The sequence below is a fragment of the Melanotaenia boesemani genome, chromosome 21, assembly GCF_017639745.1.
Source record: "Melanotaenia boesemani isolate fMelBoe1 chromosome 21, fMelBoe1.pri, whole genome shotgun sequence".
Lineage (NCBI taxonomy): Eukaryota > Metazoa > Chordata > Actinopteri > Atheriniformes > Melanotaeniidae > Melanotaenia > Melanotaenia boesemani.
The window spans coordinates 10,582,440-10,870,797 of record NC_055702.1 but is presented as its reverse complement, the minus strand read 5'-3'; the positions used below and the strand labels follow the sequence as shown (position 1 = coordinate 10,870,797).

The 288,358-nt window shown below is 38.8% G+C and overlaps 8 protein-coding genes and 1 long non-coding RNA gene across 21 annotated transcripts in view; 3 read left to right on the top strand and 6 right to left on the bottom strand.

The window, feature by feature from the left end:
- Positions 1-2,548, top strand: part of LOC121632012 (ubiquitin thioesterase ZRANB1) — a 13,744-nt gene extending 11,196 nt beyond the window's left edge. For all 8 annotated transcript variants that reach the window (XM_041973132.1, XM_041973138.1, XM_041973137.1 and 5 more), the window contains 2 exons: positions 443-672; positions 1,558-2,548. In XM_041973132.1, the coding sequence (XP_041829066.1) occupies positions 443-672; positions 1,558-1,773 (446 nt within the window). In that variant the 3' untranslated portion in view covers positions 1,774-2,548. The remainder of the gene's footprint in view (positions 1-442; positions 673-1,557) is intronic.
- A 1,393-nt stretch (positions 2,549-3,941) lies between these two features.
- On the bottom strand, positions 3,942-108,062 carry ctbp2l (C-terminal binding protein 2, like). Of its 3 annotated transcripts, XM_041973143.1 has the most exons (11): positions 107,734-108,062; positions 60,487-60,684; positions 21,228-21,382; positions 16,360-16,504; positions 14,864-15,070; positions 11,615-11,829; positions 10,274-10,404; positions 8,150-8,277; positions 7,604-7,721; positions 6,497-6,571; positions 5,523-5,657 (listed from the first exon to the last, which is right to left on the bottom strand). In XM_041973143.1, exons 2-10 carry the CDS (start codon positions 60,542-60,544, stop codon positions 6,508-6,510), a joined length of 1,221 nt encoding a protein of 406 aa, XP_041829077.1. In that variant the 5' UTR covers positions 60,545-60,684; positions 107,734-108,062; the 3' UTR covers positions 5,523-5,657; positions 6,497-6,507. The 3 variants fall into 3 exon arrangements, with proteins under 3 accessions (XP_041829075.1, XP_041829076.1, XP_041829077.1); XM_041973141.1 differs by lacking the exon at positions 6,497-6,571 and having other exon boundaries at positions 3,942-5,657; XM_041973142.1 differs by lacking the exons at positions 6,497-6,571; positions 60,487-60,684; positions 107,734-108,062 and adding an exon at positions 31,348-31,550 and having other exon boundaries at positions 3,942-5,657.
- Positions 108,063-151,440: 43,378 nt separating this feature from the next.
- On the bottom strand, positions 151,441-155,545 carry mmp21 (matrix metallopeptidase 21). Its single transcript, XM_041974678.1, has 7 exons — positions 155,406-155,545; positions 154,425-155,299; positions 153,594-153,733; positions 153,362-153,503; positions 152,978-153,235; positions 152,702-152,874; positions 151,441-151,923 (listed from the first exon to the last, which is right to left on the bottom strand). Exons 1-7 carry the CDS (start codon positions 155,543-155,545, stop codon positions 151,618-151,620), a joined length of 2,034 nt encoding a protein of 677 aa, XP_041830612.1. The 3' UTR covers positions 151,441-151,617.
- A 356-nt stretch (positions 155,546-155,901) lies between these two features.
- On the bottom strand, positions 155,902-161,228 carry uros (uroporphyrinogen III synthase). Of its 4 annotated transcripts, none has more exons than XM_041974192.1 (10): positions 161,168-161,228; positions 159,643-159,726; positions 159,456-159,539; positions 159,252-159,348; positions 159,010-159,084; positions 156,976-157,050; positions 156,795-156,878; positions 156,578-156,663; positions 156,397-156,495; positions 155,902-156,297 (listed from the first exon to the last, which is right to left on the bottom strand). In XM_041974192.1, the coding sequence occupies exons 2-10, from the start codon at positions 159,703-159,705 to the stop codon at positions 156,175-156,177; spliced, it is 786 nt and encodes a 261-aa protein (XP_041830126.1). In that variant the 5' UTR covers positions 159,706-159,726; positions 161,168-161,228; the 3' UTR covers positions 155,902-156,174. The 4 variants fall into 4 exon arrangements, with proteins under 4 accessions (XP_041830126.1, XP_041830128.1, XP_041830127.1 ...); XM_041974194.1 differs by lacking the exon at positions 161,168-161,228 and adding an exon at positions 160,312-160,403 and having other exon boundaries at positions 159,643-159,729; XM_041974193.1 differs by lacking the exon at positions 161,168-161,228 and adding an exon at positions 160,194-160,212.
- Positions 160,496-162,858, top strand: LOC121632579 (BRCA2 and CDKN1A interacting protein). Its single transcript, XM_041974190.1, has 7 exons — positions 160,496-160,741; positions 160,863-160,937; positions 161,021-161,101; positions 161,191-161,277; positions 161,387-161,574; positions 161,735-161,903; positions 162,124-162,858. The coding sequence occupies exons 1-7, from the start codon at positions 160,610-160,612 to the stop codon at positions 162,292-162,294; spliced, it is 903 nt and encodes a 300-aa protein (XP_041830124.1). The 5' UTR covers positions 160,496-160,609; the 3' UTR covers positions 162,295-162,858.
- A 237-nt stretch (positions 162,859-163,095) lies between these two features.
- On the bottom strand, positions 163,096-170,590 carry dhx32a (DEAH (Asp-Glu-Ala-His) box polypeptide 32a). Its single transcript, XM_041974187.1, has 11 exons — positions 170,012-170,590; positions 169,177-169,370; positions 167,150-167,522; positions 166,829-167,059; positions 166,649-166,742; positions 166,341-166,487; positions 165,460-165,651; positions 165,217-165,357; positions 163,846-164,036; positions 163,566-163,756; positions 163,096-163,326 (listed from the first exon to the last, which is right to left on the bottom strand). Exons 1-11 carry the CDS (start codon positions 170,270-170,272, stop codon positions 163,131-163,133), a joined length of 2,211 nt encoding a protein of 736 aa, XP_041830121.1. The 5' UTR covers positions 170,273-170,590; the 3' UTR covers positions 163,096-163,130.
- Positions 170,533-171,028, top strand: LOC121632581. Its single transcript, XR_006008927.1, has 2 exons — positions 170,533-170,622; positions 170,974-171,028. It is a non-coding gene; the product is annotated as an uncharacterized LOC121632581 (long non-coding RNA).
- Positions 171,029-171,859: 831 nt separating this feature from the next.
- LOC121632515 (disintegrin and metalloproteinase domain-containing protein 12-like) lies at positions 171,860-265,660 on the bottom strand. The gene is made up of 23 exons (XM_041974090.1): positions 265,163-265,660; positions 247,096-247,217; positions 240,060-240,133; positions 212,303-212,381; positions 207,471-207,547; positions 205,909-206,095; positions 200,808-200,873; positions 200,154-200,225; positions 199,653-199,822; positions 198,389-198,473; positions 196,460-196,608; positions 187,717-187,894; positions 184,693-184,782; positions 184,321-184,516; positions 184,121-184,229; positions 183,555-183,753; positions 182,488-182,565; positions 180,980-181,088; positions 179,355-179,493; positions 179,061-179,172; positions 177,665-177,925; positions 173,596-173,777; positions 171,860-173,502 (listed from the first exon to the last, which is right to left on the bottom strand). The coding sequence occupies exons 1-23, from the start codon at positions 265,260-265,262 to the stop codon at positions 173,433-173,435; spliced, it is 2,904 nt and encodes a 967-aa protein (XP_041830024.1). The 5' UTR covers positions 265,263-265,660; the 3' UTR covers positions 171,860-173,432.
- A 1,949-nt stretch (positions 265,661-267,609) lies between these two features.
- Positions 267,610-287,494, bottom strand: c21h10orf90 (chromosome 21 C10orf90 homolog). Its single transcript, XM_041973100.1, has 11 exons — positions 287,393-287,494; positions 286,529-287,277; positions 284,386-284,449; positions 282,390-282,481; positions 278,520-279,861; positions 274,095-274,247; positions 273,741-273,826; positions 273,162-273,324; positions 272,397-272,460; positions 270,542-270,632; positions 267,610-268,938 (listed from the first exon to the last, which is right to left on the bottom strand). The coding sequence occupies exons 2-11, from the start codon at positions 287,111-287,113 to the stop codon at positions 268,900-268,902; spliced, it is 2,679 nt and encodes an 892-aa protein (XP_041829034.1). The 5' UTR covers positions 287,114-287,277; positions 287,393-287,494; the 3' UTR covers positions 267,610-268,899.
- Between the last annotated feature and the right edge of the window lie 864 nt (positions 287,495-288,358).

Sequence of the window (288,358 nt, the reverse complement as noted above, 5' to 3'; positions counted from 1 at the left end):
TTAGCTTAACGTTGCTTATAACGTATTTATCATCAGGGGGAACCCAATATTTTGCCTGAAAACTAGTGAATGCAAAACTGAAATGCTTTACAATAGTCTTTACTGAACTTCAGTTTTACTAATGATTACAATAAAATTTGTTTAAAGCTGCAGCCATAGTACTGGGTTGTCATGGTAGAAGTCATAGTACACAGTGTGAGTGTTGTTTCGTTAGAAGCAGGTTGCACCACAGACCTGCCCTCTGCTCACAATAGTAGACCAATTGTTTCTAATCAGCTGATAAGCTTCTGATGTCAGATCTGATATGGTGCTCGGCCCCAGCGGACATTCACACATGTTGAAATCTGAGTGTGTGGTTGCAGGGCCTGTTCTTTCCAGGTTCCTCCAGTGTCAGGGTATGCAGCAGCTCCCAGCTTGCCTGACTTGCTTTGTGTGTTTTTAGGTGTGTACCTACCTCTGTTATGGGAGCAAAGTTTCTGTTGGAAGAGCCCCATTGCTCTGGGTTACACACGGGGCCACTTCTCAGCCCTGGTGGCCATGGAGAACGATGGATACGACAATCGTGGAGCAGGGGCCAACCTCAATACTGACGACGACGTAACGGTCACTTTCTTACCACTGGTGGACAGTGAGAGGAAACTGCTGCACATTCACTTTCTGTCTGCTCAAGAGGTATGAACTGAGACAATGGTTGAAGTTTTGCTTTATATTCTTCCTTCCTGAATTTTTTTTAAAACTCGCATTATGCTCAAATGTATAAACATGGTTAGAATAGAACCTGTAAAAAGCTATTTTAAACCAGTGGACTGTTTCTACATCATAGCTCCACATGATGGATGAGAGGAGACTGATTGTAATACGATTCAGGAAGATCAATAACAGACCAAACAGACAAAACAGCATTGCAACAGAAGTCAGGAGATACAGAATGAGTCATAGCGCCAATAATCAGATCCGCTGTTGGCATCCCCTTAAAATATCATGCACAGTGTTCTCTCTCACTCTGGAAAAACAGGCGAGTGCTTAAAACTGGCCACAGGGATTATTTATTAGTGGAAATCATTTTTCTGTCTTAGCTGAGACAATGTCAAGGACACGGCTTAAGATCACCCTCTATAAAAAGTGCCAAAGGGGAAGGGAAGAAAAAAAAAAATGTGGTTCTGAACTAAATTAAACTTTGCAAAAGAACACAAAACACAGCCTGATGAATAGTGGGAGCAAATCGTTTGGTCAGATGAGGCCCAGTGTGTTCTCGATGAACCACTGTGAGTGCATGAGAGCAAAATAGGATTTATTTATAGCACAATTTAATTTATGTGAATAAATAAAAACACTGGCTGACAGGAGGACTCCTTGTTTTCTTCTAAAGGGAAAGTAGGAACACTTGTCTTTAAGATGTCACAATTAAATGGCAGAACATCACAGCAAAAATATATACAGTATCAGTATTCCCCAAGCTGAGGAACATTTGGAAAATAACAGGTTGAATCTCTGGCATGGAAAGCAGAACAGTGTCTTGTATCTTTGTTGTTCATTTTAACTTGGTTTGTCTGTCAGATGGGCAACGAGGAGCAGCAGGAGAAGCTGCTGAGGGAGTGGCTGGACTGCTGTGTGACAGAAGGAGGCATGCTGGCCGCCATGCAAAAGAGCTCGCGTCGCCGTAACCACCCCTTGGTCACCCAGATGGTGGAGAAGTGGTTGGACAGATACCGCCAGATCCGCCCCTGTGCCTCTCTCTCTGACGGTGAGGAGGAGGAGGATGAAGATGAGTGAGTGTGGGGAAGTAGAGAGGACATAAGCAGAGCTTGAAAATGGACATTGAAGGCTCTGTGAGAGATTACCTTACTATTTTTTTTTTCTTTTTCTTTATCCAAAATGTAAATCCTTCACTTGTAATAATGCATGTGTTCTGTGTGCTCTGTGGTAGAAAAGATACCAGCACTATCCAACAGAATCCTTATTACTGCTCCCATAAAAGCACATCAAGTCCTCTTGGTTTCCCCTCATATACTCCGATTTCTCCCTAGTTGTTATTGACTAATCATTTCAGCTAGAACGTATAGGAACATGTACTCTATTTAAGGAAATCCCAAAGCTGCACTAGAGGAGGAATTTCATTTTTAGACTTGCCTGACAGAAATTGTGCTTAAGACAAAAAAGATGCTAATCCATGTCTGTATGTAGAGGGTTAAATGCACCCATTTTCCTGATTGCTGATCCCTCTGCACACCACACTTGATGTTTGATTTATTTATTTCTTTAGGAGTGTTAGCACATGGAGGCGCTACCCTTTGTTCTGCCCTGTTTTATCTGTGTTTTGTTTGATCCACTCAGTCTTGAAGTATTTTATTTTGCACAGATAATACCCACATTCTGTGAGGGGAGGGGTGGGGTGACATTCAAGTTTACTGACATTTTTACATGAAACTTGGTAGCTCCTGTTCATGTTAGAGTGGTGGTGACGCTGGTGGGGAATAAAAGACAAACACTCTGCCTCTTTCAGCGGAGAGCATTAATATTAAATTTGACTCACTTGCATCAACTTAAATTCTGTTTTGTTTTCTTATTTGCATCTAGATTTGAATGTTGTTTTGCTTGAAGATTAACTAGTTTATGCTTTTGCATTCTGCCACAGCTAATATGACTCCAAACCCCCTGGATGAGTATAAATAGGAATGTTTTTCAAAGTGTGTGTGATAATTAATCATATACATAGACAAACTTATGATAGGGGGCATCGCTTCCCAAAGGAAAGGCGTAATAAAAAGAGCAATACATGGTGTTTTCGGGAGAATTTGGCAAACCAAATACTTAAGAGGAATTTTTGGTCAAAACTTTGTTACTTATGTGCTTTATTAGCTTAAAGATTTGCCATTAACATGAAAATAGTAGGTTGGAGTTTAAAAATGAACATAAGTAGAACAAAATGGAGGCAAAATCCAAATGATTTACAAAAGCAGATCTGTCTTCAGAGATGTCCTGGGAGAAAGGAACTGTTTGTTCTGGTGGAGTAGGACATAAGTGACATGTTGCATTTCATTTTCTATTATCAAGACTTTATGCTTCAGCGCCCCCTGTGACAAAGGATGAAACACATGTTGGGCCCAGAACAGTATTTATGCCCATTTGATACCTAAAAAATTATATTTGACCTACAGTGTGGGTTTTCTTAAGCTGGAAGGGACAAACAAGTGACAAAGTATGGTTTAATTATGGTTAAATATTTGTTTCTTCTCCAATCTCAATGTTTACATGTAATTATTTGCAACATTTGAAATTGCACACATTTCTGCAAGCATCTGTTATATTTCCAGTGGTCCTGATAGTTTTTGCCTTTTTAGGTTTTTATTGCTAGCTACAAAATAGGTGATGCAGTAGTTTTCAATAACTCTTCTATTACATGCCATGGCAAAATAGAAAAACTTAAGGACTTCCAGTTCCACGCTATAAGAAGCGTTAGTTTAGAATAAGGGTATAAATCCAAATCTAATTGCTGGAATGTGGTAGTAAACTAAAAGGGATTTGGACTGGCAGGACAAAGATGATGTGCAGAACCATCAAACACATCCTAGTGTTGGTGTCCTTGCACAGACTGAAAAAGCTCTACTTATTCTATAAAAAGCTCACCTGAACACATCTTCCTGTGGTTGGATGAGGCAGCTGAGAAGGCTTGTTCAAAGGTTGTGCATAATGATAGGGAGTATAAAACTTTACTTTTAAGCAAATATCAGATTACATTACCATCATAATACTAAGATTCTGATTGGTTTGCCTTCAGCAGTGTTGCACTTTCAAAACAGTGATCTGAGACATCAGGATTCTGACACACAATGCCATGCTTTTTCCAAAAACTCTACACATATACTTTTGGGTTTGAATAACAAGGTGTCCACGCATAAAAGGAAAACTTAAACATCAGCAAAGTAGCAGCAGACAACTGGTTCTCAGAATCATCTTTTTATTTGAACTGCACTGAATGCTAAATGTTCACCTTGTACAAGAAACGTATACTCACACTAAAAACAAAAACATACTGCTGGCTGCCTCTTCTGCTATTGTTGGGACACTACGTAGGAGTTTCAGCTATTGCTCTTACAGAGTACAGGATGCCCCCCAAACCTGGCCTTCAATAGAACAAATTATAAAGGAGTGAAGAGAGAGAGGGTGGATCACATAGGACTATGGTTATAGGAACATTTAACTAGGCAATACAAATCTAACAGGACTCCTCAAAACTCTTAACACCAAAAAACGTGGGATGCACCTTTTTATAGAAAAATACCACAATAGAGAGGATGATGGAGAGAAAATATTAGACTAACCAGATCAGTCTTCATTTTTTTTCTTTCTCAGACAAAATTCATGGGAAAAACAATATTTGCAAAAGTGTTTTCCTGAGTCATTAAGAACTGAAGTTTGTTTTAACCCTTTCCTGCCTTCATTGTGAAATGTGCTCATAGATGGGAGGAAATTTCAGTCTCTGCGCCGCTGTTTGGACGTGGCCTCATATTTCTCTCCTTTGTATTTCGCCGTCATGACTCTCGATCAAAAAGGGATCTAACAGTAAACTGGCAGCACCCTCTAATTTCACATCGCCTAAAACTTCAGCTAGAGTCAAATGTACAAAGTGAAAGTTTAGTGTAAACCAGTGACGGCTTCAAAAACTGGTCACAGTTGCAGAAAAAATTCCTCATTGTGTAGCAGTGACCTCTAGTGGTAAAGACATGCTACTGCAGCTGTAATGGCTGTCGATACATCGCTGCCAGGAAAGGGTTAAAACCCACTCTAGATTACTATAACAGATGAGCTTTTCTTTTTATTCAACAAATGATAAATATATATAAGTTGATAATCCATTTTAATCATTCACACTAATGATGGAAAGAAAAAAATAATTCTCTTCTGAAGCAATAAGGGGCAGTGCCTAAACAACACACACTTGTTACATAAGGAGGGTTTGAGAAGTGGAGAAGATCAGGAGGGGATGGGAGGGGTAATAAGGTCCAGTAGCACATGATGCCTTAGGTTTTTTTTTATTTTATTTTTTTCTTGTTCTTCCCTTGCTGTGTTGAGAAGTGGGCCTACATCTCCAATGAGCTCTGATGTGTACAAGGTGGGCGGACAGAGTCTCATTGGGTAATCCCGGAGCACTAAAAACACTGGACTCTGTGTCCACAATCATAGGCATGTCCCAAAGAAAAAAAAAAAAAAAAACAAACCAAAAAGGAAAAAAAAAAAAAAAACCATCAAAGAGTAAAGTCGGTACTGAACCCAAAGAGACAGAGTAAAAACAAAAACAATAAAAGTACAAATTTCCTGGAACACTTCTTCTGTTCCTGTTTTGCTGGCTGATTGAACAGGCAGCCGCATTGTGTTGTTTCACTGTCTCTTGGTCCCAGTTGGTCGGTTGCTTTGTGATCAGTTGGTTCTGAGCGTCATCGGGTCGGATGTTTAGCCATTTTTATCCTTTCTGGTGCTATTGCTCAGTAAGGTGCTCTCTGGTCTCGCCGTGTTTGGAGGGCTGGTTGGGTGACGGGGCCTGGGAAGGATGTGTACCAGAGGGCAGGGTGTGGGCAATGGGCACCCCACCAGGCACCATGCCCTCTAACGCCCCCGGGATGCCCCCCGGAGCCACTCCAACCACACCCGGTGGGTATCTAGGGATGGTGAGGGTCAGAGGTTAATATGCATGTAGATAACACACATTCCCATCACCTGAAAGAAGATTCTCTGCACATGTCCAGAGATAATACTGCTTCTTTTCTACCCCAGGAGCTTTGGCAGGAAACTGCTCATGAGTTTTATTTTTATTTTTTTTTGCAGCAATAAGTAATTCTTGTTTTTTTTTTTTTTTTTTTTTATCAATAAAAGACATCTTTTGGTCAGAAAAATAGTTAATTCATAAATATTTAGCTCATTTTTGCATCCATTTCATGTTACTGTCTCATTTGTTGCAAGCTGTTGTCAATGAATGTTAATTTATTAGTCATGCAAACTTTTTCCCCATCAAGTGATTTATTAAGCATAAAAATGTTGGAATAATTTGATTATGGTTCTTGAAACACGAATGAAGGAAACACAAATGAAGGCAAAAGATTATCAGTTCCTGATTTAGCTCCTGAAAGTAATTAAGAGGAAAAAAGCAACAACATTTCAGCAGTGTGGCAGGAAAAACTGGGTAGCAAAATCACCATAAAACCCATCAACCAGAGAGGAGGGAGGAGGGGAGGAAAATGCAGTTTGGAGACATTCAGTCCGAAAAAAGATGCCCAAACAAAGCCATGAGAAGGAAACCATGAAGCATGACGCCATCCGAGAAACTGTGTCCAAATGGCTTTAACGTCATGCTTACTGGGACACTCGAAACCACATTCACTGCCATCCAGCTCTACTCTGAGTTCAGTCAAACAGGTGGGGGAGGGGGGACTATAGAGGAGGGGACACACACATCAGGTGAGCTCAGGTGAGAGGGTCTGATCCAGGCTGTCGTATTTACCTGCTCCTGAGCTAGGCATTAATTTTGTCTTGGGGGATGCCGGTTGTTACGGCCGGGAGAGTTTGGTTCACTTGGCTGTGTGAAAGAAGCACATGGAGGTGGACATGCTGAGAATAAGACGGCCCCATTGGTCAGCGGACAGTTTTTTTTTTTTTTTCTACTGCTACAGTATACAGCAAATGACAGGATGGGCACTATGTTCTACAGTCAAGTTCATTTAATAATTGCTGTATTTGAATAATATTTTTAAACTATAAAGTAGAGCTGCAGAATATATTAAAAAATGTATCACGATATGTACAATGTTGATGTTGCAAAGACAGCATCACAGTGACAGTTTGGTATGAAATTGGTCAAGCACAGGCTAATAAATGAGGGCTGCAGGATGCACATCGCACCTAAAATTCCATATATCCATATATTTAAACATTTGTTTATAAAATCAGAAGTAGGGATGCTTTGATTCCACATTACTTACAATAGAGTACTTGCAGACACAGAGTACCAATGTGCGTTCTAATAAATCCCATTACAGTTCACTGGTAAGGAGTGTGGACCAGAATGTCAGATGTGACTGAGCGGTTAATTATGTGGCGATGCAAACGGGTCATCCTGTGGCTATCCTTTAAATATAAGGCTAGAAAACTGTCAGAATCTTCATCATTAAGGAGTTTTTGGTGGATTCAGTTCACCGCTGTGACAAGGCAGCTATATGCCCTAAATCGGCTTCTCTCATTGAGATGATGCCAAATTCAGATTTTTAATATGACAATAACTTTCTTGTTTATGCATTAATCACTTTGAGGGCCCCATGTTTTTCATATTGGCATCAGGTTCTGTTGTATCGGAACACTTATGAATACCAAGAGTACATGAATATAGTGTAGGGCCGATACCCAATACAGGTATTGGTACATTCCTAATTACAAGTTATGTCATTATCACAGTATGCAATTATAGTACATTTCACATTCTTCCTAATATTGTGCAATCTTACTATAAAGTGGAGAAATTCAAGGGAAACAGCATATTCATTGTTAATCTGATATATGAATATTTTTTACAACATGAAGACATTTGCAGCCTGCCTGCATTTTCAGCCCTCACCTATAAGCAGCGCCATTGAGCTCAGGGTGAACGCCTGGTTGATCCATAACCGCCCATGGTGCCGTGGTGACAAAGAACTCCTTGTTGACGCAGTTCCGTAGGCTGTCGGGAATGCGACCTAGCGTAGAAGACAAACACTTCAGAATTAAAAACAATGAAGCACACACACATAAATCACACACACTACGGTCACAACTTGTTACAGGGGATAAGAGACCAGATAGTGCCAAAGTATTAATGAGTTCAAACCGACAAACGTATCAGGCTTGGATACACAAATGCAAATTGAGATCATTTAATAGTCTGGATGTTTTGTGAGAGGGCGGCCCCCGGGAAGCGCTCTGTTCTGTGCTGCGCTGCGCTGAGGAGCTAATGATGACATCTATTAAGAGGTCCAGATTTAATAAAGGCTGCTGAGGGCCCATTCAAGTGGAAATGTGACATCTGGGAGAGAAAGCCGTGGAACAGGTCACAGTGGACGGTAGGAGAGGGAGGATTTATGATGTTGGATGACAAAATTTAAATGTGTCAAGGCGACTGAAGTACCAGTGATGGCTCTTCGGATCTCTGTGGCGGCCGCCTCCCTCATCTCAAGAGAAGCCTGCTCGCTGTACCAGGCTGTGTGTGGCGTGCAGATCAGGTTGGGTGCATCTTTCAGTGGACCCTGAGCAAAACTGCAACACACAAGCAGAGATAATAACATTATATAAAGAAAAAATTAATACAGAGCGGGAATATGTTGTCAAAGATTTTGCACGGCAAAAACCTGGTGCAATAAAATACTGTGGGCTTTGTTATTTCTCTCACCTTGTGATTGTAAAGCAGAAAACCTGTGCATCAACCTATTTCACAGTGCAACTAATTCCCTAGATTTTATATGTAGACTTCAAGTTTGTGTAGAATTTGCATGACAGTCGTCTGGAAATATGTCCAGAGGGATGAAAAGTTACATTGTGCACTTCACAAACACCATCTTCTTCCTGCTGCTTCCTTTCTCTCACCTTCCTTCCTCTAATGTGGCTCCACAAAAGCTCCTTCTCTATTCTTGTAAGACCTCTCCTGGCTCTGCAAGTGCAAAGCCTCAGCAGCGCAACAAATCCGGGCCGTGTCTTGTGGGATGGGAGGGTAAAAGTTATAAAACACTCCCCTGTTGGCATGCTGGGCTAGCGGAGGATGAGCAGATCCAGATTCATCGGGTTCAGTTTCAGTCTTCAGCAGCAGCCAGTCAGCTGAGCAGCCAGCCAGAAATAAGCAGCCTCCAAAGCACCTTGCTGCCCTTGATGCATGAACGACACATCAGCACCAGTTATCCTCTGAGATTGGAAACACGTTTTTTTTTTTTTTGTTAAGGTGGAAAAGTGGGAGGTGTAGCAAGATGTTTTCCCTCCGGTGCGAACAGAAGGGTAGACAGAAACTGACATCATGAGTCAAAGCTGGGAAGGAAGAAGGCTAAATCTTAAATTGCCTCGAATTCAGGACTAAAACACCAAAGCTGCTGTTTTAAAGTTCACAGTGTCAACAGGAACTGATTCATGGTGTAGTGCTCATCATCCCTCCACCAACAGGACACAAGGTCAGTGCTGTTTGTCTGCTGAATTTCATTCACGCTCGAATGGCCAAGGTGGTCATGAAATCTGCATATTCAATAGCTTTGTCAAATAAGATCATAAAGCCCTGCCCTGACTTTTCCTAAAACTGTGAATTTTCATCATGATTTTGGTCTATGATTTTCCAAAGATCAGCTTTTGGTTTCCTGATGTTCTGGATCAGATGACACGGAGGTATTCTGTAAAGGGCGGTATGCAGAAATGGTCTTTTGCTGTATTTTAAAACATACTGAACCTTGAAGGGGAAAAACATACCCACATCATCTTCAAGAATTGCACTGGCATCCAAAATAGCCTGTTGGAATTTTATGCAGCAGCTGGCAGAGGAACTTCATCATCATCATCATCATCAATGCATTTATTTATAAAGTGCTTTAACACCATCCACGGTTGAAACTAAGTGCTGTACATCTGTCTCTTGTTACCTACTTTTATCATGTTTTGTGTGCTCTCCATCACTTTAGGCTGTTCTAGTGTTAAACTTGCTGGACAGGTGGAACATAAGCAAAGGAAGAAGCCATTCAATTTTAGTTTGGATCTGTATCACTTTCTGTAAAACTGACAGATATGGCCATGACCTTGGTGGAAGATGTACTTTTAGAGAGTCCGACTAATTTTAGATTCAAAGTTCAAAGTGTTTTCATTTGATGTGAAGCTGTGAATCTTTCATGCCATTACTAAAAGAAAAGTAAGCAATAATTTCTTTCTCAAGGGTTGGAACGTCATTTCCTGTTCCTTTTTGTTTTCTGATGTCGCTCAGTATTTTTGCTTGGATGCTGCAAGAATGAGATGGCACTCTGTTGCTTGTCTTTCTAAACTTAACCACCCACCCACATCATTATCTAATTTCCTGTAAAGCCAGTTCTCCGTCTCCTCAACTTCCATTACCTGCACAATCCTAATGGAGCCTTTAACTCATCTGCCGTTCACTGCATCCTCCTCCACTGGTTCAAGCTCTCTTTTTATAATTTATCACCCTCCACACACATCTTTCTCCTCATCGTTATTAGTTTCTAATTCCTTTTCCCATGCAGCTTTAAGAGCGACAACCTTCTGCACGTACGTGAAGGGCTCAGTTTCGTGGACGTCCAAGGCAGCTCCACGTATCCTACCCTCCTTCAGTGCCTGGGCCAGAGCTTTCTCATCCACCAGACCTCCCCGTGCGGTATTGACCAGGAATGCACCCTGACGCATCTGCAAAACACATAAACAAGTCACACAGATGAACAGAGGTATATCCTGCCACAGCCTGACTGCCAGATGAACCGTTTGATCCAAAGCTGAAGGATCAATCTGGATTGGATGTTTACATTTGAGGGTCTTAAACACATTACATGAGAGAAAAATAATTCGTGTCACTTCTGACACCTTAAAGATCTGGGTGGAAAATATCATATGTGGGATTGAGACTCTTATAACCAAAACGAAGAGATGAAATGATGGGTGAGCTGAAAGATGAGGCTGCATAACCACCATTTTCTGCAAAAAAAAAAAAAAAAAAAACATAACAAAAATGTGTATGAGGGAGGAAAGGGGAAAAAACAGAATCAAATGAAAATAATCCCTTAATCTTGACAAAAGCTCAAATCCAAGGGCATGAAAAGCCTTTATGCTGGCAGGGAGCCTTTTATTAGGCACTGGTGGTTTTAACACACGCATAAAAAAAAAAAAAAAAGCATGCATACACACATATCCACTTTGTGAAGAACCACTGCCAAAATTGTGAAGGGGTAAAGAAAGAGAGCGTTCCTTTCATTGCACACTTAAGCTTTGGAGAAGACACGGTTAACTAGGTTAACTAGGTTACGCTGTTGCCCGACACCCACTCGTTTTGATCTCCTCATGCGGTATCTGAAGGAGAAAAGCGAACGAGGGGCGAGAAAAACAAGGAAAACAACACGGCAGGTGACGGCGGGTGATGGTGAAGGAAGGGAGTGACCCTTCTTCAGCCTGTGCAGTTCCTCAGCTGCTCTGCAGGTGTCACCCCAGGCAGTGGTTATTGACTGAGAGAGCAGCACTTTCCCCTCATAGCCCCCCCCCCACCCCCAGTCGATATATTTGGTGTAGCCGTGGGCTGGTGCTAATTGCATTTGACAGAGCAAAGGAATGAATTTGTGTCCAGCTTTGGTGGAGCTTAAGATAAAAAGCTGGGAATGTGCAGGCAGGAATGCTGCTGTTTCTTTGTGTGTGTGTGTGTGTGTGTGTGTGTGTGTCTTGTTCTTGCTTTCTGCTGCTTTCTAATGCACTTTATGCCACTCTTCAGGCTGACACAGTAATAATACAGCAGCAGCTGTCCTCATCTATCTACTACACACAGCAGACGCTAAGCTCAGGTAACAGCTGTGCGACAGGATGCTCAGCTCTGTCTGGATGAACCCTTTAAAAAAGAAAAAAAAAAACTCACCTGTTTGATGGTGAAGTCGTTGATGAGGTGGTGGTTGTGTTCGTTCAGGTTGCAGTGCAGGGAGACGCAGTCGCTCTGGTAGAGCAGGTCCTGCAGGGTGTAGACGCGCTGGACGCCCAGCGAGCGCTCCAGGCCGTCCTGTAGGTAGGGGTCGTAGAAGATGACGTTGAAGCCGAAAACCTTGGCGCGCACCGCGACCGCCTGGCCCGAACGACCTGAGGACACACAGTGGTAGATGATGCTTGTTTACATAAACAGTCTGACAGAGGATTCTGGAGTCTACATTTATAGTTAATGAAGCCAAGTTATCGCTGATGAACCGCATGACAACAAAACAATGAATTTGAGTTAAATAAAAATAAATATTGATGCATATTTCTGTCATCTATTTTAAATTGAGGAGGAAGAGGATGCATTGAGAAATGTGTAAAAAAAAAAGCTAAATGAATATACAGTATGATAAAGAGTCAAGTGACAGGAAACAGACTTTTAGGGAACAAATATTCAAAGAAGAGCTCTTATCTTCATCATTTAATCACTGAATTATTTGCCATTGCACTCGGCTGATCTATCAAGTTTTCCACTTCATACAAGCAAAACTGATTTTTACAATATCTTAAATCTTTTTTTTTGGGGGGGGGGTTTTATGTACTAATTGTTCAACATCCAAAACACACAAAAAAAACTCATCTACTAGAAAAGTGCATTTATAAACTCAACCATAAAAAAAACATCTAATGATAAATTGTGGATGATTGATCTGCTCCAGTTTTAGGTTTTAACATGAATTACAGGATATTAAACATGTAAAGTTTTAGAAAACCATGTGAAGGATGAATGAAAGTAATAATCTCAGAGGAGAAGCGTGATGTGAGGTAACAGACAGTGAATCACAAACTGAGTCTGTAGCACATAATAAGCCTCTCCCTCTGTCTCTCGCTGCCATTTGTTGAGTAGGATGCAAGTCTCCTCTCTGGATGTCTGGAGGAAGCGTTCCTGCTTTGCAGCTGATACTGAGAGAGAGAGAGTGATGGAGACTTGGATATTGTTGTTTGTGTAAAGGATCGATAAGGTCCTTTACAATCTCAAGGTCCTGTCTTTGTGATGGAGTTTTATGTCCACTGCTTCGGCTCCACAGCCCAGAGCGCTCCCTCTTTCTCTTCCTGGTTTTGCAAGTGTCAGCCTCTAAGATAAAGACTGAGGCCTGACAGGACCAGTTTATTATTCTGATGAAGGATTACATTTGCAGTTAAACAATAATTTAATAATCTTTCCTTTAATGTTCAGTTACAGTAAATAAAGAACTTTTCTAAAGTGCATTTTTCTTTATTTACTGTAGCTTGTTACTCTATTCTCTATTATCCCCGGATGCCACGCAGAGAACAGGAATGAACTTGTTGCCTGACACAGGGATACCCGCAGCAGGGGAATGAGTTTTTCCAGTCAGTTTAAAACAAATCAGGTCGCTATGCAGCTGCAGTGCAATCTTATTTACAGAGGTTTCAGGGGGATGATGTTGAAAATGAGATCAACGCTCTTCTACAATGATCTTCTGCCTACGTGATTGTTGGTAAATTAGTGCAGAGCGACTTTGGAGAAACACATCATCCCAGTAATCTTAAAGTATTTAGCACATTATGCCCTTTATTATTAGATGATGTTTTGGTAGCTAAAGATAGCTTTAATATTGTGTTTGTACTTAAAATCTCCAGGTGTTTTCTTAGACCTTGTCTTTAATATAAAGATAAATTGCGCCCTCCCCCCCAACCCCCTCACCCACTTCCCACGCTGATCAATGCCACCAACAGAGAAAAACCAGCATGTCTGCCACCCACAGGAACATTTCGATCTGAGGCACATCACTCTTGAATCTCTCTGGCAGGCTTCTGCTTTGCATCACAGAAGAAGAGTGAGGATTACATGCTGCAGTTCAATTCGGAGTTCAAACACAGATTTGTGAACTTAACTCGATGGACATCATTGTGAGACGAAGGGCAGATGTGGAGGTACCAAGGAGGGAAAAGTAAACCACAGGTAGACTTGTTTGTCTGTGTGTTTGCATTTAATATCACAATATTATTCAAGATATTTCCCAGTATTTTTTACACATCACACAAAATAACTGTGTCATTCCTGAGAAATTATTGACTAAAAGTATGCTACACAGAGCTGAAGGTCCTGCTGAGTCTAGGGGGAATTTATCTGTGGATTTGGTTCCCTCTGAATGACTCCTGTCACATATGCAAGTGATCTCTTGTTGATGTAGAAACATTGATTATAGTGGTGTCTTCCTATATGAAGATATTCCCATTATACCAACCCGATCTGAACACATCCAGACAAAAATACTACCACTTGTTCATAGTGTTTTTCCTCCAGACTGTCAGGTTTTCAGCCAGTAAATTTGTGCATCTGTCCTTCAGACAAACACCAGGAGGCCTTTGCGCCCCCCAACCTGCGACTTACAATGGACATTGTTTGGAAACGGCTTCAGCCAGAGGGACCAGAAGAGGCAGCTTGAGGTGGGAGGATTGGTTTATTAAGAAAAAAAGAGAAAAAAAAAATCATAAAAAAAGAGGAGTACAGGAGAGACATTTTCATTGCCAGGACTTGCTGCCCAGGCACAAAAAGTCTAGGCAGCTGTCTGGAGGGAAGGAGGTAGTGTGTATGTGGACACAGATAAGATGGCACTCTGGAAAGGATTGTGAGAGGACTGAGCATGTGTCAGCCCAGCAATGTTGAGACAGGGCAAAATGATGCACAAACACACGCAATCAGCAGCGAAACAGGTGCACGTACAAACAGACGGGCAGGAGACGAGTCCGCTGTGAGGCCTGATTATGGCAGGGCAAGATGTCGGACTCGGGGGAACACAATAAACAGAGACGAAGAGTCGAAAAAAAGAAGAAGAGAGAATAATGGAGATAAAATGATGAGCATTAGAATGGTGGGACGTGAGGATACTGTGGCAGAGAAAGGAAGTCAGCCCAGAGGGGGGCCAAACAGACAACCTTGAGATAATCTGTGGGACGGGCAGAGAGAGAAAAATAACCTTATCAGAGCAGGAAAACAGAAGGCATGCTGAGCGGTGAGAGGATATGAAAACACAGAAGGGAAGACAATGAAAGGGTGTGAATTAGAAGGAAAAAAAAAATACAGTGAAAGTAAAGAAGGAAGGAAAGAAACCCAGTGACACAACACTGAAACAAAAAGCTACAAACAAACAGCTTAATGAATGTTTCTTTTTACCAAAACCGATGAGGCCCAAGGTTTCGCCACGGATGCGGGCGGCACCGGATGCCACCTCACGGATCTGCTCCACGCTCTGGACCCGCGTGCCCTCTCGGAGAGCCTGGTAGAGCCAGGTGTTCCGCCTGTAAAGGTTGAGGATGTGGCAAAGGGTGGAGTCTGCCGTCTCCTCCACAGCTGCAGAGGGAATGTTACACACAGCAATGCCTAAAGGAAGAGCACACAGAGGCCAGAGGAGTTGAAAATGAATCCGGCTAATGGCAAAATCAATACTGTCATTTTTAATATGGTTGTCTTCCACTGTATGCTGGAGTATAGTATAAGAAGTTGCTCAAAGGAATCCATTAAAATAATCTATTTTAAATCATTCAGTGTGCATTGAGATACACTAATACCATGTGCATGTGTGTGTACCCCATGGTAAATTCATTGCATTGCTTGAATCTTCAACCCCAAAGTTTGCACCTTCTTCCTCCACCAACTATCAAAGCAGTGTGTTTACGTGCAAGTTCTTACTTTTGGTCAAAATACTGTCCTGAAGAATGTTCTCAATTTTGTTTCCGCAGGCAATTTAAACTCCTGACCTTCTGGTATTACCTTGCCTTTTCTTCAGCAGCACTGATATATATATATATATTTAAAGCCCTTCTTCTTGCCCTCGCTCTCCACTAATGTTGTCCTCCCACTCTGTATCTCAGAGTAACAGCACGGTCATCTCTGGACAGCAAAAAATAGCCAGAATCCGCTCAATCAGAGAACCTGCCATCATATCTGAGGCGCCTTCTTCAGGCACGATAGCTTTTTGACTCCTGCGCTGCGAAGGCAGAGCGCTTTCGGTGAGTGGGTGGCAGTTAGACACAGTATCTCACATTGGCAGGGAAATGGCAGCTTTGTCAGCCGTAAGAGCCGTTTGAGCCACCAGCCTGCTGATATGAGCCTGGATGGTGGTTCAGAGAGAAAACTGAACTCTTCCCGTGTGTCTTTCACTCTCTGTCTCTTTAAACATCCTGCCTCACAGTGGGGATCGCCACAGTTCATCTGACTATAAAATTCAGCTTCATACACTAGTTTGGAAATCTGTACAAGCTGCCTGAAGCAGACCCGGCTAATGAAAAAAAAATACAAAAACAAACAAAAAAAAATCAAGGAATTTGTTTTTAAATCTAACTGCAGCATCTTCTTCGGAAAATCAATGCAATTCTTCACATGCTATAATGCAATGATGTGATGAATCGCTCCCTCAAGATTCACCTAAATCCTCTCACTGGCACCTGAGATGGCATTTGTAATTGATGGAGAAACAAGGGATTAAACAACAAAGGAAGCAGACTGCATCTGAGGGAATCAATACGATAAAGGATGAGGTAAACTTGAAAGCAATACAGTAAACATCACATCTATGACTCCTCCAAGTCAGATGTAGGAATGGGCTTTTTTTCTGCAGCATCTATCTCTATTGGAGGGGTGCTGGTGTTTTTTAAAGGGGGATTTTGTACCCAGCTCTCCAGCCGCCTTGATGTCGATGTTGTCGTATCCACTCCCAATGCGGATGATGATGCGTAGGGCTTTGAACTTCTCCAGGTCCTCTCTGGTCAGTGTGATGGTGTGGTACATCATGGCTCCCACTGCCTCATTAAGCACCTGCAGACACACACAAACAACAGCTAATCCATCTTTTCCATTGTGTATTCACTCATTCTTTATGGGCAATTCAACATATGACCGGGAATCTAATTGAGTTCATATGAACCCATGACAATCATAAGATCCCATCTCCTCACTGGAGCCATTAAATCACATGTCTGGCATGAACGTGGACACTTCAGAATTTTACAGCAAGAGCTACTACAGACATCACATGCCACGCTGTCCATTTACTGACCTGCTCTGGAAACAAGACACTATATTGTCTCACAGGGGCTGTGGATCTTAATGGTCATTACAACAGCGCTCAGACCCCGAGGGTGTTTATGGGCAAAGTGTTGCATTAGTGTAAATAAGCCAAAAATGGATTCTGTAAAGCATCAAAATAACGGCATATATGGTACATTTAAACACTTTGAGTCTTTGTGTTTTCAGCCAGCAGAGTTGTGCAGATAAATGCCCAACAACCAAACATCAGATGGCTTTTGGTCTGTCCACCCTCCCAGTAACAAGAGACATCATTTTGCAGCCACCTTGAGCCAAAATGACCAGTAGAATAAACAGTTAAGCTAAGGCAAGTCTGGGTTCTTGTTTGAGATGTGTAAGTAAGGATGAGTTAATATATTTATGTATATGTGTGTGTGTGTGTGTTTCTGCATGTGGACACAGAGATAAGGTGGCAGTCTGGAAGGGCTTGTGAGAGGAGAGAGCATCTGTCGGCCCTGTGATGTTGAGAAAGGGCAGAGGGATGCACAAACACACACCAACAGCAGTAAAACAGATGCAGAGAGAGAAAAACAGACACACAGAATCAAGCCTGCAAGGTGGGGTGCATCTGTATCATCAACACAACCCTGAGGGTGTTTATTGGCAAAGACTTTTTACAATTGACTGGACAGGGGGGTCAAGGCAAGCACTAATAAAAATATAAACCTTCAGATTTGATAGCATGAAGCAGGTTAAAGATCTACAAAGCTGTATCCTCTCGAAGTATCAAGTAGTAATTTGTTTCTCTATGTGACATCTGTTCCATTCCTGATGACTATTAAAAAAATTCAAAACATTTTATTAAAATATCTGCTCAATTAATTTAATGTCAGCAACTAATCTACATTAAAAAAAAGAACACATATGAGAAAACAGTGTTTCATAACTAACCACGTGGAGGTGCTGTTTAATCTGACTCAACCTTTCTGCTTAGTTGTTTTTTTTTTTCCCCCTCAAAATCCCTTGAAAACTTATTCAGAATCAGAAAAGTCACCTACAGGGATCTGTCGCTTTGAGACACCCGTGACTCTTCTGCCACTTAACATGTACAAGGTGACCTGGCCGGTGATTCACTGTGATGAGGATCTAAACTATCCCCCCTCCATCACCCCCCTCAGTATCAGCCACAGTCCTCCATCAGCGCCTAAATAACAGCCTCACATTCACCTCCAGCCAAACTGAATTAGCTTTCCTGTGATTAGCAGATTAGCTCTGAATTTCCATACTGCTTTTATTAGCACTGTGTCCTGGATGGGCCTTCCGGGTACTGGTTCAAGGTTAAAACACTCCTTACATGTGCACATGCACACAACTTTCTCCCTCTACACTGAAGCCTGCAGGCCTTGTGTTGGTTTCGAGCTGAAGAATCAGATGTTTTTTTTGTTTTTTTTTGGGGGGGGGTTGCAGTTTGATTTAATGGAAACTCTGACCATAAATACATCCCACCTCGCCACTGTAACCAAAGCCTTAATGCTTTCAGCATCTATCATTCCTCAAGATGCTTGGACTTTTTCTAAAAGGCAGCAAGGCCTCTCCGGTAAGCCGGCATGAGTGTGAGAAAGTGTGCCAAAGAGGTTTGATCTGGCGAACATACCATATCATAAGTGTGTGTTTGACTCTGTGGCTTACTGGGGAGGAATTCAATGTTTATGAAGTCATTCCACTAGTAATGACAGTGGATAAACTGGTTTAAATGCTGAGAACAAACTTTTTCCAACTGGTCAGCCATTGTTGCTTCTTAGAGGTACTGAGCATTTGTCACTTCTTATGAAGTAATAACAGCATTAAACAACACAGAAAAAGACACTAGCGCCACACAATAAAAGTTAAGACTCCTTTTGTGCAACTTTTAAAACCACTTCAGTGGAGATCTGAGTAAAAAGGTAACAGAGAAGAAAAATCTTTTCATTTTGCCTTACTGACATGGTAAAGGAAAGCTTAAATAATAAATTCTTCACTTGACATTTTAGTTTCAGCGTTTTGAAATTTTTTCTGTTTCATAATTTAGTTTGATCTGCATTCAGTACTTTACATGTGGTAGCTTCTCTCCTACTCTCAATGCCCATGAATATTTTATATCAACCATGTGTTTAAGATGAAATAAAGTAGAAATAAAATTATGTTTTTATGTGTAGAATATTACGCTGTAAGTCCAGCTTTACTGAACTGCTTTTAAGTTGGTATTCATCTCAGGATTTTAAAGAAATAAAGTGTGTAAACCACTCCTCTTCCATTAAAACAACAGAAATAAAGCCACTATAATCTATCGGCCTGAATAGCAGCTAGTAGCTAAATATCCTTCCCTCAACACAAAAAATGCTTCTTCGAATTAGCAGAACTTGGTTAGTCTGCAGAGGAACAATGAGAACAATAGAAAGGGAGTTTTTTTTTGTGTAAAGACTGAAGCCACATCCACACTGAAACAAAGTTGATTTTGTTTTATTTAATTTCTTTCATGAAAATTGAATCATTTCAAGAATTTTGTGTACATCCACACAAAACCACAAAAAATGCTGTAGTGTATATGCTAGGCCTGTAAGTGGCTATGCAGTGGCCTCACAGAAATACACCAAAAACAGAGAATAAGGCACCAAGCATGCATCATGTTGGTGGGGTCTGCACATGAAGGTAAAATAACAGGAGCTATGGCGTCATTGGTTCAGGAAAGGTGTGTATGGATTGTAAACAGAAACGACATGCCAGCGTTTTCAGATTTGTTCACTTTGGGACCAAATTTGAGTGTTTTCAAGCTCCCAAAATGGTATTTGCATGCAAACAAAACATAAAAAAAAAAAAAATAAATGAATAAATTTAAAAAAAAATAAACTTTTTAGCAGATACACCTAAACCATGTGGGCCTGGTCTAAAATGTGATACCACCTCAGAAATGGCGAAAAAAAAACAACAAAAAAACAAAAGAGTCACAGACAAAGGGCTGTTCTACTGCTGAATGAAATTGATTTTACATAAGTTTACAAACCTTTCCCAGGCACATTTGGGATTAACAGATGATGCATTGCTGCGACTGTTTGGACAGGGCTGCTTCTCCTGTTTCTCTTTAATCTAAGTAACCCTAATTCATCATCCTTTATATAAAAGGACCTGCATCTCACTAATAGGACCGTAAACTCATTAGAAAAATGTTTACTAAAAGTCAATAACTGTACATTCCCCACAACTTTTCATTTAACAAAATCTCTTTAAGGTATAACTGAATTCGCCCCCTGGTGGCCACTATAAATAATGCATGTTAAAGTAAAATCGCTGCTTTGTATTGTTTTCTTTTAAAGTTCATGGATTGGCTGTTTTGTTATACAAAATGAGTGGTCAGATTTAATAGATCATTTGCTTAAATTAAACAGGATTAGTTGCATCCCTAAGCTCTTGTATTGGATAAACAAGGTCGAGCAGTGTAATAAGCTAATATTGACTCTATGCCATGTGGGCTGTCATCCAACTTTTACAAGCCGCATATGAAGTGCAACAGCCGTTACAAAGACAAGGGATCACTGACCTTGGATGACGACGAAGTTGACGCACGTGCTGAAAGCAGGATTTGGTCTCACTGGAGTGATAACTTGATTTTGCTAAGTATTTGCCTGCATGTTTCATCATTTCCTTATCACCTGAGAAATAAGGGATTGTCTGGTAGCAGACCTGCTATAACCTTAGGCCACTTTCTTATTCAACCTTTGTACAATCTTTCCCATATATTTCTGCAACGTGTGTGTGTGTGTGTGTGTGTGGATGTGTCTGTCTCACCAGCATTACACCACAGTTATTAACACTACATTTCTGCATGCACGCAGTACAAAAAAGAGATTGGACATTTTCAATCTATGCTGCCCCTCTGGGTAGCCAGACTGCAAGTTATTACTGTGAACTGCTGAATATGCTGGTGAGGTGAACATTACAATCATGTTTTTCCTGATAAGGTAGTGTTAAAACAAACAAAAAGGTCCTCGCTCCCCCCCTTTCTCTTTGCCGCCCAAGGTCTTTGATTGAATTGATCTCTATGCAAATGCTTCTTTTTCAATATGTCCCCATTTTCATAAAGACAGCAGAAGGAAAGATGCAGCAGCTCTCAACCCGTCTTCAGATGGTGAGATAGCATTTGGGTGATACCCATCTATGCAGACAGATTGTTTTGCATTGAAGCGCTGCAAGAAAAGCAATAAAGAGCCTCTACAAGCCAATGTAATTACACTGCATCCTCGCTAAACAAGACTCTCTATTAAAACAATGGCACTGATATAGGCATCATGCTTTGTGCCACAAGGTGACATTAAATCATAATGAAACCACTATATTTTAACTGGCAAGTGTGCACGAGGCCAATATAACGCCTTACATGTCAGTGCTGTGATGGAGGCGGATGTGAGCCATTCTTCAGGCAGCTTCACGGTGCTTTTGTGGAGTGATGTGTGCATGTGTGTGCACTCGTGTTTTTTACCTTCTCGTGGATCTCCTGTGTGGACTGGGCGTCACAGAAGGCGACAGTGGCCAAGTCTTTCAAGATGGGCATTTCCACGGTGCAATCGCGCCCATCCAGCAGCGCCACCAGCGGGCGCGGGTGCATTGGCCCATTCATGATTTGGGGCCGAATACCTGAAGAAGACAGAGGGGTTTACTTGTTATGGAGTTTGCCAAACTACATTGTCTTGTCGCATAAGCAATAATAATGATGACCTTCATGCTGCTGTTGCATTCATGGCATGGTCAAATTATCTTAAAAAAAAAAAAAAAAAAAAAAAAAAAAAAAATAAAAGAGCAGCATTAAAAGGAAGTATTCAATCTCATCTCCACATTTTCTGATTCCAATCAGAATCTTGCTTTTTTGTATAAAACACAACTACAAACACATTTAAAACGAAAAAAGCCCTGCTCTTCTAACACAGCCAGATAGTAAGAAATTACATCATGATAAAATTCCTATAAATACAAAATGGTATCACAGAAATCACCTGAAATGAATTTTCAATTACTTTTAAACATATGAACAAAAGTACAGTTTTACTAAATCTTCATTACACTCTGTAACACTGCAGAAGCCAAAAACAGAAAATCTAAAACAAAGCTTTAAATAGGCATTATAATAAGAATTATATATTTATTAATATTGCTCTATGACAGTGAACACAGCATTTGCTTCCCCAATGACACTGAATGCAGCCCCCACTTCACTGGAAAAGGCTACTGTGTTTATCTCACACTGCTTCAGTGATATTGATAAGTTGCAGCTATTTTATTCATAGAGGAAAATATGAGATGTGCGTATACTGAATGACATATAAATACAGCTACAGGGCTGTAATGCCCCTCTGAGCTGATATGCTAATTAGCCATTTGCGAATAATCCTGCACTGAATGCCGCTTCAATGCTGTCACAAAACAACAAAGACCAGAACTGAAGTGCCTTAAGAAATCTCTGCAAAGATCAACAAAAAGACATCTCAATTTGATCATTCTGATACGTTAGATCATATTTCAGACATCCCAAATACTAACACTAATAAAAAAAAAAAACTTTGATTGGTGGTTAAGTTTCTTTAGATGGCATATTGTGTTCTCATTCGCTCCGAGGCTGTCTTTTGCATGCATGGACCCAGAAAACTAACTTCAGCAGTGTTTCTGCAGTCAAACTGTAAGATCAGCTTTTACAAGTCATCTTAGTCCAATTCATGTTTTCATAACCAAATATTAAACATATATGCTAACTGCATGTGAGAAAATGCACATTTTCCATATTAAAATAATTAGATTTTATTGGTACTATATAATGATGGACAAAAACCACTCTGTGATAAAAAAAGGACATGCTGGATGACTATGTTAATATTCATGTACTTTAATAAAATAAAAAAAAAACATGGAAACTTTATCCAATTACTAAGTGTAACAATTACACAGTTAAGACTCTCCTGCAAGCTGGATTTAAATGATCCCCCATTTCTTGATAAGTAAAATACTCGGATAGCAATTACCTACTGTGTGTACCCGTACATGTGCTGGAACCGACTGCAATGAAGCAGGAAGCAGGGCTTTTTCTGAACTAACAAGCCTTGCTCGATAAATCAATGCAGCTACTCAAGACTGGATTAGACTTACAGGAACACCATCAGCCTTGTGGCTCCCAAACACCTGCATCACACACAGACTCTCACATGCAAAGACACATTAGACAGATAAGATACATTATTTACTGTATGCACTTAATCACATAAGGAGGAAGATATATTCCCCTGGGTGCCGGTATGACAACAACACACTGACAAAGACATTAATTTCTTAGTTCAAAAGCGAGGATTTTATGTTTACTTGAGTATTGAGTGGAAACAGCAGCTGTAGCGCAGAGGGGAGAAAAAGAAAAAGAAAAAAACTGCAACCTACACGCTCAAAAATGAGTTCACTGCTCCGCTGCCTCAAAAGAGCAATGTATCATTGCAATGGCGTGTTAGAGAAAATGCTACAAGCCTAAAACAAAACCCACAGCCCTATCTACATCTGCACTACGCCACGTTTGACAAAGCGTCTGTGCTGCACTTCTGGTTCCATCTCTGCTCGACACGTTTCTCACTTAAGAGTCAAGAGAGCTGAGTGGAGCCGAACTCCCCGGTGTGTCGACCTTCTCACACATCTCACTGAAGAGGACGTGTCGCGCTGAGAAGACAGACAATTACCAGCCCTGATTCGTATAATGTTAACGAGTGATGAGCATAAATATTCATGCAGTTTCTGAGAAGCTTAGAAGTTGGCCTGTGAATGGATGGACCTCAGTGGAAAAGCAACATAATCCCCAAGGAGTACCAGCTCCCTACCACTGCACAGGTCATGATTATTACTCATAATTAGCAACTATTGATCTGTCTAAGTTCACAAAACAAGGCAAAAGTCGGTACACAGGAGACCTACAAGACTAAGGTCTCCTTCATGACATCATCTGTCTTATCTCATGCTTTGCTGCCAAGATCTGCATCTGGATGCTCATGTGTGACCTCACTCGGAGCATGTGCAAGCCTACGTGCATCTGTGTTCTCTTAAAGTTATCCCGAAGATTACAGTGACGTCAGACTCAAATGGTCCCGATAAGGAGGAGGGCAGAAAAAAAGGAAAGCAGAGGAAGGCTCATTAGGTCCATGCTTGTTGGGATTACATCAGAGGAGGCTGATTAAGACAGACGAAGGTGAGATTAGGAGATTTGAGAGCGAGAGTTGTATGTGGTTGTTGCAAAGCAGGAAAATAAACAGAACATAAAAGTGAGAGAGGCAAGAGTGGAATTAAAATGTAAAATGACTCAATAATGACTGTTAGCCTAAAAAGCTCCCAGGAGAGATTTCAGAGAAGCAGAAGAAGAGGATGAAGTTAGAAAATGAGGACATAAACGACAGGAGAGAAACCCAGCTAACAGAAAGCGAGCAGTCCAGAAGTGCAGCCTTCTCATTCGGGCTGGTGGAGGGTGGGGGCATAGCAGAAGTGTCATCTCCGTGCGCCTTTCTGTTGTTGTCATGGTGATCACTTAACAGGCTTTGGCCGTCAGTTTTAATGCACTATATTTTTGGCACTGCGGACATCTGTGACGAGAGTTGAGGTCAGCGGCGTAAACATTCATACCCTCATCACACTTGAAGAAGAGCAGAGGGTGGAGACGTTGTCTCCTGATGCGCAGACAGCCGACCCCGGTCTCCTGCTCACCTACAGTCCACCGTCACCCGCCGCTCATGGCTTCCTGCCTGTTTATCACAGTCCTTCTTCAAAACAGGTGCCGTAAGAGCGGAAAAGGTGAAACATAGCAACCTGGCTGCCTGCGCCACATCTGCAAGTGACAGCTTGTTAAATATTAATGGAGGCAGCTGGTGAAGACCAGGCAACAACAGTTGAGTCATTTACTTAAAAGCTGAAAACCTTTCTTACTTCTTAAATAATTAATGTACTGATCAATGATGTTATGGCGCATATCATCCAAAACATGATATGTGGATTTGTATAAGCTGCTACTTGATATGATGCGGCTCAGGTTATTAGGTTACACTTCAAAAGGGGAAAAAAGGGAAAAAAATAATCCTTAAGACTGGTCGCCTTAAACAGTTTGAACTTAGTAACACCTCCTCTGGCAAGCATCAGACCATGCAACACTTTTTAATAGTCAGCTAAGAGTCTCAGTTCTTTTTTGGAAGGTTTCCACCCATTCTTCCAGCAAAACCATTTTAAATGAGGAATGTGAGAAAACCTTCAGTGTGTACCTCTAAAGTGTGTTTAGGATGGCTGTTCTAATGCAGCTCAGAGTCAAATTTGATTTAGAAAACCTCACAGCATTTTTCTCCTCTGTGCATATCTGTACTCACTGACAAGACTTGAATCCAAAGTGCACCAAGCTTGTTTAGATTTCATTTGTAGTGGTAAGGGTGCAGGAAAGGTTTTGTTCTGATGAGGTGTGGCTGCAATGTAGGAAAGTGCGGCACCTCTGAAACTGAAGCAATAAGCCAAGCAGAAAGGCAGCAGAGCCAATTCATTCCAACATTTCAAACAAACCTCATTCACATCATAACGTTTTAATTTAAAGGTAATTTCAGAAATATTGATTAAAGAGCTCTCTGACGATCAGGAAAAAAAAAGCCACAACTGCTATGATCTAAGCAGTACATGCTTGTATCTAACAGTTATAGACAGCAGTGGGTGTGCAGGTGAGAGGGACCTGTAGTTAAAGCAGTAAGGGAGAAGAGATGTTGGCAGGCTGCATCAAACCCTCAGGCACGGGTTAGATTGGCTGAACTCCATGAATCATCCACTGGATTTCTCTGTGTCTCTCTGACCTTTCAGTCTCTTACTCTTTACATCTCCCTCTTGCAGACTCTTCCTCCGTTACATTTTACAGTATCATCTGCTATGTTGTATTTTCATGGCCCTCTCCCTGTGTGATAGCATCTTGTGACAGCTCCTCTCTTCTGTTGATGTCGGGCTCTGTTTGCTCACAGAGTCCTTTATCCCCCTTTATAACCCCCCCCCCCCGACCTCAGCTATCATTCCTCAGCTGTCTTTTTGTAATCTCCACTCCTCCTTTCTCTGTCATTTCTTCTCCTCGACTGTCATTCCTTCTCTTCCTCTCCTATTATTTTCCTCTCTTTTTTTCCACCGCTCCATCGTTCCACAAGCTCGGGCGTATATTCGTGTATGTGCGTCTCCTCCTGTGTGACAGACTGATTTTCACTCTGCTGATTTTGATGGAGAGAAGATGATGCATTCAGGCAGGGGAAGCAGGGAGGTGACAGCCAACACTCCCCTTGTGGTAAACTGACAGCATGTATATCAAACCAGTCTCAGCCTGAATCACTGGGTCTGTCAGCTTCACAACAACATCACACGCGTGTCTGATAAGTGATGCATTCATGACACCCTTATCAGCACCTGTCCTTCCTGCGCCGATACTTGACAGCATGCCTGTGGTTTGTGCATTGAAATTAGTCTGTAATTATGTAGAATAGAATTTCATGTTTATACGTGTTACATGCAGAGATTTCAAATACCATCTAATTAAAGTTTTGGGGGGGGGGGGGGGGGGGGGGGTCACAAACTTTTAAAAACAAGGCATGGTGAAGCTGTAATTTCTCGGTGTAGAAGTTTAGTTTTTGTAAAATTCAGATCATTTAAATTATGTGAGTAACTGAATAATTGTGAAACCTCTGCACTGGAGCTTCATGGATGCAAATTTACATGTTATAGCATTCTGCTGCCACCTGGGGGCAGTAACAAAAACATAGGGAATAATTTTAGCTGTTAGCTCCTCTTGGTTATATTAGAACTATTGTTGGTGCTTTAGATTTGCTCTGAAACATACAGAAAGTGGACAAAAATCTTCTTCATGTTCAAAATTTAAAAAGATCGTTTTTAGTGCTCTTATTATAATGTGTTATTATATTTTTCCCTTTAATCAGGCCTAGTTGGCTCATCCTAGCTCAATCTAGTTTTAGCCAATCAACGTTCAAGCAATACAGTGTCATCTCTGATGGCTTAGCATTGTTAAGTTTTAAGTTGTTTTAAGTTTTCTGTCTGTGTGCACTAAAAAAAATGGCCATCTGTGGGGGCGGAGGGCGATACAGATATATACCACCCTTTAATGAAAGTATAGAACCATTTTAACAGTACTTAGGAGCAGCTGCACTTTACACAATGACCAGCAGGTGGTGCATATGAGCAGACAGCAGAACACGTCAATTATAACAACTAAAATATCTCCTCTGTAAGCTTTGTAAATGGGTTTAAACAAGCAGGAAGGACCACTTAAGGCTAAAAGGCAATTTTGTCTGAAGTTTGGGCGACTCATTTTTGCTGATTGATAATTTTGGACACTTTTAAATAGTGTAACAACCAAGTTCGCTCAAACTGGGCCATGTGATCCAATTTCAGCTACTTAAAATATTTTTCAATTTTTTTTCTTTTTATTCTTTAATCTGTTTCAAGACACAGGTTTGCCACAGCATTTATTTATAAAACATGCCTGCATATCTCTTATTTGTCTAATTTAAAGCTTGTTAGAAAATATATATAAAAAAAATGTCGACCAGCGATTCACTAAAATTTTCATATTTTTATCTCAAAAAATAGTTGTAACCCTTTCTGTAATATCTTAATATTACTGGCATTTTACATTTTTTTTTAGATCTTACTTAATATAATTGAGATCAAAAGACTGATATGTGGGCATTTTTTATGTGATATTAATTATATCAGTAGTAACAGCTGTTTGGTCAAAGACAGAAATATAAGGACAGAGCAATCTGCTGGCATCTGGCTCTATTAACAGCTTAGAATAAGAACTATATTATCTTTTGCTATGACACTGAAATAAGATATAGTCTCTCTGCAAAAGAACATCCCTTTTAATGCTGCAGAAGTTTAAGCTGAACTTAATAAACCTCTTTGTATACTTTTATGTAAGTAGTCTAAAGAAGCACATAATATTTTTTGTCAGACCATTATGTGTATGAAGCATTGCTATCCTATGAGAACCACTTATCCCTACAGTATCCGCTTTCTCTGTGTACTACAAGATAATTTTCCACCATTAGGCAGATTTCTCACAATTAGGATTCATTGTTACCTTCAGATTTGTTTATCTTCCATCTCTGTTGGGATATTAACTCTCTGGATGGTTACAAAATCACTAAGATCTGTGAGCTTTTACTGCCGCTGCGACAAATGCTCGGTCAGCTCTCATTTTAAACAGCGCTGTAGCACATTGTCAGAGGCAACAAGCAGGAATAAAACAGCAGTTTTCAGCAGGTCTGCCATGTTCTCTGCAGGCGACTGTGCTGTTGCTGGCCACCTCGCGACAAACACCCAGAAATTCAAACTGAACCATAAATCAAGCAGAAGCAAAAGGAGGACACGGTGCATCAAATGTTAACAGTGGGCTCTCTCTGTGGAGTTTTGGGAGTCATGTCAGAAACACAGGAGACAGAGTGCTCTTAATTTATCTCCTCTCTTAATTAATCCCCCTCATTTCCCCCCATTCCTCTATCTTCTCGCTTCCTCGGCTTGTTGCTAAACTGTTGCCAGGCTGCTAATGTGTGTGTGTTTCTTTATGAGATGATTGTGTATGAGTTAATTTTCACTAAGGGAGGCAGATGAAGTTGTGGGTTTACCTGCCAAAGGAACACCTAACAGACATCCACGCATACACACAACCCCTGCTGCATCTGTGTAATGATATACTCTGCAACTAATGATTTCCTCACTGGTGATTAGTCTTCAAATGATTTTTTTTTCTTCCTCCCCAAAATTAATTAATTGCACGGGCTACAAGTTGTCAAAAATAGACACAAATCGACCCGCCGACAAAGTAATCAAAGCTAAAAGTGATGTTTACTCATTTAATATGATAAATATTGAGATAAACACTATTCTGCTAAATTATTGAGTCATTAAATGAATGTCTGAAGCAGCCATGTCACACTGATAATCTTTTACAGTCAAATAAATATGACTATGACTTTGAATATTACAAATGAATAAAAGAAAAGCAGATTAGGATTTCTAAGCCGCATAAAGATTTAAAATGTGGGCTTCAAGATGGTAAAAATGGGCCTTGAAAACATATCTATATGAATATATAGATGCTGTGTATTTTAAATGGCATTTGCTGCTTCTGGATATATGATACTAAAATCTTTTCAAATCCCTTTAATAAATTGTGGTGACCTCAGCTGGCAGCCTGAAAGTAGAACGTTTTACTCAATTAGAGAGCACACCACTTGTCAAAAATGAGAACTGGGTCACAATGAAAATAATTTTGGAAAACTAGGCCTGCTGTGAAAAGGCTTAAAACCACTTTGTGCAGACAAGAATGTGTAAGATGAGCCTTTTCCGTCTTTATTTTGCTCAATCTCGCTGCTGAGTGCTTTAATTCTAATCATTCCTGTAGAAGATTAATTCTGCCCAGGCTGGAGGCTGTGGTTCCTCCGCCAGCAACACTTAGTCAGAGTCTGGCAGCAGGACATAGCAGAGCAGCGATGGGAGATGAAGCCAGAGTTTCCATTATGTGGTGGAGAGAGCTGGGAGTCTCTTCCTACCACTGGCCTCTGCTGCTGGTGTTAAGTTGCCTCCGATGAGAGAGGAGAGGGGGGTGAAGAGGGTATGGAGGAAGGGGTGGGGGGAAATGAGGAATGTAATGTGGTCAAAAGTGTAGGAAAGAAAATGAAAAGAGGACAGAAGAGAAGATAAGAGCAACAGAAATGTGGTAATAGGAGACCAGACAGGCCACTCTAAAACACTATCATCATCTGCTGCCAACGGTTACCTAGCAACCACCAAGCTGCTGTATGCAGGTGGCTGCGTCTTGACAACATGGTGTGCTGCCGCTGCTGACCGCCAACAGTTACGGCCATTTACTGCGCCACCAGAGTACCACTATGCTGAAACCTAAACCTAACTCCCCGGTTAACACAGACGGCCAGTCAAACAAGAGGAGGCTGTGTTTGGGGGGGGAAGGACGACACGCCTAACATGTCTCCATCTTGTATGCAAAAGTTTGGACAGATTTCCAGTTCTACTGAATAGTAAAAACCTTACGGTTATAAAGCAGCAGTAGATAACATTTAGAAAAACAGAATTTAAAGAGCAATCACTTTGAGCTCTGGTTTCGCTTTGATACAGCTGAGAATTAAAAACTAACTTCAAACTATCACCTTGTTTTCTTTGCAAAAACTAATCTAGATAACACTCAGGTCAGAGGTTCCTCTTAATAATTTATCACCATGTGCCCTTTTTGGCCTTGAGAAGTGGCAAAAGTAACAAGCAATCTGCATCGGCTGCAGCTTATTAAAGAAGAAACTCGCAGTGGTATATTTTTCTAAACAAGTACTTGGCTGTTATCTGGCTAATGTTCTTACTTCAATTTGTCCTTCACCAATATGGGGGAAAAAAATGTCTGAAATCGGCCTTCATCTACACCTAAACTGTTATTTTGCTGTTCAGTAATCGCACAACTTGAAGTCTCAATCTCAATGTTATTGACAAAAAAGTTGAATTTCTATGCTCAGAGCAAAATGCTTCTAAATGAGTTTAGATGACTATGAATGGATTATTACATAAATGTTAATGGAAGCACGAGCTGCGAAAGCAAACTGAGATGTGCATGAAAACATGCGTACAACAGGAACCTGACACCAAATGAATAAGACCCAACAGAAAATGTTGGCGAAGTTCCAGCAGCTTGACTGTGGGGGTAACGCAGAAGCTTGGTATAATGCACAGATGTGCCATTAAGTCAAACAACACTTTGTTTTCCTCGCTGCACTTCCCTTACATTTCAAATGGCACTCTGCCAGAGTGAGTAGTCTACTTCTGGTGCACTGGGGTTGAATTACTCACTTAATACGTTCTCGTTTCCAACACCCACACACAAACCCTTCATCAGCCTGTGACAGTGCGAGGTCACTGTGTGAGTTGTCAGGGCTGAAGAGAAGGGGGTGATGCGGGCGAGGAGGGCGGGTGTAAGCACCCTTTGTTGGCAGCCTCCTCCCTGCCCTTCCCTCCCTTCACTTCCCTAAAAGAAGCACACAAAGGCCACTTGTCCTGGCGCTGCCAGTGCCCCACCCCTGTCACCACCCGGCAGGCTGCCACACCAATCCAACCCCTGCCAAGAAAATGAGCGCACGCATGTTTTAAATGGTACCCTCTGTGAGCACTGGCAAGCCGGGGCCCACATTCTAGCACGGGACAAAAGCGGGTGTCTACAGCTTCCATGGCACAACCGTACTGGACCTCCCGTTTCCCCCTCCTCTCTTTTCGTCCTCTCTTCTCTTATTCTTTGGTGTTGCCCTGAACTACGGAGCACACAAAACCACAGAGGAAGTGAAACCAACTGAGCCAGGTGTAGCAACATGAGACAGGCAGACCTCGAAATGACAACATTGGACTACTAACCTTACTGGCCACAACACACATGCACAATTCTCCCCTCCTCTTATCCATAACACTCCCTCCACCTCTCCCCGTCCACCTACTTCCCTCCCACCTCCCCACATGCCAGACTTTATTAGACATCCAGAAAAGAAAACAGGAAACATGCTGCTTGCCTGGAAAATGTTGCCTCCACATTCTTACAGGCTTAAAGACTGCACATCGCAGCAAAAACAGAGGATGACCAAAGCGAGTAGGGGTCCAAAATAAAAAAAAAAAAAAGAATTAAAAAAAAAAAAAAAAAAAAACAGGAAAGAAAGAGGAAGACCCTCTGCAATAATCCAAGGAGGGTATTCTCCCCTCTTCCTCCTCCTCTTGTGCTTTAACCCCCCCTCCCCCCTCCCCCGGAGTCGCTCTTCTTGGTCTGTTGGTGAAGGCAAGGGGCTTTCACGATGCTAGCTCACACTAAGCCCCCCGGCTGCATCATCTTTTTAGTCCATGCCTTTCAGGGCTCAGCACCATACAACCACGCTGTCCTTATGCACACACACACACAAACACGAGGAGGATGGTGTGCCGGTGATCGGATAGTGGTTGGCTAAAGAAGGAGGAAGAGGGGGGTGAGCTTTTGTCCTTTAAAAAAAAAATCTTCCAAGAAGGCTGCGGTCGAGATGGCTGGAAACTCTCTACAGTGCTTCCTCTGCTGTCAGCTGCGCAACATCTATTCACTCTGCGTCCTCTCGCTTTTTTTCTTTTTCTCTTTTCTCCTGCCTTTGTCTTAGCTGCTATAAACCAAAGCAATAGCGATAAAGATCCTGCCGAAGAGCAAAAAAAGGAAAAGAAAAAGAAAGAAAGAAGGAAAAAGGAATCCTGTCTAAATCAAAAGCTTGAACATGCAGCGCCGTGCTCTCTGGGCTCGCGCAATTTACTCCCCGGCTGCGATCACTTCATAGGATCCGCACACATAACACACTCCGGCACAATCCCTCCTCCCTTTTTACCTCCTCCTCCTCCTGCTTCTTCTCCCCCTTTTTTTATGTTTTATTTCTGATCTGGACTCCACAGTGTTTTGAGAACGCCTGCCCCCCCTTTTTTTCCCCCACTCATGCAGACATACTCTCTTCCTCACCTCCCCACACCTAATTATTTAGTTTCCTCCACTCCTATTCCCACTTTAATGTACATCTAAACACTTCTTCTTTTCCCCCGAAAACACACAGCAACCCACACCTTCTTTGGCATGTTTCGGGTAACCAGGAAGAAACTGGAGTAGTGACATCCACCCTTTTACTCTCCTCCCTCCCACTGAAAACACACTCACACACACCCACACACACACACACAGTAAACCACAAGAACAATGCAACATTCAACCCGCTCCAGTAATAACATTACAGCTGTGGAGTTGGCTGTTTGTCGCACCATCAGGGAAGTCATCAGAGCCGAGTGTGTTAAGTTCACAGTTTGGTCCCTGGAGGGAAGAGGATGGAGGGGGGGAGGGGGACCACTGACACATCGCTCTGTTGAATGACTGCGAGGACGAGTGGCTGAAAACACCAGTTTTAAAATAACAAAGCAGCCTCCCTGCAACGCTGCAGCAAGTCCAAGGCACGGCGACACACACACACACACACACCTCATCGGCAGCGTGACAAGCGCAACCGATATACAAAGAGCTTGCGCGGTCACACGCCACAAGCCATTATCAGTGACAGTAAAGTGGAAAGGTGGAACAGCCCGTGCAGTTTTTCGCTTGTAGGATGGGTGGAAGTGTCCATCCTGGTGTGAAGACACTTGTGTAGAATAACAATGTGTATTCACCTCGCGTACATTTACAGTGTGTGTGTGTTTAGATCGCGGCTGTTTTTTCTCAGCATCGAGAGCCCACCAAGCCGAGACGCAACGTGTCATCCGAGCCGCCGTCTGCAGCAATGACACATCTGAGAGAGTGTGACCATCAAAGGCAGCGGCAACTAACTTCCTGCCAGCCGGCCAGACACACTTACACACACACATACACACATTTTTGATGGAGTGTGGGGATACGGTTGCCCCTCTGATCTTTCTGTCTTCAATAACATTAGAAAGTGCAGAAGAGGGGGATGTGGGGAGATGACTGACAGCAATATGTTAATTTGGACCGTGCAGATCACAGCTTTCCAAAAGACACAGACTCATTCTGTGAGGTTAGAGTTATTTTAAGAATACAAGGAGGGGTAGGTGGTATCAGAACACTGCAGATTTGTGTGAAAGGCCATGTTGAATGCTAACTTACCCAGTAAAATAGTACTAAGTCCCAAAATAAACAAAATATCTCACACAGCTTTTTTCTTTTTTCAGTCGATCAGAAATGCTGCTAGTAGTTATTAAATGAATAGAAAAGCAGAAGCTGAATGCCTGTCCATAACTGTAATTTTCTCTAACTGTGCAGCAGTACAGTACAAACCTCCCAGAAAACCTGCAGGTTCAGCCGGTAGGTGTGTTGGTCCTGCTCTAATTATAATAAACAGGTAATCGACATATAAATGTGGAGAATGTGGAGGGTCTTATAGGTGCTCTTGGTGATTGACTGCTTTGTTTTATTACACTGTGCTGCTGTTAAGTTTCTCTCTACAGGTGTAGCAGCTGGTTTTCTATTTTGGTTGTACAGTTGTTGCGGTTACCTTGGCATGTCCAACATTAAAATGCAACTTAGAAATATCCAAAAAAAAAAAAAAAAGAACAATACTGGCAAAATAATTTTGTTCAGCACACCAAAGCAGCCACCAAAAATCAAAGAAAAAAAAAAAGAAAAAAGAGAAAAAAGGAAGGGTTGAGATGTTTTTTGGTCTTAAAAGCATTCAGATTGTGATCTGTTTGTAATCTGAGTGGTGTAGACCCATTATGTTTGTGGTTGTTTTTTAGTTGCAGACAGTTAAACAGACCATGCTGACAGAGGAGGCAAAAAACATTCAAAATGCCTAATCTTGAGAAAACAGATCTTCCCATCTTAACTACAAAACTCTTATGAGGCCTGAAGGTTTCCTTTTGTTCAATTTTGTTTTCTTTCATCTATCCTTCCAGGTTTGGCTGTAAAGTTGGAACTGGTTTGGGTCTCAATGCAGAATGTGAAATTGAAGTATATCTGAAAGAATATTAGCTACCTACACAAAGGGGATGGGAAACTGGCAGGCTGTGTAAACAAACTGCTACATGTTCCTGAATCCAGCAGTTGACGAACATGCAGTTACATGTTTGGAAAAGTCGACTAAACACTAATTTGAACAGATTGGCACAGTAGGCCAACTCCCCACAAACAAATGACTCCTTTCTCAGATGAAGGGCAGCCAGGATTGGGTCAAACCAGCACTGATTCTGCATCTGCTGCTTCATCAGAACCTGCCCCACAATGAGCAACTATTACTACCTGCCAGCAGACTGAGGAAGGACACTTAAGGGAGAATTTATGTAACCAAAGACAGTAATATGGAAGCAGTTTGGATGCAGTAAAAATTATATAGAACAGATTAATACAATGTGTAAAACAGAAAACACAACTGGTTTGTCTGATCACCTGTAAAGGAATCACCCTAGCAACTACACAGAAAGCGTGAAAATGAGGGATGCACCTGTTCTTGCAGTTAAACAAAAAAGCATCATTTCATCATCTGTAGCTGCCACCCTGAATGAGCATCGCTCAAAAAGTATTTAAGCATTTAATGATCTTTTTTTAGAATTAAATTACATTTCTTTTATGATGCAATCATTATTAGTATCCTTTTAAACTTGAGAGCATTAACTAACTCTTTACTGCAATCAAGAGCGAGTGATCAATATAGAAAATAATACTTGCCCAGCCTCTACTAGAAATCTCTTTAAATCTATTTGATAAAAAGATCTGTCCTTTATTATTTATATTTGTACGTTTACCCAGCCTTAACAAACCTACAAATACAGCTAGAGTTATCGCGCCTCAGTTCTTTTAGTGTTTCCTTTATCCAAAGATGAGAATACATTTATTACTTTAAATTTGGAGCTCAGACTCTAATTTCCCTCTAGCTGCATGGCTTCTTTAAGCCCTGACCCTTGGCATAGCGAAACATCAAGAGCAGCGGTCACGCTCTAAAAGACCCAACAAATGGCCCGAGCCTCCTTGCAGTCCGTGTGGATTTACCGTTGAGAGGAAGCCCTCTTCTTTAACCAGCCTAATTACACTGTATGCGCTCTTTTCCTGTAAGTGCTGGAACTTGGCTGCAGAGAGGAAGCTGGATGCAGAGGCCAGTTAAATCCTCCTAAAGCACTTAAAGGGATTTAAAGAAAGCAAATGTAGAGTGCCAACCTGCCGCTTAGAGACGAGGCCTCGGCTTACTACATTATGACCAGAGGTTCAGGGGTTCATTGCTGATGCTGGACTTGGGTCAAAAGGGGGATCAACTCAGTAACAGTTGCACCCAGGAGAATACCCCCTGGCATGCTTTTACAGCCGTTTTTCCTTACTTTGATTTCCTAATTCCACAGTGAAGTATGTAACTATTATTTTATAGTCTCACACTCTTACATTCAGAGTTGCAGCAGAATCTGATTTTATGGTTATTTCAGACAAAATTCAGATGGACTGTTGGGAAACCATGTAGCTTCATGTGGTGCAGTTCTTAAAAAGGTGCCAGCAGACTATTCATCAGCATCTGTCCACAGACTGCTGCCTCACTGCAGTCTGTAAGTGACAGTTTAGGATTTGGTGTCACCATCTTGCTCTATTTACAGCCATAATGAAGTGATGCTTGACTGGCCAAATCGAGTATATATGATGTCAAATATTTACCACACCAAACACAACACACACCAAAGGGGCCACAACTTAAGTGTGTTGTGACCTCATTCTGACCCACGTAGAAGCCATATTCTGCAAGTCTGGGCTACATAACTCCTGAAAAATTAGGTGTGTTTTTCTATGCCCTTCTGGCAACTCAGCCTATTTTACAACTAATGCATAAAGAATGAATAATGTAGCATCATTTTAGCAAAATACTCCTCTTGCTCACTCAGCAACTAAGATAAAAAGCTGTAACTCATTTTTTTTTTTTTTTTAAAGAGGGACTGTTACTCTTTAAACATGCACATGCAATCACTGTGCAACACTGACACACTGGGAAAATCTTCCCACAAAGGGCAAAAAGATGACTAGAGAAATAGTTTTAGTGGTGCATGTGTAATTTCTTTTCAGTAAATATTTATTCAAGCTCAGGTCCATCCACTGAAAAGTACCTGCCGTGGTAGTAGCAGCCAGGGTAAATATCATCCCCACAGGCATGTATGCAGACACACACATACACACAAGACCACCCCCTCCCACAGCAGCAGTGCAGATAACAAACCTAAAGTCAACACTGCTTCTCTGCTTTTGTTTTCTCTGACTCTCCTCTTTTCTTCTCCTCCCACGTCTCGGTCCCTGCGGAACTGCAAGGACCGGGGCTGAAAAGATGCAGGGATGAGGGATAGAGATAGTGAAAGAGAAATTGAGAGAAAGAGAGGACGGATAAATTACAGCATGGGAATGCAAATGAGTGGATTTTATTTGGGGGTAGCCAAGGAGGGCAGGCAGGCTTTATCTTCCAGGCAGGAACAGCCCCCCTGTGGCCTCTGGATCAGTTGTAGAAAGAGCGAAGAAAGAAAAGCGAACATTTTCACTTTGCCTTTTTACTTGGGGAGGAAAAAAAAAGAAAAGAAATATAGCAAATACAAAACCCACAAGTCTCAAAGGCTGGGTCATAAAATAATGTGATATTTTGCTCTGCCTTCATGCCGCCACCACCACTGCCTCCCATTCCTTCTCTTCCTATCCATCCTTCCTGCACCTCCTCTTCCTCTACCCAAAGCATAGACACAGTAAAGTTGCCGAAATATGGGCACACAGCCTGGCCAAACACATCCCACAACCATCACCACTACCTCCCCCATTTGGAAAAACAGAGAAAGAAAGTGAGGGAATGGGATGAGGATGGAGGAAGCAGGTTGAGCCAGCTGCAGGTGGTCTCCAGATGTGGTGGCTCTGGGTACAGGCCACTCTAGTGCCGTTAAGGGCGACTCAAATCCCACCTCCTTTCCCTTTTCCCTTCTATCACTCCTCCTCTTCTTTCAGTGACAGGAGCCATCTGGCCTGGCAGTGAGTGTGTAGTACAAAGTCCCACCCTCCCTAGTGTGGCCTCTGCATGCCACTCAGTGCACAAGTAAAAAGAAAAAAAAAAAAAAAGAGAGAGAGGAAAAAAATGCATACACATACACACATAAATTCACACAATGCCTCCTGCCCACCCTCTGCCCCACAAAAGCTGTCACATGGCTATTAACCCATTGAAGCTGCAGCCCAGCTGTGCTCCATTACGATAAAAACTCCGGGGTCGTGGGGTCTTGTCGACCAGGAGTCAGCCATCAGATACTATGCAGTGTCCACTTACAGCCTTTTAAAGCTCACTTTGCTGAAGAGTTACAGCCATTTTCATCATCATGCCCCCACCACCATACACCCACCCTCTGAAAATAAATTCCCACCCACCTGCTCATCCACCTCCTTCCACCGTGGCAGATGATATTTCACACTTCCTCTCACAGCACAGACCTTCTCCCCAGAACCAGCAATACCAAGAAGCCTACTGCAACAGGACTTTACATTTTGGGCAAATGACACCTGAATACCTGACACCGTTTTCGGCTACACCGATGCTACTACATGTATGTGTATGACATCATTTTTTTGTGCTTTTGTTAAGCTAAAGTGTGATAACCTATAGGCAACAGGACACTCTTGAACATTCACAAAACACAAATGCAGAGCCTCAAATATCAGATAATCTGACCTGTTCTATTCACAAGCAAATGAAATTGCTTTATTCTCTCAAATTGCCAGTCAATATGCCTCTACCGCTTTCTTAAAAGAAGTTTTGGAAGGTTAGCCACTTAAAGCCCTGAGCTGCTTCCTGCAGGAACATTTGGTCTTTGTACAGCTTGGGAATACTCTTAAAAGGATTCCTGGGTAATTGTCTGTGCTGAAGTAGAAACTAGTATTGGAAGAAAATGGACTGTAATGACTGAGTGGAAACAGGGTAGTAGAAACATAATGACCATTGAGAGCAACATGGGGTCAGCGTTGCATTGTTTTCTCTCACTCTCTCTCTCTCTCTCTCTCTCTCTCTCACACACACATTAAAAAACTGGAAAAAAAGAAAAGAACAAAACAAAAAAAAACATTCAATATTTTGTGGTATTGTCATGTACAATATGCAAAAAAGGGATGCTGGGGCTTACTTCGTATTTTAACACTGCATGATGGAACTTATTTTACTATCCTTGTTCTTCCAGTAATCATCAGGCAAATATTTTTTTTTTTTTTTAAAAAAACGTGTCCTGTACAGCATCAGGACAGCAGAATAATGGACTGGCTGCCATACTGTGGCGTGGGGGGGAGGGGGGTATTGTGGTTTATACACAGACAATACATAAATAAATGGACCATGTATGTGTTTTCATAAATAGGACAAAGGTTTCATCAGACACTGTGTTTAAATTAATCAACCAGCTCCAAGAATAATTTAGTCCAGATTTAAACATCTTAAGTCAGGGGTGTGCAACCTGCAACATCCCATATAAGAAAATCTATCTATCCTTTTTTTGCAAAAATTTTGTTTTTCTTTATTTTAAAACCTAAAAATAGAAATAAAAATGTGGTTCATCAAAACGACAACAAATTTCCTATAGTAGATATTTATCAAAATTAACAAGTTGTCTTTTCAAAAGGTCTTGTACATTGAACTTTTCTTTCTTCCACGCTCATCAACAGAGTTGAAAACAGCCTTATGTTATTTACTTTATTTAAATGACGGCATGTCATTTCAGACTGAACATGGTCGCGTGCTCACAATTCTCCTCCCCAATGTGCAGACAGGTGTGCATGCTCACGCAGGTGCGCACACTCCAATCAGCGGACAGTCAAAGGGCAGATCTCCAAAAATACAGTATGTAGTAGAAATAACAGGTAATAACCAGGCTTCACGAGCCTACCCTCCACCCCATCAACAAAACTAAGGTACCAACGTTTACAGCTACAGTTTTCACCACCGTCTCTGCTCCATCATATCTAAGCGTAGATCTAAACTGCAGCGGGATCTCAACTATACTTTTTCCAAGGCCATGCTCAACTGCTGATCGTTTAGTAAAGCAGTGCTCCTCTCCTACCATTGATAGATGAACTTAACGTGAAAACATTAGTGCACACATCTAGCTATTTTATTGTCTCTCCTTTTATTGCTGCAAAAACTCCACATGCTGGAGACCCGGCAAGGTCTAAAACCCTGCTTATTGTGCTGAACAAATTCATTTTGCCAAGAGGAGCCTTTTAGATATGGGGCTCCTCTTGAATCTTAAATGTTATAATTCATTATTATTTTATTTTAGCTTTTTTACCCATCACAGACACAGATCCGAGACAGCCCATGCACCTGCCCAGAAGAAAGCAGAGGTAGGCCACAGCCAGAGCCCCCACACCACCACGGAGTGCAGGTCCTGTGGGACTAAGGGCAGCAGTCCACTGGCAGGGCTGTTGGACTGTAGTAGAAGTAATTAATGCGTCCCACCACTACCTAAAATTAAATACAAAAAAATAATAAAATGAAAACCAAACTAGACTAAGCAGAGTACTGATACTTCCATGACTTTTTCCTGCTATTTTAAAACTTCTCACATGGGATATGTTCTGAGACATTCTTCTGTTTGTTGGCAACTGAGCTGAATGAATGTGAACCAGAAACATTGATCTGCAGCACGAGCTGCTGATCAAACCACAGGACAAAAGACTAGGCAGGAAAACACTAGTGAAACCCAGTGGGCCACATGGGAAATGAATGACAACCGGTCGATGAGGACGACCGCAAGAGACCAAACGTGCATTCATTCCAGGAAGAAACAGGCCTCGCTACAAGAAAGGTTTGCATCTCAGCGGCAACCACACACAGTGGGGTAAGTGCTTACAGGATGAAAATATCTGCAAGAACAGAGATTACTGTTCCATCTTTATCCCTCTTCTATTTATCTCCTCTCTTCCTCAATCCTATTCTTTGTCCTCTCTCTTTTCCCTAGACTCTCCACCCCTACCCTGCTGGCTACAGACCATGAAAAAAGTAAATATGTGCACAAGGTAAAGCAATTGGTTAACCTTTGAAATACCCTGGCAATGAGATCTGCTGCTCTTTACTCTTTTCAGCTGCAAAAAAATTGAAGAATAGAAGAAGAAGAAGAAGAAAAAAAAAAAAAGAGACGCACACAATGTTGGCCACCACTTCAGAGAGGATATTCAATATCCATGAGCTTTTTCATTTCGCACTGATGAATAATTCAGGGTGACCTGCACACCACTGAGTGAGGGAGGGAGAGGGGGAGGGAGACAAAAAAAAATGAAGTAGAAGAAGGACTGGGGAGGTGTGCAGAGGTAGTTGTCTGTTTAAGTGGATGCAGCTGTTGCTGTTCAACAAGCACAAAACTGGTGTCCTCCCCAGCTGCTGCGGAGAGAGAATATATGACAGAACTGACAACAGATAATTGGAGGAGATTATATCAAAGCGCTGCCATTCTTGCAGTGAGCACTCATCACAGCTACCCCGTAAACAAAATAGCGACAAGCAGAATATACATGACAATGCAATCTCCCGAAATAGCCAAATGATTCATCTCACCAATCACAACAAGTCAGCAGATGAGAACAAACACAGTAAACATAAACACACAGTCGCGCTTCTCGTCTCACCCTGAGCATCTCAAGGTTACCTTTCGGGCTCTGGAGGACACAACGTAGCTGAACTCCAGACATTGTTTTTGACCACTTCAAGTCGATAGAAGTTTCTCTCTGACATGCGCTCATAAATAAGTAAAACTCACACCAGCCTAAATGAATCACCCTCACACCACTCTTATTAATTGTCACACTCCTTGAAGTAGGGGTCGAGGAGGAGTGACAGCAATCTTCTACTTGAGCTTATTAATCAACCTTGGACTTGAACTTGGTTAGAACTCATCAAAAACTATACTCTCAGCTGCTTACACCAAGCCGTAAGATGTTAAAAACATCTCTGTTTTTATCTGCCACCAGTATGGCTCATTTTCAAAGTCTTTAATGAAGTGTGTGTGTACAAATTAATTGACAATCCTGGGTGACTCACAGCTATGGCAGCCTCAACTCTGCATGTTTTTATTTTCCTTTTGACTCAAATGGTTTCTCTAAGGATGTAAATAAACCTATTCACTCATGCTCTATTGATTTTGCTGTGACATGGAGCATATAAACCAAACATTTACAGACTTTCTTTTAAAGCTATACTGCTTAGGATTTTAACCTTAAACTCTGTGCCTCTAACTCGTTTTGATGTCACACTGACACTTATTATGCACATTCCTGTAGCTGTGATTAATACCGTCAGTGTGTATGTGTAAAATGTATTTACTTTTGTTTTTTTTTCTGTATGAAGTGTAATAACAGTTGTATTTACATTACATAACTAACATATTGCTTTGATACTTTGTCTCTCACATTCACGGGTTTCTTTCCTGCAAGGTTGCTGTACTCACTCCAGAGACTGCAGTTTGGTCTAATACAGCCTAAAGTTTATATATATTTTTTCTTTCTGCTAGGTGCTTTCATGAAAAACAAAAATGTTTCTTAAAGGACAAGAAAAAGGCTTAAATGTTACAACAGCATTCAGTTAGCAGTGTCACTTAACCAGCCTGGTTGATGTTGATTTGATGTATTTGTGTACAAAAGGGATGTAATTGATGTAGCATGAGTGTGTGGCAGCAGTTTTTAATATTAAAAATACAAAATAGAAATAACCCCAACAATTGGAAGGATAACTTGAATTATCTTTCAGTTTCACCCCTGATTTTGAGCCTCCTGTCGGAGCCTGTTACTCTAAAAAAAGACATCACCAGTCATAGTAGGCTGGCTTCTTGGGCCTATTAACAAATGAACATTTTTACATTATCTGCAAGAATGCTGGACAGGAAGTGTCATTCCACTAACGTGAAAAGAAACTCTGATAAATCATCTAAACAAAAGCCCTCCATGAAACTAGAAATGCATTAGTCAGTCCTTCCAGGAATTTGCAATACAATTGCAACTATTTATGCAAATTCAGCCAGTCCTTATGAATTTTGCATGTCCTTGCAGTTTTGTCAAACACTGCAACTTTGACAAAGCACTCCTCCGTGTTACCCGATACACATACGCCATGAGCTTTATTTTGTATTTTTGGTTATGAACATGCATACATTTGCAACAGAAATGTGTCAGATCTGATTTCTAAAATCATCGGCAATGACCGTGCATGACACTTTCCCACTGTTCTGCCTGAAAGTGGACGTAAACCATTTTGTACCATGTGCAACTTTACGGTGGAATACAAACAAATGCTGTTAAGTGAACAACCACAAAACACCAGCAGAGCTGTAACACTGACCACTCCCATAGCTCTGTTTAGTCTTTTCCAAGAAGCAATAACTTTATGGGCTCTTTTACAAATAGTAACAAATAAATTAATAAATTTCCACAAATCCACTGATATATGGTTATAGTGGCTTTAGAGATGTCTGTAAGACCTACTTCTCCTCTAACTTGAACAATTACTTCATCTAAACCATCAACATGTATTTTAAACTCAGCCCACACTGCTTCAAGACCCTTAATCAACACTTCCATTAAATCTAATCAATCTATCTCTATTAAAAGCCTGAGCACCACAGGCTTCTAAGGTTGCAGTGATTAAGCCCCTTACAAGCCCACTACTTAAGTGCCATTAGATGACACAAATGATATGATGCTATGTAAATTAAATCTAATTTAATAGAAATTATATGCTGGAAAAAAATATTGTTGTGAACTTGTGACATTTCTTAGGAGCAAAAATCTAAATCCTAAACTGTATGGCCCACTTTCAGACAAGGAATAACACCTCTGATCCTGTGCAGAGGTCAGATGTTGCTATCACACACACACACACACACACACGTGCATACAAACACAGTCAAGCTGTCACAAGCAGGGGGAGACCAGCTGTTACTCATTTGCTTGAAGGCTCCATTCCCTCGACGGGTTGGCTGGCTTTGCAGAAACCATTAATCCCTCTGTGAGTGCAAGCAATAGTTTTGAAAGATCAACCATGAGAAAGCAGCAATGGAGGGGGGGGGGGGGGGGGGTGGATAGAGCTCGATGACACTTTTTTTTTGCTTGTTTTGTTTTTGAGGGGAGAGAGAAAAAAATGAACTAGTGGAAAAATAGATTTTTCTGGCTTTATTTCCCCCAGGACACAAACAATACAGAGGTTGAATGGAGATGGTACAGCAGTTAGGAGATAGTTCATGTAAGATTTAGCGGGTTCTTAAGAGACTGGAAGCAGAAAGATTAGTTTTTAAACCTTCTCTGTTTTATTTATTGTCATTAAAACTGGACATTACATGCTAAAAATGCTTCTGTTTATGTTTTACCTTTAAATCGGGGGGGGGGGGGGGGGGGGGTGCTCACATGACACCAATGTCATGTGAGCTGAAGACCCTATTCATTCATATCTGTGGAATTAGAAAGGATGGCACACACTCACACTGACACACAAACATGCTTGCACATGTCCAATGTCCAGCCATCGTGCAGTACATCCTGGGCAAACACACACAAGTGGATTGTGGGTATTCCCCCACCACAATTCTAATCCTATTCCTGGATAGATCTCTTAAGCATTTAGCCTTAAAAATGAGTATAACTAGCACATTATTGTATGTGCTAGGCTTCATATGCTTGTCTTTCTTGGTCTAAGGTACAAGGTCACCTAGACATCTGTTATCTTCTATATATGTTTATATTTATACATAAATAAATAAATGTATATTTAAATATATGCTTAGAATCAATGTCTGCTACAGAATTTGTCTGGGAGAAAGTGTTTCAAAAAAAGATGGATACATGGGTATTCAGCCAGTTGTAGTCACACTTTGGCAATGATAACACTGGCCTAATACTTTCCGACTGCCCTATATGTGCAGTGAAAGGAAGAAACAGACAGCTAAAAGGAAACATAACGCCTCATCCCCATGTCCTGCTGTCAGTTCTGTGACATCCAACCATCCTCAGATGAGAATAATCACTTCCTGCTGTTGAAAGATGGACATCTGTTGCCTGTGTAAACATTGCTAAAGGATCGCTCTTAGATTTTTTTCAGGGTGGGTGGGGGGGTGCAAAATATGTATCACAAGATTCAAATAGTTAGTAGTTATGCATGTGTAATAATGTAAGCTCTCAACCTGAGCAGTTTGCTCGTATAAGGATCTAAACCAGGATGACTTCAAACTTAACACACACACACACACACAAGAGCTTGTATGTTGAGATTTAAAGTCTAAGGCCACGCTGACACGAGGAGGGCTTTCTTTCTGATTATCTTGTGGAGAACAGGTGGAGTGCACACTAAAATCACTGTCAGACACCTGAACAAAACAGTTTAGCCAAGGACAGCTGAGAACACATTAGGCATGCATCCCTGTGAATGTCCTTCCAAACACAGGCAGGGAAATTAAAATCCCATTCAAGTCCCCATGAGACCCATATGCCGGAAGGTTACATAACTGTCAGCTGCAACAGTGATGGCTTCCTCTCAACAAAATGATCTGCCATGTTTTTACTAACCTCCCAGGAAGCAGTGGATACAACCTGGGTGCATTGTCACCAAGAGAGGAGATGCAGCCGACACACCCCATATGGATGCAAAGTATTGGTCTCAATGCTTCCTTTAAGCTATAATCTCTGCCTTCAAACACACCACAAGCAGCATCCCCACACTGCCTCCTAAATCTCCAGCCCAGAAAAGCACAGCTGAAGATGTTCTGTGGATTATCTCCACAGGGACTCCACGTGCAAGTGTCCACCTTTACTTAATCTCCCGAGCACGCACACAATGCAGGCTACGAGCCAATCACGTCTCTACCAAGCGTGGTGACTACTCTGCTTCACGTGACACTGAAGCTAGGGTTCACCCACCTGTGCTGCTCTGTGGAATGCCACTGATAGACAACTCCATGGCCAATGTGAGTGCTTGAAGGCGCTCTCCCTTCTTTAGGTGGAAGGGAACTGTTGCAACTAAGCTTGACTCAACCGTTTAAAGCCACTATTAACAGTGCTTATGGGTTTAGCCAACCAACAAAGCGCACAGTTGAGAGGAGTGCACAGGCGTGAGCCCTCCCACCTGCAGCTTTCATATAAATATTTCCAGGAGACCAATTTAATTTCTGCTCACATCTTTGATTTCAATAGTCTGAGAGTACATTAGAATTAAAGAGGATAAAAATGGAAGATGCCACAACAGCATTGTAGAAAATTTATGTGCACTTTGATGTAAAATGATAAAAAGAATCCCCAATTTATTCACTGGATGCAAAAGGAATAATGTGTCAACTTTTCATCAATATGTATGATTGAGCATAAAACACCCAGCGAGTAATAAGAGAGGCTCTTCACACATGTACTAGAGCCTTTGCACAAAAATGAGAAGCAATTTCTTCAGATGTACACAGCTCTAAAAGGAGGGGAGAGGGCGAGTAAACAAAATGTTTTCATTAAGTGCCCTGCAACATCTTATTATTTTCACTCAATTTTCTTCTGCTCTAAACTGCAGAAAAAGGGTAACAAGAGCAAAAAACAAAACAAAAAAAAGCGCAACACCGCATGCAGATCTCCACTTTTCCCCCCTTTCCTTAAGTGTGAAGATTATCCATCTCTGATTAGCACTGAAACCTGGGTTGCCTAGCAACACACAATTAAGAAATATGTTTTCCGATCAGCAGCAAGGGCTGCCCATTATCAGATGAAGTTACTGAAGCAACAAATGTCAGCTACATGCAAATGACTTTGTTGTGCCGAGAGTGTTGTGGTGGAGGAGTGGGGGCTACCACTCTGACCTCGAAGAGAAGCGGATATTTCCACAACGTCGGACAAGGGGACCTCCCACCCCTTTCCTCCCCCACAACTCTTTCTCCATCTTCTAGGTCTCGCACTTTTTTTCATTTCCTTGACAACACATGAAGGGAGGGTGCTTCATAAAAGTCATTTACTCTACAACGAGTTTACCAGCCCACAGATCCATTGAGACAGGCGAGATTCAGGGTTACATGGCTGAAAACAAGGTTAATGATTTAATTCTTCTCTGAGCTAATCAGCTCTCATCAGCAGGGAAATATATAATCTTGTTACAAGTGGAAGTCAAAGCTTTTATATATAAAAATATGCTTGGATGATGCCTCTAACTCACAGTTAACTTAAAATAAAATGCTGCAACACTACTTGCATTAACCATTTAAGATAAATAAAATAATATTTTGTCAATATATCCACATGAATACTGGGGTAAAAGAAACCATCAATTCAGAGTGTATTAAAAAAAGTCTTTTCATGACTGTTGGTATGAAAGCAAATTCTTATGACTTTTAAAAGTCACATTTAAGTGTAGAAGCTATTTTTTTCATGGCTATGAAACTATAAAACTATAATTGAATTTCTAAGCCGCCTTTGAAACTGCTGTTTATTGGCAATGATTTTAAAAACCAATGTATTACAAATTAGAAAATGATGGCAATCAGATGAAATCAACACAGCAAAGAAAATATTTAGTTTTTAAAACAGGTCATTTGAATTTATCTACCAATATGGCAAAGAAACAATCAAATAATAAATGTCTTCTAGTAGTACTTCACTGAAACCTGAATTTAAAGCTATTAAAAAAATGGTTACCTATTATAGTCTACACAAATATACATCCAATTAGTGTAATTGGATTTGAGGCAGTTAAGCCCCTGATTAGGAGAGAGTACAGTGTAAAATAGAATGACAGCAACTCCTCTTACAAACTAAAAACAAGCAGGATCTTGTTTTCCGGTCACATAACTCACTCTGCTCAGTAAAAAGAAGTGTAACATTACATTAGCAGGACTGCCGGTAAACTGTGTTAAATGTGTTTTTGTGAGTGCTCTCCAATGTGTTTGGATATTATCAAAATGTCTGAACAAACCAAGTACAAAAACCTCTGAATAAGGCAGATGGTGCTGCAAAACAACTCCAAAAGCACAGTAAGCAAAAATAACTCTGACCAACCACTAAATTAAAGGAAAAACAACCCAAAAATTGAAAGAGTGCTGCTCATATAAAATGTTTCAACTTAGTGATGAGACACAATCCCCTCTGGCAAATGACACAACTCTGTTGCAATACATGTATAAATAGTTGCGTAATTTTAAAAAAAGAGACCTCTCAGAGCAAAGCTGCTTAACTTGTCAGATTCATCTTACATGCTTCTCTCCTCCATTCAAAAACAATGCCAGAATGATTTTGTCGTCATGTGCCAAAATTCTTTCATGTGCAGAGCTAAATTTCACCACGCAGCTGATAGCAATTAAATCAGAGGAGCAAAATTATTACCAGCCTAGAAAAATACTAATCTGCAACAAATACAGAAAGGATCAAAATAAGAGGCTTTGAGGAAATTACAAAGGTAGGTTGGACATTACTTGTGTCGGGCGTTGTGGCCATGGTTGAGACTATTACAGGAGGACCAGTGCGGCGTCCAACCAGCTTGTTGTTGTTAGGGTTTTGAGCTTGGAGAGTGGTGGCAGAAGTGGCGGGGACAATGCTACTCTCGGGGACAGCATTGATCCCTTTCCGCAGAAGTTGTGGGCTATGAAGTGGGCTTGCTGCTGCTATAGGCGATGCTGGAGGAAGGTTGGGGGCTCGCTTCATCAGCTCCATAGGGGAATAGGAGCCAGAGAAGGTTTTAGGCGCCGCTCCAGGGGTGCCTGGGGCTGGTGGAGGCTGCTGTCCTAGAGCAGACATGGCAAGGCCGGTGTGGGCATTGTACATGGAGAGGGGTCTTCCCTGAGTCACTACACTGTTATATCCTCCAGGGCTGACTGGAAAAGCTCCAGGTGCCAGTGGCCGTGCTCCTGGGTAGGTGGTGGTCTCCAGGAGATGTTGGGAGGGTGCACTACTGGGTCTTCTTCCAAGAAACTCTCCCATCCTAGGGGATACAGTTTGGATGGTGGTGGTTGGTTGCTGCATCAGGCTGGGATCCATTGTCAAACCCTGGGGCTGCATGTAGAGGTCATTGCGATGACTGAAGCTGTTGGATCTGGTACGTGGTGCTGCTCCACCTGTTTTGCATCCAAGCACTACACGGGACAAAACACGTGCCTGGGCCAGGTTAGGGGCCACAGACCGGATATCATGGTCCTCCATCATACCCAGTGTTGGAGTGGAATCAAAGCCATGTTGCAGCAAGAGAGTAATTGTACTCTCAGCTAACCCTTCAGCTCGCAGGAAAGCCAGGAAGGTAGGGTCCACCATTTTCTTGGGGTCTGCTGCACTGAAATGGACAGGAGGCAGGCTGGGATTCATTCCAGCTGTGGCAGCTACAATGGCAACGGTGGGGTCATAGTTGGGGTCATAAGGCAGCCTCTGAGAGGCTACAGCTCCATAAGCTCGAGGGAGAGCTCCGTCCATTCCCTGAGAAGCTGGGTCCACCACTGAACTGGTGGCAGCTGGCTGGTGAGATTCCAACGACAAGCTGTTGATGCCGTTATAAGCCTGATGAGCCGAGAGAGGTGGTGGTTCAGTAGCGTAAAAAGGAAGAGGGGGCTGAACCCCGTAGAAAGCAGGCGAGGAAGCTCTGCCACCAATACGCTGGACGTCTGGGATCATCTTAGATCCCAGAGATTCCCTGTACAAACGGCTCAGCTCATGAAGGGGAGGGGGAGGAGGCGGTGGAGGAGGCGGGGGAGGAGGCGGAGGAGGAGCAGGTGCAGGTGTAGAAGCGGAGGCCAGAACAGAGGGTGTGGCCCTTGCATGTCCTTGATCCCACACAGGCCTCACCCCCCCAGCACTGGGCCCATAATGCGAGGCTGATCTGTTGAGCAAGTGCTGGTTATCCCTGTAAAACCCAGACTCTTCAAGTGGATGACCAGATAAGGTAGTGTCAGCCAGGTAGTAATCCTGAGTTGGTGCTGAGGCCCGGCCTGCCATCACTCGCCTGAGATAGAGGTTGCTACTCAAATCAGGTGCAGAGTTTTTCCTCAGTAGCTGTTGCCCATGCTGGTCTGGCCTGTACAAGGATGGTTGATGGATCGGGTCCGTTTTCTCAAAAAGATCTAGATGATGGCGGTGATGCCACACTCCACTGCTTCCACCACCCAGTGGCAAAGAACTTCTACGCTCTGCAATGATGCCACAGTACTGACAGCGACTTGCAGCCCTGTCGTTCTGGCCCTCGCTCCACTCTGGACCTTGCTGGCCCAGAGAGCCACCAAAATGCGACTGCTCACTTGAATCAGGCATCAGTGAAGAAAACAAAGACAATAGCTATAAAAGCGGAAAATAGAGCCGAGTATTATGTTTCAACTCTCCTGTTACACTCATCCCCCAATCAAAAGGGAGGAATAGAGAGGCGAGAAGGACAGGTGAAGCAGGAGGTACCTTTTACCTGATCTGCAGCTGCAGGTCCCCCCTCCCTTCACTATGAAGTTTGTGCTATCATGTAGCTCCCTGCTGGCAGCCTTTCTAAATAATTCAGCCCTGGAAACATTAGAAATCCACTAGGAGTGACACACAACATGATAAACACAAGGAGAGAATACACACACACACAGAGAAACGTAACACACCTTTAGAGCGAGGCTCTATTCCATTCTGCAGGGATCATGCTTGTGCTGGGCATCACGGACACATTCTAAACTAAGACTGTGGGTAAGAAATTGGGGTAAAAACACATGCTGGACAATGACAACAGACTGGAGGAGGGGACGAGACACACTAATCCAATGGGGGTTGATGCATGCCATTGGCAGGGACAGTCCTCGCGTCCACTGCGTTTGCCACAAGGGGATTAGCGTCAAACTAAATCCACTGCTCCTGTGACATCACTTGAACTAGATAGTGTACATAGCCAGCACACTGCCGAGGACCCTGGATGTGTTTATGTGGTGTAAAGCTAGAGCATTCACACTGCTCACTGCTCACCTCTCTGCTGGCTTGTAGTCGGTATCCCTGCTGCTATAAATGGCTCTTTCCCAAGAGAGGGAGGAGGTTGGGGACTAATATGTTGCATGTTCCTAGAGAGAGAGCAAGGAAATGGATACAAAGTACAGTCCCACATCTACTTGTGAGGTTCCTACTTAATCTAGTCGTGGCTATAAGAAAAGCAGGACATACTCCATTTGGGCACTTAAAAGGGCACAGCCTCCTCTACTAGGCAACTAGATTTAAAAATATGGATACACACATTAATTACCTGTTCAGGAAAATGCATGCAGACATACAGATGGAAGTACACCCAACCATGCAGTTTTTCTAGATGTGTCATATCAAGATTTAAGATTTGTTTCCTTTAGGGAGAAATTTGGCTCAGTTTAAAGGACATTCTTGCACAATAAGAACAATAAAACCAGCACAACAATAAAAAGCAATAATATTTGAGTGACTGAACATTTTTTTTACTTTTGTTTTCCAAGAAATCCACAACTTGAAAGGATGGCTTGTCAAAAGATTAATCTCATCGTTTATAAAAATTTCTACTTCTCTGTCAATAAGCACTTTATTTCATCAAAATATTGCTTCCATTTCATGTGCATACCTCAATATGATGTGCAATCTCTTGTTAAGACTTTTCCACTCACTGAGCTTTAACTTTGCTGCTACTTTCTGGACAAGAGATGTGCAATGGAGCAAAGGTGGCTTATCTGACATGTTACCACTGAGATATAGCTGCCAGTGTTTACTTGCTGTAATGGAAACAGTGGAAGGAGGAGAAGATGGAGCTTTGATAAGTGCTTGATAAGGAAAGAGGATACTGCTTTTGACATCATCTCTATAGCAGGCAAAGATGAGAAAAGAGAAGATGGGGGTGATTAGACCACTCTTTCTGAGGTGTGGACACTAGATTGGTTTGTTTCTATTTTGTGTTTGCCAAGAAGGAACGGGGGTTTTTACAACATGTCTGCAGTGACATCGTTTGGAGGCTTCTAAAGGAAGGCGCTGCGACAGCATGACTGAGATGGGCTAAATTTATTACAATTTAGGACTGACATGACACTGTTACCATGTTTTTTATGATGTCTCACGGTATCAAGTCATTGAGGGAACTGCTACAACCAGCATACCTTCATCTCAAAACATAGTGATGCAATAATGATAAAATATCATAAACGATAAGCAGAACATCAGAATTGGAGAACATTAAGTAGGTCAAACAAAAGGAAATCAGAACGGTTTCCTTTTCCCTTCGGTCTTGTGCAGTCCAGAAGGATGCACATCTGAGGGATGTTTTCTCTCATTTGCTGTAAAGCATACCTTGCAATTTCCTTGCAGTGATTTTTTTAGCACTGCTGCTCAAGGTCTCACTCCCTGAGCGCGTTTTGTCAACTGTAAAACACACCATTAATCACTGTGTTGTATCTCTCTATGGCAATCGTAGACAATAACTTCTTTTAATAAGCCCCTTCCAGGGCTGTGTGCCACTCACAACCACACTTCCTGACAAAATATTAATAACAATAATAAACATCTCCAGTACAGCCAGGCTAGTGTTGCTAAAATTGAAACAAGTATAAGACATATCATATCTCCCATCACACAAATTACTGTATTTCCCACAACTCATAAGCAGTGGGAAATTCATCTTGTCTACATCCTCTGATATGCCTCTCCTCAGGGCTGCTCCATAATTAAGTAGGCATGCCATTCAACCCTCATCAAGCAACAGGGATCTTGTATTTGCTGGTATGAATAATACAATAAAAGAGAAAATACAAACTGACACGCTGGATATTTGGTGAACTGCATCAAAATTGATGCCAACACTTGGCATGCTCGCTCACAAACAGTCGCACAGCTTTGCGAAAGACCTCTAGGTACAATGTGCTGAACAGACGTCCGGCAAACAGTCATGCCTTTGGAGCAATCTGGCCATCTTTCTAGGGCGCAGGACGCTAACGGCAGGACTTGGCAGGCAGCACAGGCAGAGATAGCTGCAGAATGATTTAGATAGGGGTGACTCTACAACTGCTGATCCATTAAACTTTCATGGGGACTTCATAAATTAAAACCATGACTGCAAGAACTTGAAAATTTTACTCAATTACTGTGATTGTACAGTGTATTAAAGTTTTAACAAGCCTCTGGGCCTTTCCTCACTAGAACACAGGCAGAGGGAAGAAGGAGGGGTAACGATGAAAGAAAAAACACATGGTAACAATTCTGGTCCGATGGCCTTCAGAGGCTTTACATCTGCTGTGTTATCAAGACTGTCCTCCACCTCCTTACCACCCCACATCTCTGCAGTGTATTACACAGCATGGCACACTTTTGCATAACTGGGAGGAGCATGGAGATGAGCGAAAGCCGCCACAGGGCAAGACCTCTTGTAGACTCGATGAAGCAAGCGAGTGGAGTTTTGTCTTCCGTTTTAGCAGTCCATCTTTGCCTTGTGCACAGCCCTGCGCTCTGTCTGCCTATCATTATCAAGCCAGTGGCCCATACTGCATCACAGATGGGACAGACAGAAGGGAGAAACGACAGCCCGCTTGCTTTTTGGAGAGATGAAGAGTGTGCAGCTGAGTGAGAGAAGAGGGAGGGAAGAAGTGCATGAGATAGAGAAAAGAGGGGGGGGGGGGGATAAAATGTAATTTGCCTGCACATCACTGATGAAAAAGGATGTGGAGTTTAGTTAAATGAAAGAACAGTACAATCAGCTAAACTGTGGTAAGAAGGAGATATGTTGTGAGGAGGGGTGTTGCACGCACTGAATGCTATGAAAAATCAAGCGTGGCATTTATGAGCATGTCCTGTTGCAATACTGCTTTATAAAGGGTCAGCATTTCCTTTGGCATCTTTTCTTTCCAGATTTATTTTATCCAGCTATATAAGAATGATCATCCATCAGTATTTAATGTTGCCTTAAGCTTAGCAACTGTGCAACATCCTAGTGAAACACCTACATACATAAAATCAAAAAAAAATCTGATTTGCAGAAATAAAAAAAAAAACATGCAAAAATGCATAGATATTATGTCAGCTTGCTTTGCAGGACAGCTTAAAATACAAGGTTTCATATCCACTTTTTGAGTTCACATGGGCTTAGAAGTGAAGAACTATCACTCACTTGTGTAGTGCACAAAAAAGTCTTATCTACAGTAAAAGCAAACAGGCTGGTGGAAGTTGCAAAAGGCGGGACACATGGCGATGTATGAAAGCCTCTTTAAAAAAATCCTGTTAAAAAAATCAAGAAATCAAACAGTCATCAAACAACATGAAGCCAAATCTGTATTGCTTGTTTTCTTCCCGTTCTAGCAAACTACGATGAAACGGAATAGATTTTAATGTTAAAACCTCTATAGTTCCATGCTAGTCTTTAAGCTAAACAGACATAAAAATCACTTTAGCTATAAGCAAAAAATGCAGAAATATAGTAGCTCATGCTACTGAAACAACTGACTCAGCCTAACATGGACCTCTGGGGATGTCCTAAAATAGGACCAGGTGATACGTTAAAATATTCCAAGCAGATGACATCTGTCTGAAACAACCTACACTTGCAGGTACATTCATGAAGGTGTGTGTGTGCGTGCACCCCTATAGTCCCACAGGAACTCCCAAGTCCCACAAGCCAATTTAAGCAAATACAACCACAAAAGATATTGATGTGAAAAAGAATAGAAAGAATACAGCATTATTTTGTTTTTAGGGTGGACCAAGCTGGCAAACCATCAGAGCTAAATAAAGTTATTTGCCACCCTAGTAAAAAAAAAAGGTCTGCTAGTGCCAGAAGAGGAATGCATCTGCTTGGAGCCTCTGTGAACCAAAATAAGAGGATAATGATTGCTAGATCACTGCAAGCTGAATACAGTACACACATGAAACAGAGCAGCCAGCTCCATGCAGTATTAGCTTATGTTGTTTCTATTAGCAGATTCTTTGAATTGCACAGCACAGGTTAATTATTTACTATGCTGCTTTTTTTTTTTTTTTTTTTGGATAATGGGGCAGGTCATTCATCATAAAGAAGACATTGCCCCAAAATGAAAAGAACAAACAAATAAACAAAGACATAAAAAACTACTTATCAACCCAATCAATTTACAACTGCATGTATAAGTATATCCATCTAGTCACCTGACCCCATCCCGTGCTGCCTCTTCACCAGGATGCTTGATCCTTGCATATTTGGGTTGCAGGATGGAGCCTCCATGAATGGGGCTTGTTCCAGGGTTTCCTGTGGATCTGTGGCCATATTAATAAACTGGAGAGTTCAGAAGCTGGGTCATAAACTATTTAATCTGACCTGTGAGCCATTTCTGAGCAGTTTTTGTGGCCAGGGGGGACTGGTGTCTCATCCACCACATTGTTCACTCTGTATGTCAAAGTAACATGTAAATGATGTCGTGTTTTCCCAGTAGAGAGTTGCATAGTAACAAGAGGATCAATATTTTTTATTTTGTCTGTTATTGCTTTTAACTTTGAGGCTGATCAGATAAACCACCAAGACAAAAAAAAAAACCCTGTTTACCAAATTACTTAAATTCCATTCCTTATAATATCAGAATAAAGTCGTTATGTTGCACAGCATGAATAACATGCAGATGTTGATTAAAACATTATCTGACTAGATTGGAACAGCCTTAATCTAACCCAGGGGGAAGAGTATTACAGTCTACAAGCAAAACAACAATCTTAGCAAAAAGGGGGGGCGCGAAATAAACATGGATCGGAACTGTCCTCCCTCCTAGCCACCCGGCCCAGTTGCTGCAGAATAATAAACATTGGTTCAGCTCAGATTAACCAGAGAAGATGAAAGGACCTGAGGCTGAGAGGAGCACAGGCCATGGCAGATCACTCCTCATCTCCTCAGATGACAGAAATGAACCTCTCCACCTTTGAGAGAGAGAGACAGAGCTTCTCTCTAGTCTTCATAATGTTGAATTAAAACCGACGCTTCCAAGCCATTGCTTTGATTGAGCTAACTAACATCTTTTGATAAAAACAGTGGCAACCAGCTCCCTGACTTCTTATTTGCAGACAGCCCACATTATGCTAAATAGATATCAAGGACTATAACAGCTTAATCTGCCTTGTCATCTAGCCACTGTGCTTTCTGAATTAGTTTATTTGTGATCCCACTGCTATAAATGCTTATATCTAACAGCCACTGCAAATGAATAAATTGAGCAATGGGATGATTCAAATTAGCACACTTTACACCTTGCATGGTGTTGAAAACGACAAGAGCTGTATTTCACTGGTGAGAAAACAATAGCAACAAAAGAGAAGTCTCTGTTGGACAGTGCAGAGACGGTGTGGTCTCAGCAGACGGCTTTGAAAGAGAACATTCCAGATTTTCATTTGCAAAAGACTGAGAAGAGACAGCACGGACCATTGCTTCATCTTGTCTGTTCTTGTTGCCAACTGTGAGCCTGGTTGAAGTATGAACCTGGATTAAGATGAGTTACTCCCAACAGTAGCCAAATGGGTCCTGTGAGGATTTTACCTGTGTGTGAAACCAAAAGCAGAGCTTTGCTTAATGTGTATTTCCCCCCTTGCTCTGAGACAATCACCACGGCAGCCTTATCACGCTGCTACATGCAATCAGAGGAAAGACTCTGCCTGGTCATTGGCTCATGAACAAATCGCAAATCACAAGCTGTTTTCTTTTTCTTTCTTTCGTTGCACCTTCACGATTGGTGGCCACAAAACTGATTCACTGATCCTATGTGATGGCCATCTGGAGAGCTTGTGTGTGTGTTTTCTATAAAATGTAATAGGATAGAAGATTTTTCCACTCAGGAATGCCAAAGTGAGTTATTCCTTCCAAACAAATGGATTAAGTCACTGTTAAGTCATCCTTTTCTGATTTCTTTAGTTAAAATGACTAAAGGTTCACTGTGAAGATCAGGGGCCTCATTTATAAACTGTGCATAGCAAAGCAGACTACAGGTACAGGTAAAGTTGGCGCACGTGAGGGAGCGCCATGGACGGCAACTTAGAATCTCTTACTTAGAATATAGTGTCAGACTGATGTCTGCTGTTGTTGGGAATAAAATCCAGAGTGTCCTCTGCCATGACAGCATATCATTTATCCTCTGCTCTCTATGTTCGATGTTCCTGCCCAATGTGAACACACCGCTATCAGTAGACAGTGTCAACCACTGTCACACAGACACAGAAAGCAGCTATTTTCATGAGGTAAATGTCTGTGATCTTTGCATTACCTTTTTACCACAATTAAAGTTTTGCACTGCTGTTTGAACTGCCAAACAAATATGCAAGTCCTTCCAGATCTCCTTGACATTGTTAAGAAAATAGTGTAATTCTCATCTACTTACACATGCACAGAAATGCTGCCTCAGCGGTGGTGGAGTGTCTACTTCTGATGTTTGCCAGATTAGTCTATACTGTTAAAGGCAGCTGTAAGTCATGCTTTCCATTTCCATGCTTTTACAAAACTTTTTTTTATAATGTACTGAGACAGAACTCTCCAAAATCCAGGAAGAAGTCTTTTCCATCTTTTTCCCTGGAGTTAAATGCAGAGCAGAGGGAATTCTGTTGGAATGGGACTTTTTGACTACATGACTTTGTAGCTAAATTATTTTATGTTGCCATCAAAACACAGAAATAAATAAAACTTAATGGCATTTAATTTAAGGCATGTTAGTGTGATTTTACACATTTATAGTTTTATGAACTTTCTAAATGCATAATAATCATGCACAATAATCGAACCAAGAAAATCTCTAATCATGACAATCATTGACATAAGGCATAAAAACTGGAAACCACCATTCGGAGATGAGCCTGAAAAATACTCGTATTATTGAGGAAGTTTCCATTTGTGCAATTTTCCATTTTGAGAAGACCCCATTTTAGGTGTAATCAAAGTTGAAACCCCTAATCATTCCAGCAGGCTACAACTTTTTCTTCTAAATGCACCACAACAACACCTGCTGTGGTCTCTCTGTGCATCTCCTGTGAGTTCACGCCTAACAAAGCACAGTTGTTCCCTTAGGAATGATTAAGTGCCTCAGGTGTCTGATTCATAAAAGTTCAGCAGGTGCATGTTGACTGCAGCTCTAATCATGAAGGATTCCCACCGATAAATGGCCCACCTGTTCTATGAAATGTAACTGCCTTTATGGTTCACTTTTAAGGCCAGATAATTATTTAATAAAGCTGCTCACTGGCTTTCAGTGGACTCCTATCGCTGTTATGTAATGTTGTTTATGCTGTTTGACAAATTTCTGCACTCCTAATTACTCAGTGATTTGTCAACAGCTGAAATGAATGATTCAGAAAAAATGTTGCTCAGTAATTGAGATGATTGAGCTGAGTATCATATCAGTACGTTTAGCGTAAAGCTGCTGCCAGCATCAGGGAAGACAACAACCATCCTGCCCTTCGTATAGAAGCTTATCTAAGACCATGAGGTATCTCGTGTAAGAATTACAATTTTACATGTAGTTGTGTACCACACTATTTCTTGGATGGGACCTGTATTTTTAGGAGTCTCGCTGGTTGCCTGGCAACTACTCTTGGCCAATAAATAGCCACACACTCTGGAGGTTGTGGAATTTGATCTGGGGAGAGCCAGAGCAGCTTCCTCTGCTTCAAGCTAAGAAAACCAGCTGTTGCGGGCTGATTTATACATACCTCATTGTGTGTAAAAGTTACAGTTACTTTTAAAAATTCCCATTGGTTTTTATTTATTTATTTTTGCATCAAGAAACACATTTTAGTAATGAAAGGATATGACATCAAATGTGATTACGTTATTTATTTAGCATGTTCATGCCAAACCAATATTTAATGCAAAAGTCATTCAATCGTCTCAAAATAAAATCTGATCTTCTCGATTAATTTGCCAAATGGCATCAGCAGGAAGTAGATTTCTTTAAGTCTCAGTTGTCCATCATAACAGCTAATTTATTAGACATTTAATGAACCATCTGATATAAAATTTTGCATTTTAATGCCATATCCTGATGTTAGGCATATTTCATTATGTATTTCTGAGAATTTAAGTGTATAAATACATTTTACAACAGGAGATTAAGACTTTTTCAAGGTTGATGCTTCTTTATTTATACTGATGTATTTTCCTAATGTCTTCACTTATATGTCACCAGTTTTTCCTTGAACTTAACTATAGGTCTGTACAGAAAAGGTGGCATATGCCCTTCATTTCAAGTGCGCAATGCTAAGGTGCTTACATCATGCAGCAAAACAAATATGCTGGCACTCGGGGGTAATGGTGCGTCTAGCTTCATTTTCCAGCACTGCAGTCATGTCTGCTTCTCCATACACTGGCTCCAGGAGGGCCCAGCAGCTTAACAAGCCTCTTGGGGACCCAGACAGCAGAGACAAGATGATTTTACCTCAGGATACAGTCTGACAGACACACAAACACACATGCACATACACACACACTGGGGAGAGTCAAACAAGTGGGTTTCAAAATGTACATTCACAAGGCTTCAAATACAGTTTAAAACACCCACACAGAGAAGCATACTCGTTGCTGCCTGGGTTGACTTTGTACATAGCAGGGGGTTGGGGGGGGGGGGGTTCTTTTCTATGTTCTGGCCCCAAGTAAAACACAGTCAGTGTCTAATCTACAACCTAAAGCCTGATAATCGCTGCCATTCATAATAAAAACACTAACCGTCTTCCTAACAGACGTAACGGGATGGAAACCACTCAGACCCCTGCAGTAATCTAACCTGAGATGTTCAGAGCTCCTCCAAAACCACAAGTCTTGTAAAGAGATACTCCTACACAAACCAACCATGTTTCAAAAAGAAGGCCCAAAAAAAAAAAAGTCCTGTAATCTCATTTACGTCCACCAGCTGACTTGTTTGGTGCTGGAGTCAACATTCATACACTGACTTCTGCAGTATCTCACAGGCACCGTGTGCCAGCAGAAAATTATAGCAATCAATAAGCATTGATCACCAATAGGTGTTGGGGCTGTACTGGTATCATCAAGGATGGTTGGAAATGGGATGTACAGGTCTGAAGCAATTTCTTTAAGAAAATGAAGATGGAAAAAATATGGAGAGGAATTCAGTAACGCATGTTCCTCTAACAAGCTATCTTGCTGACAAGGCAAGGGCAGGCTGTACAAAAACAGCAGCAAAGAGGCTTTTTCAGGTAGCGTGGTCCTCAGTTTGGATTATAATTGAGAAATTACAGCTGAGGTCTGGGAAAGCAACATATTTTCCAAGAGAGTTCCTTAACCTAACCACAACACCAAACTTGCAAGTGAAAGTCACAAGGAGCAAAAGTAAAGAAGTAAAGAAAGGGTGCAATACATATCATCTCTGACTGTAAAGTTAAGGTGTGCAACACATGCTTTGGCCTTGGGTTGCAGCCAGTGGAACAAGAAGCCATTCACAGGAGGAGGAAAAATAGTTTCAGTTAAATGCCAGTACATTTTAGAAACAGACTTCACAAGATTTATAAAAAATTAAAGGACAAAAGATGAAAAGAGGATCCTAAACTTAAATCAATATTGAGAATGAGCCTCTATTAGGAAGCACTAGCTAAAAATTTTATCTTGACTGTCACAATCTAAACATCATCAACATTCTGAGGATGCCGAAAGAGCAGTGCCTTTTGTAGAAGGAGATGAGCAAAAAAATCCTCTAAACGAGAACTGAAAGACTCTCAGCTGGATGCAAGAAAGATTTACAAGCTGCATTCCTTGTCCAAGCTTTAGCCTCTGGCTTTTTTCTTTTAATTTTTTTTCTATAATTCTAAAACATGAAAAATAAGCTACAATTCCCGCCTCAAACCAGTCAAAATTACACTGAGACCTGACCTACCATTACTTGTCGTTTTTAATCACATTTAGCTACATTTAAATGATTTACATGTTATTGACATACAATTTTATTGTTTTATGCAAAATCTTAAATCTGTTCATTTACAATAAAAAAAAAAAAAATCCACACACCAGTTCATAATCTTTGGGATGCCAGGGAAGAGAGTGCTTTAGTTGAGAAGCTCAAGCTCCAAACACCAAGAATCAATATCACACCCAGTTCACATCTAATTAACTGTGAAATAGAAATTATGATTGATAAAAATATATGATCCGTACACCCTGGAAATGGCTCTTAAGGACACACAGTTTGTTAGCAAAATGCTAAAGAAAAGTAATCCAGAAAAGTGCGAAACTTGAGAGTGGAGTGGTGTAAGAAAAAATGACAGACATTACTTTTACCTTCGCAGATCCGATCCAAACGCTGCCTCTTCACTTTGTGTTTGTCAGTCAGGGACATGGCGTCAAAACACAGCACGGCGCAGGACGGCACGACTCGGTGGGGAACCGCTCCTCCTCAGCCACAAATACTGACACGGTTCAGACTCCTAGTGCACTGTCAGCACTGTTCCCCGTGGCATAACGCCTCGGCACATACACCTACAAGAAAGCCGCAAAACACAGAGACACTTGCTTAAACACACATATACTGTACAAGCACACAGGTTTGTTGTTAAAGCACAACAAAATCTCCGACTTGGAAGGCATTAAAGAGTCCTTGACAACAAAGTCTCCCTGCTTCTTGCCTCACAAAGAGCTTCAGGCAAGAGATATAGAGGAAATCGCCGAATCACACACATTCCAACACACATGTATTAGACACACTTGGTGACAAAGTGCTCCATTTGCTCTAAAAAAGTGATGAAACTTCTGTGCTCTAAAAGCTCCACTTTTCCCCTGATTGAAGTGTGTTTTCCTCTCCTCTGACAAATCCATCTGAAGCTCCATCTAACTTGTCACTCATCACCTCCTTTGCTGATGGTAGTGACATTTGAGACATCTCTTTTTTTTTACCCTGAAAACCATTTAAACATTTAAAAAAGCAAGCACTAGAATACTTATCAGTGTAACAAAAGCTAATGTGAAGGAAGCTGCTGAGACTCTAGAAGGGAAATTCATCATCTGACAAAAAAAAAAGCTAGTCAGATGAAAACTGACTGGTGTGTAATGACACAGCCAGACCAACAGAGGGTAGTTAAAATCTACTCAAAGGGGAGCATTTAATCTTACCTTATACACACTTCTGCACACATACTACACTCAGATCATCATAGTTCTATTTCTATTGTAATGGCTGCCAAACTCCATCAGTTTTGCTCACCTTCTTTACCTCTAAACTCCAAATACTCTGAATGTCGTACTGGTCGTTTCAGATTCAGATATGTTTGAAATTTCTATTTGTCTGGAAATGTTACCCAACAAAGCCTTCAGTTCAGCATCACTGTCAGACACGCAAGCAATTATTTGTACAATTGCATCTTTGTTGGGAGAGAAAACAGACGAGTATGCATTTCTTCACTGGCAGTACATGAAGAGCGAGGATCAGCATCTAAGTAAATTACAATAAAATTACTGGAACACAACAGGGGTGAAACGCTCTCGCTCAGGAAAACTCATACCCCACATCTAGCTCGTCCAGGACCCGGAGCCTGAGGCGCCTTTCCCTTTCAGAAAAGTGCTGAGATCACAAAAGCATCTCTTTTTGTCAGAGAACACAAGTTAATTAATTTTTTGAAGGACAAGGAGAGATCAACGTTTTCTGTTTTTAAGAAATCAAGGAGGTGTGGATAAGAGGTGGCCTCTGCTTCAGTCTACAGTTAAATTAGTCAGAACTGTCCTGTTGTCTTGAGCTTAAAGTTGGTATAGGTAATGGTAAAACTGGACATAATCAGGACCCTTTGCACACACAGAACCTTTTTTGTGGATCAGAAGTGTATTGTCACCAACATTTTTGTTGCTCCAAGCAAAATTATTCAGTTATTGATTCCAGCAATCAAGAATAACATTAAAGCCACATGCTTAAAGCAGCTTAATTCCATCAGGACATGGCCACAGAAATGTTTTTTTTTAGGGTTTCTTATATTGTCAAACCCCAGAAATGACAGAAAATCATGTGGATCTTACAGGTTTCTTAATAAATCTTCCAACTTTTTAGGACATCCAACAAATTCAGGTTAATATCTGAGGAATTTTGGAGGCTGGTTTGTCCTCCAGTCCTTCCTGAGCTATTCTTGTTGTGATGTGTTTTTTTTGCAGGGGTAGGCCGCTACCATTGGTAAATATGGTTGCCATGGCGTTGTGCATTTGGTATGCAAACATTGTTTAGGGGGGTGGTGGATATCAAAGCTACATTCTTGTGAGGTTTGCCAGAAAGACAATGTACTGTTACAAAACAAAAAGTGTAATTCACATGATCTGTCAGTGGTTCTTGGCAGGTGACGGATTGCTCATCCAGGACAGAAATGCGGCATCTTTAACACTGAAAGATGAGTGATTTTGACGAGAGGAAGCAACACATTAGGTTACTTCCAGGGTGTCTTTACAACAATGCGGCACTCTGGCTCCAGCACGGTAACTGTCGCTGAACAGCCTCACCCTGTTACTCGATTCATTTCAGTCGTCTTTTAGTCTCTCCTCCCTTTTCATCTGTCCATCTCTCTGTAGTACTGCTCCCTCTGAGGTCTCTCACAGAGTCATCAATCACCGGGCCCTCCACTTATGTGTGTGTGTGTGTTAGTCTAACATAAAGAGCGAGAGTGGGTCAGAGAGGGTGGAGAAAGAAAGTGCTCACCCGCACAGATTCTTATTTTTCTGCTGTGCTCCTATCCTCAGTCGACAACAAGGAGAGTTATCCAAAAACTCAGAAAACTCCATCCATGTTTTCCCACTCGAAAACAGAGAATAATCCCAGTTCTTTTATACAACATATGATGCAGGGTAGTTTCATCAAAGTGAAAAAGAAAAGCTTGTACAGCGCTCACTGTGCAGCCGGCAAGGCTTGAAAAGGGTATTTAAGCAGGGATTTCACACACTCAATCCACACACAAAGGTCAAGCACATGAATCTTAATATTTAAGAGGCATTACAAGTCAGATGATCAATAAAAGTCCCTGCCCGCATGGCCACAGCTCACTGAAAAGAGAAACATTTGTGAGGCCAAGACAATAAACGTAAGAATCCATATCTGTGACGGTCAGCTCTGTCTCCCAAGGATGGCTCGGCTTCGAACATAATCACACTCCACAAACTCTACTCAACGCCAGCGACACACTGAGATCACTGTCCGAGCATGGAGCACATAAAGGGGGAAGGGCAGTCGGTGAGTGGGGGTCTGAACACAGCACGATAGAGAGACATACACACAAAATGTTGGAGTAACATTACTGCTGAAATAATAAGATTATTCATCCGAAAAAAAAAAAAAAAAAAAACAACAGCAGAATGTATTCAGACCAAGTTACTTTAGGTACACTTGGAAATGTCTTAAATGTGACATTATGGGTTATGAAGTATAGACTGATGGGAATGTTAATTTTTAAAATCTGGAACAGATAAAAGTGTACAAGAAAAAAAAAGTCTTAAAAGGTTTGTCAAAGCTCAGTTGCAAGCTTTGTCTTCTTACTGGGACTTATAAAGGATCAGAATATCAATTCTGAATCTGAATTTACCCTCGGCAAAATCCAGGACTGCACACTGTTCATAAAACGTGGCGATGTGAAATCAATAATGAATACTGCGATAATGATAAGACTTCCTAAATATAAACAATTAACTCAACCTAATCTTGGGTGTATTAATGAGGACTTCTGCGGGTTAGTAGTTCTTCCTGAACAAAAGCAGAATTTCTGAAGTGAAATGAAGCCCTTATTAATATACTTGTGTTTGTCCTGTTTCAAGTCAAAATGTCTCTGATGCATGTTATCGTGATAAATTAGTCCTAAAGAACAGAAGTTCTCACATGACTGGCTATAAGAAATAAAATGAACATGTTCTAAAATTAATCTTATACCTAATAGTATTTCATGAATTTTCAAGTGGTATTTTTCTGGTTCCATCATCTGATCAGAAAAACTTTTGCCTGCTCTGGAGTCCCATTCAGTTTAATCTATACCTTTCAATTTATTGTCCATGTTGACTGTATTTTTTTCTGGACTGCTTGTTATTTATGATACAAAAATATTCCATCATAAGACAAGAGGTAAATTAACTGGTCAGGAACAATTTATCAACATCATCAGGACATTTAACAAGCTACGATATTTAGTTTTTAAACTTTCTACCAGGTATAAATTCCCCAGACTTTGAAGAAAGGTAAGAAAAACCAAGCAAATAGTCAGATAATACTCCATCATTCCATCCATCCATCGCTGCTTAATCCATCACTGCAGGGTTGCAGGGGGCCTGGAGCCTATCCCACCTGCTACTAGGCAAGAGGCACGATACACCCTGCACAGGTTGCCAGTTCAGTGCAGCAATTACAATCCCAAATCAGAAAAAGCTGGTCAAGTGTGGAAAATATACACATAAAAAACAGATAGTTACTTTTATTTTATTTCATTTAATTTCTTTGCCAAGAGTGCTGTAACAACACTGCGCACAACAGTTCTTTGTATCTTTAGTCCACTGCCCACAGGGTCAAATTCTTCTACATGAAACCTTGAATACCGACCAGTCTGACCAAAATACATATTTCCACATGTTGATGGTTCATCCCAGTTGCATCCAAGTCCAGAGACGTTAATGCTGAGCAAGGTTAACACGAGGCTTCATTTTTGGACAGTATGTTTCACTTGACATTGACTGTCTCAGGTAATTAATATTTAAATAAATGTCTACTTAGATATTCACAAGTTTTCAGCATAATAAGGCTTCTGGTAATATTATTTTATTATTAACGCATTAGACTGGAGGTAAATTCTGCTCTGCCTAAAGCTGTTTTATAACTGAGTCAACATTTTGTCAGGTGTTGTATGGGAGGCAATCAAAACACTTTTTAACAGTTTGGCAGATGTAGTGAGAAAAGAAATAACTGATGCAAAAGTTATGTGGTGTAAAATTCCACAACAGCCTTTGCTTGAACCACTCAGCTGAAAAAAATATGATATTGTTTTGTCCATTGCTTACATTCACACTTCTGGCCAAGAAGTGTGAAGTTTGATTCTCTTAAATGACACAGAAGTTGGATTAAATGCGACATGACTGTTTGCCTTGAAAAATATTGGATTTCTATCCTATTCAATACCCCATATGAAAAGGGGCCTGGTTGGATTTGAAAAACATATCTAATTTGTGCTGTTTAGACTGTGAATTAAAACTAGATATGGGTCACACGTTATAACAAACATCAACTAAGACCCGACTCATTCGTTAGATTTTGCCTATTGCGAGGATCTATAGTTGTATGTTTTTCCTGTCATTAGGTTTTAAATCATTATTCAGACAAAAAAGTAAATAAAAAACACTTTATTTTTCCTAGATGGAAATTTTAAAAAATGTATTTTAAATGAAAATTTTAAATAAATTTGATATAAAAAAAACATTTAAAAAAATTAAATGTGTGAGCCTGTTTCAGCTGTTTCATTTTGACCTTTTACTGAATAAACCAATCATTAAAGAATGATAAGAAATTGAATTTAAACCTCATTTAAATTGAAAAACAATCATTGAACTCTGCCTTGTTTCTGTCTCCATGTAAGATTATGACTTTAACCATGAGAATGTGAATTAATTTGTGATACAATCTTCTTGTAATGCAATGAAATTTAATGACACCACTGCTGTCACAATCCATCTTCCAGAGAATTGTCTCTGTGGTTAATTGACTTTGTCGAAATAAGAAAATAATTTGGTTCGGCAAGTCTGACTGACTTTCAGTGGGTAACACTGATTACTTACTGTGACATATTTTGAACCGGGATGAAGGATCTTGATCCAATGTATTGCTTAAATCTTTGCAGCTAAAAAACACCCTTCTTGTAAGTAAAAAAAAAAAAAGTCTTTAAAATAAAACATAAAAGCCATCTCATTTTGTTTAGGACAGATGGAAATGTGCTTGGACAGGTGTTAAAAAGCCATACTGGAGGCTCGGACTCTTAGGGAGCGACTGTGGATGGGTTTGGAAGATTGAATAATTAAAAAGGTCATGCTACCTGCCTGCTGTGTGTCGCTTCACACAAGCCGACGACCACACACAGTTCTGAGAGAGGTGCAATGCTCACTGGGGCAAAGACTGAGAAGAGACATCATTTAGGGGAATAATCATTCTCCCTAGAACACAGTGTAGTTTGTGAACTAATTGGGTGAATCCATAATTAATTTACTGACATTAAGCCTTAGGGTCTGCTCCAGCAAAACTCAACTTTCTAAGGATGTGAAGTAGGGCTAGCGAAGCCCTGGGCTCACTGCTCAAAGGGACATTTTTGTTCTGATGCTTCACAGGGCTGTGTCTGACATTTATACATCTAACAGAAGGGAATTTCCACACATCAGTTATTTCCTAATACTGTGGGGATTCATTTATTGAGGATTTTCCCAATGAAACACTTGAGTGATGGATAAATCCGGAGAATCCATACTTAACATGTTTTCAATCCACATCAAAAACAGAACAAAGCTAGGCTGCATTTCTCACCTGGCTTTACTCACATCCTCAGGGAAGAAAAAAAAAACATAAATTCCAAGAGCTATTAGGAGAGCACTTTCCAGCTTGGATAAGACATTTAAAGCCAATCCCATCTTTTGCACACATTGGCACCAAAAACCAGCTTGAAAACTGAGAGCAAAACAACTCAGCAATTTTTGTTTTTACTTTAGTTAATAAAAAGGAACCTCATGTTTTTTTATTTGTGTTCAGCTCTGTTAAGCAAAGCAGAAATCCAGAAACCAGAAAAGTAGGACAATTTTAAATAGCAGTCGTTAACGACTGTTGCTTTGACTTTGTTGTTAGCTTCAAATACTACACACAAGGTAAACAGTCAAAGTAACAATCACACGTGCATTTTGTAATTAAGATTATTTGGATGTGTGTTTTGATATTGCCTGAATAGAAATATTTGTCAGAAAAAGGAGTGTGCATCTTGGGCAAGTAAGATTTTTGCATCAAAGGACTAAAAGCATTCATTTTTCATTTTCTCATGTTAATTTTGCAAATTCAAGTATGCAGTTAGCGTCTTTTTCCTTAGAACATGTTAATGTTTAATTTTTACTCCATCTACAGGACATGTGCCTTGTTGCCACATTAACATCCAAAGACAGAAAGAAAATCCTTCAGTTTCCTCTTTTGTCCTTAGCCAGTTTGCACTGGTCAGTGTCCATGTGTAGCTGAGTTAGCTTGCAAAGTGTCACAGAGGACAGAATGTAAGCCATGACAAGTTAAGAATTAATCAAGGTAAAATGCACCCTGGGGCAAACCTGAAAGACACTGAGGGGATTATATATCCTGGCTGGCCATGGGAACACCTCAAAATCCCCCAGGAAGACCGGAAGAGTGCTAACGGAGAGAGGGATGTTGGGGATGCCTCCAAATCTGACCTCACATAAGTGGAAGAAAGTGAAATCATGGACATATTATGCACAACTCCACAATACTGGAGATGCCAATCCTACAATCCCAAAGCAACAACAACTAGCTTTCAAACTTAACAAAAGCTGCCATTTAAAAAGCTCATTATAAAGGTTGTTATAAGTTATGAGGTGGTGATGTTCCCATCAGCTGCAGGATTATCTATGAAATCCGTATAACTGATTGGGCGAATGATAATGCAAAAGTATTTTATTGAATTATTTAATACAATTAATATAATGTAACTGGGTACTTTTAAATAGCTATTTAACAGGTTTAATCCTACCAACGGAATTCTCTTTAGAATTAAAGTTACCCTACATTTGTTAATGATAAAATTACAGCAGAATAAATGTGCATCTGGGTGTTAAATTTCCATCCCTGCTGAAGGGAATGGAGCCAGTAAATAGTATAACTACTGAGTCATTTGCCACAAAAATAAATACTGATTGTAGACTTTTCCCCTTAAGCTGGTGCTGCTGTGGAGAGCAGTTTGTGAGAGGAGAATTTTACTATAAGTTCAAGACAATCCACCAGTTGACGACTGACTCAATAGTTAAAGCCACATTACTGAACTTTGGCAGATTTTCGTACTTTGGTGCACCCCTAACGAAGGCTATCTCTTCTCTGAGTTCTCTCCAGTCAGTAAAAGTCAATCTGCTGCAGACTCTTGTCTTAAGTTTTGGTTAGTCACCTTTCCTTACTTCCTCTGATAACATCCTCTTGTGTTTCTTTGTTGAATTAGCCATGGTGTGATTTCAAAAGGACCAATGTTTGATATTGCTAGTATGTGATGTGATGCCATAAAGCAAAATACAGCTGTAATGCGCTCTTCCGGGCTGGAACACAAAGTTGTGAAGTGCAGTTTCTCAGCCTCAGGACGCTGCAAGGCAACAACAGGTCCAGGAATGTACACAGTAAATGTCAATGTGCCATCAAAACAAGTTAGAAGTACAGAGTTTTTGTTTTGGAAAGTTATGTAGTGTTGCTTTAGAAGCTGATTTTTGCCACAATCAAGCAGACGTAAAGTAGTAGATCAACCTACATGTTAGTTACTGGGGAAAAAAATTAAAAAAGAAAAAATACTAAAAAGAAAAATCTGCAGATTACTTGAAATAAATGCAGTCGCAGCCCGATATGAACCCCTTGTATCTATGATTGTTTTCAAAGGACCTTCTTGTTAAGAAACAAAACACTTTTTTTTTCTTTTTCCTCATGAGCTTCTGCACTGTGTGTTTATTCAGCTGAAGATCCAAATAAACTTTTGAAAATTTTCTACGCTGTAGAAGACTATTGAGGTTTGGCACACATTTGTACTCTGAGCACAGTCTAATTGAGTTCATCTCAATATTTGTATAGTAATTATGATGAAAAATCTTTCAACAGCTGCTGCAGTTTTTAATATAACATCGTAATTCGACTCGCAGCGTAAACCTCCACAGATTAAAATGATGTAGGATTAGATGGGAAAACTGTTGTGTATTTTCTTGACTTTGGCCATGCAACCACAAATCTGTCTACTGTACCAGAATCTTTTGCAGCCAATCTCAAGAGGCAAAAAAAGAGCACTGAAAATCACTTTATTTTCCTTTCAATAAAACACTGGTAAAATAGATTTATATCTAGAAATAACAGGGGAGTGTTGCATCTTTTTACTAAAAAAAATAGTGCTGTGGTTTTATTCCAAATGATGAATGAGATTTTGAGTTCAAACACAGGCAGTCAGAGCTTATTTTATCTCTATTGAATGGGGAGTCAAAAAGATTTAGATAATCTTCTGTAACTGCCTTTTCTTTTTAGGAAGTTGCCAAAATATATCACCATCATGCTAGCATTAGATCAGATCTTTCAATGAGTTGTCAAATACACTGTAGCCCCGGAGTCTGCATTCATCTTTCTTTCCCAGCTGGTGCTACAACCTCTTTATATTTGGATGTAATGTCTCAATTTCACTCCTGTGGAAATCCTCGCCACAGCTGTAAAAACACGAAACACTTGCTTTAAGACAGAGTTGGATAACTACTGTTGCTCCTTCTCCTGATTTAATTTCCCACTGGAGCTTGAAAGGAAAATTGTGAGAAGAGACAACTGTTAAAGTTATCTGACAGTGTGCAGCAGGGATATGCCGAGCTATCTCCATCGCTCTTACTGCTGATTTCTATCACAAGCTGGAGCTCAGCAAGCCTCTTCAGAGACTCAGACATGAGGGCCTCCTCATGAAAAGCTCAACTTTACACTTTCACCCAAAGAGGTACCTTTCATTGAGGCCAAAAAACTTGTCCTCTAAATTTCTTTAAAAAATAACAAGAATCTCATTGACAACAATGTTTATACCATTAATATTGCCAACTATTAGTACTCCCTTGTTATTTTTTTTTTCTTCCAAAAACCTCTTTGCTTTCTTTCCACTAGAGCCCCATTTGAACAATAGAGTCCATTTTCCCCTCGACGATGCTGGAGTTCCTCCAGAGGTAAATCTATCATCAGTGGGCCAAAACAAAGAAAAAGAAAACAGGAAGGTTTGGACACCCTGCAGCACCAACCTGGCTCTACTATTAATATCAGCTTACATGCCTAGATCCTCAGCACCTCAGGCAGACAAGAGTATGATTTTCCTCTACTAAACATGGCCTGTGACAGTGTAGGCAGGTGACAGCTTGACATGATTATATTTAGCCTGGAAAGCATGCTCAACATTAAGGCTTCAAACTGCAGGATTGCTGCACTGTTGCCATCAGTAATCAAGATCTTGTGTACCAACGAGGCAGCACTTGACTGTGCAGTAGCCCACCTTGTGCTATTTACATCCGATCAATAATTTTTGTTTCTAAAGTTCCAAAGGCTGAGGTTATCAGTATATGCCACTGCCAAAGCCAAAGCTGAAAACACTTCCCTGTACAGGAAACCGCCTGCAGTGTGCCAACCTGGTGAGTAGAGGGAAGGCGTGGCCTGCCTTGTGAGGGTGAGGTAAGAACTGTACTCGCCACCAGCTTGATGTCAGCGAGAGGCCATCCTGCAGCTCAACCAGCCTGCCTGAGTCCAGCCGGCTCGGCCCAGCTCCCTCTGGGTCCCTTCCAGGAAGAGCCAGCATGATTCAGAGCTTCCTGGTCCAAGCCCCCCCCCCCCCAAAAAAAAATCTAACATCCAAAATGTGCCCACAAACACACACATCACTCAACCCTCTCCCTGCGGACGGTGAGACGGCCAACTCCGTGCTGTACTTCAGCTTACATTGGGAGGAGGCCAAGTCAAACAACATGTTGATAAAGTCCAGAACAGTGTGGAGAGAGGAACATAGAGAAAGAGCACGGGTGCTGCAGTACACAAGATGTGGATCCCGCAGCCAGGAACACTTACGGATAATTCCAATTTGACTTATTTTTAACGTTCTGGCAATCACTTCTACTGGAAATAATCGCAACGAGTTAATTGTTGGCATATGGGTGCGTGACAACGTCACTAAAATGAAGCCCACAGGCACAGAATTGTGTGACCAGAAACACAGAAGAGTTTTAAACAAACGCTGGTTGGTCATACTGGACTAATTTGGAGGCAAATTGTTAAATAATCACCAAAGTGTCGACTATAAACATCCACTACAGAGAACAGACTTTTTGTGGCATTTTTAATAAATCTTGTTTCTTTACAACTTGAGAAAGAAGTGCCATCTTATATGTTTTCTGTACTTTCTTTTGTTGAGTTAATATAAATGTAAAATTACATAAAGAACCTGCACTTTATCGAATACATTTTCTTTGTAAAAAGCAGGATCAACTGTGTGGGTCGTCTGCTCACAGAGCATTTTAATGGGCTGCTTTTTTGAAGAACCAGAGCCAATAACTGACTTTACAGGACAGCTTTTCATCCGAGCCCTGCAACATGAGCCTGGACTCCCTCCCTTTCTAAACCACATCCTATCATCTCAGGCTCTACTAATATGCCATGCTTCAAGGGACCGGGGTTGAAACACGCATATGTTGCGTACACACATACACATACAGCTCAGTCAATTAGTACTGGCCCAACCTTGCAGTTGAGAGATAAATGGTGTGGGGTCTCAGCAGGCTTTTACGCAAAGCTGTGCTCCTTGTATGCTGTATGTAGAACAGCTCTCTGGAGGATGGCTAGCCCCAACAGCGAGGAGAGATGTGGCAAGTGCAAGGCTCGGGGAGGCCTCAAAGTGCCCGGGCTTGTATTAAAATATGACCACAAGGACCACCAAGTCCCTAATCAGAGCTGGTGTGAAAAGCAAGAGGGGCAGACAGAAGTGGGAAGGCTATGCGAAGGGTGTAAAGTTGTGTGCAGAATTTCAGGTCATTCCACTTAAACCCCATTAACCATGTAGGAGATTAGTTACCTGTCTGCTGCAAGAGATCTAATACAGCAATGCATGTTCTCAACAGGGGAAAAACATGTGGCCATTCCAAGTCAGCTGAAACTGAAAATGCCCTTTAACATATTAAGGAATTCCCTGCAAGATTTTTTGTTCATATAAAATATAAAAAAAAATTTCTGTTAAAACAGAAAATTATACCATGATAGGGAACATCTGGTAACAAGTGTTTTTCCTCTTCTGAGTGTTTTACAATACAGCCAAACTCAACACATTGTTCTCACACATGACTTTCCTGCTTTTGCAGTGAGGAAAATGAACACAGTTTTCCAATAATCCTGTACCCAGAACAATGTTTTGATGCAAAAAAAAACGTATTATCACGAAATATTCAGTCATGATAATTTGAGACCATTAAACTATTAGAAAAAGGTGAAAGAATGAATGACATCAATGTGGAAATAGTCATGAAAAAAGTTTCATCCAGCTTTAAAAAAGCAATAATCAAATTTAACTAAAAATGCTGCAGTCAGTGGAGGTCTGGTAGCTATGCAGTAACTGTAAAAGATCTGCATCCAAATTATAAGGCTCTCATTTTTTTGTGTTTTCTCAAAGATGCTGTGGCGTTCAGCTTCATAATTCCAGTCATGATGTCCAAAGTTGTCCACTGAATGTAAGTGGGTCATATATTAAGTTAATCATCTTGAGATAAATAGTTGGTTATTTTGCAATGTTACATAAGAACAGAAAATACACAAAGAAAATCCACTTAGAAGTTGTGATTGAAAATGTTTTGTAACTGATTTAAAACTAAAAAAAAATGCACAAACTACTGCACTCTGATAATCAGCATTAATTTCAGGGGGTCTTCACTCTTCCAGCAACATTTTAAATAGAAAATATTCAACAAACTGATCTGCAGCTTGTTAACAGGCTTGTTAACCTTCAGGCCTTTAACTTTGTTTGTCATCACTACGTTTTAAGGTCAATACTATCTTGGCAAAATGATTATTTCATAGACAACATGTCTCTTTGGAAATGCCTTTTTAAAACCTGTGTGTGAGCGACAACCACATTCTGTCAAAGTTGTTTTAACATTTTACAAAGAGAAAAAAAAATTAGAGCACCTATACTGTTTAACTGGCATTAGTAAAAAAATGGAAGCCACTGAGCTGTGCAGGCTGCAACAATAGTGTGCCTCTTCCTTCATATTCACACCACAGGGTTGCTCATGGACTCAGTGGAAGCACCCATATGTGGTGCAACTGCAGCCTGCTGTCTCCAGCAGTCAGAATACAATGCTGAGGAAATCACATCTAGGCTTTTAAATACATTAGATCAGTGGTTCACAACCTGGGGTCGACGCCCCCAAGAGGGCCCCCCAAAGAGCACAGGGAGAGGCCGAGGCTTTGAAGATTCAGAACCATTCTCATTAATGTCCACACAATGTCCTTATTTTAAAAAAAAAAAAAAAGTAAGGCTATATGTTGTTAATTTAACTTTTTCATCAAAGTACAGGACTCAGCCAGAATACATTATTTATATTATTTATTTTTAATTGCATGCCTTCTTCCTATTAAAGTATCAATATTATCGAATGCTGAGGGACAGTTAATTTGCTGAATTAATGCACCATAGTTCCCCTTTCACTTTGCTAAGGGTAAAAAAGTCTTTAATTATTTCAGTCTACCTATTGATAAGAAAATTGAAGGGAGTTTATGTTAGTGATTCATTGACCTCTGAAGGTTTAGTGTTTCATACAGTCCATTAAAACTTAACTTCAGCTAAAATTGTACAAATCTAGAAGCAAGTTTAAAGTCGACTGCCTTGTAAAGGTACCAAACAGCAAAACTTTCCTGCTGTACCGTAAGTACTGCATGAGTCATTTTAACTTATTGGAACCTGTTGGTGTTGCTTCCTCCTCACCAACCTCCTCCTGTCTCTCCTCCGTTTAGGTTTTAAATAAATCTTTATTCATTTTTGGACACCCATATCAGCTGGATAGATTTCCGCCGCATGTTGCAGATTTTTCACAGCACAAACTCAAACAAAAAAATATTCCATATGTGATCATGTAGTTCCTAATTCATATCACTGAAACCTGCAGGGCATTTTACAAAGAGATACATTTCAAGGTGGCAAAAAAAGAAGAAAAGCAGGTCATAAGATTTAACCATACTAATGTGGACGTGGTCTCAGCTGGAGGAGGGCCAAGTAAAGGGCCTCACCCCCAATGGTGTAGTAAATCAAGGGGTTAAGCTGCATTATCTGCAACAGCACAGCAATCCTTTTAACACCTGACACACTGCAGTAACAAGCCTTACCCCTCACCAGGGCCTGTTGACATGTTATATATATGGCTCCCACTCCTCACTAACTTTTCATGAGATGTCAATCCTATCAGCGCACACACTTGCGCACAAAAGCTCTAAATCAGGCTCTGAAGCCAGCAGGAAGGGGCAGATGCAGGAGTCTATATGATAGCAGCAACCACCAACAGCAAGATGTGAAAACACGTAAACGCCAGTACACAATCTCCCACTGCAAGGTGAAAAATGAGGTACACATGGCCTGGTGGATTAACTGCGGAATAAAAGTGCTGATGGGCAACAAAAGAGAAAAAACAGCTATTCATCACCCTGGCACAGGATCAAACTCGCACACTCCTCAAATGCCCGCCTTGAGTTATTGTACAGCACGGCTCCGGTGGCAGCCCTGCAGATAATGCTGCCCTAACTGAATTGATTAAAGCCAAGCATCCCATCTTTTCAAAGATGGAGCACAACTCTGTGGGCGAAATCTGGTGATATGTATTTAACGGATAGACTAAGACTTTTTTTTTTTTAACTCCGCAAGAGTTTTTAGGAAATCATCAAGCATGCAGCTGAAGTGAGGCAATTTTCTCAAACAAATGCGATCTCTGCGCTGTTGCTGTGTTTCTGCTGTTCCTGCATTTCTCCGAACCTTGAGGAAACAAATTGAGGGCACCAGTGTGAGACTTGAATGATTTTTTTTTCTTAAATATTACCACTACTACTATTCAACTAAATACTAAGGCACATAAATATTTCACACATCAACTGGAGTCTTACAGCGTACACAAACTGGTTAGCTCCAAGGAGTGAACCTTGGAATAAACAACCTTACAAAGCCAGTGAACAGGTTATAGCATACTATTCGAACTTATAAAACTTTCAGTGATAATGTGCAGGAGTCCCTATCTTAGAAAATGTCATTTGTTACCTGCATTAGATCCATTCAGACACATGGACCTCAGCCCTTTGGTTTTCTATTGAGACATAACCCAAAGGAGTTGTTTAAGCGAAGGCAAATATCAGTTTGTAGACTCCATCCTGCCAACTCCACACAATGTTTGTTGAGCCTTGTGTAAACAGATCACAATTGTCTGGACTAGTGATTGTCCAGATTGTGTGGTGTAAAAATGGAAAGACATTTATTTGATTTTCCATAAAAAAAATAGAATATTCAATATTACAATGCAGTTTTTACATAAAATTACAAAATGTAAGGAAATTTGTGTTTGGTGTATAATTTCTCCCCTTTAATAACACCAACTGATGTTGTGTTATACATTGTTGGATAGTCTGATTAGTAATCTTTACAGTGAGGAATAACTTGTGAGCAACACATACTAAACATGTGGGTAGTGCCCCCATAAGATGTGCTAAAATCCCCAGTAATATTCTCCTGTTGGTACATCTGTTCAGAGAATATAAACCTAGCAGAGCTCTTAGATCCAAAGACTCTGGTCAACTAGTCCAGACCAGAATCCAGAATAAACATGGAGAAGCAGCATTTAGCTGTTATGCTGCAAACAAGTGGAACAATCTGCCAGTGGAGAATAAATTTTTACCAAATGTAGACATGTTCACTTTTAAATCCAGGTTAAAAACATTTCTTTTCTCATGTGGCTATGCATGAAATTTGCACGTAACTTTTAACTTATCTTTGCTTTGTCGGATGCCATCCCACAGCAGAGAGGAGGAAGTACCAAGCTGTGTAAGATGAATAAAGTATAAAAATGGCCAATATCAGCAGTTTCTTCTTATTACTGTGAGAGCTTGCAATTATCCAATCTACCAAGAAACTCAGAAAAAGAGTGAATGCGAATAGGAGAAAATTACAGGGGATTTTGGCATATTTTTATATTTATGTGGGGGCACAGCCCACACATTTAACTGTGTTGCTCATTCAAAAGAAGCATGATCCTTAAAAGTTATACCTTGTTGTAAAGCTGATTAATCAGGCTTTTCAATGATGAATAATACATTATCAACTGGTATCATTAAATGTGAGAAATAATCGATTAAACGCTTCTCCCTTTCTTTCTCTGTTAACAAAACAGGGGATTGAAAGAAAAATACAGTCATGACTGGAATACACTTTTCCCTTTTGAGGAAGAAATGCAAATGGTGGCCAGTGCACTGCTACTGGATAACATGGAATAAATAAATAAAACAAAATTCAAACGCACTCCACTTTTCTTTTTTTTTTTAAAGAGTACTTTGCATTATAGTGTGAAATAAAACTACATTAGTGATACAAATATAACCTGTTTTCATGACACAGGCATGCATGGTTGGAAAAAAACAGTTTATTTTGTGTTGTATTATGTGTAATGACAGTAAAGGTTACACTTTAATTTCTTCGCTACTTTACAACAACTTCTGAGTGGCATATATTGAAAATGCAGAACCACTACGAGGCTCCGGATCTGCTGAAAAGCAAAGGTTACTGGTTGTTAACATTTATATTAAATTGCTAGTTGTTTGTGTTAATTTCTCAAATTAAGAAATATATATACAATAAGCAGCCAGCTGAACGTAGGGGAGTTCTCTCATTGGCCAGCTTTAAGAAATATTTTGCATCTAGAAGAGTAGCCTGTATAATTCAGGGACATCTTGCTGTACAGTCACAGATTTCAAACAAGTGAGGACCTCAATGTGACCCCCTCCCCTCCCCCCAGCCCTGCCTAACTTCAGCAGTGCAGCTTTAGGTCTTCACAAAATTAATCCATGATGGGTGGCTCTAGTGGGAAGTGTAAGTACCCCGTTATATTATATATTTGTAAGTACCCCATTTCATCCATCCACCTGTTTACTTCTACTTATCTGGGATCCAGTCACTGACTTCCCTCTTCCCAACGACACTCTCCAGCTCCTCCTGGGGGATCCCGAGGTTTTCCCAAGAAGGATATATAAGCCCTCCAATGAGTCCTGGGGTCTGCCCCGGGGTTTTCTCCCAGTAGGATGCATCTGGAAAACCTCCAAGGGGATGCAAACTGAGGGTATCCTAATCAGATAATTGAACCACCTGATTCCTGTCAATACAAAGAGGCAGCCACTCTACACCAAGCTACTTTAGATGTGTTTGCTCCTCACTCAGTTCTCTCAGGAAGAGCCTGGCTATTTCCCAAAGGAAGCTTGTTTCATCTGCTTTGATCCCCAATCTCACTAACCAAAACTCATGAGGATCCCTTACCATGACACCCTCTGCAACTCCAAGACACCACCCAGGGACTCCAAGAAGGTTGAGTACTCTGAGCTGTTGTTCGATGCATAAGCACAAACTAGCAACTGCAGGTAAGCAACCTTCTCGTTCGCTGGGGAGAAAGAGATGGCTACTGCCCTAGACAACACAAACTCCTCCACCAGGATATGGTTTGGATTCAGAAGTAGAGTCTCCATTAATATTTCAGTAAATTAACTCAGATCTTTTTCCATATCATTATTCCCCTACAAATCAAGTAAGCAGCCCAAGTTTAACAAATTCTGACATCCAGAGCCGATGCATTTCTCTAATGAAGGCAGAACAATCAGCTAGCTAGCTATCACATACACACCTGGATGGCAAGGTTGTCATTCAAGACTAATTCATTGTGATAACCTTATCTATGAAATTATAGATATTTCTGACCACACAAAGACATCCAGAACACCACACAAGTGTTGTTTATACATGTTTCCGTTAGGGCTGCACAATATGTAGAAAATTTACCTTCATCGTAATAATAACCTTCACAATATACTTATTGCAACAACTGCCAAAACTGCGATAAATGGTAGTCACCATTTGCATATTTCAATGTTCCAAACATTGCTGGACATTCATACTCTGTGTGCGTCAATGACGAATCAGATGGACTGTTACTGTCCTGGATACCTGCTCCATGTTGATGCTAACAGCTGTGGCACTAGAGCACATGAAGTGAGTGTTTTGATGGTGGCAGGTAACGAAGATGCAGCAGAACTTGTGGCCAAACAGAACAGTACGTCAGCTTTTTCGAACTGCGCTGGTTAGAAGAGAAATGACACACTACAAACACAGGTAGTCTGCAAAACGTGTCAAATACTTATGCTAAACACCTGGGGACACATGTTTAATCTCTGCTGCCAGCAAGAGTACAACCATAAGGAGCTATAGACGGATCCAGACAACGTTTTGTGTGTTGTGATGTCGCTTTTAAATACTTCATATCTACTGACAGGGACAGCCCTATGGATATCTGGACTGATGATGTTAGACAGTGGTCCATCGTGACTGATGAGGGCATCTCATCTGGCTTTATCAAAGTTATTCAGTTCTTCGTATTTGCCATCGGTCCATTAATGTCTAAAACTCTGCTTCGTCTGACAGATAATGCAAAGACAATTTCAATATTATAAAGACATGCTGACATGAAATAGGACAAGTTAAGAAATTCTGCTTCTGTGCATGTTCTATAAGTGACAGGTATAATGGATATACCCCTTGTTAACACACCTGAGATAGCACCGTATATTGAAGTATTTGTTTACACATTGCATTTCAAATTGTTATCGCATATATTGTGCAGACCTTCTGCCAGTAGATCCCATATATACAACATCCTGGGACTTAAACATGAAGTCATAAAAATAAAAGTCTAAAAGGAGCGATAATAACTCAGCAACTCAGCTGCTCATGACCAAATCTGAAACTGCAGCCTCTTCTCAATAATATAATGTATACTGATTTCCATTATCAACAAATTATTCTGTTTAGAAATAATCTAAAGTAGCCAACAATTTGTCAGAGCTTAAAGTACGTTCAAATGTGGTTTTTTTTGTTGTTGTTTTTTGCTTTAACAAAAGCCCAAAATCATCAGGCATTACTTTCATGTACACAATAAATCAAAGTGATAAGTTGTCACATTTTAGAGGCTGAAACCAGAAATTTTCTGACAATTTTCCTATCTACTCAGGCTGCAACATGCACAGAATATATTTGCTCTGCTAGCTGCCAACTTTTTTTTTTTATCTAGAATCAAAACATCAGAGGAAGAAACCAAAAATATCAAGATAATGTCATCAGCTTTATTTATGAACTACAGTGAAAGCTATATAATATTAGTACTCCACAAGATATTAAGTTCAAATCCCTCAAGTCAATGATATTATGTGAGAAGGCTGCGTGAGGATGTGTATTAGTCTGTGTACATACAGAAAGAGCTCAATGAGATCTTCTCCCAGGCCTCAGTAGTACAGAGCCCTACACAACGGGGGAGGAAATGCCATGAAAAAGGATGAATCATGGGATTGTATTCACATTAAAGACCCACTGACCGCCTCAGGGTTTAGGTCAGTTGTGTTGCCTGATCAGCAGCAGTGACTGACATTCACAACACAATCACAGCACGTTTTTTTAATAATCTGATACCCACCCTTGTTTTTGTTTTATAGCAGCAAAACAATAGCTATGAGGATTTTTTTTCCCTCCCTCAATTAGGCAAGAGAATCAGCGGTGGCCTCCATTTCAACTCACTAGGTCACGGGGGTCGTCACGCCTTTTTAAGAAGAGAAAAGCCCTCGTCGGAGCACTGGGTTTCTCTCCTGCCTGCCACAAAATGTCTCCTGACACAAAGCCCTCACACTCCTATCAGTGCTCTCCCACAGCTCTGCCAACAAATGTGACCTCGTTTTTTTTCCTCCAACTGCTAAAACAAAGGAAAGAAAAAAAAATCGTAACTCACCTCTACCCCGCCAGCTGAAATAAAATAAATAAATGAAAACAGAGTGCACTGCAACTCCGCCACACAACATAGAAAAGTTCTTTTTTTTTCTTTTTTTTGCCAACTCCTGCTTGAGAGAGTTTCTATGTTTGAGTTAAGGTGACTGCTTCGACTTTTTTTCACCAAGTTTTGCTCACGGCCTGGGGGGAAATGCTTTTCTGTTTATCTTTTGCTGGATGGTCTAAGCCAAGGCTTGTGAAACACTGCAGAAGCCCAACAGTGCCGCTACTCAAACCTGTAGGACAAAAAGCAGAGCCTGCAAAATGATGCCATGTCTTTGAAAAGCAAGTCATAAAAGTGCAAAGACACCAACCTGGACTTAATTAGACATGAAACATGTTTATGGAATGAATAATCAACCAAAATAATCAATAATCTAAATACTTAAAACATTTCAGTCACTTCTGGGTTAACAAAGACCTTTAAGATGAGGTGTTGTCCCATCCATCTGCTCTCATAGGCATGCACAATATGAGACGCACACACACACACACACACACACACACACACACACACACACACACACACACACACACACACACACACACACACACAAAGCAAACACAAAAGTCTGCCCAGATTAAAAAAGTACATGGAGAGTAGGGCTCCCCCCATCACCGTGCAGAAGGCACTTTACTGGTTTATTTCTAGCCAGGATTTCCATCCCAATTATAAAAGCACAAGGTCCAAAGGGACAAGTAGGCTAGGGTAGCCTCTTGTGAGAGATGACCTTTGTGAACTTGGGGATGGGTGTGTGGGGGGGGGGACCAGGATGTGACCACGGGGCCAGGGTCATGAGATGAGAGTATTTTGATGCTGGGTGGGTGACTGGTGTAGATCTGGTTGTGTTTGAGGACAGGGTCAACAAAAAAGAGCTCCCTTAAAAAAAAAAAAAAAAAAAAAAAAAAGAAGGAGCCGGAAGAAATATTTAAGCTAATTTAACTTCTAAATTAATGGGAAAAAACAAGGATGTAGAGGAAAACTGAGGAGGAGGTGCTGGGGACAGTTTGTGGAGTAGGTGATAGGCAAGACATAGGTTGTGTGTGTGAGGCAGGAGGCTGCAATTTCAACACAAGAAATTAACAATTCCACCCTGTGCTATGTCTGCACGACATTGAATGCATGAATTATTGCACAGAGCGGGCTGAATTAACTCTATATATCAAACCATGCTACACATGTTCTGGGGTGATGGGCTGTGTGCCTACACTGAAGAGGGGGGGGTGAGATGTGTGAGGAGTGTATGTCGTAGGGATAAAGAGAGAAAAAAAATTAAGTAACTCAACATTTCTATCTCCACCCATTAAAGTCAACCACTTCTCTCTCCACAGTGCCATAAAGCTGTCAAATAGACCTCTGATTTATTCTGCCCTTGCCCAGGCTCCTGTCCTAACTATCGCATGCTTTCAATTAATTTTTTTTTGTTGCGCTTCATCCCTTCCCTGTAAATGTAATGAGATTGCACCACCCAAAAACTGCTGACTCCCGTTAATGCCCAATTCCTTAATAATATCAGGAGCAGGCCGCAAAAGCAGCGAGAAGATTCATGCTCAACCAATAATAGCATTTAAAAAGTGCAGTTTTGTCAGAGATGTAATTAGCATTATTCATTGCAACATTTTTCACATTTGCAGATTGCAGACAGGCCAACGCTCAAACCTTTCTTAAGCAAACACAGATTGCAAAGCACAAAAGACTCTTTGTGTCAAGTACAATCCTTAGATAACATCCAGACTGCATCCATTTGTCCACCTACTCTTCACCCAATCAGCTGCTTCTTTTAACAGATACAGGGGGAGTTTGGATAAAAATGTGTGCTCATGTCAAGAGGAGAGGAGGTCCAGGGAAAATTGCTCTCAGTATTTACGAGTGACTGCTTCGCAGTGGCTGAGGTAAGCAGATGAGATCAGATAAGAGAAAATGGCCGTAATTGCATTTGGCCTAAGATACAGCATCCCAACCTGCAAACAAGGTCAGCAATGCATATCTAATTGAGTGAAGATTTTAATTACACCAATCATAACTTTCAGGAGGATCCAGCAGACAGAAAGAGATAGCGTCTATTGGATGTGCTGATTAGGGTGATAGAGTGTCAGCTGTTAGGGGTGGGCTGCAGGTGCACAGCGGGAGGTATTAAATAGACTGTTCTGGTCAAAGCTAAGCACAGCTGGCAGGTGTTGGCGTGGAGGGGGTTTATTACCCTATAAACTATCTGAGACAATTCGTTCACAACCTCCTTTGTGGGCAGGAAAAGCTCCGATTCGATTACAGCTGAATCTCAACACGGAGAGTGCTAGGAGACCAGTGAGGCTCATCCCATTGTTCCTTATGTCACCTTCATAAACAAGTACTGTGTTAACTCTTCCAATTCTCACATAAAATGAAAGTAGACTTGTAAACAGAGTGTTATAGAGGTTGGTAAGTTCTCACTCAGATTTGTTTAAAAAAGTAGATTCAAGCCGGCTGAAATGATTGATTGACATGTTTGGGGCAATTACAAGCTCAAGCTAAGACAGAGTTTCCACTTTATTTGGTTTGTCTTTTGTTTGTGTAAATTGAGAAGTTTCATTAGGTCTCTGCGTGGAGGATTTCAAGCCTGTGGAGAGCCAGGGACCCAGCCCAACCAAAGCATGTCAAATTGATGGGAGGGTGTAGGGGGATACCACCACTACTTGGACTTATTAAAACATTAACAAACAGCATTTTGTTGTGCATTTATGTCTGTGTGCATGTACTTATAAACGAGAAGAGCAGGGTGGGGTTGTGTGGTTTTGTCTCTCTGTTATTTTTCATCGTAGCAGTCTGCTTTATGAGGCACCAAAGCTGACAGACTCTTTAAACAACTTTAATGAAAGTGGGAAACCAATGGCCTCGTGGGAGCAGAGGTGTTTCAGAACAGACTCCAACAGAAATACTGCCACGGTGCAAAAAGTATTGAGTGCCTTTTGTAAAATACCCAAGTTTCTTGGCTTACAAAAAAAACAAAAAAAACAGACAGAGTCAGTGATGCAACACCGAGGAGTTTCAGAAGAATGCATCGACTGAAATATGTCTAGATGAGGTCATAAAAGTCAATCCTTGTTTAAACATGGTGGTTATGTGTTGCCCTGCATGCGGCTGCTTTGCACTAGATAAATATGAACGACAGGGTGGCAGGGATGTGCAAGATTTCAACCATGTTCCTCAAATTTGATTAGATAATTTTGCAAAAATGTGAAAAGGAGAGCAGACTGTTGTGTTCTGCAGGAACCAATTAAAAGGCTTGTTACTGAGATGTGCTGAGTGTTGTGGCTGTCAGAATACAGAAGTAAACAACACAGTTAAACGCTTCGCTCTGTCTGGTTATTGCGTTAATAACATAACACAGACCATTAAGTAATATTAGTGAAATAGAGATGTAAAAAAACTGCACTATCATCTAGCTCTGCATCTTACTGCTCCTGTTAGATTTGGAAGTAAATATGGAGGGACATATGAGTGAATAAGACACAATATTAACCTTTGAGGATTGTAATTTCTTAGCAAAAGGCTTTGTTTATTCAGTTAGCTATGATAACCCATTAATTTAACTTAAAGTGCTGTTTTTAACAGGAAAAGTTGTCTTTCTTTTCTTTTTTTATGTAAGAGACAACTGAACAGTGTTTAACCCCACTTTCTTACCTCCCTATCCACTAACATTGCCATGATCACCAATCAAGGGGTTGTATGTAAGCAATTATTAAATTCTTTCAATATGTGCACGACTTGTTGGGCAATAAAAATGCAGGCTTTATCTTTTTCTTCATAAGGGATGGTCAAGTGTGTTATATGCTAAAAAAAGATAATAAAGGGAGGACTGAAGCACCTGTGCTTAGTGTTTAAACCAACTATTATCCTAGCAGCCACTTCCAGGTCATTGTGCTCATTGAAGAACCTTCCAATGCCAAAAAAAAGAAAAGAAAAAAAAAGACTTAAGCATATTCATCAGTGAACATACAAGACATATTTCAAAGCCCATTTCAGCATTTTTCATCAATACCACCCACCCTGTATTCCACAATATTCATTTATTTGTGCTGACCTTCAGCCGATGAGCGGCGTCATTCGGCTACCTGTGCAGTGAGTGTCTTGTCTCACTCCAACATCATGGAAGCTCACTTCAGCAGGAGCCGGTAGCAGGAAGAGAATTGGTTCACCAAAGCTACAGAGCAGAATAAGTACGATTGTTTTACAAGCTCCAGAACAATAGTGAAGTTGGAGTTTCACTGGACAATTTTCAAATACTTCCAACAACCCCTACAAAGAGATTTTGGTGTGGGCACGCTTAAACAATATATTCAAATATGGTCCCATCCAGGGTGAACATTCTGATTAAAGTAAAAATGTACTCAGACTTCACATCAAAGCATCTTCGATTCCATTGAAGAAGGAGAAAAATCCCAAAACAGATTAAATAAGCAAACTCTTAAATGTCACTGCAACAAGTAACTGACTGCAAGCATGCCTTCTCACCTCTGTCGGCCTCACAGTGTTTACAGGGGCCGCCAAGCATGGCAGAACCAATAAGATATGGGATTCACATTCAGCAGTATTCTACCCTCCTGCAATGAGAAAAGGAAGGCTAATTTGCTTTTTAGTCGGGAAGGGACATCTGCTGCCTCACTGATCTCTGGGGACATGGAGAAACTAATCTATCCCCTGGCATATCTGCGGCAAAGTCTTCAACCAGCTCACTTTACATAGCTACTGCCACTCGACGACTCCCCTCAGAACACCAGAAGCTTTAAATCCAGAAACTTCTCAATCTGCTTCTACTCTGTCTCCTCTCTCTGCCTGTATACCTGGGATGTCTCCCCTTACAAGCAGAGAAGCGAGGCATTTCCCGTCCCCATCTCGCCAACTTACCCTCACCCCTCCCTTTACATCTCTCCCGTTTCATTCACTCCTCAGATCATTTCAAAGAGCCCTGGATATCAAAGCTGGCCTGTCTTTCAAACTGGACAGGAATGGGGGATGTATTTAGTTAATCATTTATTTGGAAAAAAAAAAAAGTGGGGGTAAAAGAAAGGAAAACCACACCCCTGATCCCCAGTCTCTGTCTTACCGCTCATCTTTTTCCCTTGCTATCTGAATCCTCCCGAGGCCCCGTCTTCCACCTCTCCAGGCAATTTTTAATATGCAGAGAAAATAAGCTGGCCGTCCTCTTCAGGCGATGGATGAGTGGGAAAGGCCTAGGGAATATAGTTCTGCTACACAAGAGCACTCGCTTCTGATGGATTAACCCCTCCTGCACCAAGGTATGAAGGACCGTTTGAACATCATCGAGCTGAAAGTGTGTGAGTGTCTTAAAATGACAGACACATACCTCATTAGACATGATTTAGATTGCTTTGGGAGCTATACTTACAAAGTGTACTTACTGCTTTTATTGCTTTTCAGCAAACACTGAAGACATCTTTTTGATCTATGCGTTGCCTCGTCTGTGAAAGACATTACAATGTGGAACAGTGCAAATCACACATATGGACTGATTACAATACATCTTGTGCTAAATCATGATTAGTGTCAAATCCATTCTCTAAATGAAAGGTGAGCAATCTGTCTCCGAGTTTGTCACACACATCTCTTAGCTGACCAACCTCCATCAGGAAGGGGGGGGTGACCCTGCCAAAGGGCTCCGTCACACTCCCTGCCCAGCAAATGGACTGAGGCTTGAGGCAGATAATGGCATAATGAACCCACTACAGCCTGGAGTGACTTTTTTTTTTTGCCAGCAGGAATGAGGAAGGATGGAGGCGATACATATACACACTAACACAAAAGATGATGACAACAACGATGATGATGTGTCCATCTCCATCATTCTGACACCGTCTCCTAGTTACCTAGTGATATGTGTGAGCTGCCTGCCGACACCACAGCCAGACATAAAATTTTGCAATCTTTCTTTATAATAGAGTTTTGACTCAAATGTCACAATACAAACTCAGAGAATATGCATGTTTATTATGATAATGCCAAGTTATTTTAATAAAAAAAAAAAAAAAAAAGCCAAACCTCTCCTGTGCACACTAGTGTCTAGTTTTGTCTTACAGGAATATGCTGACATTTTGAGAAATACACTTATTTGCTTTCTGGAGGGATGGATGAGAAGGTCAACATAGCTCTCCTGTGTAGGATAAACATGAAACCACAGGTGGGAGATAAGTTATTCAGCTGAGCAAGAACACTAAAAACAGGTAAGCGACATCTTATGAGAAATGATGAACATACGAGAAAAATGTTCCAATAATTATTTATTTTAGCAGAGAAAAATGTTTTATAACTGTGTTTGATATCCAAAATTTAGGCAGCAAGACGCAGGCATGGATTCCAGCAAAAACACAAACACAAGTAACCTTAGATATAATATGCATTTACCACTCGGTATGTTTCATGTATAATTAAGTGGACATATCATTATAGATCAACTAGGCCATTTAATTAGACTCTTGTCCTTTATCCAGTACAGGTTCCACAATATCGCAGTCTGATATCTTTGTAAACTCATTTTAATGTACATTAGTAGAAACTCTATATCAAATACCACATGTCTCAGAGCCTCTTTATTCCATGAAAACAGAGCTTCAAGGACGACAGTTGCAGATTTCTCTTTCACTGTCTGACCTAGATGTGTGTGTGTGTGTGTGTGTGTGTGAAGGCACTGGTGTGGAACTTTACTGGGTGGTCTTTCTTGTCTGAAAAGACGTGCTGGCTGTGACTTTCCTTTCCGATTCACCTGGGACGTTGTAGATTTTTCTGAGTTTTGGTTGTTATATTCTCAATATCGTAAAAGGACATGAAGAATAGACCCCACACAGGAAAGAGGAGGAAGGAGAGAGCAAATTAAAACAAGAGACACGGGAGGGAACGGCCCAGATGAGCCTAGAGCCTAGTCGGTCAAGCAGAAGTGGGCCAAGCTGGTGTTGCACTCAAGAGATGACACAAATAAAGAAAATACCCCCCAACAGACTGAAGATGAGTGTTGCAGCCTCTCGCTTTCTGTCTCTCTCTCTCTCTCTTTCTTTCACACACACACCCATAGAGTCCTCCTGGGTCCCTGCATTTCAGAGCTGCATGCTGATGTTGTGAAAAATGCAGCTCAAACATCAAGCTGACTCGACAAGAATGAGACGGCTTAATTTCAGCGGGATGAAAGGAGGTGGTTCATGGGTGATGAAGGGTGATGGCATGAAATTGTTCTTGGTGTTCTTACCTGAAAAACTGGCCTGGGATTTGCTCCGTTCTCATTTTTAATACATTTTCCACTGAATGTTTAAGTAAGAAATTTAGGAAAATAAAAGTTGAACAAAAGCTTTAAAAACATCTAAATGAACTTGGATGGAAAGTGCTTAGTGAAGTGAACAACTATCTAACTCTATTTTGATGCTGTGGGATATAACCTGGATATAACTGTTGTGGCTGTTGTGAACTTAAGTAATGTTATGGAATGACCATCATTGTGTGGAGAAAAAAGACATTTAAATGATATAGCTGATTGGATTTTGTGTTTATCTTACAGTTGTCAGAAAGTGCACCAATTAAATCTCAAATCTTTGGTGCTAAACTAAACACAATCGCCTGTACACACAAAACTAAGAGACAAGTCTTGTGTTTGCACTGAAGAAGCATCATTGCAGCATCCCCAGCTTTATATTCACTTATTGTTTGCCCTTTTATTATTTAACCTGTTAGTGCATCTTTTCCTTTTGCAAGGTTGCAGTATGCCTTGACTGAAACCTTTAAAAAAAAAAAAAAGATCTGACATTTTGAATCCTTAAATTGCTCAACTCAATTCCCTAAGAATTAAAAACAACTGATATAAAATGTCTTTGTCATTGTTGTACTCAGCTGTAAATTTTGTTGAACAAAAGTGCCTTACTTTATTTCCAAAATTGTTCAAGACTACAGGGCTTTGTCCAGCTGTCACTGGAAATTTCTCAGTGTTATGTGCATGGGGCATTCACTGCCCAAAAAGAATGGAAAAAAATAAAACAAACCTTGGAGAATGACTGGGACTTAAAAAAAAGTTTAAGTTTAAGAAGATCAGCTTGGTTCATTTCAGTTTAGTCTTACAGCACCAATTCACAAAATAGTCATCTTAAGTCACAGTAAAGAGTTTCCTCCAGTCACAATCCAATTCATTGTAATCCACTTATAATCCAATTTAATCAAACTCAATGTAACTCAAATTAGTCTAATTCATTATAAGTGCATTTATATAATGCCAATTTCTTAATAATATCCCATTAAAAGGCTTAGTTCCATGATCAGCCAAGCAGTGTGTCCTTAATTTTTTTTTTTTCTGATTTACTTTCACTCATTTTTCACCTACTTAGCAATTACTGCTGGTGCCACAACTTGGCTGATGTCAACAGGTGCAGGACTCAGGACTTCTGAAGTTGACAAACCAGAAGATCTCATGCTCTGCACCAGAACACGATGCATTTGTTAACAGTATAATAAATGCTGTCACAATTCTTTAACAATGGGAGTCCAGCTTGTATGCAAGCTTTTATTTAAAACTGAATGTACATTTCTTTCTTAAAGGGTTGTTTGTTAAGAAAACTGTGCAGACAGCCATTCTTTGTTTGAGGTGTGAAAAAGCAGCCAATAACTAGACAAATATTAAAATGTGTAATATGTTGACCCATACAAATAACAAAAAGCATGGACAACAAACCATGCAAGCTATGCAGCTCAGCAGTTTTGAAGAGAATGACTCGATTTTGTGTGGATTTTTAGCTTCGTACCTCTGCATACTTTTCACAGGAAGACAAGGATAGCAGATAAATGGGGGGAAAAGACAAAGCACAGTATGTCCTCTTTAAGTGAGCAATTTTTGCCATGTTATTTACATTTATGTACAATTTACTATCATCTTGTGTTCTTAAAACAAAATACAGGTGGGTTTCTGTCTCAGCCATTAAAGCTCTCTAAGGGTAGAAATACCCCAGTTGTTTTGTGCATGTCATATGAAAAAGAGGACAATGGCCGCCACTTATGCACAGGTTAATTAAGCCATTCAGAGGGCATCATCTTTAGGTCTCCACAGGTTAATTACAGAGCAAATTACAGACCGGAAGAGAAGCTATTTGCCTTCACTTGAGAGGATGCAACTGTAACTTCCAAACAGGTCATGGCATTTTTGTCTCTAAATCATGGCTCACTATGTACAACAAGCAGCAGATTTCTTTGTATTTTTGCCTCTGGTCAGCTGCGTTGCTATTTTTAGGCATCAGTTCATGTCATTCTGTTAACTAGAATGGAGATTGGGTCTGTGCAGCACAAACGTCAACCTTTTAATTTGTCCTGCTCAAAACAGTTGGTCACCAAGTTGGCATTTATCCATTTTTCGTGACCACAACCTTGCATGCAAAAGGACAAAAATACACAGGGCTGAAGAGACATCAGGAAGAAAGTTAGAGCGGGATGAATCATGGCAAAGCGTTGTTAGACACGCACAAATCAGGCATGACAAATGGCAAAAAGTCAAGTCAAAAGCAAATACACACAAACTTAGATATAAATCTCTTAAATGTCATCTCAAACATACAAGAACTGTTAAAGATGGTGTTAGAACTTGGATTGTATTTCTGATTTGGTAAGATAAACTCCCTCATCTTAAGTCCACTTCATAGTCCTGAACCTTTTAGAGCTGTATCTTTACCATTAAGGGATGTAGCATGTGTCAAACAATAGCTTCAAGCAAGGTATTACATATGTATATAACAAGAACCTAACAAACCAGTCTTACTGGACTTGAAGAGTGACTTTAAAGAAAATGTAGCTTGGCAGCTGCAATGGAGACCAACAGCCGCCCACTGTCAGAACCAAAAACAATAAAAACACCTCTATAGATGGTTGTTGATCCATCTCTACAATATTATCTGATCCTTCTTGTGTGACATTTGGTACATTGTGTAGCATTAAAGCTCAATAAAACGTTTTTTTCTTTGCTTTTCTTTATTTTATTTTGTTTAATGTGGGTGAAATTAACTTTTTTTTATATATTATAGCTGCAATATTTCACACAGAAAAAGAAAAATATTGTGCTCTCCAGTTTGTTTACCTGTGACATACAGTCCTAGTTCTAGAGAACCATCATGACCTGGTTGTTTATATATGTTCTACAAGTAAATAGGACAAAAGAGTTTGGGTTAGTCAAGCTGAAGTTTCTTTAGAGGAGTAACTGTAAATTCCTCTGGGAAATACATGATCCAGCATGGCGTTTTTTTGTTCAAGATATTAAGCACAGTAAGTCTTACTTTGGTCAGACCAAGAAATTAACAGGGTAAACAAGTCTGCGATACCACAATGACAAGGGATCATGGCCACATTCCCAAAAGACTTACAATGAGGCATCAGATGCTCCCCTTTCTGGCCAATCCCTGAGGTTCAACTGCTGGGTGGTACAGCCAAAGACTGGGCCATTTGCTTTCAAACAGCACCCAGTTCGGGCCCTAACAGAGCTGTCTGATCACATTTCACAACATTTCACAACACGGCCAGGGCAACCAACAGAGCAGAATAAGGCAGAGCTGGTGGCCCAGGGCCCAGAGGCCCACTGAAAACACCAAAGGATGCTGTGCTGTGTTCAGCCTGGGCAGCAGAACGAGGACAGAGGAAGCCTCACTACACATAAACCTCCCTCAGAAATAGTAAACAGCCTATAGCATATGTTCAAACAATGTTTATTGAGCTTTTAAACGTGTTTTAGTTACAAAATGCACATTAACAGCTTTGTCTGGACGCATTAACCAGGTTTATGTTGTTATTTTGAAGATGTGATTAAGAAAAAAAATTATGGAGATTTTCCTAAAAAAGGATGTGACAAATCAGCTGTTTCTGATTTGATCAAGCTAACAATAAATTGACTGACCAATAACATCTCAGATTTAGTAAAGAAAATATTCCCCAAAATGGGAGACATCCCAGCAAAACAGCTTAAGCTATTTTCCTATTGTGCATTCCCATCCTTGTTTCCAGTTGAGACAACTACTTCTTCTAATGAATCGTAACTAAAAGGAACAGGCAAAATGATGCAACCTTGTTAATTCACTTTATGCCAGTTCAGGAAAACGTGCTGTTGTATATCAAAAACAAAAACTGAGAAAAAAGAAAGAAAGAAGTAGCACAAACAAGACATGACCATGCACTATTGTGGAGGAAAAACATGGTACAATTTAATACAGCTTTAAGTACTAATTCAATCTTGTGCCTATTGTTTTTCACTTCCAATTATTGTTTTTCATTTTAGAGTTGAGCAACAACACGAGACTGTCATTGTGCCAGAAAGGTAGTTGAAGGACCAAATTATATGCTTCTGTATAAATAGCCTATATGAGAAGTAGCTCCACTAGAACAGATGGAAAGAAAACCACAAAATAGCTAAAAGATGCTCAAATTGTTTCTAGCATATTCAATACACAAAACAGAAACTAGTGAAACCCATAAAATACCTCAAAAGATGTCCCCTTTTGGTGTTGCTTTTAGGGTCTACCTGGTGGGGAGTCATTATAATTCCTATTTCCAGTTTCTCCAAAAAATGTGTAGACAAAATCAATTTACTAGCTTTAAGTGCTGAGGTGACTTATCTTTCAGTCAGACAGCACACATCTCCCTCCTTCTTAAAGTAACATGGTTACCTTGAGACACCGGAAAGAGAAATTTTACACAATGGAAAGAGAACATTTTCCATCAGAGGTAAGAAGATTATTATTGTTGTTTACCATCTGTAAGAAAAGTCACTCACACTTTCACACAATGAACTTTAAATGAACCAGAGCTTCAAACAGACACGGTGGGCTGAATTATGGATGTCAATTATCAGGCTAAAAAGGTCCACAGCTTATTATCAACTATGAATAAACCCATGGGGGAAAAGAAGAAGTATGTAAATGTAGAACATGAAGGCAACATTTAGTAAACACAAACCCAATTAAAACTTGTTTTTGCAGTCGACTCTTGTTCCCTAGAGATGCCATCTTAACATATACAATGAAATATGGCAGATTCAAGTTCTACAGCATTTCTTTACCAAAATACGTCAAATTTGATGAGTTTGTATATTTCAAGCATGTAGTTATGAAGCATTAAATGTCAGATGGCCTGAGAAATTGGCATGTCGTAGTCCACAAAGAATGAAGAGTATACAAAGCTGAGTGCTTTGCAAAGGGATTGTTTGAACATGAGTAAAACCCATGAGGGCTGTAAACATGTGTGCACACCTCTGTTGAAATCATAGAAGGCTCAGTTACCAACAAAGGAGGCAAGTACCCTGGGGCTCCCCAACTCCTTGAAGCCGTCACATTTTCTGTTCAGAAGAGTGATTTGATGACTTCACTCATTTTTAGCCTGAGGATTTCCTTACGTTTAACCACAGCCAATGTACTGCATACAAACTACACCAGCATAAATAAAAAAAGACCTTGCTAGATGTATATTTTTGCAATGCTAACAACCATATTCAGTGTTAAAGGTTAGCGTGCTAACTAGGGCTGCAACTAATGACATTTCTCTAAGAAAAACTTTATAAAACTTTATAAAATAAAATTACTTCATTGCATTAATTTTAAATAACTACACGTAATATTATGTAGTAATAGCTGACAGGCCTTTGTGGATGTCTGTAGTAAACTGACAGCCAGTATTCAAATTTTCTTTTAACAGAAGACACCAGACTACTAAAAAGCATTTACTCATCATTTTGGGCACCAGTGTTCTTGGGTCAGCTTAGGCTGGATGGCCAGGAAGTGCAGGACAGATGCAACAATTGATCGCCCTGTAACCGGTTTTAGATAGTCAGTATCAAAATATCCATTACGGTCCTGGACACAATAACATATGAACCTCAGAATGATTCACGTCATGGCAAGAGTGACACATCCATGTCATCCACGTAGAAGCTCCTCAGCATGAAATAAGGAGACACAAAGGTCAGAACAGCTTATAAAGAGCTAAACCATAAAATAGCTGGAGGCTCTTACTGGGCTGCACTGTGATTAAATAATAAATTAATAAAATAAAATCTGCAGGTCAGACCTTTGAAAGATCAGAATCTGCCAAAGAAATTGCAGTTTTTGCAAATGTAGTTCAGACAAAACTATCAAACAGAAGAATGTGACAAATGTCTGATTCTAACTAAAAGAAATTTACAGTCTATTTAAGCACCCCTTTAAAAATAAGCCCGAAACCTTACATGAATATCACATTAAGGTAATAATTGCTGTGCAAAATGTAATAAAACACAATGAATCTGGTACAGAACTGACAGCCATTTGGAAAACTTGCAAAACATTAATGGAGAAATTTTGTAGACCAAGAAATCGGTGAGATAATTTCCAGTACCCAGCAGAGCTTTATTAACAGAAAACACACCGGGCTGATGCATTTTTCTGTGACATTGCTTGAACAGAAGCATAGACTTTGCCATTCTGTACTTTGTACTGTGGAAGAACCAAAATCTTAAGAGAACCAGATGTTTTAAATAAGCAACACCACCTGCAGAGACAGCATTTTGTTTACTTTGATGTTTGAAGAGTGAGTATGTAACAGAAGTAGAAACAGAGTACAAAGGAAGCAAGATGCCATCTACCAAAACACACATGCATTAAAAGTCTGGGTTCTTTAAAAATAAATAAATAAATAAAAATAATACATTATAAAGGTAAAATCTGTGGCGTCAACTCTAATGTTTCAGTAAGAAATTCCAGCATGGGTACACTGTTGTTTAAACACTATGCTGCTTTGAAATAGTTTATTTCCACTTCCACTCTGAAATATCTCAGTTTATAAGATGTCTCTGGTGATCAGGTATCATTATGATTTATATTTAAAAAAGAATAAATTGCACAGATCAAATGTCTCTGCAATTTATATTTTTGTGAAAAGCATCTGCAAAGCATTTGCACAGTAACAACACACACACACACACACACACATTTGACAAATGCATAAAAATCGTTTAAAGGTTGATTACATTTCCAAGTGAAAGAGAATGTCAAATACATTTTTATATATCTCAAATGGCCTGCCTCTAAGTCACATAAAATTGTTTTGAATTCATTCAACAAGATCGTTTTCTATTTTTTTATTTTAGGTGATGTTCAAGTTTATTCCAACACCACCAAAGGGTGCATCGGCCATCAGTAAGAAATGATGTCTTTCAGCTGATACTGAAATTTGACAGCAGTTTCTCTTTTTACATACAAATTTAGTTCAGAGGGAAATGTTGCTTTTCTTTTACTCATTTTATGGTTCCAATAAAAGCCAAACTTGTTTTGAGTGATCCCTTTGTCCTTACAATACAATACAATAAAAAATGTGATCAAACTGTGGTCAGAAAGATATAAATTCCTGGTCCATATTGCCCTACATGTAGACAATACCTACTGACCGCCATGAGCAGTGGAGAGTTAGAATTAGTTATAAACCTCAGAGCTCCATAAAAGACCGCATTGTGAGGAAGCATGCATGCAAACAAGGTCACTGTAATCCAGCACAGGCACGTCTGGGCCTCTAGTTGGCCTCGAATGAAAGACACAACTTGATTTTATAATAAATAAAAAAAAAAAAAAAATCAGCTTAAGTTTTAAATGTTGGATGTGAGGCCTAAAAGATAAAGCATGATCTAATACAATTACAAGAAACTTATAACTAGATACTAAATAATAAAGCCCTTATTGGCAGGGCTCTATGTTGACAAATACTAACAAACTAAAGATACATATACACACCGTTGTGTACACAACTGAAAATCATTACCAATCAAAAATCCATCTTATAAATTTATTTCTAAACTATCATTCTTTTAGGATGAAAAGTCTATTTCTTGTCATCTGCTCCATCATGAGCACTGTAACAAAAAAGAAGAATTTGAACACATTACTGGTCTGCAGCTATGGTTTTGGCTGAGAACATTATGACAGCTCAGTTGCCAACTGTCAAGCTTCAAGCTGTCTTTTAGCCTTCTCAATTGGATAATTAATGTTGCCATCAAAAATTACACTCGGCAATAATTTAAATTAGCATGGACTTAAGTAAATCATAGCAGGAGACCTTTAAATCTACAACATCGACTTTTACTGGGAACAGTAGGAGGCTTCTCTTTTTTTACAACGGGGAGCAATGACCCGTGATTGTGGAACTGCCACTCTCTGTAGGAAGCCTCACACAATTTTCCTCCTTAGCCTTACCTCCTAGTGATTAGAGGAACATCTGCAAACACAAGCGGCCCTTTCTGCTTCTCTTTTCATATTTTACACAAGCAAACTCCAGGAATCATTACCCAACATGAGCTCATCATTAGCACATTCATAATTCAGTGTAATGGATTATATAATTGCTTCATTAATCAAGAGAGCCACCGCAGCATACTTTCCTATAGATTAGCTTAATTATAGGAAATGCCTCTTTTTAAACAGACACTCTGTTTACATTAGTTAATTGTAAAGTCTTTATTTTGTAACATGGGAACTTGTGTGCAGGCTAATATTTGAAATCAGCTTGTCAACATATGGCCCTGGATTCTTAAAGCACATTTTCAGACAACTCTTCAATAAAATGTGTTATGGAAGGAGGCCACAATGAAAAAGTAGGCAAAGGGGCAAATGCCTTTCAGGAAGATGTCAGACTCCAGCATTAAATATATCACATTATTTATTGACATTTGCAGCCAGTGAATATTCCAGTTACATTATTTACAGTCCTTTAGTTTGAGTGGAATTCAACTGCCAACGGTTAGTTTTGAAAAGAAATAACAGGTTTTATTGTAAAAACACATTATTACATAAGAAAAATGACTTTGGATTTGCAAAAATAGCAGCACACCTATCAGTAATTTTCCTTGTCTGGTTCCTCCCCCAGACTGTACTAAAAAACCGATTATATTTTATACTTTTCCTTGTTCTTGTATTTACAAGGGGGAGTGGGTGAGCCAGAAAATTACTATGCATTTTGTTCTCCTGCATATATACACTAGTCCAGAATAAACCTCCAATCCAAACAGAAACCGAGTTATTGGTCCCTTAGTCTGTACCTACACAAAACAAACAACTAAATGGTTTGTGGTTACTGTCAAGATGCTGGCAAAGCTTCACAAGGCTTAAAGCCTTCTGCCAATAACACAGCCTCAGCCAAACAGAATGATGGAGAGAGACACACACAGAATAAAAGATGGCAAGCAATGTTTTTTCCATTGTGAGACATGCCTATGCAATGCTTGAAAAAGAAGAGGAGCTTACACATTCACCTCGCTGAAGTGACATTTAAATAAGCAGGAACCATTTTCTTCCTCAATCCCTGCATCCCCCTCCTCCTTCTCCAGTTTCCTCTGTGCCACTGTAATTTGAAGCAGTCACAAACAAATCCTCCTCATAGACCTTTCCAAATGTCAGGTTCTGTCAAGCAGGAAGACGGCTTCCAAAAAAAAATCAGGGCCTTGGAAACTTTTGTCAGGAGTTCAAGCATGCATGCATATTTATGGGCATTCACAAATTCACTCCTCGCACAGTAGCTGGAGTAGGAAAGAACCGACTGAGCCACTGATCTGACAGTTACTTGACTGCACATTTTACAAGGACTGCCCAGCACGTATATGCACGTTCATTTTTTAGCAGCATTTTATCAGTCAACAACTTTTTTTTTCCTGCAACAGTAAAAAGACCCCTTTTTTATTTCCTCTAAGAGATGTTGCTGTGTCCTAAAATCAAAAGAGCTCTGCCACCATAGCTACATTTGGACAAATCATCTGGGATAGCGCTGTAGCAATGTTGCTCAGTCATCTATAAAGCCCACTGCATTCTATCAGTTACAGCATCCTTTACCTCAGCAGCTGTTTGAATATATCTGATCTGGTTAAGCAGCAACCTCTGCACCTGTGCATGCTACTGTGTTTGTAGAACATCCACAAAAATCACTGTGATAAGCCGGCTGTCTTTAGAATAATGGTATCAAACATCTTGATAACTATAAACTTTTAACATATCCTGCAGCCCTTGTTAAGACTAAATTATAGATTATGTAACACAATAAGGACAATATTACTAAATGGTATCACTATAATTATTATTACTGTATTGTTAGCACAACTATTATTATTATATAGTTCCATAGTTCACTGATAAAAACGTGTTATGAAGAGATATTGATTTTATAGACTGAATGTTGTTATTAGCACTATTGTTTTAATAAGATTATTTAGTGTCTAGTAGTAATTGTGAAATGGTATAATATCTGAAGATTGTTGTAAATTACTGGGGGGGGGTATCTAAGCTTATGCTCCGTTTGAACTGTTTTCATTTTTTTGGTCATATATTTTATTTTTATTTCCATTTTTGTTTTTATATTTGTCATCATGTTCAAATAAACTTTCTAATCTAATCTAAAAATGCTTTTATTATAATAAGGTGGGAATAAAGTTAAAGTTGAAATAGAGCCAACTTTCATTTTTACTCTTAGATTTTGACTTATGAATTTAACTTTTAACAGTCCAACATGCTTCTATTCTTTCAAAGTTACTAGTCATATCAGGTTAAACTTAATTCTAGTACTAGCCAATCACTTCGTGCATCGTTTTATTTCAAAACTATACAAGAAAACAAGTATGCTGAAAAAATAAATAAAGACAAAGAAATTCATTTTGTGTTCTCCCAGTGGCATATGCTGACTGTTTAGGGAACATAGCAGCTACAAGCTTATATGTTATAGATGTCATGTAACACCACTGTGTCTGTACACATATATCTATTTCAGACAAAAATTCATAACTTGTCCAGTTCATTGTAGCCAGAGCATCATTCTGCTTGCTATGATGCTGGACAGGATAAGGTTAAAATAATTTGACAATTTCTCACCAGCTTATTCACTTTTTAACAAGTGTTGATAAAGCCTTCAGTTTATGGGGTCAAAAACATGTATAGTTCAGATATTTCTTAATGGAAAATTCTTCCCTAAGCAACAAGCAGACTTTCACAAAAAGCCTGCATAGGTGAGAATTAATGCAGCAATCATGCATTCAAGTTCCACATAATTTTAATATCCTCTGCCACAAAGAAAGTTAACGAGAAACCGTAAGCAGTGTGTGCAATCTCACGAGTCCTTTTCCTGCCCTGAATGTGAAGGAATGAGACGAAGGAAAGCAAAAGGAGCTAATCAACTCTTACTCTTCAGTGGCATTTCATGAACTATCTCCCTCTAGTTCGGTATGCACAAAGGACACATTGTATCAATAAGTCAAAACACTGCTACAGCAGAAGTGGATCCAGACTATTCAGCCATGAAAGGAGATAGATCTTATGGGCAAGTGGAAGATTAAATTAATTTTGCAGAGGAACATCTTGAGGGATGAAGCGCATCCTGAGTTATGACAGTGAGCATGGAGAACATTTGAATGTTAAAAGACAATGTGGCTGTCTGTGTAGAAGACGCTGAGCAGGTAGAAGTAGCAGGCGAGTACTGGGAGGTTCGAGGAGTTAAAGGAGGAAGAGAAATATGTCCTTGTTGTACCTTTTGAGGTTCAATAAGTTTGACTGCACATTGTGTCAAGATGTCCAGAAGGCCAGACTGGATTGGGGTCCTTCCCCCCCCACACACCTTCACATATTTCCTCTTCACTGCCTTGCATCAGGCACAGGATCTGAGCCTTTAATATGGCTGCCAGTGAGGCAACAGCCATTTAATAACAATGCAATAGTTCCCCACAGCAGTGGTCCAGTGTCGCTCATACACCCTGCCGTGTGCAGATGGTACATTGTCTGTAATTTACGAAAACACTCTCCTTCCTGAGATGTTTTCTTTTTCTTTCTGCACTACACACACATACACACTGCCCTTTTTGTCAGCAATATTTAACTCTCATCTTCACAGAAACAACACACTTTTGCTCTGCAGCCCATACACTGATATTTCGTAACAGGTCATCTGAGGTGGCCGCCTCCAGAGGTGATCCTAGAGCATGTCCATGTGTGTTTGGGTTTGTGTGTGTGTGGTTAGCAGTAAGCTTCTTGCATGTGCCTCAGCCTCCCGCGGTGGGGGACATCTGGAGGAGGCGTTACCATGCACACAGAGAAAAGAAGAAGAGTTCAGGCCTGAAATATCATCCTCCAAGGACAAAACAGGCTGTTATTAACATACAAAGGGGAAACCGGTGGTCAAGATGTACTCCTATCCACACAGCTAATGCCGCTATAAGATAGTCACCTTGCCAAGTTAGCTTAAAACTCATCCTCTTCATCAGTGGCTCTTTCTCTGACTCACTGCTGAGCACAATTAGGACACACTCTGATGAAAATGACCCATAATTCAGAGGAAGAAAAAAAGCTTTGGAAGAACCATTTCAGAAGGTAGACGTTCATTATGAGCCAGCAGGGAAGAGCCTCCTCTTAATAGAGTGTCAGCTATAAACATACCTCATCATCAGAGAGCCTGCCATTTGATCTCACCTCTGGGGGTTCGGCACTGGGCATCTTCATTCATTTCTTCTTTGTTTCGCTTTCTGTTTACTCAGTAATGGACTCTGCCCAGAGAGTTGTTAAGGGGAACAAAGTGAAAGTGCCCGGCACTCTGCTGAGGCGGTGATTAACGAGTGAATTAGAAAACAACTCCAGGTCACCTTCTTTTACAATGTGATGGATGATCTAATGTGAGAATCTGATAGCCTTTGTTATAGGTGAGCCAAAATCTGGATCGCAGGTGGAGTGAGGTGACAGTGTGCAATTACAGTGTGTAGAATTTTTTTCAAGACTCTTCCATCAGTTCCCACTACATTGTAATTAAAAGTTTAAGGGAAAACAGAAAGCATCAAAGTTTGATGCTTTATGGTTTTGATAATAAACAACCCACTGATGAGGGTGCATGCAACTGTGTCCACCACTGTCTGTAAAGCAGTAGCTACCACTGCCCTATTTTAGCTGCACATTTGCCATCTCTCCTGTCATAGGCAGTTTTACAAGGCTGGGAATGAGGACTGCCATCTGTCCCACCTCTATGGGGTGCACAGAGGGACATTTTGCACAGTTTTGGCATGCCTGACTTCTCATAATGCTGCACAAATGTTTAGACACATTACATAAGCAGTGAGACCTTCACTAGGGTAGAACAGGAATGGAGATGGATATGTGTAGAAAAAAACAAGAAAAGGAAAGGAGGAGGAGAAAGGTGTTTTTTTTTTTTTATTTCTCTGACTAACTTCACTTTCAGGAAGACAACAGCACTACAGGGCTGCCTCGGTGTTGCTATAGATTACATGCAGGGGAAAGAATACGTTTAAAGAAGTCAAGCTTGAAAGCAAATGCCAAAACTCCACATGAGGTGTTTTTAACGCACTCGAGCGAGGACTTGTGGAAAGTTTTCACAGCTGCAATAAATGTCTCAAACATGTAAAATTCTGTGCTGAAAAAGGCTCTTGCCAATGTTGTAAGGTACTTAATGAGGGAGCGTGCATGTTCTGTATTTGCTGCGAGATGCTACTTTGCACGCTATAAAAAGTGAAGCCAAGTAAATTTTTTTCACCAAAGATTATCTTAAAGTAAACCTTCTGTAAAGCACTTAATAAATCTTCATTTAAAGTGAAATGTCAATTTAGAAAACTAACTAAACTGGCCAAGGTAAACTGAGAGAGGATACGGCCTGAAAATTAAAAAAAAGCACAGCTAATGCTTTGAAAGACAAGGTGAAACTGAGCTCAATAATTATAGCTTCTGCTGAAAACCAGGAAGAAGAGGAACAACAGCTCTGATGCACCGCAGCCAAAAGAGAGATGTTTATTTTTTGCTGATGAGGGTCAAGAGTATTAAGTGTATTGCCTTTGGTATGAAAAGGGCTTTATAAATAAAGTTTGATTTGATTTGATTTGAATCTACTCACAGTTTTAAAGTCATGCAACGGACACCAAAACAAAATCAATATAAAAGACTGCTAATTTCACAAGAGGACAGCATAAAAATTCAGAAATGACAAATGAACGAACATTTTCCAATGTTTGTTTTTTCAACCAACACCCCAAATGATAATGCCACCAAGAGCAATCAGGATCTTTATAAGACAGCACTGCACTACGGCAAAAAGCTCTGCTGAACAACATCATCACCTTCTGACTGCCTTAAGATTTTATCCACCTCTGTGTCCACTTTTTGTTTGCCTGTAAGTGTATCCATCTGCATCCACCAGAAAGCCGACTACCTTTAGCTTCACTCTTCCACAAAACTTATTCTTTATCGACTATGACCACACATGTCCTTCATGTGGCATCAACATGTAGATACACACTTGTGTAGCTATGTGAAATGCCATCGCAGGACAGTTGCAGAACCATGGAGACTCTTAATGGTGTTTCACAGAGTGTACCTGAATCGTGCCCAGTGTTTCTCAATCCTGGTCCTCGGTAGGAGTGTTGAGTTTAGTTGTTTCTACGATGCATCATGATGCGGATGTGAACGATTCTGTGTGGATGCAGCAACAGAATATAATTGATTAAAATAATGTAATGTATAGATTCTGCTGCTGCTTGCATGTGTGGCGTGATCTAGCCGGCTGCAACAGCTCCGCAGATCAGAGGCTGAATTCGTTTTGACACCCTCACTTAGGAAAACTGTAATGCTAAGCAAACATACAGAAAATACATCAGTTTCTCACTGAAAATTTTTTATTTTTTTTACGTATTTCACACATAATTTTTAAGTTTACACATTTAAATATATAAAAACCAAGTCAGCTTAATGCTAACGTCTATGCAAAAAAAAAACATTGACAAGCTAGCGGTTAGCATGCGCGAAGGGACTAAAACTATTTAAAAAACTTTCTCCATCACCAAATTTTTACCTTAACAATATTCTCTGTGTTCAGTTACAGACTGACTAGAATTAACTTTCATTTTCTAACTAATGTTTCTAACGTTCTAACTTAACTACGGAAAGACTGAAGGGACAAAACACTCTGCTTTACTGCAAGAAATTTTGATAACAGTGTCACATTATAGTAGTGTTTCTTGATTTTCCAGCAATGGGAAAATAAAGTTCAATAATGAAGTTCAAGATAACATAATTCTTTACCTGTTTATGATGATTGTCAATATCAGGACACTCATTGATATTTGAAATAATTATAAATAAACAGGGAGTTCATTTCTGACTGCTTGTATTCATTGATAAAGAAAGTAGCAATGTGCAGTGATAAAGAAAAATGAAGAGGCAACACATCATGATCGCTGAATCGAATCGAAGACAAGATAATCGCCCTAGTCCTCAGGACCACTGCCCTGCATGTACTAGAGCTTTCCATACTTTAACACACCTTACTCAAATGAATGACTCAATGCAGGCTTGCACCATGCCAGTGCCAGTTCCCAAACCTAAGTTTGAACTGGCCGGTGAGTAAAACCTGAAAAAAAAAAAGGATTTGGTACCTGAAAAGTCAATTCTCAACTGGAACCAAAAACAATAGTTAAAACTGGATCTTTTGTTGAGACAAACTCTCTTTTGGATTAAATGATGGACACAACTTCACCTCACTGTCAGTCCTTTAAACCCCGTTTTCTATCCATTACTGTTTTTCCAATTAACTGTCAATTATCAGAACTGGACAAAGTTTTGATGAAATGGTGAAATGAAAATGCGCAGCAGGCATCATTCTGCTCACAAGCTAAACCTAAGCAGCTGTTTTTAAAGACTTTCACTTCACTTCAATCACAAAGGTTTGCTATAAGTGATGGGCAGAAAAGCTACCAGCATCACCCACCCCCTCCTTTTTAAAAGCCTACATCCCACCCACTCACTAGCTGCAGAACCTTTTATCTCTGATTTTATCAGTTCCTCATATTGAATACATAATGCAAAGTTAAAATGTATCTTCACTGGTGCTGTATGAAATGCATGCATATCTGCGGCGACATCTATATTTAAAAATAAAAGTTTACCATGATGAGCAACAGTTTCATTACCTGGCCCAATGTACAGACACAACAAGCTGCAGATATCATGTAGCAGAGTTGAGTATAACCAGGCTGCTCAGACTGATTAAGCAGCAAGCGATCTGTTTCTATGGTGGTCTTCCTCCTGTCCTGATAGCCTGCCTTACAATTAACGGTGCACTGTGATTTTTTTGGAACCACCTCCCATCCTTTGCTTGACTTGTTTTATGCATTTAAAAGGCTATACGTGACTTAGTTACTTACTTGTATTCAGTAATGAGACAGATATCTGGGAATGATGGTGAATTTGTAAGCATGCACCATCTCTCATAATTCTGTTTAGTAGCCCTGTAAACACTTATAAATGCAAGAGATCACTACAGCAGCCCCCCTGCTTTCAGCTCTCATCAGGCTTGCACATCTCCAAAGAAACCAAGGGCAGGAGAGGAGGAGATATTGCAAATCACATTATGGGACATGAAATTAATCCACCCTCCCCAAACATTTGGCCTTCACACAGTTTAACCTTGAAACAGCTTGTTACTCCCTTAGATGAGGACTTCATAAAACCCTCCCTCCGTCACATCCAAAAGAGCAAGTTTAACATTACAACAATGGCTCTGCTGAGGTAATTATTCAATAGGATCCTTCACCGGCCTGATGATACGTTGTAATTTCATTTCACTTATGTCTGTTTCATAATGTAATACACAATTGAGCAGGGGCACTTTACATCCCAAAAGACCACTTCCTCCTTAAGATAATAAAATCCTTTTGTGCTTGCCTTTCAGAAATCCTTGGTGGATTATGGTGAGTGCAAATTCAGAGGCACATCAATTAATATGCATTAAATGAAAGTGTATTAAGTTGTAAGAAAATAATTAACAACTAATAGCTATGCTGGCGCTTTGCTAGGCTGCACCGTGCCTTAACACTAACAAGACTGTCTTTGACATGGTCAACAGAGGCCAACATAAGCGTTACTTGACCTTTTACATAACTGAGAGACTATGTACTTTCACTTTATTACACTGCCACCTCACTCTCCCCTGATACTAATGTAGAGTGGTGCAAGGTAAAAAAAAAAAAAAGCACAGAGTGGCTGTTACATTCAGTCAAATAACAGAAGAAAAAAATCCTATCTGCTCGCCACATAACCACAAGATTCAGCTCTTGGGGTTTCAGCCAGAATAAAATACATCTGTTTGTGTTAGAGTATACTGTAGATCTCTTATACAAGCCCTATCGCTGGATCTTAGCCCTTTGTATAGTACAGAGAATAGCTCTGGCACAGGGTCCCACTTTCTCCTTTACAATGAAAAAGACATTCATGGTTCTAATTATCCTTTACTCCCGAGTAGCTTCGGAGAACACAATCGCTGCTGCTGTCAATGAAATTATAGCGAAGGGGGAGTAAGCAATGACAGCAGAAAAAAAAAATCTCATAGTCCCACTCCCATCTTTTTCACACGAACACTCCCGCAGCAAAAAAAAAGGGGGAACATGTAGAATGCTGCAAAAGAAAACAAAGGCAAAGAATAGGAATGTCAGGTAGAGAGTATCTTTGAGATATCTTTTCAATATACCATTTCGAAAAGGTAGGAGGAATCATGAGGGAGAGAAAAGGGAGAAGCTTCGGCTGAGTAATGACACTTTAAATTGCTCAGAGAAGTTAAGATGCTAAGTAGCTGCCACTGTTTTAAAGTTGTCCGCTTTGGCCAAGCGCAATTCCAGGGCAAGGCTTATGGTCTTGATCGGTTTTTTATTTCTACCTCTGTGTGTTTTTTTTTATGCATTGGTTTAAAAATTACTCCAGCTTTCAGCTAAATCAATCTTGCCTTTAGTTGGAGATAATGAGCACGTTCAGCGGGCTTCAAATGAACACCACTGCTCCCGGGCTCCTCTGCTCAACACAGTCACATCACACAGACACTTTTGAGGAAGGCACAAAGGAGAGGAGAAATCTTACCCTTCAGAGACCAATTAAAAACACATATTAAATTGACCTAAAAGAACTTCGGTAACACATTCATTTACAGTGTTGCCCTGTCCCTGAAGCTTCACCTCCTTTTAGGTTCATCACAATTGTTTTCAACTGACAAACAAACCACCTTCACTGACTGGAAAGCATCTCTCTCCTCTCTACAGGATTGAAGACTACATCGAGAAGCAATGAGCACATACAGATGTACTAATTTTCCCACAGTGTGCATTCAAGCTCACTCAAAGGACATGGGGCTAGGATTTACCAGCTCAGTAGGGCAGTATGCATACATTACACAACACTTTTTAAAGACTATAGTGAATATTAGATCATTACTATCTCTGCTGCAGGAAACATTTGATACAAAGAAAATAATTTCACAGAAGACAGAGAAGTATTTGTTTTCTCTTTGCACTTATTATGCTGGACTTAAAACGTATGATGCAGTGGATGGATTTATGCCAGAAAAATGCTCCAGAGCAGTCCAACCCCACCCCCAAAAAAATATCTGATGATATTTGAGGTTTCAATTTTAGTCTAATTAAGCACTAAATGCACTCAAGAAAAAAAAGTGGGAATGAGAAGTTCAAGCAGTTCTTCAACTAGCACAGCCCCAGTCAGAATTATATCCACGACATATTTAGTTCCACAGCCCAGAGGGTATGCAGTGACTCTGAAACATGCTCCGTCTCGCTTCCACAGCACTTCTAGGGAAGCCGCTCTCATAAATCCCCCCTCTAATGGTCGTTGGCGAGGGAACTTTTTAACACAGAACTTAGCAGCCACTGTTATTCACCCGCAGAGCAGGAGTCTCGGGATGATGGATGGTAATAAATATTGCACGGGGCTAACAGAGGTCCCCTCAGAGACGTTCAATTGTCTTGAGTGATAGGGTGCTGCTCAGCAACACAGGAGAGGCTGGCAGAGGGCAGCCTCTTCACCGGGTCGACTGAGCGAGTCTGTTCAATTTCCTCTGTGGAAACGTGTCGGTCCTTACTCTGAGTGATAATACTGATTCATATGTGCAAACAAAAAGAAAAAAGTGTTTCTATCTCAACTTATGTATGGCAGGTTTATTGGTTATGAATGAGGAATTGGTCCTCCAATTGGGAAAAGAACAATATACTGTGGACCCGTCATAATTGTGAATGTACCTGGCATGTGAGGAGAAAGAATACTGCTCAGTGTTCTGATCCCATCCCTGCTGCTCTTGTGACTTGAGCTGTTAAATTTGAGCTTTTTGACAAAAGAGCTCTGTCAAACTGATCTGCCCACCGCCTTAACCACTTCCTTGTCAATGGCTCACAACAGAGCAGATGTCCAGGCTGCACACATCTGTAGTGGCATTAAAGTCCTTCAAGCACACACACCCCTCCCCTTCCTGATCTAATACATGCACACAGGGGCTCATAATAAAGACAAAGAGCCACGCTACCAAGGTCATGTCTTATTTAGCATGCAGACACCAAATAATTTGCATTGATTATGACAAGATGAAATTTGGCATGATCTGTCGGGAGGATGGAAATCTAACAATTTGGTGTAAATCTAGTTTTCCATTCACCAAAAACAACTTTTGTTGTTATTTTCTGAGTCAGTGCTGAATTAATTGGTGTATAATATGTAAGAGTACTCACTAGAGTGTGTAATTAACAAGTTAACACAAGGCAATTAGCAGCTCATTCATACGCTGGCTGTGAACAGAAGATGTAGTTTACTTACCAGCTTTTTTGAGTTTACACTGTCAGCTGTGACACTAAATCCTCACTGGCATTAACAGCTCTGTAACTAAAAAACTGTAGCCGAAAGATTTGTTCCAAGTGTTTCCAAAATCATGGAAACTCCAGGAGATCAGGTTAGAGGGCAATCTAATGAAACAAGAGGATGTTTAGCTGCACTTTTCATTCACTTCATGTTCTTTCTCACAAGCTTCAATCACCTACACATAACTATATGCATACTTAACCACTAACTTCTTACAGGTGTGATTCCCTGGGAGGCACCACATGCAGGTGTTTGATCTATCCCATTGTTTGTTGATTCTTTATATGAAAAAAAACTAAGATAAAAGAGCCTATGATTCTGTGTGATGATGTGCTGCAGTTTCCTCATAGCTCCTCAAGAGTTTTAAAATTGTGCAACAGTATGTAGGTGTGAAAGGTCAGTGACATATGATGCAGACTGGACAGAAGATTGTGTGAACTTTTCTTTCTTTCTTTTCTTATTTGATAAGACGTAAAGGCTAAGCAGCATAGGATTACACAGGATGACGTCTTCCCCTGCCCACAAAACTCACTCATTCGGATCAAGCGTGCGATATGAGAGGATTTATGAGCGAGGATACTCTTGTTGCAAAAGCTGAACTCCACAACCGCTCAGCACACACACACACGCTCCGGCTACTAATGTACTTCCTATTTTCTTTTAACCGACACACATACACACACACTCCGTATGGGATCATTGCGTGCAAAAACAATCTAGTCCCCGCGTCTTAGCTTTAAAACCCATTTCCGTGCAAAAAAATTAAGGACATAATGTTAGCACAGGAGGTTAAAAACAACGCAGGGTATTCGTGTCCGTGTTTGTTAGGGCAGCTTTAACGTGGTCAACGTTTGTGGATGTTACAGCCCACCAGTCCATTCCCCATCTTCATGGCGCAGTAAGGTGGACACATGGTCAGAGCCGTATGCGGACCTGAAATCCGACAGCAGCCGGTCCAAAACAACTCTCATTTTATAGCCCAAACTGAATAAAACGAGTACATGCGTCTTGCAGCGCTGCACCGCAGTCTTACCTGGATGAACGATGTGTAATCTTAAGTTGAGAAGCCGAGTTTTAGGCACTCGTCGGCAGCAGCATCATCCGCTTCAGGACAAATGTTTCATGCGAAGATTTTTGGAGTAAACCTGATTCCACCTTATTAATCCTCCGTGCGGCTTCTTTCCAGCAGGCGGGAAGAAATGAGCTGATAGCAGAGAAGGAATAGCCTAACAAGGAACAGGCTGCGATGTGTTAAACACCGAGTCCTTGTTTATTAAAATACGGCGGAGCATAAACGCCGAGTAGGTGTCTAACTGTTTCACCGCTTTATTTTTTCCTCCCCCTCTTTCTCGCTCCCTGTCTCTCTTTGGCTGTAGTCTGTCTAACTCTCCTTTTTTTTATCAAGGCGGGGTCTTGGGTCGTTTAAACCAATGACATAAACCAAGACGAGGAAGAACCCCCCCTCTCTCCTTTCCTCCTCCTCTTCCACATCACACACAAACATCACCTTCTGCTCACATGTTTAGAACAAATGATGAGGTCAAATATAATATTTTGGGTTCTTCTTCAGTGATATTAAGTTTTTAACTCAAAATAATCAATAACTCAGTTATTCGGCTTTGGAGATAGAAGTCTGTGGAGTATTTAGAGATAACTTTTATTTACAAAAAACAAATATTTCTTACCTCTGAAATCATGCTGGCTAGAGATTAAAACCTCCATTTAATTACACTGAAACTTTTCTTGTCATGTGATGATGTCATGCTTTACATGGTAAAAACAGTTTATGCGTGTTTATTTTGTGGAAGCAGGTAATGTGGAAAAAAGTTTGTGACGGCATTTTGTAGTTTTGTAAAGCATAAAGTAAAACAAGCCTTCACACGCCAAAGTAAGTAACATAGCAATTTAAAAACCATTATTCATTATTAGCTCTTTCATTTACAGTCACACACATGCACAAACAGAGCCGTCCCCCCATTCTATACAAACATGAACTCCCTAATTTCTGTCTCTTAGAATGAAGATATTAAAAGTAATTAATTTCTGACTTGATGCTGCTGTGAGAAAACAATGTCTTAGGGATCTGATCACACCAGGGCAGGCCAGAGTCCACACCACAGCCGTAGGGCTGCAGTGCAGGACCCCCAGCTGTCCAGTTAAGGGCGATCACTGTGGGAACAACCCCCAGACTGAGAGACATTGCTCCCGGTGCAAAGGATCCTCATGAGGAAAACACTGAAGTTAAATAAATAAACACATAAAGACTTCATAAAATAATGTGCTAAAAAAAATGTAATGAAATAGAATAAAATAACATAAAAAATAAAACATGAATTAAATGGACTTGTACTCACACTCACCCATTCACATCCCCAATATGCACACTGGGAGGCAACATGGGGTTAAGTGTCTTGCCCAAGGACACTTTGACATGTAGTCAGGGAAAGCCTGGAATCGATCCACCAACCTACCAGTTGGAAGACAATGGTTCTGCCTCTTGAGCTACAGCCGCACAACTAGATTTTATTAGATTTTATTAGGAATTAGACAGTAAGATAAGATCAAATTGAATTCAGTTAAAAGCTAAGCTAAAAAGGTAGGTCTTGGGCCTCTTTTTAAAAACAACAACAGTCTCTGCAGCCCTGAGGTTCTCTGGCAAGCTGTTCCACAGCGAGGACCATAGTAATGGAATCAGACCCCGCCATATGTGTTGGTCCTTACTCTTGTTCCTTCTCCCATTCTACCTTGAGTTCTTCATATTTCCCCAGTTTGTCATCTTCCTTTTTCCTGATATTTCCATCGTTGGGAATGGCTACATCGATCACTACAGCTTTCCTTTGTTGCTTATCACTATCCCTATCACTATGTCTGGTTGTTGGCCACAACCATTTTGTCGATCTGTATCTGGAAGTCCCACAGTATATTAGCCATCTCATTCTCCACCGTCTTGGGAGGTGTTTCCCATTGTAACCTGTGGATCTCCAGTCCATATTCTGCACAGATGTTTCTGTACACTATGCCAGCTACTTGGTTATGCTTGCCAGTATCTTACATCCTGCTGTGAGGTTCTGGATGGTTTCAGAGGCATCTTTGCACAGCCTGCACCAGGGGTCCTGTCTGGTGTGGTAGATCTGAGCCTCAATGTGCCCTTTTCGCCCCACTTCCCCATCAGAGATTTTATAAAACTGCCCCTGCAACTTTATTGGTAAATTTCTATTCATTTAGTAGAATTCTTATCACAATATATATATATATATATATTCTGATATATATATATATATATATATATATATATATATATATATATGTAGTAATTAGAAATAGTTAAATAGTTGTTATAATTAGTGGTTGTAAGTAATATATTCATGTAAGGGCAGGGGTCTTTCTGTTGGTAGAAATGACCTTTTGTACTGTTCAATGCTGCAGCTGACCTGAAGAAACCTCTATCCAAGCATTCTTCACTACACAATCATAATCCATACACATGAAGCCTGTGTATGAAAGTTCGAAGCCATGACAGGTGGAAGGTAGTCTCCAACACTGAATTTATCAATCCTGGACTGAACATTAACAAAAAAATAAATAAAAATGTGGGTACATTTTTATGTCTTTCATACTTTCTACTTTTGGTTTGCACATCCGGAAGATCCTAAGAGTTATGTTGTCGGAGGCTTTATGCCTCTGGGTCACCCATGGCAACAGGTTTCTAGGGGAGGGACCAGACAAAGCACAGATCAACAGACCCCTATGATTAATAAAAACGATGGATCCAGGTTTCCCTTGACTGGACGTGGGTCACCGGGGCCCCCATCTGGAGCCAGGCCTGTAGGGCACGGAGGCGAGTGCCTGGTGCCCGGGCTGGGGTGCTAACCAACACGTCACTGTGCAGCCCCTAAACTTGATTGTTGAACAAAATCTTCTTATTGCTGCTTTTCTGCAGCACTAAGTGGTCACTTTGCTCCCTGTAAGCGTTTATTCACATCATAAAACCGATATTAGATCTCAACAGCTTAAATTGTTTTAACTGTAAAATTTATAAATCAGACGAATAGTATATTATCAACTCATTTTCAATCTTTTTTTTTTAATTTTATTTAACCTGTCCTGACCAGCATCATGACAGCAGAAAATTGTTTTCCTGAACAAATTTGCTTTGCAGTGAGAAGCCTTTTGAATCTTAAGTATTATTCTTTATTATTATTTTATTTCATTCTATTTTTTCTACATTTTTTTTATTGCAAAATTTACACATAACCACTGCACCGGACTGGAGGAGCAACAGAAGGGAGAGGGTGACCACAGAAGAGAGTGGAGAGTAATGTGAGAAAAATGAGAGAATGAAACAAAAGATTAAAAAAAACAGATAGAAAACAACAACTGGAATCAAACCCAAACAGAAAAAATGAGACAACCAGCTGCTACACCTGGAAGGACACAATAAACACCATAGGGCTTTTAATAAAACATAGAAGACATCAGAAGAACATGAGGAAGACAAATTGTGAAAACCATGTATGTGTGTATGTGTTTGGTGTGTGAGTACAAAATATTAGGGGTAAGTTGTATTTAGTGATCATGCAAATGCAACCACATCCCCTCCAAGCACCAGAAGCAGGCCGAGAGAGCCCTAAGCATCTGGCAACCAGCAGCGACTATAGAGGACAGAACTGAGACAGCCCACAACAGGGATGGCCACGCATCCACCCAAAAGAAGGAAGAGAAAGACTTCAGTCAGGATCCCCTATGGCCATGGAGCACAGGTCTCAGGGGGCCAGGGACTGTGGTCATCGGCCCCTCGAGCGTGACTCAGGGGCCAGGACTCAAGGCCCAGCAAGCTCTAGTGATTTAACCAAAATCCATATTTTTAAAATAAACAAGGGACAACTAAGATATATTTTAAAAACAGGATGCTGTGTTGAGACTGTCCTCCTCATTCATCGTCAAAATATTATCAAAAAGAAGAAAAAAAAAAAAGAATTAGAGAAATTAGTTTTGTTCTTCCCATTCAACTGATGTAACTTCCTTTTGTGTCATGTGACTTGTGGAATGTTCCAAATTAATCAGATGGGGTAATGTGTTAGGATAACAGGGCTGAGTGAAAACCTAGGGAGATAATTAAAATGTGTATTTTAAAAAAATGATTATAGATTTGTTTTGAAAAATATGTAATAGATAGATATGTAGTCACACAAAAATGCAAAACGAATCCCAAACATTTATTTTGGATTTTATTAGTCATATTTCATTGTAAAGTGTAAAGTTACAGGTTTTAAAAAAAAAAAGCTTTTCAGTTTTTTATAAACCCTTCCAACCATATATCTTAAATATGCATGTAGGTCACTGTGCAGGACACTTAACTTATTAAGAAAATGTATCTTACAGTTAAGTTTAATGCACGTTTATACATATAATTTCAAGGGGATAAAAATGGCTCCCCATGCTTTACTATTCCATCTTTCAACTTGATCTTTTGTGTGTTATTGTTATTCTTTTAAGCTTCACCAATTGATATTTTGATGATAAAAATGTTTAAAATTTCTTTATGTAATGTTTAAAAGTGGACATCAAAGTTCCATGCTTAAACAAAACTTATAAAATTACCACAAAAAGAAAGAAAATTTCTGTTTGGTTAGTTATTTCTCTCCTTTAATAATACCAATTGATGTTACATACATTACTGGAAAGACTGATTAGTCAGCTTTACAATGAAATATAACTTATAAAGATTGTGCTTCTGTGGAATGAGCAACCCAGTTAAACATGTGGGTAGTATCTCCAAGAAATGACCAATATTCTCCTGATAGTATTTACTCTTGTTTTGAGATTTAGGTGCTGCCAGATGTGTGCGAGTCCCAGATGTATAACTGGCACCAGCATGATGAGGAGGTGCCAAGCGTTTGTGGCTGCGTATAAATCTTCTACGTACTACTGAAATTCCTGACTGTGTAACATGAATAAAGTGTAAAAAGGCCAAAATATGTTGTTTTTTTCCTTATTATTGTATAAAAGTGCAATCCACCAAGCAACTCAAAACAACACATAACACATTTCAGGGCTTTACTCTCTTTTCACAGAATCGTGATCTTTACAAATAATACCTTGTTGTAAAGGTTTCGAACGGTGCATAAAACAACACAAGTTGGTGTTATTATTGGGGAGAAATAACTAAACACAAATTTCCTTAATTTTTGTACTAAGTTTAGTTCAACTCCTTTCAGCTTCATAGAGTATTTTAATGTATTCCTTTTGTGTTTTTTTTCCACTTTAAAGTACAGCTCAACTTGACTGAACCAGCTAAACAATGAAACCGGCACAAGACAAAAATAGTTGAACTGTGAGTTTCTTTCTTGGCTTTCACGTATCTTTAATATTGTTATGTTCACTTGTAGGTTTCTCTTATTTTACCTAAGCAAAAGAACGAGATTTCTAATATAAAGCAGAAAATACACAGAGCATGTCAGTTCCACAAAAACTGTGACAATATGAGTCTCTACCAACTTTTTACAAGAAAGAAAAAGTATTCAGAGGCTTGAGGGTGTGATGTAGAACCCTGTGTGGATGTCTTTCCTTAATCCCAATGGATTTCTTGCATTACAGGCCTGCTCCCACAACACAGGTCCCGCGAGACCCAGTCCCAGTCCCAGTGCAGCTATGTTTAGTGTGACACATAATTTTTTAAATTTTATTATGTTTAATATTCCACAGTTGATTTTATTTGCTGTTTACTTTGACATTGTTTGGTAAAACTTATTTACTTTAAGTAGATCTCTTCAGTGTCAGCAGTGTAATAATTTCTGTGACCATAAAGAGAAATCAGATGGACTCAATATCATTCCAGAAGGTGCTAGAATGCAGAACAGTATTAGAATATTTTGACTTAAAGGTGCAACTTACACAATTACAAATTTCAAGTAAATTTAAATTAACCTCCATTGCAATGTCATATAATACTGGAAAAACCTTGGACTTAAAGAGTAAAAGTATACTCTCTGGTAGTGGTGGTGATGGAGGAAATTGAATCCAGATAGCAAATACTATGCTGTTTGGGTGCATGGCAGTAAATATGTTTCATAAATGATGCCCCTGATCAGAAAGAAGCCATTTGTAAATCGATGATTTACAATCTTTGGCTATGGACTACAAACTGAAGGAGTGGATTATGTACTGGTGAGCTTGAAATAATGGAGACAATATTCATGTACATGTGGGTTTTAACCATCAGGTCTGCAGCACACTTTCTTATCTGCAGTATTTTTGTCACAACAGTCAGTTGATCCTTCCTGTATTCAGGGGGTACACTCCGCAGTGAAGAGGAAAGAAAAGAAAAGTGTTTGGTGTGGAAAGTAAAGCAAAGTTGAGCTATACTGTTGCTTGGAGAAATGTGTTTCTGCCTGAATGCTGCAGTCACTGGATCATATTTTAATATATATTTTCAGTTCAATCCCACTGTAATCATCAGCACTGTTTTTGTTTCACAAAAGCTGTTCTACACTACCTGCCTCTCACCAAATGGAAAATACACAAATTAAGCAATTACATGATGAACATTAAAAAAAAAGGAAAAAAAAAAACAATTAATGAATGTTTACTCACAGCACTGACATTAATAATTTAAATTAATTGTGCTGGGGTGACCTCTGAAAGCTTCTTTACAATTATTCACTTCTAGGCAACAAAAATGCACCATTTCCCAAATAGCGGTCATTTCTGGGTGGATTTAGGCTTCTAGCTGTATGGACTGAGAACCAGCCAGATTATCTATGTGTGTGGTCCCAATTTGGACCAGATTTAATAATTGGTTGAACTGACCCTGACTTCAGCCAGTCCAGATGACAGAAACCTAAGTACCTCCAACAAGCATAAACTATTTAAAAACAAGCACTCTAGTTTTAAAGAGTAATATCTGAAAAATCTAATGAAATGAATGCAAATCTTTCTGTATTTTTTTTTCTTTTACACATTTCAATAGCTGTACAATGTAACCATACGGAATTATTAATGTTTCTGTGCTGCTGGAGTCTGCAGTGAATCTATAATTGATGGTGTAGTTTCAACACACAAGTTACAGGCCTGTAATATTTGTTTCACATCATTAAAATTTAAAATATAATTAAGGGTCTCTTTAGCACTGATCACCACTGGATGTAGCAAAAGAAAATCTCATACTTCACTGATGTAAGGGAGTAAAAAGTAAAAGCCTGTAGTTCTAAGTAGAAACGCAGTTCAGTTTCTTTTTTTCAGGGAGCATTTCCTTCGAATAGCAGTCGTATAAATTTCAACAACCTAATATTGATCATTGTTGGAGCTCCCTTGATTTCTGATGATTACTTTGCAAGCAGTACTGTGTGAAGAAAGACAGTCTAGTTTAGTAAATATAGCGTGACTGTGTCTATGTTGGACCCATGCTCAATTGATTCGACGAGTCTATATAACTATAGAGCTTTGTGGATGCATGAAGTAACAGATAATATCACATGATTAATTTCCACTCTCCTGTTTTGGAACTTGTTGCACAAAGGACAAGCATTGAGTCACATGATTATGTTAATTCAGAAAGGGTTTGCCTCTGGGGAACATATTTGAAAGTGTGGCCCTGTCACAGACTGAGGCCACCACGGTGGATTTGTACATTTTATTTTTAGTCTTATTTCAGCATTTGATAAAATCACTCTGTGTTGAGGCAGTAGATTGTTTGTAGCGTCAGTGAAAAAGGTGTGTTCATTTGTAAATAACATTTTCCACATTTACTTTCTTTATTCCTAGTGTCCATATGCTCCTGTTTTAATGTGCCCATCAAAGATGTTTACATTCTTTTCTGATTGCTGGCTACAAGCACAAAAACACAAACATTCAAAGGATAAATAGCCAGAGAATGGCTTTGGAAAAATTCACCTGGCTCTTACCGGGTCTGAAATATTACCTTAGATGAAAAAAACAAACAAAAACAAACAAAAAAAAAACATCAAAAAATTTACTAAAAAATTAAATAAATTGTTAAATGTTGGCGTGTTAAAAATTCAACATAGTCCATGTACGTTCATGTATAGAGCTCTATTCTGGTCCCATCACTGCAATTCAGTCAAGTTGAGGTCCCTACATCCTTGTTAGGATAAGAAGGTTCATTTAATTAAAGAATAATAATGGTGTGTATTATGTGATGTGTTGCTGTTAATCTGAGGTCATATTGACCAAATTCCAAGACTTGGTAATGGCTACCTTTTTAAAATGACATTTTAATATTTAAACCTTATAAAGTGAACTGGGTGTACTATCTTTTTCTCAACTATATCTGAGGGCAACAACACTTGTAGGTCCCTAGATCTCCAGCGTCTTCTATGCGCTGCAAATTGGTCCACATGTTAAGAAACACAACATACTAATGTAATCTATGTGAAGAAAAAAGCAAAGATCTCTCCAGGTCCCACTGCTCATATAGGCTGAGGATATTCTGTTTTCCTATTTCAGACCATGAGTTAAATTAAAATCAGCAGAAGCCCATCATTGTATTCATTGATCATTTCTACTCATGAATAACCAGTTTCACTTATTTTACTTTAACACAAGTAAAATTTGTAAAAAGCATAAAGATTAGAAATCTTTTTAAAAACCTGCAAATTTGAAAACATCCTTCTAGAGAGAGAAAAAAAAATGCTAAAGCTCTCAGTTCACTTAAATCCACTGCTGCATCAACATAAAACATCTCTTCGGACATAGAGGAGTTGAAGGGATTAATGCCATCCTGTTAAAAGAAAAGTGTTTGGGGTAGCTTTATGTTGTTGGTGTTGTATCAGGCCGTCTCCTGTTGACCTCTAACCTCGATCTCTATACACACAAAATTCACTGTCAGTGCTCTGCGGAAATCTAAATAACAAGGCATCCACACAGTGGTCTCTAGAGATGCACGTCTCTCAATCTACAGAGGAAACATTGAAGACACAAGTAACCCAAAATGTTTTGTGCATTGGCTGGAATTAGTGATCACTTCGAAATGCAGTGATGATGTTGGGTTACAATTTAGGGGCTAATAATTTGCTATTTTTCTGCATGTTCAACAGATAGACTGGTTAAATTGTCTGTTTTTTTCTCTTCTTATATATATATATATGTTTGTGTGTGTGTGTGTGTGTGTGTGTGTGTGTGTGTGTGTGTGTGTGTGTGTGTGTGTGTGTGTGTGTGTGTGTGTGTGTGTTCCCATCTTGTTCCCATCATTTAGCAAATTGATTATCCCTTACAAAATCTGCTTTAGTTTAGCTTATTCCATGACAGGTAAGCTGGAGCCTATCCCAGCATTAACAGGTGAGAGGCAGGGTACACCCTGGACAGGTCACCAGTCCATCGCAGGGCCAACACATAGGGGACAAACAACCATTCACACACACACTCACTCCTAGGGAGAATTTAGAGTCATCAATTAACCTAACATATAAAATACCACATTATAATAATTAAACAATTATATTTTTATTTAAAAAAAACAAACAAAAAAACAAAAAAACAACAACTCAGTCCTCTACAGCATGTCTCTAGGCATTTGAGTTGAAGAGGTCAGATGTCACAGCAGTTTCGGTTCACCTGTTCAGAGGCTGAAACAAGTTCAACATGCATGGAGGATCCAATACATACACACCAGTCACACCAGTTTTTTGTTTAATGAAAAGGCAGGGTTTCACTGTGCAGGAATAAACAGGGCCTGAATAGCTCAGACCGCTAATGAGACTGCTTCAACTTGTGAAACTGGATTGACACCATGAAGGAACAGCAGAGTAACCCCCCCCCCAAGGAAGCAAAGCTGAATCAATTCTTCTAATGATGTTTGTAATTTAGGAGTCTTTAATGACATGCACTGTGAACTGGAAGATTGTGCAAGAGATGTCTCTCAGAGTCAGGTGTTAAAATAAATGCCTCTGAATTAAAAAAAGAAAATCCCAGAGGTACACAGTTTTATGTTTTCAGTTTCAAGTCCTTGAGGATTTGTCATTGTGCTTAATTGATATTACGTGATGAAATCATGCACTTATGACCATGCTGATATTGTTTGATGAATGAATCGTGATCCTGTATTTACTTAAAATGACTACAAAAAAAAAAAAAAAAAAAAAAAAATTAATTCACTGCACTAGCACTACATGACAGCACCTAGGTCCAACTGGACTCAAAAGTGGTCTGACACTTAATTATGACGTCCCATCTTGTTTGAATTCATGCTTGTGTTGTTCTTGCTCTCAAATGTAAGTCGCTTTGGATAAAAGCGTCTGCTAAATGACTGTAGAATAGAATAGAATAGCTTAATATTAAAACTGTCCCAACCTGCATGTTTTTGAACGCTGAAAATAAATATGGTTTGCGGCCTTTGGGCTCATAGATGTGTCAGAATTATGTTGTGTGTTCTTCTTATTTATTTTCTTTTCTCTCTTTATTTTAGAATTACATGATGTTATCACTGTGTTTTTTGTTTTGTGTGTGTGTGTGTGTGTGTGTTTGTGTGTGTAAGTAAACCCTGGCAAGGTCTGCAAGTTAGCCACAGCATACGAAGTCATACACATTGCAAGAGTTGCATTTTCTAAATGTAAGATTGTTTTTTTGCATTGTCCCTGTAAAATGCTGTTTAATTTTCCATAGCCCATGGTTTAATAAGGGCCCATTCACACCAGCCTTTTTTTATTCGAATCAGAGTCCATTTCCTTAGAAAGTCTGTTTGTTTCAGGTATTGTAAATGTGCAAACATATTCTGATTCGAATCAAAGAAGCAGACTCAGTCCATCTACAAACACAGGTCTTGGTTCCCTTCAAGCGGACAAAATACAGGAGGCAGACTAGCTTTGATAGAAAAACGATCAACCCAAGACTGCTAGGATCTGATGTAGCTTCGTATTTATGTTTTGTACTAGAAACTGAAGTTGTTCTGCATTAACCGACAGATGAACAAGTTTTCTTCTTTACTGTGTGTCCCGTCTTTTCCTTCAGTAATTCTTGGTGTACTGCCCCCTCTGGTGGAGAGTGGAACAACTGAACCGACTCTCCAGTCAGACAGAGTCTAGCAGACTATCCTGGTGCGAATGCACCCTAAGGCCATGACTTCTTCAGTGCTTAACGGTCACATATTATGTAAAATTCACTTTCAAAATGTTTTCTAACAGTCATATGTGCCCTCATAGCTTTTGTATGAGGCCCAAAAATGAGAAAATTCACTTCTCTCACTTGTTCGCTCCACTTTTTAGCGAATGTGTACTGAATGGGTCTGAAATCTTTCCTTTTGTAACCTCAAAAAGGGAAATAACCACTGTCCCCGGTAGTGAATACTGCTATTGACCTCTTCTTTTCAGAAGAGGGGTTTCAGGAACTTGTGATGGATCTCGAGCTGGCACAGTATAAAATTCCAAACTGCACCATAATATCAACACACATGCAGCTTTACAACACCACAAGAAAAAATATTAAGATGATACTGAAGGATGAGGCCCTGGTTCCATCCAGATAGAAATGGGGTAAACATAACATGTCAGGGACAAAAGTGACAAAGAGACAGAAAGTGCTGCAGTAATTTACAATCTGAGATTTTTTAATAAAAAAATTTGTGTAAACTTCTCATAAAATATGCACATACAAAAAAAAAACTATTAACCTTAAAATCAGCATTTAATTGGTTCTTTAAAATGCCATTTAGATTTGTATTTCATGTTAGTAATGTTAGTCTTATCTCTTTATCATTTGCAAAGCCTACTGTTTTGAGTCCATGTGCCCTGGTACTGAGATTCTACTTCTGCTGTGAATTAGAGCCAAGTCCTGTGACTTCATTGAGGTAGCATTAGCGGTCGTAGTTGTAGGACTAAACAGTCCAAATAATATAAGCTGGACTTAACCTTCAATTCAATATGTAGGGTTACAAAAAGTCATTTAAGTTGCAGGTTGGAAAAAAGGAATTTGATTTACAGGTTATGAGGACTAAATACTGTGAGATCCAGCAGATGTTTTGTATCCTCTCTAGATTTGGCCTAAAGTGCAGTAAAGAGCTGCTAATTTTAGATTTACCCTTTGGGTGTGCTGAAGCCTACATCCTGTGAGATGTGGATGTCTCTTTTTGAAAAAGATTTGTGTATATGCAGGGTTTATGGATGAGCAAGCATACATGCATACACACGTGTCCCTGCATGAATGTGCACATATCAGTCTCATCTGTGGAAACAATACCAAACATTTGTGCAAGAACAACTACATTGGAGGCATGGCAATGGTAGGCAGTCTGATATGCATACACAACATGTTGATATCATTACTCCACAGGCTGCTCCCTGTGTTTTAGGCTGGTCATTAACAACCTATTTGAAGACTTTGTCAGTAGGTGCCAAGACAACAAGAAGCAACATCGCCCCCTCTGTGCTCAACTCCCCCTCCATACACTTGCCTTTCTTTTCTCTCATTAATATGGAAATGAGTCGCTTATTGTTGTTAGAGAAAGGGAAGAAAGCTGTCATGTCTTTGGTGACAGACTCAATGGATGTGTTTGGATTGCTGTTTCCCGAGAGCATGTCTTATCATTGTTTAGGCAGCGAATCAAAAATGTAAACATCACTTCATTAGCATCTGTCAAGAAGCTTAACGATATGATTTTTAATACATGGCTAAACCCCTGAATAGGCAAACAGGCCTTGTTATTCTGTCTTTTCTTTTATCTCACATTGTGTACTAGTTAATTTCTCAAAGGAAAAGTTACTTAATCCTCTGCATTTATTAGTGAAAGCATTTTCCTTGTTCCTACAGCTGGAAACTTAAGTTGGTTTTCCTGCAGGTTGGTGATACGTTTACACCTCTTGTAATTTGGAAATCAAACGAATCTTTTTCAGTTAGATGAAACAACCTCAGAAAATAATTTATGCTCTATAATATGCAGAAAATGAATAACATCAGAGACATTCATTTCCAGATAGTCACTGTCGCTATCAACATCCCACTTCATTCACCTAATCACGGCATATTTCCCCACCCAGAATTTACTCCAAGTATATCTGGCTGGGTTACAACCACACACAGTCAAAATTAAATAAATTAAGCTACATATCACCATTTAGTGTTTTGTTTATATTGAGATTTCCTTTTGCAGGGGGACTGTACATACTGTCCTTTATTAAGCCCTGAAGGGGAAATATATTATGGCATAATATACTTGTTATTTTCCAAAGGATCTAATCTTTATGTGGGCTTTGTGGTCGTCACTAAAAAAAAAACACAAAAAAAAAAAAACAGTTTTGGAAATGCAATCTCCTAGATTTAATGAATAAGCTTGAGCAATTCTTACACTGATTGGCAAAAATGTGAAGGTTTAGCGATGTAGCAACAGAGACATACAGATAGGTGGTGAAGTGATGTGATAGATTTAAGTGAGTAAATATCAGCTGCTCTAGGAGCTATGTGGGATCCTAGGATGGGATTTGAGATGCACACCCTTGACGAAGCACTTGAAGCATATTCTCAAAGTTTATCTGGAGCAAAGGGGAAAACTATAATTTCATTTAGATACATATTAATGTAAACACTCTGGACAGGTTGCCAGTCCATCACAGGGCAAACACAGAGATAAACAACAACTCATGCTCACTCAGAAGGTGAATTTAGAACCACCAATTAACCTAAAATGCATGTTTGTGGACAGTGGGCTACACAGTTGGATTGTTGTTAGTCATAGCATAAGGGTTTCTGCTTTGAACCTTGGCTGGAATCTTTCTGGGTGAGTTTGCATAATCTCCCTGCCATTATATGGACCATATCTGGGTATGCTGGCTTTTACATGCCAAAGTAAAATTATTAATGTTCTGTATAAATTTTTAGAAAAATGTGATCATAAAAGATGTGTGCTGCCATCAAGTGGCTTCCAGGAAACTACAGTGTGAGTGGTTGTGTTATGCTACATAAATTTCTGACCTTAAAACTCTGCTTCTGATTCATTTTAATGGCACAATGACTTTGATTATGCACATTCCTGGAGCTGTTGCCCAGCAGCACCCCAAGACTGAGAAACTGCTCTTTACAATTATTTTTTCTAGCTTGAGGCTTCACATGACAAGCCATAATTGGAGGGAGTGAGGATAGAAAGTAACAGACACACAACAATACTCAGTCTTATAACTGGAATACCATCCCCTTTTCCAAAATTAGTGGGGTATTTGATGTTTTTCAATGACTGATTTTAACATAATAGGTTAAAAACAGGCCTTAGCATCAGATGGAGATGATGGGTCTGTCTTGTGTTCCCACTTTTATTTGCCACTTTTGTACCAGTTCTTACAGTTTATCCATTTGTTATTGTAACCATTTTTATAGTCTTTTCAACTCAGAACAGCTTTGAAAATTGCCAGTCTTACTTACTATATCCCCATCACTTAAAATGTGTTTTTTATTGCAGTATATTTTCAGAAAATTCAAAGTCAAAACACCTGAATGTGAATGAAAAACAAATAACATCCTAGTCATTGACCACAAACAAAATGGGAAGCTGTGTTCTGATCTTTGGCCATTATAAAGATTATGTATAAGTATTTACAGCTACACCAAGTTGTGAAAATGTGATTATCAAAGGACAACAAATCATTTAACTGTAAACCCTGTAGAAATGTATGTCTTAGTTATAGCACTCCAGTGGGAATAATAATAATAGCAACTAGCTACACCTGAAAAATCAGAGAGAGACAGATATTGTCCTCTGCCAAGGTAAAAACATTGATTTTAAAGGTAGTTTTGGAAAGAGCTGAAAGATAAATCTACATTTAACCACAGTAATAAAAAAATCTATAGTTTTTTCAGTCACCAACTTCACATTGTTATTATAGGGGGAAGAAAAGAAGTTAGGAAGTAAGTCTGTACAAGAACCCTCTGAAATATGTTCTCATTTAAAATCACAATTTTCATTTTACTCCTAATTTTCTATTCAGAAGTTGTTGTAATGGCTAAAGTGTCTTCGTATGATGAATTATGCAAAAGGGATAGACAAGTCTGCGTGTTTGTGTGTGTGATGTTTTTGCATTTGTTTTCCTTCTATACATCTCTGTTTTGTCAGAATAGTTTTATTCCCATGTCAGTGATTAATGTTGGGAGATCCTGTAGGAGAGAGTCTGATAATAGGATATTTCTTCTGCTCTCCTCGTGAATAGTAATATGCCAAAATATATATATAAAAAGAGAAAACCAAATCAAAAGCTTGCAATAAGAACAAACTAGGTCTTCTGGCAATACTGAAGGAAAAAAAGAGATTTTTCCACCATATTACTCATAAGTATTCAAACATCCTGGATTTAATGTTGCATTAAAATTAATATTTTAAATCACAGGGTTATTATGACTAATGCTTTTTGTCTGTGTTTGTATAAATCCATACATCCCAGCTAACATTGTGCAAGATGCAAGGCAGACACATATGCATCCTCCCACCGACATGTTAAAGCACCCACCTTTTACTTTGATGACAGCTTTACACACTCTCACATTGTCTCAGCCAGCTTCATGATGACATAATCTGAAATACTTTTTCAACCCTGTTAAATTGAGTGAGTGACTTCCCAGATTTAAACACTAATTAGCTGTTTTACTCTGCATTCCAACTCATCCTGAACAATTTCACCAGATTGAGCAGGCTAGGCCACCTGATATCGGACTCCTTCACTCTTTTTGTTTGTTAAATACCCCATAGTCAGGATGATAATTTTGGGTCGTTGTCCTGTTAAAATACAAATGGTCACCAGGAAACAATTCACAACCATCACACCATCTCCCCCATGCCTCACAGTGGGAACCATACATGCAATTGCCATCCATTTCCCTGCAATCAACAAGAGGCTATATGGACTATTTAGTTGAGCAAAGATTTGAGTTCACCTGACCATTTAATTAAAACACTTTCCAAGTTCAAGTTAAAAGCATGAGAAGGAAGTCAAGTTGTTGACTGACATACGTATGGCACCAGTTCAATGGCGACTGTGTGAGAAACATTCAATACATTCTGCCTCGTCTGAATTAGACTCTGTAGAGAATCCTTGTGTTTGAAAGTAAAGCAAAATCACTGCACATGTATTATCTTTAAGTTACTTGAATGATAGCTTAGTCAGATGACCCAGTGGTTGTGAAATCAGGAGTTTATTAGAGCAGAGCACCAGTCTAGAGATGCTTTTAGTGACGGCAAATTGACATGTAGTTTTAATGAAAAGCTTTTCAGTCACAATTTTTGACCCATTTAGATGAAGGAATCCAAACATAATGAATGGAAGCAGCTTTATTAGGAATTTGGCTGTAATAATATTTTATATAGAGGTGCTTGTATTCCCTTGTAATTATTCTTTTTAATTTCCAATTTCTTTCCTTTCTGTGTAGTTGAAACTGTGAAGCAGATGAGTCTATTTAAGATCATTTGTAGGAGTGATTGAACCCCCAACTGGATTGTTTAGGTGTGTTTATCTGACTTTAAAAGCTTCAATTTTGTATGGTTTTGGTTGGATTAACATTTTTAAATAATGTTAAAAGTCCAGATTTGATCTGACTAATGCAATAATTAATTTCTTCTAGTGCCATGTAAGATTCAAAGACTCAAATATGAAGGCCTATGAGCATCTGGCAGTGAAATGAATCCTGTGAAGCAGTCACGTGGATCACTCTGTGAGGTGCTGTTAATTGTCGAATTCAGAGGTTAATAGGTCTCATTTAATTTTCATTTAATTTTCCTTAATTTTCCTTTTTATTTTGAGCAGATAAAGCAAAACAAGCAGATGAACATAAAGAAAAGTAGCTGTACAGTTAAGTCCACAAACGACTTAAATCAGGCTGTACAAAATAAGAATTATACATGCTCAAAAAGGAGTGGGGAAAAGTAAAACCCTTTGAACCCCACCCCGATTTGTAAAAAAAAGTAATACATCCACAAAAAACAAAGAGCTGCTTCATTATTCAGTCATCTCAGAAAATCTCATGAACAAACAGTGTAATATATGCACACGTGTAAATCCACACATACATACTTTCTCATATTTATACACTGATATTACCATAGGTAACAATGATTTTAAAAACAAACACTGGTAATAGGAATACCACAAGGGTACATAACATCTAATCTCACTAACATAAATACAATTAAACGTCACTGTCATTCTGTTTATAGAAGTATTGGTAAATAAAGATGGTAAATACTTTGACCTTGCTTTAGTTTGAGCCCCAGACTGTTCCACAACTTTAAATCACATACAGACATAGAAAAACGTCTCCTAGTGGTTCTTGCTATTGAAACTATAAAGTTTCCAAGTCCTCTCAAGCTGTACGGCTGGTCTCTATGAGAAAATTTTTTTTTTTTTAATATTAACAGGTAATGAGTGATGAAAAGCTTTGAACATGAACTGTAAATTGTGTAATTTTACAAGATCGTGCATTTTAAGAAAGAGAGGATTTGTATGTTCAAGTTACTCAGCCTTAGGTATGATATGTACGACCCTTTTCTGTAGTAAAAATAGTGACTGTATTGTGTTTTTGAAATTATTTCTGCATACTAAGAATAATACAAGGTATGCAGAGCACTGTGATTAAGGACATGTTTAACTCTATTTGAAAGGTGTTTAGTGACTTTAGTGGTTGTATGCCTGATGTGTGTTTTCTAGCTTAGCTTAAGGTCTATCATTAAATATAACAAAATTATTTATGATACAATTTTAAATTGCACTCCATCTACAGCTTTTGTGCGTTTGATTTATTATTTCCAAATAACATTACTTTAGTTTTATTTAAATTATAGAATAATTTATTACTTTCAACCATTTTTTTTATTTTACTTAGTTCATTATTTACAGTGTTAATGAGTCGGTCAAAACTTTCATGGGTATAGAATATATTTGTGTCGTCAGCAAACAATGTGCATTTAACTAATTACGAAACACTAAAGACATTAATATACAAATTAAATAATTTAGGGTCCAATACTGACCCCTGGGGAACACTACAAGCAATTTCAAGACATCTGGAAGAGAGGTCTGATTAATTAAACTTTGCAGCAGAAATGAGTCTTGTCTTCCAGTCCTTTATAGTTCTCATGAGAGTCATCATATATGAAAACAAGCTTCTTGACAATTGCTTTTAAAGTTCTTGCATTTTGACAGCTAATTTTTGTTTTTTAATATCAGAAAGTCATTATTAGTCATTATTAGTTCCTTCTTGACATAATATAAATTAATACAGTTTTTCAGTGAGTCTGTTTGCTGCATATCAAAACTATCTTGGCTCAGCAGAACTCAGCTCAACCACATTAAGAAGGCAAGATGCTCAACTGATCAACTTTTAAAGAGACAAGTCTGCTAACTGAAAAGCATCCCAGGTGAAAAGCTCATGAAGCTGGTTATGAAAATGCCAAAAAGACAAACTATGGCTGCTTTGAAGAATCATAACTATGAAACTGTCTGTAGTTTAGCTATTTAAATGTGTATATTTCATTGAGGTGGAGGGCTTCAGATGCTTGTAGGACACCCTGACAGAATCTGAAGTTTGTCGTCCACTAACCTCAACCCCTTTGAGTGCTGTGGGTCTGGGCCAGAGTGGAAGGGAGTAGCGTCCTGCTGAGACGCAGAGTCTGGTCTGGAGGTAATGGGCAAAAGGGAATAAGAGCCTTGCCTGCGGCGTGGCACAAAATGAGTTACAGCCATCTTTCTTCTCTCCTGCCTCACAGTGAGAAAAGAGTCTGGAGGGCCGGATAACAAGGGCACAGAACCACAAACAGAAGCAAGATAGAGAACTGCCCAAAATAAATAAATAAAATAATAATAAAGCTGTCTAGCAGAGTTAATATCATGTCATTTATGATGATTTGGCTCAACGTCTGATGAGGTCATTCTCATTTCAGTGTTAATATCAGCCCAGGCAGTGGAGCAGGGTGGTGGCAAACTTGCTTTTTTCTTTTTTTCTGAACTCCCTGTTTTTTGAAGTTAGAGTAACAGAATAGTCAGTTTTTCTGTAATTAGACTGAGCAACATGTTTAAAAAAATCTATGTTTTGCAACATTTTTCTAAATAAAATAAACCATTACATGAACAAAGTTTAACTGATGTTTAAAAAAAAACTAACACAAAAATAAGAGGTTAGGTCATTTCCTTACATTGCTCAAGGATTGTCATGCTGATGACATTTTCCCAACTTGTTTATGTTTAGCCTCATGGCAGAAACTGTTTAATCAAGGTGCAGTAAACTGAGCTCTTTGTGCCATCTTAGAGAAAAATCAGAGGCCTGTGGATTAGCATTACACTTCTTCCTGTACACTATGCATGTGCAGACGTTCAGCATATTAAAGATCAAATAAACATTTTCCTTAAAATATGATTTTAATGATTTTAATTCTCTGAGGGTCCAATATACCAACATGAATATTTTGCTTTCAGATCCTTATTTTTCTTCACAAGTTTCAGTACTTTCCCTTTGTATTTGCATATTTTAATCAGGATATTAGATATCATATCCAACCTTATGAACATCCTAAAAAGGAATTACTCACTAACATGGCATTTCAGTAAAAAGAAAAAATTAATCTATCAGGTTATGCTAAAGTATTTATTCTTTCTGTGTTTTAATAAACATTGAGTCTTCCAGTGAATTCAGTTTAAGTCAGCAAAACAGTGAATCAGAAGAAACTTTTTAATCGTAAACCAATCCTGAGTGTATTTGGATTTGATATGACTAGCCAATGTGGGGAAAAGAAGCCAAGAAAATGGGTGCATAATTAGGTCAAAGCATTAAGAAACTGTTGAGTTGCATTTTGATTCATCTCGCCTTGCTCTGTTTGAACACGTCACCTGCATGCAAATGATTCTCTCTCTTGCCTGCCCGAGAGAGGGGGATACTTGAATTCATTGATGCCATTGTCTGTTATGAGATACAATCAATCTGGTGAGTGGGTGGGGAAGCAGGATGAGGGGCCTGTGGAGATTAAACAGAAGGCTCACAGTGAATGTTCCAAAAACAAAATAAATCCATTCATCCAATTAGGGGCTCTGGAATATTCCAAAAAAAAAAACATGAGTTGGATGAGAGCTTCTGTATTAATTTACCCTCATCTTCGATTTGAATATCCTAATAGACTGAACAAAATTACAAGCCACATCAAAGTCAGCAGGACTTAAAAACAAATATGCCAGAGTGGCTGGGAAGCACGGCTTATTTACAGGAAGCCGCAAATATGAAAATAAATAAATAAATAAATAAATCAGCTGTGCTTTTATAATGAAGTCTTGCATGTTGAACCACAGTTCATGGAAGAAAACTAGCAGAATTTTCCCAATTTTTGCAATGATTCTCCACATTTTACTCCGTCACTCTTTTTATGAAAAAAAAAAGGCTGAACACACGATCTGTGCTATTACCTCCTCTTCAGTTTGTTTTCTCCATTTGGAATAAAATGAGTTTAGTTGTTCAAATCTTGATTAAAAGTCAAAGTTCTCCTGCCCAGTTAAGCAACTACCCCTGTAAATGAATCTGGTCTTATTTGTTTTTCCTGTTTCTCTTGGTATATGATGCATCACACTACTCCTCCTTAAAATGTATTCAGAGCAGGAGAAAAATGAAGCACAGCAAGCAACACTTTTTATCCCTCCTTTTCTTGGAGCACCTCAAAACCTTGTGAAAAAACAAAGGCACAGAGTTGCAAGAAGAGTCTTTTTACTGAGCCAGTAGCCATCCCGGCGTCAAGGATATATGTTGAAAAGTAAACTGGAAACGTGGACTGTGCCTTGGAGTTCTAGATAAACTTTTAACCCTGCAGGTGTATTGCACAGACACAATGCCACACAATATTAAAGTCTCCACTCTGTCTTCTCTGAGCTATTTAATTCCATTTCAGAGACAGCTGGCATATCTGCAGCCTACCTATTTGTCAGGATGGTAATGGCTTTATAATAGACATTTGTTTATACAGAAAATACAACTAAGATATTTGTTTTTCTTGCAAAGGATTCATATTCACAGATATTTTCAAAACAAATGTAGAAGAAACCATGATATACTGTACTTTGATATGAATTAGTCTTCTTCGTGTACCAGAAAAAAACTGTAAAATCCAATTAAAAACAAAAGTCCTATTTCTGCATTAGTCAACAATTAGATTTTCATATAGCTTCTTTTCATCTTCCTACAGACTAAAGGGATAGCAGTGACCCCCCTGAATGTGATGCTGCTGGTAATTTGTTCTGAAACAAGAGGGAAAATATTGCTGTGCTGTTGCTGAAGTGTCAAGCCTCTCACTGCAAGACTGATTTTGCTGACACGTCTTATCCTCAGAAAAAGTTGCAACTCAATGCTATTCTGAACAGGACTGGAAACAGGGAGAACAAACTTACTGTACATCTGAGCAACAGTCACAAACTTTCTTGTTTGACACTGAGCTGCATATAAGCTGCAGACAGAATACAATAAGTTAGTAAGGCAATTAGAATAAGCTCTGCGGTGCGTCTCTAAAATGAGCAACTCCCCCCTCCTTCTCTTCCCAGCAAAGGAGCCAAAAAGAGCCACCATCCAGAAATCAATGAAGCGCTCCTCATAAAGGGATTGTCGAATTCAAGCCTGTGCAATTCGAATTTTGATAACTCTGCAAACTCATGCACAGAATCAATATGAGAGCCAAGGGCAAAAAGAGAGGAGTGATTCATGCTCACTAGCATTAAGAGTACACACTTTAAAAGCCCAAACCTTTGATAACTGTGTATTCAGATCTGTTGAAAAGTTTATTCTCATTTGATATGGATACACGTTCATATACAAGAAAAAGAGAATGACTGTAACTACAATTTTATGATATTGCCACCCAATCATTTGCTCCATAACTTGACCTTTCTAAAATAAATATCCACTGCTTGGTGACTCAAAGTGCAGATCTGGCCTATACTATGAAGCATAAGTTGCAGAGTCGGCCATCTTCATAAAAGTTGCACGGAAAACAACATTCCAGGCATGTGGTCGTCATCTAAATCTCCTGCAGAAGCTTTCTAATTTAGATTTAATAATGACCCCTTGTATTCATCCACTAAAATGGTAAGTTATAATTAAGCTCTGCCTTTAGACAATGAATACATAACGAGCACATTCAGGTTGCATTTACATTATTTATGCTTTAATACATTATGCAATATGTTATGTGCTTTGTTGCAATGATGCTGCTTGTGTTTTTTGCTTTCTTAAATATGAGATTCACTTATTTAAAGTCAGTGCCTGATATGCACATTGTAATCTGATTGTAAAGCATTTTCATATACAATGGCTATAAAAGTCAGCTAACCCAAAGAACCTAATTTGTTCTACCTCCTCCTCTCATCTGTCCATTAAAAAGTGCATGGAGAAATAGCAGGCAGCCCTCCCTTTCATGGAAAATCATTACACAGTCTGAGAAAGAATAGAATATTCTGTGCCCAGACTTGCCTCCCGTTATTGCACCATTAATAACTTTTCCTGCTGCCAAAGAGAAACACCAAGCTTGGTTGGAGAAGAGCCCACGAATGCAGTCAGTAAATTAAAACCACCAGTGCTTGTTTTCATAAGATAGACCGATCCCTGTTGTCAGAGGTTGGCTTTTCCCCCTTTATTTTACTCATCCTTCAATTCAGATCTACTATTTGTGGCCATGTTTAAGTTTTTTTTTTAAGAATTACTACATTTAACAGTTCCCTCTGTGCAAACAAACAAATATTTAAAGCCACACATCAGGCTACAATTTTTATGTAACACTGGCTTTAACTCGACTTCAAATATGAGAAGTTATTTGTAGAGGAGTTGAGATGATAAAGGGAGAAGACTGTTTCACAAAAATGTACACACATGAAATACGTCACATCATAGCACAACCCATTTATCCCACGAGATATTAAGGATCTATTAAAAAAACAGCTTTCTTACTCTCTTTACAGGACCCATCCCCACATCTGATTGTGTGGAAGGAAGACTACCCTCTCATCCACTGGGGTAAACCTCCACGTACTGGCAGCAAGCCAAGAGGTCCCAGAGCTGGGCTGTGTGTTGAATTGAGTCCATCTATATCTGGTGTAGAACTGTTAAGCTTTGCACATGGTAATTTGTTTAGTGTTTATAAATTGAACTTTTACTCATATAGCAGTACATTGAAAATGAAAGTGTGTAATGAACTACTTTTAAATTAATTAATTAATTAATTAATAATTTATTAATTATTTTGTAAATAACAATGGGATTTATCATGATTAATTACAGAAAATCATGCATTTAGCTGAATACTAATTGCCCAGCAATAATCTATATACAGAAAACAATATGTATGTATGTTTGTCAGCAAAGAAATGTAAGCTTACAAAAAAAATTAAGAGTATAGCCAACCTAAATTTTGCAGGGAGACCACAACTCCTAATCTGTGAAATTGGATGAATTTAAGTTGTCCACCAAATGGGATTAAATTGTATTGGCTGCAGTTTATTGAGAGGGGGGCATGTGCAAAAGAAATGGATACGGATGTTACAGTATTAAAGAGACCCCCTTATATTTCACCCAGGAAACACAGTGAAGAGCATCCAGTGGGAGTCAATGGGCTCAGGGAGGCTGAAGTGCCAGCATTGTGCATTGCACAACCATGAACACATTGGTTAAGTAGCTCTGAAGGAGCTTCAGCAATATAAGTGCTTTCTTAACTCGGTTGCTTAGTCACCTTTGTGTAGCAAGGCACATAAGGTGTAAACAGTATGCTTCCATCTAGACCCGTCCTATGCCACGTGACGTACTTCACCCTATGTTAATACCCGTCTCCATCAGTTTACTACTGATGGTAAATGTTGGTGTTTGAAATCTGGCATAAAACTCCAACTCTTGATTTTCTTTTAAAGCTTTTTATCTGCAGTCTGCAATCCTGTCTCTATGTGCTTTACATTTGTCATTAGCTAATGAAAAACTGGTGTTTATATGGACAGTTAGGTTTTTAATATAATGCACATCTGTTGGCCTTATTAAGATTTATGGAGATTTGTTAAAAAATATTTAAAAAGAAAATAATATATAAAAAAGCTGAGTAAATTACACTTATAAGTAAACAATAACATGTTGGGAAATTTAGTAAAACTGCATAAAAGCTGCTTATGTGATACATAGTAATCCAAAATACAGTACTATTAAGTAAAACAGACTACAGTAAAGAATGCACTAGTGTGTGAACACCCAGATACACACATGCAGACACCTGAAAAAAACCTAAGCAGTCTTTAGAGTAGCTACCACTTAAAGGCAAAATTTGTAACAGGGTGCTGACTAATCTCAAACCACAGAATGTAGAGATTAACAGAATTTAGTGAAAGCACTGTGATTACAACTAAGGTGAAATCTCCTGGAAAGTGAACCTTATCTTCATCACCACCAACCTTACACAAAAAAATAAAAATAAAAAAACAACAACTAAAATACAAAATGTACAGAAAACAGCCAAACTTGAATAAACATTGGTGCTGCTTTTCTACACTTGAGACAGCTATTGTACGCCATAGAGTGGATTTGATGTGGAAGTTATTTTCTTCCAGATTTGCACTGTTAACTTTGTGGATGCAACTTAGATTGCTCGGCCAACAAAAATGTTGCTACCCCCCCCTTCCAAAAAAGGGCACACATTAATATTTAATTAGACCGCCTTTAACTTTGATTACGGCATGCATTCACTGTGGCATTGTTTTAAAAAGCTTTTGCCATCTTGTATTTATTTATCACCAAGATCTTGTATTGATGATGGGAGAGTCCGATTGCTGTGCAAAGCCTTCTCCAGAACATCCCCAAGATTCTCAATGGGGTTCAGGTCTGGTCTCTGTCATGGCCAACCCATGTATGAAAGTGATGCCTCGTGTTCCCTGAACCACTCTTTCATAGTTTGAGCCAGATGAATCCTAGCATTGCCATCTTGGAACATACCCATGCTATCAGGAAAAAAAAAATCATTCAGTATATTCACATAGTCAGCAGACCTCATTCTTTGGGTACATAATGTTGACCTGACCAACTGCAGCAACCCCAGATCATAGACTGCCTCCACAGGCTTGTACAGTAAGCACTAGACGGCATCACTTCATCTGCCTCTCTTCTAACCCTGATGTACTCATCACTCTGGAACAGGTAAATCTGGACTCACCAGACCACATGACCTTCTTCTATTGTTCCAGAGTCCAATCTTTATGCTCCCTAGCAAACTGAAGACTTTTTCTCTGGTTATCCCCACTGATTAGCGATTTTCTTATGGCTGCACAGCTATTAAGTCTCAATCCCTTGAGTTCCCTTCACTTTGTGCATGTGGAAATGCTGTTATTTTCCCTATTAACATAGCTCTGATTTCTAGTTTTTTTTTTTTTTGTTTGTTTTGTTTTTTGTTGCTTTTTTTCACCAAACATTTAAGAGGTTACTGATCCCCATCATTCAGGGTGTTTTTCTGACCACATTTCTTCCATGAAGTTGATGGTTTCTCACTAATCTTCCAGTTTTTAATAAAGAGTTGAACAACTCGTAATTCTTCCAATTTTGGTAGTCTGCAATCTCCTTAGACGTTTTCTCTGCTTTACGCATGCCAATGATTTGACCCTTCTTACACACACTGACAACTTTTTCACGTCCACCAGATGTCACATGGTTCCACATGGTTGTTTAAGAAATGAGAAGCTGCTCATTGCATCAATTGGGTTTTAATAACTTGTTGCCAGCTGAAAGATAATTGTCTATGCAGTAATAATCCAATAGGAGGCTCGTACCTATTTGCTCAGTTAAAACCAGGTGGTTACTTATTTGTTGTCCAGTCAACGTATGCTGTAGCTTTGACTTTTGGAAAAGAGTCTTGGAAAACTATCACACCTGTTCACATCTAAAGACAAGTGTTGAGAGTTTTTAGTCATAGTCTAGTCTCAGACTGAGATTTTACAAAGACTGTGAATCTTGCAGGGTCACTATTTACAAAACTACAACTAGATTCTTTAAGCATTTTTTGGGGTTTGTTGGACAGTTGATTTCAAACATACAGGGCTGATCTAACCACAGCTCCACCATCCACTCCTCTTTCTGGACGGTCTACCCACGATGTTTCATCACCGGTTCTAGTTCATCTATTTTTGTTGTTGTTTTTCTTACTGTCAGGTTTCCAGTTTTCTGGTTTTGTCAGAGCTCATCTATTGGTCATTGATTGTGTTACTTCGCTGCGACTTGCGAAAAGACTGATATGAAACAGAGCAGATTACCTCCTCAAACTTAACAGTCAAGATAACGGGAGCACGCTGTGACTCTATTAAAACTTCTAAGACTTACTAAAGGCTTTCAGTTTTCAGTCTGGGACTGAAAATCATTTGGTGTAAGCCCAGCGTTGGTATTATGCAGTGCCAACATTTTTAAATTACCAAAGAACAAATATGGGTTAAAAAGGACATCTGTTTGTGCCATCTCATTTACATAATTGGCTACAGTGTTTGCTGCTAGAATTGTGCTAGTAAACCATGTAAACTGTACATGTGTAAAGGTGCTTGTGTTGTTGTGACAGGTACAGTTTGGTCAAATTAGCAAAGTGTTAGCCTCATATCATAATTGCATAAGTCATATTTTGGCCAAATTGTGATATCTGACTAACTATACTCTCCTAACACTGCTAATTCACTGTGTATTATTATCTATAAAACCTTGAAACATGATTCAGGGAATTATGCTATTAGACTAACAATTTGCTTGTCCTGTTGTTAGTTGAAAATGTTTCTTGATGATTTTTCAACAAAAAATTAAAACAACCATGAGTAAGGTAGCAGAGCCAATGACTAATTCATTTACTCCCTTTTTTAAATATCTGGAAGCCTAGAGTAAAAGAAGAAGAAATATTTGGAAATAAATTAATCTTAAATAAAAATGGAAACATACAAATCAAATCTGATAAAACTCTGTTCCCCTGTGGTGATAATTTGTAAGGACCAAAGGCACAAAATTCCCCATTAAAGCACTTTGGATTGATAACTTTGGATAATGTGACCCTATAATCTGTCTACAACACAAAAAGTGTACATAAAAGCAAACAGAAATAAAAAACAACAACAAACACAAATACAAAAAAGCATGATGTGTTTTTATAGCCCATTCAGATTTAAATGCAAAGAATTCGTCTTCTATTCTGAAAGCAGCACGTAATCCGAGCATCATAATTTGTAACCCTCCATGCTTATTAGGTTATATCTCAGGCATTATGGGCTGAAGTAATTAACTTGAGCCACCCAAGGGTAAAGGTGTTCATGGTAGATCTACAGGCTAAGCCAGTCAAACTGGGGCTAATAATGAAATCAGATACAGTCCCTGTAGTAGGTCATGTGCTGCTCAGCCTGGTCATGGCTGCATGAAATGCCTGGTTAGACAATTAAAAAGCTGCATCAAATAGTGAAATCATCCAATAGTAATTACCCCCTGATGCTCAATCATTAATACAGAACAGGATAATAAAAAGGCCCTTTTGTGTAGTTAAGGCCAGGAGCTTAAAAGTGAAAATTTATAAATCATATTTTCCTTAGTCCAATTTAAAGATGATTATTCTCACAATTAGCTAATGCTATTAAGAGATTGAAATCTCAACAAATAGACTTTGTCTGCTTCCCTCTTGAGTTGTGTTGAAAAGAAAACAAGCACGGGCATTTGCTTCCAAAAATAATGACTTTCTCTCCTGACTTGATAATTGAAGACATAATGAGGGAAAGGACAGAGACGGGGGGAAGTGCATGCATGTTTGTGTGGGTGTAAGGAAGAAAGCAAGAGTGCCCCATATTTTTTGTCATCGCCTGAGGGGCTAGGCACATACACCCCCAGCACTGCAACCTACTTTTTCCACCATCCTTGGAAGAAAACCGAAAGTGTCCAGAGCCCAAATCCGATCTGTTTCCAGTGACGGTATTGTCACACACCCTTTCAGTGACTGTGCTGTTTAGTGCTGTTTGTCCTCATGTTCTTATGTAAAGCAAGCTTGTAAATTAGTTCAAAGTAAACATGTAGACATAAACTTAAACAGTAGCTTAACAAATCATTCAGCAAGAGGCAGTGTAATAATACAGTTTAGGTACATGGAACTTCCTTTGAGCAGCATTAGAAACGGTTATTTCATGCCTCATGTGTATTCTTTAATGATGCACTTAAAAAAAAATCATTCCAAATCATTGGAACATCTAAAAGTCAAATTATATTTTCCTGCTTTCCTGCTTCCTGTCTTCTTTTTCTTTGGAATGAACCTTTATCACACTTATTGTTTCTGCATCTACAATGTAAATTAAATTGAACAAGGGCACAGCATTAGGATGCAAATGAAAGACCTTCAAAAAGCATTCAAATAATGATTTGGAAGTGAAAACCAAGGAGGCCTTTAGCAGAAGTATTGAAGTTTTGCTTGGCTGCCTTTATGAGGCCCTCATAGCTATATCTGAGGACTTCTGTCAACATTTTGATGAAATTTAGTAATCTCATTTACCAATGCTGTTTTCTGAGAGAAGGTGATGCTTCCAAGCAAATATTGACTCATTTGAAATAATTATTTGCTCCACGAATTGCTAAATTTAATCCACCAGCGTGCAATGACTCCTGCTGCAGATGACTTTGTGCTATTTTTTTCCCACCAGGTAACACTTCAACTGAGAGAACTTTACAGTTTTCATTTCAGATACAATATTAAGACTTATGTATTGTCAGTCATTATGGATGACATTTCTCATTTCTCTAAATGATTGTGCATCTACCTACTTCTCCACTCGATTTCCTGTCTGGCATTACCAAAATGTTTCCCATGTAAATGTAAAGATGAATATCTATTGAGCCAAGACAAAGGTATTTCAATTTCACAGACCGTTCTCAGCAACGAGATCTGCATTTTTATTGTGTTTGACATAAAAATGGTGGTTATTACATATTGATTTAAGCTTTGCATAGATATTGTGATTATATAACCTTAAACATCAGCTTTGTAGAGCTGAGGTGATGCGGTTGATAATTTTGATGTATATATATATGTGTTATATATATATGTTTTGATGTATATATATATATATATATATATATATATATATATATATATATATATATATATATATATATACATGAATAAAAATTACACTTAGAAATATAAACAGATATGAGATGATAAAAAAAACAAGGAAAAGCTGTCAGTGAGCAGTTTCATGCAGTTACTGGTAGATCAAATTCCTTTTAATTAAAATTATTCATGGCATGAAGGTTTTCCAAATTTTGTTCTGTTATACTTTCATTTTGGAAAGTATATATATATATATATATATATACATACACACACACACACACATAATGCAATATTTAGTTGATTTCTGAAAATGAGGCACTGAACAGCCAAAACTCACAAGGATACATGTAATTTGCACATTTTCCCCACATTCCCAATACATTTGTCACCTGATGTGACAGGAATTGTAACATCACTCAGATGGCTCCTTATAAGCGCTTATTCATTGAGGCCAGGTATTATATTTACTCTTTACTATTTTTGCCATTGTTCAATAAAAAAAATAATTATAACAATAGCAATAATAATAATAATAATAATAATACATATTATTATTATTATTATTATTATAGTTCTTAGTTTATCCATTTTTCTTGCTCTAATTCAGCTCTAATTGTTCATTATTTCTCAAATGAGTAGGGCACACACACACACTGCACACTTTTAAAGTATTGTGGCAGCCTAATTTGAAATACAAGCAAGCAGTACAAATAAGACATTTTTGTCATTTGATTGCATGAACTGTGTTTACTGCATCAAAATATTCTACAGTGTCCCTTTGCATGCTGTTTGAACCAACTAAGGACTATTCAATTAAAATTCAGTCTAAAGCCATTGTCTTTTCCTGTTAGAACCATGTATTGCTTTAAGAGTCAAGAGAAGCAATTAAAAGCTGGCAGAGAGTTAACTAACACCCAGTGGAGCTAAATCAATAAGCGGCATCCTGCTTGAACTAATCACAGTATCGAGGCCCAAGTCTGCCAGCAGACATGAAAAGTACAGGAAGCAATGAAAGGGCTAATGGTTTGGAAAATGCTCCTGATAAATGAGGAGAAAAGGTTGCATCCCTGTCTTTACCCTCTTTTAGTTACCTTGCTCCTGGGCAGCATGATGATGAACTTGAAAATAATTTAAAAGCTTGTTTGGCATTATGTCCTGAAAGAGGGTCAGATCGGATCGGCAGGCTTCATGTATCATGAAAAGCTGCAGCCCCTTATGTAGAAATTAAATGTAACATTTAGACAAAAAAGAAAACATTTTCTTATGTGACTTCGTATGTTTTTCCACATTCCCAATAGAGCCTGTGAATCACTTTCTTTTCTCACTCACTTCATCCAGCGGCATCATTCATCATTTTGGGACCAACAAGCAAGCTAATGGAACCTCTTAGCATTAGCAAACAGGACCCCTGAAGAATGTTCCATTTGCATCAGGTCATTCTTTGATTCATGAAAAAGAAAGCAAAAAAGATGGAGGACCCAAAAAGAAAAGATAAAAAGTCTCCATCTCCTGTTGGAGACAGACAGCAGTCTTGGCAAAAGAGTAAACAATGCAGCTCCACATTCAGCTTGGAGACTTCGTGGAGCCATCTCCATGGCAACCCCATTTTCTAGTCATATCTTTAATGAAAAGGTAATGAGAGAAACATAACGGTCCCAACTTCATTACTGGAGTAAGATTCAGTAATAAAAACAAAATCAGAGTGTCTGTCATTTGAAGGAGCAGCAGCAGCAGCAGAAGGGCTGCTGTACATAGCCGATATAAAGACAGACTTTGGTCACTGAGAATTTGAGAAGATATGTTTGGACAGTTGTTGATCAGATGGCAGGTTTTTCATTTCAGAGTTAATCATGTCTTATTTACTTGTCTCGGTAAAAAAATATAAAAAAAACATCTCAACTGTTCAAGACTTAATATTCTAAATTTGAATGATCACACTTAGATTGCATGTAACATATGGCACCCATTTTACCTGTAAAACAATTAAAAAGCTAAAATTATATCACCACTAGAAGGTGAAACTGCTACACATCATTGGTTTGTACTTAGTTTACATGAGGTTTGTTTCATTCACTAACACTTTATAAGTTGGTATGCTTGTGAGCAAAGTAGCAGATTTTCATATTTAATATAGATGCTGGACAACATCATTACTAATTTAGGGTTGAATATTCTGCAACTTAATGAAACCAAGTTAAAATTCAGAGAGAGAGAGAGAGAGAAGCAAACAGGAGAAAAAGTGAAACCTCTTCTTATTACAAGTCATCTTGTAACCTCTCTAACTTCCAATTACAATTAAAGGATTCCTGTCTTGTACACAACTTTGTCATTTTTTTTATGTCACTGCATAATTATAAGAATATAATTTCTTGCCATCTTGTGAAATTGTCACACAAAAAAGAAACTCTTTTGTGACAATTTCACAAAATGTCAAACGATAAAACTTTTTTTTTATTTATTTATTTCCTACACTCTCGGCCTCCTGTGCATATAAGAAGGTTAGAAGGTGTGGCAGTGGCGTTACATATACATCCTATACATTCTATACTTTCTTTGTTTTAACGTAACTGGTTACTTAAGCTTTTAATAGCTGTTTAATTATGTTCAAGCACTTAAATAACTTGATTAAGGTATATTAAGCATTAATAACTTGCTTGGGTTTACAAAAACAACAAGGTTCACATAACCAACATGTCACTAACTAACTTTAAACTGTCAAATACACATTTTTGGCGCAGAATGAAAAGAAACATCAAGAAATTTATGCCGTGTGTTTTAAAAATGAAACAATTGTGTCCATGAGCACAAATATTTTTATGCTAATTTTATGCAGTCGTTATTTCGTCGATTCTTTTTCTCATCTTTTTTTTCTGCAGAGAAGTGAAAAAGGGGAAATATCTAGTTTTTCTTCAGCTGTTAACAACTACACACTTACTGGCAGTGTAGTTAAAGCCTCACAAATATAACACTAGTCAGTCAGTTTTAACACTTACAGAGGTGATGTTTTCAGCTGTTTTCATTAGCTGTCACCATGTTGTACAACCACTAACCGCCTGGCACACTGATATGAATTGTTATGGTGGTATGACATGATGCTGTGAGAGAACTGTTAGTTTACTGTTATTATACTTCACCTCACTCACTGTCCAATTTAGAAAAATGGTAAATATTGATTATGCACAACAACTCTCTCCATTACTTTAAAAGGCATGTCGGAATGAAGTGAAGAACATTACTGGAGAAGTGACCAGTGTCTGCAAGGATGTTATTGCTGATGAACAGACTGATGAAGTCAGAAAGGTTTTTAGGTCATGCCACTTAATAAAAGACTTCTGTATAAGATACACATGATCCTCATGGTTTTGCACAACAAATGGCAGGAATATACACAAAGGGAGGAAGAAAAAGCGTTGAAGACACACGTTGTATAAATACATGAAGATACACAGGAAGCATGTGTGTGCAACAATGATGTGCGATACCACTTATTTTCTTCCTGATCCGATACCAAAGTAAAATACAAGCCAGTATCAGTGATACTGAACCGATACCGATACTTTGTACAGAAACTTAATGTGTTCGGAAAATCACTTTCAAAGCAGCTATGCTGAGGGAAAAGGAAGTGATAGTTAGACTTTTATAAAATACTTGGTGACTCAAACTGAAATTACCAGTAAAATGCATAAATAAATATATAAATGCCACAATAATTGCATATGTTTAACACCTACATATAAAAATATTTAGTTAACCATCAGTCTAAACAAATGAGAAGGACTGATATTATCTTTCTATCCTTTTAAATACTTTTTATCCATTTTTTTAAACCATACAATGGCTGTTTTACTGAATATTTAATGACAAGCAATCTCTGCAGCATCCTTACCAACTAAATCTAGGCCTCAGAGACACATATCACTCCAAGCTGAACTCATACAGATATTTACTGCAGCAATTTCTTATTTCATAATCATATTTATTGCTGTGCATAACAAAACAAGATGCAATAGTCTTAAGAAGAAGGGGAACTCCTGTTGTTTCAACATCAAAACAAAAACCTGAACCTGAACTTTCCCAAAATTTAGCATCACTAATCCACAGCTCCACATTTCCACATGTTTAAGGAGGTTTGTGGTGTTGCTACAATACCTCTATGTCTTCCCACACACATCATACATCGCACTGTTGCTGTTCAGCTCCACACATGATGCTATGGACTGAGTGAGAGGCTTGCTGCTGCACCCTTACACTGTGCCATTTCATGTATGGCTATGGCAGGCGAAGAAAAAGTAGTTCCTGCCAACTGCGTATAATTTAGAGAAGATACTGATATTATACTTATATTATAGTTAGTTATAGTTACAGTGAAGCAAAGAATAAACAAGGAAAAGCGGGAATAAAACAAAAAACTAACATTTAAACTCATTGCTGACTACCTTCCCTTCCATGAGCTATAAATAGCATTAGGTCTGAAAGTTTGTTGTTCTCATTAAGAAATGTAGTGTACAAAAGACTGATTGAGCATTCTCACTACACTCTGTTAGGATGCAGTTGATGCATTTTGTTAATTTTATTTTCTTTGTTTTTTTCTTCTTTTTTTAATGAGCAGAGAAGGATCAAGCACCATCATTGAAGGGGTCATTCTGTGTGAGGTGCACTATGGGATAAAAGGAGAAATGAGTGTCTGGTAAACAGTGGTAATGTGGATGGATATCTTTTAAGTTTAGATTTTATGGTGTATGGCAGATTCTTTTGGCTTTAGGACAAACTTACTTGCTGTGCCCTCGTATAAGGGTAAATTAGGGGGTGTGCAGTCTTCTACATTACACTAGCATAAGAGGGAAATGCTTTTTTTTTTTCATTCAGGAGATGTGGCCATCTGTATTCCTTGTATGGGGCAGGGGCAGCTGTGAATCAGCTACTAGAATTTGTGCAACTAGTGGAGGTGTCCTCCCATTGCAGAAAAAAGGCTAACTAGGCGGGTGAAGATGGAGATGTGTTTTAGTGGTCTGGGTAAATGTTTTGCTTGAGCATTTATCTTAAGAATAATTTGGATTTAGTGTATTAAATAAAAACACCTTAAATATTTTGTGCAGATCACAATTCTTTCCCATACAGCACTGGATCTTTATCAACTCCACCTCTGCTATGCAAAAACAAAAGGCATGGCACAAGGCAATGTGTGCTAGCCCTCCTTGCAGTCCCATTACATACATGGGCTGTTTGACAAAGAGGATATTACATACATGAGTGGAAGGTGGGATGAGAATTTCAAATGATCAGCTCCCCCGAAAAGTCTGCAGTTTTACATAATCCTAGAGAGCACCTCTTTGCATTTTTCTTTTCACAAGAAAGCAACATTTATCATGTTTGTTTAATTGGACATGACCTCTGGAAGGAGTTGCCCTTGAGAAAATGAAATGTGCTCCACCTCTTCAGCCCCTTAAGGTAAATATGCGTTGCATTTAAATCCCCATCTCACTACAGCAGTTTACCTTGTCGTTCTCGCCTCATTATCACTGTAACCTTGTGAACTGGCCAATTTTTCAATCGTAATGATTCATGGTATTCTGAAAGTAATTTAATCGCGACCAAGGAGATCCAGATCCCTGGTATCAAAGTCTTTTACACCCTTTAGCGGTGCACTCAAGCCACACAAAGTCCGCCAGTAACCAGCCTTTTTATCACCTCCTCCCCCAACAGAAATCCTTCATGCATAATTAGGTGGAGTCCTATGAGATTCTTTTTTTTTTTTTTAAGAATAACAAAGCATAATACATATTGTTTAAAAGAGAAGTGGTCCCTCCTGGTGCTGGACAGTAATAGCCCTTGACTGATCCCTCTTATGTCATCTGGATTTGGCTTTTTATCAAACTGTGTTGAGATTTTTTTTTTTTTTCTTCCCTGCTGCAATTTAGGTCTAATAATCCCTTTTTAGCAAAAGCAAACAGACTGCATGCTAACTGTGATGAAATCAGACTTGGTCACTGCAAAATAAAAACAATGATAAGAACGATGCCCGGGGGCTACAACCCAGATCTGCTATAACTGTATTCAAGGATAATTGTGCACACAGTGTGTACCTGTGTACCTGTGTTTACAAAGGTACATTAACGCTAAAGCCAAGATGGTCCAGCAAGGAAGAATGTACAGAGCAGCAAAGAGATCAGTCTCTATGAATACATTCTTTCTTCATTGTCCTCACAGACAGGAGGATCATTACTGGCCAGGCCAGGCACACGCTCTGGCAGCACCAGCCTTCATTATTATGCAGCAGTCGACACAGGTTTAACAAAGAGAAATTTGTCTTGCATTTGTTTATCTGGATGAGCAGAATCTGGCACAGCAATACTGGCAGCAGCACCAGCAGGCTAAGGCGGATAGACTCTCATAAGTTTTGCTCGCACACCTTGCAGAATCTATCCCTTTTGTACCCCTCACCCTTCCCAGCTGTGCTGGTTTTTCCTCCTCCTCACACGTCAAAGAGACAGCAAGAACGTGAGAGGTTGAAGTGCAGGGTGACACACAGTTCATCTTCAGTTATATAGTAATTTTGTTGTATGATTCAATTCCGGTATACTCTATGATCTCTGAAGAATCAGTGAAGTCTCATCCCAGAATGTATAATTGGTACATTGGTACACAGTGCATAATGAAGCAGTTTGAGTTAAGGCTCGATAGTTGTAAAAATGTCTAGTTATTAGGTCACAAACAAGTTACATGCCTTCATTTTCCACTTTCCTTTAGAAACTGCAGTATGCATATGTTTTGCATAATGTTTAGCTGTCAGAAAATAATATTGTAGATGTAGCACTAATATTACAAGTAGGAAGGGGTGAAAGATGACATTGAAAAATAATGGTTAGGTTTAAGAATAAAAATGAGGAATGCTTGCGCTTGGATGTTAATATAGATATGATTATAGCTTTATATGGCTTCTCAACACAAAGCTTTTGCCAGGAAATAAGTAAAATGTTACCATCTTACAAATGCTTTACCTTAACTGTGATTCCACCATGTTTTAAACTTTTTGTTGTAAGACTGCGCTGAAAGTATTTTGTTTTTGCACAAAATTCAGCCAACAGTGATATGGATACGACCCCCGCCCCCAATAAAAGTTTTCAACTCCAGTTATTTATTTATAACTGTTCAATGGTAGAAGGTGTGACAGCAGTGAGTCATGACTGCTTCTCCCCCCCTCTTCTTATAAGCTTTGTTTCATGAGGAGGATGGGGTATTTGGCTTGTCCTTGACCTCCCTATGAACCAAATACATCATGAGTGTTGCTGAGTAGATTAAAATCATGCAACAACGAGACGCTGCAGGAGAAGAAAAAAAGGACAGCGCTTCCTATATGCAACACCAATCTTAAGCTGACAGTTTTACCGGTACTCACTGTTGGTTAGCTCTTACCCTGTGTGCAATGCCTCCTGCTGTTGTGACAAATTTTCCTCTTCAGTTTCATGTCAGAGGAACAAGAATGGTAAGCACTGAAGCAAGCTTCTTTTTCTGTAGATGGAGCATTTAAGATATGACAGCCTTATGTGTGTTCTGTTTTTAAGGCATCATCACCGTAAGCTGTGGTATCCCATCATACATTCTGTGTGTGCTGCACTTTTGTCTTAATACAGACAGCAGGTGCAGATGGTTAAAGGCAGGTGCTCTCAGGAAAAAAAACAAGGAGAAGGGGAAAAAAAGAACAAGCACCTGGCCCCTCTGTTGTAGCAGTGTGAGGCAGCTCTCACTATGATTAGCTTTGTTTCTCCAACAGAGCGCAGCAAGGAACAAGGCCTACAACTTCATTAGGGTGGAGCACAGCACCCCTTTGTTTGCTTTGGTCCTTTACTTGACTGCTCAAAGTTAGGAGGAGACGGATGTCTGTAACGATGTAACACTTAAAGAGCCACAGCTGCACCTCTCCACAAGAAAACAGCATTAATCTGTCACTATCAGTAAGCACTCAAAAAGTCTGCACCTGATTCCACAAAAGATCTCTGCAGAAGGTGGAAAAAGACATCCAAAGCTAACCTGACTGGTCCTGATGCTGAGGCTCACTCCTTCAGGAGTTTTGCTGGGATTCAGTGTGACATTTTGAGCTCATACAAGTTTTCTTGTTTGTATATGTATAGCAGGTGGTCCAGGCAAAAAAAAAAAAAAAAAGAAAAAACCTGCATCATCACCAACTTCTGCAAGCTAGCACTCCATTTTTTTTTTAGGATTCTGCAGTGTGTCGTCATGGATTAGCTGAGAAAATGTGCGCTAATAGTGTGTTTGTATTGACAGAACTCACATGCCCACAGATTTGCTTTATTTATGGGCTCACTTCATCTGCCAGCCAAGCATTTAATAATTGAAGGAATTATCAGGCCAGTGGATCCAAAGCCCCTAAGAATTGTGTCATGCCCCTGAGCAAAGCCTCCAGAAAAGAGAATGAGAATGAGAAATAGGGGCCTCCTAATTCAGTGCTGTGTGTGTACAGCACCTTACAACAAAGACCAGTTGTGTTCCACCTACATACAAAGTTACAACACAGAGGTTGATGATGCCACAAATGGCAAGCTTTGACTGGCAGGATATCAATACCTCATAACAGCGGGAACCCATGCATGTCAGATAAATTTATGATTCTCACCAAACACTGCTCTCCTATTTTCCTCCACATCAGAATGGGTGTTTTTTGATGTAGCTTGATTTCACGATGCAGTTTGGCTAGTGTCCCTCATACAAAGAATGTGACTGACGCAACATTAATCTCCAAACAAAGAGACTGGCACAACTACTCTGCACAATTTCAGGGCAATGAGGTGGCAACGTCAGTCTCAATTTCTCACTGCTCCTTCACAAACTGCTCCACTTTCTCCAAATTCTCATTTAGATCAAATAAAACACTCCAGAAAAGAGGTAATATGGTACTATTTAAATCCGCAGCACACATAGGAGCCCTCTTTTTCATTTTCTAAACAGAGTGTCATGGCGAAAACTTTTAAATTTGCCATAATAAGGTGTGACCTACATGGGAGGGAGCCAAAGCCCAAACTCCAGCTCCAAGCAAGATTTCTGCCTATTGAGTATTCCAAAATGTAACGCATGAACATTAAGGAGAAGAGAGCTTCTCCTCTGAAGACATAATTCTCTCATGGTTGACACACCGCACTTCCTGGAGCATGGGTTAGAATGCGTACCGCATCCTTCAAGGCGAAAAGCATGCAATATTTATTTTACTGATGCACTGTTTGGTACATTAAAAAAAACATTACCACCACAAGCCAGAGGTTGTAACATAATATAATCTCTCCGAAACTGACATATGAAATACATTCCTTAGCTGACATTTATGAATTATGGCAGCTGTTTGGAGAAGAACAACTCTGAGATCTATTTTCACAAAGATTTCAGCTGCAGAGCTGCAAAACAACTACCCTGCTGTTCATGTTAGGTGGGAAGATGCATGGAAATGCATCTTTCATGAGCAGAGGAGATGGTAACTAGTATGTTTAACAAAAACATATAAACTACAGGAAGGAAAGAAGTAATTGAGGAAGGAAGGAAGGAAGAAATGGAGGGGAAGATTTTTGAAAATGATCTGACAACACAAAATAAAAAACAATAAATAAATAAATAACAGGGTGCATCAAATTGCAGTAAGGTTTCGTCATGTAATACAGATCAGGAGAGGTATGTGATATTTTCTGTTGCAGAGGTCCCTCAGAAAAGAATCTTCAGGGGTGAAAGTGGCATTCACTGAGTCTAGTGTGTATGAAAAGACTGCCTATTCTGTGTGTACTGGGGGCCTTGTTAGGGTTTTCAAGCCTGGGGAGAGCTCCTGCAAGCAGTTAAAAGAAAGAACCGACGCCACAGTAAGATCAAGTAAGGGTAACACACCGATCCTTTATACATTACTGTAAGGCCTATATTTGTTCTGACATATAATCTTGTATTGGTTATTATAACATTCCTCTCATTGTAAAATTGTTGGGAGCATGGCAACATCATTACAACAACATCCATAGTGGTAAGAAAAACAATCAGTCAGATAATCAGAAAAGTCATAAAAAGACTGTATACACAGCAGATGTGTTGACTTATCACAGTAACACACAGACAGATCTTTTTACACTGGTTCTGTTTAAGTGTCCTTCAAGCTAAAATTTGCACTGTTCATCTGGCCTTTCATGACATTGTGTCATGACATAAGTGTGTACCTTTAGTCAGCGGTGGCTATGCTGTTGTGTTCAAGATGTGTGAGTGAGTCATCCAAGTTTTGCATTTTGCATTGCCTAAAATCAGAATCAACTTTACAGCTCAAACCTAAACAAACACTACAAGAGTCTGATCATACATGGACATAAACTGCAGTTTGAATGGTTGTCAGAGGCAGTGTAGTAATCCTGAGGTGACAAGTCACAACAGCGGTTTTATGCATGTGGGTTATGTAATTTATCTTACTGATGTGGGTGTTATGTACTAAATAAGATCCAGTTCTGACAGGCAAAGACACAGAAAATGATTGCTGTCAGTTCTGAAAAAAAAAATCATAAGTATAATTTTGGTAAACTAATGATACGCCAATTATTGATTAATTCATTTATCCTTTTATTTAAAAATCCCCTGTTATAAAAGAATTACAACATATAAGAAATTGTTCCAGACTAAATTTGGTCTTAGACTGAAATCTAGATTAACAAAGAAAATTGGCATGTAGCAGAAAATGTGGCACCCTCCCCCTATAGTTAGGTAAAGGACCACTCAAACCCAGGACTCATCCACCACCACCACCACCCCCTGAGTTCAACCCCATCTGTTCCTCTGATAGAAAAGGGAGGAAGGAGAAAGAGGAATAGCAGGAAAGGACTCAGCCACTTGACAGATTATTCGCTTGTTGCCCGGCAGGTATGTCTGTGGGTGATGAAGAGAATAAAAGGACTGTTGACAACTTTACTGACAATTTGCAACACAATGCTGGAATTTGCAAAAGTGTCTGCAGTGGGTGAAACAATGAGGGAAACTCATAAGTGTTCCTGATTTTTCTCAGACAAATTATTGGATTAATTCATGTAAAATACAAAAAAAAGGGAAAACAAACAAGCAAAATAAATAAATAAATAAATAAATGAACAAATACTATCATTCAGAATCAAACCACAACTACTTCTGCTGCATTTGAATGATATTAATCTTATTTGCCATCTAACAGTATCCAGGTTTAGATGTTCTTTCTTACCCTAAATGACCCTGTGACTTTGACAACATTTATTTCTAGATCATCTTTCCAACAACAGAACAGCCCTTATGAAGTTGTTATATGCTAAACTTGCTTGCAGCCCAAGCTGCTTTACATGTTTTCTTTCATTTGACAAAGGCTGCCACGGCACGTACGTCTGCTGTCATTTTCCCAGGCTTGCAGTGGATGTGGCATCCAGGCAGTCTCTTCTGTGTGGCCATGCGTAGGACAGCCTCGTCCCTCCCCCCTTGACCTGCAGTTGCCACTCAGATTGACATTGCTAGAAAGCCCGTTGTTATGTCTCTAAAAACTCCTTCTCAACCAAAGGTCAAGGTTCATTTTGCAGTGGGTGGGAGAGATTCCTCTGCCCCATATGGAGGCAAATCAGCAAGTATTTATTGGGTAGATTGCAGTATGACAAACATATCCTCCTACACAGCCACACTATTTGTTTATCAGATATTTAGTCAACACCTAAATGCTGCATTATGCATGAGGCTACACAATGCTTAATTACACTTGCATGATTTGGATCTCTCATTCAAATTAGGTTGTTTGATACATGGACTATTCTCAAGAGAAAACATGTAATTACTGTACGATTTTCATTTGGCAAAGAAAGTCCTGTTTTCATGTTTAACCAGGAGGGGATTTAAAGTCAAACATACTTTCTGTATTCTATATATATAAAAAATTCTGTTTTTACTACAAACTAACACAGTTTTTCCATCACACAAAGATAGCTTTTTCTTCTTTTTTATAGTTATTGTAGCATGAAAGCTAGGGTTTTGTGAATTTTGAATCCTATTTTCTTCTCTATTACATCAAGGATATTAAATGGAGTGCACTTTGTTCAAAACCAATCAATGATAAAGCTTTTTTTTAGTATTTATTTGATTTTGACACTGAGATGTTGTCATGAAGGCATCAGTCTGTGTCTGAGGGCAAAAGGAGAACAAGAAAAGACAATTGGTGGGATGCAGATGATCATCTAAAGTTTCTGTCTCTGAACGAGAAAGAGAACGGGATTCTTAACAGTGAATATGTGTATGCATTTATTATTATCAGCACTTTTTTATCCTGTGTATTTTGTCGTTTGCCAATTGATGTGTGAAACTGCAGAATTTCTTTTTAAAATACAACAGCAAACAAGCTAGAGCCTTGTTAACGATGCCTCTTAGAGTTAATACTCAAAACAACTTTCAACTCAAAATCGGCTTTTCAGAAAAGTTGGAATTCCACACTTATTACCATGAAATGAATGCTGATCCGTATTCTACGTTAACGCAGCAGAGTTGGCAGCAACTACTAATTCCCTTTCAAATACTGAAATGCTGAAATACAGCTGATAGTGTGAGCGTACTTAGGTAAATATATTGCCATAACCTGCCTTTTAAGGATCAACTCTTTGTGTACACATCAGTATGTCTATATTAAGCTTTTAACAACATGGAATACTTTCAATATTCTGCTCATAAACAAACCTGACATACTGAAGAACAACAACAAAAAAAAGCTTTACTTGACACTGATGGCAACGATACATGAAGTGGATCTACAGGGTAGCCCCAAGGAGTAGATTAACTTACTGTGGGCTGATTTTGCCCTCTACTGGCCAATTGTTGTGGAGCAACAGAGAAGGGGAACCTTAATGCACAAATGGAAAGTTAGTGGGACTCTGCTGTGGTGCAACAACACCTATACACGGCTTTAAAGTTCAGTTGGTTGGTCATATGAGTGATGCAATATACACTTTCTGATAAGGTTACCACTTTCTGTGCTTTGGTTCTAAAAGGAGAGCCAATTCGTTGTACTTGAAAGGTTGTAACTTTAATTTATGAATAATATAAAACAGCAAAAGATGTAACTCAACAACAGTATGAAAAGCAATAAGATTAATGTCTATTACAGGTTCTCTTTAAATAAAAACACTAAAAGTGTTGCCAGCTCTCAAACCTGAAGATGAGTCAACAAAAATATCTCTTTAAAAAGTCTTTAACAACGAACAAAAATCCTCACATTCAAAATAATCACAATAAACTACCTGCAAATGCTGCAGTCTGTTAAAATAACCCCCTGGCAAAAGCAAAATCACAATAACACTAGCAGAGGTTCACCTTTAAAACAGCACTGTACCTTATTTTCATGTCTTTAAAGAGTTCTGGGATATTTAAATGTACCACAGGTTTTCCATCCTGTTTGCCAGTTTCTGAAGTGCCTCCCATGTGGATTTCTGCGACATGACACAGGTTTTTGTTGGCTGCTGCAGCTCGCGCTCCATCTGCATGACTGATCTCATTTATCCTGGTCACATCCAAAGACACCCAAAGTGAAAGGAAGAGAGTTTCAGCTGCAGCACTGTTAGCAATAAATCAGATCATTCAGCTGTTGGAGACTTGCATGAGTGGATAACAGCTGGTATTTAGAAGTTGACTGTATGAGGACCTCGAGGGTGCAGGAGATATATGGAGCTTTAAAATAGGATAATAAAACCTTAGCAAAATGTCTTTTCTACATTACATTATCTCATCATCTCATCTACTGAATTCAGCATTGTTCTACCAATAATTCCTGCAAAATTAAAATAAATGTGTTTTTATTTTCTAAATAAATCAGTGCTCATTTGTTCCCTTTGATTAGCAACATCCTTGTATATATTGTAAAAGTCGTCCATTTATAAACCAGGTTCAATACCAACTCTGTTTAACCCTCTAAAATCTTAAAAGAAATGACAAAATTCTAGCTCTGAAAAAAATATGCACACCTCCACAGCAGTATATGCACAATGGAATTTATTTGTATGCCGTTTATGCTGCTTCATAAAATGTGTAAACAGACTCATCATGACATGATATCCATTTTTTGTGGTTTCAGTTACTGTGACATTTTGTGCCTTTGCTTGTAATTGATTTCTACTTCAATTTATTAATATTGCCTATGGAGCCCCTGCAGCACAATGCTAGTTATCCAAGTCCCACCAGGAGCTTAATCTCCTAAAATGAGCTGAATTAATAAGAGTGTTCAAGTAACATTGATTACAGAATCAATGTTGGTTTCTTTGCAACATTGTGGAATGATTGCTATAAAATATAACAGCTTCAAGTACTATGACGAGAACCTTTTAAATCATTTTGCTTCAGTCTAGAAGTCAGATCACACTCTTTTGATAAATCCCTAATGCAAGTTTTCAAGGAGAGATTTGTAGAAATGTATCACTGAGTAATTGTTTTTCACTATATCAAATTGGGTTTTTTTATTGTTTAATAATTACAAGTTTCATCTTTTTCTAACACTTCCATTCACAGTCAAACGTATACATATATTTTAGTAAAACTACACTTTTATTGAAGGAATAGATTCTCTGTATCTTTTATCTCTATAAAGCCTTAATTACTCTAATCAAGTAATATTCACTGACAATATATGTGCCTATATGAACTCGACATCTGCAATATGAAACAGAGAAATAAATGGTTAAATTATTCATTAGCTCACTTCATTAAAAACATAAAAATAAATTAAATTAGCCAACAAAGTTATTTTTGTCTTTTAGATTATTACACAGTTAACATCGAAGAAAAGAAGAAGGAAAAAAAAGGATAATTGATGTCTGCAAACATATGCTAGCAAATATACCTACAGGTAAATCAGTAGGCTACATCTGTAGACCGTCAGCGGGTTAGTTTGAGTGCAGTTGGATGAACATCACAGATGTCAAACCATTGCTGATCCACCTCTTTGTGTGGCAATAGGCCATTTCGTGGCAGAAAAGGCTGGCGCCACCGGTCGCGGCTCCCCACCACTTGCCAAAAACGTGTGCCCTTGAGTAGAAAGATAGCATTGTGGGTGTAGGAGAAGTAGGCAGCATCAATGTTGCCATCTGGATGGTCTCCACTCTCCACTGGAGGGAAAACATCTCTGATGTTTTTGGGGAAGCCTCTTGCCAAGCTGTTGGCTTCCACACTGAATGCATACACCTGTTTGAAGAGACAGTTGTTTCTCTCTATAACAGGAGCAGTGTAATTACAACAGGAAAACAAATCACTAAGAAAATTTAGCACCTTTGTTTGCTTGAATGCATTCCCTTATAAAGTAGAGAAACAATTAACAATATGGGCAATTAGTGTATAATCATTTGCTCTTAAATTTCAAGATAAGAAATCAAGATTTCACATATAGGGACAATTATAGGCTACATAATTCCCCCTGAGCACTACATATGCACACATTTTATTCAAGTTCCCATTGAGTACAAAGTACAGGCATGGTATATACATTATGCAAGGCAGCTTCATCCTTAACTCCCTAATGCTCAAATGATATTCATTTTCCTATTAATTTCCTTTGTGCATATGTTCTACCTGGGGTAAGCCAAGGCAAGTTTATTTGAAAAGCAAATTTCATGTACAAGACAATTCAGAGTGCTTTGCATAACACATTAAAAGCATTACAGGACACGAGGACCTGTACCATTTCATACTGTGCTACCATAGCAAATCTGCAGTATTTAAAAAATATACAACTTGTAGGCCCCTCCCTCTCTGCTGTGCCTCAGCTCTGCTTCCAAAACCCAGATAAAGCTGCCATTTATGAACACATGGATGTAACCATGGCAGCTGTAGCAGCAATGACAGTTGAAAAACTAATGTTTACATCCAGACTTCAACATCCCCCTCACAAACACACACACACACACACACACACACACACACACACACACACACACCGCCTTTTTTTTAAATGTATTTTTCTTACATGAGAGTTTTTGAAGAAGTAGATGTGGGAATCCCTCCTGTCAAAAAAGGCTGTGTCAATGGGGCCAGGCACCCCTGGGAAACCTTCCGAGATTAATCTGGGGTACTGATGACCTTCAGAGTCTTGTTTGAGCATGCGATCATTCTCATTGTCATACCTCCAGAACTGAGTACCTGTGAAAACAGAAACAACTCTCACCAAATACCTGTACAGAACCGATGTTGTAAGAGCAAAATGGCCACTCACTTTTGGGAAATTGTTTACGTGTTTATCTACCTTTGAAGAAGTAAACAGCATCTCTTTTTCTGGACCACACATGTGCATATGCGTCCACTCCATCCATGGGAATCCCATGCCACCCAATCTGTAGTGCAACTGGATCACCATAACGTGTTCTATTATTTCTGTTCTCATAAAGCCAGTACCAGCCATCTCTCATAAAATATGTGTTGAAACGGATGACCACCTTCCCACTTGGTGTTTTCTCTTTTCTGATCCAGTCAAACACTGTGTTGAACCGACCTTTACAGTCACCTGGTGTCAAACACAAGCACAAAACAGAAAACAAATAGTTTGTGTCCATTTAGTCCTTAAACTGTGAAAATTAGACTTTGTATTTTTGTGACTGAGTATCAACTAGATAATGTTGTGTCCACCTACCATAGAGATGCTGTATAGCTTTTCTGTCCATCCAGTCCATCTCAAAGCCCGACTCATGGGGCAGATAGCTTGGCTGCATTATAGATCCCGGTCTGTAGATGTGGGGTAAACCCAAAACATGACCAATCTCATGAACTGCAACCTAATAGACAGTCAATTTAAAGTGCTGTTACTGAACCTTTCATTGTGTTTTATTTCAGTTACTTGTTGAATTGTGCTTTAGCATGCTCACTTTTAACAGACTTATCCCACTGCCAGTATTGGGAGCAGTGAAATGCTCATCATCATCAAAATGTATATCACCAAGGAACCAGGCATGGGCAAATTCTTGACCAGTGCCATCAAATCTTTGGTTACATCCCAGATGTCTTCCTGTGTGGAGAAAAAAAGGCACAGAATGTCAAAGAATATGTGCTGGCTTCTCACTACAGTGATGCATATTTTACACAACAGGCAGGTATGCTGGCCTAAAATGCTTCTGTGTAAAAACAATGTAGTTCTGCTTTCTAGAACATTGATGATAGATGCCTTTACCAACATGTATGGTATGGATGCTTCACCATCAAATCTTACATGTAAATGAAGATACAGTATGTAGGATGTGGGTCATATCATCCAACTTAGTCAGATTAAAGAGGAGTCTAATCCTCACAAACATTGTAAAATGCCTAATTCCTTTGTCTCTATAAATCCTCAAATTCCAAATTTAAAACATTAAAAAAGAAAAAATGGACCCAGGTACACTGGCCTTAGATATTCCTGGTCTGCAACTTTGCCCAATTTAGGTCCCCATTCATAGTCCATAATGAAGCCACTTCCAGCCAAACTTTATCCAAATGCAAACACACAAACACACACAAAAAAAGTGTGTCAAACCTTATAACTATTTCTGTAACAGTACTCAGCCTCAAACAAAACAAAGCCAATTGTGCCAACGCTGAGTTCAATTGACCCAATTTTGCCACTACTTTAGAAGTTATATCAAAACCAAACCAAAGTCTAATATTTCCCCTTATGTATTCATGAAATATGTTGTATTTGTTACATATTGACTGATGCCTACCTGTACCAAAGCCCAGCTTGATGTCAACATCCTCCAAAGGTGACCTTGTATCCTCTACAAATTCCAGTGGTGACACCTCACTCCACATCCTGAAGGCCAACCTGAAGATATATCTTTGTTCTTCAATAGTCAACTGGCTGCTGTAACCTTCACCAATTAGCCTCCACTTCAAGACAGTCTTAGAAAAGGCCATATGACCAGTTTCACTTAAATCTCTCTTATGTCTGCTTTTGGACACAAGAATGGCAAGGTGACGCTTTCTGCGCCTCACTGTTTCACTCTGATATGTGTTTACACTTTCATTACCCAGACCGATGTCACGTGAGCTGTTTAGAGAAGTAATATTTAAGACATCTGTTGTAATATTCATACTTGTGTCATTTGAAATGCCCATGAGAGCATTTTCTGTCTCATTAAAATTGAACATGCCATTTTCAGAGGAATTAGCAGAGCCACTGATTATATTGTTTTCTGTGTTGTTGCTGTCAGTCTCATTAAAACTGTCTCTCGGACTGTTTTCAATATCTAAGCCACCACTGTTCTCAGGTACTACGTGAGTGTTCAGGTCTATCTCCTGGTCAGGGACTCCACATCTTGGTTTGTTCATTGCTTCCTTGGTGGCCTCATCAAACACTCCTGTAACAGGTAGACCTGACACCCTTTGAAACTCTTTCAGAGCTGAAATAAATTCTCGATTCTCAGTTTGACTGTCCTGGCCATCTTCATCACCACTTTGAGAAGAAACCCTTGCATGAGGCACTGAGGTTCCCTCCTGGATCATGGCTTGAAGGTCATCCAGGAAGTCATCACTGAAAGATGTGTCTGAATCCTCCAAATGGATCTCCTTCCAGTTAACTGATTTGATGAAACCGTATCTAGAGAGAAATAACTTAAACAAGATTTAGTAGTTACTCGTTAGATGTTTAATATAGATATTAAATTGAAAAGGACATTAAAAGAAGAATTACCTCTGCTTTATGCTCATCTGTTATGATTGCCGCTTGGTGAGGATTGATCATCTGCATATCAGAATGATCCCGATTATGGAAAAGTCTTTCTGTGTAACTGGAGCTAATGATCATTAAGAAAAGTAACATGATCAGCTGGATAAAAGTCAGCATCGTGGCAGCGGTTTACGCCAGAGGTTTTGTAGAAGATGTGTTGTGGAAAGCAAAGAGCAACACTGCTTTATAAGCTAATCCTGAGTTTCTCCACACCCATCTAAAGGTGTGACTCTCTGGAGATTGCCCACTTTCCTCACTTCTGTGCCGAAAGTAAACATACAAACTGATAAATTTGACTGAATTCCATGGATGTGTTATCTATGCTCTAGTGGCTTTAAACTGACCTGTAGAGAAAGTATAAACTTTACTTTTATGTGGGCAATAAAACTGGTTAAGGACCATTACCAACACCTGTTCTGAACAAACACACACTTCAGTGTTTTACAATGAATAAAACCTGACAAAATCTTTCATATTATACCAAATAAAGTTTATTTTTTTAAGATAATTTAACATTCACTTTAAATAGATTTGAGAACAATAGAATTTTGATTTCTTAATTCAGGCTTCTTTGACTTTTATGACACAAACAGCTAATTTTCTTAGTGCAATAGAGCTGCAGTATCTCCAGCAATCAAGAGATAAGCAATAAAATAAAAGAGAAAAATTGCAATACATTCATACAAAACACAAAATAAACAAGAGGAAACAGATAAGATAGGTGGATTTAGGAGGGCTGTTGGTGGTCACTGTAGAGCCTTGGCAATCGCGGCTGCCAGGTGTTCAGCTGTTGGCTTTTCTGCTGCACAGCTCACACAAAGACCCTCTGCTGTCATTGCATCTTGAGTAGTTGGCCCGATGGCTGCAAACTGGAAACAAAGTCAGTCAGAGGCACTGAAGAGCTGTCCCATACTACAGATTTATGAATTTTTTATACATTTGCATGTGTAACCATGAGGAGATTGTACCTTTATCTGAGTCAGCTGTTCACCCGCCAGCCTGCGTACCCCTTCCAGGCAAAACTTTACTCCTGAGGGACTGAAGAAACCTATACTTGCTGGAGTTCCCTGATAACACACAGAAAAATCATCATTTTGTGTATTTAAGAAAAGCAATTTCTAAAATATAGTAGGAGTGGTGGGAGTCTACCTCTTCTGTGAAGCAGTTCTTCAGATTTTTCTCAAGATCAGGATGTTCAGCGGTTTGATAGACAGTCAACGTCTCTAGGGGAACTCCTGGAAACAAAGAAACAGATTCCCACAATGATAAAGGTAGTGCAATTATTATTTTATAATTAGTGTAACCCCAGAGGGGTCTTATCACCTTGAGTTTTTAATAGTGAGAAACAATAGCTCACAATGCTTACCATTTTCCCTTAAAGCCGTGGGCAAGACTTCTCTTTTGATTGAGCCACAGGGGAAAAAAAGTGGTGGGATACTTGTGTCCTCTCCTACAAGAAGAATTAAGGTCACTTTCATTATAACAATAACAAATTCCTTATTAAATTAAACTGTGTGAAATGACGGATGTATAAAATCAGACCATACGTTCAATGATGACACTTGACAGGACCTCTGCTGTCCCTGTGTCTTCTCCCATAGGGTTCAGGCCCAGATTTCGCACTGTGCAAAACAAACCCCCAAAAAAGAGGAAGATTAATTCGACCCTGTTCCCAAAAAGAAATGTGGTGCTGTAAATTAAAACAGAATGAAATTATATGCAAATAATTCACACTGTACTCATATTTAATTATTTTTAACTTTAAATAGAACAAAAACTCATTTCATTCTCTTTCCCTCTTGCCCTCTGTTTTTAGATTAATATATGCCACTTTTAAATCAGATGTCAACAATCCAAAAAAGCTGGAGCGTAAGCAACAAAACACCTGGGCCCAGATGCAAAAGATTATCTGTAGTTTAATTTTTTTAAATAAAAACATAATTACAATTATTTTATCAGATTAATGATGCCACACAGACATTTTGCTCTATTTTGTAAATTTCAAACATGTCTGTGTAAGTGTCTGATTTCCATTTTTAGTCATGAATGGATGAGGATGCTTCCCTGATTTCCATTTTCACATTGGGACATAATTTGCACCACAACTAAAAAGGGATACTAACTGAAGCAGCAATAAAAAAAAAAGCATATTAGGTTTAACATGCATAAAGACATATTATATTTAACATATATAAGAAATAAATTAATCATATAACCAAGCAGCAGTCAAGGTTTGCTTCTGCTTTCACATCACAGTTGGCTAGAGGACTTGCAACTCCTGTTTCATCTCTTACAGACAAACATATAGCTTGTCCAGAAAACTGTCTTGCTTGAAGATGATCAGGCGGAAGGCACAGATGTGCAGATGGATGATGGTATGTTGGCTGTTTTCTTAAACAGCCCTATAAAAACCTCTGAGGCCAATCGCATGCCAGAAAATTACAATGATTTTTAATTACTGGATTTTCTTTTCTTAGTTTGTTTGAATATCTCTTTAGAGAGATCTTCTCAGCAATTAAGCATCATGCAAGGCTGCAGTTATTTATAGCACCCACAATTACTGCAAGTAAGAATATACTATGGAAATGTATGAGAAACAGAACAGAATATAAATCACTTTCAGAGGCCAAGCTTTGTGAAATTTCATTTTGTTTAACAATAACTTATGTTGTTTCTTTTTTTGTTTGTTTCCACTACGTACCAGGGTTATGTCGCTCTAAAATATGTGTAGGCATTGTGTGAGGAATGCATGCCTATTTTTCATTCATTCTTCCTTTATAAATAGCAGTTTTGATGAGAAAAAGGCATTTCCACTGGTTTTATGTGTATGCATTGTTTCTACAAATGTGGCCCCAGCTGGGTTGACTTGCAAGAAACCAGAAAAAATAACTGTATTAAAAGAGTCTCGCAGAAGAAAAATTGAAAGCCTGTGAGGGCAAAAAAATGTTTTCAGGGAATCCAGGAAAATTTCTGTACACACATGAAAATTATGTCTCAGAAAGGCCTTGCTTATTTTTGCAAGACAATGTCAAACCACAAGAGCACGACTCAGCAGTAAGAGTCTAAACTGTCCTTTCTGTAGTTGATCTATGACCCACTCCAAATATTTTGTGCATTAAGAAACAAATTGAGCAATAAATGCCCCAAACCTTTTAGCAGCTGAAATCTCATTTCAAGTAACAAGAGAGATGGTTCACTTTCCAAACAAATCATCAATCAACTCAACCAAAAAGGTGATGCAATATAACTTTTATGAAATAAAAGCATCTGTTCCAACTAAACTTATAATAAACAATGACAATAAAAAAGGTAAACAGCCACTGAAAGCATGAGGTATGACACAAGTCAGGAAGCTGCTACACCTGCTTGTTTTCTTAAGTCTAAATCAATTCGCTTTGTATCACAGCAAACTGTCGCTTGTGTATAACAACTGGCTGAAGGTAGTCAAACCATTTCACACACGTCTGTGAACACCAGGTGCCTGACACACGCTGCAGCAATTACATTTGGTTTATAAGGAGCACAGTGCATGACAAACTTTTAGAAAATTAATGAAAGTAAGCGATGTGATAACAACTCACCTAATGCTGCAGTGGCCTTCCCAACCACATAGATGGATTTGGTATTCCACTTGTCCTTCACTGATTTATTCCACTCTAAATGAGTGACAATAAAATTTAGAAGAAGGTTTTATGTCTAAAACTGTCAAACAAGAAATACACAGCATACATCTGATAATGTATATCTACATTTTGTTTTTTTTACGTATGTTTTTTTTTTTCCCATGGGGTGTTTTGTATTAATTTTATCTGTATTCTCTCACCTTCTCTTCTTTCTTCTGCTTCCAAACACATTTTTACTGCTTTCACTGCTCTTGGACTGGTAAATATAAGGCCACCGTGTTTATCTGGTTGGAACAGCTGAAAAAAAAAAACATCTTAAATTACAAGTGTTTGACATATAAAGCTGAAAATATGTAGATGAAGGACATAAATATTAATTTAGTGTCTGTAACGATGGAGATTACCTTATCCGACAAAATGTTTAATGAGACAAACTTAAAAGACAGCACAGGAATTAGGGTTGCCTTGTGTCCATGTGATGCCAGCGCCTACAGAAACACAATAACATTTCAATTTAAATCACCACTTCAATGATAACCAGTAAGAAAACATGCTTTAGCAAACAGGTGTGTTAAGGTAAATTACATCTACCGCAATGTAAGGATCAGGTCCTGATTCTCCCTCTCTTGGCTCTTTAAAAAGCAATACATGCATTTTGGTGATGTCCTTAAAATACTGAAAGAAAAATACAACAGAATAAATAACACAGGTTCAACTACAAATGCTGTTGAAAATGCATTCACATTCAGAAACTGCGAAAGTACTGAAACAGTGGGTGTGTAGGCTGATTTAGCTAAGCTACACCCTAAAACTGTCGTATGCGACCTGCTGATAAAAATGCTGTTGAGTCACGGTTATCTGTCTGCTTATGAAAAGCAAATACATAAAACAATAAGGTCATATTTTTCACCTGAACATTCCTGCATGTAGCCACACAGCTAATTTTTCCCTAAGCTGTGTGATACTGTTTACATTTGCAACATACAGTGGATAACAGATTAGCTACAGTAATCTTCTCATCCACAGAACCAGTCAGTACTTCTAAGCGATAAAAAGTCGCTGGTTTGTTAGGCATTAAATGCGTAACAGCATGACCTACTGAGAAAAGCTAAAAAGACTAATATTGTATAAAATTCAAATACCTTAAGTAGTTCATAGAGACGATTTAATTCACAATTTAAGGAAGGTGACCAAAATAGTATATTTAACTGATTTGCAAAAATATATAGAAAAAAAGAAGACATTTTAGTCTGTTATCTATTTGAAATATTGTATATGAAAACATTATGCTAAAAAGTAAGTGTTTAATCACAGCAATGCAGAACTTTGACATAGTTTAAATAACTATAATCCCCGTTTAAGGAAATGGTTTATTCCATTTCCCGACATGCAACTAGGTGACATTACGGCTCCTACAGTTGCTTAGTGAACAGCTAGCGTCGCACATTCGGACCCATAATGGCCACTCTACAGTTCTGGCTTCAGTTTTTGCCCTCAACGTGCTGAACTATAACCTTTGCCCCGCCCACTAATGTAACACGCTGTTAAATGCTGCAGCATGGCTTCATCGGCTAAGAAGAGAGCGATAGGTTTGGGTGAAAATCCAGACGAAGAAGAAAGCAGCTCCGATAAGAATTCGGAGGAGGAGGATGATTCAGAGGAGGAAGACAGCGAGGAGGAAATTAATGAGGTGAAAGACAAAACCATTCGTAGAATTTGTACTTGGTATAGCTAGCTGAGTTGCTCAGCTAACTAGCTAATTATTGCATTCAAAATACACTCACTTTCCCCTTTTATGTGTTCGCTCACAGGAGGTCATGGTGGATTTTGAAGCCCACAACATTTCAGGCAACGACTTCAATGGCATAAAGAAACTTTTACAGCAGGTTTGGGACAGCGGGTTATGTTTATGTGTTAAATATTGTTAGCATGATGTCAGTGGTAACGCTTCTGTCATGTTTGAACACAGCTGTTCCTGAAAGCTCATGTAAACACATCAGAGATGACAGACATCATCATCCAACAGAATCACGTAGGAAGTGTCATCAAGGTGAGTTACTCATCAGTGTAATCTAGTCACAGTTGACAGAGAGTTTTAGCCCTGTCATATACTCACTTTGTCTCTTCATTTTGCTCCAGCAAGCTGAAGTACCAGAGGACAGCGATGACGATGACCCTGATGAAGTGTTTGGCTTTATCACCATGCTAAACCTTACAGAAAGAAAGGTAAAATCTCTGGCAGACCAAACTCCACAGAGCACATTGCAAAGAGTCAAACATGTTGAAGCTTCTTCATTAAAACTTTAACAGTGTACTTGCTTGGTGGATTTGGCAGGGTTTGCAGTGCGTGGAGGAAGTCAAGGAGCTGATTCTAGACCAGTGCCAGAAGAACGCTCCTCACAGTGCGACAGAACAGCTGGAACAGATCTTCAGTGACACCAGCAAGCCTGTTGGGCTACTGCTAAGTGAACGCTTCATCAATGTACCTCCACAGATTGCCCTTCCTCTGCACAAACAGCTCCAGTGAGTTCTACTTTGTCAGCCAATAACCAATGGGGAGGAGAGGAGTGTAGTTTCTCTAATTTTATATACATAAGAAATCTAATGCAACTTCTACAATTTTGCTTCTCAAAGAAAGTGTGTGCAAAAATAACAAAACTGAATGAATTGTGCTATCCTTCAGGGAGGAAATGGATGAAGCTCAGAGGACAAATAAGCCCAGTGGGAGATGTCACTTTTGCCTCATGATCAGCAAGACCTGCAAAGAAGCAACAAAGAATATTCCAGCCAGAGGAGGTGTTCCCAAAGAGGAGTACATATTCGTCAATGCAGAGGAGGAATTCTTTTATGAGGTAGTCAAATAAATCCAGGCGGAATCAATGATTTGTAATAAATGTTTAATGATAATCAGGGCAGAACCTCTAAGTACCTATTCAGTAGCAATTTGCTTTTTACTTAAAAAAATATTTACCTCAGCTAAAAGATATTAGACAGAGTTGCCATTTGGGAAGCTGGCTTTAATGTTTATGCTAAATATTTTTTTTCTAAGCTTTGTCCGTGTTGTGTTTACAGCAAGCCATCCTGAAGTTCCACTATTCAGTCCAGGAGGAGGCAGACTCGTGTTTAAGTGGCAGGTGGTCATTTGACGACGTACCCATGAAGCCTTTCAGGACAGTGATGTTGATACCTACAGACAAAATGCCTGCCATCATGGACAAACTGAAAGAATACCTAACAGTGTGAAGTGTGTATTAACTTCAGGTATATGTAGAACATGTGTAGACCTCCAGGTTAATCAAAATTGTTCTAGTTTTCAGTTTATCTCAAAGAAACAGTTTTTTTACAGTCAGCTATAGCATTGTCCTTTTTCAACAACTATATATTTTACAAGATTTATTTGGAAACAATGCAAGAATAACTCAGTAATATTGCTTAAATGTAAAAAAAAAAAAAAAAAAAAAAAAAAATCAATGGATGGTGCTGTGGATCATTTTCTAAAGTGGGTTATGAACTTGAATGATAAAAGATTTTGGTCTTAAGTTTTGGAAGATGGTGAATGGGGGTTGTGAAATTACATAATTATATTTTAGAGCTTGTGCATTTAAAAAAAAAAGTAGTTTTTTTGTCCAAACTTTTGTGCTTAATGCAGAATTATCTTGATTTTTTTTCCATAAAAGTGCTTTAGGAATAAATCACTAAAAGCAGATTCTTATGAGTGAACCAAAATATAGCTTTGTTTACTTGAATTCCAAATATCTGTACATCGCTTGTCCTGGTGAAGAATCAAATGCCTGTTTCCACTTTCAATGTTAATCTGGGAGCAAGTTACCACATATTCCCAGTTTTAATCACAGAATCCCAAAGCTACTCTTATACCTGCATAAGACTAAAGCTAGGAGAGCAGCTCGGAGTGGGTCATAACTGCTACTATTTACAACATGTCAGTTTTTTACAACTCTGTCTTCTGAGAAATGTGCTTGACAGTTGCACATTTTCAAGCTATGGTTTAGACAAATTACAAATGTTCTACAAGCATAAAAGTAGTTGGTTGGAAAATGACCTAAAACTCTGGTTTTAGTTTATTGAATCACACATCTGTCATAAGTCTGCGCCACTGTTGCACATTCTCTGCTGGCATCGCTGCCATTTGCCGTTGGCTGCCGCTTCTCTCTGCAATTTCTTGATCCCGCTGGGTCCAACATGTCCTGCAGTATGTCTTTGCTCTCACTAGGGGGCAGGTTGTAGAAGAAGTACAATGGTGCCATTTGAATGAACCTAAAACAGACGAGATCAGTTAAAATATTTATTTTAAAAATGAATATTACTAAAAAAAAAAACTGAGAAGGGTAACATCTGTTGTGATTTGAATATAAAGATTTTAAAATAAGATGGCTCAGTCTTTCTGTAATAAAAACATGACATCAGTGTGACCTGTAGAAACATAAGCCACATGCAGCAAAGCTGTAATCTGCTTGTGCATATCTGATGCTGAGCTGAATACGAAGCTAACTTACACTTGAGGGGAAATTTCCGAGACTGTTCTCATGCAGTTGTTTTCTGACAGGGTGTATTCATTGAAAAGAACCCACTCTGGCAACCCCAACTTGTGGGACTGAGCTCCGTAACCAGAGAGTGGGTGCATCTGGGCCATGTGCTTGTGTGTCAGAATAAAGTAGTTTCCTGATCCATCCACATCTCGAGCAATCTAAGAAAAAAAAAAACAAACTCCTGAATAAATCAAACTATTGAAAGAAATGTAATATTATATAAATATTTTTTTATTTATCTATACACCTGCATGAAGAATCCAGCCAATAGAGCTCTTTTGATGTTGTTCGTGTTTGTTCTGGTTCCAAAGGAGGGCTCAGAAATGGGAAGCTCAATTCTGTTCAGGGTGTCTGTCAGCTCTGATCTAATGGCATCCGCCATCTTCAGGGCAGAATGATCCAGAAAATAGTCACGGCACCACTTTTCAAGAGTCAAGTCTAAGGAAAACAAGACAGTTACTTGCATATGGACTATATTTTAGGTTTCACTTATAATAAAATAATTAAAAAAAAGGTCCGACTGGAATTTCCTTTGGACAAAATATAAAAGTTTTATTATAACGTCCATGCTCAGTGGATACCACCATATTGTTTAATTTTCAAAGCCTACCTCTGAACAGTTGTGATTGGATATAAATAATGAATGTGACAACCCCAGATGTTTGCTCCTCAGTGACATTATCTAAATTTTCATAAATATTAAGCAGCGGATTCTTGGCCAAATGGCCCAAGAAACAATTCTACAGCATCCATCTGAATTCCCCTAAGTTTGCTCCTTGGTGGCGTTGCTAGTCTTTGTGTCTAAATGTATTTTTACAAAAGTAAACCACTTTTTTGTAGCATTTTTCAATCCATATTTAAATCTAATTGTGTCTGAAAAGAAATAATGAGTCTGACAAGCCAGGTGGTTTGTTAACAAAAAACTGAATTATTTAAGAGAATCCAGCTGCCTTGAAAGGTAAGGAAATAATAAGTTAATCCAAGTTTAATAAATATTCAAGTAATTAAGTGTTTATTTATAACAAATGAGTCAAGGCAGATGGCCACCCTGCTCAAAGCTATCTCTGCAGAAGGTAGCTCAAATCAAACTTGTTTTTTTTTTCAGAAATGATTTGCTATGTAAGCTGAAACCTGAAAAATTATGGCAAACACCTTCAAATGGGCAAGTTGTTTTTTGCATTATTCTGATATAGAACTCAATGTTATTTCTTATTTCAATCCTTTATACATTTGTCTTTAATGCTTAAATTCTTAATTTATTGTGTGCTATAAATAAACTTGTTATGTATGACGACATTTGTACCTCTTCCTGTTTCTCAATTTGTACATCCTCGACTCAGAATTATTATCTGTTCACTGTTTCATCATCAGTTCCCACTGTATTTTGTTTTGATTTAGCCCACAATGGTCTCAAATGTGTAACAGCTTAATGAAAAGGCCTAAAAAAGATAATAAAATAAATAAAACTGAGCCCAGGCTTCTGCAACATAAAAGTTTAACTTTTTAAGAAAACTGAATGTGAAACTTTGAAGGACGATTCAAGGCCTGTGACTCAAACTGCTGCAGCAATTTAAAAAATTATATCTAATACAGACAACAAACCATTTCTGTTTCTTACACTGTTCCTTCTGGCTTTGTTTAAAGGCATTGTAGATATTTATGAGGGTAAAGTGATCTCCCTCAGGGTGCTGGAACTTTTTGTGACATTGAGCCACTTCATGGATCGTGCCAGCAGATGGCTCCAGGAAGCAGCTCGGCACTAAAAGACAAGATCCAACAATTCATCACCACACCTTAAAGGAGATATAAACCAATCTCACTCTGGTGTTAAACTCAGCATGAACATGTGCGGCGCACATACCTGACAGCATGGCTGCAATAGTGAGCATTTCATTCACACAGTCAAACTCGCAGGATGCCAGCAGAGCTTTGGCCATCTGAGGATCCAGAGGGATTTCAGACATGATGATGCCAATTTCAGACAAGTTACCATCATCATCTAAAGCAGCGAGGTAGTCCAACTCTTCCAGTGCCTGCATGAGGCCCTCTGGATCTGTCAAAAGAAAGGAAATGGCAAAGAAGTGTATTAGTTCTAAGAAAAAAAGACTGCTCCTGATGTTTCCCTAGTATCAGTATCACGAATGCAAACTGTAGAAACAAGTGGACCTGATTTATAAAGTTTATGCATTTAAAAACTCATACTAAAAAGTAAAAATAAATAAATAAATACCACTCATGTTATATTTCCCTATAGAAAAATAAAAAGACAGTAAAATGACATGAACATTTTCATAAATTTTATTAACTTTTAACCAAGACATAAGAAAACATAATGTAAGTATATTATGTCATGCACCTTTTGTGACACATTGTGCAGTAAAAAAACTTATTGAAAAACTTCTGGCGTATACTTCTACTTCATTGTATTTTGCTGGAGCTGCACTAAATTAGACATGTTGTATAATCAGTAATGAACTGGCTGGTTTTTGTCTGCTCTGTCCATTTATGGGGCGGGTCACAGCTCAAACAAAGCTTACTAGCCAAGTTGTCAGCTCAGCTAAACCATGGTTGACTGGGCCCAAACAGATACAGGGAGCAAATTCATTTGTCCTTCCTCTTACACTTCTTTGACTGCATTTTAGGGTTAGAGAAATGCCTTTGCAGGAATCTGCAACTCAAAACTAAAAATGTCGGTTATCCTGAATTCATCATGTTTGAATGACAGCTTGTCAAATTTCTCACCTGGTCTGTCAATGAAATGACACTGTCCAAGGCCGGCTATCTCCATCCTCTTCAGGAAGAGAACTGTCGGTGTAATATTAGACTCCAAAATCTGTGAGGGGGTCTCAAGTGGTAGGCTTACTTCTGGATACAGGCGGAAACATTTACCTAGGAAATAAAGTAGCATTGAAATATGGCTTAAAATTTTAAAGTTGATGGAATAATGCTAGAAAGTGTTTCCTTGCCATTAACTAAAGTATGTTCAGAAAAGTTTATTTACCAGCTGAATGTTAATTAGAACATCATTTTATGCAGATCAGAGGACATACCTGCTGGTCCTGACAGCTGCTTGCGTATATCTGCCTGACACTGACTGATGGACTGAAGTACCTCAGAATAAGCTCTCACTCTTGGATTGTAAACCTATAGATAATAGTTTTTAAAAAATAAAGATCAGTATCAGCAGAATGCTCTTTTGGGATTAATATGTCTGGTAAAAAATAACTAACCATTTTTATCTGGACTCCTGTGTCGATGACAAACTTTATAGACTCTGCAGTCCACCACACATCCTCCCCTTGTTGGATAGAAAGGAAAACCCTTCTGGACTTTGACTGTTCACTCAAAACAGCCAGCACCCCCCGCTGGTTTGGACACAACACTATGGGCACCATTTGGTCCAACTCTGCTCCCAGTCTAGAACCCTCATTCTGGAGGATGCTGTAAGCACTGTGGACTTCCTTTGGAAAAGCAATCATAATTTATTAAACCAAATTTAACACGACAAGCTTTAGTTCAGTGAAACTGCTTATTAAAAATACATCCTTTACCTTAGCTGAGGCAAAAAACACAACAATATCTCCACTCTCTCCGGTTCGATGGATCTCCAGCACCAGTCTTAGTGCTGAGTAGAAGTAATCCTTGTTGCAGCTGTTGCTGTGGACCACCTCTGCAGGACAGGAGGCCTCCAGACTTATAAGGGGGATGGTGCCATAGTTTTTCAGAAGCTTTTCAGTCATCGGCGGCACAGTGAGGACCACCACTCTGAGTTCAGGCCTCTGCAGCAGGATGTCTTTGAGGAGACCAAGCAGTATATCTGTGCTTACTGTCCTTTCATGGGCCTGGTCAATGATAATGACTCCATAGTGCTCCAGAAATGGGTCCGACATCATCTCTCTCAGCAGCATATCATCTGTGCAGTACCTGATGATTTATAAAATAAGCAGTGTGTAAGCTTGCTGAAAGGTGGGACATGTAGCAACTAAAAACCATAGGTCACTGCCAAATTTTCAAAATTTCCAGGTCATGTCATGCATTTTCTTGAAAATAATTAGAGTGAAATTCAATCATTTATGTTTTGCTCTAAGACTCACAAATTCTTAATTGTCTAACTGCATCAGACAGAAATTAGCTTGTTAGCCTTTAACAACTCCTGGTTGAGAAAAGAGGATGCCATCCCACAGTAAAATGTGACCAGGCTGGTGACCAACACAAGGAAGTGGTGCCAAGCTGTTATGGCTTTATATGGATCTTCCACACACTACTGAGATCCCTGACGATTTAAAATGCCCAATATGTGTTCCTTCCTTTTTACAGCAAGTGGGAAAATACAATCATCCAATCCACCATGAAACTCAAAACAAGAGTAAACACAAACAGGAGAATACTGCAGTGGATGTTGGCACATTTATGTTCTATTCCTTTGTAATACAGCCAACCTTATGAGCTACATTTGTGAAATCCAATATAATGTAATTCAACACTATCTTAAATTGTACTTTACAAAGTCTGTGGATTTATACTTTTGGCTAACATTGCAAAAAAAGGTGACAATTTGACTGTCAATAACTAAAGGTGCCACTGAGATACTATTAACTATGATTTGACCCAACACACCACCAACACTTAACATTAACTATCAGACATTATACACTTCACACATTCCACAAAGTAATGATGTAGCAACAAAACTTCCCCAGTATGATGAATTTAAAAAGTTTGTTTTATAGTCTATCAGTTCATTTAAGCATGTTAGCATCCTGCTCATCGGTCAGTCATAATAAGTGAATATATGCGTATAGACAATATCTACAAAGTACAACAGGTGAAAAATGTAGTTAAAAGATGCACGTTCACTTGTACAACTGTATAGTTTTTTTTTTTAAAACTGTATAGTTATAAGGAGCACTGTGTAGGATTCAGTGACATCTAGAGCCATAGTTGTAGACTGCAACAAACCAAATACTGTCATTGTGATGCAACATTGTGGTGCAATATGGCAAACTTCACAGAAAAGGACCTCTGCCATGTAATATAAATTATTTACATGTGAGTACTGAGCGTGCGATGAGTCTCATTCATGCAACTACACACAAAACTCTGTAGTAGTGACACAGAAAATAAGCTAATAATGATACTTGGAAGGCTAGAATAAGTGAAAATTGGCATTCCGAGACATAAATGAGATTGCATTAATACAAGCTGAATTGGCTATGACTTGTCCACAGACTGCTCCATCAAGGATCAGAATCGGCTTTATTCTCCAAGTATGTCAACACATACAAGGGATTTTTTTTATGGCAGATGTTCCTCTAGTAAGAAGTAATAAAATAAGTAAAAAGCAATAACTTAAGGTAAAGAATAAAATAAGTTTAAAGTAATAAAATAAAAAGTCACTTATATAGTGGTGTCTAATATAAAAGGAGCAACGCATGTTTAACGTATACAAATATACATTATGTACAGTTTTGTTAAAAAAACAAAACATTTAAACTGACAAAGATAGTTTGTGGACTGTATTCAAGCATCATTCTGTTGCTGGCTGTGAAATGGACCAAATGAGAGCTCCTCAACAAACCTCAAAATGGTGTCAGAGGAGCAGCAAGTCTCCAGAGGGATGGTGTAACCCACTTCGTGGCCTATGTTCACATCCATTTCATCAGCCACTCGAAGGGCCAGATCCACAGCCTGCTGTTTGTTGGTCTGTGTGCACACAACCATGCCATGCTGGTACTGAGCAGACAGACAAAACTCTGCACACCACTGAGGGATCTGAAAGTAAATAGTCACCAAAAGTTTTTACCATAAAATATCGAGCCTATAAACTTCAAAACAAAATCTTTCTATCTTATCAACTGGAGTTTCTCAGTTGCAAGCATCTTGTCAGGATTATACAAACAGCTTTTGTTTAAACACACAGCCACACAAACAGTGACAGGAGATAACCAATGGTATTAGCGTTGAGAATGCAAAATTGCTTTGGCAGCATGTGGCGGCTCCAGCAGATCAGGGCTTAGCAGCAGGAGGTCCCCTAACAGGCCTGTAGAGCTGGAGTCTGTGTGGACAAGCGGAAGGGAGCTTGGAAAGCCTCAAAAGTTCAACATCTGCTGAGCTGGGCAGCTTCTGTTCCCAGCAGCATGGCAATTCTGGGCAAAAAACTTAACTAAAAAAAATGTCATTATAATACAAAAATATAGGGTTTTCTCTGAGCAGTCTGGATTGAGCATGTAACAAACAGAGATTCTGTGGTATTTGGGGGCAGTCTGAAAGAAATTAAACGTTGAACATTATTATCTAAACTCTTAGTTTCAGGTTTAAGTACATCTTTTCAGTAATATATACGTTTTAAGGAAAAGCTTTCTTTGATGAAAATCTTTCTCAAAATTTATTCCCGATAAGTTTTTTTTTCTTACCTGTGTACTCCTCCCAGTTTTCGCTATTCCGGACACAATAACCAGCTGGTTGTTTACCAAAGCATCCTCAAACTGGCACCTGACCTTCCACACAGGCAGAGTTTTTCTCTCTTTCAGTAATTTGTAGTAACGAGAGGAAAATGGCAATCCATCGAATTGATTTAACTCCAGATCATCTCCGAAGCCACATGAATTGTCCCAGGGAGTTTCCTCACTGCAGGAGAAATTATCTGGCTCTGTCGAATCGCTTGCGTTTGACATGATACAAACACCTAGAGGAAAAAACGTTGACGAATTTTCCAACAACCGATATTCAGGTCCATACACTTCAAATCGGAAACAGAAACTCTATTTGAACGGATTTTATGATTAACGATCCCTGTATCGCTGAAAAAATATATATTAAGCTCGTCAAAGTTCGGGGGTTGTCCACTTTGGAGATCGCTGACGCGCAATGCGCACCGGTGCGTAATTTCCACCCCAGCGTGGCTTCACACGTGTTTGAATTTGCTCAGGACTCCATATTCGCCACTGAGAGATGTACACGGTGCTGTGTCATAATCTCAGGACTATTAACCAAAGGATCACGTGTAAAGCAGCAAGTATTACGTGTATGTTCCCACCAGTGAAAATATCCTTAAATAATCTGTAATTCTAATACTAATATTGCAAAAAAATTCACTTATAATGTTGTATATCTGTGTATCTAAATAAATTAAAACTAAACTGCAGTATCACATACACTTGTAAAATTTGTGGATTTAATCATATTCCGGTAACCTGCCTTTTTGTGATGAGTGTGGCCTAAAGCCATGAACACCTTATGTCAAAATTTGCATAATTAATTGGCCACTGGCTCTGAGAAACCTAAACTTATTGAATTGTACAACTGAACATATATGAACAATAAAGTTTAATTATTTTTTATCTGCAGTTAACTGGAGATTTTGTGCAGTTTCCAGAAGATACTGGACAGAGAACGAGGAGCACTTTCAGAAAGAGCTCAAAAAGAAAGAGGAAAACTCCCAGTTGAAGATGTCAGCTACAGTCAATAAAGTTACTTCCAAAGTTTGTTGGGCGAAGAAGACACAGCACAGGCCACCCCTGAAAACTGACTGGTCCGTCAGGTGCCACTTCAAGCACAGACAACCCCATTCTAACAAGTATTTTGTGCAAAATGACCTTCACTTTGATAAACCTCAGAAATGCAAGCGAATGCAGCATCTAGTGCACTTCTGTGGTTAATGGTCATGATGATGATGGTAACGATGACGTATTTCTCGTTGACATCTGTTTTTATTATATGTATATATGTATTATAAGGTTTGCCTAAATGTTGTCCTACGTCAACACTTCTGTTTCTAATAACGCAGAATTCATACGTGAATCAAGCTTGTAATACAATAAAGTAAATTTAATTTGGTTTCTGCCTTTGTCTGATGAAAGCAGATGTTCCATAAAAATTCTAAACTTTAGAAACATTCATGTCAAATTTTCTTTTGATGAAAGTAGTTTCTGACAAGCTGGACTGAATAAATCATTTCACTATATTGATTTATGCTTTTGAGACTTAAATAGATTGTGTCAAATTGTGTTTGGACAAAGGATCAGGCTGCTGAAATAAGCTGTTCTGTTATACTGGTCCCCGTACAATTGGGCAACCACAGAGCCTCAGACCTTTCAGAGAAGACGTACAGTAATAAAATGTTAAATTCTTTGCTTTTTTTTTATCTTAAATGAATCATGAATTTAAAACATGTTTTTGTGCTAAAACTGCTGGAGTTAAATGTTTTCTCTATTGTCATGTTGTAAGTGTGCATTCCACAAATAAAGTTCATTCATCCAGTCTGTGTTTGAAAAACAGTTTTAATAATGCTGCTCGTGTGTTTAAAATACCATGACCTGCCACTGACACTTTGAGTTTCTTTTTTTACATATGAAGTATCAAATCATGATTATAAAAAGAAACAACGTGAAAAGGTGTTCTCCTGTGACACAAGTAAAAAAAACAAAAAACAAAACAGATAAAAAGGTACAGAATTACACTCAAATGACTATTAGTACATGGACACAGAGCATTGGATAAGCAAAGTGAACAAAGCTAGTGCATTATTATAAGGATAAAATGATCAAAAGTAACAAAAGTCCACCCATTTCAGTTTTCAGCCTAGATATTTATGAAAAACAGCCGTGTTAAAAGAAAATGCTTCTCAGTGTGAATGTATACACTGTATATATGCTGCACTGCAATCAGTGCAACATTAGTTCTGCTGCAATGATGGAACACTTTCCAGTTTATGAAGGATTTTGTATCTGGCATTTAAAATGGTTTTAAAGTACCAACAGCATAAGCAAAACATGAGATAAATGAACAACAGCCTAGTTTATTTGTGAATGATGACTCAGTGGACATTGATTAACCGTTTAACTTCACAAAACAAGAAATGTGTCCTTGTTTAGTGAAACAGTCCTTTTTCTGTAGGAGAAAAAACATGATTTAAAATCCACGTATAAACACTGTAGCCAGACAGCGGCGGTTTACATGTGAGCACAGTCCTTAGTGAGTCTATGACTCATAAATCAGAGTCCTTGGTGCAGAAAGGCATAAAGGTAAATCCTTAAAACACACACCATCTTTCTGAGGAGTTCACTTTCCAGAGGGATGGATAATACTTTTGTGATCTCAGCTCATTTTTAGATCTGTGTTCATTTTATACCTTAGTGCCTGCATCATTCAAGTGAGATTCTAAGGTTCTTAGGTCAGGGAAAAGGCAAATACAGAGGCATTTCACTCATTTAACTTTCTGTCAAACAGATGAAAAATAAACAGGCTGTCAGTAACACCACTTTCTGTTTTGCTGTGATCGTTTCAAGTCTCACCAGACTGGCTCAAAGATGCTACAGAAAGCATTCCTCTTTAAGAAAAACCCCACTTCTCATCTGTCATTGCACAAAACTCTTTTTTAAATTTCTACATGTAATACAAAGAACAAAAAACAAAAATGTAATTTCCCTTTATTAAAACTTTTTACAGAAACGTTTCTGCAATCACAATTTCACAGATTTTTTTCCTTCTTTTTCTTGTTTTTTTTTTTTTTTTATCAATTTCTGCCCATCGCCTTCATAAAGTTCACTTATTGTGAAAAAAAAGTGAAATAAAAAACTTCTACCTTGCTACCGTGTAGTAAAAGTGTCTGGCACAGTGCACTGGGTGGCAATAAATACAGAATATAAATAATTTACATGTACCTGAGCTCAGACTTGTAGCACCGTTCTGAGACAGAGCACCAAAGGGACACTGCATATCTCCTGATTGAAAACTCAGAGACACCACCACCTTTAAGGTTTTCAGAGTTTTCATAGTGCAAAAAACTTTTTATTTCTGAGTGTTATCACCACTATGTCCCTTCTGGTCAAAGTCTCAGCTGCTGTATCTAACGTTGGCAATTATACAAGGCTTTGGTAGGGTCGGAGGTTGCTTGGGACTCATCCTAAAGAGAGAGAAAAGTACAACAAATACGTGAGTAACAACAGACAAAGTGTTACTTTTTAAAGCTATATGAACGGTTAAGGTTGCTGCATACCTGTTGGGGTGTGGGGCAGGACGCGCAGGTCTAGAAATGCTAGGTACCGGTGTGGGGCCGCAAACCGCAGAGGGCCCTTGGGCTACAGCATGGCCTTGCACTGCAGAGGAGCTTCGCACCAGACGACAAGTCCTTGGATCAGCCGGGAGAGGTTTCTGAGGCGGACTGGGCTTCTCCAGCTCCTGTTAAAGTACAGATACACTGAAGTAATAAGGGACAATTTCCACCAGGGGGCACTGATAGACAGATAATTGCTATTACAGCCCACAGCTGCTTGTTCAGTCCTGCTCTTTCAGGCGCCGGGGCAACATGTGATGAGAGGAGCCATCATGTGGTTTTAATTTTCTCTAGGAAACTGAGGTTAGGACAAAGGGCTGCTACCTAGCCCTCAGCTGGCCTCTATTCACTCCCTCCTCTTCTCCTTGGCTCAACAAACAACACAGAGAAAGGACCCTCAGGGCTAAACCTCAGACCTCACACTGACAGCTAATACTGCCATGCAGTGAAAAAGGAAAAAACCAAATAACAGCAAAGTGAACCAAAATTAAATGAATATAGTCAATATGGTGATTAGCTGATACAAAATGCTGATACAGCTTCTGCTAAGCATAACTGACCCCCAAATGCACAACGCTCAGGTGAAGCATAGCCTCAACACCCCCCAACAGCGAGTTTTGATTTATGTTTTATCTGCATGATTTTGGAGCTGCCAAACAGCTGCTAAAGATTCTCTGAGTAAAGTCTGCTGCCAGAAGGAATCACTTCCACATTCAGAAGTTGAATAGCACCAGCTAAGGGAATGTACTTCCGAAAGACAAAACACTGCTAAGAGCCGCCGTATGGCACCTGTTGGACAGGTGCATTTTTGTAAAAAAAAAACAAAAAAAAAAAACGAATGCTGCTCTTTAAATGCGTATGCAATTAACAATGAGTATTCTGGAGCTAATAATACACAACAAATAACACTGCATCTCTGTGGGTTTGGTCTTTTTATTCTCATTTTGAGACCTATCGTGTTGTGTTATCCTACGGGAGCTACATTTTGTGAACGGTTAAGATTATTCATACAAAAGCACTTTTTCTATTTCTATTCTAAATAGATTTCTCAGGGCTGCAAACAAAGACAAACAACATGATCAAGGACAGGAATAAACTGTTTCAGAGGAAATAACAATTTGCCCAAATTTTTCATTTCTCAGTAGTCAATAGAAAGTTCTTTATTTGCTATCACAGAAACCAAACAGTTTTCATAAACTAACAAACTTTTTGCTGATCTCCACTGCAAATGATCTCAAACTGTGAGATAGAAACATTTCCTTCCTGTCACTTTTGCCTTCAGTTCTCTCCATGGATGACTGCATGGGTTTAAGGTCTGAACTTTAGTTCTCTCATTTAATTACTTTTCTACTACTTTTACTAACACTTTGGCTGTTTGTTTTGGATCATTGTCACAAAGTCTTGTGATTCTGCAGACAAGCTTGTTGTTGTCTTCTTCCTCAAAGACGTGGAGATCCTTTTAGAAGAACAGTAATCCAAGACAAGTGGAGACATGCAAAAAGCCTATAATTACATGAAGTGCTTAACTAATATTATTGGTATGATTGCAGAATAAAGTAAACATAATAATAAACATTTCTCCCCTTTAACAATATGAATTGATGTTAAATTATACATTGTTGGAAAGCCTGATAAGCCTTCTTTACAATGAGGTAAAACTTACAAGGATTGTGCTTTTATGGAATAAACCATGCAGCTAAATGCATGAGTAGTGCACGAAAATGTGTCAAAATCAGCCTCATGCTCATGCTGGTCCCCAGCTTAGTCATGTTTAGTGGTTGGAAGGCATCTAAATCCTCAACCAGGAGTTGTTGAAGGTCAACCAGTGTGGTTGTGAAAGTGATTATCATATGTAAAGCACACCCCCACTGATCACACAAGTGTTTCAGTTGGGTTGAAGTCAGGACTCATGGCAGGTCATTCCATCCTCTCCACTCCCAAATTCTGCAGGTACTCTGTAATGATCCTGGCTCTGTGGGGAAGAGTTTGTCATTCTGGAGGATAGAGTGAGGTTCCAGATGCTGGAGACATGTGACCACCACTGGCTCCAGAATCTCATTTCGTTAACCCTGTCTATCAATGAGGTGCCAATCATGTGCCAGTCATACATCTGTGACTGGAACACACCTGGCAGCTCTTCAACCTGTAAACAAGAGTAAAACCAACAGGAGTAAAACCAACAAGAGGGTATTGCAAGGGGTTGTGCACTACCCACACATTTAGCTGCGTTGCTCATTCCAAAAAGCTTTTTGTGCAAAGTTTAGATGCAAGAAAAAACAAAGAGGTAAAAACATGGATTGAGGTTAATAGAACACAATGTGTCACCATGTTTGGTCACTTTTTAGGTTACTTTGTGACAAAAACAAACTGTTTCTCGATTACAAATTCACTAAATGGCCGCCCTCCCTGTGCCGGGTTCTGCTGGAGGTTTTTCCTTCGATTAGAAGGGAATTTTCATTTTCACTGTTGCCCCGTGCATGAATTAAAGTTTTGTTTCGATGCAATCAGTTGGTTTCCTTAGCTAAGCTGTTATTTAATATGAATTGGCTTGTATGAATACTGATTGAATGAATATGGATTGGCTGGAATTGATTGTATGTAAAGTGTCCGGAGATGACAGTGTGAATTGGTGCTATACACAAAAAAGCTCAACTGAATGTATATTCGTTAATTCATTATCTTAACTGCTTTGTCCATTACGAGTTGCGCGTAAGCTGAAGGCTATCCCAGCATTTTAACAGGTGAGAGGCAGGGTACACCCTGGTCAGGTCACCAGTCCATCGCAGGGCCAACAGAGATATGGACAAACAACCATTCACCATCACTCACTCCTAGGGAGAATTTAGAGTGACCAATTAACCTAACATGCATGTCTTTGCATGACGGTGGGAGGAAGCCGGAGTATCCAGAGAGAACCCACCCAGAACGTGCAAACTCCACACAGAAGAGCCACCGCCCCCCAGGTTCGAACTTCCCCCCAGCTGAGGCTTGAACCAGTGACCTTCTTGCTGTGAGGCTGCGGTGCTAACCACCACACCACTGTGCAGCCCTGGTATGTATAATTTGGGCTAAATTTACAGTACAGTTAAATTTTAGTACTTTTAACAGAACTTTCAGTGCTACCTTAAAGGTTGAGTTGTAACACCAGCTATAAATTACTGTCTGTGGTTCTTTCATCTATATTTGTTCTCTTTTCTCCATCTTATGTCTCAATTTGCACTTAATTTTGCTGCTGCAAGAAATGATCATTTTCTATTTTTGTTGATGAACTCCTTCATACATAAAAACAAGCTGCCGCTTTTCACATATGTTATAAAATGTTTTCTAAGAAAAAACATATTAAAACTCAAAAAACCCATACAGGTCTGCAACAGAACAAAAGCATTAAATCAAGGTTGGAAGCAATAAATATTCTATTAACTTGGAAAATTTATTGTCTATCTGCAGTGAAACATTCTTGAACAAATTATTTCTGAAATTTATTTGTCAAATAGTCTTGTCTTTCTTCTTTATTTTGTCTGGTCTCTTTGGCTGTCTCAAAGGTTGCAAGTCAAACCTGATAAAAGCCAAAAGAAATCTTTGAGAATCACAGAATGTGGGAAAACCTTTGACTTCCTCTTCTCTTCGGTTTCCACATCCTGCAATGCCATAACTAAATTCCTTGGAATAGGAGTGGCAGCAGGCTGGGGAGGAGGGGGGGCTTCACTTTCATTATTTATGGGGCAGATTGTATTGTAGAATTCACATCTAGTACAATGCAAGCTTCTGGGATATTTTCTGAGACTGTGTGCAACTGTCCACATGTCTGTAGTTTTATCGGACACAAAAGAACCATCAAAACAATCCACATCAAAACACCAACCTGAAAGTGCAGCGAACATCATCGCCTCCCTGGTTAGACATTACAGGCTGCAGAGGCAGTTAAAAGCTTTCCAGACACAGCAGTGAAATTACAGTGAGTAACATCATCAAATAAAATGTTTCCAACTGAGGAAACAGGAAATTCACTCACCATGACCATCCTGCAGGAGTTATGAAGTGACGCACTACGAAATGACGTCCCTCTGGGTGCAACGTGCATGTGAGGTGGAGGGGCTCTGTGAGGTGGAGGCGCAGGGGGTCTTGGTTGCCTGGGCCCAGGGGAGAGGGACAGGGTGAGAGACAGGGGCACCGGGTGGCTGAGGTGAACTGGAGGGCACTGGGGAAGTCTGCGGAGGCTGTGGGCAGGATAAGGGGCTGGTGGGAGCCCCGCCTCCGGCCCTCGATGAGGAGACTGCAAAAAGATAAAAGTCAGAAACGGAAAAGTTGGTCAGAAGATAAATCATCAGCTTCCTGTCAGAAACAGTCTTGTTACCACCCTCCTCCTCTTCTGTGCTTCCTGATGTTGTCAGATAGATATAACTCAGTCACTCCCACTTGGCTGCACAAGTACTTTTCAGGTAACTTATTAAAAGGCAAAAACCGTCCAATATGCCATTATGTGGCCTAATGTTAAAACTGACACAGCTAAGCAGACCTCACACGTTACCAATAATAGATATCTGACATTGAATTGAGCCAAACTATGACTCTGTCTCATTTAGACCTGGCCAGATGTGGGCAGCTTAAAGAAACACAATATAACATATAAAAGCACGTTCACACACACTCATGTGGCAGTTTTATGCAGCTCCCAACAACTGGAAAATGACCTCACCTGCACTTCGCTTACATCAAACAGCCTTCCACCCTTTCTCTTCTTCCCAAATGAAAACCACATGCTACTAACTGAAAACACAAACTCCTGCTAAAGCACATCAGCTCACCTCACCCCTGTGCCATCCTGCAACGCAAACGATTCATCTGACACAGTTTCTCTTATCCTTCAGGAACGCTTAATCAACTGTATCACTTCCTATTACTAGCTGTGTCAGCGCTGTAATGGAGTGGTTAGGGCATATGGAGATGCAGGCACAGAACCATCACAGCAGAAATGAGGTCTCTGTCTTGCAATTATTAGCAACAAAATGACTTTAGGTGTCAGACAAGCAGCCTTGTCAACATTGTCCATGTAGGAAACATGCAGAAAAATCAATTTCTCCATGAACAGGCAGCTGTTAATGACAAGAAATGCATTCACGAGTTCTGAACGCAGCTTTCTGTTCAGACTCATCATCATTGCCTCTTCCACACGTCCACATTCAGAGGGATGGTTTAATTGGATCTGAATGAGCTGCCATTTGTGTGAAAACAACATGTCAATCCAGCTCAGAGCAACTTGTGTGAATGGTTGCGACATTTCAGTTGGATCACAACACTGATCATCTGTCTCTGATCCTTGATTTGTTTGAGTCAGATACTGTATTAACATCTGTATATGTATTTTTGTGTGGCCTGTCAAAAGCAGATGTGTGATCTGCTGTAGTGACCTTGAAGATGGTGGCACTGTGTGGTAGAAGCGGGGCTGGTCGAGATGGAGATGCATTTACTGAAGTAGGCTGACGAGGGGCCGGTGGTCCACTGCTTGCAGCACTTTCTGATCTGTAACACAAAGAAGACGTTTTATATTTTTAGTTAAACACTTACATTAATCACAGATCAGTTTTTGATTGTAGAACGAAATAAATATATTAGTATGATTTGTTTTACACTCAACAGCATCTGTTGCACATTTTAACATTCAAAAAGCAGGGAAATATATTTACAAATGACTTATTTCTCACCTGAGCTTCTCAAGTGAGTTCTTTTTACTGGTGATCAGCAGACCCAGCAGAGTTTTCCTCTTGATGCAGATGATCAGAGCAGCTCCCAGCACAGTGAGGAGGGCCACCAGGATGCCCACTGTCAGATTCCTACTATCTGCTCCCAAACATAAATGGAAACAATATAGTTTCAATACAGTGCTACTTTAAAACCTGTTTTTGTCAATATTTCTGCAGATTTCTGGGGTGCTTTTAATGTGGGTGCTAGGATTTTCTTCCTTTGAAGCCACTTGTTCTGAGTTTGATTTTATTTGTTTTAAAACCAAGGCAAAATGTGGCAAATGAATTTAGCATTCAACTTTGTTGGAACAATTTCAGTAGACAGGTTTCTATTCACTAGCAAGGAAATCTGAAAGTATGTGTTCTTTTTACACTGACTGGTGTCAAGCAAAAAAAAAAAACCCAAACAAACAAACAAACAAACAAAAAAACTAGACTATGTAGTGACACTAGAGGGTGGTAGTGTAGGCCGCACTGCTAGCAGTTGTAATTCAGTAGAAGAAGTAGCTGTCATAAATGTGTGGAATTATGCTGCGTTTGATTTGTACTCTGAAGTTGGATTTTCCGAGTTCCCAGTCGGGAATGCAACAATTAAGCCCCTTGAATGTCGGAAATCTAACTTGGAAAGTTAGGGAAGGCTCACTAGCTCCAACTTCACCCATTAAAGATGGCTGCTAATTCCCAGATCTGACTTCTGGCTTCCGAGTCAAATCAAACCCACCAATACTCTTCGATGACAAAAAAACAACTGCAGTAGACATCCAAAAGAGGAAAATAAAGCTAACTTTTCCTAAAAATACATTTTAATCTCTGGGAATATCTGGGACTTTATATCTTAAAAATACTGCTTAGTTACTTAAATTTATGATTTGTTGGCTCAGACTTGAAAAATCTGGTTGAGTCACAACAATTTCATCTTGTGCTGGTCAAACATCATTTAAAAAGTTGTTTCCATTTCCCCTTGAGTTTATCAAGTATTTATTTATTAATTTTTCTAAAGATGAAAACCATTTCAAGTGAACGTATTTTTTAATGCCCTGAAGAAAGTTTCCTCATTTTATCTTTTCCATTTATCATTTCTGACTCATATCCTCTAATTGCAAAGCAAAAATGACATTAAAACCTGACTACTGCGTCATAGTTTTGAGGATGTTAGGTTTTAGGAATTGTATGTAAATGCATAATTCTGCATTCACATAATGAAAATTGGTAAGTGTGCCTGTTTTCAACCTCTAATAAGAAATAAAGTTTAAATGCTGTTTTGATATGGCAAAAGTAAAAAAAAAAAAATCTCTTATGTTTCAGAATTTTTCTAAAAAGTGTGTTTCAGCCAAAGAGTTGAAGGTTTTTAGGTTAGGATGATGAATATGAGGAAAGTTCTTCTTTTTGTTTTAGGCAAAACATTCAAAAACTGATCCAGTGTATAAAGAGTTAAATGAAGGGGGTCTACTCAGTATTAGGCAGGTGGTTTTAATGTTGGGGCTGATTGGTGTGGTCAAACATTCCACAACCAAGGCATATAACATTACATAGGCTGAGCTGCAACGACTCAGTCGGTTAATATAACCGATTTGCTGTTGACTTACCGGCGAGTCTGATGGGGCCACTGTCCACACTCCCCCCAAAACCCGACTTGTCGCAGAAGGGAGGCGCCCAGTGAGCCTCACAGTGACAGTTCTTATTGTTGTTACACACCTGCAGAATATTAAAAGTAAATTTTAGAGTTGGTTATTACTGCACAGCGTATCTGTTTCACGCTACCTTTGAGTGTGTACTGAGTAAATGATAAACACTTAGCTGTCGTGCGTCATAAAATTGGATAAATATTTGAGTGACTTCAGTTGGGTTGCAGCTAATTAGGAATTTAATTACAAGTTAATCCACTGACTGTTTTTCAATTAATCCAGTAATTAATGTGGAAAAGGGTTCAAAAGTGATGAAAATGCCTCTTAGGTTTTAGGAGGTTGCCTGGTTTGAAATGCATGTTTTCTAGAACTAGAGTTTAAAAAAATAAAGAAATAAAGAAACACTGGAAAATTCTGTTTACAATTATATAAACTGGAGAAGAACAGCAAAAAGTCATGTTAGAGAATGAAAAAAGTTCATGTTTGAGAATTTTTGCTTGACATATTGTAAACAATTTTCTATTTATGTTATTTCAGAACAGAACAACACACTCAGTAAATACTCAAATTAGCTTTGTGCTGCATGAAATAGGCATAGTAAAGATATCTGGTATAAAAAAAAGACAAAAAACAAAAAATCAAATCTGACTCCTTTACACCACATTTTCATAATCTGTCTCTCTTGAGGATTCCCTGCCTGGTTAATAAGGAACAGGTGAGGGGCTCTCTTTAGGGCTACATCTTGATCCAATCCATGCATGCATGGGGTGCCCTGTCTCCAGGGGACCATCATCCTTTTGTTTCAGTGAGGAAAACATTCCTTAGCATTTTATAAATTTGTTTTAACTGGAGCTATACAAACAAATACGACCTGATAACAACAGGAGATGTTTCATTTTAACTTTTAACAGGCAGTCACAACAGTTTCTTGTGTACATGTGATGAAGAAAGGACATAAGCAGTCACAGCCAGAGACTCTGGGACCTGTCAGTCAATTTAATACCACAAAGTCACATAATTCATCCCAAACAGGACCACCCATAGACACTGAACGCGTAAAGTTTAGGAAAAATCTAACATCCATGATGGCAAATCAAACCATGTGTCACTGCTTGCTGTGTTTTGCCAAGCAAAATCTGTTTGGCAAGATTTTATTTTCCCCTCAACAGAGTTTTTAGGACAAGGACAGCAGCCTGAAATGATGATGAATGGCACTTAAAGCAGGACATAAATGAGATCATTACATCTAATTGATTGAGCCTTTCAGCGTTCCCCGTGATTGATTGCAAGGCATCATATTGGCTCCCTATCTGATGTACACTAGGCTGCATTTTGAAAGTATTACAGCTTAAAGGAGCTTTCCATGAGGAAGAAAATGGGACATTAAGTGGGTGGAGATGCTTTGAAACAGACAGCTGTTACTTTGGTTCTTTATTACATTGAAATAGGATGAAAGTGGCTGTACTCACCCCTCGTCCACTGCACTTGGCTGCACAGTCATGCACACCAAAAACACTGACATTCTGGCACTGACGATTCAGACACATCTGAGGGACACAAAGACATTAAAAATTGACAGTGTGAGCTCAAAGAGAGAGTCAGTAATATTCTAATTCCTTTAATCTTTTCAGGGAGGAATAACAACCATATCCAGCTTGCTATTCCTTTTAATTTGCCACTGACAAACCACTTCAGCTTTAAATCAGTATTGTATTAAATATAATTACATTGCCACTGGGATTTCTCAGAAATATATCAAAGCTAATCCTTTAAAGGTTATTGTATAGCTCCTTGAACGCACCACACCCAAATATATCCAGGCTAAATAAGAGGATGAACAGTAGTTGGCAAACAAACTAATGACACAACCCTTGAGGGCAGAGGCTGGGTGGAGGTTTATAGGGAAGTCAATAAAACCAAATGGAGTAACAGAATCAGCGAAGTGACCACTGGCTAAACTGATCACCACTAGGAAATGCCAAATAAGCTGAATAATGGTGAGTCAATTAAGAATCTGAGCCAGCGTGAGTTCAAAATGACAAGCAGGCACACCCTGAAAGACGTCAAAAAAATAAAAGTGTGGTCAAATGCACTTGGAATAAAACAAGTAAAGAACTCGATTATGCTCATGCTCCATTAGGTTTGTGGACCTACTTTTAAAAGATGAACTTTATTCTAAAAGTTTTTTCTTTGGTATGTAATTTGAATTATTTATTGGTGCCATCCAGCATTTGTAGCAGTGATTTTAGTGGAATTTTCCACATTAAAAGCAAATGTAAGAAACACTTTAACTGTCCTAACTTTTTGTATTTTGTGGTTGTAGTATTAGATAAGATTATGCCCCAGTTAATAATTTTAATTAAAAAAAAAAAATGTGTGTGTAAATGTGTGTAAAATGTTGTCCTACACTGGGTGATAAATGTAGTGGAAAGGAAAGTACAATATTCTTACATGAAGTACCTCAAAACTCATAGTGATGCATGTGTATCCTAACAAGCTGTAGCGTGTGTGCTCTGTCACAGGCTTCAGCTCTCACCATTCCATCTCCACACTTGGTCCCCGTCAGGACCAGGCCAGGATCGGGCATGTCATCACCCAAGTAGACATGTGTACCCCTGCACAGTATCCTGCCCCCTTCCTGCAGGGGTATGTTTGTTTCTATGGAAACAGCGTTGGTGCCAATTACAGGTCGGTTTGCTCCTCCTTGACACTGGATTTTGCCACATTTAGCATCTCTGTAAACACAGAAAACAGGAAAAAATCTATTTAAACAGAGTGAAGAAGTAGCAGCACATTTGTACTGTTTTAAGATCAGAACCCAAGCAGTTTCAAAGAGACAGCTTGCTGCTTTGGGGAAGTGACTGTGTATCCTATAATTAGGACTGCAACTAATAATCATGTCCATTGTTAAATGAAACAGCTATTTTTTTTAACAGTCAGACACACAGATTCCAGCCTCTAACATAAAAAAGACTTGTTATGACCTGACATATTCTGCTCATAGAGGGAACAATTTGTTGATGGTCAGTACAGCGTATGTGCCTCATTGCTTGCCCTCAACTGAATGCACTCATTGGTTTCTATGGGAACATCAGCTGTTACCGTGCTTCACATTTGGCAAAAGAGCCTTTTGAATCTTTGCCACAGTTGCCATAAGGGTCTCCTGCTGAGTTGACCCTTTCAAAGCAGATGCCTGGAGCTGGCTTGGCTCCTACAAAAAAAAAAAAAAAAAATTAAACATCTTAAAGAAGCTTGAAACCATTTATAGTCACAGGAAGCCAGTAAGGAGGTTTTCCACATACCTTGGCCCCACAGTGTTATACACTGTTGCTCATGAGTCTGACATATGCCGTTATAGCAGTAGCCATCCACGTTGTGGCAGGCGTGGCCATCGTGAAGGTAAACGTTGGAGGGGCAGTGAGGGCTGGTACCAGTACAAAACTCTGGCAGATCACAAGAGTTACTGGATTCACGGCATGGGGTGCCTGCTAGCTTCAGCTACACTCAAAAGTAGACAGAAACACAAAGAGTCAGATTCAGACAAATATGTAAGGAGCCAGAGCAAGATGCAAAGAACTATCCCCCCAGTTTTAATTTTAAGATGCTGAATCAGAATTGTCTGACTTGAGAGGCCTGTAAAATATTTTAAGATGGTGAATGAGTACAAATTCTACCTGGCAGTCTTGGCAGCACTGTCCGTGCGCACAGACGGCATCTCCTTTCAGAGTGCAGGTAGTGGCATTGCAACAGGGATTCATACATTCCTTTAAATGCAAAAAAGATAGGAAAAAGGCAGTTAGAGAAAAGAAACCTAGGTACAGGGAAGCAAAAGTAAAGAAAAATTAACTATCCAAAAGCAGACCATATTTCACCTCAGAGGAAAAGCTCAGACTTTGTTACCAGACGGGAAGCAGTCCTGGCAGGACTGTGCTCTCTAGCAGCTAAAAAAAAAAAAAAAAAAAAAAACTGGCACACTAGAAGAAATTGTACTTTCTTGTTTTCTAAAAACAACACTTCCATTTGACTGGTTCTGGAAAATCTGCCAGACCACTAAAAAAAACAGCACAATTAATGATAGTCAATTTAAATGAGAGACAAAAAGAAAGAAAAATGGAAACGGTGCAGAAAATCATTGAATAAACAAGATACTGTGTAACATCAAGAAACGTGCAAAGAATCAACCAAACCAACTGACAATATAGGAAGAAAAATTCATTTTTGAAAAGCAAATGATAAAGTCAAACCAACAACTCTGGCCAAATTCAAAGTATTTGAGATAAAAAAAAAAAAGAAAAATTCAGCATATGTTCTTCCACAACCTTCCACAAACTAATCATGCAACCTCTGTGCAGGGATGCATTACTATCACAGTCAATGCCAACATAAAATAAGACTCACTCAGAAATTCTTCATACTAAAGTAATCTTTCTGAATGCTACTGCATCAATCCCCTTTAGTTTAGCTGGTTCGTAAATCTGAAAACACACCCACACATTTTATTTAAAGCACTTTAATTTGTTAGATGAAGGTTTTCCAATTAATTTAGCTATTATTTTGTATTTTCTTAATTTTATTTATATATTATTGATATTAGGATGACAAGCTTTCTGACTCAAAAGACCTTACAATCTACAACAAAGAGGAAGAAATAAGTTTGATGACTTTTTGAGTTACATACAGTATAAAAGATCTATTTTCTTTGGACATAGATGTAATCATGACAAATAACATATTGGAACATTCCTGAGTCATCCTTTCTGACATGCAGAGAAAGATGGCCAGTACCTTCATCACACTGCCTCCTGTAACATTTTCCATTTTACTGTGCAGGACCATCTGTCCCATGTTAGCGGTTATCATGACCCCTGCTCTGCAACCAATCAGCAGCTCTCCACTTCCTGACACATATGGAAGGAAGAAATTCAATCGAGTCTGAGCATATAAGATAAAATCTGTTTGTGTTTGCAAGTCTGCTTCTGCTTATGCAGTTAAGCCAAAAACTTATTGGCTGGTGGTTGACTCTGTCTCCATATAGGATCATCTTTGAAAAAGAAGGCATTATTATTCAGGAGGAAACATCAGGCATTCAGCAGAAAAACTTGGACTTAGGCGGGATTGGACTGTCCAAAGAGAAAATGATCCAGAAATTTCAGCCAAAGCGGTCAAAAAAAAAAAATGGTTTACAGAGAGCAATATTAGCATTTGTGAGAAGTCGAGCCAGCCAGATCTAAATCCATCCCTAGAATCTGTGGAGGAACTAAAGTCCAAAGTAATGGAAAAGCACCCTTCCAACCTCAAAGACCTGGAGATTGTCATCAAAGAGGAATGGACCAGTATCCCGATGGAAACATGCAAAAAGCTCGTTGGCAATTTTGAGAACTTTTTTACTTATTTGATGCCAAATAAAGACTTTGCCACAGATGACTGAGAAAGGGCATGAAAAATGATGGGTGTGATAGTTTTAGTAAATATGTATACAAGAAAAACAGAAAAAATACTTCATGAAAATATCTATGTGGCATTTTACACTATTTTTCATGTGTTTATGTCATTTCCTGCCAGAGGAAAAATTATTGGTCAATAAAAACTCACTGTAAATCAGAATTTGGCATGGTTATGAATAATTATGAGCCTAATTGTGTGATCTCACACAAGCAGGTTGACTGGACCCTTGAGGCTAAGTTCTCTCCTTTTTTGCCTTTATAGTCTGAATATAGTGAACAGCTGAGTGCAGTAAGAGTCTGGGGGAAGTAGATGGATGGAGCTGGCAGGGGACATGATGGGCCTTCCAGAACTTCTATCAGGCTGAAAACCATTAAGGGCCTTTCCCATGGTCTCAGGGGCCAAAAGAGGCAAAAGAGTCCTGCTGAAATGAAGTAGGTTGTGATTGTGAGGATCAGGACCAAGGCTTTTTAATGAGGCTTTTAAATAGTGGAGAGAAATGCAGTCTGAGCAGTTTCATGTGGCCTGAGGAGAGCTTGATTATTGCTGCTGGCTCTGGCCCGAGCTTATGCTCCTTTGTTTTGAAAGACAAGGCCACTTTCAGTTTGACCCTGGTTGAAGCCTGAACAGTCCGCAAAAATAAAGGTATAAACAAACCACAAAAGACAACAAGGCATTCTCTCATTTAAGCTGTTGCGTAACTCAAAACATCTTTCCAAATGAGAATAGATGCCTCCTTCATGTGCCTGCCTGCACTAATTGTCAGCTGCATCATGATTAACTGTTTTTTCCTCCTGCAGTTGGAGCAGTCAGCACCATGTGCCATCGTTATATACGTGAATGGCAATGTAGATTCACTTAAATAATTCACCAGCTGACAGGGAGAAACTGTTAGCTGTGTTTCCTCTCAGTGACTCGTATCACAATCTGACAGCCCTCTTCCCAAACACCCCTTCTGCACACAGACTGAATAAACTCATATCTTCCCACTCATATCTTCTAACCAGTTTTCCCAAGGATGTGTTTGTGTTACGAAAGTCCTGTGCTGTTGTGTTTTAAGCAACTTGTTTTGACATTGGGAGATGGTGGTTTGTGCCATAGTTTTGTCTGGAGAACTACTTATTTTTTCATTTTTTTAAGTGTGGGAAATAAAATCAACAAGGATTTCTAAGCAAAAAAATAAAAGAGAGATTTGTGGGTGGTTTGGTGATTTGAAGAAAAAAGACTTTGTTTATGGTGACCTACAGCGGTCTCACCTCCAGTTCTCCACAGTCACACTCCTCTCCCTCCTCCACGTAGCCATTGCCACATTTCTGCCCACCGTAGAGTACTTTAACCTCTGGCATGTTGAATAGACACATCCCCACACCTTTTTCAAAACTAGCTGTCAGGTCCTTCTTGCTGCAGCTGCTGAAAACTGTGGGGAACGGGTACCTGCCGGGAAGAGAAATGTTTTGAGTGGCGCAAATAGAGAGCAAGGAGGAAGAAGACTAAAATTCCCCTTAAGGGCCCTCCACAGTCTGATGTAACCAGTAATAACTGCTGGTAATCACAAAATCAATTAGCCACTGGGGCTCAGTAACCTCTCTAAAGCTCTATGAGCAGGATAACAGCTCAGGGTCCTCGTGACTTTTCTCCCTACGGAGGAAAGGAGATATGATTAGACATATTTCATGAGACAGGGGATCATAAAAATTCAACCCAAAAAGTGCTTCCTTTGCAAGACTTGCAACACCCATGAATTTAGGAGCTTGGGGGACAGCGTGGTTTTAATATTGTTTTTGAAACGAAAACAGAGAGGGTGGTCTGCTCCACAGGGAAAGCACACAGCTCCAGGCCCTGTCTGCCAAAAGCTTTGTTAAAGACCTCATGTGGCTTTATTGAACTTCTCTGTGATAATCTAGCACCTTATATGAAAGAGTGTGTGTAAGGTGTGCATGAATATGTGTTGATTGAATCACTCCCCTTATGACTATTGATACAAATGCACCATATGAGATTTTTCATAACTCCACCAGCGCCACAAAATTCAGCACGAGGCCAGAAAAAGGTGAGTTAGAGCGTAATCTTCCCACTTAAATCTCTGCTTGTCTTTGAGCACACAGATAAGTGATAGAAAGTGGGAGATTCAGGTCAGTTCTTTCAACAGGCTCTATGAAGGGCTGTTGAATTTTTTAAATGTACATTGTGAAGTATGTCATCAATCATGCTTTTGCACCTGCACTACCTCTGCCACCCACTTGCCACTTCGGGCTTGAAGGCTTAAATGTTAGAATTTCTCTCCTTTGCATGGGCCACTGATGCAGTGGGGATAAAAACATACAAGCTGAGCAATAGCAGCAGCACCCAAAAGGTTGGTCTCATAACTCAGTCAACATTCATGTTCTGGTACAGTATCTAGTTGTGTTTGATTCTAAACCATTTAAAATTTTCCAGATTCCTTCGTAGATATAACCTAAACCTTATCAGATGTGAATGTAGGCTCTAAACTAAATTAAGAGAATGCAATCCAACAAAAAAAGACAAAAAAAAATATAATACCTGGCCGTTTCTTTTGTGTATTAAGGACAAAGTAAAAATCATTTTAGCATAATGTTTTATTAAATCACTGAAAGCTATTTAAAAGTACATGTATGTAAATGAGAACATTATAGAAAAAATTGCTTTTATTATCTGACATGACTTCTTCGTGCAGGAATAACTGCAACTAAAGATTTAAAGTAACTGTTGATCAATCTTACATATCAGTTTAGAGCTATTTTAGCCTACTACTTAACGGAACAGCTTCAGATCTGCAACAATCTGGGTTTAACCACGTTAACTTTGCAATTTAGACAGTTCTATAACATTTCTACTGAAAATGGGGCTAATGGCGTCTTGCTTTGACCCTTATTGTAGCATAAGGTATTTTCCAAACAAGGAACAATTGTATTCATAAGATGTTTGAAAATGTAATATAACTGAAAACTGGTACAAATCTTTCAATACCAGTACTTCACAGGCTGAGTATGGGGGCCAATTCTTATAAACAGCTGTTTGTTTAGAGACTAATTGAAGCTGATGCTGTACTCTTTCATCTGCAACCAAAGAGAAAACGTTTGTACCTCCAGGACTAACCGTGGCATGGATTTGCAGGCCTGCATTAAATTAATTTATAATTCAATATGGGAGTTAAAGAATAAACAAAAAATACCTCCATACCATAATTCTCTATACCATGCTATGTTATAGAAAATGCCATAAGATAATGTGGAACGAGGGACCTCAAATGTCTCAAGCAGAATAAAACATGACAAATCATCAACTGCTTGAGAGCTTCCAAACTCCCTGAATCTAAATCCAATTAAGCATCCAATAGATTATAGAGAACTTCATCCACAGACCCAAAACCAACAGGTCACTAAAGCTGTTTTCATTTATTAGCTGTACCTATTAGCAAAAAAAGATGTCCTTGTTACTCCGGTGTGGTTTCTTCTCTGTAATTCACACCTAACAAACAGAGGGAACTCAGCCCTCTATCAATGTCAAGCTGGTGCCGCAGAATCACCTGAGTGATGATAGCATTGTAGTTTAAAGTAGCAAGCTTCAGTTGCAGCCTGCCTTTATACACATAGCACTACCTCCAATGTGGTTTCTGTACCTTCACATGATACTGATGAGAAACAAAGCCCTTGCTTGAAGGCTACGTTTTCTAATGTTCAGAAGACAGACACCAAAATCCACAGGAGACCTCCAAAAAGCTACTTCCATATACTCATAGCTCATAGAAGTTTTTCTATCTCAATGCTGTGGCTAGTATGTGTGATAATCCTTGGTACTCGAATAATTGCAACTGTGCTGGAGCTGAACAAAAGTGTTGGAGCTGTTGATTTAATTTCAATCACTTGTTTAATGCTGAGAATTTAACTGGTTTTTGAGCCACTGGGTATACGAACATGAAAGCCATTATAAAAAAAGCCTCTGTGGATTTTTCAAGAAGCAGGGATGTCTGTGTTGCTAAAAGATGGCAACTCTTTCAAACTGAGTTGTCTCTGATGGGGCTTTCCATGTCTAATACAGAACTAAATATGTCTTGAATCTGAAAATGTTATAACATGACCTCATTCTTGGCTGCCTTTGATGTGTTACATCAATGCTTGCCATTGAATCAGCCCCACGCTCTCCTAAGGTTATGTTAGGTGAAAGGTAGTTACCTTGAAACAGATTAAATATACTGGACTGAAGCAAAAGGTCAGAGTGGATTTGTAATTACAAGAAATGGCAAAAGTGAAGAGCAATAAAAGTTGCAATAAGAGCCATTATTGTGTCATCTGCCCCCCCCCCCCTCCCTCCTCCACTCTGATGAACAGCTGTCAAGGTTGCTGTTCAACAGGAAGACCATTTCCTCCACATCTTCTGTTGTTGATTTCCTTTTTGCCCTGAGAGCCGGTGCCAAAATTGCTTGCTCAAGTTGTGCCCCCTCTTTTGCTGCAATCATTCAATTTCCATGAACTCAGCCCCAGTCTTCAATTATAAGCCATCCAAATGCATGACAAACACTCACATCCTTGTTTTCCTTTTATTTATTTATTTTTTTAAAAGTTAACACTGAGATACATGAGCAGTTCACAGGTCCAGCTGTTCTTTATGAGCACCAGTACAGAAGTAAATGGTTTACCCAGCAACCGTCTGGGGGTGGGAGGGAGAGTAATGGCTCTGAGACACTGATGAACTATTCTGGATGGCATTTAGCAGCTGCAGTCCCAAAGGCAGGTAAAACACTTCAAGTTCCAGTTAAGGTTGGCACATCTGGAGCTTATGGCAAACTAAAGACACTGTGGACATCCACTCATTCCATGAATGTCTGGTTCACCACTTGAAAAGAAAAGCAGCAGTTTGACTCTGCAGACCTTCATTGTGTTCGCAGCATGTTCCCAATATAAAATGAGTTGCACTCGCCTCTGTCTAGTCTTTAAGACTCCTCACTGTTCTTACAGTGCTGCATTATTTTCCACCTGGTCAAGCTTCGGCTCCTTTACGGGATAAATTCTTTTATTCTTTTGTTCACCTACAGTCATTGTTTAAGCCTCAGAAGAACTGCAGCTGATATATGATAAAGAGTACAAAGCAACAGCCAGATGAGGATTTAATGGATTTGTGGGAGGTCTGGGATAAGGAATCATTTCCAGTTCTGTCATGGGTTTCTGTAATCTGTCCAACACTGTGATGGTAATACAGAACTGGAGGCTAGATAGGTAGAACCTCTGTCAATTTACAAAGCAGCATTTAGACTATTAATAGAAGATATTTCTGCATTACTGTCCACAAATCAAACCATGTATCATCAGATACAATATACTAAGACAAAGAATCGTTTTGAAATGCACATGGAATTTTAACCTAAATTCAAAGGACAAGGCTTTCTTATAGTTCAGATCACAGAATAATTGAAAATCTATCCACCACACCTTACACAGTCAATTTATACGTTTACTCTAAAAAAAACACGGATCTGTCTTTTTTTCTGATGACGTATCTGCAAAAACATTTTCAAATAAAATACTAAGTGTGCAAATATTGCCTGGGACTCTGTTTTCATTGTGAAACATCTTGATCTGACACAAATGTGAATGAATCTCACTCAACCCTGACTTTGACAACTGTGACTATAATAAATATTTCATGAGCCAAAACCACAGTTTCACAACACACCCTGTGTGCTGGTGGAACCTGAACACCAAGAGATGACACTCAGTGATATGATCGCTTGGCATTTCTGGGTGTCTGGCAGTCTGACCTATATTGTAGGTACTGAAGAGCATTTTCACACTGATTTCCCTACAGACCTAATTAAAAAAAGGCATAGCAGTGAGTTGCTGTTCTTCAGTGGTGGGCACTGCTCACATTTCCATTCCATCTTCTTGGACTGACTTTCTTCATTTCATATTATTCACTGAATGTATTTGTCTTTCAGCAGCTTGGCATGTGTGAATTTATTAGCTGGCAATTATTTATTATCTATTTAATTTTTTATTACCTTTATTTATATTTATAGGAATAGTACACATTTAAAGCAAGTATATGACTTTGTATCTAAAGAATATTTAAATTAGAAGTTAAAAAATGTTGAGTTTGATGTCAAGTAAATTTTAACTTTTTTTTTTGTCCCTATTTACTTAATAGGTCTACCAGATATATAACACAGTCATCTGCATATTCCTGGAAACCAACTCAATTTACCCCAAACCCTTCCTAAAATGTAAGGAATATTTTTTCTCTCTACATTATTTTTTAACTCAAATAGAAAACCAATAACTATATTCAAGCCTGTTCACTCTGAATCCTATTTGAACTCCCTTCTGTCATACTTACATTTCTTTAGTGCTATGTATGTGTTATTTTTCCCCCTTTTCTGAGGTAAACCATAAATCAGTCACCAGCCTTATCTTTACAAACTCCTTTAATGAAAGAGCTTCGTGAGAAGACCAAACTGACACAATTTACCCTGAAACAGGAAACTAAAAAAACAAGTTTTCAGCACCAGACCAGCTGATCACAAGAAGCTCAGTCAAGTCTGTGTATGTTTAATGTGACTTTAAGGTGAAGGCACATAAGTAATAATAATAAGAAGAAGAATTAAACACAAAAGACTGAACGAAAGCTCACCTTAACAGAGCTCTGATTCTACGATTTACCATGGCAACATATAATATAAAAAACACAGCCTCTATTTTAATCCATTGAAACTATAAATATGAAAGCCTGTTATTGCAGCCATCTATTCATCTTACAAGAGTGGATAGTAATGAAAAAGCAATGTATGTAATAATGGATAGTAATCACTATTACATTGCATTCAATGTAGTCCACGCATTCATCATTTTGTTGCACTTGAATTTTCCTTAATGGATGAAACTGGACTGTACAATACCCCATACTTCTATTGTCCATCCATTTATCCTGTTATACCCCTTTTATCCTGTGATAAATAAGCAGAGAATAACTCATCTGGTTTTGAGCATGAGAAGGATACATCTTGGACAGGTTGGCAGATGACGGACAACCATGCACATGGACAATAATACACAAAACTAGTCTAAATTCACCAATTCATTCTACAAACGCATCTTCGGACCGTGGCAGGAAACAAAAGCGGGTGAAAGAAACCCACACGAAGACACAAACTCCATACAGATCAGCATGCTGACCACATTTTTATCATTTATGATTTTCAAATATATGAATTCAGCTGTGAGAACATAGATTTAACAGATATGATAGACTTTGCATCATATGATTAAAAAGAGTAATAATATTGTTTGTGTCTCATATCAGAGTGTATATGGTTAACCCTTAATTTATGTAAGAATTTCACATAAAGTGTTTTTAAGCTACATTAGTTTAGTTTAAGAATTTAAAGTCAGTGATAAAGATCCCAGTATGACTTATTATTCCTTATAGCTCATGCTTACATGATATGTAAGCAATACAGATGTTTCACTGCAGGGAAACTGATTGAAAGCTGTTTAAATGTTCATAAATCTTGGTGTGGAAATTTGGGACACTTTGTAGATTTTGTTCTAAGTTAAGGTTAAATACCTTTAAAGTGTTTCTGCCTGTAATTATCAGAATTTCTATAAAGAGTAAACGTCTGTGAATGAATGTGCTCAGATATGTGCTTTGATTTTAATTGTGTGAATGAAAACAGCGTATGACACAGGCGCCTCAGGTTAATCAGGAAAGGAAAAGTCAGAGTGGAACTTTAGAGTTTTCCTCATCTCAGGCTTAACATAGTGAAAACCAACAATCCACAGAAGACCCCAGGCATCAGAGTAATGGTAAACAAGATGTAAATCAGATCATCAAAACTGGAGAGAGAGCACAATGAAGTGGAACTGATGAAAGAAGAAAACCATATGGAGCATTTCTCATGTGTACATTTGTCCACATATTAGTTTCTGTGTCCACTCAGAGACCATGAGGAGTCTATTTGCTCTGCTTGTGTTAATGTGTGTGTGCTTTCAGGGAAAAAAATCTCAAAGAACAAGAATGACCAGCCTGTTCTCATTTAGAAGGAAACAAGGGAGGGTGGAGAATAAGATGGAAAGAAGGGGGACACAACAATTGGCCGTGACCAGTGAGAACAGGAAACAAATAGCACTCTGTGCAGATGTGTAGCTCTCACACTGCACCACCAACAACTGCCCCTACACCTCTCCCAAGTGTAATAAAGATAAACTGGATTTCATCATTCTTGAGGCTACAACAAGGCCGGCAGAAGTTATCGAATGACAGCATTCCTATTCTTCAGTAGAATCAAATAAAAGATCAATAAAATCAAAAAGCAGCACAACAGGTGCTTCTGACCAACTAAATGTTGCCAGAACTTTTTATTAATAATACTAATAATTCAATTAGTTGAAATTTAATTTCAATTAATAACAATAATTATTCAGTGGGCCTTTTTGTACCAGTTCATTAATGGCCTGACCTCATGTGGAGCCATCTGTATGATCAGCTTGAGCTTTGAAAAGACTTGATTGCTGTAAAAGAAAAACGTGGTAATCATCTTTACACAGCTATTGTGGTCTTTAAAAGCATGGAACTATAAGGTGAAATGCAGCACCAATTCAAGGAGAAATATATGATGCTGAGCTGAAATTAGCTAAAAAAATAGAAATTGGAAAGTAGGATCTTAGACAACCTTTCCTAGATGTATTATTTCCCCTAATACTGGGCTAAATAGCACAGCAATATGCCTCAATAAGAAGAAGCGCGGAAGGATTATTTAAAGCCAGCGACAATGTAATTTTTATTATTTTTTTTGCCTCCTGGAGTGCAAAAATCAGAGCCTTAGCAGGGAGCAGAAAAAAACTAAATATACCTTGCTTAATTTATGTAATTTCTGCTTCAATATTCTGAAAACCATTTTCTCTTTCATATTTAGTGAAGCTATCACTGATTTATATATGACCTGTGACATAGTTTACATAGTCAAAGGCGGAGGTGGTATGTCGTCCCTCCATGAAGACTGTGAAACATACAGTTTTCAGAGCTACTTAACTATTTATTTGAAGCTGCAGGGAGATTTTCAAACATTAAAGTTGCATGTATATCAAAGAATAGCTTCACTCTGTGAAAAGAGTAGAGCCATAGAAGAGGCAGACAAAGCTGGAGAACAACAGAAAGACAAAAACACTTTCTTTGCACTTTAACAAACCTACCTTTCTACATATATATATATATATTTGCTGTGTTGCCATTGTCTTTGGGGGTGGGGGCAAAGTTGACATCAAGGGATACCCTTAATCAGGGTTAAATATAAATCTGTAAACCTCATATTGGTGCATTGCTTTCTAAGTTTACAATTGAGACTAGTCTAGTGTTCCTGTGCTTTTTATGGTTCTCATCCAAATCAAATAGAGAGAAATGTTTCCAGCATAAACACCAGTCTGCGGCTCCCACACACCAGCAGACCTAAGTTTGGCTGGAACGGATAATCCAGTGTTTCCACCCAGAGCATCCCCAAGCTTCTGCAGAGTCAACTCCAAGATCTTCATTTTTTACACACTAAAAGTTAGGATTAATATAATACAGATGCAATATATTATGTGGACTTGTGCAATGTCTTAAGATTTTTGTGGCATATCAGCAATGTGCTGATTTTCAAATTCCGAAGGAGAATCAGTAAGTTAAACTTTTGTTTGAGCCAAGCACTGCGAATGAACCACTGACTTCCCATTAAGAGTGAGTCACTTTGCCTCAGGGCATTCACACAGCTGTTGAATCTGCCATAAACTCAATGGCCCAACAATTAAACAGCAACTGCAATATAAATCTGGGATTTTTTTGTAAGCGCTTCAAAGTCCTTAATAATTCAGACTTAATAATGTTTCTTTTTTTTAGTTTTTTGAGTTACAGGTAGAGCTAAGAAAAAAAAAGGCAATATTGATTAGAAAAAAATGAGAAGCTATCTATCTTTCAATTTATTGATTTGAGTGTAAAAACAGTGTGACTCACCCAGTTGAGGGAGTCATGATGCAGCCTCCACGATCCACTGTCACCCTGCAGCCACACCCTCTTTCCGGTGTGTCATGGTTCATTCCAAAGTTGTGTCCAAGTTCGTGGGCCAGAGTGACTGCTGCACCCAGGGGGTTGTCAGAATGGTCCTAAAAGCAGATCAGTAAGAGAAACTGAGTGTACCATTACATCTCACCAAAATCTACTCTAAAAGCTTTTTACTATACGAGTCAGATTCATCTTTATATTTCTAGGCTAGACAGGAAGCAAAGCCCAATCACGAAACGTGTCCATTTCAGAGCGCTGGTGCTACAATAAAACCAATAGTTAAACATGTGATTTTGATAGCATACTCTGAGGAAAACGTCAAGTAATAAAAAAATAATCAATGCAAGCCGGGACCCACTACAGCAACACTACTCAAATGAGGAGGATTTAACTGCATATTGCCAAAATTAAACAAACAATTTAGTGGGATCTGTTCTTATCAGAGAGTTTCATCTGTTCAACAACATGGCGCTGAAATGAGAAGTAGAAGCAGACTGTGTGCTGTCACCTTCAGATTGCTCGTCAAGCTCTGACAGAGATGTGCTGCTTCATTCGCACAAATAAAGACATCCTCTGAGCAAAACTAGCAGCTGAGGACAAGAAAAAAAAACCTCTCAAAGGACAAATTAAAAATTACAGGTAATCTGGCAAAGATACAGTATTAAAAATCAGATGATATAGGACGCAGCAACAATGACATGCTGAGTGAAAGCTGCTATTGAGGATTTCCTGCAAGGTGTGTAAAACATGAACGCATAAAGAGGCCAGTTAAATAATGTAAGGGCAGGAGCTATCAGCTCTTCACAGATGCAGAGCTGCGTGTTAGAGCACCTTGCCTCTAGAATCTTCAGAGAATGTGCATTATTCAATAGTTCTTGAGCTCACACTGACGCGCTGCTCTGCTGGGGGCTTTTGAAAGTAACAAAAATCAGCTGTCAGCACTGCAACCCAACTGAGTAGCCTGCTTCTATTAAAAAAAAAAAAAAAAAAAGCAACCTCTAACTATGTTTCCTAGAAAAACATAGACACAACAGATGAGGCTAGAGAGCTCAAGAGGGCACTTCACGCAACTGCCTGTGCTTTTCATCAGACCAATTAAATCAGTGTAACAATTACGGCTGGTACATGGAGATTCCAGATGTCTGAGGATGGATGTTTAAGATTTAACTGCCTCGCAGAATAACGATGAGGCTCGCAGGGAAAGTCAAACTAATGAGTAAACAAAGGGGTAAGACTTAAAACAAAATTGTTGTAATTTTGCTTGAAAGTTAGCAGCTGAAGCTCAGTCTTTTCTTTCTGTAATCTTAAGTATGGGGGATTTTTTTTCTTTACCATCTGGGTGGATAAGAGTAAAGAGGAATCTGGGGACAGGCTGTAAATCAGCCAGTGGGGCTTCACGAACACTCTTTCAGAGACACTGAGTGTAAAATAGTAGCATGATTTGTGCAAATGCAACATGTCCTAAACACATCGTACAAGGCTACCGATGTAATGGCTCTTCACTTATGACATACTGCAGAATTTTCATTCAGGCTGCAATATGCTCTTACCCTAAATTAATTCATTTATTGCACCTCATTAAAAATCCGAACATTTCCACTTGTGCAATCGATACACACTGAATTATTAGAACAAAAATGTAGGGTAGTATGCATACCCTCCACTTGGCCTTCCTGGAAAAAGACCCCCCAATGAAAACAAGTTCAAATCAGCTCCAGAATCCTTTTCTCAAACTTAGATTTAAGGGAGAAATTTGAGATTTTTGTCAACAATTAATCAAACAGCACTGACAGAAAGAGGGAAGATAGAAAAAAAGTCAATACTCCAAATATATCTTCTTCATTAAATAGCATCTGATAGCATTTTGCTGCATTTACATACCATGACGATCCCTCCGGACTGCTCTGCTGTGCACATGCTCATGATGGGTGCCATTCCAATAGTGGTGCCCTGAAAATACACCCCACTAAAACAGAGAACACAGTGGTTAAATCAGCACCCACATACAGCCTGAGCTTACACTAATATTAAAGGTAACACTAAGAATTTTTGTCCACTTACAAAGAACATTAACGAGAGTAACGTTTTGAAGAAAGGGGAAGAAGAGGTGAAAATGCAAATGTTCACAAGAAGCTGGTTACCATTTCGAAATTAGCATATTCTTATGCAAAAGGACAGCTTTTGTTGCCACATGCTTACCACTGTTTACCACTGGACTCTGATTATGTCTAAACGACTAATAACCCCAGGCATTAGTCATAAACAAGATAAAAATGCAGTTAGCTCTGAAGGTGAAAGAAATAATAATAATAGCTAAAAATGGTGAAAAACTATGAACTTCAATTATGAAAAAAGGTCTCCAAAGTGATGCCAAAGTTATTTGTTTTTCCTCATCAAGTAATTTTAACTTGTAGATGTAGTTTGTTTCTATCCAGTGGAGGGGATTTGAGATGGTTGCTATCTCAAACTTGACCACTAGATGTCAGAAATTGTAGGACGCTGTTAATTTAAAGCCCCTAGTTTTCAAACTGTGATAGCTATGCTGAAAAAATTTGTTTAAATAAATTAAGTTGTATACATAATGTCCTCATTTGCAGTTGTGTGCATGTGTGAGAATCTGTCAGACTTCTGTGATCACGTTAGAGTGATCAGATTATTCTGGCTTCATGTGTTCAGCTTATTCACATTTCTTACATGTGCAAACTCAACACAGACATGAAAACTAGCTGAAAATAATGGATACCATTATGACTGTTACCATGTAAACTTGACAAAAATTTTCTTACACAGGGTCACAGTCCTAATGAGAAGTTTCAAGTCTTACTCAATGCCACATGATTTTTATTTATTAAGTTATAGTCTTGTTTTGAGTAAATATATTGTAGGGAGGGTTATGTACCACAAAACCTGTGGAAAACACACACTCACTCCAGTTCAGCTCCACTCCCCCCATAAAAATCTAAGATGGCAACAGTTAAAATGTCAAACATGAGGTTTCCAAAAAGCTTTCTAAGGCTGCTGCATCCACTTTTGTATATTTGAGAGAAAACATAAAGGCCATTCTAAGACATTTGGTCTTGTAATAATTTAGGAAGAAAACACATTTCAAACAATGTTCTGGTTTACTTTTCTATTTTAGATGTACCTGATTAGCTGGGCATTGTCATGTGGCTTGTGAGGCAGCAGCTTGACCTTCCTCCAATCTAGAAACTCGTGCAATGTGGTGAAAGGGTCCTGGGTAATGGGACACTTGTCCACATCACTCCACACCTCCAGGCCCACCAGTGCAACTCGGATATTCAATGCCCTGTAGAACTGAAAGTTGAGGTGAGGAGGAGGAAGCAGAGAGACATGTGGCTTTAGTTTGTGGGCCTATTATTTGACTATCTCCACCTATTACAATACAAATTCTATATTTGATTCTACGTGTCCTATATGAATAAATCATCTTTTGCCCTTATTTTATCAAAGTGACACACACACTACACGATCTGTTGCACTGGTTTCAGCTTAGTTCTGAAATTGATCTTCCATTCATAATCCAATCAACCCCTGCTCACAGTTTGGATAATTCTCACTAGGCTTGATGTGACCCCTAATAAATCACATTTCAACATTGCATTCGCTCATTTCTCTCAGCTGTTACCTTGTCCACATAATTGGCAATCTCAGCCAGCCTCTGCTTGACCTTCTCCAGGTCTTTGCCTTGTTTCTGAAACTTAAAAACACAAGCACACAGAATAAAAACAACGAATGAAGAGATGCATACTCTTGACAGAATTTGGGACATTTTATCACTGTGTTGGCCGTGGAAGTTTTGTCCCTGTGAGCCGAGGAACAACTTCTATCATGTTAATTCTGCTCGTGCTTCTGCTGTGGCTTTTATCATCAAAGAGCGCCTCAGTGGAGCTTATAGGCTAAAGAGATAACCTTAAACCATCTTCTCCTATAGCCAACCTTTACTCGGCTGCTCCAAATCATGCAATAATGACCTATTTGTCTCACATCGGTAAAGAGCCTCTTTGAGATCTTAAGTGTAAGATTTGTGATATTCAGAGAGCACATCAAATCTGATTTGTGAGTCAAGTGGCCCTATAATGTATGCAGAAAGATGTAGATGGAGCAGGAGAGGGAAACAGATGAGTAAGTAGACACATCAGAGGTGACAACAAAGCCATGGTGGAGCCATCTTATCTACATCTCATGGGGAAAGGGCAGCTCAGCATATGACCTCTGAACCTCTTTCCTGTGGCATTCAGCAGGAGGGTGAAGAGGTTGAGACTGTGTGACTTCTGCTTACTTCTCTGTTGTCAGCCACGATGATGAGTTCCACGTACTTGGTTGTTGTCTGGACGTGGCGTTTGTGCTGGAAGAAAGAACAATAATATAGAGTAAAGAAGGGGAGATAAAAAAAGAAAGGTGGAGGAGAGGTGATTTGGATGCAAGGGAGAGAACAATAAATTGAGGATGTGGTGGAGGGCGGAAGAGACAAAAGTGATAAACCTAGGAAGAGAGAACACAGAGAAAGGAAGAAGGGCATTAGGAAGGGCAGCATAAATTCATCAGGTGGTCACTCGATATTGCGAATCTCACCTACAATCCACTCCACACAAAAGGCAGCAGAATTGAGAATCAGCACAAAGCAATCAGCTACCCTTTATGTCTGACCCAGTAAGAGCTGCTAAGGTCACACAATCCTCTGATAACACCATACAAGAGCTAACTTATTAACGAAATAAATCACGTTTTCTGGACTATGCTGTCTGCACTGCTAGCACAAAATAAAACACACTTGCACCTCTTTTCTTCTTTCCATAGTTTACGGAGAATGTGATACGATTAGTATTGATTTCTATGACAATTTCACAGGAACGTTACCACCATACCATTTGATTTTTCTGACATTTTCATGTTTGAATTTGTTGAAAATTTAGTTGTTTATCTTTTTTTAGTGTGGTCTGCCACAGTTCAACCTTTCTGAACAAGTAGATAATACGCAGCCCCTGGCCAAGGAGCATATCTATGATTCTCTCATGCTGTGTTGGGCAGCAACTCACTTTTTGCCATATGTCGAGTTAGAGTCTGTTTCACCTGCAAGCACAAGCTCAGTCTTTCTACTATCCTGCTAGCTAAGGGTTCTGCCTTCACTGCATGGCTCTCTTTCAACCTGAGCCTCTTTATCCTTGCTGGCCTGGCAGCTCTTGGCCCTTATCTGCTTTCTCCATAGATAAGCCAGGATGGGCAAGCGTGCTGTAAATGCACCCTATGGTGATTACCGAGGACACTGGAGAGGAGATACATGAACATTATGCTAATAGGAAGTGGAAAAACATCCATGTTCTGGAATAAAACCTAGTGAGTTAGCACTTTACTTGACAATGTAGAGTCTATTTTACAACACAATTATCTTTATAAACATGCAATTGAAAATACTGGCTTTTGCATTCGATTCCAGAGGATTTTGATTTAATAAAATCTACTAACCATGTAATTTTAAGCATTGAAAATGTGACATAAGGATCTCTTTTACAGAGAAGCTTTATTATGCACAGGAAACAAGGTGTGATGAAAACAAAAAACAGAGCTCCTCAGATATATTGGCTTGACTAATCAGCCAATATTCAGCTTGTTAACTGCAATCATCCTGTTTGCAAATAGAATAACATCAACTGATGGCAGTGGCTAATATTTATCTGGTGTCCTGGTTGTGTCACTTTGATTTTTCCTCAGTACTGATGAGATTTATTCTTACTTCATTTTGTTAAACACAAAAAGATTTTGTTGGGCGATGTAAGAACTGAGGGATCTTTATATGTGAAAGGTTATAGTAAGAGATCTTTGATACGCCTGTGTCATTCAAGGAATGTGTGATAAATGGCTGAAGGGATTTAAAACAGTTCAGCTATTTTCTATAGTGCACATTTAATTTTTTTCCCTGGCATTAAAGGGAAAGTATTTGCCTCCACAGTGGAAATAGATAAGAAATGGGGTAGGTGACAGTGATGAAGTAGCCTGCGGTAAAGGTTAAGGATTTTGTTGCTAAGGGAGTTTTAGTTTGTGTCGCCCACTTTGAAGGGCCTTTGCAATTTGATCTTTTTTTCTCCATCCTGTGCACTTCTTTAAGGTTTGAAGTAGATGCCTCAATTTTTTCAAAAAGAGCTTGAGAGAAATTAAGGACTTCTATTTAGAAAAAGCATTCAATCGGTTTTATTTAGAAATTGTTTGATGTATTTTTTTTTTATTATTTCTAAAGCAAATGTAAAGTGTTTGGATGTCAGTCAGCAGAGGCATAGAATCGTAACCATAGTCCATGTGGTTGATGTAATTTAGTATCAGTTGAACCAGGGATTTTTAAAACCAAGCAAGCTGAGAGCAAATTGTTCAGTGTTTCACAATTTTATCGTTTCTGGTGATGCATGCTAGGTTTCTAACCAAATTTAAAAAAATAAATTGTTGTTGCCAGGGAGTTTTTACATTACTACATGTGACGACTCAACTCAGATAATATCACGAGAAAAGTTAACAGGATGTTTTAGAAAAAGTAATACGTAATGTTTTTTTCTTTTTAAGAAAAAGAGTTCATCCAGCATCTATCAACTTGGCATCACATTTCTTCAGCAGTCTCTACTTTAACGGACTCTCATCATCCAGGAACACTCTTCCAACACCTCTTTATCTTAAAACCCTCAAGCAGGGCACACTGTAGCTTATCAACGCAGCAGCGCTCACCTCCATTCCCTTGCGTAACATGCTACGATGAGCTTGCTCACCTACTGTCAAGTACAACAAATCTTACTCAAGATACTTTCTGGTGTACCCTCTCTTTCCTTCTTATAAGACTTCTTGCCTTTTTTCCTAAAAAAGTCAACAGCCTCATGTTCTCGTTTTTATTTACCTTTAGGATTATCATTCTGTCCTAAGTCTGATATCTCTTGCTGTCTCAGAAGAAATAGCACAGCATTCTAAACAAAAACAACAGTGTGAGGTAATCAAAAAAATCAAAGCACCTCAAAAAAATCTCACCTAGGGAAATTAAACCATATTTTTCACATGAGTATTAGCTTTCATGTATTTTTTTTTGTTCCCATTCCCACTCTGTCTCTCAAGAAGAGACTTCTGCTTTGTGCTTTTGTCAAGTTTTATTCGCTCACGCTGAATTTTTGCAGCCCTCTTATGGCTCGAAACAATAGTTGCGAGCAGTGCCAGCACTTTAATAACCAACAGAACTCAAGCTGTACAATAAAACATTAGAAAATCCCCCATTGGTGAATGAATAAAAAAAAGCAATAAAGTTAGAGGAGATGATGTTTTAGCTTGCTTGCCCATATACCCTAAAATTCAGTTTTAATTCAACAGAAAGTTCCTTGTATTTAAAATGAATTGTGATTATGAAATTTTTGCTTATCCTTCCTAGACATCCAAGAACATCTGTTTTGTCTTATACACTGACTATCTCTTGCTGTTTGTGCTGGTCTGCTAAATCAGCCATGTTTGTCTACGCCTGCCTTTCTTCCCCACTAAGATAAGGATCACTGGAGTCCGTGTTTTTCACTTATCAGCGCTCATCATCTATAAAGCCGTAACCCTTCTGAGGTTAGAGACTCCCTTGGGCCATGGCCCATATGATTTATCTCTATGCTCCGAGGGGCTGCAAGGGCTGAGTGTAGGGAGTATGATGGGGTGGGATTTCTTAAAAGCAATCTTTATCATTCTGGATGGACAGGTCTTGGAGGATGTACAAGCCTTCAGTATGATCTTATGTTCAGAGCAAACATTGCCGTTTAACAGCCAATGTGCTCTCTGAAGGCGTTTAACAACTCTCCATACACTCCAGGGCACTAATGGAAGTCTCAGATGGATGGATTGAGTGAATAATTCAACAAGTAGTAGCCTCTAAAATATATAGCAGACCACTTACCAATATCTACATTGCAAATGATCTTTTTGTAGCGAGTTGGGTGAATATTTTTTATATCTATTCTATGTAGCAAGATACTAAATATACAGCAGGCTAAAACATTTCTCACCTTGCCTGGTTTTTGGGCAGTTTTCTGTCTTCACATCCTTTTTTCAAAGTGCAAAGTGATTAAAATACAGACTCAAAGGTTTCAGTAGCAAATGCAATAAGAAATAGATTCAAATTTGGGACATATAAGAAACCTTAAAATGCTATTTAGTTTAAAAAAAAAAAAAGGATATGGAAAACTGGTGCTGCTGAGATGATTAAATTATCATTCAAGTGTCCAAATTGGTTCAGGCTCCAGAATAATGTCTTGTTCAGTCTCAGAAATGTAAATGAAGAGGTGATTAATGTGAAGTTACAAAGTTTGTGCCTTTGTTTCTACTTACTGCTCAGTTGGTAGCATGTTATTAACTAGATGCTATAGGCAGAACACACCACTGTTAGGAGGTGTGGTGTCGGAAAATATAAAGAGACACATAACAAGCTGTGTTGTTTTAAACCCTGCAATGCTGATGGTGTTGCACATTATGTCATCAGCCATCTCAAATGGTAGAAGCAGCTGCTAGTGATGGCACTTATAGTCAGACCCTTAGAAAGCAGCTTCAGTTGCCTGTGTTCACTGCTACAGATTTGGAAGTATTTTCTATTTGGCTTGCTGGTAAAAATCGTGAGCTGTAGGTAACCTGATGACCAATTCAAAAAGTCTTCTTCCTTATTTAGATTGTGGCCTGCAAAAGAACTCATTGATAAATCTTCTGCACTGGCTGGACTGAAATGTTGATCAGAATTTTAATGATACATACTTGGTTAATGACAAGGTAAGGTAGCGCTGAAAACATGTTTACTTCAAAAGCATTAAAAACAGTATTTTCTTGCATTAAAGATCTACAAAAGAAAATCATGAAGAGACAACCTTACTATCTGGAAAATATATATATAAATAAATAAAAAAAATCAGAATGCATTTAATGTAGCTGCAGTAAGGAGGGTGCAGAGCATTTCAAAGAAGCCCTGCAACCACTGGGGCTTGATCTGATCATGTTAAATCTGTGACTGAGTACTAATCAGAAAAGAGAAAACAGTTTTGTTCCCATCCCCTTGTGGTAAAAAGGTACTTTTTTTCATAAAAGAAAATGTTTTGTCATCAAATGGCGAGTCTACACACCATGTTTGACAAATATAATAACTACTTTGCCAACGATTTTTGCTTGAAGTAATCAGAGAAATCTAACCATACCTCTCTGTCAACAGTCATGTGGGTTAAAAGTAAATGTGCCTCTCCATCTCTGTTGCACTGCTGCTAATAGAGAGCTCAATGTGAAAAATGAGAAAAAGCCTTTCACAAAAATGACTTGAAGATTCACTCCTCGTTATCTGCAACCTCTCTAGTTTCCATTAAGAATGAACAGGTAATATACAGGCAGTTTAAAACTCTTACTCTTGAGCTGAAAGCCTTGAATGGACTGCTGTCTGCATGCGCTGTGGGGTAGGATATGTTGAAATCGTGGCCACACGTGCCAGGAACAAAATTGAGGTGTTCTGTGGAGTAGATCCAGTGAGTCCCATCAGAGCGATCTGTGGATGGTTCCAGCACGTAAGATCTTCCTCCAACAGATATAAAACCCCTGCAGCAAGAGAAACAGACTGTCAGAGGTTTGAATTTTATGCAGTTTTTTAAAACACATTAGAGGACTGAAATCCCGTCTAAAGAGAGAGAGAAACTAGAATATTAACAGGTTTGGACTGACTTAGGTGTGCGGTGTGATGATTAGTGGTTAGGCTCTTGGCAATTGATGATCAGGTCATTAATATTTACCATATATTATGGAGGTTCATGTTATTTTGTCAACAGTGTGGTTTTTGCTTCTCACATTCACTCGCAGCCTCTGTGATTTAAAGTGATATCATCTTCCCTCAGAGAATTTCTACAAACAAGGAGGAGGTCACTTAAAACTTGCACAAAACCACATTAACTAAAACTAAATCACCCCCACAAGCTTGACTGCTGACAACTCAAGCCACAAACTATTTATCTTTGTGAACGGGTCACAGAGTCGGTGTAGCCTTTTGTCAAAAAGGGAAAAAAATTGTGTTGATTTGTCACTGTGGAGGCAGGTTTCAGAGAAACTGAAATAAATAAATGAATATAATGACAAAGGTCAGCAGTCAGGGCTACACAGTCATCTAAATCACTCTGAATAGGGTGTAGGATTTTGGCTGATTTATGAAAACATTCCTGTTGGCGTCCAGTGATATTGCTGCAATCACTTCTCCTGTTTGACATCTGCAAACAAAGTGTTTCCAACAGTAAAGCTTCTCTGTTGTCCAAAGTCCATCTCTGCAGTATAAACAGGGTGTCTGCTCGGCTTACTTTAGTGGCTATCCATTATTGTCTAAAGCTATGCTGACCAAATTACAGTACTGCTTCTATACTTCTTGATAAATGGGATAAATGTTACCTAAAACACAAGTTGAAGAGAGCTCAATCAAACAGTATATAAATATAAGTACTTGAACATTTATTTATTGAAAATTATTCAGGATTACAAGCATGTGAGTCTGTGTGAGTTTAACTGAATGCCAAAAAGGGAAAAAACAAGGTATCATCCCTGAGACTGCGCAGAAAGCTTTGCAAAAAGGCTGATTTGAGTTCAGCTAGTGCAAGCATCAAAGAGAAAAAAAAATAATAATCTTATGAGTTGTGGCTGCCATCACATCCCTGATATTGATCAATAGAGAAGTTAAAACCATGATAATAGTTTCTTGCTATATCGCTCAGCCTCATTGGCAACTATAAAATTCAACTAATTTAAGAGATTTAAAAAAAAACTAACAAAAAAAAGCAAAACAAAACTATCAATTCAACAAGTAGTCAAACAAGAAAAAACAGGGTGAGCTTTTTCTTTGGGTTTCCCCGACCTCTGGAGCAGTTCATTAAAACGTTAAATCAACAGTATTGACATGAGAATGTGGAAAACAAAAAGCTTGTGACACACTTACTTAATCCCAGCACAAGTACTGAGGCTGACATCTGAGTTGACATGGCCCACCACCTCTCCATGGTAGTAGCAGTTTGCCTGAAGAAGAACAGAGTTAAGGATTCAAAATTCAAGACAAGAAAAATAGGACCAGTGTACTTGAGTTTAGGTTAAAGTCTGGTTCAGTCACACCAGGGGATTACTGTGAAAACTAAAGGGCTGTTACTCCTTTGCCTGGAGAGCAGAAGCCATTCCTGTTCATCACCGCAGGCTAATGAAAGCTGCAATATTAGTCTGAGGTTCACATTTCCCAGCATAAACTTTGCTTTCTGTCACATTCCCAGGTACCCATTTCCATGCACCACCTGTCAAGTTGCAGCAGAGAGTAAGAAAAGTGAATTAAGTCTGTGTTTATTGAACAAGGCCTGGCAGCAAGTGGGTGGGTAGGAAGTGTCTGGTTTAGAGTGAAAACAGCCCCCTCGGCCTTTTTGCTTTAGTTATCCAGCCTCGCTCAGGTGAGGTCTGACCAACAGCACTTCTGTCACCCTGTTCTGGAAACAAGGAAACTTTTTCTTGCCTCTAAATATAGAGTGAAGGTAATAAATTTCTACATCTGGCCTCTTTCAAGGTGGCTAATCTTCAGAGGCTGCTGATTTAGCATGTTCAGTTTCTCAAGGGGTTTCTTGTATTAAAAGGACTTGGTGCTTAATTTTGCATAATCTTCACGGCTATTTTGTAATGATATTCCAATGAGTGTTCAATCACTTCTGACATGAGCTAATTAAAACAGCCTTGCTTCTTTTAGTCCCATCACCAATATATTGTTTTTTTCATGAGAGGTTATTAAGAAATGTCTTTAAGCTACATCCATGCATATTTTTGTGAATAAAATTTAATGGCTAGCTTGCTAATGTGAAAGGGGTCAGCTGCACTAACAAAACCACAGAGAAATACTACATAAGCACAAGCAGCAACTGATAGGATCCAAGCAGGCTTTTAGTATCTGAGCTGTTAGCATACTCAATGAACACTTAAACATATCACACATAAACTGGTGCACTGCTGGCAAATGGAAAACAGGAAGCAGGAGATTCAAACCCTCAACCTTTGTATGCCCGAAGAAGATGACTTAGTGGCGGCACCACAGACAAACTGATGGCAACAACAGCAAATGTGCAACATACTGTCCAGAAAAAAATAAAGCAAAAACTTTAAAAGATGTGTTGCGCATGCTGGGTCCATATGCATCCAAATGTATTGTTTCTGTATGTTGAAGAAGGCTGTGAGGCTAAAATGTTGAATGATAAATGTAGATTAATATAAATCCAGAATGGCCATAAATGCTCATTTGACACATTTAAACAAAGATCAGGGCAAGCCTAATATTTTTTTAGAAAAAAAAACTACCGCTTGGAAACATTTTCGTCATATTATGTGGAGATCTTTTGTGGAGAGAGTCATAATTTCGTGACTAGGTTGCAGTTAAGGTTAACATCTGTGACTAGTCAGTGGATGAGCTCTGTATTTCAAATTTGTAAGACGTACAACTAATATTTTTGATGTTTTGAATTTTGGGGAATGAAATGTCAATTAGTCAATACAAAACTTTCTGAATAGAAAAGGCCTTGACCCTGGCTTATACTAGATTTTGTATTAATCCAAGCAGCCACATACAAGAGCTTACATTTTCATGTTTGTGGAGCTCAATAGAGGAGAACCATAAAGCACACTGGTGCATGAGCATTGCCAAACATGTCTCTTGGTTTTCAGGTCAGTGATTCTGGATCCGTTTGCAAGAAACTTGTCTAAGGCAGAGGATAAATGGTCAAACAGTGCAGGATACATTTTGACATAGTATTGTGTCTCTAGGTCAAGCTGTTTTCGAGATAACTGCAAAATAGTCTATTTTATTACTGGAGCAACATCAATGGGTGCAGTACCTACATTTTAAATGTTTGAGTAGTCTGGTGAATGTGAGAATTTGAGAATTTATTTATTTAAAATGGGAAAATGAATATTAATTGACATGAGGTTCACCATGTAAATATGCCAGATTTAGCTCTTCAGGCTAATTTTCATCTGTGGTCCCATAAGACTATATTTTCATGTTTTCATGTCTTTTTTTTTAAACACACACAGGAGGAAATAAAGAAGAATTTCAAAGTCAAAGTTGTGTTTACAAGTTCTTACGCTGCCTCCAAAGTGGCCCAAAATTCTCTTTTGTTGACTAGCAATAGAATTATAGAGGTGGTCTCAAAGCTTTGAACATTTTAAGACATTTGAACACTTTCTGGTGACATAATGAACCAGAACAATCCATTATGGCAAAAAAGGTGCAAAGACAGGACAGAGCATTGCATGAAATATGAAATTTTAGTGGGGAGGAACAGGGCTGAATTTAGTGCACTGAGTTAATGCTATCACCTCATGTTTCTTTGATGAGATCATGACTGTGATGCATCGATATGAGGGATATGAATAGACTTTTTGTTTCTATGGTTTCTGCAGAAATGAGAAAGGAAAGTGCATATGTGTTCATATCTAAAGATTAATAACTAAAACCAAGGTTATTGTGGGAGGCAACACTAGGTGTGAACATGACATTGTTGTTCCATGCATTTATTATTCCAAGTTAACTATCTAATATCCATGGAGGTGATTCCTATTCCCAGTAGAAGGCTTTTGTTAAAGCTCATGACACTTATTTATTGTATTCTGTGTTGGTTTAGATTTAGGGGAAGAGGGAGAGGGTGAAAAACAGGAATGGAGTTAGGGCTGACTCATGCTGAAGTCACTCCCAGCAGTACCTTGCCATTGACACAGAACTGAATCCGCAAGATATCTTGCCCAGATCACTATATCAGTCTCCTCCCTGCCGGCAGGACGAATAAATTACCTACGGATCAGTCTCAAAGGGTCTTACTGTTTCCAGTAAAAAGATCCTCCCATGAAGAGCTGGCTGTGGTCATAAGTGAGGAATGAGAGGCAGAATGGAGGTCAAGAGATGTCTATGTATTGTTATATTCAATCAATCATATGTTTACCCAGCATTAAGTTATTGAGCACTTTAATGTAAACATTTGCTGCTTACTTCTTAAGTATGGGAATTCATTTTTTTTTCAGTTGAAGTTATCAGTTAAATCAGGCTACTGCCATAATAATATGAGAACAATATGAGAAAAGGCTATTATCATTAGGCTTGAACAATATATATAAAATGAATCTTTATTATAATATCAACATGTGAAATATCAATATGGGAAAGACAATGTGAGATAAAATGGGACAAGCATGCTGTATTAGAGGAAATTCTGCTTTTGTGCATGTTTTACAACTAAGATCCTCAGGTGCAGAAGTGGAATACAGCTCTTGTTAATGCACAAAACATTAGCACTATTTATTTAAGTATTCATTTGTAATCTGCAAGTCATATTATTGGAATATTCAACAGTGGTATTAGTTATTGCATATTTTTCTGATTAACTGTGATGGACTGGCTTCCTGTCCATGGTGTACCCTGGTTGTCACCTGATAGCTGCTGGGAGAGGCTCCAGCCCCCGATCATAAATTGGAATAAGTGCGTAAAGACAATAGATGGATGTTTTTCTAATATGCTGCAGCCCCAACCTCAAATATCAATGTATTACATTTTAAGAAGAGAGAACATCCATCTACCCACGCTACAAATCCCTTTATTGTCTGGAACTGCAGTAATTCTAACGAACTGGCCAAGCCCCACCAGTGAAGGTGCAGCTCTGGTCTCACAGCAGTTTCAAGTGGAAAATATTCATTTTGTTGTGCGGTTTGGACATTACTAAACTGCATTAATCCCCTCTATGGTGGATTTCAGTTATAAGTCTGCTGGGTGTTTTGTACACAGACCAGAGGTTTTCTATTATTATGCTTTCTTGGTATTCTGAACAAAAATTTAATATTTAATTGCCTCTCAAACAACAGATGAACAAATCCCTGAAATAAGGCAAGCTGGTGGAAGCTACAAGGCATATAAACTACTCCACATGGTTAAGCCACATCAAGCACATTCATTAGAGTGTACTATAATTGCCTTTTTTTCCCTCCGAACCCCAAAATAAATATCGTACAATGGCAGAATATTTATGTATCCATCCATGGAAGATGTTTTCAAAGAGCCATAGCATTTCAAAGCAGAACACATTTTGCTGGGACATGCCCAATTGAGTTTGATGAATATGAGCAATAATTATCATAGCAGAGAAGATAAATAGCAGGAAGTATATATAAAAAAAGGTAATTAGTCCTGCAGTTGACCAAAGAATATGCATGTCGGCATACATCAGCCTTGATCTGGATGAAAAATGTCATGCCATTTAACAGACCTCTCAGATGTATTTTAGATAAATATGCTATCTCAATTTAGCCAGTACAGAACTCATAAATGAAATTAATATTTCACAGTAAGCCTTACTTATGTAGTGCACTTAGATGTTCACTAATTCAGTATTTTCTAGCAGACCTGAATAACAAACCATTTTTGGGGATGGTCTTGAGCTTATCCATTATAAAGGACTTGAGCAATGCCCCAAAACTGAGTCTATTCTCTGACCCCTGTCTGCCTTTAATTCATCAAATATAAATCTGGTTGCTGAAAATGGGCCCACTCACCTACACCATCTTCGTCATAGACAATTTCAGGTGGTTTAAAAATAAAGCTAACTGCAATGCCAATTTTACTTCCTCACTCACTCCAACATCATCACAATGAAGCAGAAGTTTAGAAAAAGGCTGACATCCATAAGTGGTCCTTCGTAGTTATACAGAGGACATAAATTTCATATATGGTATCACTTGAAGTAAAAAAAGAAATACACATACTGTGAAGTTGTGAGGGTCTCTGACTGCACTGCCATCCTCCAGGTAATGGATTTCCGTGTAGTTACTCGCAAACAGGCCCCTGAAACGACACACAAAGACAACAAATGCTCAGCAATGACCTAAAAGGGCTTGACTTGAAATAAAAATGTAATCAAATTTTCAATGCTATGTTCCTGCATGGGACATACACAATCTGTTCCGATGTAACATTTAACCCTGCTTTAGGACAGCATAAATCAGAGCAAATAGCTGCAGTCATGAAAAAATGGAAGAAAAAAAAGAAAAATAAAGGAAAAACTTTAGTGATGTTTTCTATTAAATTAGTTTCACAACATGTAGATGCAGCATGTCAGTGCATCTAATATCAATCAATAACTCATTTCAACTGAACAGTAATTACCTTAGACACAGCTGACAACAACAAGAAATGAGCAGATGGACGTCAACAGTGAAGTAATCATGTTTAGTTTCAATAGGGGTAAATAACCCAACACTCTTTATTAAAGTATTATCAGGTTATAACATCACAGCATAAAAACACAAGTAAGTACACATATAATTTTTTTAAAGAATGAGGGTTTTTTTTGTTATTGTTGTTTATTTTGTTTAGTTTTATTTTTATCCGTGAACCTTCCTTTAGGCTTCCTGTCTAATAGTTTCAACCTACCGATATATTCATCATCCCTCCCCTATACAAACCCAAACCCAAGCCTGGACTCTCCTACGGAGGAGCAGGACAAGACCCAATGATTTGTTCTAGTCAGTTGTCACTAATGGGCTAATGCTGATTGGTCAGTAGCCTAATCAACATTTTTTTTAAAGATGATCCACACGAGCAATGCGCATGGAGGTAGAACAGCCAAGAGAACTAAAACATGGTGGTGCAAATGGACAGAATTAGGAAACGCTCTGATATTCTTTCAAAGTCCCCACCGGCAGCAACAGATGGTTAGTAAATACGTGATACAGGTGAGATGGCTGGTGACGAGATTGCAACATGATGATCACCAGTTGAGATTCTTTATGACTCTTTTAATGTAGCTTTAATAATGACCTTTGTATTACCTACTGTCACACTGAAAACGGATCTATTGTTGCTGTGGTTTGTTGTTGGTTAGTCTGAGTGGTTACAAATACAAAAAGACTAGTTAATCAGTCTGATTTATTCTTTCCCAAGCAACCAATCACTATTATTCACTTACTAAAAAAAAACATGGGATGAAAAAAGACACTGGTTAATCAGTAAATATATTGCTATTGAGATGCCCCAATGGTCATTTAATGTTAACACAATGGTTAATGCAAACAATAATGACCCGTACTGTAATTAGGCTCAAAGTATTATGCAACCTCTACTGGTTAGGAAACAATTGCATGTGAAGTGTTAAAATGGTTTTCATTCAAGAGATGGTGGTGTAACACTAAGATTGTGTTTTATAACTCATAGTCTATTGTTTTGAGTAATGTCATAGAGAAAACTGCAAAGATATGGATAATGGGTAATGGAAATTAATTTGAAACTTACTTATAAGCTCCAGTAATAAGCAAATACAAAGCTCTTAACAGTGTGGAATGTTGGTGATCTTGACCCATTTTCTCTGCTAAACATTCAATGTGTCTTCTTAACTAGTGTGTGGTGTAAGTGTCAACACAGCCAATTAATTTAGGAAGTGCAAATCTGTTTAGTCCCATTTACAGTTTACAGACGGATGAGTACAGGCGTTGCAAATCTTAATGCTGCGAAACTGTGCCAACACAGTCTTTTGCACAATTATATGTAGAGTCAGACCTGCTGGGCATCTGTCTTACAACAAATTTAGAATCCGTTTTCAAAATATAGATACATAAACTAATGTGGAGGTTTTTCATTTAATTTATATGAAGGAATAGACAATGATAACACAGACTGATGTAGGTCTCATCGTGTCTTTTAGGTCACATGTAAGAACATAAATCCTAACATTATTGTGTATTTATATGTGGCTTATCAATGAATAAACTGCAACAAAAATCATTTAAATATTGTAAAAACAAATTACAGACAAAGGCAATGAAATGTAATTGCCAATCACTCTTTACATGCCTTAAGGTAAGCAATCCTTCCAGTTTCTTCCACATTAGAGAAAACATTGAGAGTTGTCTGGTTTCCTTGTTTCTTACATCACAACCAAAGTGCTGCACTGCCACAAAACAAAGGCTTGCTATAATTACATATCTGAACAAAACAGGAAATTTAATAACAGCATACAGGAGAAATCATGAGTGAAAGGGAGAATTCATCTGGTTGAGGGAAAATTAAAATTATTTTACGATTGTCCATTGCAGCCATTCTCAGTTCTCCTCAAATCAGTGCTATGACCTTACCGTGTCATTACTGACTGGCAATACACTTTCAGGTTTCTTGGAGAACTGCATGCCAGCCTGGATTATATCAACTTTGTTCGAATCATCATAATCCTCCATAAACTTGTAACTATAAATCGACCTTCAGATTCAGATGTAGCTATGTACTACCATTTCAGATTTATGAAAAACAAATAAAAGCATCTTACAAGAAGTGGTCAAGTTTTAAATGTTGGACTTTTTTTTCCTTTTTTTTTTGTAATCACAGTAACTTCTGTCCAAGTTCTGTTAAAATAGCAACCTACAGACCTTTCAGAGCCTTTTCCTGGGCCTAAAGATGATTATGGTGTGAGGACACCAAGTAAACTCTGAGCTGGCCTATTGAGTCACCATTAAAAAACAACTCCTTTTCACAACATTGGAAGCCTTTCTCACCACCTACAGAGGTAATTGAGCTCTGCTCTTTTCTCTTGTGAAGGGAAGGACTCAGCTTCAGAGGGGACTTTGGATCAGCAGCAGAAAAAAAATCAATAAATGATCCCAAAAAATGTGTGTGACCCCTACAGAATGATTATTACAGCGTAGGCATCTGTATTTGTATTAATTATTTGTACAAGCAAGTACGAATCCCAAGTGGGACCGTACACTGTACATCCAGTAAAGACGTGTGCAGCATTGCGCTGCAGGACATCAGCAGATGGTTGGCTGGTGCTAATCCACAGCAGAGGAACAAACCTCAGCATGCAGCTGGATTCTCTTACTGACCTCACCACTGACAACCCAGCTGGGAGTTTCAGCTGTAACAACCCAGATAGGGGGGTTATTTTGTTTGGGAGCTGTCAGCATGAGACACAATGCTTCCCCACCCTCCAGTCCTCTACAGAGCCAAAGAGCTGGTAATAATCATTGGATCAAAGCAAGGCCAAAGAGTGGAGAGAGCCAAATAAAATGATGTGTTTCTTCAGACTTAATTAGGTCTGTACTCTCACTTGGACACACAAACTCAACATCTGCCCACGACAGAACATCCAGTGGGGTGAATGCGTGTAACATTTCCACTTCGCTGCTTGCCTATAAGAGTGTGGGTATGAAAGAGCATGTTGTAGACACCCATGTGCCATCCATATGTTCCTGTACTTTGTTTTTAGTGACTTTCACTGAATGAACATTGGGGTCTTTGTGTCTCCCCAAAAGACAGCTTTCTGCTTTTGTAGTAAAGTTTATAGTTTCTGTTCCTTTTAGCTGACTCAGATGGAATTTTTTAAAAACAAATCCCCCTCTGGCTTCATCATTTAGACTTACAGGGATTCCACTAATCTGAATAAATGAAAACAGTTAAAGAAGTCTCACATTTATTGCACATAATAAGCACATCAGGGTTTAGTCTCCAGGAAACAGAGTTTTTTCTTATTAGATTTTTCATTTTAATTTTTTTTTGTGTGGACAAGTTCAGGCACCAAACTACATAGCTAGGCTAATGAAATGTGGTTTGTGTACAGGCACATGTAGCAACAATGAGCTTATACTTGTCTGTAGTTACTACAATAATGAGTCCTGCAATTAAAAGCATCTGTGTGCAGAAACGGAATACAAACCTTTTTCTAATCCAATCACGACAAAACATAGAATGCTACAATATGGTCCCCTAGCATAAGATATGGCAGTTTCACAAAAAAGGCCCCCTAAAATGTACTTTATGACTACATTTTCTCCACTTATTTCCCTTTGTCTGCTAGAAGTGCATCTTACCTGATGACATGGGTGTATCCCTGCATGATGATGTGGTTGAATTTTCATATTTTGCTACATCACATCATTTATACTTTAGTGATGATTATGTAGCTCACAAATAGGAGAAGGGAATGGTGGATGTTATTACTCCACTTACTGTCAAACAAAAAAAGGTGCTTCATTAAGACTCATCCTGCTAACTGTTTTCTTCTGTTCTTCCATTGCTTTTCTTCACTCTCTTTCAATATATAAATCACATAAAACACCTCTAGCACAGCACCTGCTGATGATCCAAAAGTCCTAATCAGCGAAAAAAGTCAGAGATGCACTCGTGGGTCAGAACATTAAGTGCTCTTTGTGCTATTGATAGAAGTTTTACTGGTATGTGGCAAAGGTAAATGGTTCACATTTTTATTCTTAACTAGGTTCTGTGAAGCACACACTTTAAAAATAGTTTCTCATTCATACATTATTGCACACATTTCTTTTTGGTGAATTGTCATGTGAGAGTTTGCTAGTTTAAGGGTCCTCCTGCACAACCTGTTCAGTCCTTGCTCTTTTCTAAACTTAGCAACAAAAAAAGGAAATTTGAGTTTAATTGATTTTTCCACATTTTATCAATACCAATTGGTTTTGTATTATACATCATTGGAAAGCCTGATTAGTCAGTTTTACAAGGTATGCCTGTGACTGGCACACGCCTTTAATCTCAAAAAAAGATTGAATAACAACGGGAGAATATTGCAGGAGGTTTTACCACATTTTTAGCTACGTTGCTCTTCAGAAGCATAATCATTATCTTGACCTCAGATACTTCCGGAAATGACCGCAGGTCAAATCCGGAATTCGTATATGACAAAAATCAGACACATCTAGTATCTGGACACAATATATGTCCTCATAAAGTATCTCGTGTCCATTAGGGCTGCACAATTAATCGGATTTTGATCGTGATCACGATTTTGGTGGCCACAATTAAATGAACCTGATCGTCAGCGATATTTACATTAAAAACGCAGCTCTGCTGCTTCTCTGATCACACACATTCTCAACCTGCAGTCGGCCAACCACCAGGGGGCGAACGCGAGGCCAAAGCTTCATTAAGCTGCCTAAAGAACAAGGGCGTGCACCTTTTACAGTCGGCAGCTAGTTGTACTCAGTGTTGCTAGTTTTCACTCACCTCTAGCGACTTATTTTCAAAAAACGACTAGCGACTAATCTAACGACTTTTTCTGGTGATATTGGAGACTTTTGGAGACTGACGTGAAAGAGCGTATAGTTCACTCTTCAACAAGGGGGGGGTGCTCCGACCCCTCCCCCGTCCAGAAGCACTCAGAAGAGGCTTGGTCCTCACGCAGCAGCTGGACTCAGAGCAGGAGAAGATCTGTTTCATGACCAGGCTGAAAATGAAACGTACATAACTGCTGCTGGCTGGTCCCGCGCTGGCTTACCGTCAGATATTAATGTTTATTAATGAAGAGTGTCGACATTAACATTTAAAAAGTGTTGTGACATGTTGCAGACTCCTAATTAAAAAAAACATTACACTTAATAAAATTAAACTTAAAAAACAAAGAAAATATTGACTGAAGAATTAAATTTTTATTATTTCTTTACTGTTCTAAACATTTTTATGTTGTCTTTTCTTCAATGTTTGCCTTTCTCACAACATCCCTCCCACACTAGCATCCATTACTAGTGATGGATGTTCGGCTCTTTTCAGAGAACCGGTTCTTTTGGCTCCCAAACGGCTCTTGATTTAGCATCTTTTGTAGCCCCAAAATTTACATTAACTTCTCAAATATGAATGGTAAATGTATTTATTGCATTATTTATCATCTATTCTAATTTAAAGTTTACTTTTTCACAAAAAATTGTTGCAAAGTAGTTTGTTTATAATTGGTGCAATAAAAATACATGTTTTTCCAAACACAGTGAATAATCGCGATTAATAATCGTGATTACAATATTGATCAAAATAATCGTGATTATTATTTTGGTCATAATCGTGCAGCCCTAGTGTCCATATATCACCAGATATAAAACCAGTCTCAATATGCACGAGAAATGGTCCGGATTCTTCCGGTATTTAGGGAAGTATCCCCTACAGATATCTCTGGATTCTTGCCCTTTTCACGCAGTGTTACAAGTTATACCTTGTTTTAAAGGGGACAAAACAGGTTTCCAATGAGGTATTATACAACAGCAACATGTATCATTAAAGAAGAGAAACAATCAACTAAACACTAATTTAACTTTTTGTGCAAGTTTATGTCCCCACTATACTTTCTTCTGCAAATGGTTGAGGGTATGAGTTAAAACTACACTGGTTAGGGATTGCATTGATGGACATGTCAGGACTGCAAAAGTACATATTATTATGGCTTATTATGGTATGCTGACACCACTACATCCAGGACAAGTGACTGCATGTTTGTAGGACTGGAGTATTTTTTTCCTCCTCAGTTCTTTTACTATACTATATTAATAAAATTGGTACCTCATCAAACACTGCTAGTTCCAAAATTCAGGTAGAGAAAGCTGGCTCCTTGCAGCGCTACATTTGAAAAAGCAGCAGCCTGTAGGAAAACTCCAACACTCAGTATGCTGACCAGTGGTGCAATTTTAACACTCAGTCAGCTACATTCACATTTATTAAAAGAGAGTGTTAGCCCCTTCTTTTGCGATTCAGCCAAAAAAAAGTGTTAGTGCTAGTCAGCAGCAAAAACATAAGGTCTACATGATGAAGTGAAAGAACAAGAAAAATGAGGGACCTCTGTTCCTAATTAGTTGTAATTTTGACCAAATGAGGAATGTGGATGTTTCAATTTCCGTCACTGCTTACATTAAAAGTACAAGAAACGTAAACAAATAACTATACCAAACAAAGGCTGTATAAAACCGACCAGACAAAATGAAGACAAGCAAACAAAAAGCTTAAAAAAAAGATAAATGCATCAAGAAAGTGCAAAAATTGAGGAAATCTCATACTGCATGCCATCCAGCTGATAACACTTATGAGTGCAGCTCATCCACGCCGAGCAATGAACCACCAGCCAACAACATTATGTTCCTAATGCCAAACACTCCCCGTGGCCTCAGCAGCTCTCTGTTTATCAATCAGTGGGAAGTTAATGATGCATTGGGAAAGGGTGGGGTCATGCCCCAGCCATTTAAAATGCATTACCCACTGGATGATTCACCATCATGGCAATGTGTGACTGACAGGGTGTCTGTATTGAGGGGATAGTTTTGGCAAATATACGCAGTCCGACATCTGAGCAAGTACAAAAACAAATTCAAATGTGGCACAACAGGAGCTAAATATGTTTGTCCAACAGCTGCATTAACTTGTCCAAAAAAAGGCAGAAGACAAAGAAATATTTGTTAACCTCTGTAAACATTGGGACAGTGCACATAATTACATTTATATTTTCACCTTGCTGTCTTCAAATTAAGTTCTTGAAAGAAAATATATCAGGATTTGCTTTTCAGTATATTTGATTGCTAATAACTAAATGTCACTTCTGTTCTTCTTGCAAATAATTTTCTTTTTCATTCACAATGCATCTGTTTATAACAGTAATCCTCCTGTCCATGGGGCAGTCATGCATGAGCAAGTTCCTTTTTTTTTAAGTTGCAAACAAATATCAGTTTTCTACTGATTTGGACACAAAAATGCATTTTAATACATCTGTGGCACAAATTAAATGAAAAGAAAGTGAGAGCTGAGCTGTAGTCATGAACAGCCATGCAGCAGACACAAGAGTTCAAACTGCTTGGAACACTTTTGATCAAATCTTGGAGGAACAATAAATACTAAATTGGCTCACAATTAAAGACCAAAGAGAGGTAGAAGAGCTTTACTGAAAAAAGCAAGGTTTCCCCAAATAACTGTCATCAGCTGGCTTGAAGACAAAGTCATATGCATTAGCAGAAACTACACAATAGTAGAGCTAATTTTATCCATGCTGTGGGCAAAGTAGCACTGTTCAAGACAGAAAATATACAAATGCTTTCCAAATTCCTGCTCAGTAGGACTCTTACTTACAGTGGCCCTGAAGCATCAAAGCAACACAAAAGCCACAACACTCCACTATTAGCCAACACAAAAGCTGCAATGGAAGTCTCACCTCTTTTTTTTTCTAGTAAATTTAAACCACATGAAATGGGAAACAGCAAAAGTTACGCCACAGGAGGTGAGCAGCAGCGGAAGTTACTGGATCCGCTCCTTTACTGTCAGCCAGGCGATGACCTGGGAAGAAATAATGACATGCAGCGGGGGAGGAGTTTGCCATTTAAATAGAGAGGAAAGCGTTTGCCGGTGGAAAGAGGCTTTACCAAAACAAAAGAGACATGGATCTTTCAGAGCAAAATTGATTATGTAACCGTGTAACTGTGTCCATTGGAGGTCTCTTAACATAAGGATTATACCATTAGTGTCTCACTCACTTCTTGAGCTTATTCCCAAAAATATCTTAACAGGTGGTATAGAGTTGCAGCTTTTGTGATGTGTTGTTGCTAATTGTGTAATGTTGTAGTTTTTGTGTTCATGTTGAGGGTTTTGTATTGCTGTGACATTTCAGGGTCACCGTACTTTCTCCTCATGAGGTTAAATCTAACTCAGCAGTAGGTTTAAATACACAAACTCAAGGTAAAGCACTTAATATTGCATGTCAGCACTTAAATGTGTGATAACTTCCTTTTTTTTATTATGGTATATAGATTCAAAATATCTCACCTGACTGGCAGTGACTGCCACACCAACTGACATTACGCCCTGTGTTAGACAACAAGTTGGATCAATGTGCACCAACCTCGCAGTCACACATTGAAATGTCTCATTAAGCTCAGATATTCTAAAAAAGAACTTCTGGACAAATCTTTGAGTTAAGTATGATAAATGAGAGGCGGAAGCTCTAAAGAGGAAGTAGTACGCTAGTACTAACTCCGTAATGGGAAGGTACATAGAACAGCTATAAAGATAAACATTAAATGCATATGAAATCATCATCAAAGAAATAGCGTTTCTCATAAAACTTAATGTCAGAGCTCCAATTAGTAAAGGCGTTATATTGAAACTGCAGGACTTGTGACGAATGTGGTACTAATAACATCCCTCTGCTTTTATGTGGCGAGTGGCAGAAACCCAGCTTTGCTTGGAAAAAGCAGGGAAAAAGTGAGATTGTGTGCCTGAGAACCCTTTCCCCTCAAGCCAAAAGAAACCTTGTCTCAGTAACATTTCTGTTTTCCTGGAGCAAGGGAAAAGGGCCAGTCTTTTTGGCTGTGATCTGTCTGACATCAAGCAGTGTTGCAGGCCAGTGCCAAATAGAGCAGAGAAGCAGAATTCCCCCTGCTTAACCTGATCTCAATGCAACTCCCAGCCTCCATGAAGCATGTCATGAACAGAGCTGCTAGAGCATGCCAGCCAATGATTCTTGCAGTGGAAAGGTGGAGGAAGGAGGGCAAAAAAAGAGCAGCAAACATGTAGCACTTGAACTACAAACACAACAAGTCAAAATGTGGCTTTTGGCCTGTGTGAAAAAGGCCAATTGCCCTCACAGAACAAAAACAAAAAAGGTCTTGTATTCCCTTTACATTGAGTGGCCCTGCTTGGTCTTTATCCACACTTCAACTCATCATAACAGTCTCATTATGATTCTTTACACCTTTGTGGCATCCCGGGGTGGATAATTGGCCAGCGAGATGGTCAAGCAGAATAACCATTAGCAGCAGTGGCACACAATTACTGCAGTGACTGTCACCTAGAGATTGATGTGGTTAAGCCCAGGCATGCCCTGTGAAATCAATAAAGTGTCATCTTTGTGCAATGTGTGTTTGATGGATTACTCCACAGGATCTCAATTATAGGGACAGGGTGATGAATACTACCCTAACAATGGATGAGATAATTGGAATAAGGGCAGGAATGCAACACTAATCTTTGATTAAGTGTGAAAATAATGGAGCAAACTGTTATGTGAAAAACAATTCTAATGGTTACTATAAACAAAAATAAAAAAAAGGAAAGACAAATGTAAGATAAACACAAAAAGTCTGCTTTGCAACAGACTTGAATGTTGTGCTTCAGTCTTTCTGCATATGTTTAGCTATGGAGTACTTCAAATAAGATGACTGGACTGAGAAACAGAGAAAGCCCCAAGAGGAAATACATCTCGAGACTCATCTCGAGAGGACTTAGTGCTTATTAAACATTATGGTTTAGTGTGAAGTAAAAAACTTAACATATTTAAGTTATCATTGGTTACTCAGTTACGTTTGCTATCATTTCTATGTGCAAATGAAACTACAAAGAGTCAGGGATAAGACAGCTTCAAGACTCCGATGTAGTTTCCTGTTTTTCCCACGTAATGTTCTGTTCCCTCTTTTGTTTCTTCCTCTGTTGTCACTCGTCGACATGTAAAGTCAAATCACATCTGGCTCTCATTTGTTTGCCTTAGACTGCAGTTATCTGCCACTCAAAAAAGCATACATGCACACACCAAAATGGTTTCCATGACAACAGTCAGCCTTAATAATATTTTCGAGAGCTCACTAATTAGTCACAACTAGGCATGCCTGTCTTATTTCTTCTTAAAAGACATAAATAGTCCTTTTATTGCTCATGATATCACTGATTCCCTGAGGGTGAGAGGAAAGCAATCTTATGTGAATAATTAAAGGCAGCTGATCTACACAGTATGAACTCTAGATGTTCTAGTGCAGGTCAAATGGAAAATGAGGAATTCTTATTACTTACAATTGCAATTACCTAAGTGATAACAATCAAGCTTAATCTGTAAGAAAACAAACAAAAACAGAAAATCATGTATGTTTCTCTCTGGTGGGAATGCTTTCGTTCTCTTTCTCTCTGGTCCAGCAACATTGTTATTTGAAACTAATTATGCCAGGTGCCAAAGCAGCAGTCATTCCTATCGCCTTTGTTGCTGTGGATCACTGGAGGGGGAGATCCTTCATCCTGCTTTCTACTCCTATCTACCCCCGGAGCTTCTGTTCCTCTGCAGCAGAGAGCGGGCCTCTGCTCTGCCCCTTCATCTCCCCCAGGACAAACTCTTGTTGTGTGTCTGCGTGTAAGGGTATGGGAGAGATGGAAAAGGGAAAGCGCGTCCTCGGTTGTGTGCAGACGTGACTGGTAGCTCAGTGTGATTTATGTCCGACTGTGTGGGAGCATGAGTGCATGCACGCACACATGCAGGCATAGCTGCGGATTGTGTCTGGGTTTCACACAAAGCTCAAGGCTTTCAGATCACGCAATACATTCTGTTCTTTCAACACTATCAGCAAACCACAACACTCCCTGCCTGATTTCTTAAACTCAGCAAATCCTGCATTGGAAAATCAGGAATCAGTTACAGAACTTTGATGTCACCGTTAAATATTTTGCAAAACCCCCTGCAACTCAATTTTAAAAAGGGGCAGAACATCTAACTTACAGTGAGACACTTTTAGTGAAACTCTCTTCTTGTATTAAAAAAATGTCTTTAAAATCTCTTCACAGCGATGTCTGCTGGTTATACAAAGCAACAAAAACATTGCACCGAGAGAAGGCTCCTGGATTTTAAGGTGCTTTAAGTATTATTTGTGCCACAATAAACAAAATTCAAGTCAACTCTTTTGTGCTAAGTTGGGTATAGAAACCTCAGTATTGAATAACTCAAAAACTGATCTCATAAGTCTGATTTTGAGAGAGTAATGAAACAGTTCAATTACAAGGTCAGCAGATAAAAAACCTACAGCTTAAAATTAGCCAGATTTAATTAATAAAGTCCTCCGTGCAGACAACTGTAAACAAAAAGCTTCAAAACAATTAATTTCTTCACCCACTTTTATGTCTGTTTTCTGCATAATTTCTTGCTTTGTTCGTCTTTTGAGATCATTATATAGGTTAAGACTAAAAATGGGAGGTGGCACCACTGAGAGGTTACTGAAAAGTCATTTTCAGGAGGGGTTGTGTAAGTACAACAGCTTTAAGCAAACCCATTAATTGAAATGCTTTGCAAAAGAACTGGTACATGGGGGAAAAGGTCACACATCAACTGCATATTTACTGCAGCCTTGTGCTTTGACTAATGAGCAACGAGGGAACTTCAAATAATCAAGCCTATCGTTCCCTTCACAAGGTAAAAACGAGTATTTCAATTAATTAAACCTGTCGCTGCTTGTACTTGTACGCCCCCATCCTTTCCCTGCCCCCCTCCACTTCTATTCCCTCAGTGAAATCAAATAATTAAGGCCTGAATACAAATGTACTCTACCTCCCTTCATGTCTTTCAGCCCATTGATTGCATTAGTGAGTTAGATTTTCTCCTTCTATTTAGTTTATTAAAAAAAAAAAACAAAGGAGAAAAGTCTGATCTTGATGCATTAACCAACAGACACTTTAAATTTACTTTAGGAGAACACAGACAAGAGATGAAAACCATTAAACTGAAGTTTACAAGAGAAATATAAACAACTAAATTATATGAGACATAAATCTGGATAAATTTGCAAACACATGGTTAAAAAAATCCATTCAATTTGATTTCTGCTATCTGTACAGATAAAAGATTGTGGAATGTCCCTTGACGATTCATTTAAAAAGCCTGTTTCATTAAATATGAACTCAATGCACTTAACATCAAAAGATAAAGTAAAAAATTCAGGTAAAATAAGTAAAAAGGTCAAACAAACAACACACAAAATAGCAAATGTGAAATAAATTCTTTCAATCCCAAAAAATAATTACCTTAAACCCACTCAAATATGCAAAAAAATAATGATCTGACGGCTCTGATATGGTTATACACAGAAAGGAAGTCAGACCATTAAAAGCTTTTTGTTCTATTAATAGGATTTTGAATGGTATATGGGAATGGTAAATGGTCCATACTCATAGAGCACCTTTTTAACCTTGACTTGGGGGATTAAAGCACTTTTCAATGTGTTTTTACATCATCCATTCATGCACATGCTCACACACTGTTGACCACATTAGAGGCAGTGTGTACAGTTTCTTGGCAGAAATTTAAGAAATGAAGAGGTTCGGGTATGAAAGTAAATCTGACTTACTACAGTTTGAATTTACAAGCTTTTGAATCTCAAATACCAAAGTTTTATGCAGTTAAATTATGTGCATGGTTTTTCTTTGTGTGTGTGTCTGAATTAAACTGTTTACTTTTATATAATTTAAAAAGACTCTTATTTTATCAGTTTTTTTTTTATATACAAAGAGTCCAAAACTGAAGTTTAAAAAACATTCCAATAAAAAATGGAATGGCTCAAGTTCAACAGAGTGAATTCAGTGCTTAAAATTTGCTTCCAGAAATTCAGTTTTAACATTCATGGCACACAGGCAGTCCATGTTGACAGACATCAAGCCAGCTTTAAGCCAACCAAATTATGCTGTGATGCCAACGCTTTCATCAGCAGGTAACTGGCACGTGAGTGACTGACGATGGCTTATTCAAAGGGCCAAAAATAGGACTACTGAGCCCCCTGTGGGTGCCTCATTCTTGTACCAGGAGAACTCATTCTACCTGGGCAGTAACTCCTGCGTCCAGTTATTGATTAGTTTGTCTATATGTGTGTTAGCACTGGAGAGGTTAATGCCTATTTACCCTACTGATTGTTAAAAATGAAGCTTACAAGTGATCAGAGGCAGTTTCAGTGCTCTGGGTTCAAATGGAGTAAAATAAAGTCTGCTGCACATTAGATTTAAATAAATATTCATTCTATAACCTTCTTGTTTATTTATTTCTTGCATTTTATCTATTTTCAGTGTAAGTCTGAAATAAACTGGTTATCTGTGTGTTCTTACAGTGAATTTTGAGTTCTGAATTCATTAAATCAAATTGTAATTGTTTTACTTGAATTGTTTTAAATTTCATGACCTGAAATTCAAACGCGGAAAAATTAGGAGTGAGAATAAATTTTTAAAAAGTGTACTGTTTATTTCAAATATAAAAACACATACAGATCATTTCTTTTGCAAGTAGTTCGTAATTCAAAGGCTTGCAAAATTCAAAATTTAATGAAAACTAATATTAATTTTAAAATGCATTTTCTGGATTGTAGAAAGTTGTTTCCATAACTGACATCAGTAACTAAAAAAATGGCAAGATTTCTAACTTGTTCACTCGGTATGTGTACATTAGTGATGAGCGGGTTGAGATTTTTCCAACTTGCGAGTCCCGCATATATAAAATAATTTTGCCACGCACAACCAAACCCATTTCTTGGTCTAATACAGTTTAGGTCAGACAAACATGCTTACATATTTTAAAAGCTTGGTTTTGTCAAACTAACACATCTTTTCTATTGTCATGTAAAGCTCACTAGATGTACTGTAGAGAGAAAGATGTGCACAATAAACAGATTTCTTGACAATCAGCTGAAATAGGTTTGGTGGATATTCAGTAATTCACATTTCTGATAGAAATTACCATTTTTTTTTTTTGTTTGTTTGTTTGTTTGTCTTTTTACTCTGCAGATTTTGACACACAAAATGATGCTGATCAGCAAAAACAGAGCCTGTGAAGGCATCTGAGTCATGAACAATGTGTCTTCACACAATAATTTATTCTTACACATTTATTGTCCAACATTACACTTCTAGATGACTGATTGTCCACAATCCATTGATTCCTGGAGGAAAAATAGCGCCTGTCATTCTGCCGATGCTCCCTAGAAGTGGAAAATGATTGCTCTGTTTGCAAACATGACATCATAGTTGAGTGCGTGCACATGTAGCACACAGCTGGGGCTCATTCATTTTTTCCAGCATCCATGACCCCATTACACATAAAAAGGGACCTGGTTAATTTGATTTCACATTCAGAACATCCTTTTTTTTTCATTAAATCTGTCTTTGAAATGAAACCCATTCCAAGACCAAGGCTAGGCGGGCTTGTAGAAATCTGTGTCAGTAGGTCTTATACCAAGTGTTTTGACAGTTTTAACTATTTTAGTTTTCCAAATTTTCTGAGACATTTTTGGTACCAACCTTCACCAAAGCAAAGGTTCCCACATTCATGTTGTTAAAACCTCCCAAACTGAAAAAAATAGAAACCCTACACTGATGTTCTGTCAGTAACTTCAATGGTTGCTATTTCCTGCATCTGTCAGCAAAAGCAGTTTCCTTCTGAACTGGATGTGAATTTACAATATGCTTGTGACCCCTTCCCTCCAAGGAAAACTGTTAACAGGTGAACTGCACCCCAAAGCTGTGCACAGTTTCTATATCAAACACCATGAGCTCCAATTGTTGTTGACAGCTCTCTCCTGTCCTTTGTGAAGGAGTGATTAGGTGAGAGTGTGGAGGAACACGGGGGCAAACTGAAGGGGACCCCGCGGTGTCATACACCCCAAATGGGAATAACTGGAAGTTGCTGATGAAAAGAAAATATGTGTAGAGGGAGAGACAGGCTGGCTAGTGTACAAAAGAAGGAGGGTTTGCCTTAACACCTCATCTGACAAAGCAGAAAATCTCTCCCCCGGCTTGTTGAAGTCCCTGCATGTCAGTCTCAGAGTAATGCCCTTGATGACGAGTGGAATGGAAAACAAGGAACATCTGCTTTCTGCATGACAAGAGAAGAGGTTCCTGACTTTCTCTGCACCATTTCCTTTTATCACTAAGCTAAACTTAGTGATGAAAGAGTCATTTGAACTCTAACTTCTACACAGCTTTCCCACTGACTCCTGTGACAACTTCAAGTTTTAAATGAATCAATGGCACATACAAAAAAGATAAAAAAAAAAAAAAAAATCAAGATGATTAGGATAGGAGAAGATGTTTTTTCTGCTGTCCATTCAGAATTTATTTTGGCCAGGACACTGTTCTGTGAGAGCATGTGTAGGCCAAACAGAAGGGGAAGACATCTCCTAGATCAGCTGAAAGAGACGTGTTTCCGTCAGCTAACATCCAACCGACTGACTGATGACCACGCATGGCTTCTTTGCTCAGTCAGTGACCCAACATACAGACAAGACAGGTCAAAGGAAGGCCAGCGGACTGTGAGAAGGGGGAGAACAGGATGGAGGACGAGTCGAGCGAACATTCACTCCCAGCTGACATTAACTCACACTGGAACTCCGGAAAAATCTATTTGTTTGACTGTCAGAGGAAGGATGCAAGCCAGGACTATGAGACTGGACTGATTATCGTCATGGTCAGCAGAAACAGAGGTCCAAAAATTTGTCTGCTTTTGTTTATTTCCTCTGGCACCTCAGAGTCTTGATGAAATGAGATTTTACTTAAATTTATGAAAAGTCTTCGCTTTAAAAGGGTGAAAGGGGAAAAACTCGAAGTTAGAGAATTAAACACAATACAAATACTAATACAAAGACAAATACTAACTTTTGTACCACAAAATCCTCAATAATTTTAATAAGGTCACATTTGCATATTTCAAATTATGTCATTATAAATATTTATAGTAATTTCTGACAGTTCATATTTACATGACTGATCATTTTACACCTATGACAGTGTTTACTGAGTGAAAAAAATACATTATTCCTTATGGGCATACAAATCAAATATCTGCAGACAGGGAGTGGTTATGCTCTACTTTCAAAGCAACATTATAGCTGCAGATGAGCCTCTGGAGTTAGTCATTCTATGCTTTTGCTCATTTCCCTCATGTCTACATACAAGTTTGCTTTATTGCAAGCATTTTGAAAAGACATGGGAAGACAGCATAGTTAATAAAGAACAATGTGCACTGCCATAAGAGTATGCTGATTTTTTTATTTTTATTTTTTTCATTGTAGACCTAAATTGTACAATGATAGCTGTGAACATAAGGAAGAACTCCAAAAAATACTAGGTTTGTGCATATGGCTATAATTTAAAGGTTAAATTAATTGGTTTTTTTTTTAAAAAAGAATCCTTTTTTAATTTTACATGGGAAGCTCTATTACAGTATTTACATCCAGTATGTAAAACACAAATAAATTATTTTAATAAAACATAAATTATTACAAAAAAAATCTAAACAGTAAAATAAGTTAAAGATAAACAGACATTGCATTATGTTTTAACATGCTAAGATACATATATTAAAGGCCGAAGCACAACTAGAGATAAATAATGTTGTTTTTATACCTGCAATAGAAGTCTGTTTGTTGTCTAAAGGAAACTTCTTTATGAATCCTTCATTTTAAGTTTGTCTGTGTAAATAATCTAATAATGTCAGATGTATATACAACCTAAATGTGTCTTTAAGTCATGGTGAAATAAATAGGTCAAGCTGATATTCAAGAGTAATGATTTTTCTCTACACATTCTCACAAATGATGAGTTGGAAACAAAAGACATAATGTCTTCGTACTATCCGCCTGGAATATGTTGAAAATTGAATTAAATTCTCTTAAATATAAGACAGCACTTATATAAAGGTCTAAAAATGAAGCACATGGTATTCATTTTAAACCCTTTCATAACTTTAATGCTGTCTTTCTAATTCTAAAAGATGCATGGGTTACCAGCTTTAAATGACAGGTTGCCATTTACAGGAAATCTACCAACGCTAATATTCAGATTTGAATGAACTCCAGTCTTGCACACCATTTTCAAGATCAAAACAATGGATGGAAGAGCTTTTAACAGATGAATCATACAGAATATAGAGAACAACAGAAGGAAAGCTGTCTTGTTGTCCTTCAAGATGCAAAAATGGAATACTTTATAGAAGAGTCCAGAAGTTTTTTTGTCCATGTGACCCTCAGCAAGATGAATACTTCTAAAACAAAAAATCTTGGAAAAAAACAGTTTCCCATCATTCATCACCTCCAAACCCCAAACTCAGCTGCCCAGAGTGAAATCTTAAGTGAATGATTTGATTTTGCTAATTAAGTATTCATGTGCTAGATTACTAAAACACATAAATCATAAAACATATGCTAATTTAAAAACATTGCTTGAATCCACTTACAATAGCAGCTTCGATAACAACCTTTAGCACAAAAAGAGGGCATCTGTAATAGCAGCAGCCTCCATCATCTCCTTGGAAAAGCAGTGAGTAATGGTTTGTCCTTCAAGACAGACTGCTGCTTTCAGTAGATTTTGCTTGGCTATGTTTTAAGTAGTGACTGGGAGAGGATGGAGGGGAGGGGGAGTCTGAGGAATAGATCTACCAGCTGGAGCCCAGAGACCCCTGTGGTCTGATGGAAAAAAGGTTCAGAGTGGGGAGAAGGCCTATTTTACTGCACAAAAGGTCTCTTGAACAAGCCATTGCAAATAACCATCATTCTACTTTACTTTACTTGCAGCAAAGTACTTAGTAAAGTAAATAGAAATAAAAAAAAGTTGTTTTTTTTCTGTGACTACTGGATATTTTGCAATTATCATTCATGGTATCATGGAAAACTAAAATATTTAATCTTCATCCTTAACTTGAGTGCTTATCTTAAGTTTTAGTCCAACGATTTTGGCAGTGAGTATGAATTTGTGTCTGATCAGGCCAGTGGAGCTAAAGAGCGAGAGCTCAGAGAAGAGCCCAAGTGCAAGACAGATGCTGCAATATCCTTTGTTGGGGTGTGTCAACGTGCAAAAAAGTATAATAGTAGGGCTTTAAAGTCAAATGATATGTGACACCACTAGTTTGGAAGGTGATACTGGTTCAATTTGTAACTAACTTGCACAGGAATGATGAGCAAGCTTGTAACCTCTAGTACATAAAATGATAATAAACTTGATTACAAATTTTTTTCCCAAAAGATAAAAGGGTTAAATTATTTGTCAGATCTGAGTATTTTGATGTCTTGAAACATCAGGTTAAAGGGAAATAACTTTTAAGATGGTGACAAAATCTGAAAAAAAGCATCTTGTCATGAAATACAACAGCATTTCTAATATATCAGTTAAAAATCCCATGCATCCAAAAAAAAAAAAAAGTTTTCCTACATCTGTGTCAATGTTTTCCATTTTGAAGAAAGGGACAATCTTTTTAAGACCTTTCCAGTATAACCTAATTAATCACCAACGTGGAGTCAAACTTTTTAATTACAGCTTTAAGCTTGGAAATAATTGCAGCCTCTGAGAAGGTGATTCAAACGAGGGAAGCTCCTTCCAAAATTGCCTTTTGAAGGAAGCAGTTAAAAGGTGCAGGCTCTGGATGAGATGAGCCCATTTCTAAGTCTTGTCTTTGAAAGTGATGAATCACAGTATATCATGGCCTTGCAGCCGCAGGAGTACGTGAAGAGGTACAAAGGCTCGAGTTAAGCTTCAGTGCATCCTTCCCTTAGAAATAAGGTTCGGTGCCTTTGAATGAATATTAGAGAATAGTCTGTTTGTGTGTTCTAATTCTGCAGATTAAAGTGAGAGTAAGTATGTCTACCAAAGGAGGAAAGGGGGGGAATTAGCATTCCCTGAAGGGTGTGTATTTTTCATTTATTTATTTTTTCATAGAAGGGGGTGTTCCATAAACTGCAACTCCTCAAATGACCACTTGAGGCTAGAGCCAAAAGCTAGTTAGTCCCAATCGTGCCTAGCAAAAATACACATGTTCAAACCTGTTAACAACCTATCAAACAAATGGTTTTTGCCTCTCTACACCTCATATGAGTTGTGCGCATGCTCTTTAAGTAATTGTTCACATCCAAGATGACATGCTGAACTCAGTGGGTGATGTCACGATGACAACATCCGTCTTTTACATACCAACTATTGTGTGTTAATACATGTAATTACTCCAATAATTAGTTTAACTAGCAGGTTATGCTCCCTTTATAAGTATTTTGATAATACAAAACTGTTATTTATGTAGCTGTATGTGCTCCTACATATTTCTGGGAATGACTTAAATCTAAAGAAGTCAGTTATGTACTGATAGAGGATGCAGATGTTGGATGTGACCAGTTGGCTGCAGATGAGATAATGGGGAGCTAGGCTGTAATTAGACATCATCTCCACGGTGATTACTGGAAAACAGCAGGAAGGGCACATACGCTTTGATTCAGAGTGTATGGAGGCTTCAGATCACCAGTTTTCTCTCCGTCTCCTCCCCTCCCTGAAAGAAATTTCCACTTTTCACTCTAATCTTTCTCTTTCCCATGTTGTGATCTTCTTTATCCACATTTTCCTACTATAGCTTTGGGATCAGTGTATGTGACAGAACTTGTCTGTAACATTACCTGCAAAAGTTTTTTGATACAAGCAGGCTTTCTTTCAGTTATGAGGTAAAATCACATTTAAAATTGATGTTTGGAAGTAGCTAACTGTCACTTTTCTGCCCTGACTTGTTGCATTCCTTCTCATTTCTTAAAACTCCTTACATTGACAAATATTTTATATATGCAAATATTCAAGAATGCACATTTCAGATTTGCATACTTTCCCTATTTAGACATAAGTAATACTTAAAAAACATGTTTAGTACTTTGTTAAATGTATCCCAAAATATTGTAGAAGGGCAAAGAGATCTTTGAGATGCTCTTGTTTATCCTGCAAAATTATGAACTATTCATTAGACATTCAAATCTCTGGTAAAAAAACATTTTTATTGTTCAACTTGAATTAGCAGAGAAGCTCTAATTTGTATTACATCTGACTGAATAACTTAGGGAGGGTTTGCTACACTTTTTTGTCTCACTGCTGGCTTGATGACAAGAGGAAGCATTTAAACCAAAGTGTCTATGGGTTCCTTAAACAGTCTGTGTGTGGCTCAGCAGCCGAGAACAATAACTCTACAAAAAAGGTTACAGAGATATATTTTTTTTCCAAAGAGAACTGGTTATTTGTGCAGTGTCTTTATCCCTCTGTTTGTTTAGTTCCTCAAGAGAGCCTGCTTCCTGTTCATGTTTTTAGTGAAATGTGAGGACATCTTCATTGAGAGGTGCAACAGGTCACAGGCTAACAACAGTGCAGCCTGAGATGTGGGGTGAAACAACATCCCTCAAAACCTGATATGCAAACTGGGACAGCTTGTGTTTGGACTCTTTCCAAGCTGGATTTCATTGTTCTTCCAAACACCAGACAGCCTTAGTTTGAAGCCAGGTATTATATTCAAGAATCATTTCCTCTGTTTGCCTTCTGTCCAAGGAAAAAGCTAGATTTAAGTTTAGGTGTATGCACATCTGCATGCGCTTTATGTCTGTTTGTCTCAGACCATAAAAGCCTTACAAGTTGGATAGTGTTCTCCCAAGTGTCTTATGCTTAAGGCAAAACATGATGAGCTGGGAGAAACCCCAAGTGCAAGCAACCAAAAATTTCCTCTATCCAGCTGATGAGCCCCAGGCCTCCTTTTGCAGTGATCCTGCAGTCCATTAGAAGAGGACATATGGATGGAGAGCATGCTGCCTGCTTGGCTTGGGACTCATCTTGATGTGCCTGGGGGCGTCACATTCAAAGGCACAAAGCAGCATAAGTTGTTGGCCTGAAGTGGATCCATACCCTGTGGGAAAAGCTCACTAACGCTCCCTACTAGATGTACATAAGCTTCAGGGTTTTCTCCCCCATAACAAGCAAATAACAAATGAAGGAAATAAATAAACTCAGAATTTATCAGTTATTTGATGTAGTGTGTTCTGACCCATTCAAACATGCACACTGACCTGCTCTTTGGGAACAAATACATCTCACCTCAACTTTTAATTACCTTAAATAAAGATGTTATTATAAAAATCAAGCTAGCTTGTGTAGCCTCTGTTTTAACTATCTACTAACTAAATTGGTCCAACAAGACGACGTCCCACCAGGAATCTAAGATTACTTGCATTAGATGAAAATTAATCAGTCTATGCGTCTTCATTGGAACAACATGTACCATTCAGACAAGAATCTTAAGCTGGATGTGCTTTCAATCCAAAACTGAAATTAGGTTTATTCTCAGATTAATTTTCTCATGTGGGATTTTATTAATCAGAGCATCAATGTAGCATCAATTCAGAATTATCTAATGTGTATGTACAGACGAAGGTTCAACACTTACTACCGCTGGCCATCAATTTTCTGGGTCAGTCTATGAACCTAGTCGAACTTAGAAAACCTGGAGGTGGTTTTTTGAGGCAGCTGTCTAATTTGACTTCTTACATATTAATTTTTCACTTGGATGACAGGCTAGAGATGAGCAGCGTTCTACTGGAGCTTTTCTTTTTGCTTTTTATTTCTAAAGACACATTAGTACATGGGTGCGTGAAAATCTTTCAGGCAGCCACTTTAAAAACTAGAGTTAGAAGACGCAGTTCACACAAGGACGCGTGCTGACATTTAGTTTCAGGCAGCAGGCGCCCTTTGTAAGTGTGTCTGGGGATGTTGTAGGAATTTTTAAAGCTCTGTGTCCATTGCTTCTGCAGCTCTTAATACCAAAAAGCAGACGTACCAAAGAATGCTCCGCACTGGCAAATACACAACACATTTCATGAATCATGGATCATTTTCATCATCTTACAGGATCTTTAAGTGAGTGCTACTGACTATAGGCAGCTGATTACTATATGCAACCCCAACTACAAAATTGTTTGGACACTGTGTAAAATGTAAATAAAAATGGAACGAGATAATCTGTAAATCTTGTAAACCCATAATAACGAGGGATGATTTGAACAGTTGCCTTTCTGTGTGGAGTTTGCATGTTCTCCTTGTGCATGTGTGGTTTTCTCCGGCTAGTTCGGCTTCCTCCCACTGTCCAAAGACATGCATGTTAGGTTAATTGCTTACTTCAAATTCTCCCAGTGAGTGTGAGTGATTGTTTGTCTTGGCTCTGCAATGGACTGGCGACCTGTCCAGGGTGTACCTGCCTCTCGCCTGCTAATTGCTGGGGTAGACTCCAGCTTCCCTGCGACCCTGCACTGGATTAAGTTGTATAGAAAATGAATGGATGGACATAAATGATATCAGATGTTGAAAGAATGAAAATATAAGTTCATTTTGAATTTAATGTCAAAACATCTTAAAAAAAGTTGGAATATGGTAATCCGGTGGTTCACATAATATATTCCTTTTTCTTTGCATGATAAGAGAGACAGTAGAGAATCATACCTGTTTTTAAAGCAGTGCTGCCTGAAGGTTAGAAGATCACGAGCATTAATGTTTTGACTTTTGGCCTTGTCCCCAGCGCACAGAGATAACTCCTGATTCTCCTGAATTTACTGTGAATGCTTCCTGAAGTTGTTAACTAGCTGCTGACCAGGCTTATGGTTTATTGGGCTATTACTATAAAAGCTTAATAATCAAACAGTAAACCTTTTAGATCTAAAATTGACACTTCAAAATAACTCAACCACTGAATTAAATTACTGTAACATATTACAAAGATTTCATTATGTTTTAAATACTTGAACTGTCTTTTTTTTTTGTTGTGTTTTCTGTTGTTGTTGTTTCTTTAAGACAAACCTAACTGGCAGATTTTTTTTTTCTCAGCATTCCCCTATCCTTCCCCTGCCAAAAAAAGGAAAGTGCACTTCATTTACTACAAACTCCAGTCCATTAAATTAGAAACAGCAGGGTCCAGATTAGGTGACAGTGATAGAGGCTAACAAAAACTGCAGTTCTCTCTACAGCTCAATGAATTGATATGTTTTATGCCTAGATGCTCTCTAAAAAAAAGAAAAATAAATAAATAAAAACATGTTGCTGCTAAAAAATATGATTTAAGAAGACCTCCTGAACAATTAAGATAAATTATTCCACTGGCTGCAAAATCCTCTACTATTGTTCAAGAACACCAAATTTTCAATTTAGGATTTGTAATTTGAAGTCTAGACTTGACTTTGCAGGTGTTAAAGTGTATAAGAGATTGCACCTGTTTGAACTACATGGGAAATGTCCAAAAAGAACATCAGAGCATTTAAAAAACTCCCCTCTGCCTGCACAAATTAATTTAGCCTTAGTTCAGGTTTTTACTTTGCTTGATTACATCTCTCATGTTTCTTAGAATTGTCCCTGTATTTTCTGTGCTTCAATGTCTTCCACTGTTTATTTCTATTTTTGGTCGTTTAGTCTCTCGCTTTCTGTCTTTTTTAGTGGCCTTCTCTTTTGCTTGACTTCCCCCTGTGATTGTCAGCTTCTCCCTAAACGATTTTGCCTGCCTCTTGTTGCCTAACTAGCTCTTGGTGTAAATTCAGTTCTATCCCTCCATTTTTCTTTAATTTTGTCAGTTCTTCCCAGCTTGTTTCCTAACAGTTGTTTCTCCAATCTGTTGTTTCTCAGTATTATTCATTGCTGACGTCCATGCGTTTTGTATTCTTTTGGATGTTCTCTGTTCACCTGTGAATGCTTGTTTAGTCCGACTTTTAGTCTTGAACTTTCAACCATCCCATTTTTCTGCTTTTTCCTGAGTTTATTAGCTACTGTTGATTTATCTACCGATCTGCTATGTTAATCTGCAATTGTGTCCAGTTTGAGCTAAGACATTATACAAAGGTATGTTTGGCACATATAGAAGACATCTATTCAGAAGTACCTTTAATGTTAAGGGGCATGGTGACAGAAGCGCTTTGGTTTCGGTTGCTTTGATGTGTGAAATGCTTGTTTGCACAGCCATATATAGTAATATTCCAACAAATGACCTCAATTTAAATAAAACATATAAAACATATGAAATAAAGCTGTAGAAAGGATATTCCATTCATTTTCCCAATTCCATTTTAGTGCATAATTTAATTTAATTAATGACTTATGTCCACATCATGCTTAAGCAACATTTAACTTAAATTCATATTCCCTAAGGCACACAGCCTGTCTATCTTTGCATATTTTCTTTCTAACAAAACCTTCCAGACTTGGCAAATTTAAAAACAAAGGCATTGTAACATTTGGTTAATGCTCACCATTCTTTGCAAATGGTGGCATGCATCAAAATTAACGTCCCAATGGCAGGTAATCTGGGTACATAAACCTAATTTTTGTAACCTGTTGTGTGCAGAGCAAATGGCATGTTTAAAACAGAAACAGCAGTTTGTGAGATGGTTCGTATACAGATTGTACTCAGGTCATGAGGGTCAAGTCTACATTCCCAGAGTCAGGACTAAACATGAAGAGAAAAGGTTCAGTTATCATACTTTTTATATGTGGAACAAACTCTTAAAAAACTGCCGATCTGCTAAAACTCTCCGATGTTTTAAATCAAGGTTAAAACTTTATTTGCCGCTGCCTTTATCAAAACAACTGTTACCTCCTCACACTGTAACTTTTATTTCTTGCATTTTATCCTATTCTATTTTATGTTTTTGTGTCTTTATATAAAGACTTCTTTTGTTTAGTTTGATTTGACTTTTTAATGCTTCTTTTGCACCCTGCTGTAATGCTTTGAATGTTTTATATAAAGCCCTTTGAACTGTCTTATACATGAAATGTGGTGTACAAATAATCTTGGATTGCCTTACAGGCATCTGTACGACCTCTATAAGCCCAAGAATGTTCAAATTCTTCTCAAGTTCTTGTAAAGATTTTGAGGCTGTAAAGAAATGTTTTGTAGTTACGTAGACATTGCACCGTCTGTAGAACTTCCTTTAAAGTTCCTGCTGCAGCAACAGCCACTATTTAGGTTAGATAGATTTAGAATCCAGCATCCCTGAAGAACCCATATAAAGAGTGATTTGTTAACAGCACAGTTTGTTTGCACAATGACCACTGAGGCATGAATAAGTCCAACTTAAAGCAGCTGTTTGTACTACAGACTGCCTTTAAAACTCTGGTAGAATGAGAGATTTTGATTAGGGTGTATGTATGTGTACATTATGGGAGTAAGATCAACAATTCCATTACAGCTTCATATGTATACATCTTGATCTTGGGTCAAGTTGATTAGATGTGTATATAATGCGATTCAACAATTAACTCATAACATATCAGATTTTCCACAAGCTAAGGTCAGAGACTAATAGACAATTAAGCGAAACACACATATTAAGTTATTCCTACTAAAGGACCAAATTCTAGTTTGCCACAAAATTAATTAGCTTCTTCCACAAAATGATTTTACATCTATGAATATTTTCTTTTTATTATATTTATTCATTCTGTAGCAAACAGATTGCTGTCCAGTTTAGAAAACAGAGGAGTTTTATGAGGAAATTTCTTGTGCCTGTAGCATTGCACAGCAACCTACACTGCTCCCTGTCACACTGATGTAAATTCACACAGAATGTGTCTACCACTCAGTACTCAGCTGTGCTGCACACCTCGCACATTTTTTTTTTTCCTTTTTTTGCCAGACATATTTATTAAGGGAGACCTGAGAAAACAAATATAAATCTGGGCATTTAATTCTCATAATTTCATCCAGGTCCATATTTTTTCCCACTCCTCTGCAGATGCCGACTGTGTTTCAACAACTGGATTTCATCAGCAGTGAGTAGTCAAGTCTGCCAGAAGCCTCAGACAAGAGCCCTCACTGAGACTCGGCACAGCAGGTTCAGTTCTAGCTGTGGACGCCTGAATCAGTCCATGTCCTTCAAGTGTTTTGTCTGCTTAAATTTACATAAAAAAGCTCTTTGAGGTATTATTTTGATTTATTATAAAATGCTCTTTTCCAAAAAATGTAACTTTAATTTTCAGACCTGCTTCAAACGTTAACAGGAAATTCTAACAGATTGGTAATTATAATACATGGAGGTTTGTTTGACTAAAGTCTTTTCCATCATACTCAAACTCATTACAAAGATTACACCTCTCCATCATCTTTGTTTGTTCCACTTGGCTGTGGGTTCCAGCTCAACTGCAGACTTTAAATTTAATGCAATGGGACAATGACGACTATCAGGCTGCATGAGGCTGCATGAGAATCATGCTTGGGGGAGAGATTGAAGGTGCTTTTCAAAGCAACTGACCGCAATATGGCAATCTGCACGTCAGCTTTGCAAAATCCCCACCTGTGCAAAGTAGGGATATTCACCAGAGAGAATGAGTACGATCTCCAATAAAAATATTTCCAGAGTAGGTAAGCCATAAAATTGCAATTGCTGGTGTTGAAAGCTTTGTCTCACAGTTTGCAGGTGGAATTTACATATATTAAGTCTGGAAAACAAGTGAAATTCATGGCTGACAGTGGCATGAAAACCCATTCGCTCTCCCCCTGTTTTTTTGCTTCCCTCTCCCTCTTTCTCTCTCCATCACAAAGACAGCTCTGCTTGTTCGTGGTTGCTCATGTGTGGCAGCCGAGCTGGATGGAAAACATATTGCTCCATCAATCACGTCCCATTCTTCTCAGCCACACACTCAACTCCGACACTGTCTGAGACTGAGGCCACGCTGAATTGTGTAAAAATGCAAATATGACAAATATTCTTCCAAACACATCAGAGCTACATCTGTGTAAAAAGTGTGTCTGCACCGATGACCTGATGTCTTGCAAATGATGATCCTCCTCTTTGCCAGTCTCTTGCCTAACACTGTGTTGACAGTATCTTAATACACAGAGTGCTGAGTGTCTTCAGTGTTCAAACAAAACCTCTTTCTCCCCTGTGTTATGTTGGTGGATCAAATAAAAAGATAGGGTGAGAAGAAGGAGCAAGATGTTGGTTTTCATCAGTGTCTAGCTAATGTATTCAGGAATTTCTGTCTTTCAAGTCTTTGCCTCAGCACATTGAAAGCACTGCCATGCTCACACAAGTAGTGAAAAGACAGAAAAACTTTCTCCTCTCCATCTCCCTGGCTACAGTTGTAGCCCCTGGGCACTGCATATGTCACTTATTTGTACTCCAGAAAGCACTCAGTTAGAAGCTCAGGTAGGACACTTACTCATTTTTCTCCAGAGCCAGGAGCAGCTGCACACCTTCCGCTTCCACCATGAGCTTCAGTGATGGAGGGTGACTCTGAAGAGGCAACACAAATAAGAAGAAAACAGAGTTTCACTTTTATTGAACAAATATGGCCATAGTTGATCTACAAATGTTAGTTGGCACTGTTAAACATTTGCTAGATTAATCAAATTGATTCTGTGTGGGGCAATAAAGCCGCTCTTAAACTATTTCCATCCTGATGACTTTGACTGAGCCACTCAGCACTGTGAGAAAACAAGCACAACTACTTTCACTTGATGAGAGGAGCTGAGCATCCTTATGAAGCTACTTTGTGTCTTAGAACAAGGACTAAAAGGATTAGCTTTATGTTTCTATTCCATTTGACATTAATCCTGCAGAAAGCTGTGAGTATTCACAGCTCTGAGTCACAGACACCATGTGTCTTTGTTAGATTCAGATGAAGTGGCACGGCATCATATATATCACTTCTGTCAGTCACGCTGTGCAACAGACGCTTCTGCAAATGCTCAACCTCTCTGAACCCATGTGTTGCACTCATACTTAGGCCTTAAAACAGACAAAAAAAGACTCTTCAGTCTCACATTTAGCTGGACACACACACACATTCAACACATACAGTTCAATCTAGGTCAGCTCCAGTAAAGAGCACCACTCTGGGTTAAGTCATACATCACCTCTTGTGAAGAAGAATGTTGAGTGGATCATAAGAGGATATGGAAGCAGAACACTTAAGGTTTAAGGCAGTATTATTGCAAGCCTACACTGTCAGCTACTTTTTGTCCTAATAATTTTCTGTATGAATATATAGACCCATCCTGCAAACTGTTTACAACCAAGCCCATTTTTAACTTCAGAGGAAACACTGTCCGTGCACTGCATACTTGGACTTGTTATCTGAGAGTTAAATATTCAAATAAGAACTCAAATTCACCTTTGCTGGAAGTATTCTCTAATTCACTGATCAGAGGCTTTGTTTTGTTTTTTTGGGGGCTTCCCAAAGAAACTTTGTGGCACCTTATCTGTTTGGTTAAGCCAGAACAAATTAATTCACAAATAAATTGAGTCGATAAAACAACCTGGAAGCTCAAGCTGTTTGTTTTTTCTTTTTTTTTCTGGCAGCCATTCGTTTTTATTTATCCATTCAGGGAATATTACACCAAGCAGAGCCAAGGAGCTCAGATTTGAAACTTTTCATTAATTTTCCAATGGGTCACGTTGAATTTACTTCCTCCTCAAGATATTGCACAGCTGTCTGCACTTGAAATATGAACACAACCTTAAGAAACAACGGCTGCTGTTGCTTCATCAGTGTATGCACTCTACCACTGTGTATGGTACTGAAGTGAAATGTTTTCCAAATTGTTACTTGCTGTGGGATTGATGTTCCAGAGCCTGCTCTGTCTTATTTTGCATTTTGAAATGCACCAAATGTTTTCAGTGGGTGAGAGGTCTTGACTGCAGGCAAGCCAATTTAACACAGAGGTCAGATGCATGAAACTGAGTGGATATACAAAAGCAGCTATGTAAATACATGTTCTTTTACCATATTTCTAAAGCTTTGCATCTGTGTAGTTTGCTTTCACAAATCTCAATCATGATGGAGTTATACACATGAACAAATTTAATTTTTATTCCCATTTTTAGTCAAAATGAACAGATATGACCAGGACTAATTAACATGATCAACAATAAGGAAGCAATACTATTTTACTAAACTTAAATCTGACACACTCAGATGTGAAGCAGAGCAAATAAAACCTGTTCTACTTGCTTTCCTGATTTTTGGGATCACAAACAGAACAAAAACTGCCTAATGGATAAAAAAAGTAACAAAGGTAATCAGCTATGAGTTCAGAACAAAGGATCCTGCAGAGGTAGACAAGAAATAGTTGGATTACAAGAGAGAATTATAAAAAATACATCAGAATCAGAGCTATGGGAGGAGGACCAGCAATTCCTGCAAATCAACACGTTACCTGCACAGAATACTGTTTGGACAGATATGATCAGGACAAAAAATGCAAAGAAACATGGAGTGTGGTATGGTGCAGTTTTCTTTGACAGCTTTTTAAAGCAAAAAGCAGCTCATGAGCCATTTTCTAGCAGATAATCAGACTGCTCTTTAAATACTCAGTCTCTTCTTACAGTTGCATTAATAAAATCTTTAAACACCACCAGAGCAGTCCTCCTAAAGCAACATAATTACACATGGCTGCATATATTTATAGAAACTGCAGTTAAATAAGACTATTTTACAAAAACCTAGCCATACATAACATAATCAGCTCCAGAGGATTGCCTGTGTTTTTATATTAGAATATGCTGCCTTCATTTCCACCTCACCATAAGAGGCTTTAACCCTTTAGGTGAAGGACTTTTTAAAAAAGTTTTAGGGCATACTGTAAATGAGAAAAAAATGTTCATTATGAACCAGAGTTTTATGGTGGCAGAAAAATAACTAAACTAATTTCATACGGTAGCATCACAGTTTGGCAGCTGTATTAGATTCCACAACTTTTACTATATTAATTATTTAAACAGAGATGTTGAGCATCTGACGAGTATAGTCATGCATATGAACTCAGTACTTGGTTTGAGCCCCTTTCCATGAATTACTGCCTCAATACAGCATGGCATGGATGTTATCAGTCTGTAGCCCAAGGAAGCATGAAGTTCTCTAAAATCTCCTGGTAGATGGCTGCGTTGACTTCTGGACTTAATAAAGCACAGTGGACCAACACCCGAGGATTACATGGCTCCACAAATCAACACAGACTGTGGAAACTTCACGCTGCCCTTTAAGTGAAGCACTAACTCCAGCCTCAGTCCACTCCTTGTGAAGCTCCCCTACATTTCTGAATGGCCTTTTCCTGATGATCCTCTCCAGGCTGCGCTCATCCCTGCTGATTGCTCCATCTTTTTCTTCCACACTTTCCCCTTCCACTCAACTTGTTATTGATGTCCTTTGATGCAGCACTTTGAGAGCCTCCAACGTCTTCCGCAATTACCTTTTGAGGCTTTTCCTCCTTGTGGAGGGTGTCAATGATGGTTTTCTGCACGACTGTCAGGTCAGCAAACGTCCCCATTATTGTGAATTCTACTGAAATAGACTGAAAGACCATTTAAATGCTCCAGTGTGTTTTGGATTAATTACCTGATTAGAGTGCGGCACTTAGAGGCTACAACATTGAACCTTTTCACACTATTCTAATTGCCTGAGATTTTGATTTTTGGGTTTCCATAAGCAGTAAGCCATAATCATCAAAATTAGAACAAATGCTTGGAATATCTCACTTCGTATGTAATGAGTCTATATAATATATTAGATTACTTTTTTAAGTTGAATTACTGAAATAAATTAAGGTTTGCATGATATTCTCATTTTTTCAGTTTTACATGTACTATAAAATAATAAATATACATATAAAATTCCACAGCATAAAGATAAAGTTAACATTTTAGTTTTCTCTGTTCATGTCAAGTGAAGACGTCAACTCACATCAATTGAGTGCTGGCTGAGATGCACACACATTTAAACATATGACATGAAATGCTCTTATTCTTACTGAGAAGGCAGCAGTGTCATGTGGATCATATTATGAAGAAACTACTTGATATAAGTTCCTAAATGTATGATTTTTCGGAGTCAGTTGTTCCATCGTAACTCCCTCATCATATTCCCAACGTCTCTCTGTGTTGGTCTGTGGTTAGACTGATGTCCCTCAGCTGCTGATGTCCAAGATGGCTCAAAATTGTTCACCTCCCATTGGGCAGCTGAAGCAGAGATGCTGGCCTCATCCGTGTCCACCTCCTGGTCCATAGCTGTGGATAGTGTGTCCACTTCCCCAGTCCATAGCTTTGGATAGTGTGTCCACTTCCCCAGTCCATAGCTTTGGATGGTGTGTCCGCCTCCTGATCCATAGCTGTGGATGGTGTGTCCGTGATGCTGCGCTCAGTTTCCACTTTTTCTTAAATGTGTTGGCAGGAAGTCAGAAAGTTTACTTGATGATTAGGGTTCCTCCCCACCTCATCTCGGAAACTCCTCCTGGGGCTGCAACATTCTGCGGATGTGCAGCATTCCTGCTTTTTACGTTAACTTTGAAGTCTGACCTTTTTTTTACTTCATTTGGACCGTGATGGTATGATGTGATTTTCTGATCCAGCTACATTTGTGTGCCACAGATTGTTAGCGGCTTGCAGCAGTTTTGTTTGTTTGTGTATTTGTTTGTTTGTTTTTTTTGTTTTTTTTTCTTTTGTATTGGTGTTGGTTGCAGCTAATGGTTCCCACTTCACAGCTCCTTGATTGGAGACTGCAACATTAACAATGGATGATTGATCATCAAGCGCCAGGAGCTGGTGGGAAAATTCTCACTACACATCCTTACTTTATGAACACAATTTTGTGTATTGGAAAAGATCATTTCACGTTTTCTTTGGTGTTGTTTCTTTACCTGGCTCCTGGACTACTACACCTGCCTTGGAAAAGATATGCTGAATGTGGTTTCATGCTGTCTCACTGCTCGTAAGTCTTTCTCTAAGAATGAAGTCATCTGCATCAGAATTTGCATATGATGCATGTGATATTCAGGGTAATTTACTGGCAGATATATAAAATTATGTTCTTTTTTACTGGAAAACAAAATGCAAATAAGAGTTAGTGTGTTTAAATATTTACATTTCAATAAAATGTTTGTCTATACATAATGTGGTTCACCTTACTTCCCTTTCTATCATGTTAACAGACCAAAAAGAAAAACTGACCACTGTACCTGTAGTGAGACTTTTCAGGTTTTCACAGAAACTATAGTTCATGTGTGTGTATGGCTGTTCCCCATTGGTCTAATTGTGCCCTCTTATTTCATATGTAAATTGCCATGTTCATAATGTTTCGAATATGGACCCTAACATTTATTCAGCGTTAGCTTGTTAGTTTATCGGGCTATGTTTGTTCCGATTTTGCCCCTTCCCAACCAAGGACGGCAAACGCCCGATTATCTTGAGTCTTATAAGATTTTTCTGTACAGTTATCATTTGGTCTGAGGTGTGTTACGAGCAGATTTGTCCCGATAATAGGCTCCACATCGCCACACCTTCCTCACCTGCTCCCTGGTTCACTGCCTTCTGGACCAATCATTGCTGAAGCTGCTAGAGGTGGGCCGATTCCCTATTTAATCGATTCATCGCGCTGTGAAATGTGCCAATTCAGTTACGATTCATAAATGTTCAAAATCAATTATTTTTAATAATAACTAAATGACAGGAACACAGATGCAAAGTGTGGCCGGAACGTAAAAGTCACACATGCTGCCATAAAGTGTCCAGACAACAAAAAGTAAATAACAGTGATACAAAGAAAGCAGCAGCTAGCCTTGCAGCCACTGTCACTGATCTTTTCATCAGGTTTGACGGCGAGCGTTTGGAAACATTTTTGTTTTGTTGGACATGAGAGCGGACAAGGCCTGGACCTTATGTCAACACAATTTCTGAGCAATCAGTGGTGCTGAATTGATGGGTCATTTGCAGTTTTCTATGTTACACATGCATATTAAACAAGGGTAGCCGACAAAACATCTTTTGTTGCTCCTAACTATTGCTAACTGATTTTTCCTGTAGGTGACATACATTTCCTGCAGATAAATGCATGTACATTTCCTGTAGTAACCAAACATAGACATTTTCCAAATGTCTATGTTTGGTTACTTGAATTAATAAATACAGAATGGATATAAAATTATGAAGTAGCCACGCAGTGAAAAAAAACCCTGACAGTGTAAAAGACATACATTGAAAATAGTTTAATAATCGAATCGTAGCACCCCAATTTGTAATTGAATTGTGAAGTACCTAAGATGGCACACCCCTAGAAGCTGCTACAGTCCAGGGATAAAAGGGCACAGCATCTCCTCATTCAGTGGCAGCTATGTTCCTTTGTTAGACAGCTCGCCCACTTTTGTAGAGATGCTGCTTGTTAGATTGTGATCTGTAAAGTATTATATTGTGTCTGACTTCTTAAGTCTTGCTGAGCCTCTAAGGCTTTTTGCTTTTTTGAAAGATCATTGTGAATTGTTGTCTGAAGACTGGGCCAGGTTTAGATTTGATACCATGTCACAGCAGTTTTCTTTGTTAGGTTATTAGTTAACAGTGCTGCTTCCAGTTGTGTTTTGTTTGTACCCAGTGCAGTCAGCCAGGTTTTTTTTTTTCAGTTGTTTAATTAGAATGATTTCTTTCCATTTAGTCCATTTTATTTTGTTTCTTTAATTTAAGCAGCACCACCTGCCCATCCCTCCTGTTTGGTGTTGTTTGTGTAAATTCCACCTGCCACTTGCAACAATAAACTCCCTGATACTCCTCTTTACATCTGGGCATCTTATTTTATGTTACTTCCTTTATGCCTAGCAAGCTGGGTGGTACCACCGTGAGTGAGCAATCATTCAATGTCTCTTATACATGACCTTTATAGTGCTTTCATAGACATAAAAGGTGTCCATACCTGTGTGAGTTAATGCACCCCATCATCTGCCTTGATCAATTTTATTTCCATAAATAATTTTTTTTAAACAACTTGATTGTTAACCCACACAGTCTTTCACAGAATGCTAACACCTCTCATTGTTATCTTTGCAGCCTCTTTGGGATACTCCTTTTTTCTACACAATTTATATGATGCAAATGTACAATTTATGCATTTATCACATATCTTTGACAAAGAACATGGTAAATGGTTTTACCCTGTAAGGTGCCTTATAGGTCCATTTTTACCTGCTTTTTAAATAAATAAATAAATAAATAAATATTTTATCAACAGTATAGGTGGTTTTCATCGCAGTTAAGTATGACGGTGTTGTTTACAGCTCAAAAAACACAATTTGGTGGGGTGCACTACCCATTTAAAGATGTGTTTTAATCATTTGCAAATCAACATTTTTACAATTTACCCAAGGTCCTAATTTTTGGGGAATTTGCACAAGATTAGAAGGTGAATGTATGTATTATTTCCAGCTATTATTCTCCACCTGAGATTTGAGTTGGCTGATTGGCTTCCATTCTTGTCCAACAAGCTGAAGAGGCAGCGTTGTCCCGTAATGTTCCTGCTTCGCTTTTCGTCTCTGTTGAACGATTGTGCTGAAAATGTTCCCTGTAAAAGAAAATATAAAACACTGTGTAAGAATACAAATAAAACTTCACATAGTTCTTTTATTTCTCTCTGAATTTGCAAAAACCATGTCAACCTATTTATGGACACAAACAAGAGGAACTTACTTTACAAACAGCACTGATAATGAATTCCTCTCTGTTATAAATCCTGTGCCCAGTGATCATTAAAAACATGAGAACAAAACCTGAGCATACAGCAGACTTGTAATGTAAAGTGTCCCTTTAACAGAATCAGTGTTTACAAATGTCCAGGCTTTTGTCACACAACCCTAATAACCCTCTTGAGATGTATTTGTTTGTCATACCTAATGATAATCTATGCTGACAAGCTGTGTCCACCCCCATAACACCCAAGATGAATAAATTCTCCATATTTATGGAAAGGAGAGTTTAGAGCAAAGAGGAGCTCAGGTTGCTGCTAATGTAGTATCTCCTAACACAGGGCTAGTGTCCAGGATGCAGTGTAGGGATTAGACACAGCTTTGGGGCATTGTTCCCAGCACCCTTTATCTTCTCTTACAGTGTTCTGACAGAGTGTTAACTGAGCCTCCAAATGGCTACAGTACTTAGAGCTGTGCTGAGTTGCTAGTCATTTAAGAGTATATTAACCTCTAAATCCAATACTGGCGTCCGCAAGGAACCAAAAGATAAAGTGTCAGAAAGATGGCCTCTACCCAAAGCAAACCTTTACTTCAGACAGAAGCTGCAATTTCTTTTTAAATAGTACAATTCATGAGCAAAAACAGTAGTCAGCGCCTGGAGGGAAGACATTGCTGCTAACAGGGCTCCTGCAGTAATCAGCTTCCTACGGTGGGAAGTTATTTTGTTGCTCGATGTTACACTATAACAGCAGGGGTCGTTGCGCCATTTATTTCAGTGCAAACATCCTAAATCAAATGTTTGCTTGTTTTCGTTTCCTTTTTTCTCAGTGATGTTCCATGAAGCATTTCCAAACAGCAGGGAAACACATTCAGTTTGAGGATGATATCAGAGGCCTTGTGAGAAATTATACTCTGAGGATAATAAATACCACTTATTGAACTTGAAGCATTTCTCTGTCTTAACTTCACATTAAATATAAACATAAAACACACCTGTGGAAATGCACTCATCTGAGATTTCTATTACTAGCAGATTCAGATATCTTCCTTTTATGTGACCCATTCACCTAAATTGCTGAGTCTGCTTATTATCCAGCATTAATAACCCAGGTTGGGAAGAATTTCCCTGCTGAACTGTGCTCTGCTTATTCTCTGAGGAAGCCACCCCTCTGGAGTTCATCACAGAGCCATTCCAGCAGATAGCAGAGAGCAAGACGTGACCAGCTCGGCAGTCTTCATACGACTTTTTCCTGATGAGAAGCAGGCTCCCGCAAGGATGGGACAGCACCACGCAGACACCAGCACGACCAGCATTTAAACCCCCCCCTCCCCCACCCAAACAAAAAAAGTCTGAGAGAGGTGGCAATGTTGCGTTGAGGGACTTTTATGTTTTATGAGTTTTGTTATGTTTTTATGTTTTAGTATTGACCTTGTCTTTTGGAATTTCATATTTATCCGTTTTGTTCCAGGGGGACAGGTGGAGAAAGATTGCGTAAACTACTTCTGACTGTAGCCCAGACAGTGTTGTGCAAGTTCATACTTCTCGTGAACTTTTTCAAGGTTCAGTTTAAAATTAATAGTTCACATTCATATCTCACTATTTCATTTTTGAACAAGTTCAAAGTTCAGTTCATTTCAGTTTTTTAAAGTCAGAAATGAGACAGAAAGACTGAACTTGAAACAGAGAATAAACTATAGTGTTATGTCTTCCAATGAAATCATACCAGACCTTAAATTCTGTAACACATGTGCTACTGATCTCCTGTGATATATATCATTTTTGTCCAGCCAGTGAATTGTAATGCCCATAAATCCCTTGTTGACAGATGACCAGCAGTCTACAGGTTCAGTTCAGCCAGGGTATAAAAGGGAAGCTTTTTCTGTAGCAAAGTTAGCATTAAGATGCTCAGATAGCAAAAGCACTACAAGTTACATTTAGTCAATGACCATTTAGGGAATCGCAGACCATACTTACTATACAATAATGCTAAGCTTTGATATGAACGCTTGAATAGGAACTGATGACAATGACGTATCTGTTTTGTCTCATCCTGTAAAGTGTCTTGTTTAAAGATGGACATTTACGGTGCGTTTGATTTGTACTCGTAAGTCGGATTTTCAGAGTTCCCAGTCGGAAATGCAACAAGATTGCCCCTTAAAGTTGGAGATCTGACTCGGAAAGTCAGGGAAGACTTACTAGCTCTGACTTCACTCATCAAAGATGGTTGCTAATTCCCAGATCCGACTTCTGACCTCTGAGTCAAATCGAACGCACCGTTAATCCCACATCCAGCTGCATTTTCATTCCTTCTTCACTTTCTTAAGCTTATTGATTATTTGGGCTGCCGTTTGGGTAAACCCAGGCTGATCCCATGGGAGATGTCACAGATCATGAAGAACAACCACCACTTTTTTATTCCAGTTGAGAGCTGACTTTTCAGGTTCTGAACCAACTTTTTCTGAATGCACTAACCAGTTTAAAATTAGGTTTAAGAAATGACATGAAGCCCTGACAGAGTGAAAGTGGTAATGGTGTCTTCTCTCTTTCTTTGGGAAAGATTCATGCAGGACACTTTTTTTTTTTTTTTACCAGATCCTCATCGGTGAATCGATCTTATCATTTTCCATGTTTCTTGTTCATTTTCCTCTTGCTGTGTGAGTCCCATCTCTATGCTTCGTTTTTATTTATTTTTTTGGAACTGATCATCCTGCTTTCTGCCTTTCAATCCTGCATTTGGGGTCTCTTCTCCTATTGTATAACTTTCCAATGAAAAGATCAAAAATAAAACAAAAGGGGAAAAAAAGGACAAACACCTTAAACTATGACTGGAAAGCATGAGAAGCCATTAAAAAGGTACAGATAAATGAGTAAATGATGGGAAGAAAAACAGGAAATTTTTTAACAAAAGAAAATCAGGTCCACATTCTGGTAGAGTTAATTTATAAGGCTAACACACACACACGCACACACATACATACACCCAACAGGCATCGCCTTTTCTAATCCACTTTGAAGATGAGATTCACAAGCATTCAGAATTCAGTCCATATACTTCAAAGTCTGTAAGTGAATAACCATTTTGCTAATGTGGTGTGCTCTGAGGCCTAATTTCTTCTCATAAATGGTATTATAGTTGTGGAAATGGTCTGCAGGCTCATTTCTTTTCCACATGCTTGCTGGAGACATTTGGTAGACAAGTTGGAGTGTGGCAAGGCTGTACGAGCAGTGTGTAAGTGGCTTTGTTAGCAAAAATGTTATAAGAGGAACCAGGAGCATTAAGGGAGCTTTAAAAGTGGCACCAGGACCCCAAGCTTTATTTATACGTTCAATAAAGGAGAGTGTAAACAGAGGTCTTAATAAAGCAGGCTCCTGGCCATGATCACCTCCCTTTACGCTCCACTGTACAAGGAGAGCTTGTGCAATTTATATTACCTCAATAAAGTCAATGCTATGAGGGAGGATTGTGTGTCTGTATACGTCGACATGTGGATTGTGTGTGTGTGTATTTGCTTGTAGGTGTGAGAAACATGATACAAACCTCTGACTGTAAGCATTAAATAAGACTTTCCTCTGTACACACTTTGTACATTATCCCTTTTTCTCATTTTGTGGCACACCAATAATGAAAAGGGTGCTGCAAAATGCTGTTCATATCTTAAGTGTGGTGAAATTTTGATTAAGTGACTTAAAGATCAAAAGAGCTCTGAGGTTTTAACCCAGCTTGATCCTCTTTCAGACACCGCTGCTTTTCATTAATCTGACAGCAAATGACGCTGTCAGCATCATCTCTGACCGAGCTGTGACAATTTGCAGCTGCAATCAGAGTGGGTCAGAGTGGGTTAACTTCATAAATTATTAGCAGTTCAGAGGTATCAGACAGTTTCCCTTAACTTTTTCAAAAATAAATACAGCAACATACATAGAAAATATTTATTTACATGCCAGTTTGCCATTTAAACCCCCTAAAAAAATTGCACCTGGCAGATGTTCACAACTGAAAGCAGACATGCAACAAGGTGACTTCTATAATATGTAAGGTCATTTCTTTAATAGGATGGAAACTGTAGCTGTTAATTAGTCCAATCTACTAAATGGCTCTTTTTTTCCAAGTGGAAATATGACATTTTTATTAGCCTGAACCAATTTTTTAAACAGATAAATGAAGACAATTAGGATTTTGCAAATAAAATCATGATTATCTCTAACTGACTGAATTCCATCAGTATAACAGATCTATGAAGAAATGAATGTTTTATCTCTAGTGTCTAGCCATACTTAAAAGGAATCAATAGTAGTCCAAAGGAGTTCTTAACCTATGGACTGGGACATTAAAAGAAGCAACAATGAAACCAACAAATATCTGTATTGTATATGGTTTTCGTTTTTAATTACTTTAAAAATATCTGTAATTTATGTATACTACCTTGTGTTGTGCAATGATGAATAAAGTGAAATTTAAGATAATTTATAAACTTCTATAAAAGGAAGAAAAAACATTTTTATACAGTTATAAATGCTTCTCTCAAACCTTAAGAGAACTAACTGGCAGTGATGCTAAACACCATGTTAGTGTGTTTGTAACGTGTGTAGGATGCTTTATTTGTGGCAGGCAAATTATTTCTTCAGGTGGAATTATCAAAACTTTTGAAATGGCTTTTTATCTTTAGATCTTGCTGCAGGCAAAGAACTTTTTCCAAAACTAGTTAATTAGAGGAAATATCTGATTCAAAGCATCATTCATAAGCATTCATCAGCTGCATTAAAACCACAATTAATAAATAATCAGGAGACGGTATTTTAGTGATCTACATGTTCAGATATGCTTGGGTTAAAGTTTGGCTGAAATACAAACTCATTTTAGACTCAATTTAAATACGTAGATAAGGACAACTACAACAGCACATCAATAACTACATTTGATTGACCTTTTACTTAAATATCAAACAGTTTAAAAGTTAATATATAGTCACGTGGCTGTCTAGCTGACTTAATGGAAATTTGACAGTTTCCTGATTGTATCTTACAGTGAAACATTTCCCAGGTTTTATCAGCATTCCCTAATGAATTCCTCTCCAGAGATGCTGGTCCCATGCAGGGAACAGATGACCTCCCTCTGCTCTCTACAGATCTCCAGACACCCTTTGTTTTGCAAGCCCTGCTCTTCTCATTCTTTCTCAATCTCTTCCCCCAAAACAAAATCAACAATTGTTGGACATTACTGAATCCCAGAGCCTACTTTGTCACTACCTACCATGACTTTCCTTGACAGGCAACCACGTAATAAAGAATTCAGAGTAATCTTGTCTTTTGAAACACAAATGACATGCTGTTCTTTTCATCTGCACACTTGATGAGGCCATGCCCCCAACTCGTGTACAGCTCCTCTCTGAGATGGGATACAGGCTTCACATCAATAAAGAATACACCACATGACATTTAGTCTCATGACTGGCACAAGAAATTCTTATAAGGACACATTGCAAAGTCACTTTGACAGAAAGTCTCTTCAGTACTGACTTAAAATAAAAAAAACACCGCAGAGACACTTTGACAAGTAAAATTATTAATTCTACTGAAGTAATTGTGAATGCTCCAGTTATTGTTTTAAACACATGGAAAGTGATGGTCAATAACTAAGAAAATAAAGTTACATGTAACCTGATACTACTGAGCTGCTTCTTGTTATGTTTTAAATTAATTGTAATGAGAAACTCATGCACACATATAGTTGAACTTTTCCCCAAAGTAATTAATCAAGTCACAGCTACAGTATGAAATGAAAGTGCTGACTTTTCATTTTTAATTTGCATTTACATCCACTTTGGGGGACGTATTTAGGAAGTAAACCTCTTCCTTATCTAACAGTTTTTTCAATTGAGATGATCTTTAAGTGAAACAGGTCATCCTTTGCTGCACAAAACAATGGAAATACATCAAAGAGACAAAAAAAGAGCGAAAACATTAGAAGTGGTGTGAGCCTGGTGCTTAGAGATGTTCTGAAAAAAATCGTACCCAGGTGAGCTTGACTGTATATAAAGGCCTAGACATCAATGGAAAACAACGGTGGACAGAAACACCATCACAACCTTCAGCCAAGTGAAGAACACTCTGCAGGAGGCAGATGGATCATTCAAGTCTATACAGACAGGCCTTTGAAGAGCCTACAGAGAGTCCATCACAAAGCCCAAATCATTCATAAATCTCAAAAAAGACAGTCCAGATTAGTCTGATGAGACCTTGTTGTACAATGACAAAGTTCAGCCTCTGCCAGGTACAGATGGACAATGACTTAACACATAACACAAAACCCAGAACACAAAGAAGGAAAAAGAGTGAAACTTAAAGAACTTAAAGGCAAAACTAAAGGTGTTGAACACATGCAAACAACTTAAGACAGCAAAAGCTAAAGTCTGCCAAGACAACACAATGGAGGAAACCAATTCTTTGTCCATGGATTATAAACTTCAGACTTCTTTTACAGCAAGGAATTCTATTTTTTCTTTCTTTTCTTTTCTTTTTTTTTTTTTTTTTACAAATTTATGTGTATTTTATGTTCGATTATCTGACCAAGCAAGTCTCTAAAAGATTATAAATAAAAGAACAATAATTCCTAAAACCAACAAAAAATGAACACCCTCAAATTAAACATGAACATGTGAACTTTAGGCTTGAATTCAATCTTTATCATGACTGTGTTTAGGAAAACACACAAAATGACAAAAAACCCTGCCATTATGCAAATTAAGTTTTAGATATATAATCAGAGTAACAGAGACCTGAACATGCTGCATTGCTGAAGTTGATCATCAAATGTGACGCCGCAGTAACCGAGTAATATATATATATATATATATATATATATTGGCCTGCCTTAAAACAAGAACTTTTTCAAAACATAAAAAAATCATTATAAAATAATAAAATAAAAAATGTCACTCCAGTTCTATATGGAAGTGTGTTTTTGATAAAGCAGATCTTCTCACATAGTCAACTTGCATCTACAGTCTTGGGATGTCATTCAGCAAAGCCTTTGAAACAGAGATCAGTGCGGGCATCAGTCCATGGAAAAAATCTTGAATGATGTTTATGGCTATTGTTCATATATAAATGGTAAATTGGCAAGCATATCACGAACTCAATTTATCCCCAATCAGAGTGGGCAAATGATGCTAATTCAAACAGAATGGTGATTGGGAAGAGAATGATAAATGACGCGGTGAAAGGATCCATCAAGCAGCCATTCTGTCATAAATGACCTTGGAGGGAAAAGCAATGAACTTTTCTGATTTTCTCTATCTCTTGTCTTCTCTGCCATTTCCCTATTTCTTAATCAATTATTATCATTACTGATTATCTGCTGTTTACTTGTGGACTCTTTAATAATCATTAACTGAATACTTGGTTGAAAATAAACAGTAAAGGCAACAAATTCCTGTATTTAAAGGCTGGATAATTAGGATTTTTTTCCTGAAAAAATTATTTAAAATGTTCTCATTTGCTGCAAGGGATAAAAGGAAGCTTCCCTATAAACAATCTGTCTCCTACATCAACAATATCTTTGTCAAGTTTTCTCCTTCGAAATAAGAGTTCCGTGCAGGAATAACTTCGGTGCACTGCGCTGCTCTTTCCAACTTCCTGGTACCTTATCCAATCATATGCGACTCCCTACGGTTGCCTAACAACAACAAAATGTAGGCAAAAGAGCAGTAGTGTGCAGGTATGGAAGCTACTAAAAGAAGTGGACCAGAAATAGTTTCAGAGAAATCTAAAAAGCCTCTGCATCCTGCTAAAAAAGCAAACAACCAAAAACAGAATAAAACAAAGATCAGTATTGGAGAATCTTTTGAAAGGTGGAGAAGTCTGAGCTGGCAAAGTTTCTCCTCGACAGGTAAGCACCGGAATTTTGCTTAAATTAGCCGAAAAGTTTATTTTGATTTACAAAGATCTTAGTCTAATTTATTTCTCTGCACTCATAAAATTAATGTGTGTGACTGTATGGATGTATTAGTGGAGTAAATTGGTGGCCTGTTAGTTTACAACAACAAATGAAATGATTGAATGCATTTGTTGATTAATGTAGCGGTTTTTTTTACACTATATTTTATGCTAACGTAAATTAGCGCTAGCATTGCAAAGCATAGCAACTTACTGTGTGTGTGAATCATCTTGATGTTTGCTGGCGCTATGTTCTCCGTCCTTCATAGACTGTATAAAAGAACCGTCCGCTCACAAACCGGCAACCTACGTGAAACTCTCCGAGGGGGAGGGGGGAAGAACGCTCTCCGTGTTTTTCTCTTTCGACCGTAGTTCTGATTTGAAACGCTAGGTGTCAATGCTACTTATTTTGCCTTTAAAACAATGAGGACCTAACAGGATATCGACTACCCTTTTGACTTCACCTTGTTTCTGTAATTTGCTCCCATAACCTAAATTGAGGATTTACAGGGATATCAGAGCAAAGGTGAAAAGTCCTTGGTAATCTTGGCTTGACTCCAGCATAAACATCTGACCCAGCTGGGTGACATATCAACAAGAAGCACGGAAACCTTCAGGTGACGCCATACTAAAAGGAATCTACACATACTGTTAATAACCCCTCGTTAAGTTAAATCTCATATGGTAGCAGTTTGTCAGCAATAAAAGATGTTAATGGATGTATTTATGGGTATATAACTTTGGTTGGTAATATTTAGGGGTATAATGAAACCATTTTAAACTGAGCTCCCTCTACTGGTAAACAGCTCTTTTGTGCTAGTACATAACTACTCTATGGGAAATAAATGCTCCTGAGGCATAAGTTCCCCTTGCCTCAGCAGGAGGTTAACGCTGTCCGAGATGCTAGTACCATTATGCTCCTGGCAGGCAGTGAGACACCATTACGCCACCCCCCTCATGGTTTGTGCTCATTGACTGCCTTGAACCCTGTAAGCCTCCATGGAGTAGCGAAGGTCAGAGTCAGAAAACCTCTAGAGCAGAGCTGTGCAAAAGCTCATTACATGGTTCCTAGGACGGATTTCATTTACAGCTTGTTGGAACTCTTCTGTCATGGGAAGCACATGTCTGGCACACAATGAAAGCCCCGTCGTAAAGTCTCACAGCTCAAGCATTATAACAACAAAGACTGAAAAGAGTGTTTGTAAAATCTGAAGTTTAACACATGTACACAGCTGTTAAATTACAGTACATGTTGCACATGTATTTCAATGCCCAGGTCTGCATTCACCTATAATACAATACTTTTGATTGTTATCAGTTCTTTTAATTTAAATAATTTGCTTGATGTAAAAAATGTGAAAAAAGAAAGCACGCTAGTAGTGCCACATAAGGGATGAAGACACACTTGACCAAATGCTTGCAACACTTGACAGAAACAGCAACATTCAATGCCTGGATGACCTGCTCCAACAAATGGACTTTTACTCTCTCTCTCTCTCTCTCTCTCTCTATACACACACACACACACACACACACACACACACACACACACACACACACACACACACACACACACATATATATATATATATATATATTTTTTTTTTTTTTTTTTTTTTTTTTCCCCAGTTTGCAATATTACAGAAGTCCAACTTGTTTTGTATTTTTCTGGTAACCAGGGTGACAACTCAGTCCATAAAATTGTTCACCCAAAAAGAGAAAACAATGAGGACACAATCACCATTCTAAAAGGCATGCTTGTGATCTGTGTTCATAACAATAATCGCGTACACACCATGCTAAAGTGAGTTCATGCTCAGGTTGACGTCTTCTTAGTTTTGACTGGTCTTTGTTGTTACTGTTACTGTAGTGGATTGTTGCTTGTAGGTATAAGATTTCGCTGTATAGGTACAGTTCATTTTATGTAATGTGCATACAGGAAGTGGTAATGATCTTGCCAGTGATTGAGAAAGTTTAACCATTTACTTTTAATTCTGGTTCTTCACTTACCGCATTACAACTAGCACCAGAAGTTATAACAGCCATTGTCTCTGATTGTTATAACAACCCCTGGCCAATTTATTACTCCAGCTATTATAATTACAACTGAAACTGCTCTCAGGAGAATTAATTACAACAACTAAGTTTTACGTCAGCTACTACGATGACAGCTCCTGTAACTCTTTGTATAGGTAATAATTCTTCACTGCCACTAAGTGGACCTACTGGAATAGAGTGTGTAACATGAAACTTTTGATTCAAAGATGATGAAATATCATAACCACGGCTAAAATTTTAACTTTATCAGCAAGTGAGTGCTTAACAGTAGCACAGCAGGAGGGAGCAGTGCATTCTTGTCACAACTCTGTGCTCATTGGAGCATGTTGCTACACAAACAGCAGAAATTCTCGCACATGAGAGTGTTTGATTGCAGATACAGCACCATTTATTGTGTCTGAATCACACATTTCTTTTAAGACCAGGAGAAACTTATCTATGCATTCATCTCCAGTAGACTGGATAACTGTAATGGTCTTTTAACTGGGCTTTCTGTAAACATCTGCAGCTCATCCAGATGCTGCTGTTTTAACCAGGACTAAGAGATCTGAACACATCACACCAGTTTTGAAATCTTTACACTGGCTTCTAGTGAGTCACAAGATAGACTTTAAAAAACTCTGATCATTTAAAATCTCAGAGCATTTTAGGCCTAGATTACATCTGTGATATGCTCAGAGAATATAAACCAACCAGAGCTCTAAAGATCAAGGTCAACTAGTCCAGACCAGAGTCCAGACTAAACATGAAGAAATAGCATTTAGCTGTTATGTTGCAAAGAGGTGGAACAAACTGCCAGTGGAGATTAGATTTTCACCAAATGTAGAAATCTATGTTAAAAACATTTCTTTTCTCATGAACTTATCTAGCTTTTAATAATTTTAATTTAATTAATGATTTTATTCTGATTTTATTTAGCTTTTTGCTATTTATTGCTGCCTTTAACTACTTTTTAATGTTTTCATTGCACCATCTGTAATGCTTTTAATATTTTATGTAAAGCACTTTGAATGAAAATGTGCTAAACAAGTAAATTTGCCTTGCCTTGCAAGGGCAAGTAAAGGGCTACTAAAATGTCATATTAATACCAATTCCCTGACTTTGTCATTGTTTGCAACAATCATTGACAGTGTTACCAATATTTAAGGTTTTCTAAAGGTTTCACACAGAGGTTTCAAAGCAGAAATAGATCATACTGACTTTCTCCAGCTTTGCAAACAATGTTATGGTTGTGAAAATTATTTACTGTCAATTTATTATTTATTGTGTTCCAATTATGAATTTATGTTCCCTGCTTAATTTGTGCCCATGAATCTAACGGGTTTTTCTATTACATTTCCCGGATGGCAGAAAAAAATGGGAGGATTTACTGATTTATTTTACCATCACTGTAACTTCAGTCACTCCTGCTGCTCAAATTAAAATAGTTTAAAGACATTTAAAATACTAATATAAGAAATAACTCCTATTTTCAGTCTGTATTTGAAAATCTGAAAAAAATCAACCCAAACTTTTAACAAGGTTGGAATGGTCAAGGTTGTACTTGAAGCTTTCTCAGCTATTGATGTTCTGCTTGCTCTGCCTCACTTAAAAAATACATCACAGGTTTGCCTCAGAAACAAAAGTCTGAAAGACACAGACCTGCAGCTGGCAGCAACAGACCTTTGTTGGGGCCAATTTGTTTGAGATTTATGCAGGTAGGATTTGACCTGTCTTGTTCTCGATAATGCGTGTACCCATTAGGAAAAATATTGCAGTGTGGTCTTTACCATGGCAGAATAGCTAAGTGTGGATACTAAATGCAAGGCAGGAGGATAACATTATCTGGAGCTTAGAGATGAAATCTTGTGATTTAAATCTCAGTGGAAAACAATGACTGCAAGTTCAGATGGTATTTACTCAAAGTGGGGCATGTTTCCTTCTATATTCATGTAGAACTGCAAGTCCTTGTTCTTTTCCACAGTATAAACTAATATTATATAGATATTTGTATCATGTGCTATCTATTTTCTATTCTGGCTAGAGGGAGACACTAACAGTCAAAAGCAAATTTCATTTGTAAACATACTTGGCCAATAAAACCTAATTCTGATTCTGCTGAGTGTCATTTACATCTCATTGGTAAAACGATGTACTGAGCGCTGTCTAAATGATTTGGAATAACTTTAAACAAAATGTAAAAAGTATATCCTGAAGGTCTTTTTTTTTTAATCCAGTAACAATTATAGTCGTTAAAGCTAACATCAATAGAACCAATACAAAACATATTAGCTGCTTAGCACTAATCCTGCCCTGCCATAGGAACATAGCAGAACTGAACAAATATCTTTAGTAATGACTCTAGCTCAATACTGGCCTAATATACAACTTTAAAAACCAGTAGTTGACACTGTTATGGGTAACCCCAGTAAGGCATGTACAGTAACCCCAAGTAGATTACACACAGGGTTGAAAGGATATTAAGTTTTTGTTTTGTTTTTTTTTTCATCAGGCTGCCATATGGAACTGTATAGCTTAAATAGTGTTGTCTAGTATTGTGCACCATCGCATATATCAATGTTAGCACTAGTGTTTGGACTAGCCCTAGTTAGCACTAGCACCATTGCATTAACATGTGGAACCAAAGTTAGCTACTAGCTATACGAGCGAAGTCTTCTTAGCTTCCTGTGTAGCGTATGTTGCCATGTCTGTTCTCTTATCTTTCATTTTCATACAGTTTCCAGTTGCACAAAAGGGACAAAAAAGCATTTTAATGTCCACAGTGTCCTGAATCTATCTGTCGACTTAGCGTAACCATCTTTGCTTATATTGATTGTTATGGTGTTGGTTATTTCAATGCACTGAATGCTTTTTTGTCAAAGGCAGAACCCCTAGCAAACATGCTCATGAGACATCTGATCTGAGTGTCCTCCAGCGTTTTCAGTTCTACTTAAAGGATGCTAATCTTAGTTTCATACCTTCTTGGTACTCCAAAGCATGATTGTGGTAAAGGTGCTGCAGCAAACTGCTCACGTCATTACAAATGTTGCGCAGCAGCATTTACAGTAAATGGTTATTTAGTCTATGTCCAAAACAGTTTCCAATTGCACCACATTCTGAACACTGTTTAGATTATTAAAATCGTATTGGAGGTATAAGACAAGTGCTTATTTTAACAAAAAAATGTATGAACCAATATACTGTTCAGCACTATATATGTACATATATAGTGTAACAAATAATATGCTAGTATGCAAGTTTACTAAATGTGGCTCAAACTTCCCTAACAGGACTCTTGGTATCTCAAAATAGGCCCCTTAATGTTATCTAATTTCTTAAATATAACATATTCGAACATTAATTTTAAATGTAAGCTATTCTTATAAAACAGTATTTAGAATGGGTATGGTACAACTATGTGTCTAAAAATATCTCCTGTGAAAAATATTTGTTTGGCTTTTCTATCTTGTATTCCCAGAATGTTCTTAGATGTTACATTTGATAATAAAGTAAGAAATCTTGTTCTGTACGTTACACCATTGCAACGCTACATTTTAAGCAGTGGAGTGACTGCTAATTGACACAAAGGTGTTGCATTGAGTGATTCCCCTTTATTCTAAAGAAATATTTATATCATGATGGGAGGGAGTCGTCTTTTTCACTGTTACAATAACCCCCATCCATCAAATGATTTGCAGATGAAACTTAAACTAATCCACACAAGAAATATCTGAGGAAACTGAACCCTCTGAGCGGATGAGAGGGAAGATGCTGTGGGAGAAGCATGCTGAGCTAAACTATGACCTGTTAGGGTGTGAACGTCCAAAGAGAAAGTCCAGAGCCAGAATCAGGTTTCAGCTTGTGTTCCAAACTTGGAAAAAATTAAAGCAAAATATGAGGAGTCAAGCCAGTACAGTTCAGCTATTTCCCCTTCTCATATATGGAAAAGTAACCGGTTGATCAGTCTGTCTTGATGCACAACCATACATCGTTTCTGCTCACCAGCCTCTTGCATATTCAATATCCTGAATAAGTCATCTGGAAGATATGAGTCCAATCATACTGAAAAGATTTTAAACACCTTTGATTTGAGACGACTCGCATCACGATGATAGTGTCTCTTTGGGGGAGGACACTGTTGGCTACAGGAATGTTTTACAACAGTCCAAAAATATATTCACAGCTCACTTTTCATTTGTCTGAGAGTGCGGCAGGCAAGCTGCACGCAGCGCTGGGGGCAGAGACAGTCATGCTGGCTGAAGCAATACAGCTGGCTTGTAAATACAAGCTGACACTGAGTGTGTCAACCACGGGAGGGAATCATTCACAAGCAATCTCAGGCTAGGACAGAAGTAAGACAGACAGGGAGGAAAACCAACAGGAAAGCTCAAGGAGACATGAAATATGTATGCAAACAAGACATTTTGTTAAGCTGAACAGCTCCATCGTTTTTCAGCAGTCTTTGGTTGGATTAAGTGTGAAGACAAAGTGGTGATGCATACAAAACAGCGCCAACTATTTCTATTTGCTCTACTTGCTTTTGCAGCATTCGGCAACTATTTAGTTTTTTGTTATTGGAAAATTTTAACTTTGAACTTTTTATATTTGAGGCTCATCTTAAAAGTGATTTTATTTTTCGGTTTTTTTAATAAATCAACAAAAATGATCCAAGAAAGGCAACTTTTTAAAGCAATATTAAAATTTATTTAAAAAGGAGATTGGAAATGTCTTAATAATAAATATATTACCCTCAAGTCGTTCTAGGAATAATCCAACATGCTATTGTAGCTTCTTCTATTGTATTTTAACCACATAAATACATTTGGAGTCAGAATACACCTAAGCTTTACCAGATAAGCAGTGTTGGTGAAGGTCTTCTGGATTTAGGTCCTGATTCCTGTTGAAATGCAAACCTTTATCACAGCTTGTGATACAGGAAAAGGTTTAATTCAGCATTAATCTACTTCAACTTTTTCCCTCTAAACTGACGGGTTTTCCAGCCCCATATAATGATGCTGCCAACACCGTGTTTGACAGTCTAGATGGGGTTAATCCAAAGATCATTGGTAATTGTGGTTTAATAGCCCAGAAAATTAGATTGTGGTGCTCTGAGTAGGCCTGTCACGATAACAAATTTAGCTGTACGATAAATTTTCTCAGAAATTATCGCGATAAACGATAATATTGCGCAAAGCGCTAATGTGTCATTTTGAGACCATTCTCAACTAATATAATAATAATAATGCAAGTACACATTTTCAAAGATCAATAAACTAAATAAATAAAAGCGCCTTTTTCACATAAGCCGGGACGCCGGCCCAAAAGTAATGCAGCCCACTGGGAATCCTCCCAAACCTCTCGATTAGCCGGCATTGCTCTTAATGTGTATTTTGTCAAATACGCTAGTGTTAACCATTCCCGCTTCTTATCCGCCGATAGTAGTCGGAGGACACGGGGGAGATCCGTCCTCTCCAGGGCCGAAGTGGAGTTGGCTTCGGGGTTAACTCCCAATTACTCTCTTCTCTCGCCGCTCACGGCGTGGAGCACCATAAAAAAAGGAAACAGCGGTTGTGCTGAGAAACGGCTTTATTATAACGCACCGTTATTGTTTTTCCTGACTGTTCTGCCTAACCGCTCCGTCTCTTCTCTTCACACCTTTTCTTCTTCTGCTACTCTCGTTCCTCATAAGCTCTTCTTCTCCTCCCTCTGCGCTCACGCTCACTCTCACGCGCACTGAGCTGCTGGATCGCACACACAAAGTTAGACACATCGCACAACACTAGTATATAGGCTGACTCTATTTGCGTAATGTGCCTGCGGATTACAGGGGTTATTACGGTAGACCAGGAAGTGGGGGCTTTGTACTGACGTCGTAAGCTAGATGTGTGTGTTCTGCTTACATGTGGGGAGCAGCGAAATGATAAAAGAGGAGGTGCTTGCATCTATTATTTCTCCATTCGACTTATTTACATATTTCAGCATGAGAATCGGAGGTTTAGCGCGAGAGCGTGAGAAGCCACTTAAATGCGCAAGTCTCACGGCCATTGCGTGTTGGCAGCCCTGCAAAACAAATGCGGCTTACCGGCTCGTGCTGCAACATGCTGCAGTCAAGTATGACACCAGAGAGATCACTCCGCAACAAACCAGAGCGTTGAGTCGAAATACGCCATAGTGAAACCTATTGTCATACACAGTTTATGGTAAAGGGGGGACTAATAAAAATTATCGCGGCCGGCAAACTTATCGTGCTCTTATTTTCTTATCGTTCAATTAATTGACTTATTGCTTATCGCGACAGGCCTAGCTCTGAGATCAATCTTGGTCTTATTGGTAAGCTGCCTTTTATGTACCTCTTACCGAGGAATAAATTCTGTCCAGCCAAGCTAGCATAAAAGCCTGATCAGTAGAGTACTAAACCAACTGTCCTAGTGTAAGATTCATCTCCAACAAACTCTACATGTCATTTATAGTAAACATCGACCACATCATCTTGTTCAGTTGGGCTGGGCTGTGGTAGAGGAAGGCTGCTTTAAACTTCTTTGGGTACCGAAAAAGAATATCCTTTTGGTTATTGCAGAAATGTTCTCTCATCCATACAATTTGTGTGCTTTCATAAAATCCAGTCTGGTCCATCTTTGAACACCTGTTTCGACCACTGTTACATCAAGGAAAATTGGGAATAGACTGACTTGAAAAATTTTAAGATTTGTCAGAAATGTAACAAAAAATGCAGAAACTCAAGAGGGTCTGAAAACTTTCTGTAAGCACTTTTCTTTTTTGCTTTGAATGATTAAAGGATTATTGAAACTGTAACTGACAGAGTTTTTGTGGGTTTTAAGAAGCATACTGCTTCCTCCAATCCTTTGTCTCAATCAGCTCCAATGACCGTGATGCAGGTACGCATCCTGCCACTGCAGATCATCTCAGACTTTCTCAGCCACGCACACAAACAAAGTGGTTATGATGGTTTTCGGTGAGCCCGCACCCATGGGAGAGACACATCAAGGCGAAAGTCTGATGACGATGAACTGTTGATGAATAAATGAGCAACTTCCTTTTGCTTCCATCCCGGTTTAACACATTTGCCCTTGCTGGTAATTAATTCCCAGGATTCCTCAGCAAAGTTTGGGACTGCCAGTGTGTTTAGATATGAGTAGAGAGATATAAGTTTTCTTTGAGCTTCAAAAACGAAATGCAGACACTCACCACACTGCACATTCTTACTGAATCACTCCTTAAGGGAATTAAGTGCTTAAGGTGTCATGAGCATCAGCCTCAAGGGTTGCCATCACAAAAAAAAAAAAAAAAAAAAAAACGTGACACACGAGCAGATTCACATTTGAACGTTTCCCCAGAGCTCACAGCCAAGATTTTTCTTTTGAATTTGATGCTGACCAATATCATATGCACGTTAAAAAATTAAGAAATAAAATTCATATTATTAAGTTAGGCACCAAAACAGCCCACAAAAATTTATCTCTAAATGCAGCTTAAGTGTTTTTAAAGCCTTAAAATGTCTAAAATTATACCAGAGACTGCGACAGAAAGCTTCAGGCTCACATCACTTCTCTCTTTAAAGATACACAATAGGAATTATTTGATTTCCAGGAGTTTGTGTGGAGTTTGTGACTATGTCCAAACACGTGTTATAGATATAGTAATCTATAAGAATGGGAACATAAATTTGCTGAAACAAATGCAAAATATAAATAGATGAATTCTGACAAAAATGTTCTGATCACGTAAAAGCTTTGTGACAGTTACTCCAAATATGAGGAATGGGAATAATGCAATCCATATATGACATGGATTTAAAGATAATCATAAAAAGCATCGTCTCTGACCTCTTACCTTCAACAGAATGCACCTTGTCACACATCAGCAACGAGACTGTTAAAGCCTGAAGTGCTGTCAAAATCACAAACTTCAGACTGTGGCTCCCGGGGTTCATGGTGCTGAAGCGTAGACGGCAACTCTCTACTGCAGCGCAACCATCATACAATCACAGTCCGACAACAGCTGATGTGCAAGAGCCTCCCAAAAATAATGCAACTTCCTGAAATATGATCAAGTATGTGAGCGGAGCTTGTGGAAATCCCAGTGACAGCTGATTCAACTCCGCGCGCTTTCTCCATTCATAGACGTCCAGGTGTTTGAGAAAAAAAAATAAAAAGAAACGCATCGGGCAAAAAGTGAGACAATGCGGGAGTGAGGGGGAGGGGGGAGGTAAGAGACGAGCGACGAAAACATTGACAAATTCACATGCCGCTGCTGTCGCCCACTGGAATGACATCAATTCCAGGACAATTACTGGAGAGAACTGTTGTTTTATGAGTGGGGACCATGTGCTTCCAGAAGAAGCTCCGCGAGGTCCTAAAACCAGCTGAACCGCGCAGGCGCGTCAAGGCTGAAATGAGGAGGGCTCAACATCCGGTTTGTCATTCAAAAATAAGTTTGACGTTAAATCCTAGTTTCAAAGCAAAACTTTCATATATTTTGTCTTTTATGACTTTAAGATGAAAATATGTGGCTTATTCGCTCATCTATTGTCTAAAAAACTTTACAATAGAATTTTTTTTCTAGAGTTAGTTTTTTTACTTAAAATATACTTGTGATTTCTGCATGATGCATTTCTGTTTTTCATTTTTTCATGGTCAGAACAATCCTGATTTTTGAATTCTTGATTTTTTATTAACATTAACTACACACACACACACACACACACACACACACACATATATATATATATATATATATATATATATATATATATATATATATATATATATATATATATATATATATATATATAATATACTACACTCAAAAATACTACCAATAGATTAAAAAATAATAATAATAAATAATAAAATAAAAAAATTTATGATAATAAAAAAGGACATTCTCCATTCTGTGGTTTAAAATGTACTAAAAAATTAGGTTGGGTAAACTTGATTTTTTATTTTATTTTATTTATTTTTTTTGCTGTCTCTCCTCTGAGACTGAACATTTCATGTAGCCTACATGACTGAAAACCAGGTGTATTGAAAAGGCTACAGATTACAGTTAAACAGAAATCCTCCAACATTCAAATAAACTAAACGCCAACAGCTGCCTTAGAAAATGGGACGTGTTCTTTTTTTATTTTTATTTTGAAACAAATTAAGTGACTTACTTCCGCCTTCTTCTTTGTATCACTTAGCTATCTTTACCGATCAAGTTCAGTCATTAAGCGACAGAGTACACATCGAGAATCGTAAACCCTGGCATATGTTGTTAGAGATGGACTGTGTGCTGTTATCAAAGCTGAAAGAAAAAGCTAAGCCCCTTAAAGTTCTGTTACTTGTGTGCACTTTACTTTACTTTTAAACACAAATATTTAAAAGAAGGAGCAATAACATGTTTAAACTGTTAATGAGATCAACAAACATATTTTTAAGAAAGAGAAAGAAAAAGAAAGAGACTTTGGTTACATGGCAAATTTAAACACTGTGGCTAAGATTAACCAGAAAATGGAGCAGTTTGGAGACAGATACAGACATAAATTCACATACAAGCTGGTCCATGGGAGCTTATTATTCCTTATCAGGAGAAAGAGAGAGAGAAAAAAAAGCATACATACATGGCAGTTATGAAGGACTGCACTATGGTCCTACCATAGCAACCTATTTTTGTCTTCTGTTGAAATTTGAGAACAGTCTATCCTGCTATAACCCCGCACACCTCCATTCTACAACACTCCTTCTCTTAAAGAAGATATTTATGGAAGTGAATAAATGCTGCAGAGCATTTCTCTGCATGCTGATATAAGTAAAAACACAGTTTTCTTGAAGACAATATAAATTCCATCTTTATGGATGTTACACTGCACCTCTGTTATTACGTGGATGCAGTTTAATATACAAATATTCAGTTGTGTTTTTGCAGAGGATTGAAGTAAATTTGAATAGATGGCAGCCTTCAGCTATAATATATCAAAATAATTCCTTTTAAATAAAGCCTTGGAGAGAAAGTCAATAAAAGTGCATAGCTAAACCTGATAAATATGGTGCTCACACAGTAACTTGTCATTTTCAACAGAGCCATGCTTCTTAAGTGTTTATTATTACTTACTTTTTTATTAATATTATTATTATTATTATGAGCACATTAATACAGTGCTGTCCAAATACACTCACACATGCAAAGGTACTAACATGAAATGAGGTTTACAAAAATAGTCGTAAGCATCTTATTTTCTGCCTGCCATCAGCAGAAATTAAAATAAATGTAACAACTTGAATATGAAAGACTTCAAACTTAAATGCTAATGAGAAAAAAGCAATCACAAGTAATGAAAACAGCACTTGTTCCCTAGTCTATTATCCAAAAATAAATATTTACACATCTTTGTTAATTTACTCGGCTCTGGCATGTGGCTGAACATCATCCTCACTCTCAGCACATTAATTCTGGATCAAAACACACAAATCTAGATTTACAGCGGTGGGGGCTGAATCCATTATGGAACAAAGACGCGACAAAGGCTCCATTCAGGAGCACTGTCTATTAACACTGAGGAGAGGTCAAATTCCTCCATCCAAGAGCTAATAGCTGGCACTGAATGATGGCACTTCAGGCTTCTCTGGCTGCTTATTGGATGTATAATGAGGATGATGGTCGAAAACTGCCCTGGATGGGACTGTGAAGCATTATGAATGTCTAATAGCACTGATTGACATCACATGAGATCATGTGAAAGCGACTGCATGAGAAGTTACCCTGCATCCTATTACATGAACTACTCTAGAGGGAGAGAGACCATTTGCAATCAAATAAAAATGGAAAAATGGAAGGATCATACTGGTTTAGATGTCAGTGTGAGATTTGATGGAAATTACAATAGAAACATAAAACATGATTTCATACATTTGTCTTGGCAGCCTAATTGCACACAAAGGAATTGACCAAGTGAGAGACTACCTGTTCTCAGAATATGAATGAATGACAGTCTCTCAAAAGCACAGAGAGTCATTTCACAGCACTTCCAGTTGATTTGAGGACATTTCTGGAATCCATTAGGACTCCTCTACCCAAATGCATCTAACATTCAGTCCACTGCACACATTTTTATTCCATTTAACCTGCTACAAACCGTGTCTATTGAGCTGAAGAAAAGTGTTAATTTATCTTAGCTTTTTCTGCACATTAACAAAAATAGGAAGCTTTAATTTACCATCTTTTCTAGGAGGTTGAAAAAGATTAAAATTGATCTGAGAAAAATAAATAAAGATATTTTCTTTTAAAAATTGTGCATGAAAATGTGTATTTTTTATCCAGATGGGCAGAGGAGTCTTGGAGGTTCTGGAAAAATCTTTAAAATAGCAGTGTGCAATGTTAAGTGACCTCCTGGGTTTCTGAAGGATTGGCATGGATTTACCTCTAGAAAACAGATGTTAAAATGTATAACATGAATGTAATACACAAGAGAAAGAATGTGGAAGGCAAATAGTGCTATATTGTGAGCAATATTTCATTCATACAAGGAGAGCATGTTCCTCTTCCTTCCACAGGCTTTTCAATGTCTTCATCCTCACGTGGCTGGTTGTTTAATTGCTGCTCCTATGCAGGATCTGTGCCAACAGTTTCTGTAACAAGAAAACAAACAATAATATACTAAAACAGAATTATGTTTAAAGATGATTGTTCTGAAATACACAAAAGTCCCCTTGTTGTTCTGTGACCTGAGCAACCGTGCAACACTCAAATCCTCCTCAAATCTCAGATTCAAACTGCTGTCTCATTCAGGATGAGATACCTCTCATCCACACGGTTCAGATATCTAGCACCTCTTTTTAAAACCTGCTGGATCTTCTGGCATGGCCCCTCCAGCCTTCGTTATCAGCCACAGCAGCGGTGTGGGTGGAGCAGCTGTGTGTGGGCACCCACTCTGTTTGCAGCTCGGCTGAATGGTGGCACGGCTCTGTAGCTCTCTCTGCCACTGAAGGGCCTTTTGTTTCACGAGGAACACAGGCCTCATACACTTCACACAATGAGGCTGTTCACGCTTTCTCTTTATAATGAGAGACAGGGTGTGGGGTTCAGGGTGAGACCACAATTCCTATAGCAAATCAAATTTAAGTCTCTGGAAAGGTGGCAGTTATTGAATTGCAGAGTGTTAGACTAAAACTCACTTTCCATGCTGAAATGACTCTCAAAGGCACTTTTTTTATTATTGAATGATGCTTTCCCTTTCTAACTCCTGGCTTAGTGCAACAGATTTTAAGAGAAAAGAAAACTTTGGCAGCAGCGCCCTCTAGTGAGATAATAGAATAATTGCTTTGATTGCAACAGATTACATGTAACCAGAGCGGTGAAATATAAAACATTCCTGAATCCACACAATCATTATCATTATATAAATTTTGCTTTAGATTTATTTATGGTATCCATGGTTTTAATATTAACATAGAAAACTTGACTCAAACATGAACTCTCATTTCAGAAAGCAAAACATTTTTTTATGTAAATTTGGTGAAACCTGACTTGGATATATTAATTAGATTGGGCTGGGGCCACCTTGTTTATTTAAAGAGAGTAATAACAAATCATTTATGCGTCTCATCCTTCCTGTTGTTTCTTTGTTGCTGACATTTTGCATGACCATACTTTAAGCTTAACATCATTCATCCCCTTTCTAAGCTGGCCCTCTCCATTAACCTTAATGGAGTTGTTAGGACTCAAACTCATTTTCAGCAGCAAAATTACTCTGAAAGCAGAGAAAGCTTGCTTATTAGCACATAAACCTTTTTATGTTGACCATTACTGCCGCATGACGAGCCTGTAGAAGAAATGTGTGCTATTACTTGCTCAATTGCCTGTGGGTCATTTCCACAATTAATGTTCTGTTCAGCGTCTCACACAGGTGTTTGTGAGTCTGTCACAAGCTGTTGTACATTTACTGGCTTTGTTCAAAGACTTTTTTTTTTCTTAATAGTTGCATCCTTTCTGTGCACATATGGGACCACTATCACCACTGCAACAGACGATTCAACCTGCTCCCACACACAGCTTTGCTCTGTCTCTTACAGCTCTTTTCTGTATGTGTATCTTTGACTTATTTGGCATGCTTTTAGAAAGTGAAACTTCCAGCAGAATTATAAATAAAAGGATTTGGGTTTGACTGATATTTGGCAGCTGTTGTGTAAAAATTAACGCACTTATCTATAACAAGGAATGACAGGAAAATACCTTTTTGAAAAGCTCTACTCGCTGTCTGTTGCTTAAACACACCTCCCTTTTCTTCTCTTCATCATTTTTCCTCTTCACATCCATCAGTGGGCTGTAACAAAAAGTCATATTTTGTTTTTTTTTTACAATTATCAGTTGTTAAAAATGAAGTGTCAGCTACAGTTTGTCTAAATGCTGAACAACTGATTTACTTGAAGATGGTTAACCTTCAGACTGATCAGTGGGGAATCCGAAACATTTAAACCATTAATCCCAACTTTGAATATTTAGGACTTTCTGCTTGTCATGTAAACCTGAAAGCGACTTTGGGATGAGAGGCTGAATGTCCAGCATCCTTAAATCTAGTTGTAAACTACATTCTTCACAACCTGGTGATATCTGGTATTAAGAAAAATTGCATGGAGTACATTTTCAGTTAACAAACGAAAATATTTGCCAGCCAAGAATTTAGTCACGTGCAATAAATTAAAGTAACTTAATAGTTTAACTTAAAGTCTTAAGTCAGCCTTCATTTCTTTCTTCCTGTCTTTCAAGTAGCCCTTAAAAATTTAATCCATTTTCACTCATTTTCAGTTAATTATTGTTAGCGAGGACTCTTTGGTTGGTAACAAAGCCACCAAACAAGGAAATAAACAAAACATAAAAAGGTACCTAATTCAAGGACTTTAAGAGCCTTTTAAAGTACAAAAAAAACAGCCCATAAGCCATCTTGTACAAAATAATCAGACTGCCCTCTAAATACTCATTCTCTTCTTAGAGTTGCATTAATAAAATCTTAAAAACTCCACCAGAGCAATCTTCCTGAAGCAAGATTATTACACATGGCTGCAAATGTTTACAGAAACTACAGTTAAATAAGACCATGTTGCTAAACCTAGCCACATGAAGCATAAAAAAATCTGAGCTAGCTCTAGAGGATTGTCTATCCTTCATGTTAAAATAGGCTGCCTCATTTTCTGTTTCCACCTCACCATAAGAGGCAGACTTTTAAAAGCTTTTAAGGTGTACTGTAAATGAGAAAAAATCTTGATTATGAACCAGAGTTTTTGATGGCAGTAAAATAACTCATCTAATTTCATACTGTAGCATCAAGGTTTGGCAGCTGTATTAGATTCCATAGTAATCTAATAATTCCATTTCACTATACACAAACACACACACACACACATATATATATATATATATATACATACACACACACATATGTGTGTGTGTGTGTGTGTGTGTGTGTGTGTGTGTATGTGTGTGAAAATCCAAACAACTCCTGAAGACTATTTAAAGCAATAACAAGAAAGCTTATCTAAGAGGTTTCTGGTTGTGAAGAATAAAGGTACTTGCACTAAATAATGATATGTTTAGATTGTACAAACTGTTTTTGCCTTTTATACTGTGTTTCCATTTATGTTTGCTCATGTTTCAGTAAATCATTACACCTATTTCCCATTTTCCTTTAAAGACATTAGGGCTGGCTAAAGACTTTTGCACAGTACTTTTTAAAAAAAAATTCAAAATAGTGGGACACAGCTGCTCACTTTTCAATAACTATTTACTCTAAGAACAGCAATATATAGTTTATCATTGTACTGAGTAAAAATCCACACTCAGAAATATGTTTGCAGGAAGCAAATCAAGCAGGAAAATAAAGAAATGAGACATGGAAGCAATGAGAAACAAATCAGTTTAATTAGACAGAGGTCTTGAAAGATAAACAGGAGCAGCATATTTGGTATGGAGACGTCACTGATACAGGCTCAGGCTTAACATGCAAAAAGCCATGCATAAGATAAGGATGAGTCGGCCGACAGAGATGTAGCATCAGGCACTGTTTTGAGGTAGAGATGGAGATGGAACTCACTTCTTGGATCTGGACAGCATCTCTTTTCGAGAAATGGCTTTATCTCTGGGTCGGTAAAGGTTACCTGAAAAGACAAGCATGTACGCACACATTCACACACACAGGCAAGCACAGTGTAATTCAAGCTTTTCCTGGTTAGAAAAGGGCCCGAGACAAAGAAAATATTTAGATTTTCTGATGTCACCTTTCTCTGTTTAGGCATTTTCTGAAGTAAATAAAACTACAGTTTCAATGACTTCATCTGTCACCTTCCTGGCTGGTGTGGTTCTCCATTATGGCCAGTAGAGGGCAGAAAGAGCTATAAAATCTCTGAAAGAAGACTAGAAAGTCCTCATTGTTTTATTGTGGAGCCCCACACATCAAGTGCATGATTGCATTTAGAGGTCATTCATATCTATTGATGATTCCTTCCTTTTTAATTGAAAATGTGGTAGCATAGATAGTATACAGGATGTGCACTATGAATATATTTGGTCACTTGAGACATTTACATGATAAAATCAGGGTGAAACTGACATTTCAGAACATCACAGTAAAGATAAAGAAAGCTATCTGGTTACCTATCTGGAGATTTACTAAAAAAAAAAAAAAAAGAAACAAAAATCCTCCCTCAAAAACAACACCACCTGCCAACTACCCCCACTGCTCTCTCTTCTAAATCTGCATATACGTGATTAGTCCTGTGGCAAGCAGCCACTGCAGCTGCACAGGGACAATGGACAGTAGAGTGCTAAAGAGAGGTGAGGCTGGATGCTGGTGTGTTACCGTTCAAAGAGGTAAACCGGGTGCCCCTCTGCCTGAGCACTGCGCCTGCAGGTCGCTCCCTGGAACATGACCGCTCCCTCCTCTCCTGCACCTTTCGCTCCAGTTCTCGCACTCTTTCCTGGGAGCAAATGATGAAGTCTGGTCTGGACCTCTCCAACGCTTGCTACCATAACCAGAAACACATTGCTCTTCTTGAAAGAATATTCAAGCCTCAGCACTGATTTAAACACTCACAACTCTTAAACCTACTATGCGTGTCTCCTTTTCTTGACATAATTGTGGCTCCAAGTTGGAATTTCCCCAAATTTGATCTATTTTCTTTCAGTCTGTTATTATGAAATAAGTTACTTTTACCTCTTAAAGAGTACAGGAGACTGCTAACAACAGACACACACTAGCAACAAGGGGTTGTATATAGACATTGCTTGCTAAGCGTCACCCCAGCATAAACTAATATATTTGTACCCACTATATATATATATATATATATATATATATATATATATATATCTAGCATTCTAGCAGATAATGAAATGTCCATGTATCATTTCCTTGTTAGGAAATGACCTCTGAACTCACCTGAAGAGAAATAGTTTCCGCTGAACTTTGCTTGTGGAGCTGGACTTTGCTTTGCTCAGAAACAGGCTTTGTGTATTTGCTTTTATCTGTCACAGCAAAAATAAAAAAAAGGAGAAAATTAAATAGTTGTCTGAGTGCAATGCGCAATTCCTCAACAGCCCCCTAGGCCTGCCATGACATATCACTTGTTGGTATGAATCATACAAGCACTGCATGAGTGATGGAAAACTCAAAAACAACTAGCAAATTTTTCATCTAATCAAAATAAAAGTTAATTATTCTATAACATGAAAAATTCCAGTTACATATTGTATATCTTCTATTCATATGAGGATGAGATTTGTGTTATAATACCAGTATTTCCCTGAGGTGATGCAGCAGAGTCCTTCTCAGAATTGTCACTTGATGTTTTCTTCTTGCTGAGTTTTCTCTGAAGTTTGATATTTGCAATGATCGCAGCTACATTGTGGGCAAGCACCTCCTCTTGAGACTGATGGGAACAGGGATCTGAAAAATAAGAAGGCTTTGATGTAACTGAGGAGCAAGTAAAACAGGCTCATAGACTCCTACTGAGCTTTCATTCGGCTGCTTTGCACAACAGACCGATTTTAACACAATTTATTATCCTGCCTCATTTTGTGGTCGACTGTATCAAATTACGACACTGAATTCAAATTACGTTGCCTCTGGCCTTGTAATTAATTGAAGACACTCTTAATGAATGCGATTAAAGAATAATTAATAATTTCATGCAGAGAAAAGACACAGTGAATGATGGGAGAAAACTCTCTCTACATGTACTTGTTTCATCTGAATATGGAGTTTCTAAATGTGGAGTTAAAATATTTACTATTAAGGATTTGTTTTGCCTACAGAAGTCCTATGGACCATTTCAACCTAATTAAATAATAACAACTGGATCTTGAAGAGTTTAAGCTAATCCTGTCATTTTAATTCCAAACTTGAACCATATTTGTATTATCTATACCTAAGTTAGCATTTTTATGCCCTAACCCAAACACACTATAACTTCCAGCAAAGCAGAGAAGTGAAAAATTGTTGGACAATATTGGGACTCAAACATGATTCTCTCGAACGACAGTGTGTGGTGTACTATCACTTTCCACCTTCCTTTCACTGCTTCATTTTAAACTTTTTAAACCTCCTACAGTTGCACAATATCACACAAGTTATGAAAACACGTATGTATGTTGCAATTGGAAAGGAAAACATGAGAATTTTACTAGTCTTGAAAATGTAGTAATTTTACAATATTTGATAATGCCTGGAACATTTCAGCATGCGGTAATTTTGTAGCCCAGAAAGTGTCAGGATTTTTTTATTTTTTTTTGAGTCTTTAAGATAAACCTGCAACATTTAGCACTGTGGGCCTTAATCATTACTCAGATTTAGTCTGAGACTGCATTGACCTACAGCATTTACAATCCATAAACCATCCCCTTTAAGGTTGAGCTCTATTAGCCCTTGTAGAGGCTGAAAATATTACAGATATGTTCACCTACTGTACAATAAAATATAAAAATGTATACATAAAAAATATATAAATATTTTTAAAAACTTCATTTATTTCAGTAATTTAACTTAAAAAAGGTAAACTAATATATTATATAGACTCATTATAAGCAAAGTGAGATATTTCAAGCATTTATTTGTTATAACTTTGATGATTATGACTTACTGCTTATTAAACCCAAAAATCAAAAAACCTTAGAAAATTAGAATTGTGTGAAAAGGTTCAGTGTTGTAGCCCCTAAGTGCCACACTCTAATCAGCTAATTAACCCAAAATACTTACAAAGGACTCTTGAGCATTTAAATGGTCTCTCAGTCTGTTTCAGTAGAATTCACAATCATGGGGACGGTTGCTGACGTGACAGTTGTGCAGAAAACCATCACTGACACCCTCCACAAGGAGGAAAAGCCTCAAAAGGTAATTGCAGAAGAAGTTGGATGCTCTCAAAGTGCTGCATCAAAGCACATCAATAAAAAGTTGAGTGGAAGGGAAAAGTGTGGAAGAAAAAGGTGGAACAACCAGCAGGGATGATCACAGCCTGGAGAGGATCGTCAGGAAAAGGCCATTCAAAAATGTGGAGAAGCTTCACAAGGAGCGGACTGAGGCTGGAATTAGTGTTTCCTGGACATGGACTTCAAATGTCGTATTCCTCTTGTCAAGATGCTTCTGAACAAAACATGTCAGAAGCGTCTTACCTGGACTAAAGAAAAAATGAGTGGGTCTGTTGAGCAGTGGTCCAATGTGCTCTTTTCTGATGAGAGCAATTTTTGCATCTCATTTGGAAATCAAGGCCCCAGAGTCTGGAGGAAGAATGGAGAGGAAACAATCCTAGACACCTAAAGTGCAGCGTGAAGTTTCCACAGTCGGTGTTGATTTTGGAGTCATGTCATCTGCTGGTGTTGGTCCACTGGGCTTTATTAAGTCCAGAGTCAACGCAGCCGTCTACCAGGAGATTTTAGAGCATGTCACGCTTCCTTCAGCAGAAAAGCTTTTTGGTGATGCAGACTTTACTTTCCAGCAGGACTTGACACCTGCCCACACTGCCAAAAGAACCAAAACCTGGTTTTAATGACTAGTGTGCTTGATTGACTAGCAAACTCTCCTGACCTGACCCCCATAGAAAATCTATGGGGCATTGGCAAGGGAAAGATGAGACACATGAGACTTAGCAATGCAGAAGAGTTGAAGGCCGCTATTGAAACATCCTGGTCTTCCATTACACCCCAGCAGGGCCACAGGCTGATAACATCCATGCCACACTGCACCGAGGCAGCAAAGGGGCTCATATTAAGTACTGAGTCCTTATGCATGATTAGATGGTCAAAATGTCTGTATTCAAAACCCTTGATTTCATGTAATATTCTAATTTTCTGAGATGATATTTGGTTTTTTTAAGCTGTAAACCATAATCATCAAAATTATAATGAATAAATGCTTGAAATATCTCACTTTGCATGTAATGAGTCTATATAATATATTGGTTTCCCCTTGAATTACTGAAATAAATTAAGTTTTGCACAATATTCAAATTTTTTGAGTTTCGCCTGTCTATGGTGTTATCAATGTAGCGTTATCCTCTGTGAATTAGAAAGGAAAATTACAATCCGAGGATAGAAATTTCACATTTTTCATCTGTTTTACTCCTATATACTCTGGTGTAATTGTAAAATATTTTACACTGACTATATTCTCTGAGGTTCTGGGTGTCCCTAAGAACATGGTTATAAACACTATTGTTGTGGTACAAATCTTCATTTACTTTGGCTATGTCCTTTAAGGCATTTGTTCTGAAAATACGACGAGGGCTTAAAGGGTCAACCTATTAACATATTTGGTTTTAATGAGGTCGTTGGGAGATAATTAAGATAAACACAAGTCGTTGCAGTAGAACTGCACACAGTCATGTTGTAATTTAAGGTTTATATGCCCTTTGCAAATGTTTAGTCCTTGAGATGCCAATTAAAAAAATTGCACTACAGGAATTGAGATTATCAGAAACATGCATAATTTGGTTGGAATTTTTACTGTAGCAGGTTATCTCAGTCAAATAAACCTCATATCTGTTTTGGCTAAATTCTACCCATTCTCAACCCCACTAGGGGAAGAACTAACCTGGACCTTCCTGGTGGCTACAAAGCCCTCACATGTCTTTATTTTGGTCTATAAGATCATATTCCCCTGCTTCTTCTGCCAGTTTCTTGTCAGCTGGCAAAAAAAGGATCAAGCCATCGGTAAAAAATGTCAACCATGGACACATAAAGCTGGAGCAGCTCTGCAGGACTGTTTCGAATATGCATGCTGGCACAGCATCAATGAAACTGCCTGACTGAGGAGTGAGCAGAGCCCAAAGGATAGACAATACCCTCCCCATTCACAGCCTCTTCACCCTGCTGCTGTCTGGCAAACGATACAGAAGTATCTGCTGTCTTACCACCAGACTTCTGAGCAGTTTCTTTCCTCAAGCTGTGAGAGTACTATGTTCATCCTCCACTCTCGAGTAAAGGTTTTGACCCTCTGACTTTGATTGTTCATAATAATAATCACTAAATTAAATCTTGAAACATAAGCTGCAGACGTGCTTTGGGTGAATAGAAATTACTCTATGACTGAGATGCATATTTATTAACCCTAAAGTAAATAGATATAGCCTTATAACCCTGGATTTTGGACTCCGGATGGCCAGTGAGTTCCCCAAATGTGAGTTTGCAAACAGAGTTTCTTCTCCACATCCTAATTAATGCAGAGGATCACACAGATGTGATTGATGTTTTGCAGGGTTTAAAGCCACACTCTATAGCTTGCCATAATACTTTATTTTTTATCATGTTTAGCAGCTTGTGACTTTTCCTCCTTCCTCGTGCTGCATGTGAAAAAGGGGGCTACAATAAATTATGCATGCAAAGAGATGTGTGGGAAAATGAAAGAAGGTGAAAATGAGAGAACATGACTAGGTGACGATGGAGGCCTTTGCACATATTACACTGGGTATTTGCACAGATATCTTGTGTCAATTGCACATGGCAATGGCACAAGGGAATTTTCCTATAATGATTGTCTGTCAATAAGAAATCACAGCTGAGAGATGGCATCAGACCTGAAACTGTGTGCTAACTGTGAGCTAGAATGCATGACTGGCACAAAGGAAGTGCATATTTAGACACTGCAATCCTTTGAAAACAGAGATCAGAGACAGAGGAAGCCTGTATGCTGACAAGAAGATTGTCAGCGAGGGACAGGGAAACCTACCCGGGGCCTTGATGAGAGTTAGACTGGGAGATGCTCTCCTCATTCCATCCACTGATGGTGGTAATTTCTTCTGTTCATCTCTGGTTTGTTTAAGGGTGTCTACCATTAGCTGACCTGCTTCTTTCACTGCTTTTTCAGGGCTGATGAAACTGCTGTTGGAGTTCACAAGGCTGATATTGGTCTCTCGTGGAAGCTCGAAGCTCCATTTCCTGGCAGCTGTTTGAGCAACATTGTCCTCGCTGGGCTCAGCGTATCCAATCAAATTGCCATAGCAGCTCAGAGGTCTCTGTGGTCTGTCCGATGTCTGTCCAACAGCCTTTGGAGAAACCTCTTGGGAAATGGGTGCTGCTATAACAGGAGAGCTGCTGACAAAAAGATTCAGAGTAGATTTGTGCAGTGTGCTATGCTTATCTGCATTTGAAGTAAATGTTTTTGGTGTGATAGCTGAATGTGGCATAGAGTTCAGATAGTGATATGAAGGTGTTGCATTGTTTTCTGAATGGTTTCCCTGACTCCATGTGCTGTTTTCCTTATATGCTCCTTCGGTGTAGCTGTGTCTGTACTCTGGATGCCTGGACCCTAACTTGGAGGGGCTGTAGCTTTCCTTATGCTCTGTCACTTTGATGATGGTAGCCTTTCTTCTTCGGACGACTGTGTCCAAAGCATGGCTATCTGGTGGTGTCTCTGCCCTGCTTTTACTTGTGCTTGGGCTGGGACTGGATATCACCCTTTTCTCTGTAACTTTAATTATAGTTGCCTTCCTTTGCACTGTTACCTGTCGTTTGGAGTTTGCGTCCATGGGCTGGTTGTCTAGAGGAGGAGAAGCAGACTTGCTGGACTGGGAAGAAGTGTTAGATCCAGGTAAACTGGCAGATCTGCTCACTTTTCTGGAGGAGATTGTGATAGAGGAGAAGCCAGCTTTGTTCTGAGGGATGAGCGTAGTCACAGCTGAACTTGCCTGAAGGTGTAGTGACTCTGTATTGTTGTTGGTCTTATATAAAGGGGCTGTTGCCTTTATAGGCTGAACGCTGCTTGTCCTGTGCAAAGGAGTGTGTGGCTTGTATGGGTCTGTGACATATGCCTCTTGCAGTAGAGTGGGATGAATACTGGGATCAGCAGAAGTTGTGCGCTGCAGAGGTGAATGCTTGACAGGCTGTGTGCTTGTTGTTTTCATCAGCGGGGACTTCCTGTTGGGATATGAGTTGGTCCCTGTGGGAAGCTCATTGAACTTATTGCCTCCAGGGAAAGCTGACACCCTGTTGGTCGTCCAGCCTCTCCTTAGAGCTTGCCAACCAACAGGTCCATCCCCCTCATTAACAGAAGAGCTCAGTTGTTCTGGCACCTACAGCATGGGGCAAAAGAGATTCTATGTGATAAAGTGCCTTAATTATACTTGAAAATCCTGCTGTTTTTGCTAACATCTCATGCTAGATGTTTTGCAATCAATCAACACAGTAAACAGATGCGGTATTTTAATTTTGGTAATTTGAGCTGCTGCTTTAAAGAGGCAAAAACAAAATTTGGAGCTGATCCTAACTTGATTTGGAATGATATCAACAATATGACATCTCTCTAATACTGCATTTCAACCGCAGGTCAGCTGTCTTGTCTTTCTGCAGGGCTTTGCTGTTTGTTCTTCAGTCAGATGACTCTCCCCATGCTTGACACACTGACTGCCCCAGTAGCAGTGGAGGCAGCAGCAGGCAAAGCCAGCACACAGCGTGACCTATCCCTCACAGAATAACAATGAGATTCTATTCGCAACAAAAACGGAGTGGCAAAAAGGAAAGATCCTGATCCTCAGGCTTTAGGATTCTAATGGTGTTTATGGAGCATGGATAACACTGAAATGTCCTTGTGTCCCAGTTGGTTTATGATACAACACATCTCCCTGACCGCTCACAAATAACTTTTAACATGGTTTTACTTTTACCATTTTTATTTATTTAATGTGCCATGAAGGCTGCATATTAGTAGGCTCATCATCTACATCATAAAACCTGGAAGTAGTGTTTGTGTATTAAGTACTGCAGGGCAAAGTAGCTGAAGTTGGAATTGGAAACACTATGCAGTTAAAAAAAAGATGGGTACACTGGCATTCCTTCAGTCAAGCCAAGTTTAAAAATCACTAGTGATCTGCTTTTTCCCCCCAAACATATGTTATCAAATTGATTTTAATTGAAACTGGTTGCAAGAGTCACATTCAACAGTGAAGCTGCATAACAGGAAAATAAGTCATATCTCATCAACAGCTTCATGCACAACACACAAAAGTTGGTGCATGGACTCAGCATCCTTCACTGACAGTTGCATCATTTGACTACAATAGACTTAAAACTTTATTATGTATGTTGCAAAAGTACAGACTTACTCTATTTCTATATTTTATATATAGAAATTTTAGCATGTTTGCTTTGTTCCTTTGTTGTTAGCATAACCTCTATTTGAACTAGATACAGGACTGGAGTGGTTGTAAACTGGATAAATGAAGCATCTGTTGATTACTTACTTTCCTGTAGCTTTTATTACTAACAAGAGAACAACTGTAGTTTTTTATTGTGAAAATAGAGACATTAAAATCCTTATTTCCTGTACTAATGCACCAGATTACAAAAACATTGGCTAAACAAATTTGTTTCTATGGTTACATTGTGAAAGGGCCGTGCAGCAGGTGCAAAAGCTAAACACACAGCAAGAAAGTGACTGTGTTATTACTCACATGTCTCAAGAGGCCAAAATAAAGACCAAATTTGATCTAAAATGGAACAGACTAATGTTTCACACAAACCACTCCCTCTCTTAAGTCATCTTGTATTTGTCCTCCATCTACTCTTTTGTCTTCTTTAGGCTATCTTCTTCCATTTATACTTCCTGTCTCCTCCTATATATATATATATATATATTTTTTTTTTTTTTTCTCAAGTACACAAATATAAAACAAATGTGATTTATCCAGCAATACACAAATAAATGGATCCTATAGATGCCCCTGGAATAACTAAACACATACTGGGTGAAATGAAACCAGTCAGTTTAATTTGTTTTGAACAACATTGGGTCACACACCTCAGTTATCTATTTATCCATACATTTAAAAATATTCAGTTTTAACTATCAGTTAAAAGAAATTAAACATATTAATTTTATTCTCCATCATATCTATTACAAAAATTTTCTGTCTTTTTATGTCTTTTAAAAGGTTGCAATTTTATATTATTTTATTTTATTTTATTTTATTTTATTTTATTTTATTTTATTTTATTTTATTTTATTTTATTTCTTTAATGGCACACCATTCCAAGAGTCATGTAGCCCACCAGGAATCCTCCCAAACGTCTTGATTAGCTACTCTGGCATTGACAGGATAAAGCATATTTGGAAAAATTAATGACTAAACTTTAACTCCTCATCATTTTGATTTTTTTTAACCCTTTGACAGCTCTATGGGTGCTCTAGCCTTTCAAAAGGTAGCTTGTATAATAAATTACACTTATTTAATTGATGAGATAAATTAAAAAGAAAAGGTTTCAATATGAGGATTGAAGGTAAGTGATAAGAAGCTCAATAAATCAAATAATAATAAAAACATTATATTCCTTATTTCCTCTTTGTTTGAAGGTAAGATGAACTTAGTGTTAATACATAGTAAAATGCAATGGCTTGTGTCCTATCAAGCCAGCACTAAAAAATTACATCTCCTGCATTAGGGATTGAAAATACTGGGTTCAGTGAGCATAACACTGGGATTACAAGACATAGATTTTGATGCACTTGTCGACAATCACAGATCCACTGATCTTATTATCCAATGTTTGTAATGTTGTTCTCAGGCTCACAAAGTGTTCATTGTTAAAAACAATTATTAGTTACCTCTTTGATAACAGGAGAGCGTTGATCAGGTATCTGCCACGTCTTCACACCCAAGGTACTTGGACTGGTATGACTTCTCTCTACCTCTCCGTCTATGTATCAAGGCAAAACAAATGCATTTCTTACAAGACAAGTTCTCTCTATCGGTCTTTAACCAAACATACACATACAACGATAGTCACACAACGATAGGAAATGTTGACACTGTCAACAGTTTACTTTGGCACAGAAAAGTGAGTCTAGCACCACCATAGCGTCACTTTTCAGCTTCATCAGGAGACGTAGCAACTGGATTGGTCTGCCACTCAGCCCTTACTGATACTCTATTGCCACTATGTCTGCTTGCTTGGCTGCATTTCCACCTGCTGCTGTTACCATAGCGACAGGCTCTCACTTTGGGATAACCCTTGAGTGCTGTGAGGATAATCCACAGTGCGTTCCGTTTTAAGGGAGAAAATGAGAGACAAGGTGAAAATTGAACCACTTTGCAAGCCTGATTACAGCTAGAAAACAGCCAAAAAAAAGTTTTTTGAGAGCTTTGGTAAGTGACCCTGGCCCTATTGATACTTTGATCCACATGGAGCCATCACTGTGTGTCTCATTTCATTCACTTTAAAGGGTTCCTCACTACCTTTGCCTCCCTTTCCTACTAAAGAGCTTATATTGCTGCCTTCATATGCCAAGCTGATATAACAGTTCTCTGAATTCACAGACTCAGAGGAGAATAAAGACACAAGGCTCTATTAAAATTACCCTCTGAAACCCATACCCTTCAATTATTTTGTCACTGCCGTAAGTTTTATCTAAATAGTATGTGTGAACAGGGTGAAAGATAAAGCACAAGTTAAAATTTTATTGTCATTTTCTAATTAACATCAGGGCAGTGTATGTTTGCCAAATGTGACTTTAATGGAGGCAGAGGGCTGTAAGTCTCTGCAATAAGACCTTGAGTTCGATTAAAATTACCTTAGCAAAGGTTGACGGCAAGAACCAGAAAAATATAAACAAGCTGCAGCGCAACTTATTCAGTACTTGTTGATATAATTGTTGTAAGAATTTAATTTGGCTTCAGTTATAGAGCTGCAGATTTACATGTACTGACAGCTGAGGAAAAGCAACAAGCATCTAAATAAATTAGACAGAGAGTTTTCCTTCATGATCTTCAGCTTCCACCAACTCATTGCTCCTATTTCAGTCATCACTGATGCATAAACCGGCTATTGCATATTATGATTCTTATTCACAGTGACACAAGTTGGAACATGAATATGCCCGTTTGACTGAAAACAAAGATACAGATGCTGCGGATACCATTCTGACATGTTTGAACTTATTATCATGTCACTTCAGTCTGACTCTGCATGTGTAGCTTTTAACTAGCAATGTGCACGGTTTTAGTGAGGTTAATGACTTTAAAAACAGCTACACTGTCTATCAAACTTACTTACTGCCATACAGATAGATAGCTTTGGTTTCTGTAAGCAGCCTGAGCCTTGCTAGGATAATCTATGCGTAAACAAGGACAAGGTTGAAAGATCAAGCTTCAGATCAAATCCAGAGAGTGTGGAGCTGCCATGTTAAAGATTAACAGGCCTCCTTCCTCAATCAGTCTACATCTTCCCTTATCTTTTTGCTTCTTCCCTCCATCCCCACCCTACCACTTTTTTTGTCAGCTTTTCAGGCCTAATAGTACCCATTTCCTTTCTCTGCTATGCTGCCAAAAACTATGACAAAGCAGGACCAGCTGTATGTGAAAAAGACTTTGTTTTGGGAAATGTTGTTTGAATGTGAAGAATTTGTGAGAGGACATGGATTACACTGTTGCGCGTAGCTGACTGGAAGCTCATAAACTGTGTGGCAAGTAGGCCCTGAAGTGAGTTCTGTTCCCCCTCTGCTGGTGCCATATTCATTATTACACAGATCAAAATTCAAAATTGGTCAAATCAGAAACAAAACAAGTATTTGTGCAACAATAAACTGCAAACTGCATACATACCCTGATCCCAGGGTGTTGCTTGATGCCTCTGGAATGCTGGAGTTATGGGTTGTTTCAGTTTTATCTGTGAAGAAAAAGAAGAAAACAAATGACTTAAAAGAAAAGTAGCTTTAGGCTGTGTTAACATGACCTGATCCAAAAAAGTTTGCCATTTATTTTTCTGTTCAAAAATGTTGCCATCAGTTAAATGAGTCTGGCATTTTTTGAAAAACCTTTATATTCAAGTAAGATTATCTTAATGGTGTTAAGAAGTTAAGCAACATTATGATGTTACTGGGTGGAAGAAAGCTGATTTCTCTTCTTTTTTTTTCTTGAGTGAGAAGTCACAAGGGAAGGGATGTGCTTTGTGCATCAATTCAGACAAATCTCTGGTACAGCACAGCAACTTATTGATTTTGAGCCAAATTATCAGTTCACTGGTTAATACAGTGTTCCCATTGAATTATCTTTGTACATTGACTTGCATCCTCTCTGGGCACAAGGCTCAATCTCTGCCTGTACAGCTCCAAATTAGTCGTAAACCTTTCAAGAATGCATGGAGTTCCTGCAGAGTAAGCTGTTTTCAAAGGATGCCGGAGCTCTGCCTTCTCCCTGGGTAACAGAGACTTGACTACAAATGGCTCTCTGTGGCACTCTGTGTGTTACTCTGTCTTGCCAGGCACAGAGCACCATCACCTCCATTACACAACACTTAACTTCAGACTTGCAGAGCTTACAACTGCCTCACTAACATGTAAGAATCACAATCACACAAACTGTGGGGATGTCACTTACAAATCCAGGTTAAATCAGCTCAAAGTCTTTGCAAAGGCCTGAAAAGAAACACAAATTGCTACTTTTCTTTGAAAACAGTCTCCATTTCTCCAGGATAGTTGCAAGGGGGCTCAAATAACCAATTAACCAGGTTGCTTATAATGATAATAAATAATTATTTTAAGACCACTTTTTTTCTTTTTAACAATCTTACAAATTACTTCAAGAATTGATAAATTAGTCAGGTTCTATTTATGTTCACAAGAACACAATAAAGCGTGACAAATGTATCAAAGAGGACAATTGTAATGGGGGATCTGAAGGTCACAAGAGCTCCATATGATGGCGGTTCTTATGGAAAAAGGCTTAATCTCTTTTTTCACAAACTACTATCTGAGAATAGTTAGCAAGTATCCATCTGCGGATCTCAATGGTCAGTAGACCACATACCAGGATACAAAGTCTGGGATGTGCTAGCTTTAACTGCGAACAGTAAGATTTTAAAATCAACACTAAATCTAACAAGTAGTCAGTGGAGGGAGGTAAGCTTAGCAGTGACTTCATCGACATAATATAATAACGTACAGAAGCTATCCATTGCTTAGCTTATAACTAGAGTGCACAAGCGGGCAAAGGACTGAGCCCCGTGACATGCTACACATCAGCTGAATCATCGAGGAGGTTATTCAGAGTCACTGAAAATATTCTCTTTGAGAGATATGAGCATAATAAGCAAGAGATGAATCCTTAATTCCAACCCAGGACTCTAAATCGTCCAAGAAGGTGTGATTGCATACAGCACTCAAATCTAAAAGAACTGAAATCAAACAGTCGTGTGTGCTGTAACTTTCACAGATCTCTTATGTTGCTTAAAACATCTATATCAGTCTTTATTTTAATTTTTAATTTTTTTTACAAATTCATAGGTTTATTTTGTGGTCTTTTAGAAGAGCATTAAATTGCAATTTTAACATAAAACCCATTTTTTTGTCATGCTGGTCATTGCTTCAGCACCTCTTGTCTGATAAACTCCTGCCCTTTTAAAGCAGCCCTTCTAGGTTGCATTGATTAGATGGCTGATTGGTCAAAAATGACAGAGAGCAGTTGCTCATAATTTGTTAGAGGTCTGTTAAACTAGCCCCTTGACAGGTGTTATGCAAATATGTGTCATAGTGATTCCATTAAAAGGAAAAAAGTCAGCACTAATAAGCTTTCAGATAGTTTAGGAGCAGTGTCTTTTGTGGGAAATAAAATAACTTGATGTGGGTGCTGCGTTTGTAACTCTGCAGATGTTTTACACTCACAAAAAGCTATACAACTTCCTAAAAGTCAGTAAACACTCAAAAAATATAAAATGATCTTAGTCAAAGTTAGGTCTTGTGTGTCTTACTTGGCCAGCAGAGTGGTCCAAAACCGGGTTTTGGCTACTAGCATCCGCCACCATCATCACTCTTCTCTGAACTGGCAGCCATCCAATCTTCACTGGAGTGAGATAACTGAGTTGAGCTTGTTCTTTTCTTGGGGCCTGCAAGATATAAGCTCTCTCCCAACTTTCTCTGCGCTCTGGAGGGAAAAACAGCCCGGTTTGGAGGGACTCCTGGCTGTCATGTGAACTCTCGCAAAGGCTTGAACTCCCACATGAAGACGAGTCCCTGCTAAATGAGGGAAAGCCCATTTGTCTCCAAGCATGTCTGCTCGGCTCTTTGTCAAGGACAGGCATGGATGCAGTCCGATCACTGAAAGATGGATCACGAACTGAGGCTCTGACTTTGCTCTGCATTGTCCGTAGGTGCTCCAGCCAGTGTTCCAGCTGGTCTCCTTCAATGGCACTCTGAGGCCGAGGTGCACGTCTGGGCTGAGAGGCACCAGGTGAAAGATCCCCCTCTGACATCAAACTCTCCCAGTGGGACTCATCTCCTGATCTCCTCCATCCTGGAGCTCCTCTTCGCTGTGCAGCTGGCCTGCGGAGAGTCATCTCCTCGGATCTCAGGTAACCACTCAAAGGTCTCAAGTTTCAGCAGATGACAAAGCCCATTTACAGCAAAGGTATTAATTGGACATACTACGATGAGTCATTCCAGAAATCCTTAGCAAGAAATTGTAAGATAGAATAAAAATGGAGGTCTTCTTTGTACAGATCTGTTTTGAGAAAGTGTCAGACAGAGTTCAGGATGAGAATTGGATACGAATTGTTATTGATCATAAAACACACCACAATTTCCTGCTTTTACAACATTGTGTAGCCGATACTTACCAGTTACTGACAAACCATTATTTTTCTCGACTCCAGCTTTCCTCAGCATAGTACTTTGGAATTAAACACTCTCTGTCTTGATATAAAGTAGGTGCTGGTGGGTACTGTCTCCAGTCAGGCATGTAGCAATGAGAGGGACGCTTTGGCAAACAAAAGAGTTACTGAGCACAACAGCTGAGCATCCAATGCTGAGAGGAAGAGAGAATGAGAAAAGGGCAGGCTAAAAAAGAAAAGAAAAAAACCCACACTTGCTTTGCTACATGTAACAAGACCATTTAAACAAAGACCGCTATTAACATTTAGCATTCAATTACTAAACCACCTCATTCTCAGTTTATGCAAGTGCAAAGTTTAAAACAGCGGCTCAAACTTCCTGACATTCAGGCGTCCTTACAAATGAAGGAGCATCACTAATGAGCAGATTATCCATGTTATTCCATGACTCACTTAGTGTGTTGGAAATCTTTTCTGTTGAATTCCCCCGTTTCTTCTCCTCCCTGTGATCCCGTGGTTGGTGGCTGATGATGAGCGTTGCTATCCTCAAGCCTCTATGCGAACCGTGTGACTTTTGCAAGACAGTTTTAAAATGGACCAGTGTCCTCTTGGATAACTATCTGTGACCCACATGATGTCCCACGATGCATGAGTGAAAAATATTTACAAGACAAAGAAATTTGCTTCAAGCTGGAAGGAAGATTTCTACTGCAGATTTTATCTAAAGCCAGCTGAACACAGATCTGTAAACGTCTTTAAAAAAATATTAAAGGCCTATTACATAAAAATATTATATTATGATATTTAATGAATGTCAATGTTTCTCTTTGGACTTGCAGTCTCCTTATGCCTTTCAAAGCAACTTATCATCAGTTGGAGAAATGACATTTTCTGAATATGTCTTTTAAACATAAAGATAAAACATACTGTAGATATTTGCCATGACCTCTTTTTTTTTTTTTTTTTTTTTTA

What these genes read in the sequence shown, in the direction of transcription:
- uros (XM_041974192.1), bottom strand. Translation starts at nt 159,705, where the DNA reads ATGCATGTATTGCTTTTTAAAGAGCCAAGAGAGGGAGAATCAGGACCT. An exon ending in TAAACATTTTGTCGGATAAG is followed by an intron (nt 159,349 to 159,455) that starts GTAATCTCCATC and finishes TTTTTTTTTCAG; the next exon opens with CTGTTCCAACCAGATAAACA. An exon ending in AGAACTGCTTCACAGAAGAG is followed by an intron (nt 156,496 to 156,577) that starts GTAGACTCCCAC and finishes GTGTGTTATCAG; the next exon opens with GGAACTCCAGCAAGTATAGG.
- dhx32a (XM_041974187.1), bottom strand. Translation starts at nt 170,272, where the DNA reads ATGTCAAACGCAAGCGATTCGACAGAGCCAGATAATTTCTCCTGCAGT. An exon ending in CAGGAGTCCAGATAAAAATG is followed by an intron (nt 166,743 to 166,828) that starts GTTAGTTATTTT and finishes TATTATCTATAG; the next exon opens with GTTTACAATCCAAGAGTGAG. An exon ending in TCATTTCATTGACAGACCAG is followed by an intron (nt 165,652 to 166,340) that starts GTGAGAAATTTG and finishes TTCTTTTGACAG; the next exon opens with ATCCAGAGGGCCTCATGCAG.
- c21h10orf90 (XM_041973100.1), bottom strand. Translation starts at nt 287,113, where the DNA reads ATGACTCTCCGCAGGCCAGCTGCACAGCGAAGAGGAGCTCCAGGATGG. An exon ending in AACTCTCATCAAGGCCCCGG is followed by an intron (nt 274,248 to 278,519) that starts GTAGGTTTCCCT and finishes CTTATTTTTCAG; the next exon opens with ATCCCTGTTCCCATCAGTCT. An exon ending in GAGTAGAGCTTTTCAAAAAG is followed by an intron (nt 268,939 to 270,541) that starts GTATTTTCCTGT and finishes TTCTTGTTACAG; the next exon opens with AAACTGTTGGCACAGATCCT.
- mmp21 (XM_041974678.1), bottom strand. Translation starts at nt 155,545, where the DNA reads ATGCTGACTTTTATCCAGCTGATCATGTTACTTTTCTTAATGATCATT. An exon ending in AGCTATACAGCATCTCTATG is followed by an intron (nt 153,236 to 153,361) that starts GTAGGTGGACAC and finishes GTTTGACACCAG; the next exon opens with GTGACTGTAAAGGTCGGTTC. An exon ending in TGCTGTTTACTTCTTCAAAG is followed by an intron (nt 152,875 to 152,977) that starts GTAGATAAACAC and finishes CTGTTTTCACAG; the next exon opens with GTACTCAGTTCTGGAGGTAT.
- LOC121632579 (XM_041974190.1), top strand. Translation starts at nt 160,610, where the DNA reads ATGGCTTCATCGGCTAAGAAGAGAGCGATAGGTTTGGGTGAAAATCCA. An exon ending in ACGTAGGAAGTGTCATCAAG is followed by an intron (nt 161,102 to 161,190) that starts GTGAGTTACTCA and finishes ATTTTGCTCCAG; the next exon opens with CAAGCTGAAGTACCAGAGGA. An exon ending in CCTCTGCACAAACAGCTCCA is followed by an intron (nt 161,575 to 161,734) that starts GTGAGTTCTACT and finishes GCTATCCTTCAG; the next exon opens with GGAGGAAATGGATGAAGCTC.
- ctbp2l (XM_041973141.1), bottom strand. Translation starts at nt 60,544, where the DNA reads ATGTCCCTGACTGACAAACACAAAGTGAAGAGGCAGCGTTTGGATCGG. An exon ending in TTTGGATCGGATCTGCGAAG is followed by an intron (nt 21,383 to 60,486) that starts GTAAAAGTAATG and finishes TGTCTTCTTCAG; the next exon opens with GTATTCGGCCCCAAATCATG. An exon ending in ACGACTTCACCATCAAACAG is followed by an intron (nt 10,405 to 11,614) that starts GTGAGTTTTTTT and finishes TGTGTTTTGCAG; the next exon opens with ATGCGTCAGGGTGCATTCCT.
- LOC121632515 (XM_041974090.1), bottom strand. Translation starts at nt 265,262, where the DNA reads ATGAACCCCGGGAGCCACAGTCTGAAGTTTGTGATTTTGACAGCACTT. An exon ending in TTGCCAATTATGTGGACAAG is followed by an intron (nt 199,823 to 200,153) that starts GTAACAGCTGAG and finishes CTCAACTTTCAG; the next exon opens with TTCTACAGGGCATTGAATAT. An exon ending in GTGACTGTGGAGAACTGGAG is followed by an intron (nt 184,783 to 187,716) that starts GTGAGACCGCTG and finishes TTGCATTTAAAG; the next exon opens with GAATGTATGAATCCCTGTTG.